This window comes from Anopheles moucheti, chromosome 2 (assembly GCF_943734755.1).
Source record: "Anopheles moucheti chromosome 2, idAnoMoucSN_F20_07, whole genome shotgun sequence".
Lineage (NCBI taxonomy): Eukaryota > Metazoa > Arthropoda > Insecta > Diptera > Culicidae > Anopheles > Anopheles moucheti.
Window position 1 is genome coordinate 71,117,588 of NC_069140.1, and position 263,833 is coordinate 71,381,420.

Here is a 263,833-nt window from a genome sequence, read left to right on the forward strand (position 1 = left end):
TCTCTTTTTCGGTATAACACACCAGACTTCCGCAACCTTTTTGCATTCATTTCACTATGTTTGCTTTATCACAACTAAATTCTCCAAGAACAAACCTCACGTACCAAAATGTAGATGGCAAATGACATACACACACCTATATTTGAACTTATACTGTGTGTATTAAGGCGATTTGCCGCAAAATCGCTGCAAAACCGCTGCAGGAGAGGTTGCTTGCAGCGAAACTTTTTCAGTCAACGTGAATCGCTGCAAAACCGCTGCAGGAGAGGTTGTTTGCAGCGAAACTGTTAGACTTCACGACATTGGCTTACAATTGGCTATAAGAGCGCTGCATGAGAGGTTTCTTGCAGCATAACTTTTACAGCAGCGAAAATCGCTACAATGTCGCTAAAATAGCGCTCTGCGAAACTTTAGCGTTAAAAGTAGCATGTGAAGCAAATATAGCTATAATGCAGCGCCTCGTGCTGCTTTAGGCTGCTTGGGAGTGTACTCAAACTCTTTCTTCTTTATCGGCACGACATCCTCAGGATATTAAAGCCTACCATTTCTGGCTTTTTTTAGACGATTATAAGAGATTCCAAATGAGCCAAACAACGTCACGCTGGACATGTCAATATAGTCCCCAAAAACCCTGCAATAATAGCCAACGTGTGAGAAACTCTTCTATCACGCGCAATGATAACACGTGAGAGCGGATCAGCAATATGCATACTGGAGGGGAATTTATGTCAGCTCCTGTTTTGGATGCTCTCTTGGTGTCGAAAATCTGAAAGCAGCCGGTTTTGTATGGAATTTCGTATCAGCCGACGGTACGCAGCTGATTATCTCAGTTGTGCATACACACGCTACATAAAACCACACAAGGCGATCATACCGAAGAGCAAACAGTTCCCCTCGCCTGAGTAAAATGTGGATACAGATCACACACGCTACACATAGCCACACACGGCGATCGTATCGCTCGAATGGTGAGAGCGAGATCGGCTGCCTTTGCTAAATGCGAGCACCGCGTGATAAGACTCCCAAGCGATAAGAGAGTTACGCGAATGAGAGAGGGGATTCGTTACCTTGAAGAGAGCGATGGTGTGCGTTGCAGGGTTGGCGTCGTATGTATTGACGAGTCCAGCTCGGTGTTGCTTTATTCGGGAAAAGCTATATGTGTTGACAAGTTCGGTAGAGCTATCGAATGACCGTCAAATGTTGTTGCTGGCAACGATAACTTGCCAATGACTATGTTATATTATTTTATATGAGATATTTGAGACGATTATATGAGATTCCAAACGAGCCAAACAACGTCACGCTGAACATGTCAATATAGTCCCCAAAAACCCTGCAATAATAGCCAACGTATGAGAAACTCTTCTATCACGCGCAATGATAACACGTGAGAGCGGATCAGCAATATGCATACTGGAGGGGAATTGATGTCAGCTCCTGTTTTGGATGCTCTCTTGGTGTCGGATATCCGAAAGCAGCCGGTTTTGTATGGAATTTCGTATCAGCCGACGGTACGCAGCTGATTATCTCAGTTGTGCATACCCACGCTACACAAAACCACTCAAGGCGATCATACCGAAGAGCAAACAGTTCCCCTCGCCTGAGTAAAATGTGGATACAGATCACACACGCTACACATAGCCACTCACGGCGATCGTATCGCTCGAATGGTAAGAGCGAGATCGGCTGCCGTTGCTAAATGCGAGCACCGCCTGATAAGACTCCCACGTGATAAGAGAGTTATGCGAATGAGAGAGGGGATTCTTCATCTTGAAGAGAGCGATGGTGTGCGTTGCAGGGTTGGCGTCGTATGTATTGACGAGTCCAGCTCGGTGTTGCTTTGTTCGGAAAAAGCTATATGCGTTAACAAGTTCGGTAGAGCTATCGAATGACCGTCAAATGTTGTTGCTGGCAACGATAACTTGCCAATGATTATATTATATTATTTTATATGAGATATTTGAGACGATTATATGAGATTCCAAACGAGCCAAACAACGTCACGCTGAACATGTCAATATAGTCCCCAAACCCTGCAATAATAGCCAACGTGTGAGAACCTCTTCTATCACCGGCAATGATAACACGCGTGAGCGGTTCAGCTATATGCACGCTGCAGGGACATACATTTTACCTCCTGTTTTGGATGCTCTCTTGGTGTAGGAAATCTGAAAGCAGCCGGTTTTGTATGGAATTTCGGATACGCATTTTTTCATCGACTGGTGGAGATTTAAACGCATGCGCAAGACACGAAAATAATGTGCGTGGAACGATCGACATGGTGCGGATAGAGTTCTTAAAACAGAATGTTCAAAAATAACCACGTTTATCAAATAATACACACCCATTATACTTACGTATTGTTTTATCAATATAAATACTTTCGGATGGTGCTTGTTGCGAAACGAAAATCGCGAATTTAAGAGTCGAAAGACAATAATTAATTTGCATTGCTTTATTTGTTTGTTTGTTTGTTTTTATATAACACTCTTGCCTTTACAACAAAGTATGTATGGTTTGTATGGAATTTCGTATCAGCCGGCGGAAAGTTTGAGCGAGATGAAGGATCCGCCCGCAATGATGGTCCAAGGACAATCCGTACGAAAGATGTTTTGCGGATCGATCGATCGACGCGCGACAGGAACCGATTCTTGCACCGGGACTATCATAGGAAAAGTGGACAAATGTGGTTGCAGATCATTTCAAGGGCCTCGATGCCCTCCTCCCCCCCCCCCCTTCTTCATCGTTTTTAAAATTAGATGCCCCAACTATAATTCCGCCCTGGGCCTCCAAGGGGATTGATTCTCCACTGCTTACTGTCTATCTTATACCACCCAAGAAAGGAATTAAAAAAAGACATTAATCAATGTAACTGATTTTCCTTTATTGAATACCATATATGTATCTACAAATAGATTAATTAGGTCATATGCAATACGATTAAAAAAATATTGTGACACACCACGCACTGACACAAGCACACAAAAAAGACTTTCCGGCGCAATCCGCTTCATCGTTCCTCGATGAAGTGGAGCGTTTTGTGTGCGACTTACTTTTTCCGATGAAAAGAAGCTATTAAAAAAAAACATTAAAACTAGTTCCTAGTACACAACAATGTTTGTGTGTGTGTGTGGACTGATTTCTTGATAGTAAGATTTTTTCTTCTTTTTCACTTGTATCCTTATAAGTGTTTGTGTGTGTCAGTGTATGTTTGCTAATAAACTAAACAGGAACAGAAAGCGAACGGCACTAAAACAAAAAACAAAAGGGCAAGAAATTTGGATGGTGCAGACTTATGGTCACCACATGATCTAATCACTTGTTGGAGTTTATGGTTCTCCCTTTAATAACCTAACGCGATTTAAATTATAATCAGTGTAACGTTAGTCAGTATGTTCCTTTTTCTTTTTTCGCTGTTTTTTTTTTTTGATTGAATTTACACTATTACATGGAAACAAAAATTAAACGGCACATTTATAAACTGTGCATACTGGTTAGTATGGAAGGGCTTTTCTTCTTTTTTATAAGATCTCAACAATGCTATTTTTGCGATGAGGAAAAACAATTCACAGCATCTACTCGCCCCTTTTCTGGCGCCTTTCAAATACTGCGCGTTCCTTTTGTGTGCGAGTACATTATGCAATTTCCGTATGCGTTAAACCTTCGTTTGAAAGGTTACAACCTGCGTTTAAATGCATCATGACGTGGACAATGATTGACTTTACCTCTTTGTTCCGTTTCTTAAGCCTGCGTGTGTATTAGTTCTCCGTTATTTTAATCATATTTTGGGGGTTAAAAAGAAGCAAGAAAAGAGAGAATAAAAACAAAACATAACAAGCATTTCGTTTAAGTTTACAAATAAAATTAAGAGTAGATATATATATATATATATATATATATATATATATATATATATATATATATATATATATATATATATATATATATATATATATATATATATATATATATATATATATATATATATATATATATATATATATATATATATACGTATATGTATGCATATGTATAAGGATATGCGCAGTATGCAACTACAATCAGCGCACGAGTATAGTAAATAAAATAAGCTGTGTACAAGGGTTTAGTTAGTAATCCGCTTGGTGGACATGTCTTCACACACTGTCCACACACTCCTTCACCGCCCGAGGCAGGATGGCTGTTTTTGTTCACTTGAGCGTAATGCGTACGCCTCCGTTCGGCAGCTTCTTCATCATGTTCCACACCTGTATCCGCGTCATCTTCGCGATCGAGATATCATTAATGGCAACAATCTCTTCGCCGGCACGTAACAGGCCGGATTTTTCGGCGGCACCACCTGCAATAAGAAGGGAATCAAATGGAAAGGACGTCAGTGAGAGGGACCGCATGTTTCCTTCCCCACCTTAAAAACACTTACCCATGAAGATCTTCTTGATTATCAAAGGCTTGTTGCCGGTTGGTGAATCGTAACCACCCTCGATGGAGAACCCAAGACCGGCACCGTCCTTGTTGATTTCAACCATGCGACAGCCTTCCGAGACATCCGTGGTGGAAAAGGAAGCTGTAGGGTACAAAGGAAACAACGATTAGGGTTTTTTTTACTGATACTGGTGTGGGTAACTTCTATTCAATGTGATGCTAAAGAAGGATATCCGCACACATTACAAGGAAGTGCTCTCTCTAGTACCAGAACTAAAACATCTGCAAGCGACAGGAAATCTTGGAATGCCTATATTTAAACTTAACTTACTGCTGGTATCCTCCAAATGCCTGCCTAACATTAGTTTAGTAGTAGTATTAGTAGCTGATTCTGACAATTAAAAAAGAACGATTTCGAGAAAACGGCCTAGAGGTATGCAATGAACGTTACAAGGATTTTACTTTTCTCTTATATATATATATATATATATATATATATATATATATATATATATATATATATATATATATATATATATATATATATATATATATATAATTATACATAAATAAAGTAAGCACATGTGTACGCGACAAAGGTTAGGCACAAAGAGAGAGGTTCGCTTCACGTTATGCGTTGACCCCTCAACGCAGCCGTGCTGCCAACCTGTAGTGTTTATTCTATTGAAGTTTATAAAGTCTAGTTGTGTACTAGCGGTGTTGATAATGATGATGATGATGTTACATTATAATTTCTCCACCGGGGGAGAAGACGAACGTCCTCGGTCGTCTCTTATGTGCGTTTTTGTTTTTTTTTCTTCTTTTTTTTCATATAACGTTACAATATTTAAATCTTAATATTAATCCTATCTATACCCTAACTAAAAAAAGAAAATTCACCAAAATTCACCTGTTTCCATCAGCCTTTTAATCTTTTGATTTTGCATTTATGACGCTTGATTCCTCTTATATTTTCAAATGTCTTTTCCTTAATGTTTTTTGCTTTTGTTTTATTTGCCCGTGGTTGTGTTTTCGTCCTGATATTTGGGATTACGAAAACTTCTGTTTCTTCGTTTAAAGCTGGAGCTGCTTTTTTATTCACATTTTCAATTAACTGTCGTTTTACCGTGGTGTCTAAATTTCTTTTTGCCTCCAAAAAGAGTTCGTTTGAATTTTCCAATATTTGTGCCGGGTTATGGTTTATCTGATTAAACGTTAGCTCGTTAGGTGTAAACTTAGTAGCTGAATGAATAGTATCGTTATATAATGCAACTGCTATTCTTACAATTGATTTTGTATCGCATCGTTCATATTTGTGTTTGTTCGTATTGTAGATTTCCGTTATTGTACAATGTGTCTTCTCTATTTGACCGTTAGATTCTGAGCATGAGGCGTATTTCAATGCGATACTCATCGATGCTAAATAGTTTCTTAGTTGCGTGGATCGAAAGGTTGTTTCCTGATCGGTGATTATTTCTTTTGGTATACCATACTGAGCGAAATAATGATTTAGCTTTCTCTGAACTTGTATTATGTTTTTGTTTTTGATGTGCAGCATTTGTAAATGTTTTGAGAAAGAGTCAATTAGTGACAAAAAACTGTGATTATTAATTATATAAATGTCCATGTGTATTCTTTCCAACGGTTTACTTGTCACTGGTCGGGGAGATATTTTTATGTTGTATGGTTTGCGTTCATATTTATGCACGTTACATGTTTCACAACCATTAATAAATTGCTTTACTTGCTTTTGCATGTTTGGGAAAAAATAAGCACGCCTGAGCTTCTGTTCAACTTCCGAAATCCCACGATGAGCTCTATTGTGTTCGATCGATATCAGAAGGTCTTGTCTTTCTTGATCTATTACATCCTCAACTACCGTTTTTGTCATTACGAAGTGACCTTTAACCGCGAAATTGTTTTTTAGCACATCTTGTAACATTTGCGTAAGTGGTTCTGGGACCTTAATTGCAGTTTGTCTGCCGTTGTGAAAGTTTTCTAAATGTCTCACTATGTCAATCTCGTTAAAGCCGCATTGTGTTACAGTAACTCTATTGAAATTTGCGAACGGCTTTTCCTTCACAACTGTTGCGTTGTTCTGTGTTGTGTTATTTGAGATTTTGAAAATAATTTGATTTCGGTAGTAGTTGATCGGCTTTTTTGTAATGTGAACAAAGTAATTGAACTGAATTTGTTCTGGTTGTTTTCTACTAAGCGCATCAGCTACGACATTCGTTTTCCCCTCTCTGTATTTAACATCGTACTCGTAATTTTCTAATTCCAATCGCCAACGCAATATTTTAGAATTCTTATTGGATGATTTAATGAATATTAGTGGTTTGTGATCGGTAATCAGTGTAAATTTACTGCCGTATAGGTAAGGCTTGTACTTTTCCACGGCCCATACAATGGCCAACGCTTCTTTCTCTGTGGTTGAGTATCTTGTTTCTGTTTCGTTTAGAGTTCTACTGCCGAATGCTATTGGTTTTTCTTTTCCATCTTGTATTTGAGACAGAACTGCTCCTAGGGCAAAATTACTAGCATCTGTCGTCAAAATGAATGCTTGTGTGAAATCCGGGTATGCTAATACTTGGTCTGATGAAATAATCATTTTAAGCTCTTCGAAACATTTTTTATATTCTTCATTTTCAAAATCTACTATTGATTCCTTTTTCAAATACCTGGCTAGAGGTTTGGTGATTTTAGAAAAGTCCCTAATAAATCTTCGGTAGTACCCTGCTAAACCGAGGAATTGTTTAATTTCCTTTTTAGTTGTTGGAATTTTCCAATCCAGTATTTTTTTTATCTTATCCGGGTTTGGTTTGATACCTTCGCATGTTATTACATGCCCTAGAAATTCTGTTTCCCTTCGTAAAAATTCGCATTTGTCTAACTGAATTTTTAGGTTGAACTTAGCTAAACGTTGTAGGACTTTCGATAAATTTTTCAAATGAGTCGGTAGGTCTTTACCAATTACAATTATGTCATCTAAGTAAACGAAGCAAATATTCCCTATTAGTTCGTTCAGCACGCTATTCATTGCTCGCTGAAAGGTAGCTGGAGCGTTTTTAAGCCCGAATGGCATTCTATTAAATTCATAATGTCCATTCGTGGTACTGAAGGCTGTTTTTTCCCGATGTGCAGGGTCCATCTCGATTTGATGAAACCCTGATTTTAAATCTAAAGTGGAAAAATACGTCGATTTTCCCAGGTTGTCTAAAATTTCTTCAATTTGCGGCATGGGATATTTGTCGTTAATCGTTTTATCGTTCAATTTACGGTAGTCTATTACTACTCTAACTTTTTTTATTCCTGAGGCATCCATTTTTTTGGGCACCACCCATATGGGGGATGAGTATGGACTACAAGATGGGGAAATTATGCCACTATCTAACATTTCTTTAATTTGTTCTTCTACATCGGGTTTCAAATGATGTGGGTATCTATAGCTCTTTGTGTATGTGGGTTCTCCATCTTTTGTTATGATTTTATGTTTTACTACATTAGATGCTGTTAAGTTTTCATTTGTTCGTAACAATACTTCTTGATTTTCATGTATTATTTTCAAAAGTTCGACTATTTCAAGCTCTGATAAGTGATCAGAGCGTATAATTTTTCTAATATCTTTCAATTCAAGTTTTTCCTTTGAACTCAGAGGGATTGCAGATATCGTTTCGAAATTGTTGACGTTCAAACCAAAGCGACCTAAATCATGGGGGGGTTTTGATGATTTGCTGATTATTCTAATAACCGATTTATTTTTTCTTGAACGATATAATCCTGGTTCAATTATTATTCCATCAGTCAGCTTTTGATGGCATGGAACGAACCAATCACCATTACATAGTGTATTAATGGTTACAATGTGGTGGTACACATGATCTGGAGGATGGTATTTATGAAACGAGAAAGCACAATCTCTGAAAAAAATTTTCTCATTTTTAAAATCAATTTTTGCTCCTGTTTCTGCCATGTATTCGGCCCCAATAAGTCCATCAAAAAATTTATGGAACTGTAATTCGTGATATGTCTGTGTAGGTAAGTTATTTCCTAGTAAGTTTGCTTTACCCTCCTTATTGATTTTGAATGAACCATTGATGTTGTTTATCTCTGATGTATATGATTTTAGGTTCATTTTAATGATACCTGGTCTCAAGAGGTTTTTGTTTGCACCTGAATCTATCAGTAATTTTATAATTTTACCAGATATCGTATTTTTGCACTCGATGTATGGAATGTAATTAACTAATTTGGTTCGGGATTCTCGTGACCCTCCCAAAAATTTACTAACAGTTCTTCATCTTCTGAGTTGGAAATTATTTCATTGTTATGAAGTATTCCTTTGTTACGAGTTAATCTGCTCTTAGTTGATTCAACTTCCATTGGTTCTGTTTTGTTTGTATCCATTCTAGATTTGAAGTTTGGTAAACCATGTGCTTTTATCGTTTTATCACTTGAAGTGTTATTGGCCCTGATTGGACCTGTAGTTGTATGAAAATTCCTATTACTTTCTTTAGAAGTAAATTTACAGAGGAAAGCATGTGCTTCCTCAATACTTTTAGGGCGAGCAGCTTGTGCGTACCCAAAATACGGAGTTTTTAATCCACTTATGTACGCCGCTAGACTGTATTCGTCTATAAACTCATTTATTGTGTCCCAGTGAGCGTTGTACTTTGCATTTTGTTTTGCTAAGGATTTTATATTGAACACAATTTGCTTTGTTTTTTTATAGTGTTCCTCAATACTACCTTCCATGCGATTATGCCACAATTGACAATTGTATGATGAAAGTTCTTTCTTATCACCCAATGCTTCGGTCAGTATTTCTCGAATTTCGCTAAAGTTCGAGGGGTTTCCATTCACGCACAATATGTCCTTCGCGTATCCTTCTATTTTATTAACTACAGCGGTGAAATACATTCGAAAAATGTGTGGTGGCACAACATTTTCAAAAATGCCAAGCGTTTCTTCTGCTGTATTTAACCAACAAGGTAATTGTTTTTTATTACCATTGAATACAGGCAGCATTTTAATAGGATCTGGAATTTTAAACATGCTTCCGAAATCACTAAATTGTGCTGAATTTGTCCTAGGGGGATCTGTATTTAGAGCAGGTGTGATGTTATTTAACAACACCTCATGTTGTTCTAATTTTTCACCTATCTGGCAAATCACACCAGTCAGGTTTTTTATCTGTTCGGTAAGCTCTTTTACATCTGCCATTTTGCTATCTAGCGTAAGGTTTTCGAAGAGTAGAGTAATTGGCTCGTATGACAATGATCCCAGAGATAATTCTTCTGAAGAATTGTCGGAAATAGTCGCTTCTGACTTGTTTTTTCTCCACATAAGGAGCGAACAGTTGATCTGTTCGGCTCTTTGTTCACTTTTGTACGCTCATAAAAAGCGTTAATAAAAGTTCACCTTACCTCGTGGTACACTTGTAATATGTGCGTGAGGTCGTTGACGTCTGGATACGGAGCGGCGGTATCACAAATCGCCCTAGTTTTGAAAAATCGCTAGGAGACGGAACAAATTCCGGATACACTTATTGTGAGATTTTCACTTCTCTTCACTTGCACTGTTTTACTTCCGTTTTAAAACCAAACGACTACCGGCTGCGCCAATTATACATAAATAAAGTAAGCACATGTGTACGCGACAAAGGTTAGGCACAAAGAGAGAGGTTCGCTTCACGTTATGCGTTGACCCCTCAACGCAGCCGTGCTGCCAACCTGTAGTGTTTATTCTATTGAAGTTTATAAAGTCTAGTTGTGTACTAGCGGTGTTGATAATGATGATGATGATGTTACATTATAATTATATATATATATATATATATATATATATATATATTTGTATGCGCTAAGGAAAACCATTTTTTACGATATACGAGCAATTTCGATTTAATATTACTACAACGCCTTCTTTGATTTTCTCACCAAAGGTACAGTTAAAGTTTTTATAGTATACAGGTAGATGCATATAGACTAAATTGACAAATTGACCTTGGGAACGTTTTCAACAGTTAGATGAAAAAATGTTTTTCATCCTACGTTGCTACTTAGAGGCGAATCGTCCGAAGAACGGACTAATCGGTCATTTAGAAGTCCGAACTTCAAGTGACAACGTTACCAACAACCATTGGCGGATTCTACGGCATTCGATGTTGGGTCGCTTAAGGCTCCGTCGTCAAGGGGGGCAAGATAAAGTGTAAAATTTGCCTCTATTCGAGTAAGGTAAGATAGAAAAGGGGTCCCTTGAGGGTTAACGAGCATCCCTCAACTGGTGGGCGCCAATTACTATGCCACTCATGGCCTTCAAGTTGTTGAATCCGTCACACTAGCTATGTATTGTGCGTATTTTGTTAGTTAATTTTTGTAAACACTTTTTCATCTAAATATCCAATCAAGCTCAAAACGACAAATTAGAACTGTGGTATGCATTGATCTATATAGTATATACATTGGGTACAGTTTCAAGCGATGACGATATCATTAAAACGTGTGGGTTTTAGAACAATTTCAGTCTAAAATCGTTGCCAATGTTACCGGGATTACAACAATGTAGTTAGAACAGTCTTCTACCCGGGGATATCATAAAGTTTTTTACAGTTTCTCAGGGATTTGTACGTATTTCACTCCAGTTTTCCGAAAATATTAGATCCATAAGCTGGACCTACAATCCAGCATCGATTAAGTAAATATAAAGAAGGTCAAAAATGCTATTCCAAGAACCATGAGGTATCAAATATCAAGCGGAAGAGAGAGAGAGAGAGAATGATTGCAATATGATTTTATTCATATTCTATGACAATGCCAATGTAACATCATTATCGGCTTGCAAACTTGCAAAAATTGTGACAATCGAAACACAATACTCCACCACAATACTGTACCGAAACATGCACGGAAGTGAAAACAAGCCTAGATTCTATTCTAGCATCTAGCGGTGTGATAATTTACAGAAAGATGAAAAAACTTAAAATTCTTGAGGTCGAAAATCTCATTGAAGATATAGAATACATGAATATTTTAAAGTAATAGGGAACATAGAAGTTTGAGCATAGAAGGTAGTGCATTGGTGGCGGCGCCGGACTTCACAAGACTGTGAACTAAGGAAAATCCCCATCCGGACCAATCTCCCGTATGCAGAACTGGCTATCCGGGTACGGATAAATAAAGTAAAAACAAACAGATATGGTAGACATAGGACCTGGGGATGACGTGCCAATAAAGAAGAAAACGTTTTAGTACACTGCATAGTTCTCTGGCGTAGCCGTGTAACCGGGCCGATATAACTAATATTCTGAAACATTCTCTATAGATAATAATTAAGATTCTTGTGTTTTGGAATATGCTACATTGCAGCGACACAGTCGACAAAGCATCTATATACTAGTTTTTCTTTGCGTATCTTGTCTGTACAAGATAAATGCAGGAGTTTATTGCGGCAGGCCGCTATTAAGGATTTGTTCACTTGAGCGTAATGCGTACGCCTCCTCTCGGCAGCTTCTTCATCATGTTCCACACCTGTATCCGCGTCATCTTCGCGAACGAGATATCATTAATGACAACATTTTGTTTTTATTTGGGTTCTTAGGAATCCTAATTTAGAAAAATTTCTGAATATTCAAGCTATGCTACTCCCATTTCCCAACCTTCGTCCTGTGCAAGTACTACTTTGGGTAGCCACGTGGAGGAGGAGCCACTCGTTTAGGAGTTGAATGCCCTGTTCTAGCCGAGAACGTCGCTTCCGACGAGCCGTATCGTCACTTCAACTGCAGTTATGCCACAGTCAGTGTCTTTTTACGCTCTAACCTGAGTGCAGAAGTTACCTGGAGAGCCTCTGAAATGGTGAAAGCGAATGGTGGAAGCTCCACACCCGTCATCCCAGCTCCATCTGGAGGTCCACACAGATCTGACTTCCGATCGTTACAGACAGAATTGTATTATCCCGCTCGCAAGCCTTATCCTTGTCTGTTCTGAGGTCTATTACACACTTTTTACCTGAACATGCAAACATTTTCTATGTAAACTTATAATTTCCTCAACCTTTTCTTTGATATTTCTTAACATTGTTATCTAATATCAAATTTCATTGGGATGATAGTCAACCGAAAAAGATCCGCAATGGCACATGATTCCTGCAAAGTAATTACGTACCATTGTCAGTAGCATTGCTAGAGGAACATTTGGACACATCATCTGCCGACAGCAGACCATCCTCGGATGCGGTACCATCGAATACACTTTCAGCTGCAATTAAATACATAAAGACGCACAGGGTAAGTGTTGACTATTGCATCCTTGCAGCCAGCGGAATCAGCGCAATGCTTACCTTCATTCGATGCCACATCCAGGTGATCGAGATCCAACGAACGGGACGCTTTATGTTGGATCTTAAGCTTGCGTTCGTATTCCGTAGCGATTTCACTCTTCTCCGCCAGCGAGCTAAGCGACCCCATCGAGGGTCGCTTTAGCTTCGTTAGCGTATCGAGCACGAGCGATTTGGATCGTGTGATAACCATGACCACTTCTGGTCGTGGTGTCTATAAGAAATGGCAAAAAGCTATGGTTAGTCAAGGCTCAACCTTCGCAAATCTGTGTGGTTAACTCACCTTAAGTACGCTGAGTGACTCGCGATGGGTGAGGCCTCGCATGCTGAGACCATTGATCGAAAGGATACGATCGCCCTTCTTCAACCGCCCGTCCCGATCCGCGGGTGAGTTGGTGAGAATCTTGTGGATCTGTACAATATATTGAAGGGATATAATTGTATGTTAGATGCATTACATACAGACACGATACAGATATCGCAAGAATGATGATGATTGCAGATTTCGGGTATCGTTAGTACTTACCGTAATTTCCTTTGCCTCATAGTCAGAACCTCCGGCAAGTGTAATACCGATGCTACTTTCGGGTGTTTCACGCTGCAGCACAACCACAAAAGCTTCCGGCGTTGCCAGCGGTGGATCTGCCTCTTCAATGATTAGCTGCAGGTCTTGCGGTGTGATCAAACTGTGACTGCTGCCAAGTGACGAGAAGCTGCCGTAGTCTGACGGTGTGCTCTGCAGCGTTTGGGATGAACCGGTACAGTTCGGGACGACACTTCCCAATCCGAGACTGTTAGTTTGCAGCGAGGACACTCCAGACGACGAGGACGCCAACGAGTCCCAGGACGAGAACCGATCGTGACCGTTCGTGTGATGGGTGTTGGTTTTTGGTGTGGCATGTACCGGTGGTGATGTGGCCGTCGGTACGGCAGGCGTCATCGGTGTTACCGGTGTCGGTGCAATTGTGTGCTCCTTCGGTGTTTGTTTCACCGGCGTCGGGATGACGGTACTGTTGGCAGACTTCGATTCGAATGATTTACGAATTTCCGCCAAATTGAGCTTCTTCGTTTCAACCGACGAACGTAACTCGCGCCGTACCGGCACGGGCACGGCTGGTTCCGTCAGCACCGTACGGGCTAAGCTGGGTGGTGCTGGTTTCTTCTCGGTACGCAACCCACCAACCGTGGCGACGGTGACCGTTTCGGGTTCCTTGTGGGAGATGGTACGGGCAGCCTCGTGACGTACCCATTTGGCAAGATCCGACATTGAACCACCGTTCGGTGCATCGTGAGAGATCTTCCTCGAATGCTGGTCGGGTACGACGGCCGACAAGGGTTTCTCAACCGTTGGGAGCGGTATCGCGGATGCAACGATCGGTTCCTCAACGACGGCGTTATCCTCCAGATCGGAAACGACCTCCACGTACGACGCAACCTTAATCACCTTATCGACAATGCTATCCACACTGTCTACCACCTTGTAGTGGGTCAGTTCCGGCTTCTTTTCCGGCTCGTAACCAATCGATTTACCACCGGAGGTGAGTGAACCGTTCGTAAGCGAGCTTCGGGGTTTGGCTTTAGATTTGCGGCGTTCGTCCTCCTCGTACCCGTCGGTACTGTCACCGTCTTCGTACCGTTTCGATTTCGCTCCATTGCCGAATGTACCGACATCTTCAATCTTAAGATCACCGCCCCGTCCATTACGACACTTGGCGGAGGCGAGCACATTCTTGCGGTTCATAGACGCCTCGGACGAGGACGATTTGGAGAGCTTTCGACTAATGTCGACGGTCGGTGTACTGCCGACCGAGCTGCAACTAGCCTGCGAACCGGAGCTGGACGTGAGCGTCGAGTTGGAACTCGTGATGGACGTGTTCGTCTCCGAGCTGAGTGTACGGGTGAGTGCGTACTTCTCGACCGGGGCTACTGGTGCAACGGGCGATACCGGTGGTGAGGACACGCGCGAACTCAACACCGAATCACTGTCATCGCTTTCGTCCTCCGTGCTGCGCAAACAGTCCGTTGATCCACTTTTCGGTGGATAGACGAGTGACGTCCGGGGTGGCTTCACCGGTGGCATTGGTGGCAGTGGCTTCCGGAACGTTGGCACCATCTCCGACTCCGATTCAGACTGCTTCGAATCGGTCGCGGCCTGCAAACGTGTGCTGGACGAACGGAACGTCCCGTCCTGACCATTGCTCGATCTAAGGGCAACCGTCGGCGATGGACCGGTCACCGAACTGAGACTCGATTTCGGTGGCATCGGAAGTGTGCTGGTTTTGCGGCTGTAAGAAAGTGCCACCGCTGGTGGTTCAACGGCCGGTTTGGAAATGACACCGGATGATAGGATAATTTCCGAGTCCTTGCTCTTGATGATCGGCAGCCCGATAATGCGGGCCTCGGGCAACGCTTCCGTCTCCGGTACCTTCTCCGGGATGACGAGTCCGCGCAGTTTCGACATTGACTTTTTGCGCTGCTCCAGCAGGTTCGAGATGGATGACTTCCAGCGCTCGTCCGTGCCCGTCGCACCGTTGTTGGCGATAGTAGACGCTACGAGCGAGCTGGTGCTACCGAGGTTTCCGGGTGTGTTCGCGATTGTCGCTAAGCTGTGTCCGTTCGAGTAGCCGGAGAAGCTTGTCGTGCGGGCGAGAACTTTCGTACCATCCACACCACCATTGGAGCTGAGCGGTTTGACCGTTTCGGTTCGATTCAACGGGTTCAGATTCTCCACACTGTATGCCTTCCCCAGCACGACCGGTTTTGATGTTTCCAGGCTAAACTTGGCTTTGTACGGCGTTTCACTGGTGGTGGACGCTGTCATCGTTACGCCCCGATCTACCTCATCCAGATGCTCGACACTGTGCGCTTTCTTGCGCAGCGTTGCGTACGTTTCGATCGCTTCGATCGCCTTCTTCGAGGTCGAAATGTCCCGCGTCGATCCGAGCAAGTTTTCCGAGCTCTTGGTGAAATCTTTGCTAAACTTCCGTGCGGCCGTTAACGGTGCTGTGTGCTGTGGGACCGGTGGTACGGCACCTTCGGCATCTGCCGCACTCGAGAACATTGCAATCTTGTCCCGTACGCTCTTTTCCGACTTTTCATCCTTACGCCAGTTTGAGCCGACCAGCGTGATCCTGCCCGTGGTTTGTGGTAGTGGTGGAGGTTTGCCATGTTGGTGATGATCGGGCACATCCACCGATCGACGGCGCTGCTCGAACACACTCTGCAGCGATTGGTACGCTTGCGGTAGCTCCTTTCGACTGAGCATCGACTCAGCGATCGAGGAACTGCGGGTTGGGAACGGTGGTGGTTTACGGAAGCCGTCCCCGGTGGACGTGTGTGACATCTTGCGGGGCACTGGTGGTGGATGACTTTTAGGCAGATCGGGTAGATCATCATTGAAACTGGAAAAGAAAAAGAAAAGGGCCTTTTATTGAAAACAACCAAATGTTACTACAAATCCATTACCGCACCTGGAATGTTTGTCGTTCGATTTGGCGAGTACTGGGGCCGTAATGCCACCGTTCATAATCGTCATCGCGGCCACCGGCCCCGTACTCGGGATGGCAACGTTCCCGTTGACACTGGTGCTGCTGCCGTTCGGTACGGCCGTCGTCGTCGTCGTGTTGGCAGCGGAAGGTTCGGTAAAGTTTGGCGGGAACTCATGCCCATCCGGTGGTAGTCGTGAGAATGCCGGTGGCGCTACTTTGCCACCATTCGTTGCTGCTGTGGATGCGATGGCGGACGGTGCCGGTATGAGCTGATGCACGGTGCTGGCAATGGCGGTCACGGTGGTTGTCGTCGTCACTACATTATTCATCGAGTCCATGCTCGTGACACTGCCCGGGGCGGTCCGTTTGTCTGCGTCAGGGTGGGTGTTGATGGGAGGATTGCTGGCGTAGGCGGTGCCTTCGCTGCTATCGGTGCCTGCCGTTAGCCCGGACGAAGCGATGTGGCTGGACTCTGGAATGGACGTAAAGCGAACGACAAAATTTCATTAGAATGTGGCGGTATGCACTTAAAATATTAAACATCCCTCAATAAGATTATGCAATCGTTCTCGCATGATGAATTGGTTGTTCCGTCAGGAACCTTTCCAGGCTGTAAAAACGGATTCAAATGATGTGGACTAGACTTTTTGTCAAATCTTGGAATGTTATTTCAATTGATTGTGTATTAAAAAATCATGGATAAATCCAATCCAGTAAAAATATTTTGATAATATTGTTATTAAATTTATCCAATATTTTTGCTACAAAAGAATTCGTTCGCTGTTTTTTTTTCGAAAATGGAAACTTTATGCTAATTCGGCAATACATTCATTACTAAAAAATATTTTCCTATGTGAATTACTGCTTCAGAGCATGGTAATCGCATTTTTCCACTGAAACACGATGACTTTGGGTATTAATTTGTTAGACCATTCGGATCGTTTTGTTCATATTTAAGTATTGAAGCAAAATTCCCTGCAAAAAAGCACTTTTTTCGGTACAAATGTTGACATACTCTAGGGACTCTCAGGTACTATGTTGTTGAATACAACACACACACACACTCCAGCAAAAACAGCTCCACAATGACAGTATTACCAAGTAGCAAAAATAGTAAAATAAATCAGTAACGACGTCTATACAGAAACTGCACGAACTCATCGATACTCCTAATATTTTCCAGTTAAATTGTCAAATATGCACAATTAGCATTCTCTTGATGATGTGTTTAAACTTTTGAAAATATTTGTTCAAATGGTATTAATTAACGTTTGTGTTTTCTTTTAATAGTTTTTTTTTTATGTATGCTCACTTCACTTCATTCATTCATTTCATTTATTCACTTTAAAAAGAATGTTAAATACGGTTTTGATTTGTTTAATGATTTTAAGTCATTGATTTGTTTAGTTACTTGTTTATTTTATCAAATAAATATTGTAATTTGTTTTGTCAGTTTTTGATGAATTTTTAAAATATTGAATGTAATAAAATAGATTCATTGCAGTTTGTTCCAACCAATGCCCAACCAATAGTCATGTTAAATGCATTTGATAATGTTAAAACCCACGAAACTGCGGATGTATTTTTTGGCATTAACGAATAAGACTGAGATAATAAAACCTCATTTCTACTCATTCTCTTCCTCATTCTCCATCATTTCTACCCCGTCCAAACATTGACGCGTGTTTAAAGTAACGACAAAGTACCGTTTTGATTTGTTCTGTTATTTTTCTTAAATTCAATACCGAACGCATCCGATTTACGCAGAGCAGCACAAATCACGCCAATGATAAATGTCGTCGGTGCGATAAATTATCTGCCAAATCGCTGGAACACCCGTAAACAATGCCGCGCCACAGGACTAACGGGGGACATTGCGGTTCCGCTGTTTATCGCACACACAAATACACCACACACATTCCTTCCGGAGCAAGCAAACAAAATCATCAAAACATTGTGATGTTTTTTTTTTTTGTACGCCACTGGTGCTATTTGTTTCAACCCGGCAACTTCACGGTCACCCTTCGGCCTTTCGTTCGAATTGCACCCCTCGTGTTGGCGTAAAGGTTAAGTAGTTCGCGCGCCGTAAATTGCTCATGCATGACTCAAATGTGCCGGCAAATGCGAAGCACGGAATGCGTACCAGCAATGCTGCTTGCCCGACAATCGCCGGCTCCGTCGTGGATGGGTGTGGCGGATACTCCACACAACCCAGCGCCAACGCTGAATCGGTGGTCCGGATGTCAATTTTCGGTTATAAATTGTTGAACCCAGTCAATCGAACGGGGCGCGCGTCCTCGAGTAGAAACTGCAAGCTGATGATGTACGTTTATTGACAGTTATGCGACGAATGGGGCGGCAACGCCGTGTATGGTGAATTACAGCAGATCACATCCGTTCCGGTTAGGAGAGGAAGCCGAACACACACCCAAACACACCGAAAGAGGAGACATAAAGACGCCTTTCCAGTGGGGTTGATTGTAGGGGAAGATCGCCTCAATTCGGTCCTGACCGATCGGCCCTTTTCGCTTTGATCAATTATCGGTGTCTAATAATGGACATCGTCCCCATGCCGAAGCGAAGAACGATCGATCTTCCAGCATCCCGGAACCTTAGACTAGAATAGCAAAGTGTGCGTTCGCTTCTTGCCCACGTTGTCGATAAATAAATCAATAATTGTTTCAATCAACTTCCTCCGCTTCTCGGCACAGCCCTCACGCGTGCAGAAGTAATCGATGGAAAAGTCAAAGTTGGGGTTTGGGGTTTGGGAAAGATGGGGTATCTTGGGGTAAATGTTTTCCCGCTCGGTACACGAATCACAACTACCGTGCAGATATTTCCTCTCCATCAAGATCAAGGTATTTTTCACCGCTGGAATGTTGGGCCTGTGAGAACTATTATCTCAAGATATCTGCCCTTCCACCCTGCCCCGCCACTAAAACATCCATTTGTTTCAATCATTTCCATGGCGATAGATCCCGCTTACTTCCGCCACTGTTGCGTTCAAGCGTGCCCGTGGTGGATCTATGTGGGTCATAACGGACGCCACCCTCCACGTTCTTAAACGAAACGTGACCCTCGGGCGGGGTCACTCGGTCGGGTTTTATTAATCGTTTGCGACGAAAAGAAGAAACCATTATTTCCTTGTTCAGTGCATCATCGCTAGAGAGCATCCGGGAGTTGTGTAATATTCATTACGGAACGGATTTATCGACGGTAATTTTGGACCATGGTCTATGGGACCATTGTTTGTCTCCTATTGTAAATGTGTGTGTGTGTGTTTTTTTTTTGTTTCAGAATGACTTGTTTCATCTTTTTTCTTGTTTTATTATAATTAATTAGTGTGGGTGTTCATGCGCAACAGCTGTAAACCCCCGGCATGCTCATTTGCATGTAGCCAAACGAAGCAGTTCAGTTGGATGGAGCGAATCAACCAGTTTTATGGAAACTACATAGCTTTGTTATCTTCAATGGATGCATTCTGGTGATAAAAATCATTAATAAGCATGATTCGTTTGATGTGTGAGATAATTAAAGTATTGTTAAAATAACCTTCTCTCTATGGGTAGCCGACAACTACAACTGATTCTATGTTTATGTATAATAATTTTGAATGAGCTGATATTCGTGTTTATAGAACAAAAAAAACGTGTAGAAATAAGATTTGTTTTCCAACTACAATGCATTGTAATAATATTTTAGCTTTTGAGCAATTTATAGGTCGAAATTTAGTCAAACTGCGCCTTAAGTATGGAAACTTGAAGAAATACATTCAAATATATTATTTTTTAACCAAGTTAAAATTTACTTAATAAAACTGCGAAATTTCCACAAATTGGTTGAAACATGGTTGAAAATATTAAAGATCTTTACTAGAACTCAATAGACTACATTGTACCAGTAATTGCATACTTTCAGGCTTACTTCGATGAAGAGGATCCCTTTACGGAATTTGCGTAAAGGAGCGTTATGGCTTTAATAAAATAGAAAAATAAGGCTGATTCAAAGAATTAAAGTTCTAATCAAAGCACATTTTGCACCTAAAATGTGGTACCGTAAAGTTTCAATGTCCTGCTGTTTGCCCAATATTAAGCTGGCGGGCACACCTCGACGATATGGGTGAAGCCAAAACTTTCCAGAACTGTGCCAATGTAACGTAACACAACTGCCCGCATAAGGAAAAAACTGTGGTTTATTTTTTTTTTGGCAGTGCGTTGTAGTTGGAACATGATTTACCACCGCGAGATATGCAAACTGGTTCTTCCGGTCGGGTTCAAGCTTACGCAGGTCAGCCCAAACGAACGGGAGCGTGTGAAACGGTGGAAGCAACTGAACGGAATGAATCCTACCTAGTGTCCTCAGAATGGTATTGAGACAACAACGACAAAAAAAAGTACAAAGACAGAAATGGCAAGCAATAAAAGAAACTTAAATTCGAAACGGTAAAACAACACCGCTTGGACCAATATTAATCCGCGCGATGCATCATCCGGGGTGAGATCCTGTCCGGTGGTTCGATTGTCAAGCGCGACATCCACCTAAACCGGCACGGGCTGAGATAAACGTCGCGACAGACCCGGGGTGACTTTGTCTTTCTGTGCTGTTGATCGTCTCCGCGCAAAACGCCACATGAATGGGGCTTGTACACCTGAGAGTGTCGGATGTCGGAAGGGAGGGTTAAACATGTAATAATGTTGCAGGCCAGTCTTGTCCACGGTGCAGCAAATGGCCAATCAAAAGGGCGAGATCGAGACTCCACCACGAAGAACCTCGCGGGCTGGTACCGGGCATCACAACAAACACCTCCGTTACACCATTTCTAGATGAAGGTGCGACTCCGCGTTCTACGATCCCACTTGCACGATAGCCATTTGTGGAATTGTATCTAATTTCTGCGTCTTGCTTTGGTGGCAGTACTGATGTGTGTCGCTGCAAATGGAGTACGTACAGGCGCACCGACACGAACGCGAACCCCTATTTTGGGCTCAGAAGTCAAAACCTTCCAGGTGCACGGCATCTTTAACCTCACGCTCACGTGAACCACGCAGAGGAGACGACTACGCTCATATGGCAATCCACCTTCTTATGTAATCCGGTTCTGGACCAAGTTTTTCCGCTCTCTCTCTCTCTCTCTCTCTCTCGCTCTGTGTGATGTCTGCTGGTCAGCAACCTATGCCCTGTATTGCAGATGACTGCAGGAAAATCTCGCAGAGTTGATGCATTCCGTTTGCGTTGCTTGTGGTACGCCAAGTGGGATCCACAAGCGGAAGTTTGTGCAGTGTCCCCAGCGATCCCCATCCGGTGCACGCGCCCACAACACAGCTGTCCCAAAAACCCCTGCCGGCCATGTTGCAATGTGTGTATGTTGTAGCCCATTTTTGCTGGAAAATGTTCTTCACCCTTTTCATCGTTCTACAGTACTAACACCGGCCGGTGGCGGGTTGTTCTGTTATTTTTAATCTAGAAAATGCAGCTCCAGCACGAAACGAAGGTGTGTGCGCGTGTTAACGTGCGCGTTGTTGATTCCGGACGGTCTGCAACTCGTGTTAGCTTTTTTTTTTTCGTTTGTTTCAGCGTTCGGTTTTCCAACGAGCATAAATAAACGGCCGATCGGTCGGTGGATTCGCGCGCCCAGCCCGGCAGGAGACCAAATTCCCGCCGAACGGTGTTTGGAGTCCTCAGAGATTCTGCCACGCGAAGGTTCTCGTTACGAAAGGAATGGGGCGCGTGTGTGCGAGAAATCCCCACACTGTTGCCAGCTTTCTTCACCGCCCTCCATCCACAGGCCAGTCGCACGAATCGGGTTCCAAATGTGCCGGCAAAAACCTCGCTTTTCTCGATACGATTATGGTAGATCAGAGATCAGGTTGAGGAAGGTACGAACAAACAGCGAACAAAACGGACGGGAAAAGCGCAACAACAACAACAACAACAACAAAACACGTGAAACCGGGTTCATTGACACGGGTTGTGGTGGTGTGTGGCGAACACATTTGGCAAACGCGATACGATTTTATGCTTTCTCGTGAGCGTGGGGGAAAAGTTAGAACGAGGTACTTTAAAATATTATTTTATGCATTTTAACGATGCTATGTTGTGAGAACCTATCAATATGTTTTTCTGTCTGCTCGTTTTTACTCCTTTTTATAGGACGCATTATAGCAAAAACATCATCAGAATTTCTTTTCTCCGCCAAACTATTAAAAAACTAGCTGATTGGAACTTGTGTTTGCATGACGTCCTCAAATAATCTTTTTTCTAACCCAATTGTCACGATCAACAACGACACGTCGCGCTATCACTCGTGCCGTCCTGCTTCCTTGCGGTTACAACTTTGCAAGCGCTAAGCTTAAGCTTGACGGTCCGGGTTCAGCTTAATCTAGCTCAGAACAAGCCGGAACAGTTACCGCTACCATTACGGCTGGACTTTCTAGCACATATCCGTATATCCGTAAAGGTTTAGATTGGTAACAACCAAAATGTATGCCAGTTGCTAGTTGTATCTTCGGTTCATCACCGAATTCAACGTCATTGCCAAAAGTGGGTCACCAGTGACGATTTTTGTCCGTTTTCCGCTGATTTATGGGTTCGCTAAAGCGCAACCCCAGCGCGCCGGTCACACAAATACCAAATTTGTCTGCTGTCTGGAATAGACGCTGGGAATTTTCTTCTCCGTTACGGGAATTCAAGAAAAAAAAAAACGTGACAAGAATGGAGGCCATGGAGGTCGCATTGCTGCGTGGGGTTTTCAAATCATTCCCCTCAAAAATGTGGTACTTCTTCGCGAGAGTTTGCTATCCTAATAATGATGAAATACAATCAGTGCGCGTAGTGTGATGATGATTGGTACCAAGAAACAACCGTCACTAAATGAGAGCTTTTGTTTTCGGGGTGATGAGCAGGCCCATAAGTAATGCTGCATCGGTGTGTTAACATAATGGAAAAGATAATAGTATGTTGTACGACCGTTAAAGTTAAAGCATTGACAACAATGACCATTACGGTTAAAGCCAAGGGTAGTTTTGATAAGTTTTATTGCATTATTTTTCCCCTCTTACGGGGGAAGCGGATGAGCGGGTTAATGGTGGGATATTTGTTTATAGAAGAATAAGCTTTTTAACCTTTTTTTTTTCGTCTCTATTAACAACTGACATGTTGACTTATGCATTTAATGCATTAGCGAGGAAGTGTTACAGCATTACAATACTTTGTCGATTATGAAATGGTTTAATTATAATTATAATTATGGCTGGTTTGACCTAACTAAAAATAATTATAAAGTATATTGTTCGAACATTAGTGTATTCAAAAAAAAAATGGGATTGTAAGTGAAAGACTAATGTTCAATAAACTATTTTCTTCTGTTAGTTTGTTAATGTACTCGGTTATTACCCCGGTATTTCGATCAGGCAATTTTTTAAATTACGATTCCAGAGATATAGAGAAAGAGAGAGAGAGAGAGAGAGAGAGAGAGAGAGAGAGAGAGAGAGAGAGAGAGAGAGAAAGAGAAAGAATAAAATTCCAGCACACCAAACACACCAGTTGGAATGTGTTTATGAACGATAAGACAAAGCAACAAATCTTCCATTGGAGTTTCACTTTTTCTGCTTTTTCAAATCGTGCAATGTTTTATGACCCAGTCATACGATGATCTGCGAACGTTCAGACTCTTGCTTATCTTGCCGCATATGCGCACGTCCGCACGCCTTCCGATAATCGATCGAACACACCCGCTAACGGAATGGAAATAGGATCAAAATCGTGATTGTTTTGGCACAAATCGACAACAAACCGGGTTGAAAGAGATGGTAGAGATAATTGCGCACACTGATGTCCGATTTCCTGACAATCCATTCCAACCCACTTTGCGAGCCCTTCCTTACGAGGGAGGGAGGGGGGGCAGGGGGGTTTGGCTTGATTGGCTCAAAACCCGGCCGAGAGTGAAACGAACCGATCGAGAGATGCCGATCGAAACGGAAGCTTTCTTTCCGGGCACGGGTTGGCTTTCCGGTCAGGACGCCCTTGAACTTGCCTGGCCCAGGCAAAAGCACCTGACGTTATACATCCACACTCCCCGAAGGTGAATATGCCCGGTGGCATTTTAGCTTCGAGCACGAACAAGTTTATTAGCCGGCCTGATTAGGCCGCCTCCTCGGCAATGGACTAATTGGGTTGGAAATTGTCCAAATATTTTACCCATTCTGCGCTTCCCACTACTGCCCGGATGAGAGCATCGTGTGTGCGAATACCTGTCTGCCATGCCATTCTTATGCGCAGCATCATTCCGTATGCTGCACACATCGTTAGGGAGTTGGAAATAACAAATTTTCTTCATTCCATCCGGAGGTGTTGGGTTTGGCTTATTTGTCCAAAAACAAGTGCAAAAAGCGTGAGTAACAGAAATTCTGATCCGAAAAGTGCCGTCCATTCAGGGGAGAATATTGGACACGGTATTAAAGCTGTTGCCTTGGAAAGGGGATGCATTGTATAAAGAGTTTGTGAGAATATCTTCAGGCTCAGGCAGTAACGACACTGTATTAAAAGCTTTCTATTTTTGTCTTATCTATGGCTAATGCTGGCGGATGATGAGGAATGTTTGCTTCTCCTGTGTGATTAATTAATTTTTATGTTTGAACTGATGGAAATCGAGAGTAAATCTCCGTAAATCATAGTACTACAAAGTAACCATTTGCATTTGCCCTTTTGTACGATGCGATGGACTTCATCGACATGAGACATGCAGTGTACGAAATTAAATTATTAATAGGACTCGGTATGTCTATGTACAGCTCAATGCTGGTAGTGGTCTTCAACATTTTGGTACAAACAATTTTTGCGCGCAAAAATGCTATTCTATATCCTTTGGACGTCACAACGCTAGGAAAACAATCACAAACTATTCACTTCTCAACTCTTCCATACAACGAGTGTCTCTTGTAAAAGACCTTGGCGTATGGCTTGATGAGTCATTGTCCTTTAAGGTACATATAGACAGTGTAGTGGCTAAAGCTCGCAATGTTCTGGGACTTTTACGTCGGCTTTCAACTGATATTCGTGACCCTCTCTGTTTAAAGGCGCTGTATTGCTGCTGGATTAGATCTACTATCATATATGCCTGTGAGATCTGGGCTCCGGCCGGTGTCACCGCTTTTCAAAGAGTAGTTAACATAGAAAAAAAGTTTACTAGAATTGCAGTCGGATCATTGATTCGACACTCCAATGTTCCGATGCTTCCCTACTCTATTCGTTGCAGAATGTAATTGTAGATCTAGAATCACTCCTCTCACATACGCAAGCTATTTTCATCGCTAAGATTCTCCTCAACAATATTGATGCCCCATCCTTACTCTCTATGCTTAAGCTGTATGTTCCTTGTCGTCGTCTCCGTTCCCGTCCTCCTTTATTCATTCCGACGCGCCTTACGGCCAAAATGATCCTTTTCTGCGAGCAATGAAATCTTTTAACTGCGTTTCTTATCATTTCGGTTATAACATTTCGGTATCTGCTTTTCGGGCCCGACTAATTAATGACTCCTTGTAATCCTCTATGTGTAATTTATTTCCTCCTCCTCCTCTGACGCGTTATTAGCTTTAAGATTAGACTATAAGATTATTTTTGTTAAACCTTATGGGCGGACAAATTATTTTCCGTAATATAAAATAAAATAAAACATAAAATAAATACTTTTGCTTTAACTCTGTACATCAAATACATCCCACAACAAAATTTCCCACAACAAACTGTTTCGTTAATTGGTTTGCATCTATTGAGAAAAAAAAGGTATCCATTACTGCTTTGAAGTAACGGCACCTTTTTCTCATCGTGCATTCAAAGACTAAAGCATCATTTAAAATGAAACACGCTTGAATGATAAGGCGTGGGTAAAATAGCCAATTCTATACGATCGCTTCAAATGTATCCTTTTACTTTAGCAATGCTTGTAGCTCTTTAGGAGGAAAAATCAATTAACCAAAACGCCCCTTTTAAAAGTGATGCTTCTACTACCCATGCTTGGTATTCGTTGTCGAAAGATGCTTTAAGGGCACGAATGCGTGTGCTTGTGATTGAAATGAAGCGACAAGAGACAGATATTCAAATGTAAAGAGCACAATTTCTAGCATAAGTAATCTAATTAACTGTTTGTTGGATTGTTTTGATACTTCAATTGTGATGTTTGTTCGTTTGATTTACGATCAAACAAATTGAATTTGATGTCAGATGATGATTTTGCCGACTCAGTCAATTAAACACTGTATCAGTAAGTGGTGTTTAATGAGTGTTGTTATTGATGCCACTGCATCGCTTTAAATTAATCAGTCGCATCTGTTGTTGTTTTTTGCCCTACACCTGCAGGCAGATATTATTTTCTAATTACCACACCACACACACACCCACATCAGTGAGTATTGTATTGCCCCGTTTACCAATGTTTTTTTTTTGTGTGTCTTCTTCAGGGCACTCATAAAGGTCAAAGTGGATGAAAAATATGTATACCGCATATGCATTATCCATTAGCCGACATACAGAAAGTGCCAGCTGAGCTTGATTTATGCAACCAACTTACTCAGCACACGTGCACTGACAATATAATGCAACGTGTCCGGCAAACGTGCGAAATGATTGACCGAACAGCGAGTGGTTGAGTATTGCTCACAAAAAGCATCACTCTTCGCCTTCGTGTTTGAAGCGCGTCGCGCAAAGCATAAATCACACCCTCCGGCACACACATCCACCAACGGCGCTAATCAAACTTTTAATCGTCCCAGCTTGTGGACGCATTACACAATTTATGTTTGTATTTCCCGTGCCGAATTTTTCCACCCCTGCGAACGGCTTCCTTTTTTTTTCGGGTGGTTTGTATTCACCGTCAAAAAGGAGCGTCAGCGGTTAGGCGATAACGATCGTTACCCAACAATCAGAACAAACACCTCAGTGTTTTTGCTCTGTTTTTTTTGTTTTGCGAGACTTCAAAAAGCTATCCAAAGATTTTTCCCTCACTAGGGGACAAAAAAATGGAACTAAAAGCACTTCAGCACAGTGGGAAAATTGTAAGCCGCCGTCCCGTTTCGCACACAACCAAAAAAGTGGACCCAGAACCTTGCTGTTAGTTTTTTTTTTTTTTGCACTAATGGGAGATTATCAAACTTTGTCTATTTAAAGGCAAGCGAATTGAGGGTGTTGAACCTTAGTTTTGTGTTGAGGGTCTTTTATTCTCTCGAGCTTTTCACTTATAAAATTCCGATCTTAGCGCTTTGCTGTTAAGCATGGGAGATGAGCACGATACCGATCCAATTCTACTGCTAGATGCGGGACTATTTGCGTCTTACGGCTAGTCTTGTTCCAGACCAGAACCACTCAGACGTTGGAGCGTTGGAACGTTGCTTGAAAAACAAAGGACACCCACAGTGTGCCAGATGGGACGGACCAAGCGTACGGTACTTTAAGGAAACATTAAAAACCCCAAAGCTTCGGCTAATAATTGCTGCTGAACACATTTGTCCACCCCGGAGGAAAAAAGCATCTCATCGTGGACGTGTGCCAACGCTAATTTTGGTAGGACTGCGGCGTATATACGCAAACAAATCCTAAAAACCTTGAAGAAGTCCCATGGTGGCGCATCCGGGAGCGATAATGCACAATCACAACGCAATGTAAAGATGGTGGGGTTTGGTAAAAATTAGTGAATATTGTTTCGTTGCTGTAAGTCAGCATAATTTCGTACAAAAAAGGGATAATGTTGCACTGCCAAAGGCCTTGTCACCCCCTTGTCTAATGGCAGGCTCTCGATGGGGGCTGGGGGCGGGGGGGAGGGGAGGGGGGGGGGAGGAGGTCAAGTACACTTTTGACGATGCAATCGTACTATCAAACCCTGCCTCAAGATAACGAAATGAAAGTTTCGTGCCGGATCGTTAAGCAGCGTGGGCAAACACATTACAGTGTTTCGATTTTTTTGTTGTTGCGCGAAACCTTCCTTAATGGACGCTTGTTACCACCGTGCGCTTACGGTTTGGGCGTACAATGGTAAATGGAAATTGTTTCAAAGTGCTCTACATCACCGAAGGGACGCTGGTTGCATTTGCTGTTGAATGTCTAAGAAAACTTTGGATCACATTCTGGTGTGGTTTGGTGCAAAAATGTAAACCCGTTTCCTTACAATTACTCCTCTCTGTTGGCCGTTGGTAGGCTCAATACAAAGCGAAATTCACTGTGTGACGCTATGAACACCGAACCGTGTTTTCCTAACCGCAACAAGCGAACAAAAAAGTGGATAACTATCAATTTGATTAAAATTGAGCATCGACTGATCGACAGAGAGCGCCAGCTGCTGCTTTTTGTTTGCTGGCGTTCTGTCTTGATCTAAAGATCGAACTTCTCTAGCGCGTCCTGGCACGCCCGGCGTAAGTGAGTGTGCCGCAAAGCGCATCAGAGCGGGCGATTGATGCTGCCGGGCTTACACCGGGAGCTGACCTATATTTTAATGTGATAAATTTTCTCTTTTCAACCCGCGATGCCCTGCACACATTCCGCGGGGGCACCCTAAAATGGTTCACCACCATTTGGCCCGGAACCATTTGCCCAACGAGCGAGATCTAACTAACGCTGATTCGGTGCTAGATAGCGTTCTTCGATGAATCGTTCAGGAATTTGCAGCCGTGCGCGCGTATGTGTGCCGGTGTGGTGGTGAAAGGGCGATCGGCCATTGCCGCGCAGCCGGCAGCCCAGGGCAGCAAAACAAATGTGGATTAAGAAATCGGCCAAAGATAACGAAGATGTGTGTTAAATTAAATTAAATGAGTGTGTAACTTTGCATCGATTTTCTAGGTCACCCCAAGCAGCAGCAGCAGCAGCAGTCCGACGGTCTGGGTTTAGCAGCGAGATTTAGCAGCGAAAGCATCGGAACGGTCGCGATTGAGTGACGCCCGATGGCCATACTACGGCGTTCGTTGATCTACCTCCGCTGAGGCAGGCAACTGGGTTTCTTTTGTAAGTTTATAGCAGTTCCCCATTCTTTTACCTATTTTTTATGCTGAATGTTTAGGGTTTCCTCTTGCTGCCCCAAGCGTTTCCATAATTAGTTTGCGCTGGACGGGTACAATGGGGCTGGCAACAGAAAGTACCACCTTTTATTCGACCGTCCATTGAGGGCTAGGAGCAGATATCGCTTGATAGAATGATCGTTTACGCTATAGTTCGTTGTGGAATAAACAACATTGAAGAATTGTTGCGTTTAGTGAAATAAACTTTCCTAATCAAACACAATATTAAATTCATTGGTTGAATTATCAAACTTGATAATATTTTCATTGTAAAACCTGGTCAATATTCATCGATCGAGCTTGTATTGACTACTGGTTACATAAATTCTTCAGCAAATCGACGGTTCCGTGGTATCGATGCCAGTCTACTTCTGTGATGAGAATAAATTTTTGAATTTATAACAACCCTTTTTCAAGAGAACTTAAAGAAAAATAAATTAAACTATAAACTTAATTTCATACAGACAAACGTGTTTTTATCTTCTAAATATATGTCATATCTCAATCAAGCAACATTATAGTAGGTCCGCCGATCAGTGCAATAGCAACTGACTTTTTAAGACTTTTCGGAAAATTATGTTCCCTGCCAACAAACACCAAAAGTCCCACAATGATGAAGCGTCACAGTGAACACTCATTTGCTGATGTATCGAGATCGGATTTGCTAAATAGATGATTGAAAATAATCCTTTACGAAAAAAAGGAAATAATATTCCCAGATTATTATAAAGATATTCGACTCCAATCTCCAATAGATCCCCTAATCTGCACGGTTAATGAACCCATATCCTGTCAACCCTTCCCCCGGGTCAGTCGGATAGATTCAAAGCAGTGTTTCGTCTAGTTCTAATGAACCTATCAAATCGTACATTTATCAACCATCTCGCCATCCCGAACGAACCGTTTTCGCGTGGGGAGTTTTTTTTTTCTGGGGTACCTGGAGCTTTACGATCGCTGGGGATGGTTCGGAACGTGCGAAAAGTGCCAAACAAAAAAAAAAACACGCAAACATGTAGCGTAGAATGCTAAGCTTCACATAAAGCACTCAAGCGGTGGTCCTAAACGGTCGGGTCGGTCGCTGATCGGCTTGATTGGGTGCGATTTCCCACTCCGTATGGGAGAGGAACACGCAACAATGCCGTGCCGTGTCGCCGCCGTTTCGGAACGCTATAATCTGTACAAATTATTTGTGTTGCCACGAAAGGAAAAAAAAAACTTCCCAAAAACCCCTCACCGACCACAACCCGAATTGACTTTTATGCTGCGTTTCGTATATGGTAATAAACAAAAATAGCTAAGCATCGTCGCGCATTATTTTTCCACCGTTAAGTAGCTGCCGAAGATTCCGGACGAGGTTTCGGTGCGTGTATGGGTGTGCGTTTCAGGCACCGGTAAATAAGCCCATTGTCCCAACGTGCTATTAGTACGCTGTGTGAACATGGTTGAACATCGATAAATTAATTAAGATCTCTTTTTCCACGTTCGTGAAAATAAAGGTTTTTTTTTTCTCTAGCCGGGCCGGGTGGATCTTTATTTCGTCATATATCACACGACCAGCGGCAGTAGATTCGGCGCTATCCCCCCTGCTATGCGTGTGTATATCTTTTCTCAGCTAGTACCCACTAAAAGTGTATTCTAGGAACGCTAGAAAAAAAAAAAAGAAATTCCTTCTCCTCGGCCAAACCATTCGCGACCACCACACCAAACAAAGATGGAGGGCAAATAAATAAAACAGCCAATAGCCATAAAAAGTTGGAACTAATTTGTACTTGTGGTTTTTTGGGGGTCCGATGTGACGACGAAACCATTAGAACATGGGTCGTCGTGCCGAAAAAAAAAGCCTCCCGTCGGCCTGGGCTTTTCGGCCAATGCATAGGACAAAGCTGAGTGTGTACACGCGACGACCTTCGTTAAAGGAGTCCAGGAAAAAAAAAACTTACCAAACCGGGCTAGAGGCGAAGGCTCGATTAATGAGGTGATTTCCCGTGTCGTTTTTGCGGTGCAGAAATCTTGAATCTTTCGCTTAATTATCGGTAGCCCCGAACCCATTTGTCTTTTGGGCGCATATTTTTCTTCGACGCGAAAAGCCTTTTCTCCATCCAGCGCCCTGTTTTGTGAGCGGTTTGGTTAGGGAATGTGGGACCGTAGCATAACGGGGAGGAAGTGAGCAAACCAGCCGGCACACATGGGCACGTACGCAGCCACGACTCGGTAGCCGGAAAACGGTAACCCCCATTACTTCTAAACCCCTTCGGGATGGTATGTTTCCGCAGGGTTCATTCATCTTTGGTTCGGAATCACACCACCGAGCATAACCGGGTAGCCAAATAGGTTGCGTTTCTCGGTTGGTTTTATGTTACAACTGTTAATGTTTGTTACGTTCGGTAAAATAGAACTAATGACCAGAACGTAAGAATGGATGGTGCGTTTGAATAGCATCCTACCAGCAGTGGAGGATCAATCCCCTTGGAGGCCCAGGGCGGAATTTTTCAAGGGGGGCCCATAATTTTGCTACGGCATTATCGGTGTTAGGGAGATGTACTTCAAACATGTTGTAACAACACCAGCAAAGTCTCGGAAAGAAAGCTCCCTTGCGTACATCTCAGAGTTCTGTTGCGTAGCCCTGTAAACGGGCCTAGTAAGCTAGTCTCTATATATAAACGTTTGTATGCGCTAAGGAGAACGATAACGCCACTACTTGGATCGCCATTAGCTGGTACGAAATTCCATACAAAACCAGCTGTTTTCAGATTGCCGATACCAGGAGAGCATCCACGGAAGAGGTAGCACCTAGTACAGCAATTTTGGTCGAAAACCGCCGAAAGGTATGCAATGTTTAAACACTAACTTTCTCGTTGGTCGTGAAAAATTTCTTCGAAAACTACCAGTTTCCGAATTTAAAATACCAGGAGAGCATGCACGGAAGAGGTAGCTCCTGGTACTGCGCCGTAAGGTATGCAATGTTTATACACTAACTTTGCAACCAACTTGCAACGCAATGCGCCGTAAGGTATGCAATGTTTATACACTAACCTTGCAACCAACTTGCAATGCAAGTTTGGAGCAAGCAAGAAACTTGCAGCAAGATGGCGCGCAAGATGGCGCCCAACTTCGTACTTGCATGCAAACTTGCATGCAACAAACTTGCATGCAAACTTGCATGCAAGTTTGCATGCAAGTTTGTATGCAAGTTTGCATGCAAGTTTGCATGCAAGTTCTTGTATGCAAGTTTGCATGCAAGTTTGCATGCAAGTTCTTGCATGCAAACTTGTATACAAACTTGCATGCAAACTTGCATGCAAGTTTGCATGCAAGAATTTGCATGCTAGAACTTGCATGCAAGTTTGCATGCAAGCTTGCATGCAAGCTTGCATGCAAGTACGAAGTTGGGCGCCATCTTGCTGCAAGTTTCTTGCATGCACCAAACTTGCATTGCAACTTGGTTGCAAGGTTAGTGTATAAACATTGCATACCTTACGGCGCATTGCGTTGCAAGTTGGTTGCAAAGATAGTGTATAAACATTGCATACCTTACGGCGCAGTACCAGGAGCTACCTCTTCCGTGCATGCTCTCCTGGTACTTTAAATTCGGAAACTGGTAGTTTTCGAAGAAATTTTTCACGACCAACGGGAAAGTTAGTGTTTAAATATTGCATACCTTTCGGCGGTTTTCGACCAAAATTGCTGTACTAGGTGCTACCTTTTCCGTGGATGCTCTCCTGGTATTATACATTCGGAAACAGGTAGTTTTCGAAGAAATTTTTCTAGATTAAAGGGAAAATTAGTGTCCTGGTCCTGGTGCAATTTCGTTTATACTTTTAAGTCACAAAGTCGATATTCTTCTCTGCATATAATTTATCACATAGAAAAAAATGTTTTATATAACCAAGGAAGATATTTTTGATCAATTTTCTACCTTGTAAATTAATTTTTTTTGCTGTAATTGAACTTTGTTTTAAAATTTTCAAAAATCAAACAATAGGCACAAATTTATTGGGGCCCCCAACACGGCGAGGCCCTAGGCGACCGCCTACTCCGCCTACCGTTTGATCCGCCGCTGCCTACCAGTGGTCAGCAAACTCCTGACAGCAAGGATCATACTGCCATAAAAATACACATTAAATGGGTTAAAAGTGCAAAAAATTTAAATTCGGTACTGTAGAAGTTAAAACTGTAGCATTGAGCGGATCACAATTTTGACAGCTGTCATTTAAAATAAGAACAGAATTAAAAAGACAGTGAACGAGTAAGGCCGTCAAATCGAAGTGTTCTTCTATTTAATCGATTTTAAAGCACAGGCAGTCCCCGAGATACAAGGTTCCTCTTATACGCGGATTTGGAGATACGCGCTTTTTGGAAATTTGACAGATGAGCTAGTTTATAGCACAAAATCTTAGCATAAAGATGAAAATTGGTCTAAAATACCTATTTTTGTCACATAAAACATTTCTTTCTAACTTATTCTAATGTATTCTTTCTTAAAATCGCCTGATTCGGTGAAAAAATTAAGTCCAAAGAAGGAAATCGACTCTGTGACTTTGAAGTATAAACGAAATTGCACCAGAATTCGACTAACGCGGATTTTTCCCGGATTATAGCGGTTTCCGCTATAATAGCGCATCTCGGGGACTGCCTGTACTTAAATTTTAATGTTATGCGGTAAAACTTTAACGTTTGTTTTGTAAATTACTTGTGAAAATGTCCATTAAATCAGTACCAGAGACAACTGAACGCAACGGATAGCGAAAGATTCTAAATGCTCATATTAGATACAATTTCAGCAAGCTTCGCAAGGGATGGATCAACTTCGACAAAAAGTCACAACCGGGTGACCATACGCCAGGTGGCCAGTACCTTAGTTAGCGTCACTTATATCTCTAAAAACTTATATATCTAAAAACATATCTCCCGTTAGGTTTTACTTTTAATTAGCCTTGGTTATCAAATGTCACCCTTTGATGGCCTCGAAGTTGTTGAATATGATTCGGTGTATGACGTTTTCCTCTGTTCCTCGCTTCGTCGTTCATATGATCGGGGGGAACTTCTTCACTAATTGGCCAATTACTTGGACTAGATGCGAACGCAGGAATCGAACAGATCACTTTCCCTTCCAATTTTCATCGTAAGATTCTGCTGCAACGTCTACTATCGGGAGATTACATAGAACTTCTGTTTGGTACTCTAGTCTCTAGTCTCCGGAGGAAAAAGAAAGATATTATAGAGGACAGATTGACCGTATCGGGGGTGGATGTGAGGAGCCTCCGCGAGTAGACCTTCTTCGTTTCGGTGTGACGCATGCGGTTTGAGCAAATCGTCAAAACCAGTTGCCTTTCTGGCAAACAAGACTAGTTTGATGTTGCACACTACCATGGATATGAGTTTATCTATTTCTTTGACCTATGCTAATGACAACAAGAAGATTAGCATACGAAATACATGAAACATCTCTTGCCCAACAAGTTCTGCAATTTGTTTTCAATTCTGGCTGCAAATTTAAACTAACAATGAACCTTTACAACACCGGAGTGGACGAATAGTCAAATTGGTAATGTATAGAACAACAAGTCCATAAGAATTCATAAGAATCTATTCTTGACTAGACTATACTGTACAGGCAGTCCCCGAGATACGCTATTATAGCGGACCGCTATAACCCGGGAAAAATCCGCGTAAGTCGAATCCTAGTGCAATTTCGTTTATACCTCATAGTCACAGAGTCGACTTACTTCTCTGCATTTGATTTATGCAATGGATCAGGCGATTTTCAGAAAGGTTACATTAAAATAAGCTAAAAACAAATGTTTTATGTGACATAAAAGATATTTTCGACCAATTTTTCACCATTTTGCTTAAATTTTGTGCTATAAACTAGCTCAGCTGTCAAATTTCCAAAAACCGCGTATCTCCGAATCCGCGTATAAGAGGATCCGCGTATCTCGGGGACTGCCTGTACTGCTCTTTGCGTCATCCGCTGCACGATAAATGACCAAAGAGAGCATTTTTTCATGCTGGTTTTATCCAGGCTAGGCAATTCCTTGATTTCTAATTCTTCTCAAACTTCTGTTCAAAATGAGAATTAGTTCGAAGTTCAATTATGTATGGAACTTTTCATGTACATTTGGCAAAAATTTACACCGCACATACGTTTGTTATACCAAGAGATCGAAAATTCTGAATTACCATATCATATCAAATATGATGCATTAATTTCTCCCACGGAGCATCATTTGCAATGAAACTAAACTGTAATTAAAAGTGACTAAAACAGTGGTCCACTAAAAGATCTTACCACTTTGCACTACACGAAATCTATAAACATTTCAACACTGGCGCTAACAGCTAAGCTAAAAGGAATGAAGCACTACTCTGAACAAGTTACCAAAAACGGCGATGAACCATTTCGCTCGGACGCATTTCCTCCTCCGCACCCGTGTGTGGATGGATTTGCGACCGCTTCCGATATCGATTTCCATTTGCATAATTAATCCTATTAACGAACAGTTCTTATCTCACGCACCCGTTGACAGCGGTTGGTGGGCTGTGTGGTAAAAGGTGAGTCGGTGTCGGCTTGTTCACTTGTTATGGTGATTGGGAACTTATCAGCGGAATGCTTTTCGCGTCTCCTAATGGCCCCCGAGCGATTTGTGCCAGTTGAGACGATTTAGTTGAGTGTGCTACACAACACGCTGGATCTGGCTCGTCTGTGCTCGTGTTTGACGCTGATAACGGTGATACCGGTGCCTGCCCATCGGATTTTCGGCCCTCCATTCATGCCGCCGGTGTGATCGATCAACTTTGAACTGAACTGGCACAACAACCATGGTTATTTAGCACATCATTCGCCGTTGCGTTTTGACAGTCGCCCGCTTCAGCACGCTTTTCGTTCGGGGTTTTTTTTTATAGCAACCCTTTTCCAAGTTCGGGTGCGAACTTGTAACTGTATCACCGGTTTGCTGAACCTGCGTGGCCAAATTCAGGTTTGGGTTTGTGTGTGTTTTTTTTTGGTTTTGTTTATTTTATAATTCATTTCGGTTCCCGTTTATCTCGCCACAAACCAACGCCATCAAACAAAAACAATAAAAAAAAACACGTTATTTACGATCATCGACCATCGACGTAACAATGTTGATTTTACGGGCACCGCAAATCAACACGATACCGCATGAAACACCGCGCGAATCCACCGTCCGGCCGGGGACCGATAACGGAAGTTTGTAATTAATTATCAATTAAGGGATATCATCGACTGGGGTCCTAGAGACCACTCCGTTTACCCTTCTGCCACCAGCGTCTTCCAGGCAGGCTACAGGCAGTCGCACGTTTTGGTAGACGATCAAACGAAACCACCGTAAAATAGTCGCAAGGTTAGGCGCGCCAGCCAATGCACGTTTTAAATCATTAATGCTTTTATTTTCGTGTTTAATTTGATTATTAGTCTCGATTATGCATCACGCCAACCGGCGGCTCCGGCGGCTGGAACCGGTTCCGGGGTTCCGTGCGGGCATAAGGTCATTGAACGGGATGACAGTGAGCATCCGGTGCAGTTTGCCGTTTGCCAGAATGAAGAGCGAACACGATTAAGCGAGACGCAGTGCGCAAACAAAAGTGCATTCTTCGTAATGTGGTTTGTCGGATCTTCCCCGGAGGTTTTGCAATAAAATGCAGCATTGAGTTTCGGCAATCGGCCATAACATGATTTTTATGATGATCGTATATAACGCGAGACAATCTGCAAGGGAAATGTGCATGCCAAAAGGTCAATTTTGGCCGACACAAATGCTACAAAGGCCGAACTTGAAACGAACGGCGATGGCTTAATCAGCCAATTTTCTCAACAGATCAATGCACACACACACACACAGAGACTCGTCGCGGAATGCAAATGCTGCGGCCCGGTTGCGATCGGACTGGGATTGGAGTGACCCAAATCCATTTTGAAAAGTTGTCCTCCAAACCGTGTGCCGACTCTTATACATGCATGCGAAAAACCCGTTCCCAATCCAAAAAAAAAAAAAAAAACAAACCCCCCCGAATGCACTCACACCACAGCCGATTTGGCGTAGTTGTGCTGTAAAGCAGATCGAAAATTCAGACTTCAGTCATTAAAATCAGTTGTAACTAGCATCGGCAGATGGAAGAAGAGTTGTAACTCTGGGGTGGGAACGAAAGAGTGGTTTTGCAAATAAAACGAGGCCTAATTTCGCCGTTTCGCGACAGTGTGGTAGGTCCTTCATGGTGTGACGGTGTGAGGTTGGAAAAGTATCCCATCCACGCGGTAAGGCGCATATATAGCGCATTGCGTTAAAAATTTACCGACCATAAATATTCACCTTATTTTTCGTTCCTCTGCACCAAGCGCGGCAACCTTTCACTTCTGCAGTACCCCCGCCAGAGCTCTGCCCGGCGCAGTAGTGGAGACTTTTGTGGTGCTTCTTTTTTTTTTTTTGCTGCAGCTCAACGCCTTACAATTTGGTTTTTATCTCGCGCAGCGGACTTGCGCAGCTGCCAAATGGTGCTGCCCAACGGGCAAAGGTAACGGGGCAAAGACAATATCACTCCTCGAAGGTGTAAAAATCGGGTACAAAACTTGAGCGTGAGAGAGAAACGTCACCGGGCCGGGCTGGATGCACGCAACTCCCCCGGAACGACGGTCACACGGGTGACCATCGATGTGAGTAACGTTCACGTGCGCATCAACCCCGAACCACTCCGCATTATGCTACCGTGAAGTGACCCGCTTTTTCAGCTGCCCGTGTGAGATGTGTTTCATCGTGGATCTCTGCACCTTGGTACGTTCGGGATTCCACGAAATTCACCAACCAAAATCTACCTTTACCCAAGGATCCTCCTTAGAATACGCGAAAAAGCGAATTGGCACAGAACAGTAGAAGCGGCAAGGCAAGAGACGCGTGGTAAAAATTGTTGTACGAAATAACATTTGGACGGCATTAATTACAAACCCGCTCCGCAGAATTGTTGTAGCAGTCCCAATAATCACTTTTAAAAAAAATAAAAAGATTTAAAAAGGTGACATTCTTCAAGCCACTTACTTGCTCTGGAGGCATACAAACAGGAGGGGGACAAATCACATTGACCGTAGGATGCATAGCTGCACGTCCATGCCCGGACGTCACAAAATGGCATCAGAATGGACGTGCTTTACTGGGCAATCGCGGTAACATGCCGAAAACTGGATGCACAGTGCAGTGAACCAGTTCTGCATGGGTTAACCGGTGCACATGGCTTTGATATAGGCGCATTCCCTCGCACGATTCCATTCCCGGCCCAAAGGGTATAAAGTGACGACGAAGCAATGAGTGTACGTCGTCCACCATTAGCACGCACGTTCGTTCGTTCGTTCTAGCGATGAGCACTCCGGGCCAGAATCATGATTCCGTTCCGAACTGATGCAATACTGAGTTCGATTCGATCCATGAAAGTGATTCCGATTGAGTTCGAGTGATCAATATGCTTACAATACAGGGTATCCCATAATGTCTTGACAGTTTCCCAAGGTTTTTTGATTGCGCCCCAGATGTTTTTGAATCCGTCCCACAATTTTTGGACTGCGTCCCATTATTTTTTGAATTCGTCCCGAGGTTTTTCGACGGTTTCCCATATATTTTTGAATTCGTTCCGAAGTTTTTTTTAATTGGGGCTATCCGGTGATGTATAGGTATTGGCGCAGGTCTTCACACGACAGGACCAGTCAATTCAGATCAATTTTCTGTACACAGAACAGACTTTCCGGCTACGGATAAATAGAGACAAAGAAAGCCAGCAATGATAGGCCTAGGCCTCTTGAGGTTGTTGTGCCGATACACAAGAAAGAAAGATGTTGAAGGTGAATCAAGCTTGACGGTAAAATCTCTGCGGATTGTTAGCACGCTAATCCGCAGCAGTCGATTTTCTCTAATCTTTTTTCGCCTCAAAGATGACATAGGGAGGCCAACGGTTTTCCATGAATGCATCTGAACCTGTGACTTTCTCTCCCTTATCTGTGGTTCAATACAATTGCAGGGTACTGTGGTTAAGCGAAAGACAATTTATTTAAAGTAGCATTCAAAACTATTTGAGAAAAACCGTCAATGAACATCGAGACGAATTCAAAAATATGTGGGACGCAGTCAAAAAATTGTGGGACGGATGCAAAAACATATGAGACGCAGTTCAAAAAATCTCGGGACGGTTTCAAAAATTGATGGGAAACTGTGAAAGAATTGCGGGATACCCCTGTAATAGTTCAGCAATATTTTTTTATAGTGAGAATGATTCCGTTCAGAGTTATAGTTGTTGCGATTAAAATGCATTCATATCATGCTACAAATGTAAAACAAATATTTTATCGATCGATTAAAGACTGGTTACATTATACAATTCTAGTTTATCATCATCTTTATTATAAAAAACAAATAAACGCAACCGGACGAAATCATTTGATCGTTAACATATTAAATACATATCATACAAATGCTCCTGTTACAATTACTCCTCAATAGAATGTTACAATTTTCACAATTCACAGGGAACATTAGATGTTATACAAATTCATTAAGTACAAGGTTCCATTACTAACTGCATTGCATTGTTTTGCTAGGTTATGCATGCTGCTGATAACCATACTATGTTTCAGTATTATGTCGCCATGTCTGTATTTTGTTGGCATGCATTTAATTGAAGACAATCAATTATGACTGCTTGAGATAGTAATATAAAACTTTAACATGTATGGAATAGCATATTGGTGTAAGTACTGGGGCGCAAAATATTTAAGACTAAAATTGAACTACGGAGCGCGCTCCGGCCCCGGAGCATACCGGATTGATTCGATCCGGCAAATGGTCAGATCAACCCATCACTAGTACGTTCGTTCGTTAGGAAGGTTACAACGATGGTGCAACCATACCCATCCATGCTTCATCGTGCACAGTGTGCCGAAAGCGTCAGCGTCTGTCGATTAAGTCATTGGCCAAAAATGGTCAAACGTGCCCCATACGGCAAGGGTCTCCACGAAAGCCAAACCACCGACCACGTCTGGTGCATCGGAGATATTCAAACAAATAGAAAATCAATTTGGGAAGTTTGCGTACGGTTTTTCGAGCAGTTTGCCCACTGAAATGTGCTCGCATTTTCGGCTGCGTGTGTCTATCCGTTTCGAAACGATTAGGAGGGTTGTTTTTTTTTTTCGTGAAAACATCTTGCGCGAACGTGACCAATTTTAGTGCCTAGTGACCGAGAGAGAAAGAGAGAGACAGAGAGACTGGGTGGCAGACAACATGAAGGTCACCATTTTGTTGTCTTAATTCACAACCCCATCACCGATGGGGCCAACCGAGTAGAAGGAGGATTCAAATCCAATAGCGAGCAAAGCGTTATGTCGTAAAACACAAGCACTGGGAACTCCGTTTTGGTGCAAAACAGTGTGCGTGTGTGTGTGTGTGTGTGTGTGTGTACATATTTGGACACTCAAAACCCCTAAATAATGTGGGGGGACGATCCTAATCGAGCATGTCCTCGCTTTTTGTTCGCCAAATAATTGACCGTATCTCGTTTGGCCGTGTGTGCATGTCCTAATGTGGGTAGAGATTTGTGATTGAATAAGCATTTCCATTAGAAATGGGAATTAAAGCGTTTTATATTACATTACCACATCGGTGTCGCGATGCACGCGGGAGTGGGGTTAATCCGTGCGGGCAGCTTCCTTAATGCAGATTTACACTCACCTGCAAAGAAAGGGAAGAAGAACAATAGCATAGAAAATATTAGCAAAAAACATTAATCGCACCATAGTTACTACCCATTCTCGGCCACAACCCCTCTGCCGGGATGGGTGAAGTGTTTTGATTGTTTTAAGGATATAAATTATTTTAATGTTACTGTTATGTTAAAGTTCCGCGACATTCTTACGATTAAGGTAAGGGGTACCGCCGACCCACAAATGCTGTGAGTGAAATATGGGCCACAAATGTGTTTGTGTGTCCATCCATGTTTTGCTTCGCCATCGGTTCACACAGCCTTTGGCGGTTTGGGTGAAATAAAAAAAAAAAAAAATTAAAACAAAACAAGAAGGTATGATTTATTTTACACGAAATGATTAAAAGTTTGGCTTAATGCGGAACAAAGTGCAAACAGAAACCGGGATGTTTTTTTTTTTTTTTTTTTTTTTTTTTGGGAGGAACAATTATGAAACATTGCCCGCTTAAGCTATGACTGTGACGAGGGTTGTGTGTGTGTTTGTGTGTTGAGGGATTAATTAGCCGCAACGGGTAAATGCTTCTTTTCCATTGTGCTGCTTTAATGCACGGTAGGATAAATTATTAATGGGCAGTTTGTAACAAAAAAAGTGGAAAAGAAGTCTTTAACCCAAAACGTTATTGGTTTTGAAAATTTGCTTTTAAAATAAAAGATTTTTTTTTAAATTTTTCCATTATGACGTGTAAAGGCCGCATGATGAAAGAGTTCTATTTTGCTAATAATTTTGTGTCTTGAGTAATAGACGCCTAAAGCTATGCAATTGTTTAATGAGCAATTAAAAACTAATGATATAGAAATTGCATAAGCACGGGCGCGCAAAATAAATACAAAATCAGCAACAAAAGCCGAAAAAAGGGGTGTAAATTTTCTAATGCGAAAGTTAACAAAAATTAGTAACAAACTGATGAAATAAGTGACAACAAATTAATTAATCAAACGTATGAAAACAAATGCATCAGTTGTAGAAATGATGTAATGGAGCTTGCACGTAGATCATGATTGTTAGCGCATGCAAATGTGGTTGAGTATTGGTTGTTCATTGCGATTTCATCGTTGGGTTGTTTTTAAAATAATTTAAAGTATTATAAATGAATAAAGTATGCATGTCTCCGCAGTAGTTTGTGTGCCATTCCATGCAGATGTGGTAAGCTGTACTATGCTAGCAGGTGTATTTCATTCATCGTGCAGATGGGCAGAGAGCATGGGCTTATTATTATGGTGATGGTGGTGGTGGTGGTGGTGGTGGTAAGGTAATTGGCCCGCTCCCCTCCCCCACAGCTCTGCACCCTTCGTTCCCAAGCAGATGCACGGTAGATGCTGTAAGTGACCAGTGAGCGTTGCAGTGTGAGAACAGAGCGTGTGCGTTGTTGTGCGTTGCGTTCGCGTTCGTCAACGAGAACTCAGGTGAGTGAGTATTCGAGCTTGGTCCAATTTACCTGGTGCTGTTCCGTGACCAGCGTGCTTCGGCTTGAGGGCTATCACTCTCGGTTCCATCGTGCGGTTACACCGCCGAACGTTCGCACCCCACCGCGTGAAGAGGCTTTGCGGCTTAAAGAGCTAAACGACGCTTTTCGATCACTACTGCTGCTTCGGCACTGTATCGCTGGAGCATGCCGGGCAAAGGGTGAACTGCCCTTGAACGATGGATCACGTTCGAAAGCAGTTCTTTTATCACTGGTAAAACGTTTTGCGGAGCTCGTCGACAACAACAAAAAACAATACAGCCGTCACCGTAGCGCTTCCATGTATGAATTGCAAGCCTGATGCCTGGGGTTTCTGTTTTTTTTGAGACAGAACCTAAGAGACCTAAAAAACAGTGATTGAAGACAAAGCCGTTAGGCACGTCGGTGATGGTGACCTTCTCCGGTGGGCGCTACGGAACACTATCTATCGTACCGCCTCTCTTCACCCACCGAGAAATGTCAAACAACCGAGCATGTCACAACCGCGTGAGCAATATCACAGCATCCAATGTCTTGGTTGGGCCTCCGGCGAAACTGGGCGAGCGCGCGCGCTCGCATACCACAGACAACCTAAACCTAAACCTAAACGAGGTTTCAGTTACCGCACCGTAGGGAAGGTTCCACCGATGGTGCTATAGACACTCTTGTTTTCATCCCAAAACATCTGAAACGCTTCGAAACTACCCTTGGGATGTCATTCTGCCGGAGGGGAATGACGATTGTCACTGCAAAAGTCACTGCACTCTACCTCCGTAGGGTTTCGCAGAATCACCTCACCGACCGATGAGGGAGCCGTCACCGTGGCCCGAGCCCCGGAATGTCCACAACATGATGGTACCTTTGCGATAATGAGCACACCGTTGCGTACAGCGCGCCAAGGTGTCGTTCTAGGAAATGTTGGCCAGTTCCATTCCGGTCCGTTCATCTTCCGCGTGTCAGCACCGGCGTCGTGTACAACAACGTTACCGTTGACATCAGCGAACCAACATCTTTCCACAGCAAGGGGGGGAGGGGGTAAAAAAGAAGAACAAACCCATGTTGCTTTGATGTTTCGTTACGACCCCAAGGCAGGAAATGCGACTGCCGTCGAGGTGTGATTCTTGGACAAGCGAACACGGGGGAATGGGGGCGCATTTTTACGAACCGTGCCTAAACTGTGTACGGCAAGTAGATTTTGATTAATTTACGCCGCGCCCCACACCACGCGGTGGCCTCGTGCGGAGCGAAGAAGGTTTTGATTGGTGGCGTTTGTGGTCATTCTTGTTTCGCTTTTATTTTTGGAGTTTCGGTTTCGGCTGGAAAGTGCCTCCTCCCATTGGCAGGTGGAATTTTCTTGCTTTTCGTCGAATCAACGAAACAGCCAGCAGTGTACGCCGGGGATGCTGCACCACGGTGTTCCAGTTGATAAAACGAGTACAAGAGGAATTCGAAGAATTATTTTATTACCTTCAACACGTTTGATACGGCTTTGATTCGGAGTCTAATAAAAAAAAAAAGTGCTGTCAGTGGCCGGATGACAGAGGCCACGTTGCGCGTGAGGAGTTTCCCTTACTTTACGTTTGCTTTGATTGGAGTTTTTTTTTTGGGGGGGAAAAAAAATTATTGACAAATTAATTGCTTCAAAGGAGACGGTTTGTTGAAATAAGGTAAGAAGTAGCTTTCAAAAATTCCGAATATAATGCTAACTTAACAACATCCGTTTCTATCCGAGGTTGTTAGTTGAAATTTCCGCACTGTGTAAGTAGTGACCTAAGACAACTTCAATATAATTTGTGAAGGAAAATTTTTCAATTTTATTATACATTACTTTGTGTGTAAGCAGAATTCTGAGTATTCTTCTACGTTTCCAACGTAGCTCTTATTAAAAACGCGAGTGCCATCTTCACCGCACTTAGTGCCCGTAAGTTTGACGGTAGTTGATTAGCCCGTACTTAATTTGGCATGAAAATGATCATTATTTCGTTCGGTTCGGTGCGTCCTGCTATTAAACGACTACGGAAGACAAACACACGGATGGTACACGCGTAATTGAGCGTGGCCCTTGGATAACAGTAAATTTTATGGTGAACTCCTGGTGCACGGTAGCATTGTATAGGCGATTTTTCCCCGAGCAAAGGTGCACGTGTCTCGTACGAGAAACAACAGATAGGACAGTTCAAAACAACCCGACAAAAAAAAAAAGACCTTTAACGGCTGACTATTAATTACAACTGTGCTGGAAATGAATGTCCGGAAGATATTGCGGTAGAACGCAGGCATGGTGTTCTGGGTGTAACTAATTTTAGTAGGCCATAGGCAAAACCTCGGCGAAAGAAATTGCTTCGAATGGAAATCATTCTCAACCATGCAAGTAATCCGATTAGTCAACATGTCGCGATGTCAAGGGCTCTAAAGCGTGCCACCGTGCTTTACACTCACGAGCGAAATGCATCATTAGCATTTAGTGACCAAAGCTCTGGCCCCATTGACATTGCAGCTACACAACAACCCTTACCACCCTAGAAGAGCTTGCTAGTTTTGCTTTCATTTGCATTGTCCTGTGAATGTAAGCTGAAGAATGGCCGACGTTACGAAACTCGTTGCGTACGCAATCCTGTCCCCGGTGAACAGTCTGGTGTGAGTTGTGAGTCCTTTTACGGTACGTCCCGTTGGTCTGTCTGACCTTCTGCAAACGCGCAACCCGATGTGACCGGTAGTTGCCGGCCGACAAACATCGATCACCGCCACTGATGAAAACTGGTCCAATTACGAGACTGAAAAGTTTCGTTTGGAAACGGCCGATGGAACGGGTGCCGGCAGTTGACGAGTTTCTTTTCGCACCACAGCCGCTGTTGTATTATGACACGATCAATCATACGCATCTGGTGAACTTTGAGCTTTCCTTCCGGGCGTTTCCGTATCTAGGCCATGCGTTCCAGGGTCCGGTACTAAACTGAACGTCAAAATGAGCTTCCAATTGGTTCATGTGTAGCTTTCCCGTGTAAAAATAGCACACGTGTGCGTCGTGATTATGGTAGAGAAATCATTTTCATAACACGATGTTCACATTCCATACCATAACCGTTGTGTTACGACCTTTCTTGCTGGCGTGGTATTAAGTTGTAGGAGGACGATACAGGGCTTCACTTAACCCTTCACATTGTGCGACCTTGTGTGACAAAAATTAGACAAACGAACGGCTACTTGTGGGTCCGCTAGGATATGGACGTTCCCATTTGTATAAATGTAAATTCTGGATGGTTTTATATGTCCGTTTAATGTTTTGTTTTATTTAAATAATTATAATATATTGAGCAAGTAATTTAATTCATTTTCATACAAATTGTTAGAGACATATCCTCTACAATTGAAGAACCTCTTTAGTGGCACTTCAACCTCAAGAAACCTGACATTTTTGGCTTTTTTCGGCTTTATTTAGCCATAGGCAGATAGTCAATCCTGAGTGTTGACAAATGTAAATAGTCCGACCAAGATATCTAACAAACTGGTTGAGATTGCGGTGTTAGCAAAGAGAGGGCGCTGCCGTCGTCTCGTAGAACCCGAAGGAGCACGAAGCAGCGTTGGAGCGATGACCGGAGAGGCTGGGTTGACGACCGTAGGGATATAAGCACGTGACAGCGCGCATTAGGGCCTCTTTTTCGCAAGGTAAAACACATGTGAATTTTTTAACTCGTCGAAATATAACGTGTTAAATCAACGTGTGTGTGTGTGGAAGTAGAACTTTCAGTTAAGAATCCGAAAAGAGCCTGTTGCGTGACGCAACACTGAGTCCGGTCCGGAAATTTTCATATAAGTTGTGATGGTTCTGATGAAATTTTCCTTTTGAGCCTGTGGTGAGGAACCAGCCATCATTTCAATTTTTATTTATTAAAAAAAAACAAACAGACAAGAATAAAGTGAGAAGCATTGTTAGACTAAAGGTAACTGAAAAGTTCTTCTCTTGAGCTTAGAAGTGGAAATGAAAGCAGGGAAGAGCTACACGGTTTAATTTAAAAAAAGTATCCAAAATTATCAAACTTGACGTTATACGTCCAAATTGCCGTGTGCGACAACCTGTAACGTACAACGTACCTAGAAAGACCTCAAACTCCAGCAAAAAACTGGGTTTTAGACATAAAAGATCCAATCTCACGATGCTCAAAAGTCTGAGGAAAATTCAAATGTTTGCATTTATGAAACTGTGCATGCTTTCCATTTGACGAGTATAACTCGCATTAGTTGGGCTTTCCGTTCAATCGTACTATTCAAAGATTGTTGATGTATCCCAATAAAAAGGCAGCCCTATCACCCATTGCTAATCGTACGGCGCTTCATTATTTAGTCTGGTTATGCACGAATTAATCGCCTACTGACATGTTGCAATGTTATGTTAAAAATCCCATGTCCTTTCATTGCCTAAGCAATCAAGGTAATCGCACACTTCACATCGCCCACGAATAAAGTTTTAGCGTAGCGGCCGATTTAAGAATAAATCTTAAGAAAGTAGCCCATCGGTTGAGATTGAGAAGCGTTGGAAACCAAAAGGGCAATGTAACGGTTCGAAAGGTAACCGAAGAAATGGTAAGATGTTCTTGCATCAATCAGATACCACGAGAATTGACGTACGGGGACGTGGTACACAGGTTTGGTGGTGTCGTCAACCACCATCCACCAGACTAGACCCGGTGGAGGATTTAAGTTACAAGACACATAACGCCCGCTCGGTGTAGTTGCTGTTCCTGGGATGGTTAGTATGGAAGGGTGAGTTTTCTTCTTTCTGTGGCTAAGTTCTTCCACTCCTTCTTCTTCTTGATAGTAAGCCTCATCGAACCTAAACCTGGCCTGATTTGAACCAAAGCGTACCACCCATTCGTACCGCCGATTTCCGCACGGTTTGCTTCGCCGCAGGTCGGGTGGTATGTGTTTACATAAATTTATGCTTAAGCAGCTTCATTTGCCGTGGTCGGAGGAAGAGAGTTAGCCGCCTGGCAAGAGCGGCTAGGAACCGGTAGCTAGGATGACTATTGATTTCATCTGTCATTTTCATCTGGCTCCGTTCGGGCGTAAAGGCAAGAACGAGGGTAGAATCTCCAACTGCATATGCCTGCTGGTTGGTTCCGTTGCAACATCGTCGTGCCAGTGCAGTTTAGTGCTGGCCCTATCTCCCGATCGACTATCTTCATCCGATACGCTGAGAAACGGGAATTCGGGCTGGTCGGTTGGATGTTCTGAGCGGGAAACATGGGACTGAAAGGGTCTGGTGCATGCATAAGAAATGACAAGCGTCCGTCCGGAACCGTTTCTCAACCGCAAGTTCGCATTTGACCACCGTTAGTGTTAGCCGGGTAACCTCCAAACATGATCACCCCACAACAGCCACATTTATTTTTCTAAGAAAGGAAGGCAAGGGGTTCCGTGATACGGCTGGAGAGCTTGCTGACGATTTTCACGAAGTTGACCTTTAATGCCGCCCCGTGTTCTCATTCGCTCATTCGTTTTGATCCATGCCCCGTTCGCGCGGCAGTGACCGTAGTGAGCGCTCGCGCGCGCCCGCGTGAATTCTATCGCGAAAATACCGTTTTTGTGTGTGTTCCCCGGGGCGTAAAGAAAAACGCACCCCCTCGCTTCCTGTTATCTTACCCCCTCGCTCATCCGTCCTGTCCTTAATGTCGAAAAAAAAAACGAGAAACGTATCACGGAAGTGGGACGTTCTGTTTTCCCTCCCCAGTCCCGGCTAAGGTTTGTGCAGATTGCTTGGGAAGAAGGTCAGCAAGCTTACTAACCAACGATCGGGACTGGACGGGTATGGGAGAAACCGTCTGGCATGGTACTGTGAATAGCGCAAAGATAAATTTGCAAAGGGCCCGCCAGGGTGCAAGAACACTAGTGGGATGATTTTCAAAAAAGATATATATTTTTTTTTGATATTATTTTCACATAAAGCTTTAATGCTTATTCTATCGTCCCTTTTCTGGATCCAACTTATTTGCATGTTTTTATACTCTCAATCACAATTGCATTCAACTGTTAAACTTTCCAACTCAAAAACAAAGCGCAAATTCCGGATGCATACACTCAACACCGGAAGCCATTGCAAATGATGAGATTTATGATAGCGCATCTACAAAAAAAAAAGAAAAGATCGAATCAACGGAAGAAGCAACTGGGAAAACAAAATGTAAATATTGTCCGTTTTAGATTTCTTTCCCCCCCAAAAAAAAAGAGTTCAAGTTGCAGGGTGATGCAGCATCTTCGTTGCGATTGCAATTTCTTTTCGAGCTTTTTTTTCCACCCCTCATTTTACAGACGAGGTGAGAAAACGCAATGAATATGTTTGTTCAAAGCAAAATAAAAAAAAAACCGAGAGCAGGAAGAAAACGTATTGAATCCCCCCTCCCTCGCCTAAAGTACCGACGGCCAGTAGCGCTTTCGATTTGCACGATTACTGCCGTGTCCATTATTGATTATTATGAATAATTTAGTGTTTCATTTTGGGGTACCTCCTCAAAGTTTCTTGAACTGTGCGCGTTCCAACGGCAAGTGGAACGCATTTTCCACTCACACATCTTCTGCCATACTGAACCGACCGATCGGAATTGCAAATCAGCTCATCAGGGGTGGATGACGGTGAATGAAAATTTGAAATATTTATTTTTTAGATGGAAAACTGATCAACTGACGTGGTTTATACTCTGCGCGATACGGCGAAGAAGCGCAGCAGCCGACGTGCGTTAACATCTTTATGGAATTAATTTCGTACGCTTATCGGCACGACACTGCCACAGCTGCCTGTGTCGGTGGGCGGAAAAAAAAGCTAGCATTTTAACATAATTAAACATTAAACCTTCTCAAAATCCGCATTCTGCAAGTAAGAAATCAATCAAATTTCCACCACGAAATCTCGAGAAAGAACCAACAAAAAAAAAAAAAAACACCGGACGAGGTGTTAATTTAAAGCATTACTTCTACTATGCTTGCATAAACCATGGAAAAGGGGTCTTTGTGCTTTGAAAAAGCAGTCAGAATGAGCAGACACGCGACAGGTCTTTTAAGCGGATCCAAGGAAGCAAGGAACGAAAACAGAGGACCACGCGAGAGGAAAATTATTCCATTCCATAATTCCTTCGCCCGGGGCCGGAAGATCGATTCACGCTAAAGAAGATTGAACGATGACGGTACAGAATTTGTGCGATAGGAATCACACGCAGCATCAGCATCAGATTTTTGCTGCAATCAGCAAGCATTAAAACGATGTTTGTGAGTTTTGTTTCCTTCCTCGAGGAAGCATAGCCTCAAGCTGACTTTTGGGGCTTTGTTTTGGTAGCGTTCGCGTTTGTCTGATCGACTTACGATTTTTTGGTTCTGCCCGCTGTTGAACCTAATGGATGGTGTGTCTCATTCTGGCTTGACTTTCTTTCTGCTGCTTGGCTGGAAACCTCTTACGTGTCTTTAATCGTCCAAGGATGCATTCTTACTGCCCATATGCAACGCGGAGTGCATCATCGTATTGCCAAACACACATCACATCACGAGCAACGGCAGCAACAGCATTAGCATCATCATCATCATCATCATCATCATCCGCTGCACAGTAAGTGCCTTTATGATTTATTGAGATTTAATGAAGAATGGGTGATGATTTTCGCCTTATTTTTCCGTTCGCGCGTTTTGCGAAATATGTTCCCACGCTCGCTAAATGCTCTTCCTCCACGAAAGGCACGACCGACCGGTGCTTGCGTCGTCGAAATCCACACGCCGGAGGGTAACGCGTAATTTTAAACGATTCAAGCCTTGGAGCGTTTGCACACCGAGTGTGCGGAGCAGAAGTGGCAAGAAAAACAGGCTCGCATTCTTCACATCCTACATGAGCGGGGAAGAAGACGACACTGCTGAAGGGGTAGGACAAGATGGTGTTAAGACAGAGACAGCGATAAGGTGGTAATTATCGCCATGCCCTGTGTGTGCGAAGCAAAACAAAGCGCTTTCGGGTGGATGGGGGGAAGGAAAAAGAAGCTTCCAATCATGGTTCCAACCTGGTGTGGTGGGCTTTTCCGGTGTCCTTGAAAATAATGCAGCAAGTTTTTGCATAGTTACCGCAGGAATTAAATAGTTCCTGTATTAAGAAGCTGAAGCTACACATGTTGCTTACACTGTTATCTAACTATAACTGTTGAATTGTGATATTCTAAACTTTTTTCTCGCTTCACGCTAGGCGGAGTGTATCTTGTGGCTGGATCGTGATCGTTCTCACTGTTCAGAGTTTTAGAGACACCGGGAAGCTTTTTAAAGTTAAAGTGGAATCTTTCGTCCTTTTTCGAGCCTTTAGAAAGCTAAATTCGATTCTACACAGCGTAAACTCAATTCCGTTTTGTGAAAGTCCGTTAAAAAGATGAGATACAAATTATATTGTGTTAGTTATGACTGAATAATACACTATGCTCAATAATAAATGCAGCATAAAGCAAGAAAAAAGCATACAATTTATAACATCTCACATTTAAAAAGCTTTTAAAAAATAAGTACATGATGCTGTACATGAACTTCCTTTCGAAGGGGATCCGCCGATTAAAATAGGCCGAATTTCTCATTCCGCTCTACTTTTTTTTTAAGATTTAAACAAAAACTGTATTTCAATATAATATATCTTCTAAAGAAATATTTAAAAAAATATTTAAAAATAATAAAATAATAAAAACAATAAAAAAAATTATTATAAAAAATATATTTTAAAAATTTTTAAAATTTAGTCTAAAATTCTATACTTCATAATTCCTCACTTATGTCTACATCGGGATTTTGACTAACTGCATTTATGTAGTTAATAAATTAGAATTTAGTTAATAATGTAGAATCCTCCTTTTTTTGGTAGTCTCAGGGAAAACTAGTTCTTCCCAGCTTTGAGTTTTTGTGCAAATGAATTGATTGGTTAATTTTAGACAAAAAAAATCCCATTTTGGTTTCATCATGGGACAGGTTGCGTACTTGTGTTCTAACGATTCTATTTCACATTGCATTTTTCACATTGTACTTACTGCAGTTTATCATGAAAACAATCCAGAAATAGCCTTCAACCTTCCCACTGCAGTTCAAAAAAGGTTGTATCCATCACTTCGTTTGCAAACATTCGTGAAGCATCTTTCATGCAAATGCATTTTAACGAGCTTTTGCGGGGGAAAAAAAACATCCTACACACACTCCATTTTGCAGCTGCACGTTCGCATCAGCGATCAGGATAAAAATTTACAATCAGTTGATCAGGCGCTCTCGTCGGGCGATTTTCCGCCTATCCATTCCTTTGCTTTAAGCTTTTCCAGAGTTTCCTCCCCGTCGCAAAACTTGGCGCATCGTTTTAATGTAAAGTTTACGTTATGCATTCCTTCCCCTCGAATACTTCATGTTCTGCAGGAAGTTGCAATGCATTTCTTTTCCGTCTATACCACAGCATCGTGTCTCGCGTTGCGCGTGCTCTTTTTCAGCGCAATATCTGTGTGTTGTTTTTGTTTCACCTTTCCCTAGTTTGGGTTGGGTAGTGTAATACCGTATTTATGCCATTGCTATTGAAATGGAAAAGTACCAAAAAATGTATACTACCCTTTTTGCTTTCCTTTTGGCTCTCTTTTCCATCATATCGATCAGATAATGAACAAGCAGAAGTGGCAGTAAAGTACTTGTTTGAAAAATCTTTTTGCACCCCGTTGCATCTGTTGAAGCAAGTAGTTGGTTTCGTACTTTCCGATTGGATGGTAAAGGGAGTACACTATCACCAGATGCTTTCGTTTTGCTGATAAAAAAGCGGTTCCTTCACGAAAGTTTTATTATTTACTGCACAATTCATTCCTTTTTGCTCATCTTGAATGCTTCACGCTACGTCAGACTTCATTTGAAGGATGACGTGCAAGTATGATACAACAATTTTACGCATTTCAGTGGATGCCCGTGCACCGCTGGTTGGCAGAACTTGGGGATGGGAAGTTCTGCTCCATCACAGGCGGAAAAGCTTCGCGTATCGTGCCGGAAGACGCGACTGCATGCTTGCGCTGGTTAGCTGGTTTGGATGTGCATTCGCAATGAGCATCAGCACTGTGACGAATGCAGCAAATGGAGTGCAAGTACGTGGGAAGAAAATCGTTCGTGTGACGTGTGTTGCACGCTCAAACAGCACCACAACAAACGCAACCCGTCATGCTTTTAAAGTGTTCAATGAAAATGCATCCATCGTATAGACAGCACCGGCAAGGAATCGCAAATTGATGCACGCAAGTTCGTTCATGTGTGTGCACCCCTCAGTAGTAAGCTAACTAAGGGATGGTAGCTAAGGAATCGAAACAAACAAATCTCCAACCATGACAAAAGCTTCCCCTAAACAATCCCAAGGAAGCGGAAAGGAAGTGAGTTTAGTTAAATCTAGATTGATGGCTTATATTATCGGTTAAGCGCCGAGTGTGGCTGCCGATCGGCACGTATTCGACAGTCGAGAGAACCACACCACCCTACGCTTCACACAAACACAGCCAATCTCTTATCACCGGGACGGCGGTGAGGTGCGTTCAAACCCATCCAAAAACCCCCAAATGCTGTCAGTGGAAGCGTACGGCAAGATTTATTATCCCCCAAAGCACACGTGCAGGGAGGGGTCTACCGGAGGGCCAAAATAAATGTAACCGTTTGCCCTTGTCTTCTTGCGTTTGGGAATCTGTTTGGGAATGGTTTGGGAGTATAGAATTTCAATTACAGCATTTGCGTGAATGTGTGCATGTGTATGTGCGCGCATTTCTGGCCGTGCCAAACAAATCAAACTCAACCTCAATTATTCAATCCCATCATGTCGGAGAGTAGTCGGCGAGTTTGTGGTTTTTGGGGAGGAAGTTCGCCTACAGAATTAATGATGATTTAGGTTACCTTTGTCCCCCCCCCCTCCCCCTCTCCCTCCCATCAATCGAGTGAATTTGTGGAGTGTTTCCGGTGGTTTTCTTTCGGTTTAGTATGGTACTTTGATTGTGTGGAGTGTAATAAATTGAAGATACAGTGCTATTAACGCAACTCCGGACATCTAAATGTAGAACACCAGCTTATCATTGAGCTCGAAATTGACGATAGTTGGACATTTTGGACTTATTTATACCCTATCTATATGTTCTCTAGCAATCAGTTTTGAAGGCTTCTTTCAAATTATTAACAAGAACGTGTCTCACCAATCGACAAAAGAGAGCGATGGCACACTTGCATTCGAGCAACGATATTTAATGTTGTAATCTCTTGCTTAAATTTAATACTGAGTCGTCTAAGATTTAACATTGGAAAGACCAAACGAATTAAGCGTTTCTTTTTTTCATTAATGCTCTATTTAAAAAAACAATTGCGAAGACTTTTATTAGTGTTAAATTTTTTTTGATCACACTATACAACAGTATAGAAACGTAAAAGCCATGTGTCAACTATGGTGAAAATGTTTAACTTCAACAAATAAAAAAAAAATACGAAGAAAATAGTTTAACGATACAGATAGTCAAAAATAATCAGCCATGACCTTGTAAGTCGTTACACGAAGAAGAGATATGCAAAGATTTTTCTGATATATTAAAGGTTTGAAAGATCCTTTTGTATTGTAGGACGATGAAGAAAAGGAAATATAAAAGGAGATCAAAAATAATTATTTGTTTGCCGTAAAAAATGATATCTGGATTTGCTTTTGAGGCACTGTACGACAAAAATTAGACTAATTTAATTATTAAATATAAATTATTTAATAATAATTATTATATTTGTTCTGGAAATTGCATACGAAAAAGCAGTTTTTAAGCAAAAGATTTTTGCTTCTACCAAAATGACTATGAATATAATGAAAATTGTAAGGAGTAACGAGAAACGGTATTTGGGGTGAGAAAATCAATTTTACCAAAACAACCCATGTATGTTTCATGCGGATTCCTGTTTAAATAGATTCGTTTCATTTATAATCACATTCGTGCCATTGGCAGTGCCGGTAGCGCTGCATAATGCATCCCCTGCTCTGGGCAATCTCTCCAATCACCACATCGACGGTGGGTGACAACTTCCGCACCGTGGACCGGATGCTGTCAGGTCGGGGTGCCACGTCCGGAGCAAAATTGACAATTATTGTAGAAGAATTTTAATTTAACCTTCGCCAATTACCCCGACAGCAGTTCTGTTCCATACACACACATACTAGAAGACACAACGAACCACGATTAGTCACGGTCATGGCAGACAGACAGCAGCTGACGGAGAGCGCTGGTGTTGGATACCGGCGAAGTTTGTTCTAGTTTTCATTTCTTCAACCATATGCGCGCAGTTCTTAACGGCGATTCCGTCCCATCGCTTGCTACCACCACACCAGAACGAAGCATTATCATCATCATCATCATCATCATCATCAGCACCAACAGTGAAGAAGCTAGCGGGATCGTTCACAGCCGTCGTCGGTCTCTCGTCACGGGGACGATCCGTTTTGACATTCCCGGGGAGGAAAGCAAAAGGAAACACGTGGTGGGAGGGGAGGGAAGGGGGGGGGGAGAATAAAACGGGAACGCACGAACTGCATCCGACCGCGAACGGCAAAGCGCTATCTTTAGTGACAACAATTTTCCAACGCACTTATACTGTCATCAGGTAGCGCCGGCGATTTGGTGTTGCTCCAAGCAGAACTACCTCTCGCCTCCCCCTCTAGAAACAACATGCTGGGTCTTCACTTTGTGTGGAATAACAACAACAACAACAGCGAAAAAAAAAACTAACGCGGAGAGGTAACAGTAAAGCGCGACGTTTAAATAAGAAAAATAAAAAACCTTCTATTCCAATACCACATCTAACGCCGCTTTATTTTGCCCGCTCCACCGACACGGGGACTGGGTTCTCTAGCCGGCGAACCAGAACTGCAGCATCTTTTTCAATTACAGCATTCCCGTAGATTTAATTTTAGATTGGATCGGTCCCAGATGACAATGTGCAGTGTGTGGAGTTGTGCAGCAAGCGTTCCACAAAACTCGACGGTCGTCGCGCGGCATTCTTCTTCAATGCGAACGCTTCATTCCTGTTTGAATGTTGGTTTCTCTTCTTTTTTTTTTGTTCGCGCAACAACCTAATACCAAAAACCTTCCAATCCTGCGGGGACACCGCGACGAGGTTCGCTAGCGATTCGCTGCTTTTAATTTGATCCCGTCGTGATTAGTCGTGACCGGATCGCTCCGTTATAGAACCTTAGACCACCGGTTATCATCTTTGGAGCGATTAGATAAGGCAAAACAAAACAGGATATACAGTAACATGCTTTGCAGCAGGAAATAAAAAATTAAGGACAGCGGAGTTACACTGTTGAAGCTCTTGATGTCTAAACCAGTGGTCGACAAGCGGCTGGGCGGCAGAGATCCAAATATTATTAATATTAATATTATTTTTGTTTTATGTTTGAAATGTTTTACATGAATATCCATTGTTCTTTCGCGAGCGATTCCCTTTCTGCGCTGTATATTTACCGAGCCGTTGGTGGAGTTTTCGTTAGAAGAGAGTGCGAAAAGCCTTTTCCGCCCCGTATTTATTACCTAAAGTGCTGTTCATTTAGAATTCGGTCACACATCACAAGCTGTAAAAGGAAATCACGGACTTTTCTTTTGATGCTTCCCATCAGCTGCCGCACAAGCGATTTAGCAACTTCAGCAGCTATTTTTTCCACTATTATGCCAATTGTGAGGCTGTTTTGGTGGATTTGCCTGTCTTTTTCAATTTTCTTTTCATTATCGCCCAATATTGTTCTATCGGCCGGAATTCTGGACAGTTCGGTGGGTTCAAATGCTTGCCGATGACGTCCACGTTGTTATTGGTGTACCATTGTGCTACATCCCGACTGTAGTGACAGCTTGCCAAATCTGGCCAGAACTTTATTGGGCCTTTGTGAGCCTTGATGAAAGGCAAAACACATTGTTCCAGACACTGCTATGTGTAAACTGTTGAGTTCATAGATTTATTGGTTATGAAAACCCGTGTCTTGAGGCCACAGCTGCAGATACCTTGCCATACCATCAATTTCTGGGCAAAGTTGTCGGAAAAACGAACTTATATTCTGTTGGGTTGTTTGATGCATGAAAAGAGCGTTAGCCTGCTCTTAACCGGATTCTTTTGACGCTACTTATGCTGGCACCGTATTTTTTGCAACATCCCCTTCGGAAAGTCCAAAGTAAGCTTTCAGCGTCTTCAACACCTTCCCATTCAGCTTACGATCCACTGTTTCTGATCGACGATTTTGTTGGACCTTTCTAGTAGTACTTTGACACTCCCGAAACCGTTCTAATACACATCCAACTGTAGAAGCGGCGATTTTCAAGAATTTGGCAATTTTTCTCCTGGACCAAGTTGGATTTTCTAAGTGGGTGTGCACAATTAATTTACGACGTTCCAGTTCCATGGTTAACCACAACTGTAAACTAGCACGGACTTGCAAAAACTATTGCAACTTGGATGAACTCTCCAATACCTATACATAAATGTCAAAAAGTTCCATATAGCACCACTGGTGGCGCTACTATACGTAAAATTGACTGACCGATTTCTAAATGAACAGCGCTTTAATACGGCAACTAGTGTCTAACTAGAGTCGAACTAATTCGCTCCTCCGACTGTCACTTGTCGGAGGTTTAAAAAATGTAAACAGTTGGAGTGTATTGTAAACAACGTTCCAACATCCATTGAAATTACTTGAAGAGCGGGTGATTTACTAATATCCCTCTGATGATTCATCTTCCTCCTATATCGACATAGCTGGGAGAGACATCACTTTGGGACGCAGTGCAGTATGCCACAAACCGCAATTACCCGAGACATCCGATATAAAAAAAAATCCAACTTAACCCTTCACTTGACTTGAAAGTTGACTGTTCTCAAAGTTAATTTCAATGATATTTAGAATTCATTTAAATATTCTTGTGAATCAGAAAAGAGCCGCATTCGGATCACCAGCCATACTGTGCCGACCACTGGTTTTAAAATGATGCAACCCATAATGCAGGAACATGCAAAACGATGCAATTATTGTCGGTTGTTCATCATCAGAGATTGAATTTTGCAATCTTCCAGTGTTTTGTAACTGAAAAAAAAGGATTGCAACACGTTTTCTACATCCTCCAAAAAATAATTTCTGAATGTAATAGCTTCTCCAGCATGCTCCAGGATGCTCCTCGCCGGACAGACAGCTGGAAGTTTTATTGTTCTTGCCACAGGCGATTAGCGCGAGATCTTTGAAACATTAAAGTTTCACACTACCCGGCCACAACGAACCAACACTAGAACCGAACCACAAAAAAGCAAACGAAACAGATTCATTTCTGCTCGCAAAGGCTACACAGCAACAAAATGGTACAGCAAGCGCAAACTATATTAGCGTTAGTTATCTTCGAAACCGATTCATCCTTGTACCCGAGTCGTTTCGGGAATGGTTTGTTGTTAAGTACAACAACAAAAAAATCGAGAAAAAAAAACCATAACCAAGCGGCTAAAATAAAAACCCATCAAACAAACACACCGATAAAACTTTTTCCCCGGGAAAACAAAACGCCGGGGAAACGCCGGGTGCACAACACCGAAATGGGGATGCAATTTATTACTTCCTTGCACGAAAGGTGCTGAATGAAACACAAAACGGATGACCACTGGCAGCAAAACCGTTACACTGGAAAGGATAAGAGATCCCTCCCTGCAACCCACTTCCTAACGTCCACTCCCCTGTTGGGTGGTAACTGGATTGTGGAGTCAAAAAGTTACAGCAGCAACAAAGTGGAATCCTTCCCCAAAGGGAACAGACTGGGGACGGATAAAACCAGTCCCCCTCCCGCTGCGAGACACGGAAACAAAGCGAAACATAAATTCTTGACCAAAAACGGTAGCTTTCCTTCTTTGTTGGTGTGGTGCGCGCTTTTGTTTTCCGTTCATTTTCCGCTCTGTACAGGTGAAAAAAGAAAAGAATTGCAATAAAAAATCATTTTTCCTAATCTTTGCACCAAAGCCATACCGGATGAGACTTTTTATCCGGATGTAAGCAGCGCGAATCTAGGAATGAATCAAACCGACCCATCGTGGGTTTCATCCCGGCTGCCATCATGCGTAAAGTTCTCTTCCCGTTATCAATAAGAGTGTAAATTTATTGCACTTAAATTAAAACACTTCTTCAACTTGGCTTTGGACCAGTGGTTGGAGCTGGTTTTGTGGAAACTTCGTGAAATAAATTCCACCGAGAGATGACCTCAGGCCCCAAGTTGGCCCCCTTCAAGGTGGCAAGCTGGAGAACGCAACCAATGCGAACGGAAAAAAAGACAGAGAGAGAGAGAGAGAGATCGATTTTAGAGTAGAAAACAAACAATAAAAAAAGGTGCAACACCCAAAGTAAAAGCCAAACGCTTTTCTGGAACGTGTGGATTAAAATTCCATCCCCCTTACCTCAAATTTCCTTTCTCTTTTCCACCATGGGCCATGCCCGACCGCTTCTCCCCTTTTCTTACTGGGTGAAATTCCTTTCAAGGTCAAGCCATGCCGAAACGCATCCGCGCCTTTCCAGCATGCTCCAGTTGTGAGCGCGTGGTTGGGTGGCAGACACAGACATGCGTGCATTAACGAAAGGAAATTAAACCCAAACAATGGATGGGCAGTTTTAAGGGGCCGATATAAATAAATGAAAAATCAAAAAAACACTGCACACCATCGTAGCCCTCCACATCGCATAAAGAGATCCGCGCGAGATGGTGGTGCGTTCGACTAGTGAACGCCCGTGTCCCAAAACCCATGAATGAACGATGGATTTAGTCGACGCAAAATAAAAAAAAGCACAACAAAAACCAACAAACAAAAAACAAAGACCTTCAAAATTGGGCCAAAAATCCGCCCAACCATAAGGTAATTGGTAGCGAGATGAGTTAGAAACAACGAAGCCGCGCGGGTTCGTTTGCAATAAAAGCGAACTCGATCGTTTCCTCACCATTTTTTGTTTTTTTTTTTTTTCGGGAGAGATTTTCGGTGGTAAACATGGCCGGTGCGCTTCTTGCTGTCGGTTTTACAAAATGCCGGCAGCCAGCGATGTGGTGCATGAGTTTTCTGTTTTGGCTCCCGCGTAGAGCACGAACGAACGATTTTTCCCATACGAATTCATGTGCATGCATTTGAGTTTTTGGTTGTTGTTATGGAATGTTAACAAACGCTACTTTGGCGCGGGGGGTTTGTTTTTTTTTTTGAGCAAGAAGAGAGGATTTAAAATGTGTGTTCATTGCTTTGGACGGGGTTTTTTTGTTACCGATGGTGGGAAAAATTGTTTAGCCAAGCATAACTCACACTAGAAGTTTGTGTACCGGTTCAATCAGTACATAGTGTTATGCTGTATGCAATGGAATGCGTAACTAACGAATATGTGGTGTTTGGGTTCCATAAAAAAAAGCCACGATTTTGCAACTTTGTTTTTAGATAATTTTAAACTTACTTTTGGATAACATAACAAGCAAAACAATTTTGGGATTGGGAAGCAATAAATGAAGAATTTAATCGCATGAACAGCAGATTTTTTTGTTACGAATCAGAATGATCATTATGAAATATGCAATTTATACTGCCAGGAGTTAATGCGAATATCTTTTCTTAGATAATAAAAAAATTATTTAATATTATTGCTCTCTAACGGCATTAAAGCCAACATGCTTAACCTAAACAATATTCCCAGCACTCATGGAGCATGAAACCATGCTGGCAGCCAGCATTTCCTTTACACTACATAAAAAGGGGTGGCTTAATTAATTTAACTCAATACATTCTTTACCCCCGAGCGTAGTTGCAACATCGCTTGGAAAGGTAAACATTGCACCCTCTCCAGAGACCGTCTTGCCCGGTTTTTTTAGGGGGGGGGGGGGGGGGGAAGTGCACTTCAAACCGATTCCCGTTTCCCATTTTTCAACGGTTTGCAACTGGAATGCACCGGATGCACCGGGCATCTAATCGCGGGCAAGATCTCGTGTACAACGAAGGCGAGCAAAAACAAAAACAAAATACACATGCCACAACACAACCTCAAGGGATGTTTAGGCAACAGCGTACTACCCCCGTATGCATCTCGCTGTCTCTAAACTGTCTGATAACGATCAATCAATGTGGAATTAGTTTCCTGTGCCTTTAGCAGTGTTGTGTATATATAAAATCGTATGCAACCTCCTAACATGTCGTTGTTTTATGTCTTGATCAACAACGGGCCGGCCACATATGCGCTACACTTTTATGTAGAACATTGAGGTATTAAAACTTTTTTAAACGAGTGTTAATTTTTCTAATACAGTTTTCTGTACTGTTTGCATATTTTAAAGTTAATTCTTCACTCTAACCTTGTAAATAAACTTCGTATTACCTTGTTTGACTGTTCTCTTATATGTAATCTCCCAAATAGCATGAAACGTTTGAAATCGAACCATAACGCTGCTAGAGGGCTGCTTAGTGAAATAGCGAACCGTGTGTGAACCTTGGGGTTGCTTAAACCGCACGCAGCGCACGATGGAACTATTGAGTTCCAAAGTAGTCGGTTAAAGGTTCCCGACGGAACTATGCGGTTCTTTTGGAAGCACACGGTACTCGATGGAACTTTGTTTACAATATGATAGCTCTACTGTCAAATGACGGCTCCGCAAACGACGCCATCCGTTTCGGGAAGTTGTAAGTGAAAATAAAATGGTTTTAATCCGCGTAAAGGTGTATTAAATCAACGTGCTGGATTCCAATTCGCATCTGATTCATGCGTACGATGAAGGTTGATGAGGCTCTTCTGTGATTAAGGCTCACAAACTACGGCAAAGTACGTAGCACCCGCCGATTGAAAGTGGTAATAAGTGGTATTCGTTTGTTTTGTGTTATTGTGTAATAAAAGTCAACGATACATAAAAATATAAATACAATTATTTTGCAATAATTTTATAAAAATCCGAAATAACAATTGATACCTAAATAGACAAAACATGAAAAAGAATGTACACGAAAATGTTAACTTTTTCCATTTAGATTGGTATCATTTATATATGTATTTTGTAGGGTGTGACGTAATAAAACTAAATGGCCAAATTAGTAAAGTAGTTGTTCTGCTGTCTCTGAAAACTCCTAGGTTCGATTCTCATAAAATGATAATTAATAAATAAGAAAAAAGAAACATAAAGCCATAAATATGAACAGCTCTACCGTTGTTGTCAGGCATTCACATTTTTTGACGTTTTGGCCGAGGGCTGCTTAAAGGTTGCTTAAAAGTTCGCGGAACTTCAAGGCTGGTTATCTACTGCAAACGACCTATTTAAAGATCGAACTTTAGCGTTGCCAAATTGGCTGCTTAAGCAAATCTGGCTGCTTGGGCTTCGTCTATGATCTTCATTTATGGTTTGCATCTTGCAGGAAATAAATTCTTGCCCATGATTGCACTTTCCTTTAACAAACAATGGCTTTTACATCACCAAACTATATGTCTTGTTTGCTGTTTCGTTTTAGTTGTCTAGCATACTAAATATAAGCTGAACCAGAAGAAACAGTCTGTAACCATACAAATGCTATAGGTTGTGTACGCGCTGAACCCTGCACCACAAACCCGATGGCCTTGGAGTTATTTCACCTTCATTCACCAACCATACCTGGAGCGCGGTGGAGCGAACGTCTCTTTTTTTCTGCAGTCTTCTCGTTGTCCCGATAGTCAATGCACACTCGCTTGGCTTTATGTTTCATATGCAAATTTATATATATTTTTGTTTTCTTCAACCTAAAGTCTGCACGGGCCTGACAGCGGTAAATGACGTATGGGCCGCAGATAATGTAGCAAGAAGAAAGCGTAATTGGGGAAGAGCGAAAAACAGCAAAAGCAGACACAGCTCTACAAACAATTTTCACCTTTCAAAAAGGGTTTTTGTTTCCGGGTGGGGATGGAAGGTGCGGGTATGGTAAAACCGCAACACCACGCTGAGTGCAAATGGAAATTGAACCATTTTTCACGATGAAAAGCGTTACTGCACTTCATTTGCATTGGTGGCGGCAGTTTCCTCCCTCCCACTGCACGGATGAGCGGGAAAAAGTGGATAGTGTTTGCAGGAAGGAACAACAAAAAAGAACCAAACGGGAGAGATTATAGTAATAACGCAAAAGTGGCCCCGCACACAACGGCTGCGGGACGGCGAGATTCAACTCGCCAAACCGAGACACTCTTAACGCGCGCGATAAGCACCGGGTGTGTGTTGCGCGGTGTGGTTGTCATTTGCAGTTGACCATAAAAATTAACTCACTGTCGGCCCAGAACACGTTACACAATAGTGCGATAGTGTGTTTAATTAAATCAGTCTACCGCGGGGTGTTATTTGATTACGGCCGCCAGATAAAATCAAGCCAAAGTTAATTAAGCTCGAAATGAAGTTTCATACATATAAAAATTATGATAGTAAAGCACAATGGAGCGTAAAGATGACGGAGAAAAACATGTTGATTCTATCGTTGTTTGCAAAACAAAACAAAACAATAACAAAAAAACAACTAACTTAAAAGAATCGAAACAAGTTAAGAGGAGTCGCGCCACCAATCTACGATTAAATTGTGCCCATTGGTTTAAACCGGTGATTGACAAGCGTGAACAGTGTGGAGAGGAACGTCATACACGCTTTGCGCCAAACCTGTCAGGCCCGTCCCGTTGACGTATTAGTGTTCAATCTAGTCGGCGGTACCATTTGATTACAGCGCCCGCATTCAGAACCGGGGTATAGTAGGCGGCGCTGCATCACAACCAGTGTGTGTGTGAGTGAATGTGTGTGTGTGTGTGTGTTGAGGAAAATCGCAACACGGGAAGAAAAAGTGGACAAACGAAACATCAACCTTCATCTCTTTGTCCGCATCGCCAAGCACCTGGACGGAACCTGATAGACCGGCTCCACCGGGATTGACTGCATGGAAAGACACACACACACAAAAAAAACGGCAAAATCACCCATCCAGTTCTAGAAGTGCGTGTAGGAGTTCACTCTCCTTTTCAACAGCGCGCAAAACCCCCAGCGTTTGACGTCCGTGGAGCTTACGTTGTTTGTTCCCGGCTCCCACAACACGAGCCCACCCCGGCCATCGCGGCGTGCACATGTTTGCCTGGGCGGTTCGGTGACCATACCATCAGGCCATCAGCAACAATCAACTGTTGGACGCCTCCCGGTACCAGGCACTGCCAAGTATCAACGTGGAATTGCGTGGAACCCGCCCGGTGTGACTGGATGCTTCTGCGAGACGAGACGAATAATCACCATCGACGCTGCGCACTGGAACGGTTCCTAGGAAATGCGAAGCTGCATTGCCCTCTCGCGCGGTCTCGGTGCGGTGGTGTGGGACGCGTTTTGCGCGATCGTACACACCCGATGGCCGAAACGGAACCGGCGAACCCGCTGCGAGTAAGAAACCCCAAAAACCGGTTGTTGTCTGTCATCGGTCGCCGATTCTATGCTGATGGCATACCCGTGTGTGTGGCTGCCAGCAATTTTCGCCTTTCGCCGATAGGGGTGAGTCACCTACACACAGACAACCCCGAACGGCCAACAAGGTTCCCGACACCTCGAACGATCGTCCAGTTCTCGGTTTCGGACGTGGCTGGGCGTGTGTATCGATATTCTTGCGGGCCCTTTGGAATGTCCGTGAGCGTGGTGGTGTCCCTTTCTCCACATCGCAAGCACACCGTGCGCAAACCATTATCAAGGAATGTACCGGGTTTTGTTATTATTGAACGCTGAAGAAAGAACAACACCACATAGCGGCTACCGGATGAAAAAAAAAACCAAGGACTGGGAAGACCTTTGGCAAGACGTGTCTGGAAGGGAAGTACATAAAAAAAAACTAATGGATTGGCGGCACTCGGCTGCCAATGTGCACAACGCGAGCAAGCAAACAGCGAAACATCAACGAGCACAGCACAACGGATAGCGGGCGCTGAAGGGTGATTTCTTTGTTTGTGCACCCAGATGCACTCTACACTCGTTACGTTACACATTCCTGTTCTAGAGACCTGCACCGGACCAGGGAAGCTGTGCGGCACAGTGGTCAGGAAGGGAAGCAGAAAGAAAATCATACTTTACGGATGCGCATGGTTCGAATATTCTTCTCTGTCTTGATTTACAGGGTACCACTGGCAAAGGTGGCAGACAGACATGGCTACACAGCAACTAGCCGCACTCAGTGTATGGGGCGAGTGGAAAACTTTTCGCCCATGCAGTGCGCCGCTGCCATAAAAAGGATGCTGTGTTGTGGACTAGCAACGGGCAGCAGATACGCGCTGCATAAATTGTGCACAAATAGTTTTCAATTTCAACCGTCCGTTGGAAAGGTTTTTGAAATGTTACTAAGGCATTTTTTTAAAAAAGGAGGAAATATTTCGATACCCCTGCAACAGAATGAAGGTTGGTGGAAATGTAACGCGCTTCCACATGTTTTTATGTTTACCAGATTTGCAAATACTGGTCGATGTCTCGAGATAATAGATACATGTGAGCGATAAGGCTTTGCTCATTTAGAAATGGGGCGTTTATAGTGGCGCCCTCCCGTGGACAAAAATGGAAACTTTTGACAGCGTGTTGTAGACGCGACGCTAAGCGACGGAGTGGAACCGTGAATTGTCAACTGCGATTGAGAGTCATTCGGCAAATCAAGGCTAACCCAAGCAACTCCGACTACCATTTGGCCAAAAATCTTAACGCCTACCGCTCTACTGTTCGGCGAATCCGACTCCGAGAAGGGTTTAAATGTTTTCGAGCAAGTAAACATCCCAATCGAAACATGAAACAACAAACAATGGCCAGAAACCGAGCTCGGAAGCTGTACGATCAAGTGCTGACCAAACCGCATGATTGCATTTTGATGGACGATGAAACCTACGTGAAAGCCGATTTTAAACAAATCCCGGTTGTTAAATTTTATGAGGCTTATGCTCGCGGCAACGTCCCCAAGAGATTCTAATTTGTTTGTGCCGATAAATTTGCTAAAAAAATTATGATTTAGCAAGGAATCAGTTCATACGACAAGAAGACCAACGTGTTTGTGACAAATAAGAACATGAATTCGGATTTGTACAAGAACGAGTGTCTCAAGAAACGTATTTTGCCATTTATTAGGTCTCATCATGGTCCAGTAATGTTTTGGCCTGATATAGCAAGCTGCCATTATAGCAAGGACGTGTGCTACAATGGTACAACGATAATGGTGTGAAATTTATACCAAAAACGCTGAATCCACCAAATTGCCCCCAATTCCGTCCAATAGAGCGATATTGGGCAATAATGAAACAAAAATTAAAGAAAAAGGGTGCATTAACTAAGGATATAATACAAATGAAGAATTGGTGGAATTTAATGGCCAGGACAGAGACTGAAGCAGCTGTGCGGCGGTTGATGGGCGGTATAAACAGAAAAGTCCGAAAATTTCTTCGTAAAAGCGAAGTGTAATTTTTTTCATATTTTTTAAAAATATATTAGGTATTATTATTAAATACCTTATTAAAATATATTAGGTACAATATTAGGTCAATCAGAGTGATGCCCCTGAATCGTTCTTTAATAGAAATGAATGTTTCTAAATGTCTATTCAAAAGACTCAAACATTTCCAACATCATGCATCTTTGAAAATTCGTGAATGTTTATAGAGTACGTTCTTTAAAGATTCCAGATACTTTAGAAGTTGTCATAAATTTTAGCATCTTTACAGTGTAATGTGTTCGGTCTATGCATCGGTCAGATCAACTGAAGATTTAATCGTATTCAAGAATTCAAGGAACAAAAACAAACAAACGACTTATGAACATATGGCAAAAACTGGAAAGAAGTCATACTTTCATAATTGAAGTTCGATGTGCTCTCAAGCAGAGTTCCAAAGCAGAGTAATACTCTAGCAGAGTATGTTCCAAGGAGTAAAGCATAGAAACATCTACCCCCTTTTAGGTCAAAAATGACCAAAGTCCAATTAAGGGGGTCGTTATACAAGGGTAGTAACTGTTCCGTTCTATCTTTATGGATTAACGATCGTTATGTTCAAGAAAAGGATGGATTGATAAGACAAGGATGAATCTGTGATTTAAAAATGTTTGGAACAAGAGACCTGGAGCTCTTATGAAAAATCAGCAATGCTAGTACTGGATGCATTTAGAGGTCATCTACCAGCAGAAGTTAAACAAATTGTTCCTCAAAGCAAAACGTTTCTGGAAGTCATTCCTGGAGGTCTAACCAGTCAGCTGCAACCACTATACGTCAAACCCAACAAACCGTTTAAGAGTTTGCTAAGGGTAGTATGGAGTAAGTGGATACAAGAGACTGATCTGAATCTGACGCTTTCAGGAAGAACAAAAAAAACACCATTCCAGACTATACGACAATTGGGTCTTTGCTGCCTGGAGAGGTGTCAGCGAAGCGAATGTCGTCAAACCCTTTAAAAAAATGCGGAATCAGTAACAATCTTGTAACCGAGGTTGATGGAATTTATGAAGTTAATGATGACGGGGAGGATATAGACGATATGGAAGAGTATTATGAATCGTAATGTTCTAAATTAACTGTAACAATTAAATTAGTCTAATTGTTTAAAAAAAAAAAAACTTTTTTTCCATAAATAATTGATAATTCATCAGGGGGGTCGTTATACACGCTAATATACAGTAATTGTGTTACGAACCTCAACTACATACGGAAAGCTTAGTTTCCCTCACATTCTTTGCCAGGATGTGCACCGGAGTCTATTACTACGATGATGTCCACTAAGTTCTACCAAACCCGGTCGGTCCATTCTACGAAAAGCGTACAAATGAGCAAATTCTGTGAATTGGAAGGGACATGCAAATTTTTCCAAAGCATACTACGAACGCAATGAACAACGAAAAAAAAAAACGAACTAAACTGCCCGGTAAGTGAGCCGAAACTAATTGGATTACGCTCTGCAGTGTAGTCTTTCTTCGGGCGAGAACTCGCAGTTAGAGCGGGCGGGAAACCTTCCGCGACATGTTGGTGAATATCCAAATCACATTCTCAACCTCGCCGCCAGTAGACGGGCAAACGATGCCTGAAGGTAATTGCTAATTGCGCTCGGGCCTTTTCTATGCTCTTTGTTTTATTCCGATTACACAAACTTCTACTCTAATTTGTGTTGTTGCATTCGGGTTCGTACCTAAGCCGTATGTTTGGCATTGGATTTGGCTTTTTTTTTGCTGGATTTACATTGATTTGTAGATTATCTAACTACCGGTGTTGGGACAGTGACCATAATGAGAAACTTTCAACGAAATAGGCTTGATGCGGGGTGACGAAAACCAATCGTATTTCACATGATTTTAGGTCACCCCCATACACGACACGTATGGAGCCTGGGGTTGTCACGATCTAGTGAGGATGTTTTAGACACATTTTCACCTATCTTTATAAAAACTCCCCTTTTGTTTGGCCTCGTTTTGATGGTCCCTTTCCCCCAAACAACCTTCGACCGTACCTTCACACACACGATCGTGTGCTGTAGGTCACTGTTTGTCCATCGAAGTCGCACCAATACACAACTGCTCAAACGAAAATGCTTGCCAGAAGCACCAGGACAGGATGCCGGGATGGAAAATGGGTGTGCTTTCCCTTTTTTTCCCCCTCGATCGCGTACCCTGCCTGAGACTCGATCTCGACTCGCGCGAACGAAGTGATGCGAAGCAACAGCGGTGAACCAGGGTGAAGAAAGTTTGCGCATAGTTTTCCCCCGACGTGATGAGTCTCCCGCGGATAAGACGGTTCCATGGAGATACAACCCCCCCCCCCCCCCCCCCCCCAACCAGCAGCTCACCGGGTTGTCATGCCGTCCCATTGCTATTTGGTTTCCGTGCGATCGGTGCGATAGTTTTCGCGAAACTTGCTCCCCTTTCACGCAAAGAGACGGCCGCGGCAAGCATATCGAAGTTTCGGCATCGGGCCCGTCGTGTCATGAGGCGAAAACCTACACACAGCTGTCTGCTGCCCGGTTTTGTTTTTCTCCTTTCGAGGCGAATTTTGCAGAGGCTGTTTCCGCTTCTACCAGAGCCTATTGGTGGCCTAGCTTTTCGCGATGCTTTGCCTAAGCTGTTTCGTATCAAGTTTCGAATGTTCGTTTTTATTTCACTGCCAAGTTCACTGTCTAGCGCAAGCGTTAGTGTCAGTGTATGGAGGACTCGGGTCCAAAAAAAGATTTTATTTGAGGGATTATTAGGTCATTAGGAATTTAGTAAAAAAGAGCGATTAATGGACTTATGTTTTAATATTCAGAAAGAAGATAACCTATTTCATATATCCGTAATATTAACGATGATATAAGCAAAGGGAATTGGGGCGGCCCGGTGGCATGATCGCGTAGCGGACCCGATCTTCACACGAACGGACCGGACCAAAATCCCATCCGGATCAATCCCCCGTAGAAAAGGACTGACCTTCTGGCCAAGGCCGTTCTAATGAAATAAAAAAGCAAAGGGAATCCCAATTACCGATTTTAAAAACAATTCTCCTACCCAAAAGGTAGAAGCATCGAAGGGTTACTCGAACATTCTCACTACCTCCAGTATTCCAAGCGTATTGTGCTAAAAATATTGGTTCATAACCTTCCAGAGGCACCAGCTCTACTGGAACTCCAATATCGGCGATCAGAATACTGCGTGAAATTGATTCCGTTCGTAATGGATTACCGCTAAGATATAAATTAACCCGGTCGATCAGTAAATTTCCCCATGCAGCTCGAACTGCTGGCAAAATTCTTCCATTTTCCATACACGCATGATTTGCAAATATCCATCCCCACCTGTATCACCGCCAATAACGATGCACCGCATGTTTGCCAAATAATTGTACATTCCAGCCCAACACTTTGCTCTATCATATCAAATCGACGGCTAATGATTAGCTTAACCGAGTTCAATCGCCATGCGAGCGCGCTCCATCAAGCAAGTTCGCTAGAACGTTGCGAATGGGGGAAACCTGGTAACGAGCCCGGCCACTCGGTGCTTTGCATGCTGATTCGATGCGTGTGCGATTTGTGCGTAACAACAGCACACCGGATTGTTTGCTTAGGTTGGCGGTGATGAAAGTGTATCGATCGATCAGAGCAGCGCGTTGGGTTACATGACAAAAAGGCATGATTAATGTGGGAAAAGTTGGGAAAATTCCTTTGCAATCGGATTGCAGACATGGAAGGGGTGGCGATGAGTTTAAAAGAGCGCTGTAGCGCCTGTAGCCTGAGAGACTGTGAGTCAATATTTTATCGTTTGGCGTTGGCGCATTTCCGTGGATTTTCCGGCTCATCACGGATCCTCACGAGATATTTGTGCCAATTTTACCTGCCAGCAACAACACATCGGTTTTGCGTGGAGCGTAATTAATATGCTGATTTATTAAAACGTTTATGGGGAAAATGCGAGTGCGCCTGATAGAATTGCGGCGAGTGCGAGGAAAAAACCTGCGTAAAATTACCTTTGAAGGTGTTTGTTTGATACTTGGTGCAATATTTATTGACCGCAATCAACCAATCATGCACAAGCATAAATTAACCCTTAGCATCAGTGTAATCTCCCACTTGAAAGATCATCGGACAGCCGAGCAAGCATAAGCATAACCACCTCAAAAAGAAAACCCTCAGGAAAACCCGCAAGAAAAAGAGACACGAACTGTTGCACAAATGCCGTCCTTAATTCCATCGCAATGCACGGAAAGGTCAGTAATGAGCAAAAATCGACCATACAGATGTCAATAAAACAGCAAAAGCCCACACCCGCGCCGCGTACTGCCGTCCGCGGCCACCGTTTTCAAATGCACCAAATCATGTTAACTACCGTTCCGTTCCACCCGTCAATGGGGGTGGCTTTTTCGCGCAACTGAGCGCTCAATCTAATTTACATCCCCCGTGTTGGTTGACGGGAATCGCTGGGCAGGAGAAAGAAATGTATAATATCAACCTATTAGTGGTGTGCTCATTTACATTGGCTCGGACAAACGTGACCATCGTGCGGAAGCCACACAGGCCACACACCGGTGGCCGTATCGGTTGGCTTTGGTCAGCTGTGATACGGTCCTGTGGCCTTTCTGTATGTGTGTGTATGTGTCTTCAAAGGTAAGACATTTGAACGGGTTTCACCGAGAGACAAAAGCACCATAACTTTCCGGTTGTCGACTCAGCAGCTTCGCGCAGCCCACTTCCTCCTACCGGCTTACCGGGCGCGCACAACCAAAAACCCATAAACCGGGTGCCGGTTTCAGATTGGGTTGGGCGGGCCCGTTTCTTGGGGGCGGCCTGCTGGTTGTGTTTGTTGCTTTATTTTAAGGGGTTTCTGGCTTTAGCGAAGCTTAATTGTTGAGAAGGCTCATTTCGTTACGCCTTCAGCTCCCATGCTACTCCCGGTGGTACTCGGTGGCTTTGATTTTTCGCTCTCTTCGCTTCGCAGCTTAAAGAGTCAAAAATTTGCATTTGCATGGTGCAGAACCGCACCGTGGGACGGGTTTGTGGTGGATTTCCAAAGGCCGAGGTGGCGCTTTGTGTGCAATTTTTTTTTTTGAGCTCTTTTTTCAATCCTCAACCCCAGACGCATTAATGCAGGCCGGCGGCAGCAGCGCAACGCAGCGCGGTTGGAATGTTGATTCACTGAAACCAACCTTCCGAAAACGCGGGCAGAAGGGTGTAAGAATCGCTATTTCTTGCCCATTCTTATCTTGCGAACGTGTGGAAAATCATGTTGCTTCGGTGAACTTTGGCTCGTTTTTGGCTCGCCCGTACCCAGCCCGCACTCTCCGCCCTGTTTTAGCTTAGCTTGGGCCTAATGTTTGCGCATTTTATTCTTGTTTTGTTTCCCGGTGTTGGACTCTCACGGGCGAAGGTCAACACAACTGATTTGCTGTTGGAGCAACTGTACTGATACTAAATGCTGGGGGGGCGATGCCGTGTTGGGGGGGGGCATAGTTTATTCAATTTCAAAGTTCAGCAAATTGACACAACACGAACTTTGTGGCGCAAACAAACATTGAAACATAATGCATAAATTTGCGTCAAGTTTCCCTTAACACACCCGTTTTTGGTGAAAAAGTTGATAGGTAAAGATAAAACAAAAAAACATAATAAAGTTTTCAAAAAAGGGGTTTGAACAGGAAAATCAGTTCGTTAGAAGACATAAATTAAACGCATTATACTAAAACTTCCAATTGCAACGAATACATACGATGAAAAAGAAATGGCGAAAAGAAAGAGGAAAAAAAAACTAACTAAAACTGTGTTGATTATGGACTGTGGTGCGGTTGAAGATGAATTTGCATTCACTTTCTTTCGAGCACATTAATGCATTCAACGTCCAAACCCCCCCCCCCCCCCCCCCCCCCCCCCCCCTCCCCTCTGCGTACTGGTATGATTTGGCACCACCGAAAATATAAAAAAAGAAAAGGAGTGGGAACTCTACAGAGCGATAGCGATAGAGCAGGTAAGGTATGAAGAAAAAAAAGGAAGTGAAGAGTAAAAGAAAATGGCTAAAAGCACCCACGTTTTACGAGATAATCACGGCCATCACCATCATCATCATCATGAACGACGATCAGCGGTGTTTGCGTAAAGCTGCTGCCCGGCCGGTATTGGACAGCTGAATGGATGCACTTTTACTTTGCGTTTCACTGTTGCTGTACCACTTGCCACCACCCACAAAACTGCAACAGTTTTTCGGTGTTTTTTTTTATTTTAATTTTTTGTTTTATTTTCACACTAGAAGGCGCGCCCGGTTTTCATTGCCGCTTTTTATCGGCGTATAGACAAACGCACCGGACAAACCACGCTGGATAGCCATTCAGGCTATTGCTTTTGCACAAACGAATAAATTACTTCATTGACCTTTTTTTCTTTCTTTTGCTTTATCAACACCAAACAGAAAACTGCATTATGTTGCATTAATAAAGGAAGAGGGGGGGGGGGGGGGGGGGGGGGGGGGCAGTTTGGGGCGATGCTTTCGAAAGTAGACAGAAGAAGAAGGAAGGTGTTACATTTTTTTTTTATTCCGCGGTAGCAAACGTGGCTACTGATCGCAACAACGACGGGCACGACGGGGATGAACGATGACAATCGTTTAAAAGGGGGTTTAATGTTGACCTCGCAAATGAAGTAATGAACTGAAACGGGCACTGCCGCGGAGTTTACATTCCTTCTCCTTTCTGCTTACGCTTCTTTTTTGTCGCGGTATCGCACACACCAGAAATGGATCGAAATCATAGAATCACAACACACGTACACTAGCACACCGTCGGCACGGCCCTAATTGAGACAGAAACACGCGCGCTGCACATAATCCCTTACTCACCCGCTCGAAAGGGATTTTCGATCGTGCTGCGTACGGACGATCGGCCGAAATTGGGCTCGCGAAACTTGCAACGGTGCACTTGCAAACTTCAAAGCGAACGAGCCACCCACCACCCCCTAACGTTAACAATCGCCAGAAGCGTGATTGGTAGTGCAGTACGTACGCGGCAATTATTAATTAACATTTACTTTCCCATTCACCACTGTTGGCGCCACCGACCTGCTCGCCCGTACAGCATTGCAGAAGGAAAACTTCACTCACTTAGTTTGGACGCGTTACTTTATAATTTGTGAGTGCTTGGGTGCGTTGCTTGTTTTTTTTACACACACACACACACACGATTCCTCCTTTTTTGCATCAGCGTTTTTGATTCACGCTTTTTTCACTGGCCACACACACACACATAAAACGGGGTGGCCCTAAACCTTAGGAGAAGGCACACAAAACAAGAAAAAAACGGCAACTACCCATTCCGCACCGCACTGAAAAAGCTTTAAAAGTAGTGTTTTTGTAGTGCCGTGCTTCATTCGTTGTGCACCTTTGGTTTTTTTTTTTGTTTTTGTTTGCTCTCTGCGCGCGGGTTTCTATTTTCACTGTCTTCCGCGAGCCAAAACACGGCGATTCGCGTGCCTGTTTGATGTTTCGGGGTGTGTACACACGCGCGGAGTCGCGTTGCGTTGCCGAAAAACTCCGTCACGCAGCGTGCGCACACTCACCGACAGCACACGACAGCTGGCGGACCGTTAGGCACGGGTCGCATCGCTCTGTGAAATGCACCAACGCGTCCAAAAGTGCAGCAACCTTGCTGTCGCCGGGTGGCTTAAGCACTTAAAATACTCTCCCGCGCGTTTACCGTGTGCTGGGATGCACCGCAGCAGCAGCAGCAGTGAATGAGTTTTATTAGACAGCTCAAACTCAACCGCGTACTGCGCGACTTCTGGAACACGACGGATCACTCGCGCACCACCCAAAACCGGGGCAAACAACACCGCTACTACGTTGCGTTGCGTTGGAAACGAAGAGATGAACTGAGGCGTTTCGGCTTGCACTGGCAAGGTACAAGCTGGTTTCGGTATGGGGAGCAACATGGAGCCCACACGCTTTCTCACGCACAACAACGGGCATGCTCTCGCGCTCGCAACAGGGTTGATCTCTCTGCTAAGTGACCGACGCAAACAGCTCTTTCGAATGGTCCAGTTTGCATGCGTTCTCTCGCTCTCGCTCTCTCTCTCAATTTTTCAATTGCTTCCTCATGCCACGCACTAAGCCTGTTACGATTCGCGAACCTTGCTTGCCCTTTTATTTACGAGAGCGCAAAGGTGTCGAACCTACTCACATATCGATGTTAAATTGTTGTCAATTTATTTATTTTTTAATTATATTTGAAAGATATTTAGTAACGAAGAATCATTGGAAATCATTACAAAATTAACTACATTTCACTCGCTAATCCAGCATCACTTTTATTGAAGGATTTCTTGCTGTAAGTGGTGATATATTTTCTGAACTCATTTCTAGTTGAAATGGAAAATTTGACATTTGTTCTGCTTTCTCAGCTTTTGGCGGAAGTTGAGAAATCAGTTCTGTTCCAAGCTTTCTCAACCCACACCTGACAGATGAGTGAGCTTCTCGGACATGACAGATGTGTAAGTATAGAATCATCTGTCAATTGTGGACACCTATCTCGACATATTCTACTTCAACTTGAAACGATTAAAGAAATGGACTTTACGTTGCAAAGGAGTTCAAGCTAGGAGTGGCAAAACTGGAGCCAATTCTGAATCGTTTCTCCTCCTTTTGGATCATGCTGCAAATGATTTTGATGATTTGACTTTGAAAATGATTCTTATTCCATTTTAACATTAAAAATTATCCAAAAATGGTCGAATATGTACCAAATTTGTAATCTGTTTATCACTCACTGAAATCCACTCGAACTTAACTCGGACTAATATGAAAAAGGCTTAATGGAGCATGGATGTTGAATTTTTGTTTTTGTTTTAGTGAAAGTAGTATTAACACCAAAAATAAATTATAAAAAACACACCTACACACACTTAATTTGAAATATTTTCTTAACCACTTCTGTCATATTTTTGGTGGTTTGACGCTCTTCATTTCGAGACGTTCTGCAACTCACTTTAGCTCCCCTTCTTTTTCGACATACTTTCTACATTTGCGTGGCCCTTTTCGCTGCAACACACCACCGCTCTCTTGGTTTCACGTTCGCTCTTTGGTCACTACGAAAAGCCGCTTAGCGGTTCATCTGCACCGTGTGCCCGCTTTCGTATCAAAGGTGTGTGTGTTTTTTTTTTCACCCTTACCGTCTGACCATTTCTAAGGTTTCTCTTTCCGACGGGAACGTTGTTCAGTTCTTCGATCCATCTTACCACCATTCACGCCGTTCTCGTTTCGCGACTGGAGCATAGCGATGGTAAAATGCTCCAAAGAGTGATCTATAGCGCGATCGATGCTGGCGATCACCGGAGCATATGCGGTCTCTCCTGCGCTCTCTACGGCCATTCGCATACGGTCGGTTTCGAGCTCTGGCTGGCGGGATAGATCTTTCTTTTTCCCCTATTTTTTAACACCGGTCACCGCAAATCGGTTGGTGTGTTGCCGTTTGGTTTCCTTCACGGTGCAGCTTAGCGCGAACTGGTTTTTCTCTTCTGATGGATTGTTGCGATCGGAATGGGTGAAGCAAAGTAAAAACAAGAAAAAAAAGGCATTCAAACCGCCTCACTTATACATATTGAAATGTTGTTGGATTGGCAGTGACTTTCTAGCGGTAGAATAAACCGTTTTATGAGCAGTATTAGAGAGATGTCTGCTAGAGTTGTACCAAACATCATCCTTAAGCAGTCGGCAGGGCACTAACATCAGACAACAACATGTTATGCATACATCATCAGAAGTTAAACTTGCAGTTTAAACTCCAAATTATTCAAACTTCCATGCCGAACAATAATACATCTCAAATTCGTTAACCATCGTCTACGGCGGAAGTGATTTGATTTCAAGCACTCACTTCAAGTACACCGAAGATCAATGGGTGGGAAGCAAACATAAGTACATCTGGGGGATCTATTTCTAAGACGCTGTGTAAATAATTTCTGATTTCAATCGCACTGAATCTGGTTCGAATGTACTGAAAAATTTCAGCACTTGAAACGCTCTCCTCGATATCATGAGGGTTTACTTTGTTAATCAATCGCGGTGTGTTAAGCCTTAATCGAGCAGTTCGGGCAATGGGTGTGTTATAGGGAAAACGTTGTTACTTTTACAAAAATATGATGCAACAGCAATTGAAGCTGAGTCACTGCAGAATGGTTATGATTGTTTTAATTCATGAGTGCTTTCGTGTGTGAATGTTTTGATGAATTATTTCAAGCTGTTGACGAGAAAGGTGAATTGATGCATCACCTGTGAAAATTTAATTAATATTGACTTATGTTAGACCAAGATGACTACCTAATATAAAGCATATAATACAAGTAAAGGGTGTCTCCGAAAGTATAAGCACGATTTCTAAATGACGTATCTAGTACACGGATGACGTAAAACAGCTGATTCTTGATATGCTTGATTGTTTACATTCAGAGCTACTAGCTAGTGCATTAAAACAATTTTTTTCAATAGCGTCTGTTGAAATGCGAGGCATTTCCGTCGAAAAGCGCAAAAGCATTCTGCACAAATGGTGCTCGACACCTAACATTTCGCTAAGTCAATTTGCGAAATCGGAAGATGTGAGAATCGGAGCCGTACGAACCGCCCGCAAAAAGTTTCGGGAGGAGTTCAGTTTTGAGGATGCGTCGAAAAGTGGACGAAATCCTGGTCCTGTCGATCAGCGGTTGGGCCGGGACATAGCAAAAGCGTTCGAGCAAAGAAAGGAAAGTTCCATTCCCGATGTGGCTCAAAAACTGGGTACATCAAAAAGTAACATCCAACGTGCCAAGGCAAGATTGAATTTAAAAACGTATAAGAAGCCAAAGAAACCGAAACGGAGTACAAAACAGGCCGCATGCGTTAAATATCGGGCTCGGGAGCTGTACGACAAGCTGCTGTGTCGCCAATCCTCATGCATCGTGATGGATGATGAGTCGTACGTAAATTTTGACCACAAAACATCTCCCGGGTAGTTAATATTACACCGTGCCTGAAAGCCAGGACATCGAAGAAGCCGACAAATCTATATTTCCCGAAAAATTCGGAATAAAGGCGATGGTGTGGCAAACCATTTGCGAATGCGGTATGATGTCCGAACCGTTTAGTGACAACGGAGACTGATGAGGAGTGTTCCGGTAGTGTTTGAATCGACGTTTGCTGGCCATGTTACGAAACCATGCCTGTCCAGTGTTGTTTTGGCCGAATTTGGCCTCTGTTCACTATGCCAAAGACACGATCGCATGGTATGAAGTACATGAGGTACAGTACGTGCCGAAAGAAATGATTTCCCCGATCTGCCCTGAAGCCAGACCGATTGAGTTATTTTGGGCGCAAACCAAGGCACAATTGAGAAAGCATTTTAAAGCTGCTGAGAACATCGACAGTTTTCAAAAAGACTGGAAGAAAGTGTCGAAAATCGTTCGGGACAAGTCTGTGCTGAGCCTGACGGGAGGCGTCAGATCAAAAGTGCGATCATTGGCATACGATTAAATTTTTTTAAATTTTTTTTTTTGGAAATAGTACAAAACACTCCACAAATTCTATTTATCAAATAAACATTAAGTTTCGGAAACAAGTTTATTTTATCTAACTTTTAAATCGTGCTTATACTTCCGGGGACACCCTTTATTACATGGTTTGGTTTGTTACTAGAGTGCAAAATAAATAAATAATTAATTTCTAGTGCAAAGAATTAAAATACAATATTTGTTCATTCCTACCTTTCCCGGCACTCGCAATGATGGTGCGCAATTAACGGCAACTCGATAGCAAGCGCTCAATCTGATTCATGCATTTTATTTTGGCCATATGAAAAATCATTCCCAAATAAACGTAAATAACCAATCCACTGTTCAAGGGACATGATAATACGGCCTTATCGTACGACATAATGAGCAAAAAGTGTGTGTAAGCAAAAAAAAAAACCCCGGATACAGATGCACACATTATTCGCCGCTAGCAACTCTTCGGCCTACACTAACGTCGCTTCAGCAAACCCTCGAACCGGTGCATGATTATCGCTTCCTCTACACTTACCTGTGGGAAGAAAAAAGAAAATAAAACTCACATTAATAATGGTTGGTGTCACCTCCTCGCGTATAGCGAAACTATAGCACACAACACAGAACAATTTGGTCCATTATGTGCAATCTTGCACACAGTGCGCGATTGCGATAGCTGATATGATATAGGGCTGGAACACGAAAATTATCCCCACCCCCAGGTACAACCGATCGGCAGTGGGGACATGACACGGCCATGAATCAAATCCGCCACATTCCGGAGGGGCAGCCAGGGAATGCCAGGGACAGGGGAGCAAAACGAAAAATATACTCCAAAATACCGCAAAGCGACACGACCCTTGCGTTCCCATGACATCGTGAATTGGGGTTGCGTTTGGCAGGCCGGTTAGCAAAGCCAAACAGGACAGATGGAGCGGTGAGTTCGATAGTTTTCGTGTTAATGGCGCTGACAATGTTAATTATTAAAAACAAAAAAAGTACAGCAAAACGTCCCATCCCAATGTTCTGAGGGTTTGTTTAAATTACGTTTTACCCCATGTACAAGGGTTCTGTACAACGGAATGGTTAAATTGACCCCAGGTACACGCAAGTCCGCTGAGGTTTTCTTCACGGCCGTTGATGCCTTCGCACTGATTCGCTAGTGTTTGATGTAATTAAAATTGAAGCACAAATACACAAAAAAAAGTATGCAACACATTTGCACCGCACTTGTGAGGTGCTGAGATAAGGGCCTCAAAAGCCCTTTTGTGATCGTGCCGCTCAACTCGTTGCAGTGGAAAGTTCTACACCCCAAACGGAACTCAACCTGTTTGAAATATTCCTTTTTTTCTGCGTTTGGTAGATGCCGAGAGCAGAGGAAAAATTAAAGAAATGCCTACGATCCGTTCCCATGGTTTTCTGATGACACGGAAAATGATTTGTATGCATTGCAGAGACCAAGTTGTGCAACGGATGCAGCTAGACGTTAGCAACTTGTTACAAAACATTCTCGTGCTTTTGTTATTTTCGCCAAGCAGTGCCTGCAAGGGAGGAAAATTTCTTCTGTGAAGTTCACACGACACCGAAATCGGCACCGATCGTTTCACCGGCAGCTGTGTACTTGCATACGGTGTCTTCCCCTTATTCACACACCAGACGCCGGTCCAGATATTCCGCCGTCGTACGGCCACAACGATCACAAAACATTAGCAACACCTGACCTAATGACATCGGAGATTTATGGCAGGGGTTCGTTGTTTGCTTTCTCTGTCTGAACCAAAGGCACCCGGGTACCGGGGAGCCCTTTGCCATCTTCGTACATTGTTTTGGGGGCGGTTGGGGAGCGCAAAAATTAGCACGAACAACCGCACAGTCGCAAGGGTGTGAGAATGGCGCGTATGTATCGCGCGCTAGAAGATGGTGGTGACGCGCGATGGCTTTATGCACAGAGAAACCCTCCCACCCGTAGGGGTACCGGTTGGAGATTCCAGCAAATGTTTGGGATGATGTAAACACGGATAATGTTTTAACCGTAGAAGCATAAACAAGAGGGAGATGAGTGTGTCTGTATTTTATGTTTTTTTTTTTGCTTTGGATTAAACCTCCATTCTCGTGTAGGGTAAATTGCACAAGGGTATTAGTGAAATTAGCAGAGGAGGATTTTTTTTATAGCATGTAACAAAGCCTTTGCAGCTGTTAAGCCATCACTGTTGGCCTACATCGTGGATAGATTATTTGATGTAATTTAGAAGGCCATAATCCTACCTAATTTGTCACATATGCAAAATTACATTAACGCTGCAAAACCCATAAGCTGCAGATGTGAAGTAGTACCGTTGATGCTATAAAAGCTCTTTCTTAAAGTCTACAAAGGGCAATTTAATTAACGATTCCTACCGTGAAATGAAAAATCATATTTTCATAGTGCTCATGCTTTAGCATTCACCGTTTATTTAAAGATGTTACAATCATTGATGGACATGTGATAAATAATTAACCTCTAGTATAAAATTAAATATATCCAAATGTATCTCCATGTAAGGCACAACTGAATATACGATTCAACTTCAATTACAAAAGATTTAATTTCTTTATCAATTAATAATTTATTTAACGCGCTTAATGCATGATTGCATGGCAAAGGAAGTTAGTGAAATCAATTACATATGAGCACATATTTTTAACTTAAGCCGTGTAGACTAGACACAGCTTTAAGGAAAAAAAACATACTCTAAGCTTGTCATTTAGTGCATGGAACTTCATTTACGTTTTGAAAATGATTTGTTTATTTTCTTAGGAGCACTTGTTTCAATGTAAACGTTGAAAAAAGTCAAACATCAGATGTTATAGCAACCATTCTTGTTTTTGTTTACCTTAGGGCTCATTCAATTATTACGTAACGCTGATTGGGGGGGGTGGGGGGTCAGTACCAGCGTTACGATTTGTTATATAGGGGGGAGGGGGGTTTAACTTTTTGTTACGTAACATATAATAAGATTATACTTAGATTCCCACTTCATAGTACATGTATGAACAATTAACTTATTTAAGGGAGTCATCCAAATGTTACGTAAATAATGGATGGGGGTTGCGTCCAGTGTTACGTTTTGTTAGAAAAGGGGGGGGGGGGGTCAAAAATTGACAATTTTTACGTTACGTAATAATTGAATGAGCCCTTATACTAGTTATTCTACTATTCTTCTGTAGAGGAGTTAGTACATGTGTGTCTAATTCCTTGCAAATATTGGATATTCAACGTAAAAATGTTAGAACTCAATTGCAGAATCTTAATTTGTATTTAAAACTACCCCAAACATTAAACAAGAATTATTGTTACGATACAATATTTAAATTCTTCAACATTCATGGAACCAGTGTTTTGGCCAAAAAGGTGTATTTTAGGTCTTTCTTTTTATTGTATTTGTAGTGTAATGAACAATTATTAGAAATTTGTTTGTGTGAAATTTGTATTGTCTTTGTTATCAAAAATGTTTGAAGATTTATTACTTCAAACGAATTTCAATTGTACACTAGATTAAGTTACCTTTAGTTCTAAGGAATACGGCTTAGCCGTTCTTCTTGAATACAAAAAAAAATTCGTTAAAACCACGTTTGAACATCAAACATGCTCGATTTCACATGATGAACAATTTACCCTTAAGACTGTTAATTCCCTACTGTCGATATGTGGGTATGAAAGTGAACTATTTGCGGATATGAAACTTTCATCAAATACATCAAAAACCTTAAACTTCAAAAAGAAACATAACGATCAACAGACGATATTTGGAAACATGCTGTCTATAAATTTGCTCAAATTACAGCCGGCCGTGAGCTAGTGCATGAAACTGATGCAACTTCGATTAGAAACAATAAACCTATACCTTTTTTTTGTGTACGAAGAATAACATTAAAATACTAATACCAAAGCGTACGGTCCCGGGAACCATTATTGAATGCCGGCACGCATTCAGCCTCCACTGCTACTCTACATCATGCAACGGTGCGGTACAATCGATCCGGGCTTATTATTTCAGATGATGGGTCGAGCGAATGGGCCGGTCGGGCATCGTGGAGCTGCTAGTTCGTGCCACAGTGTTTGTTCACTAAACAACGCGAGGCTTATTTTCCAACAGCGTCCGCTTGTTACAATGTACCGGCCCCTAGAATGCTGTTGGGTACATGAGTCGGCGTACCCGGACGATGGGCGCACATTCTGAACAGATTAAATTCTTCTCCCATTTCGAAGTGGATGGGAATCGTTCGGCGAGCGGTGGAAAAGGAAGCCCCGGTTCGAGAGCTCGAATTGCGCACCCGTGACCATAGTGCGTGGGGAATGCAAAAATCACTGCATTCCGATCACGATCTGCACCGCAGTGGTAGTAGTAGCTGACGGTTAGAACGGCACAGGGGAACGTCTGCTCAGTGAGCGTTGACTAAGAAAGGTTCTCAGTGCGGTAAAACTTCAAACAGCGCATCACCACACTGGACCGTTGGCGTCGGATTCTTCCGATTGTACACAGAAGAAGAAAAAAAACGAAGCAGACACACATACATATGACGGAAGGCGAGCGCAAAAAAATACGATCAGCAGATCGTTCACTCGTTTCTGGCGGTCGTGTCTCTCTCTCTCCCACGGATGAATCTGACCACTGTCCCTTGCCCAGGCCGGAAGCGTAGGGTGAGGTTTGTGAATGATCTTGCTTCAATCATGGCCGATTTTGTGGCGAACCGACGCCTAACACTGGACGCGATGCGATGGGAAATGGATGGCATCAGTTCGCGATCTTTGAGTGTGGCGTGGAGCGTGTCAGTGCAAGATGAGGAAGGAAAGATCATGAGGCGACGATCGGTATGGAATGAATCATGTCGAGTGCTTTGCCGCCACATTCTAGCACTCTATTCGCCGACACAGCCGACAGCTCGTGTGCAGTTTCCCTTTTTCCCGTTTTAGCTAATTAATAACAAGCTGCCACACCAGTTGATCAGTTCCTAGAATAAACTAAAACGAGAATAGTGAGATGTGCACACTTCACAACTCGGGATAAGAGAGAAACTCAAAAATAGGGTTTAATAGGGGTGTTGGGTTAATGTGAATAAAATTCATGAACCTTATATAATCTTTGAATCTGAACCGCAATTCCAAAGATTCATGAATTTCCACAGATTATTGATTCATTACAAATTTTCATGGGATTAATATTGTTTTTGACAGTCGATTGATGATTCTACTCAAGAGATTCATTAAGCACAACAGAAACAAGAATAGACATTTCAAAATAAATTTAAAAAAAAAACTGTAAGTATACTCTCTTCGGGGATTTTGAAAAATAAATTGAGATTGAGGAACACTCTGGAATTTTATGAAAAAAATGCCTAGAATTTTTATTTAGAATCCAACTTTTCTAGGTTAAATCAAACTTATTAAAATACTTTTTCATCAAATATAAGCAAACGGTGTTGTGAGATGCTTAATATATTATAAACTATAGTGTTGATTGAATAATAGGTTTCTTTACTAACAATAAACGTATTTCTTATTATAACAATGATTAAAATTGCCTTATGTTTTGTTTGTCAATGCTATTGATCAATGCTTTAAAATCTTTTTACTTTTGTTTCATAATTTAACAGTGACATTTATTTTGTTCTTTAACACGATAATATTTGTTACGAGTGTCTTGCGTATTGTTATTACATTTTTCAAAATATAACTTATTTGTTTTATACTTTTTTAGATATTGTTTTTTCTTTTACTCTGAAATGTTGCAAATCCCTTCCTTTTCTACACACGTTTCATTTCAAGCAGTAGCCTGGCGGGGCCCGTAACGCGAAGAAAACGAACCTAGTTACCGGCTCCATACAAACACACACGCGGGGCCAATGTCGCCAGACAGAGATGCATCCAGGGCGACGCCACGACGGCCAATGGCGACCGCCAACCGGACTGGAATGTCTGTACGACACCGCGCGTCAAACGGCATGCGGCAAGAAGGGACAAATCAAACTGTGAATGCATTTCTTTCTTCTATCCGCTTGTTGCGATCGTCGCTCCGGTTCGAGAGCGTGTTTGTCAAAATCAGTGATCACAGTGCACCACCAAATCCCGCACCGTACGTGTGACCGAAAAGTGACAACAATACCCTTTCTTTGCGCATGTGCGAGCATGATGATGATGATGCTGTAAAAGCTGAACGGGGGCGCACTGCTGAACTGCCTAGAGGGATGTGCGCGATCAAATAAAAATAAAAAAAAGCGATCCACCACTCGCCGGCGCTCCATACGATCGAAGGCTACTAAAATGATGATGATGATGTTGAATGATGCGGCGATGAGGCAACTATATACACACACCCCTCCCAGTGCAGAGAGCATACGAAATATGACTGAGTTTGGTACCGCGGTGCCATTGACTTCGTGCGATCGTGTGCGCATTATGACTATCCGGTGGTGTGTTGTGTTGTACAAGAGCGTTTGTACTACACTTTGCCTTCTAGCCAACATTCCCAGCACCGCCAGTTTATGGCCCGGGGGGTGGAAAAGCGTTGTTTCACTTCACTGTTGCTTTTTGTTTCGCCTCAGCCGAAGATAATTACCCGGCTGAAAATGAGCGCACATATTCTCCAACACACAAATCATTCGACATTTCATCTTCCTTTCCCTTCAACCACCCACGGTTTCCGAACATCCCGGCGTTTCGTCTTGGTAGTTCGCTCCATCGGGCAGTGAGGTTCAAAAACACTGGCAAAAGAGCGTAGTCAACAACCACGCGCGAATACTTCGAATAATACAGGCCTCGGGGTTTTTTGGGGGTGGGTGGAAAATGTGGAAAAGGGGTGGTGAGCGATGAGGAGGGAGGGAAGCGAAATATCGGAGGACGTAAGAAGTGTCGGTCCGGTCGGTTCATTTTCTAATTATTCAACCCAATGCACTCTCTCCCTCTGCCTCCCTCTTCCCATCGAGAGTGCCGCTGCTACCCATAAACTGAGCCACCCCCGATTTTGATGGGTGTTACATAAAAGCCATACGCGTACGAAACATTAACCACCTCCGGTTTCTGTTTCCTTTTGTTTTTTTCACTTTTTTCTGCCTTGGAAGAGAGGCATGAAGTATTGCATCCGCACGATCCGGCCGGACAGCAAGAATCACTGCACTTTTTGTACGGCATTCGCAGGAAAAAATTAAACCACGTACCACGCCAAAAACCCAAACAAAATAATGCTTTAATAACAATTCTGAGCATGCGATGGGAACACGCTGTGCTCTCTGCGGTTAATTCTCCCTTTTTAGCTTCAAGTTACCAGCACTGTCATCAGCCTTGGATTGCACATGGGAAATTAGAACCATCTTGGTGCGGTACAATAAGCTTCATGTTGAAGTGCCATTGCATTGACGGACTGTAAGTGTGGCTTTCCAGGCCAGGCCAGCATTAAAGGCCGTTTTTCGGCTAAAGGAAATCGTCGCCAAACGCATTCAAACTGTCAAGTGGCTTTAATTGCTAATCCGCCCCGAGGCGGAAACATCAAACAAATTTGATTCGAAGCATGAAAAGGCGAACGTATATTTTCACAGAAAATCAAATTGACTTGAACGGGGGCAAAAGTTGTCAAAGCAAAATCAATTAAACAACGTTCAAGAATCAATTATTATTTTTGACGAAAAAAAATCTATCTACGCCCAACGCAATAACGCAACATATCTCGCATCATCCAACATTAGCATATTAAATTGCGGAAAGTGATACATGTTCGATCGGTACAAGAGTATGTTGAGCTATTCAGCAGTAAAATCGAAGCACTGAGGATTCGCCAGCATGTAGATGCGATACCAACAGAATACATGGAGACATTATGAAACGGGCGAAGCATAATGCAAGGAATATCTTCTTTCTGCACACCCATTGTTATGCGATCCGTAAATGCGCTTTCATTGTTATCGATTGGGTTGAGCGATGCATCACCGGGGCTAATTGGATCCCATCGGCGCACTGCTCCGAGCTAATCGGCACTGTATGCGTCTCCACTTTGCAGAACGACCGCAGCACCAGACGCCGTGGCAGTGAGGGGGTGCCTTACGTTCTCAGATAACCCGGCCAACACAATGGCACAACTGGCAGGTGCATCTTCACCAGCATCATCCCTCCCAGCTAAAGGGTGTTATGTTTACATGCGCATTATTGTCGCAGTAGCGAGCGACGGGTGCCTTGAGGGAGCTTGCTCTCCGCCAGCAAGGAACGCAACGGCATCTACGCAACCGTACTACTGTTGCGAAAGACGCATACGGGAACCACTCCTTCCCATAAGTGTTTGTGGTGCGTTGTTTGCTACCAGCGGGCGGCGTGGAACAACGTGGAACAAAGTTACCATCGCTGGTTGCACGGGTTTAACTAAGAGGCCCAGAATAATGTGGTGCGGGCGCACCATAATCTGCGAACAGTGATTTATTAGCCGTTACGCTTTTGTTTGCATAATATCGCACCCGGGATGGATGAGCATTTGGATGTTTAGCATGTTGGGCAAGGCGCTGCATTATGTCTCCCCCAGTGCGAACCTGTTACGGAAGCAAGATATTATTGCATGCGATTGAAAAATTGATAGATTGTGAAAAGAATAGCTACGAATTAACCAGCAGCTAACAGTTACTAGATGGGAACGTTGCAACAGATGCAAGACATACAATAATAATCATAAATTATACGTACATTACATTAAATTCAGGTTGTTGAATATTATTCAACGGTCGATTGAAATGTGACAACTGGTATCGACCGTTTGGCTGTAGAGGGCGCCACTTCGAGCCGAGCACGCCCGAAGTAAAAAGATCAACGACCAGGAGTAGAGGAATCTATAAAGCTAACCCGACGAACGAGGACGTGATTTTTTAGCTCCACAAATAAAGTGTGCTAAAAGAAGTCCTGTTTGTGCGTTTTTATTATGTTTGTGCATTAGTGTTTTACGTTATTGAAAGAACGCTGTTGCCTGTCGCAACACTGGTTTTGTAGTCAATACTGGTTTCAGTTAGTTTCAGTTTTAAACATTTAGGCAGAGTATTTTGTATTGTTTAATTTTACTCTACTCAGATCTCCCATACATTTCTCTTCCTCTTTTTTTTAAATTTTCTATACATTATACTAAGTCATTCTGAAGGAATCATTTGTAGTGCCACATGACCTAACTGGACAATAAAATTGCTTGAAGAACTTTCTTGGAAATGCCATACTCGTACTCTTTATTGCTATATTAATGTTATATATATTATTTAACATGTTAATACTAATATATATACGCTTGGTTGTTAAATATATAAAATGTGGAAACGTATTACTGATAAGAACAATTAGTATATTGAACATTTATGTAAGAAGGAATTTTGACAGGTGTACCGCCGCATTAGTGCCGCTGTACAAAAGTAAGAGAGAGTAGGAGAAAGAGAAGCGACGATGTGACGATGGGATATAAAAACACGGAATTTGGATAATAAAAAGGAGTCGCGATCACGTAGCGGTGACAAGACGTTCACTGTCCGGTTGTAGTTATTTCCATCACTAATATTCGAAACTTTACATTTATATACCAAGACAAACAACTTTAAACAAACCTTCATTTTGACAATTGTCTATCAGAGCAAACGACAAACAATTCAAATTTATTATTCATAAATGAAATATAATTTTTCTATCAAACTTTCAATCAATCGGGTAATTTGGGTTGTCAGTTTGTATCGTAAGCCAATAGCATCTGAGATACTAAGCGATTAACAGCATGAAAATTACTTAACATATCAATAACGCAAAGATATACCAATAGATAAATATTAAAAAATATTCTGCATCTTGCTAACTGACAGCAGCCATTTCTGACTCTTGTTGACTTTATTTACCCGAAGTCAGACCTGCGTACGCATTGTTTTGAATGGGATTTTCATGAGAGGGTTTCATTTCTTCATATTTAAAATTGTTTATAATTAGCGAATCGGCCCGGTTACAGGGCTATGCAACAGAATTCCGTAGTCTACATAAAATTAAAGATGTTTAAAAAGGAATTTTCTTACCAATTGGTGGAAGTTGTTCATTTTATGGACATGAACATGGACTGCAATCGCAAACCCGAAATATTCGGTGAAGTACAATGATCAAGAAGATGATGGCAGCCAGTTCTCTTGGCTGGTATGATTTAAACTGACGATTGTTGCCTATGATTTAATCGAGCCTTTCATTCAAATAATGTTTTCCTGAAGATAATGGCAATATTACGTTTGCATTTGATGACATCTTGACCATTGGGACTTGACTACAGGCTCCTGGTTGCCTGGCTTGATAAATTTGTTTTAGAGAAGTAAACAACAGAGATAAATCAACTATTCCTGAAACACTCTCGCATTTCTTTTAGTAAAAAAACATGAAAAATTGCAGCGAATCAAGCAGTTATACAGCTTTTTAAATACCTTTATAAGCTGCTATAAAACATGGTATCCTTTTCTATGCTGTTATCTTCGTGGATTCAATGATCATTTCTGGTCTTCCTTGATTTGTATTAATCAGGATATTGAGTCCAGTCTTATTGGCACTTGGATGGTGGCTTGATGGTAGCGACGCCGGTCTTCACAGAAACGGATCGGGACCAAAATCCCCCGTTCTTCGGTCTGAATATTCAGCTACGGATAAACAAAGACGCAGAAAGCCAGAAATGTCAGGCCCATAATTCTTAAAGTTGTGCCGATAGAAGAAGTGAGTGCTGCGTACGGGTCGAATAGGATTTTGTATCAGTTTTTTCATTTAAGAAACCGTTCACATTGCATCACCGACCAACATTAAAATCTTTTCGAAAATCTTGTAAAGGATCCGATTGAAAACTGCTAGAAAACGCGCGACTACCCATTGTACCCATTACTACCCATTATAAACATTCTCAAAATGCGCGTCTGCGTACGTCGATACGTGTAAAAACCATTTGGTAAAACCATAATATACATGGAAAAATAAATTGTTGGCGAGAGGATCATAGAAGGCGTTTCAAGAAAGGAGTTAAAAGAAGAAATGTGAAATAAAAAATGATCCACACAAAAAAAAAATGATCCATGGATGTGGGAAATAATGTTACCATGGAAACGTTATGCGTCGCCTTCAACTAAAATTGATATTCCAAAAAACATGATATTCCAATAAAGATTATACTCCTTGTGCTTTAGTTTAAAAATACCGCTTCATCAAGACAAATTTGCAAAACTTACCGAGATCCCTGCCCACTACTTGCCGGGATGGTAATAGTTGCGAGTAGTATTAGTCTCAACGCTTGATAGTAGCAATGAATGAAAGGAAGAAGGGCTAGTAAGGTCTTGAAAGGCTAGACATTGACAAATTAAAATACCAAAAGGATAAATAAAATTAACAAAGCTTCATAGCTAATTATTGAGTTAACAAAAGCCATTTAAAATTAATACAAGTTTAAGAAAAGAAATTTAATTACTAAAAAGCATTAAGTACCAAACACAGCTGCTAATTCGTTTTAGCTCAATGAACTCGCACTCTTCTACACATCGTTCTAATCTTCCATACAAACGGCACTGCCGTATCTTCACAATCCATCACAGCGAAACGATAACACCCAAGACTCAGGCAGCCCCCATCCGCCGGTAGCAATATAGCAACTTAAACGTAACATTAGACACGAATGTTTCCACCTGCTCGGGTATGAATGAGGGTATGGATGAACCCTCATTTGGCAAGTGCATTTGGAGCAACAGCTGCTGTTTCGTCGATACCATCCGGTGCTTAACCGCAGCTCATGGAATTCCTGCAGGATAAGCTGACGCGGAGCGTAGATTCACCGAGCTGGGGCAGATGGACGTCGACGTCATCGTCTCCACCATTCTAACGATCCATCCCCCATTGAAGCCATGAATAGAGGAGATGGCAATGCAATAAAGATAATTGAACGAAGACGAGATGCACCTGAGCGATGCACAAGTGATTTCCCTCTTCCTTTTTTTGTTTGCTAGATGCAATAAAAACGTTCTGGACGCACAAACGAAGCTGCTGGGATAAAGAAGTTCGATGAATGAACTGCAGCTTGGAAGACTATTTCGCATCCAAGGCTCTCGGTGAGATTGGATTTTTTTACTTACACCGAAGTGATTCATTCCCTGGCATGTACCTCCCTTTCGATGACCTTTGAGCGACCGTCACTTGGGCGAATGTGAATGAATGTGGAGAATTTAAAGGAAGGAATAAGAAAGCCCCGACATCCATCCCTCTGCAACATCCCCCCGACGTCGTACTAAAAGCCACTAGAGCTCGCTAATTGCTGACCGGTGAAGAGCGAATCCATTCTTGTGTGCACTTGGGTGTGCTGTTGCATTGGGTGGGAAATAAGCTTACGGTGGAAATTCCTTGTCCACAAGCACAAATCAAAGAGTGAACCACGGGAAGCATTCTATACGCTGCCCGTAGAGACAGCCCGTTTCCTGTGTGCACCGTGAACGCTGGCGATCCATTGATTGAAAGCGAAATGGTACACAGCGCGCCTTTTTTTCCGGCCTGATAAAGCGCGCGCGAGAGCATGATTAGGGATTTTCTTGTTAGCATCAGCACTTTGCGCGTCGGTCGGCACACCACCCGCACCTGAAGCGCGCTGCGAATGGAAGGAAAACTGCAATCGAAACGTAATGGCTCCAGACTAAAGCTGGTGTGCCTTGTTGGAAGGCACACGGGTGTTTAAGATTTCAGCTCTCGAAACATCTTTGCTTTGGTTTCGCTGTGAATTGGTCGGAGGAAATCGATAGTTACCGGCACAGGAACTTCACTTTTGGAAGCGGAATGGGAAAATATGCAGTAATCGATCGATCGATTACTGCTGTGCTCCGGGTACACGTCCGGTTCGCGGTGTGAAGGTCACGGCCCGGCTCGGCCACGCTAAATGCGTGGGTGTTTGTGTGTATGTTTGAGGATGTTCCTTCTGAGCAGGCAGGGATGGATTGAGGAAGGAGAAGAAAGGCGGGATGGATTGATTGTCGGAGCGAAGTAAAGTGGATTAATTACATTGTGATCGGAATGTAAGGATTAGGAAGGCGAGCACAGAATGATAATGAGATGGTGTTTAGATTACTGTATGAATACTTTTCCGGTCTATACAAAGAAGTTCAAAATCCTTGCTGTTCTAGCTTTTCTTCGCATTTTCTGTTTTCATAATTAGCTACATACCACATCGTTGGCAGTTTTGACTTACCATAGTGTTATTATTAATTTAACGTGTCTCAACTTAATGTCGAGTTGAGATTTGAGGGAACTTTTCCCAATATATTATTTATAACATTTATTACAAAACGAACATTATATAACTATTAGACTTATTGCAATACAAAGAAATTTCAAACCATTCTTTACGAAAGGTAAACCTCGTACTATTTGTGAGCAATTAATCAAACTTTAATAATTCGTTTATGTAGCTCTACAACCTTGATATATCGTGGCGTGTCATATCTGATTTCTCTATTATAAATATTTTGTTTGCCCAAAAGCAGATAATGAATTATCATAATTAATGTTAATATCAAAGTATAAATTGTTATAAAAACTGTATGAATTTCATCGCGTAACACTAGTGGTCTTTTTTATCAAACCTTAAAACACATTTAATCTAAATGTTTGTTGCAAAAAATTGGTAATCAATTGAAAAGTTTTGCACCAAAAACAAAACAAAGCAAAATAGTGGCTAGAACTTGGCAGTGCGGCAAAACTATACGGATTTCATCACAATTTTAACAATGAATAGTTGAAAAAGCAATTTGGAAAGTTAGGTTATAATTCATTTTTCGTTTGAATTTCTCATCATAAAACTTTGGTTTAATGGTTTCACGACTTAAACTAACGTAATTGGATGCAATCGATTGGATGAGCTGATATAATGGATAGGTTCTAATGTATAAGTGTTGTGAAGTGTTTTACAAAACGAAACATGTACTCAAGGAGCGAAATATTTATTTTACGCACATCAAACCAAAACAAAAAACTAAAGTAAAATACATAGTAAAATGATAATCCCATTAGCATGGAAAAATAATCGAACAGTTTAGGCGCTTTTTTTCCTATCGAAGAGATATCATGAGATTGAAGCGTAAATAAAGAGCAACAAAATTCTTCCAGCTTCCTACTATTTATACTTTTATGACTACCTGTTCGAATGGAGCTCTTCCTTCATGATCGTGTGTTGGAGCACACATCTAGCGGCCAATCGCCTTCCCGGTCGGTCTCTACGCTAATAGATACCAGATAAACGTCTTAATCTGTTGCTAACATTTACGGCTTTTACGACTTTAGAACTACCTGCGCACACGCACGTCAATACACCCTCTGTCTAGCCGTCGGGCAAACTTCTTTTTTTTTTAAACTACCATCTAAATCTCCCGCGCGTATTTTAGGATCAAATGGTTCGATCCGTTTCCTTTCCGCACGATGCGGATGCCACACACGACGACGCTCGGGCTGAACGGCGCAACCCCGAGCGGCTAAACAAAGCCGCCGGGGAGTTGCAAGGTTTAAGGGTTCTTACGAGCGAAAGCGGATGAGCTTTAAGTGTATTTTCTTTCGCGTTTCTCTCTCTCTCTCTCTCTCTCTCTCTCTCTCTCTCTCTCTCTCTCACTCTTTCATGCTTTTTCCCTTGCGAGACGGCACATCGATACGATTAATGTACACTAATTTCTGCGCAGATTTGTAAAGATCAATGATAGCGACCAACAGATCTAAGTTCTTTCATGTTTGTTGGTATGCTTATGCTAAAAAGGATTTAGCTTTGAGCTTGAGCGGACCACGTACCCGGATGGGGAGCAGGGAAGCAATTATTCCATTTCCTGCCACGATCAATGGTGCCTCGCTAAGATTATGTTAGAGAAAAAAAGGAATCTTCCATTTTGATGGCGAAAGCAGAAGAGAGAGAGAGAGAGAGAGAGAGAGAGAGAGAGAGAGAGAGAGAGAGAGAGAGAGAGAGATCTTCCCCATTTTTGGGATTGCTTTTCTTTTGCGTGTATCAAACACAAATTCTTGGTTCTTACGCAATTGAAACCTTTGCGCACCGACCGATTGTGACGGATCGTTGTGCAATGCGCACTAGTCGGGGGAGCTTTTAGCTTTAGTATGTATTTTACAGTGAACCGGCCCAAATGGGACGGCCAAAAATTAATACCAAGAAGATGAGGAAAACAAAACAAAAAAGTCCAGAGAAAACAAACCCATTCGATGCGCAAATATCCATCGCAACCACCGGATTGCGCAATCATTGATTTTTGCTTTCAATCTTCATCTGGCTAGCCTACATTTGCCTGCGCCGGCGCATAGAGTGTGGATTTTTTTTTCTTCATCAATAGATTGGTTGGAAGTATTTTGGTTTCGATTTGGTACAGGCTGCAATTCAACGGGAACTGAACGTAGTACGGCCATCGCGACAACGGCTGTTTCTTTTTTGCACTTACTTACCGGGTAGTGGCAGGCTATAATCGACCCACTTACGGCAGAGTACGCGGATGAATGTTTTAATATTTTTGAGGATATGTTTTACCTTCACCCTCCACCCATGCCACCCACTACATTAAAAAAAAACACACACGCAACTAGGCGGTGTGTATTTAAGCCTCGTCTTCTTCCCCCTTTCTGTTTGCTGCCGTACGCATACAAGATGTAATTAATGCTTGTACACATAGCGGCTAAGGAGAAGGAGGAAAGGTGAATGCTAAATGGAAAGTAGTTCTCTAAGTCAGCCGCGGGAAAGTAAGCGTAGCACGATTGGATAATTGATTCTTTCTACCAAATTTAACTCCAGGAAACTGCAGTGTTACGTCATTTACACATTGTTTCAGAGTAGGCACGACCTGGCAAGAGCGAGGCAGTGGAGATGGTCTAATAATTGGACTATAATTTTAAAGTTCTGTAACATAATTTTGTAAATTTTAAAACATAGTTTTAAGGCCCCCCTCTCACACGTCTAGAGCGGAACAATATCCTTTCCGGATCAATTAAGGGTAAATAAAATAAAATAAAAAGCCAGAAATGGCAAGAAACCCTGATGAGGTTGTTGTGTCGTTAAAGACATAGAAGGAGAAAAACAATATAGATCATAGCTTTTTTAATTATTGTTTGCCTGAAGTACAATATGGAGATGTGATTGTGGATTTTTGCTACTTTTTTGGTAGCTTTAGAAATGTAAAATAAATGCAAAACTTTCACAACTCACGCACCTGCAAAAGATGCCATCGTAACGGACATGGTCAATCTTCTGTTTTGTACAGCTTTGTTTGTAGGGTTTCTAATTCAAATTTAAATTAATAATTCAAATTCAAAAACATGTAAATAATTTGAATCGAAATCCAGATATCAATCAAGGCATTCCACATCAACGTCGACAACAATCGGTTCAAACTTTTAGATATCTTCTAAGTGGTCCTAACTTTTACTTGAAAACTGTTTGAACAAAATGGCGATCTATTTCCCCGCCCAAAAGACTATTCCCTTCTGCTACGTGGTTAAAACAATACCAGCAAATTACAATAGTGGTAAAACATATTAATAAATACACTCGTTCAAGCCGTTGTCAATACAGGGTTTGGCAATAGATAGGAATTGCGCAAGCGAATAAGATAAAGCGTACCATTGATAGTGAAACGCAAAACACTTTATGGTATCGCGTGATATAGATATGGAATCGCATGCACAATTTAGTGAATGTCAAATCGGCCGGTCGGTTTTGAAGCTGGGTATATATTACACCGGTTGAAGAGTTGAAATTTAAAAATAAACATTTTCAATTAATGTTGCACGGTTGTTACGGTTGCTGCGGTCCGTAGCTCTATTTTAACTTACTTTATCCGCTTGTCACAACAATTAAGCGAGTAGAAAATGATACCTATTGTATCCAAGCGTCTTACGCTTTATCTTATTCGCTTGTGTGATTCCATAAGTTGGGCACGCCGTATAATATCTATTGCCAAACCCTGTACAACTGTCATCGGCGCCGGATATCGGTACAAGATAAATGTTGCAATTTGAAGAACTTGCCATCGACGCCATCCCATATCCCGGAAGAACGTCATCGCTGCAAAGAACGCTTTACTCCTTTACAGAACGCGCATATACATGCGATACGTCTTCATTTCCTCGGTAAATATTGAACCTCGACCTAATCAAACTGACTGAGTTTGAGTGGATTGTATGATGCAGAAGGTCTTATTCTTCACTGTTTGCTTGGGTGGGTACCATCGCAACCGTCCGCATGTCCGCCCATTAAAAGCATCTCGTCACATCTTTATCGAATTAAGAAACTGTTAACTAGCCATTACCGGGTGGAGCGCGATAGGTTGCCCATTTCCTACAGGGGTTTTTGTGCGGTCTCTTTAAGCCTCTGCATGTTGAAGAATTAAGATCTTCTGTGCTGGCGGGCTTTTGTGCGGGAATGGCAGAGTTGCAGTGGGTTTAAGAGCATTGTATACAAATAAAGTGCAACTTCCTTGTTTGCCCGGAGGGAGTACTTCAGCCCGGGGGGGCAAACAGTGCTCGATGTGTTTACGGATCAATGCCGGTTCCGCAATCGAAGACATATCCCTCTTAATGTCACTTGGCTGGCGCGACAGGCGTGAGCTTAGGGCGTCATATCGTCCTGATTTTCTTTTTTTTTTCCTGCTGCCAGCTGCTCTAAACAGCAACCTTACAATGTCGAATGGAATGTAAGTAATGACTCTTCGTCTACCACTGAGAGATGGACGACGCTGAGGTGACAGACAGAGGGTAGACCGCAACCACCTACCAGCGCCAGTCGAATGAGCGTTTCTTTCACTGTTTTCTCCCGACTGTTTGGTCTGACGGTTCAATGGTTTGGCTCGTGACAGTTCCGAAACCGATCGTCCGATCGGTGCAAATGCACCATTCCCCAACCAACTATTGTGCGGGCAAAAACGTCATCATCGCTGGCAGCGGTTCGCACGAAAACACACACCACACGATCGTCGTGCATATGTAATTAAACGAATCACAGACACGGGAACCTTTTTTCCCGAATGATGGCCACAAATGTTCCACAACACCGCACACTCACTGCCGCTGCCCACAGCTTCTTCAATGACTCAGGAAGTAAACACTTTGGTCACTCCGTGAAACATAAGTGATTCACCACCGCCAAACCACGGGGCGGCACGGCGCAACTGTGTTTGCAAAGTGTTCCGCGGCTGCACTTGGAAGGAGGAAAACTGGCCAGTCCCGTTCGGTGGTGGAGGCGATAGGCTTGATCAGGCGGTTGGAAAATATACTTTCATTTCCATTTGATCCACTTTTTATGCAACATTGTGTGCGCGCATGCAGTTTTCACTGCCCGCGAACCGTACACACGTGGCACACTTCCGTACGCCGGTTTGGTATGGTTTTGGGTGTGAGATCGTTTTACGAAACCTTGTTACTTTACGGGTAGTTAGTTCAATTAATTTGATTAAAGCTAATTATGATTGGGTATGATTTTATTAGACACTAATGTACACCAACACAACACGACGTAATGCACGGTTGTGACGTACGTTGTGGGGCTTTACGAGCTTTATCGGTAATCGGTCCATCGTGAAGTAACTGATGCATTTTCCTTTAGTTGTGGCTGATTTGGACCATTTTAACCCATTATGTCACAGGAGTACGAAATGTTAATTGAAGTCGAGTCCATCGAAGAATACACTAACCTATTGGACAAGGGTTTACCATAGACAACTTCAAAATCGAAATATCTAGAGCCCACTAACTCTTGCGGAAGAGCCATCCATTGCGGAGGAATACCTAGGTTGTTAGAAATTAATAGAGCAAAGGGAATGGAAATTTTCAATATTTTCTAGGCATTTGCTTTCCGCTAGTTCCCTTGTTCGCTAGTTAACATTGACCAACGAAAGTGCAACTGGCCATAAAGGTGCAAATTATTATCTGGTGTCATTTGAAACCAAAGCTGTAAACTGTAGTTTGCTGTATAAAGTTTTAAAAAGGATTCTATTCGATAATGAAAAAACACACGATTGTTATCTGATGATTGTAACAGGTCGGCTGATAACTGTTTGGCCTAACACATATATCGCGCAAGAAGATTTTTATCCATATTTCGTTTGTACCAACCTTCAAACGAGTTCTGTCCAAATTTGACAGCACTCGGGCCATAACCTAATGAACTAGAGCATTTTGTGTGACGCAACTTTTGTGTTTTGCGTAATCATGGAAAAGAAGGAATTTCGCGTGATGATAAAATATTAGTTTTTAAAGGGGAAAAATACAGTCGAATCCAAAAATTGACTTGATGAAGAGTTTTTGGACACTGCTCCACCAAAATCAACCATCAAATATTGGTATGCTAAATTTAAATGTGGTAAAATAAACCCTGAGGACGATGAACACAGTGGACGTCCAAAAGAGGTGGTTACTAACAAAAACATTTAAAAAACCCACAAATTTATTAAAAGCACCCATAATGTGAAGTTGATCGAGTTAGCTGACACCTTAAAGTTGTCTAAGGAACGTGTTGTGAAAACAACGCGTCAATGTAGTGGTGCGCACGCGGTGACAGCCTAGGTTTACTGCAGTAATAAGTTCACCGTTTGAGGAAATGTCAAGCGAGACAGGATCATGACGAAACAGTGTGCGAGTCGACATTGGAGAAAAATGATGGCCGTTAGGAGAGCGGAAAATTGTATAAATAGGGGTGAAAGGGACGATTTCGTTCTTTTCCAAACTAAGTGGCAATAAAGGCTAATTTGTGGTTGCTAACGATTAGCACAACCAACAACACTTTTTCGCCGTTACTTTTACAACAGAACGTGTTGGACATATCGTTCACGAGTATTTGGATATGAGATCGCTCTGTGCAAAATGGCTGCCGCGCGAGCTAACATTTGACCAAAAACAACAAGGAGTTGATGATTCAGAGCAATGTTTGGAGCTGTTTGAGCGAAATAAATCCGAGTTTTTGCGTCAATATGTTACCATGGATGAGTCTTGGCTTCTCCACTTCACTCCAAAGTCCAACAGACTAGTGTTGGGCGGATCGGATCGGATCGGATTCGATCCTAAATCCAGGATCCTCTGGATTGGAATCCCCAACAATCCTTTTTGATCCGGATCTGTTATGACAGGAAACCGGGATCGAAATCCAAAACAAGAGTCCGGATTCGGATCCTTCAGAATCCGGATTCGTCAATACGAGAATCCGGGATCGAAATCCAAAACAAGAGTCCAGATCCCGGATCCGGATCTGTCATGATTGGAATCTGGGATTTTGTGATTTATTGCCTTTTTATTCTGTTCCATGTGAACGCATTTTCTCTAAGGCAGGGCAAATTTACACGGACATTAGAAATAAGCTGCTCCCCAAAGAACTGAATGAAATATTATTTTTAAAGCATAATTTAAGCGAGGAAGACATAGAAATAATTGGATAATTTTTTTTTGATTTGGATTTTTATAGCTTTGGTTTGTAATTTTAAAATTAATGCATTTGGTTTAAAACACATAGACAAAAAAAATCACATAATGTATTTGGTGATCTTGATTTCTTTTTTGGGTGTGGTTCAGCTACGATGTAATATTGGTTGGGTTTAAAATTCATAAATTAATAGTATAATAAATTATTATTTACTAAGAACACTAGAACACTAACACATCAAGAAAAAAATGTCGTATAAGCATATCCACTATGCATTTTCTTTGTTTACAAAGCGAAGAGTTTTTTTGTGGATTCATAAAAAAATCTAGTAGGATTCGGATCGGATTCGGAGGATCGATCCCAAGGCGGATCCGGATCGGTCGGATCGAATCCTACATGGGAGCGATTTTTCCCATCACTACAACAGACAGTCATCCGAGTGGACTGGACGCGATGAACCTGCTCCAAAACGAGGAAAACGAAACAAACGGCAAGGTTTTGGCGTCAGTCTTTTGGGATTCGCAAGGAATAATCTTCATCGACTATCTTGAGAGAGGAAAGACCATTAATTGCGACTAATATGTCAAGTTATTGGAGCGTTTCGAGGACGAAATCGCCAAAAAACGGCCACATTTGAAGGAAAAAGAAATTTGTTTCATCAAGACAACGCACCGTGCCACAAACCAGGGAAAATAATGGCAATAATTCATGAATTAGGCTACGGATTGCTTCGCCACCCACCGTATTTCATGGATCTGGCTCCCAGTGACTATTTCCTTTTCTCAGATCTCAAGAGGATGTACTCTGAGAAGAAATTTTCCTCGGATGAAGAGGTGATCACCGAAAAAAAGGCCTTTTTTGAGGCAAATGACAAATGCTACTAAAAAAATAGTAACCAAAAGTTGAAACCCGGCTATAATCGGTGTAACACCTTTGAAGGGATGTATGTTGAATAAAAAAATAATTTTGCAAAAACAACGTGTTTTACTGTCTTAGGCCAAACAATTATCAGCCCACCTGTTACGGTTAATTTTTTTAAATATTTTTTTTTTTGGGAAATAGTGCAGAACACTCCACAAATTCTAATTATCAAACAAACATTAAGTTTCTGGAACAGGTTTTTTTGTCTAACTTTTAAATCGTGCTTAGATTTTCGGGGGCACCCTTTATACATTTGCAAAATGAAATATTTAACGCAGATTAATAACCTAACAATTATGGGTTCAGATTAAAACCTAAAAGTCGAATAAGTGATACGAGGTAAATATTCTGAAGATCATTCACATCAATAAAAGCACAATTCATAAGGCACCACCATGCTCATGTACAACAAACAACAACCGGATACTTCACCCCAACCAACCAGACCATCGCTGTGGTGCATTCTATCTATCGATTCTGTGCAATGGCTACACTACATTAATCATTCGATAAGCAACCGAAGCAACTGGCTGTGATCTAATTAGATAATCTACACCATCAAAGAGCTGAGATGAGATGAACGGTTGCCACAAATGGAGCGTATGATTAGAGTTAAATTAGCGGCAAAGGTCGTCGGTCAGACGGGCGCGATTTGTCTGCATCCTGTTGCCAAAACGCTGCTGGAAACAGTATCCGCACGAGCTGCGACGAACGAAGACGGCCATCCCTGCAGGATGTGGGGCGGTAAATGGGGTATGTTCAACGTCTTGGGAGCGAACAGGCTCATAAACATCGACCGGGAATGATAATCGTGGCCGACAGAATAGAGAACACCGCAATGGCACTGAGTGCGACTTTCCAGTGTCATGCACGTCCGACAGATGCGGTGCGCACAAGGCGATAAAGAGATATCGAGTCTTTTCGGTTGTGTTGTCCTTTGGGAAACGGTGGGATGTGTAATATGTGTGAGTAAACCCCGGGTACTGTTAGTGGCTGGTGTCCGTGCTAGAACGTGTTTATTGTCGTCTTTCCGACGGACGAAAAGGCTTATTTCGTTTCGGACCAAGAACATTGTCATCCGGCGAAAGCCTTTTGGCAGTAGGAAAAATCCTCCAATTGTCTCATAAAACAGCCATTATCTGGTAATGGAGTCACAACAGCACAGCCGTGCTACTATTACTTGGGTTTAATGAAAAAAAAAAAAAAAAAATACTGTTCCAGTGGACATTGTGTAACGCAGCAACTCGCGGCGCTTGCTAGGCGCTGTCCTCCTATCACCCATGGTCATCATCATCATCAGCAGCACCAACCCTGTCAGAAAATGCTTTACTGGATGCGCTCTGCCTGGGCAGCTAAATACTGTGGCCTCGGTCAATTCCAGACACAGCTTATTGCACCGCCTCCGGCAACTCCAGGCCAATGTTCGCCCAGACAGTAGAAAGGGGTGGACCAATTTTTGTGACATTGTTCGCCACCACCACCAAACGGAACGCGCCAGCAACGGGTTCGGAACGATGAACCAGACCACTGTGATGTTGGGGGGCGACGTTACCAAAGATACTTATCTTTCTACCACCCCCCGTGGGGATGCTTATCCTCAACAAAGCGAAAGAAGCGGACCAAGCGTAAGGAAATGCTTGTTCGTACGTTGTAGTGGCGATCCGGAATGATTGCTACCGTCTCGGTTCAGCACGGTAGGAAGGAAGCGAACTGAATGAAAATCGGTCGCAAATATTGTTCAAGCGTACACTGAAACCTTGGGATATTACGGAAAATGACGCCGGTCGGTAAGTATAGCGCAGTAAGCACTCACAACTCGCCATATCGTCGTTCAGCCGTACGACATTGTGAAACAGGTTGTGAATGGTTTAACTAGCGCAAGCAAAAATATAGTAAAAATGATATAATTTTAAATAATTACATCAAATTTCATACTCAAATTTATCGTTTTCAAACGGCCTACGCATGTTCCAACGAAATGTAACTACCTAGGAAATTATTCTAGTACAACTGGAAGCACTCCAAACACGCAAGGAAGCAGAATCGCTATAAATTCCCCAGCGACTGTAATTGAATGTCACAAGCGGATGTGCCAATTAGCTGTGCTGGCAAGCTTTGCCCGTTCAAGTACAATCATAACAAAAAAATTGTTCCAAACCGTATTCCTCACAACTCCTTACGATCGGAAAATTCTTTCCATGGTTACCAAGTTTTATCATTTTTTTTTTGTCCAACTTCTTCCCACCGGCAAACCGAGAGCAGAAAAAGGTTTAACAACTTCCTGCCCAATAAAGGCGTCTGTGCAAGAAAGAAAAGGAAACGTCACAAAATCACAACAAAGCACAGACACACGACGACATTGATTTTGCGCGTTTCGTCCGAGGGTTTGTGCGGTCTAGTGAGAAGTTTGTGCGCGTTAAAGCTCTCACGGGGTTGCCCCATCGGCAGCTGCGCGAAGAATGGAAGCAGCTATTATCGAGTTGTTTATTTTGTAACCATTTACCATCCCCCCCCCACCGAGGTGGGGAGTTCGTGTACGCGGGTGTGTAGATAAGTGATTGTCACACGGCGACAATGTGCAGGATCTGAAGCATCCTTTTGTTGCTGTAATTATCGAGGAAAAGAAAAATAGATCACGACAACGATTTTTTTCTTCCCCAGCTTGATTGAGCCATCAGTAATGATTGAATTAAATTATCACTTGAATGAGCTAAAAGCAGAATGCCGGTAAAAATTGCAATTACAATGGTTCATATTATGCTCTAGATAGTAAAGAAGGTTTGATTGGTAAAGGTTTAAATTTATTCTCAATCAATATGCATGTAAAATAATATTATCAAATATTTGATTTAACGATGTTGAAATGAATTAAAAACAAAATAATTGCAGATAAACTTGAACTCCTTTTCTATAAAATTCCGTAAGCGCGTAAAAAGAATTAATTATCTTTTGCAGGTCTGATAACAAATTCAAATCGTCTAGAACTGAATCATCTGTACGGTAGGGTTAGACAATCGCATCTTGAAGGTTTGTATCCACAACGCCTACGGTCAACAGCGGAATAATAAACATTTCTACTTTATCAACCAATTGTCAGCTCTTGAGATTTAATGCATTTTTCCACGACCAGTCGCACCAGCCGTCAAATGCTGGACAACCGAAGTCAACTGCCCGTCGTCAGCTGAGCCTGGAATGTCAGCAGAAGAGAAAAAAAAACATCCCCAGCTTCAAAGTCGTATTCAAATGAATGCTAAATTTCACCAGTTCGCGCAGTCAAGCTGACGGACTTCCATCATAAATCCACACCCACAGGAAGAATTACCACACTCTGCTCAGAAATTACTTCTTACAGCAGTTCCTGCCTGGCAGCTGGTCGATTTCTTCCGCGGGTTGAACGGGGATGCGCACAGGCAGCACTTGAACGCCTCATTAAATTTACAAATTCATTGTGTAGTGCAAATTTATTCCAAAACCGCTCGTGTCCTCGGGCGAGAAAGACACTTTTTTCGGCACATTCACCAAACTCGCCGGTGTTCTGTCTGGCGAAGCAAATCTCACATTCACTGCAAGCTTTAATCCACCATTTTTATAACCGTTTCCGAGCGTGAAACGACCACATTTTGTCCGATCACCACAGCATCTCGTCCCGAGTCACGCGAACGTCTCGGTGGGGATACGCGGTCTCAAATTTCTCTCAATTTTGTTAATCGAATCTGCTTTTGGTCCGTTCAAAACCAGCTGCGGAAAGGGAAGGGCAGACAGCAAACTCGCACAGCACCATGCCGTCGTATGTCATGTCCACGTGACCGTTTCCTGCCCCGGGAACTCGAGGTAGAGAAGGGCAAGGGTATTAGAAACTTGACCGTCTGGTCGACTGTCGATGGTGTTTTTAAATGCTGACGCTGTTGTTGGCGGTTCATCGGGCGGAACATGGTTGGAGTGAAGCGCCAAATTTGCATACAGACCAGGCGCCACTAGGTGTCGGAGATGTTTGATTTTGTTTGGGGGAAAAGCATCTCCGAGTAAAGGCATAGTGTTCAGCTGAAGAACATGGGATGTGAGGTTACAGTTAATGAAATGGTGTGTATCCTGCAGAGTAGGTCAAAAAGAATGTCAAAAGGAAAGATTAATTGAAGCGTATAGGTTTAGTTACAGCTATAGCGTATGTTATTAAATAATTTAAAAAAAAACAATTTGGTATAAGTTTAGTTGCGATAAGTATAATTTTCCATACCTCAAAGAGGTATTGCTAAATGTTAGTGAACGCTGTCATATCATTTATCTAGTTTTAAAAAGATTAACATATAAATTTGTAATTTAACAACGGTACTTCATTCAATGCATCTAAATATACAAAACATTTGTAGCTCAAATGGCTAGCATAAATATCTTTTAAAAGCAATTCTACAACAATATCATTAAAATGTTAATTTTTTCTACAAATATTATTCAACAAAAACATATTATTTATTGCTGGAATAATCAATCAATGACAATGTCCCAAAAGTCACGGTTTAATTAAAAATTGTTATGAAAAATTGTCATACCAAATATAAAATAAAAATAAGTTTTTATTTTATTCACCCATCCAATAAAAATAAAATAGTGTTCAAAAGGCATTTCGCTCTTAAATTTACTTTTAAGAAACAGAATAATATAAGTAGTTGTAACATGTTCAACGCAACGAGTGAACATTAGAAAAAAATGAATTGTTATAACAATTTTTCGCCTGCGATTTCAAGAACAATATTTATACATCATGAATCAAAAGGAATGTTATCCATTGATGAAAAAAATGGCTAAGGCCGTCATGCGGAAAATAAATATGTAGTGTTGAATAAATTTGTGAAACATTATTTTGCAAGTCTCCAATAAGGCAATAGCTAAGTTATGTTAACACCAGTCAATAACTAAAAGCACCCACAGTCCAATATCTTTTTAAAAGTCAAATATGTGACAATAAATCTCAACAACAACAAAAAAAAGGTCACTGAAACCACTGAATCGGCTAACAATCGTGTAAATCAGACTTCATTTTGCAAAGTCCAAACAGCATTTAAATGCCAACATTCCTAGACTAATGAACATGTTTGACTTTTTTCAAAAACATGACGTTTAAATTTCACACAACTAGCTTTAAATATTTGAACATCACCAGAAACATATGTCCTTGCTTGGCTGACTGTTTAGCGAATAATAAAACACATCAAAATGGGGTTATAAAACATTCGGTATAAAAGTAAAAGTGAAAACCAAAGGTTTCTACTTCGATAAAAATTAGCTGAGCTGCAATTGCTCAATAAATTCTTAAAAAAACATTATCAAGTTAATCAAATGAACGGAGACCTTTCATTATTATTTTTAAACATTAAAATAAAACAAAAAACACATTCAATAAATAAGTAAACATTATCGTGTGGTCTGCTTAGTGCCACATATTACGGCGGTCCATTAGTTTGACACTCATCTCCCGAAGTTCAACATCCTATGATCGATCGGCAGCGCTACAAGTTCGATGCGTTGTAATGACTTTAACGATTTCAAGATCATACCATCAATTCCTTTTCCAATCCAAAGCACTTGGGCTCGGGGTCAACGGGGGACGGTACGCGCACTGCAATCGGGCGTCGATTGAAAAGCAGAGCATCGTCGCCATTATGAAGGTGTGATGCTACTCCTCCCTCTACACTCGATGATCAGAAGGATGAAATGATGATGACGATAATTATGATTATGACGATAATGATCGTACAATTCAATCATTCTTTTCGTTGCCGTTTTTTTTTCATTCCACTTCCATCGCGCGCGGGCCCCTTCCCAGCGGACTCTATTTTGCACACCCTCGGTCCGAACCAATATAAATGCCACTGCACAGAGCATTCGGGGAGGGTGCTAGTGTGTTCCTCGCACCTCGGATGATATTTGATCGAGTGCGAAGATTGACACACCGCCGCCCCGGGACGGTAGAGTGGAGGAGTGATGCTCGTGATAGTGCGATTGTGCGCGCCTCCCATCAAAGGTAAATTATGATCATTGACTCACTCACCCAATCGTCGGGGACGGAGGACGACTGCGATGGTACGCGGCGGACAGGAAGGTATAATTTAAGATCACACTCAAATCTCTAAACATGGTGCGAATATCCGCCCAACGTCGCTCGAAAGATTGTCATCGATCGGATACCCTGATCGGATACGTTTTCCGCCCTCACGCAAGCTATCTAGTTTCTTCACCTTCGGCGCGTACCTACCTGAAAGGATAGAAGGCAAAAAGAAGAGCAAAAAAAAACACCAAAGGTCAATTGAAGTGTAAATTAATATGATCGATTAGGAAGCTAACGGGAGTTGCCCGTGATTGATTATTATAGTTCATCCTCACCGGCGGACATCGACCACCGCAAACGTCACGCAGCACGCGGATTTTGAGAGGCAACTCTGACAGATCGTTAGCGCTGCGCTGCGTTCGCATGGGGGTGGTGGTGATATTTTCTTCCCGCCCTGCCGGCGCTCCAAATCACAGTGCCATTGTTAGAGTTTTTTTTTACTTTACAAACAAAACACCTCGGCATGGCCTACACTGACCGAATTTAAGGATTGCTTACGATTTCTACAAGGCCAATGCCACGCACACGTTCGCGCGGGAACGAAAGTGACCTTTACGGTGTCTAAAGCAATTGCTTCTTTCGTACCGCTTTTGACAGTTTTTGTGAGGTTGTTTTTTATATTCTTGCGGTTTATATGACGAAAAGGCAAAAAATCAATCCGAATAGCTTAACAAAGAATGGCTATGAAATATTGAATAAATATAAATAAATTCTTAACCACAACAAGTAGAAAAATTTATAAACAACGTCCTAAAATATACATACATGTATCTCCTGCTGAGAGTATCGACAAAGATCTACCGAAATAAGATAAATTTCCCGTAAGCACTACCAAACATCCAATTACCTTTTTTAAATTTTCCTTAATAGGAAACCTTTCTGTAACTGTTAAGCTACCGGTACACGCACTTTCGCTCGCAGCATTTTTCCTTTGGATGGATATAACTGGACTCCATTACTTTCACTCTTTGCCAATCTCCCTTTTGAACTGCTACACCACATCTCGTGCGTAGGATGTACTTTTCAGATCAATCGACGCTTTATTCCCTTCCAGCTACATGCGAACAGTGGTGCTGAAGCATTCCTATTTGGCCCTTGTTGAACGGCAAACTTTCAACGAGAGGATTATATTTCCAGCAACTTTGAAACCCATTTTTTGCAGTATTCTGCAGGGAGTTTACTAGGAATGCGATGGTGCGAGTAAAGCTGTAACTAGAAAATACAATAATACCTTCCTGAAGACCTTTTCAAACTTAAACACCAGCAGGAGTTTAAAATACGTAGAATATAAATACAGTTATCCCACCGCAGGGTGCATTCAGTGCAACGGTGAAGGACCCTCCGGACGAACAACAAAGCACTGGTGTCGTGTATGAAGTTCGCCTCCATTCTAACGTTCCGGGGCAAGCAAAAACAGGATCACCAGTGTGGCGTATCTTTCATGGTTTGCACATGACACTTGTGCCCAACGGTACCGCCGAGACAAGCAGGGACGGAACGAAGTCGCACAGGACAACCGAACACGATCCGCCGCTGTCTCCGTCCCTGCACTGAGTGACAGCGAACGGTCATGCATGTGGGTTTCAAATTACTGCTCTGCCGGTGGCATGCTGATGGAGTTGTCCTCGAACCAAACCTAGGATATGGGGGATCCAACACAAAGCGAAGAAAAAAACACATATCAGCCCATGCTGATAGGTCGATGCGATGCCATGCACCGACCACCAGCCAGGATCCCGACGCGTTTGGTTCCGTTAAGCTGGAAAAAACACGTAACGATCCGTGCATGCAAATTATGTCCCCATGCGGTTCGCTTCTCTCAAAGACATCATTAAAGACGAAGAGCGCGATATCAATCCCCGTCCCAGGAATGGTTGGAAGCAGAGGGGATAAATGCAACATCGTAGACGCTACTAAGGGCTCATTCAATTAATACGTAACGCAAAACTTGTCAATTTTCGATTTCCCCTCCCCCCTATTGTGACAAAACGTAACACAGCGAATGAGACCAGCCTGTACCCCGGTGGCCTGGTCACGTCATGAGAATGACACCGGACGACCCTGACCAAAAAGCCGTTTTAGGTCGTCCTCTTGGACAGAGGAGGCTTGGTAGCTCCAAACTAAGTTAGAGGGATGCCGTTGATGCGTCCACCAGACAGACCGAGATTATGGATTGACTAACGACGGCGCAGGCCAAGATCACGAAGCGCCGGAAAATTCAAAACTCAAACCCATTGTTGTCGTGTAACACCCAATTGAACATCATTAATTTAAACGCAAGAGGATTCTGCGACTATTTCGAGGTATTCAAGCTCAATACTTGTTTTACGAGTCGACGATGCTTGTTATGTGACAATGGGTATAAATTGCATCAACTACTACATCAGTATCAATTAGTTGGTATGAGAAGATATCAAGAAACTTGATCTTTAAACAATCAACAGTCATAGATAACATGGAATTTGTATAAAAATCCCTAAAATAAGTTAATTTTTCATACATATACTATGAAGCGTGGATCTAAGTAAAATCTTACCGTATGTTACGTAACAAAAAGTAACCCCCCCCCCCTTCCTCTCCCCTATGTAACAAATCGTAACGCTGATACTAACCCCCTCCCCCCTCTATCAGCGTTACGTAATAATTGAATGTGCCCTTACAGCAAAACAAAAAAAAATGTGTCATCTCCAGAATTCCCCAGGAAGAAAGGTCACCAGGATCGGCAGACACGGTCGACGCCGTGCGTCCGACAACCGACGGGTGTAATATGTGTGTAACCGTATCCTTTCTGCAACGTGGAAGGATTACACACATTACCTTCAACGACCACCCGCAAGGCGCCCGGAGCTGGGTGGGAAAAATGGGGACTCCAAAATGAACGACCCATACCGAGTCTTTGTCCCTAATTCAGGCATTAACAAACCAGCACCAGGATGATGAAAATTCGTGGAATAATTTGTTGACCTTCCACCCAGGAGCGTGCCTTTTTTTTCTCATGAACACTAAGCGGTTACTGCTGTCATGTTTTGCACGATGATCTTATCTACTAGAACCGTACCTTTAACGCGCACAGTGTGCCGGGTGATAAAATTTCACAATTTCACGCAGCCACAGCTGCGCTGTGTGACCTACTTGTCTCGTCTGTAAATCCCAAACATGAAATTAATCGTCCGACGTGAGTAGCGCTCCACAGCACACAGTGGTCTTGAGTAAGAGACGCGTGATGGAGGGCGGAGTGGGGGGGGGGGGGGGGGGGTTTGGGGGCAAGGTAAATTTATGAACTCTTCACCGCTTGATGAAACAACAACATAAACACCCGAGCGATGGGTTACACAGCAAAGCATGGGCTGTAATGCGTTTGCATAACTCGGGGAAGAAGATTTACGTCAGGATATAATTAAAGATAATACGCTTCTGGAGTAAGGGATGGGGTTTCGTCGAGTTCTAGCATCTTAAGGATCGCACACACACCTAATGGGTTGATCCTAATGAATCCTTCAAAGCCACAGGCAGCACAAAAGCACGCGCGCTTAGTGTTTAATGGAGCACAAGTGTGTGCTAGATTGTTCGCATTTGCATTTGGATGGGGTCCCCAATTTGCACCCCGCCGAAATGGAGGACGGCGGCAGCATTGAAATGACGGCACTGCCAGTGGATTAAAATTGCGTTCAACAATGCGCTGTAACTGTGGGCGAACAGGTCACAACACAGGGAGTTCACTTTCTCTCGTAGCAGCGCAGGGTTCAAGGAGACGCATCCAGGATATTCCAGACAGCCCCCCGGGGAAGGCAACACTTGCACTTGCAATTGGAAATTGCGAATTTGTGCAAAATAAAATCTTCCTCCTCCGAAAACCAAAACCAAACTGGCGCAGCGGACGAAACAGATCCGGTGAAAGTAGATTGCATTTCATTTCGCCATTACGCGGTTGGCGTTTCGGCCACAAGGAAAAACCGAAACGCCCCAGAGTGTCAGAGTGTAAGTGGCGCCAAAATGAAGCAAGAAATTCGATTTTATTTTGCTCGTTTCAAATGTTCTCTTTGCCCCTGCTCTGTCTTACTCGCGCCAAAACAGGACATTTACCGAGCACACAAAGTTGAGTTGAGTTGAATCTGCTCGAATCGGCTTGCTTGCATAAGTAAGGGTTCATTCAATTAATACGTAACGCAAAAATTGTCAACACTGGACGCAACCCCTCTCCATTAATTACGTAACATTTCGTAGATCCTCCCTCCTCCCTTGTTTAAAAAAATGAAATTTTCTTAAGTTATCTAAGTAATTCCAACGTATTTCGATAAATGCAAACGAAACGAACAAAACTGCCTAATAAATTTACTACTCACGCCAAGCTGACTTGCTTAATCGTTGCTAATAATTTGAAGTTGTTTTAGAACATTTTTCAAACTATACAGCTACGATTCTGCATATGATACTTCATAAACCATGTTTGTTTTCAGGCTGTCTGTATCTTTCATCAATATAATTGGTATCATTGGCTGGTACCGAGTTAACTAAACCAAGGTTGGATAATCGTCCATTTAAAAAGCTTAAGAAGCTCGTTTGGGAGTATACATTACATATGAACTTGGTGATGATTATATAATTTATATAGCTCTAGCTTAATACCCAATGGAACACCAGAAATTTAAAATGTCTATAATTGTTATTTGGTTAGGAATTACGTTATGGTGGTTGGCAAAAACGGTTAAATTGAATCGATAATCTTCCTAAAATTCAGCACCATTAAAATCAACTATTTTAGCTAGTATCCTGACTTCAAACACGGCAACAACACCGATCATGATGCCACACGTTCTAATTGTGTTGATCATTCTAGTGTTGAAAGTTGATCATTGTAGCGTGAATGAGCGTACGAGCACTAAATGATATGGAATAATGAACTGATGTATGATTAATGATTGATGTATTTACTGTTTAGAGCTCTTCAAGCTCAATGTAAATTTTGAGAGTCGACAATGTTTGTTATGTGACAATGGGTGCAAACTGGATCCACTACAACACACAGGAATCCAAAATCACCATATGAGTAGTCACCAGAAGTTCTCAATGATTTGACCTTTAAACAATCGACAAGTAGATAGGTAACATGGAATTAGTATAAAAATCCCTTAAATATGTTAATTTTTCAAACATAGACTATGTAACGGGAATCTTAGTATATTCTTATTGTATGTTACGTAACAAAAACTTAAACCCCCCCTACCCCCTAAGTAACAAATTGTAACGATGGTACTGACCCTCTCCCCACCCTATCAGCGTTACGTAATAATTGGATGATCCCTAAGAACTGCATTAATTTTCTTCCGTTAGTCACGCGAGATGAGACTCCACAGTTTGATTGTACAAGTTACTTATGAAACCAATTTCCCAAATCCGCACAAACTCTTGCAAAGGCTTGAAGTTATGTACTCAAACTTCTTCCTTATTTTTGGCAGACAGGAGGAGTCTGCCCGTTCCTGTGGTTGACGGGGTTCGGTAATCAATCGGGTGTAATTATGCATAAAATCAGCCAAGATTGATCCTTCCGCCACAGTGCGGAACTCGCGGGCTACGGTAATGGCGGAACTAATGGACTAATGGTTGCGCCCCCCCCGAATGGGTCATTCGATATCGTGCCACAGTCGTGCGCTCCTAATCCTAATTGTGAACCGGCAGCTCCCGGAGCATTATCAGCCCTGAAGGTGTACGAAACGCGACCGTATGCTTTAGTCGCTTCATTAGCATGTTTGAATATATTGTTCTCCAACCAGGCTGCTGGCGCCCGATCGCGCCGACGGTGGTGACTCTTCTCCTATCGCACACACTCTGCCCACCTGGCAGTGGGGCCGAAGAGAATTATGGAAACGCTGCGAAATTTGCATTTATAATGCAAATCGGCACTCGAGAGCGCCGTAATCCATCAATCCGAATGCGGGCACTATAGTGCGTCGTCCATCCACAACCCCAACCCAGTCCCGACCAGGGTTGCTTTCGTCCCGTGCTGGACGAGTTTCTTAGCAGTAATTTGATCACTTTCCTTACGCGGTGTTTCGAAGAAACAGAGCATCGATTCGCAAAACGCTTGGGTGCGAAAGTTAGTTGTCATATCCTTTTTCGAGATATTCGAGGCTGGTAGGCACTGGTGCTTCTTACACGAGGGGCTTTGAGACCATGTACGAGCATCTTCTACAACCACCGTGACGTGGGAAAAGATGTCTTTTAAAAATAAGCTATTTTTTCCTTGCTTTCGCTACACGATTCGTTTATTTTGCGTACGATTGAAAGTGAATGTTGGCGTGTGAGCTCGCGTAGGATTGCGTGGCAATATGGAACGGTGCCGTGGACCGTCGTTGCCCACGTAAATGTAGGTTAGAAGCGTTGTTGAAAGGCACCTCATTGGTACTTGATAAGTGACATATTTAATGCTCCCGCCCCCAGATAGCCACATAATCACAGTTCGCAGTGCACGTGAAGGACATCGCACAAGAATGGTTTCAATGGTCCTGCAGCAGACACATTAGTCTCTGGAGAGCGCAAAAAAAAAACATAATGCCCACATTTCCTGCCTCGCTTAACAGAATATAGAACGCTATGGGAGTGATTTATATTTGTCATCGATTTCGAGCACCATTTTATTGTTACGAGAATCGATTCGTTCTAGTCATTTGGGGACCAATGCTGCCCCATTCGTTATCATACCCCAGCACACCCATTCCCCCAGCCTTTCAATCGAGTGTCCCCGATGACTCAATTAGCTCTGGTGACTCAACTGCTGCTTTACGTATGGTACCTTACACCGTGTGTGTGCCCCCATCTGTCACCGTCGGCTGGACGACAATCAATTATGCGATTGAATTACTTGCCCCCCAAAAGGGCCAACCGACGTTATACTGACCGAACACTTTATATATCACAACAACAACAAAGCAAAACAAAAAAATCCCGGGACCACTCACGGACCTTGGCGGCAAACGCCAAACGTCGGTTTGAAATGTGACGAATGGAGGTGTTTTATTGTGGTGCGAATAGGTGACACTGGCGCATTGCATCACACGGCTCGGAATGCAAAACTGAAACACGGGACTCTGTGTGTCCCGGGAATTGAGTGTCAATAGATCCTTTAGCAAATTTATTACATTTGAATAATTCAATGCATGCGTGGAAATGGGTTAAATGTGTTGATAAAAAAAACCCCGCCGTAAAAGTGGTTGTCGCTTTTGATTGGGTTCAGTTTAATTATCGTTAGAAAGCTGTGAATTTCTGCAAGTTTATCAGCAACATCCGGTAACATATCGTATATTGAACAGGAAGGTTTTTTTTTGGATTCATTTTAATAACAGTGACACTGTTACATACATATAAGAATCATATGTAAAGTGCTGTAGTATTTTTGTCGAACAATTAGTAGTTTTGTTTGGGAACGTTTCAACCCAAGTCGTTGAATTTCTTCTTTATCATGCAATCTGTTTAATCCATTAAATTGAGCTTCTTTATTATGTTATTTACTTGAACTACACGTTTATATTTTCAAGAGTACGTAACAAATACGTACGTAACGATACCCTCTGACGTTTTGCAAAAATCAATCGGATTTTGATGCTCTATTCAAATCCAAACAGTTTTGAAAAACTTTGAAATATATTCAGAAAGAAGACGCTTAAATCTAGTACTTTCCTAAACAAATTTCGACATTTGGAAAATATGATAAAATGACATAGGACTAAATACGATTTAAAATACTGATTTAGAATTCTCATCAGATATTGCTCAAACTTTGAGCATCAAATTCAAACGTAAAGAACAAAATCATGTTCTTGCTGACTTTAAATTTCTCTTCAGAAAATTCCGTACCGAGTCATTCAAATACGGGCGACACGGATGCAAATCATTTTATGGGTGGAAATGTGGTACTTTCTGTAACATTTTGTTGTGAAATAGTGATAGCGATATATTGGGCTCGCCGGAAATACTTCAATGATTCGCACTGAGTTCCGATCGTGTTAATGTAATTTATATATAGAAACTTCTGAATTATAGTATAGTTTATATTTTGTACCGCGATTGTATGACGGGGTACGGAGATCCTACGTTGTGATATATTTTTAAAATAATGATGTAATTCTGTTTTTTGGTTTGTGCGGCGTGTGCCTACTTCCGTTTATTCTGACGACTACAGAAAGACTGACTGACACACACCAGTCCAAAGTGTCGAAATGACGTTGCCGCCTAAAAACCCTCGTTTCTTGCATGCAATTTAAACCAAATAGTTTAAATAAATGTTTTAAATTCAACTTTAAACGTTTGTTTTAAATGTTCTATATCTACATCTTTATGCTTTCCTCAACTTATTTTTTTTTTGTTTCATAACTGTTATTGAAAGAACAAGAAAAACTGCTTATTACGTAACATAATATAAAGAGTAGTTAAACATTTTGGAATAATACCGAATATTTGAATAAATAAGGAACCCAAAGCAAATAATGCATCATAATTTCTATTACTCTACTTTTCCAAACAAAAAAAAAACAAATAATCAAATCAAGGAGGTAAACTTCAGTCCGGTAAGCAACTGGAGGACAAATTGTAAGACCATGAAATTCACCCCAAACAACTGAAGCAGGAAAACTTGTAGAAAAAGGAAAAAATAAAAGCAATAAAAACACAAAGACATTTTCATCCGACATACCAATAATTATCAGCCTCTTAAGCCTATCAGCCTTAATTATCAGCCTATCTTAAGAAAACACAGTAAAACGATTAGCACGACAGTTGTTACCAAACTTGACCACCGTTATGGTGTAAAAACATGCCAACAAAATGATGTAAGCAAATAACTAGTTTGGGTTGGAATTTTTTTGCAGAGCAAAGGGAAGCCAAACAACAAGAACAACAAAATAACACCAAACACGAGAATGGCGTCAGGGCGCGCGCGCGCGCAGGGTAATATAAAATAAAATAAACCGGAACAAAATGCACCCCATTTCGTCCTATCAAAGCTTGAAAGTTTACGATACCATAACATTGCATTTGCCGGTGTTCAGCTTTTATCATGAGGGCCGGTCTAAAGCGACCGGGGTTATGAGTGCCGTAAATACATTGAATCATGAACCGGTACTGCTATTACTGCTATTACTCCGCGGTGATGTCCGCTCGTTTCCCAACCACTAGAGCTCGTGAGAGCCGTGGAGATCGCGTGCCTTATGGCCAAAAAAAAAACCTGAGGGTAATATCAGTGAGCTGGTGCCGCCAGCATTGGGGACAGTATCATAAAGCCTACTTAGCATAGGATCAATCAAACATTTAATTAAACATACTCTGCCACCCGGTATGTTGCAATGTGGGTTATCCCCCACGGGGGTGGTGGTGGTGGTGGTGGTGTGAAATCAGATGTCTCTTGGTATGCATTTTTGAGGCCCAACCCAACCATTTCTCGGGCCGCACCATGTGGATTGCGCGCTGACGGCTCGGTTGCATGTCGCACGATTAATCCCGGGCCTGGTCAGCCCGATGGTGGGTGAGGCACGCAAATGGGTCCGGTTTTATTTTCCACCCGTTCCATCCCCCTGCTGCACACACACATTAAACTGCATTCCGATCGAAGTTAAAAAAATGTACGGTTACCAATTCCGAAAGCTGGGCGCAAAAGCAAAACCATGTCTCGCCCAAATCGCAAACTCTCAATTTTGGGGTGTTGTTGTTGTTTTTTTATTCATTCACTCACTCACAAAAACTCACGAACGTCTCACGGTTTTGCTTTGAAAGCGAAAGTAGCTCCATCCGGTACCGCCAAAAAGGGCCACAGTGTGAAGTTCGGGAGATGGCGTGCCCTTCGGCGTATTGTATGCACCGACCGAAGCATAAATTGCGCAGGCCTACATAGTCTCGACGGGCGCATTGTTGATCGCTGTCCCGAGTCGCCCATTCCCGATATACACAGCAAAACAAACAAACAAACAAAAAAAGAAAAACAACCTCGCCTGGTGAAAAATGTGGAATAATTTCATAACCCACGTTAATAAATCACATCCCTTTCCTGTGCATCTCGAAAGCGGGAATGAAAAGTCAAAAATTTACATCAGAACTTGTTGCAATTATCAACGAAAGGGAAAGTGTCGGCTGCCCGGCCCCCTTCCCTCCCCCCTAGCTAGTATGCAGCAGCATCCCATTAACAATCCCACTCAACACATTCCGGAACGGTTTTCACCACCCGACGACAAGGACACGGCGACAAGCAACGAGTCCCGCACACTCTGATGCCGGCCGTTTCTTTCGAAACCTTGACATATTTATTGAATTATTCATCCAATTACGGAAATCAAGGGATACGGAGGAAGCATAAAATCGCGAGTCATTATTTTGATCATTTGCTGCGCGGTACGGAAAAGGCAAGAACGAGTACAAACATACGAACAGTGAGAGAGAGACACACACACACACACTGAAATATGAACCTTATGTTCGTCGTGGTAATTGAATTCGTCGAAAACAATGCGAGCAGGATATGCTCGAATTCGACAGGAATTTATATCGCAGGATTTGTAAGTATGGCGATTGTTGTTTTTTTTTTGTAATGAGAAACATGGCTTTTAAGTTATTACACAAAAAAACCAAATATTTTATTCACTAGGGGTCGTACATCCTATCGAAAAAAGTTAATTAACGATTATTAATATGTTTGCCTTAAATGCTCATAAATACTGAAATATATTCAGTAGAGAGTGAAAGATATAGAAATGGATTAAAATATGTAAACTTTTCATATATTTCTTCTAAATTAAATAACCCTAATATTTGAATAAAAATTAATTTGTTAAAAGTTTTATTAGAAAATTCAATTAATAAAAGCTCTGGTTATTTTGCCTGTCGCCAGAATTTTTTGAATGAAAAAGCTTAGCGATGGATTTTTGAAGGATGATTTTTATTCCCCACGCTTAAGGTAGTCGTTCTTACCAAAAAGTTGATTTTTATTTGAATATTGATAAGTTATGGCTATGGTTTTGTTACTATTTTTTCTTACCTATAATTTTTACAAAGATTTTAAACATTAGCGAGAAATGATGGCAACAAAGCCATACATAACGCTTATACTCTGGTTACATCCCCTCCCGAACGAATAACAGGCACCCGCGTGTGGTTGCTTACGTTGCGAAATTCTTTAAACATTTCTTCGAGAGGCTGTACAAATTTTTAACGAAGTCCTTTGCCCGATGCTTTTACTTGCGATTGATCGGGTTTTGAGTGTGTGTATTTCCGCTGTTCTCGAAATTCTCATCCTTTCGGAAAAGTCTCCTCACACGCACAGGAGCTTCCATGCTTGCATCCATCGTTACGCACCGCACACGCTGTTGTTGCCATAGATACTGCAGAGCAACACGAGCAAGCGAGTAAGCCCAGTGTGTGGATGCGTATATTGTTGTTGTTTGGCATCCTCTTGCCTATTGGGGAATGCGGCAACGTTTTGATTTAAATGTTTAACTTTCAAAAGTACACGAATCGTTTCCCGAAAAATTCAATCAATCGATATACGATACTACCGCATCGTTGGGAACTTCTAACAATGGAGACGCCCAGAAATAAAAAAATCTCCCGCTTCATTCTCGACTTCTCGTGTGTGTGTGCTGGGCCGTTGTCACACGAAGAACGGAAATGGGAACTGACGATGTGCGGAAATTGGGACCGATGTGTGCTCAGGATCTAGCAACCACGGGGACACGTCGTCCGGAGCAACAGGGGATCGAAATTCGAAGGGAACTTTTGCGAGGGGAACAAATTTGGACATGTTTTTCCCCGTTTTTTAAGAGAAACTCAACGCTACGGAAACACCAAACCATCCGTTGCAATTTCCCTTTTGCATTTTGAACGTGTGGTGTGGTTTGGAACACAAACATAAAACTTCCAGCAACGCTTCTAGGAAAATGATCGATGGCAGTTTAAATATGGAACGGAATGGGGTTTTTTTTTGGAGTACCGTCGTGTCCCGTAGCGGGTAAACCATGTCGGTGAGAAAATCAATTTCATCGAAAAGAAAACTTATGCTGGCAAATGCTGAAATTACTTTCCAGTGCTTTTCTTATTTATTTTAATGTTTTTTTTTTAGGATTCCGAAGGGTGAAATATTATTTCCAAAGTTCGGTGGTACCATTGTTGTCGATGTGGTTGTGCTAGGCAGATTTCAAATTTAAAGCCAAAATAAAAAAAAAATGCATTTCGAGCAGTTGCAATATTGCACAATAAGCTTTCCACAAACGATAGATTCCACATTTAAAATAGGGTTCAGATCGTGAAGCTACTGCACAGGTGTCGATGTTTGCAGACACCTCGCTACAAACCCATATATGGTGCCGTTAAGCTCAATATCCGTGTTGTCGTGTATTACGGAGGCTCCCCCGTTTTAGCTGCCCCTAATTGTGTCCTGGAACTCACGCGCGTGGAGTGACGTGAGGTTAACTAAAAGCAAGAAGAACAACACACCGGACCAGTTCGACATTCGAGTGCATCGGGTCGAAGATCTCCTAATCAGCGTTACTGAGGGGGGGGGGGGGGATCTCGTTCCATCTTGGGCTGCTGCTGTCGACATGAGCGTGAGTAACGAGCATCTGCATTCATTTGCAATCCCTCGCATCGAGTGCTTCGAACGGATGGTCCCAAGGGAAGTGCGATTCGGCTCATGCAACAATCTAGCCAACCGGACATTGACCACTTTTCCAAAGAAACAAACCTGCAAGAACGTGTGCATTGGCAGCGCCATTGACGCCATCTTTGATACCACATGTGTATCCACCGTGTGTAAAGTAAACCCGCTGTGCTAAGCAGTTCAAGTCGCAAGGGCACGAAGAAGAACACCAAATGGACATTCAATGCTCCCGGGTCCTTCCCTTCTACCAGAGATATCTCAAACCCTCCCCGGTCCGGTCGCACTCGCCGTTGTCTAGTTACAGGCGTACAGCATCTATTAAAGCTGTTCTTACCGTACCAACCTCCGGTACGCCAAAGATTCAAAGATTCTCAGCAAAAGAAGCATGACTTTTCCAGGCCCCGCTCGTCACCTTCCAGCACCAGTGTGCGACACGACAAAGCATTGGTAATCGGTGAATTCTTATCTACGATTCAACTTCACGGGTCGGGGCACCAAAGTTGGGACATGCACGGAGACGTCTCCGTCTCACTAGTTCCCCCATCTTGCCCGGGCAGCTCGCGCTAGTAAACGCCAATTTAACGATGGTGCAAGATGGCGACAACGATGGTGACGACGACGACGACCACGATGACATTGAACTGGCCTGGGCCAGGATTTGCGGGCTGGAGGTAACCGTAGCGTGTCTTCCTGCCCGGTCTCAGCCGATCGTTTCTGGGGAAGCTATCTTCACCGGGCTTCTTCACGGTCACGCGCGGAGGAAATCCACCCGTAAATGGAAGGTTCCCTACTGGGCACGCTCGAGAGCAGGCCTTCCCTTTGGCGATGGTATTTTATTTCTATTTCCACACGACTCCCTTTCATGCATGTTAGCCATGCTGATGCTGATGTCCTCACCTGCCAGAGGCGGGCGGCACCACTATCCTTCGGGAAGTAAGTATCTCAAATTCACCTCGGACGAGCTGCCCCCGCCGAGCACACTTGCGGGCATGAGGTTTTAGTTTCGTTCGAACCGTGATCGGAATAATTGCAAAACAATGTACCAAAAGCCCCCGGGGCCCCCCCGGGGGTGTAAAAGAACTAGATAAACTTATCGCTAATGAAGTTTGCGAGTAGCTACCGTGCACTCAGCGCATCGGCATTAATTATACAGGCTGCATGCGAAAAGAAGCGGAAGGATTAAGGGTGTTTTAAACATGCAGTAATAGCAACGGGTTGGAAATTAATTAAGGATTTATTTCCAAACCCAGATAACCCAAGTGTATCCAAGTGGTAACATGAAAGAAAGAGTTATTTAATTTAATTATTTATTCTTCACAATTTTTACAACCAACACGGAATAATCGTATATCACTCGTCGTTGCTTGAAGTTTTCCCTTAAAATTTTCAATAAAAACCACCTAAATCCATAAAGCACTACAAATCAAGATGCTCATTTCTGGCGTGACGATTTAATGTTCGTTTTCATTAATCTTTTTGACCAGATTTTATGCCCTCGGGGAATGCCCCGTGTCTCATTTGTTCGTCCCTTTGCAGGGGCATGTCGTACGCGACTTGCATTGTTGATGTCGCCTGCGACAAACATATTTCACCACCGTCCGGGAGGATATTTCCACCGCATGACAACAAATGTTCAGAATTCCTTTTCAGCTTTCTCCAAATTTTGGCCAAAATTTGCCAACGGCAACACTCAGCAAGGTTCGCCGCTAGTTTAGTGCTGCTACTGACACTATCAATCTCATCTCATCTTGTTTGCTCCCCCCCTGCGGAAAAAAAGCTTCCGGCACCGCAAAATGTCCGACCCACTGTGCTGCGAATGGGGCGTTGGGTTTTTATTATTTTAAGATGAACCACCGCTCAAGATGTGGATGAGCACAAAAGCTTGCCTCGTCCATATAAACGAAAACCCATAAAGCACCGTTGGCATCATAAAATTTAATGCAAATGGTACTGCTGCTGCTGATGCGGCCGCTCGTACCGGCATCCCTATCGCAGAAGGAAATTAAGAAGTTGTTTCAGCTAAACTACGGTGTCGATGGTGCCCAAGGCTCAAGGCGACGAGAGCCTTCGGTGCTGCAGTTTGGCAGTATTGCAGCCGAGTAGAACGGTCGGTTGGTTTGCCCGAAATTGGTCATTAAAGTGTTGTCAAGATGCTGTTTGATTTACAACACTCGACCTTCCCTCCTGACGGTTCTCCCACACGCCCGAATGTTGCTTATCCTTTTCCACTTGGTAAACCGTTTCAAGATGGGCATCCAGAGATAATTGATGCGCACCCGATGTTGGTGCGGCCGCGCCAAGCAGCATTGGTTTTCCGACAACCGGATATCCTGTCAACAATGTGGAAAATTCTGTGGTTTACAAGATGGAAGAGCATCATCGGGGAACACATCGGGCCGTTAGGGTGATATATCAATGGATTCGCTCATGAATAAATTTACTGTGCGGTCAGTTGTGAACGTAATTTGAATTCAGAAAATGGACTCTTCCTTTTTAAGTGTGTGTTTTGACGCTCTCCGGAATGAATGATGGACGACAGTGGAATGGTGCAATAATTAAGAAATGACATTGGATGTGTGACGGAATACAGAAAAAGAGGGATTTAGGAGTTATAGTGCAGGGTCGAGAAAATGATAGCGATAACATGCGGTTGCGATCGAACATTTCAATTATTTATGAACTGCAGAGACATTCAATTCATTCTCTGCAGTTTTAATTTGCCTGCTTGGATTATTCTTGTTAATCTTGATACCTAACTAAAATCTCAAGATATCGCAGCAACTCTCGTTTGTGAAAACTGACACTAACCTTAATGTTTTCTTATTAGCTTTTTTCGTTTCGTGAAACATGAAGAGTTCGAAATCCAAAACATCCAACGTGAGTTTTAAAGCGCTCCAGCATTCCAGAGCGTAGTACATTCTCTACTTCTAATTCGCAGTCTTTAACGGCAGAAAAATTGCAACAAATCATCAAAAACGTACGAAACGCATCGAGAATTATCAACGCACCGGGAGACAGTGACGATGAACGTGAATGTCACAGAAAGTTTTCGCACGATGATGGCAGCACTCGAAACGCATCACAGTTAAAAATTTCCCACCGGAAGCTGACGGCAGACGAGATTGATAAATTAATGAAAAATCTTGCAACGGCCCAGCGCCCTTTGGACGAACCCGGTTGTCTAGCGGCATCAGCCGGCTCGGCCGGTGAAAAGCAACAAGTGGAGCTGGAAGCAGTCGAGCTATCCGTGCTGGAGGACCAATATGCTGAATCGGAAATTTCTTTCACCAGCTACCGCCTATCGACAGGATCACATTCAGAACGCGAGCTGTCCGCTGACGTAGAGGACAATTTAGCATATTCCCGCGAATCGCTTCGGTCCTTCAACGACAACGTCGACAATCAATCCGACCGCTCGCACGTTGAATTGAATTTCTCCCCAGCGCCGGCGACTCCGGTGCCATTATTCGCTTTCCGACCGATTGAGCAAACTGCGTCGGAAGAGTACGAAAGTTATGGCGAAATTTCGCGATCCACCGTCGATAGGCCAATTATGCAAGTTAAAGTGCGTCCCCTGCCTGCATCGCATTCCATCCGGACGAAGTGCCTTCGCAAGCCACCATCCGACGACGAGCTGCCGTCGCTGATTGATTTTCGACAAATTGAGCGTAACACAATGGCAGCATGGAAGCTTCGGGTAAATGGGAAAAGCTGCAACCACCACCACCACCAACGGTAACTTTGCTGCGTTAAAGCAAACCACTTTAAAGCCACAAACTACCATGGATCAAATTTGGGGCTTAATGTTTCAATGTGAGTTTGTTTAATAATTACTGGTCATAATGCAGTTTTAGTTTTAGATGAATTTATATGCAACCATTTAATAAAACGAACTAATATTTCGAGTACAGAACGAAACTTACAAGGGTAAATTACTACCATAAATTCTAATCAATTATCCCTGTTTGACACCGAAACGTCAAATGTCAAATGTCCAACCTGGCGATTAGAAGATGTCAGATTTGAGAGAAAGGAGGAGAGTAAAAAGAAGAAGAGTTTTTTGAGTTTGATATGAGCACGTGTCTTATTTATTCGGTTCGCTCCAAATATCTAAGCATTTTGTAAATTGAAAAACTGAAAAATATACACAATGTAGGGTCAAAGACATTTTAAGTCTACCATTTATTTTACGTGCACGATCACGGTACAAAACAATCCCACTACACAAGCCATTTTTGATCTAATTTTGACTTGTAGCTTTCGGACCCATAACTAGATAATGTCATAATCCAACGCCAAAAAGACATTGTTTTGCATTTTCCCAAACCCGCTTCGTTCTAGTGAATACTGACGGAACATCCATCAAAAACTGGTCACTGCATCCCTTCACCGAGTGAAAGGAGGGATGGATATGTTCGGTTAATTCTTCCCACTGGAACCGCAAACGGTCCCATAAGTTGTAACTTACTTCTCGTCGTCCCGGACATTGCCCCAAACGAACGTTTCGGGCGAAAATGCGCCGCGACCACCGCATAAAACCCAGATCCGCCAACGTGCATCGTAAACACATCCATCAGATCAGTTTTGGTGCGTGCGGTCACGTGATTGAAAACCCGTGTGTCTGGCAACCTACACCCGATCGTATGCACGATTGCGGCAGTACATGGTGGTTAAAGCTTACCGCTACCGCTACATTGAACCCTATCTGCTGGGATCGAGAAATTTGACGGATCTCAACGCTCAACGAACAACGCGCGCTTCTGAGCATAATGCACTCGCGTTCTTCGCTTTATTCGCGCAACAAAAGCCCACCCTTTTGGCCAGTGTGGGATCATCATTTGTTTGGCGGACGGCGGATACATTGGTACAGCATATGCATTATTATTATAACACTTTATGGGCGCGCAGTCAGAGGATGGTAATTTAACAGCCTGAGGCCAATGTTTTGTGAAAGGGATCGCCCGGCGATTATGTAAGGGAGGAGGATGATGTTACACCATTGTTGAGGCTACCGTTACTGTTGTTTTCTCGATTGTTTTCCTTGTGCGAGTGGTTTGAACGCTGAATAGAAAGCACGGGACGATGCGCGAATTGAAGATGAACCAAACGGGACTCGCGCCATTGAAGTTCGCTCGATCTATGAAGGATGTCCAAACCTTCAAAGTGTGCTGCTTCGGGGTGTGCTGCTTTCGGGCAAGCTTTATTCTAGTACCATATTGTGAAGATGAGAGAATGTGTGATTTGTGATGTGGTTATAAAACATGAGCTTCAACCTGTGTTTGTAAAGCTCTTGAACGAAACCTACTTCAATTAAAAAGCTATGTATATCTATTAGCTACAGTATCATTTATGCCCTAAAGCGTATTTTTACATTGCTATTACGTTGCAATTTATGCATTATTATTAGCAAAGCAAGTATCAAAGATTAATTATTTTTATCATGTGTTAAAAAAAAACAGTTCTACATTTCTTTTTGATTCAGCTTTAACACCATTCTCATTAATTGAATGTTGCTTTAACAGCAAATTAATTAATTAATTTGTTGAAAAATTCAGTCTAGATTTCTGAGTAAACCTAGGTTTGTTAGTTCATTGCTAAGGTGAAATTAAATGTAAAATATCCTAAATGAGCTAAAATGTAGCAAATTTGGTAGTGATGATGATGATAAGTCAAGTATAATGGCTTGAGGAGCACGAATTTATCTCAAGGATTTCTCATTACTTAACATTACTTATTAAATTAAGCTAATACGTTATTAGAAAATTAAAGATTTGTCTTTTACAACCATATACATAACAGAGGCAACCTACAACATTAGCTCTACTATATAATAATTTTAGTTGCTTTTCGCTGTATACATTTCAACATGTTTTGAGTTCAGTAATGTCCTTATACTTCGCGCGAGTATCTCAAATCATTGCCGTCTCAATTTTCGTCCTATTTTTCTAAATTTAGCTTTTTTTATCATCACCATGATCCGAACAATGAGAAGTTGATCAATTTTCTCTTTTCTAGATGTTGTTCAAAATATTTTGTAAATCAACCACGTCAAACGTTAATAGAAATAATAGTTTAATGATACGAAACTATAATTTTATGTTTTTAGCTAACAAAAAAATAAACTTTTAATTAAGTTTTTAAAAGTTTCGCCTTTCGAAAATACGGATCGTACGCCCAGAACCAGGTATATAAAAAACTGTTACGTCTGAAGAGTGCGAATCTGATGAAATGCTTACAATTAATAAACAATAATAAATAAATATGAATTAATAAATAAATATGAAATTTGTCCTTCCCTTTAAAAAGTTGTAGTTATCGAACTTTAGCGTCCACAGCTTGTGATAATAAAAGCTTGCTTTTAGCGCCAGTCACATTTTCTAGGTCAATTGTAGTTGGTTATGTGCTCAAAGTTTGGGTAAAATCAGGTTGAAAAAATGAACATTAAAAATGTTAAAAAAACAGCTTAAAGGGTCAGATATTGAATCAATTTATGATAAACCGATTACAGGCAATCGTTAGTAATATTGTTTTGTACACAATTCGAAGCAAATAGCGAAAAAGCGAATGAGTTTGTGATAAAATGAATTTTTATTCTTATTCTCAACTATTGCAGATGAAGAAAAATAGCATGAAACCCAGATGTCTACCGGAATGCTTCAGCCCTCTAGTTTTAGACATTCCCATTTGGATGTAATGGGTTAGGTGTCATTATTCAGCAAAAAATCATACAATCGTCAATGTTGAATATGTAATGCTAAAACAAATTAAACAAATTAAACAAATTAAACGTCATAAAATTAAAATCGCTTCCATAGTCAAATCACCGCTCTACTGAAGGTTATAAATCAACAAAGACAATAAAAATGCAGAAAAAAACACAACAAATGCAAAAAGCACACAGCTTCATTACGGTGAAAGAACCCGTTAATAACAAGCCACTTAGCAAAACGCAAACAAATGGTGCTAACTGCATTAAACCAACCCATCTGATTAGTTCTCCTGCAATGGGAGCGGTTTGCTGCGCTCAACATTGTGCAGTAACGGGTGGCCTTTCCTTCGCGTACAAGACCCTTTCTTTCAGGGTGTAACCTAGCGACGCTATGGAAAGGGCGAAAATACAGAACAGTGGTTCTAAAAATATAAAATGCAAACAAAACAAAAAAAAACACCGCGTCTACACGTTCAGCTTAGTTCCTTTCTGCGACCTTATCGTCGTGGAGTTCACGGGGGTTCATATTTGAAATTAATGGTTGCTCTCTGCGCCTTTTCTCCGCTACGAACGTCCTTCATACCCAGGACACAGAACAATACGCCACACCAAGACGCGCCCTCAAAATCGCGAGGGAAAAGAGACACGTGCAGCACCGCGGCCGAATATGCTCGACTTTTCCGCACGGTCTTTTCATCACAAACCTGAAAACCCATAACCTATCGCCTGTTGGGCCTGTAGTTTGCAAACAAAAAAAAAACACAGGGCTGTTAAGAGGTAGAAGAAGAAAAAAAAACACACACACAACAAAAACAAAAGCTCTCCAGCCGATCATAACCTCGCTAACAAGCTACGACCCATTTACAGATGACGTTTGGTGATGGCCTTTTCAACGGTGCTCACGATTTTTCATTTCCCGCCCTGCCGTGCTCTAAAAAAAAGAGACACCTCGCACCGTGTGTCGGTGGTGGTGGTGACCAGGCCAAGCTTCCTACCCACCTTCGCTTTTCCGAAAGGCCCAAACTCCATTTGAAGGGTGCAAAAAGGCTTCGGCTTTTCAAGTATATGGGTGCATTAAGCGCACAGCCTCAACAACATCCCTGCAATGGGTGGCGCGAGAGTGGCACTATTCGCGAAAACAAAAACAGGGCCTCACCAATGCTTTACAATCTTGCAACGCTCGACGGGCGACGACGGGCTGTGGGTGGTCGGTTTCGTGGCCACTCGGGTTGCTTCTACGCTGTTGTTTCTATTTCTCGTTTGGGCACCGTTTGGAGTTCTTGAGCAGGCTCCAAACGATCGACACTTACATTTCCCGGGATACCCGGCGGGGTCCACAACCAGCCAGAGTTTACCTGCCTGACTCTCCCTCCTCCCGCTGGTTCATCATAAATGGGGTGAAATATGGAATGGGGTGAAAGAGACCCAAAACCAAAACTCCTTCTTCTTCACCCACCAGGGAAGGCTAATAATCAGAGCAAAATGCAAATAAATTCGAAAATTTCTTCTTTCCCTCTTTCCACGCTCGGACCTCCGGGAGCAAAACCGTGTGGTCCCGGGGAAGTTTCGGGTTTTTTTTTTCTTCTGTGGCACATTTTCCTCCCTTGTGCAGGAAGTTCGTGATTTCCATCCATCCTTTTTCCGCGTGTGCCTTCCCGCAGCTGCTGCTGCGTCGGGAGTCATTTTTTCTGCGCAACCATCGATGTGTGGTTTATTTTTATTTCATGCTAAATAAATATCACTGCAAGCGACAGGCGAAGCATGCAACGCGGAACGACCGACGACACATCTCAGCAGTTCCTTCCTTCCTCTCGAGGTCACACAGCGCGAACAACACGCCGTACGACAAATGGCATTCCACAGGGCGGGATGTGGTACGTTCCGACCCAGTGGGAAAAGGCGAGCTGTCAATGAGTCAAATGTGTGGTGGTAAATGTTCACGGGGATGCAAAATTCCATTTTTCCCGCACCCGTTTCCCCATCGGTCACCGTCGATGATTCGAAAGCCTGATCTGATCCACTTCGCGTCGGAGCGCACGGACATGATGTGAAAGTGAACGAAACACTCCGTGTACCCCTAACGCGCCCATCTCCGCCATGTTTTTTGGATAGTTCGTGTCACTATTCTGCATGACATACCGGGTCATGTTTGCCTACTGCAAACATCGATAGGTAAGAATTTGATAGTGATATTGGAAATCCACACAAAAAATTGCGGATTATTGTCGCTTTACAAGGGTGGTAGTATTACTAATTTCTTCACATACTCAGAATTCCATTGACATTTGCTACCTTTTGTGCTACCAATAAACCCCTCCTTAATTATTGATTCTCTTTCGATTTGATTCGCAGGCGATTTCAGAACAACCTATTATTACATTTTGGAGGATGTATTTCTCGTAAGTTCTTCTTACACATTTTTCACATCCGTCAATGAGATGTGGAACTGCTTTGGCTGAACCTTTTATTTGTGAAGTCTTTGTTTTCCCTTTTTTTTTCCTTAGTGGTCCAACCTCAATAAACCAAAATATGCCAGTTCTGGAAAATTGTATTTACCCTTAATTCTTCGTACATTGGATTGGGACCGGATAGGAATTTGTTCCTTGTTTATCGTGTGAAAACGGCGACGCTAACAAATGTACGAAATGAATCACCCTGTCCTTGTGACAGTTGAGGCGAGAGCTGCGAACACGGTTGTCAAAAGTGGGATAGCGAGGATCAGAGTCTGTTTCGGGAACTGACCGATGTCGGATGCACATAAAATAAAAGGAACTTGAATTTTCGTTAATACAAGTTCCTACACAAATACCCAACAGGACACTCCAAGTAATGTCTTTAACCCTCTCTGATAAGCATGTCAATGAATAAATATTCAGGGTAATTTAATTCCGTGTGAGTTCGTGGATTAACACCAAAAATCGTTTGATTAAAACCTTATGCCGTTTTTATTTGCTTATAGCTTGTGTCTTGATCAGACACAGTTGATGCTACTTCAATGATTAGATTAAGTGTCAGCTTTTGGAAAATTTGATCTCACATTTTCTAAACTCTAATTTTCAGTGTTTCAGTCAAGTGTTTTGTCTGTAGTAATCTTTGGTCTTCTGCTCGATCAGAAGTATCATTGCAAAAGCATTTTTCCCTATTCGAGCTCAATCCAATGTTGAATCACTTAACCGTGGAGTTGACAACCAAATTTACACACGTAAGTTGGCAACCGGTATACCCGGATATTCCATACGTTTTTACAATAAACCGTTTAGATACAATTAACGGTTTTCGTAGGTAAACAAAGCTTTCTAATTCTTTCTAACAATTCTTTCTAAATTATATACTTTTTTTATATCACACATATTATAATATCAAAAAGAAAATAATAAAAAATGCAATGTATTCTCCTTCCCGCTCCCTCCGTCCTCGCCCTCTTTTGAATACCCCCACATTGCGAACTCCTGTTGGCCGCAACAACCCTCTGTTGCGAGCAATGCATTTGTTCAACTCCTCCTGTCACCAGTTTAACCGATCTCTCTCTTCCTATCGTGCTCGTCTCCTATCCTCTCTTTGACACCTTCATCCCTCCTTTCCCTTTCCTTAGTAGCCTTAATTTAAATTACTTTTTCACTTTAGTCTAGACCTTTTTTCTTAGTAAGTACTTATCTTATCTTTGCCTCTATGTTAGTTTTTAAATAAGGCGCTTAGTTATAAGTTAAGTTTGTGAAGCTTGTGCGGACAAACTAATAAATAATAATAATAATAATAATAATTACAATATATTGTCTACATTTTCGCTAAATTCAGCATAATCATTGTCTTTTTATTTTTAATTTGATGTAATGTATTTATTTTTAATTTATTCATTTATTCTAAACTTTTTGTTGCTTTAGCATATCTAAAATATTTTTGATCCATTCATTATGGTTTTTATGTTATGATAAAACTAACGATCCATTTTAAATATTAAATCGATTGAATTTGACTCGAGAATAAACACAATATGAAAAGAAGAAGAAGAAAAGAAACGTCATTCGCCATACAAAATGTATGGAATACCCGGGTATTATGCTGGTTGCCAACTTACGTGGTAAAGTTTTAAATAACTTAAAATCACATATTTACTGTTTGCTGCAAATTGCAATGTATGCACCAAAACATCGGAAATAAAAAGTTGGGACTGGCTACCGAAAATTTCAGGCCAAGTAATTGCAGTTTAAAGTTGAAAAAATAGATAAAAAACTTCGGTCGAATAACTACAGTTCGGATCTTTTTTTCCGGTCTTTTTGTAGTTTTATGTCCTACATAACATTCTTGTACATTCATTACTTAGTTTACTAAAATTTGATAACACACACATAACAATATACATTCCGATTAACCTCAATCAACCTTGGCCTTTGCAAAAAATACACAACACAGTTTACAATATTCTAGCGCGCTATAAAAAAAAACACTAGAATCCTTACACGTTGCTGTACCCACCACATCACTGCAGGGTGTTTGCAGAATCGCAGAAAGAAAAAGAAAGCGTTTATGTTTTTATGCGGTTGATTTTTCTTTTTGTTTTTTCGTTAGTCGTTATATTACCATTCCAGTGGTTGCTCTTTTTGTTGTATACCGTTTCGGTGCAAATATCACTCGACCCATTTTTTTCCGGCATCCCTGCACGCTGCACGGATGTGGCATTCACTGACCGTATGCATTTTTCCCATTGCTGCAGCACGTTTCACCCAGCATCCCTAAACTGTGCACGTGACCAAAACCAGCAGGGAAGCATCGCATATGTGTCAGTGTTTCGTTTCCATCGGTCAGCCGTCTAATTGAAGTTGATGTGCCGTATGTAAAGCAGTGAACCCGGGGAGACGTTAATTGCTCGCGTTCCCGCCACTGCAACTTTCCCCCCCGCGCGCCGCTGCCCCTCTTTGGGGGGTCTTGGGTCTTGGGGGAAATTAAAAATAAATACCCATAGCCCGGGTGGGTACACTGGGAATGGTTTCGGCCAGACCAGAAATGAACCGGCTTGCTGGAGCATGGTGGTGGTAGACACCGTGACGCGACGGTGAGCAAGTGACGGAGCGTATTTCCACGGACAGTTAGACAGACGGTCAGACAGATATGCGATGCTTCTGGTGCTGTTCCGCAACTGTCACAATGCGTTACCGGGGTTGAGTTGATGCGCTCGCGACTGACGCGAGGGTATGTATCTCGTTCGCGTTTTTTTCGAAACAGATATTTCTGAATTTTATTGATGTCCGTGCGGGCAAACGAAACACGCAGGACGAGTGCACCTACAGTGACAGCAATTTTCTGTGGCGTATAGTATTGCCCCTCGAAAGAAACTCATCCGAGCGACTCATCCGCGAGAGCGTGTGTCAGCTTTTTTTTTTAGCCTTTAAACTCTCTTTCTTAAACAGATACCGGATTGTTGTTTTTATTTCCCTGACCCATTTTAAGGTCCCAACCTCGCCGAAGACGGGGCGCAAGTTAAAGGCGAGTATGGTAAAAGTCGAATGTCAAAGTCAAACACACAGCAAACGGTTTTGCAGACGAACGGAACGGTTGCCATTACGGAGGGTGATTGATTTGAAGTGAGTACCAGTGCTGCTGTCTAAAATGCATTGCAACTGTCAACGGTTGAATGGTTGAATGGATGCAAAACGGGTTCGGTGAAAACAGTATGCTCGTGACAAGCGTAATTTTGGTGACATTGAACGAGCGGACAGCGTATTGCTGCTTTTATCATTAGACCACGGTAACACGCTGTGAAAGGTCAAGGGAAAGTTACACTGTGAGTAAATTTGCAGCAAAAAAGTGTAACAATATTAATATAATATATAAAATATTATATAAAATAAGTAGTTCGCAGAATTGAAAAAAACATTCTATATTTTTTATAGATAAATTTGCAGCTAGAGGCTATTTTTCAAAACGGTTTTAACGATCCGAATTTCTCGAAATTCTTCAGGATCCTTTCAATAGGTTGACTTGATATTTTTCATGGCAGTTCTGAGGTTTCTTAATAAACTAAATAATAACAAATTTTTAACCAAAAATTGTTCATAATTTCCCGTTTATGATGATGCTTAAATTTTTGGTTTCTGAAGTTTAATGTGTTACGTTTAATAATCATGATCCTTTCTTTTCTTATGAATTGTATTGAGAAATAAATATTTGAGATCTCTTGTTGTTGTGAGTGAATATCTTCCCTTAGTGGATAATTTCTTCTCATTAATGGTGTTTCAAGTTTAGCAGTAAGATTTTAGAAAAAAAAACTTTCGTATTCCAATCCAAATTAATGTAAATTTTATTATAACATCCTTGCATAAAGTTTTATGACTGCATGTTTTGTCCTGTACATTAATTAATTCTATGCTTCAAAGCTTGGAACCATCGGAACTTTATGATCTCACGACCGAGAACATTTCGTCTTCTTGTTCTGCGTGCTGGAAATACCACGTCACGGTATATTTGCCACTGAGCGGAAGCCGCAATTCAAAAGCCAAAGGCAAATAATAAAAAAAAAAAAGGTTTCAAACTTCAATTTAAGATCGGCCTAAACAACCTGATCCGATTGTTCGATCACCAAAGCCAAAACAGCTGGTTTTGCCGCTCCGTACCGTAGCGTTTGCCGAAGCCTTAATCCATTCGTTTCGCCGGTAGCATGGGAAACTGCGCACTAGCGTTCGATGTTTAATCTCATCCCAATAGCCACCAGTGCCGCAGTAGTTGATCTAGTTCGATCGATAAAATGGCCGATCCTTTGCTGATTTTTCACAGCAAAATAAGTTAAACATTTTCATTAGCTAGACGATCGGAGCGGTGATGTTTGCTTGAGGACCGTTCTGAACTTACTTCCAGAGCGGGTCAATGACTGGGCATCGTAGAAGACGAAGACGTTTCAAACGTAAAACATCAAGTAGGCAGAGGCTGGATTAGGGTTTTACGCTATGAGGTAACAGGCATTAGCAAGCACTTGATTAAATACTGATTCAGTTTTAGATTTCCTTCTACCAACCATCAGATAATGATCAACTCTTAATAAAATTCATAAAACCCCACACAAGTGCAAACGTTACAAAACACTTTTACTGTGAATGTCTGCACTTGAACGACACTTGCCCACGAATGTAACCTTTTCCTATGGCCAATAAATCAATTTCCCACACGCCAGATCGTGCCACGAGTTGAAAAGCAACGATAATCAAACATCATATTTCAATTATCGCACCTATAATTTTCCACCCCGGTGCGGCATCATCATCATCATACCGCACCAACAACACACGCGGCCGGCGATGTGCAAACGGGTTCGGCAAAACGAATCCTAGCGAATGCGGTTAAAGTGCAAGCTCAAACAACAATAAAAGCATAATGCTCCTCGCGATCGCCGGCGGGACATTTCGCACGGTTATTATCGCACCTAGCCGGAGATGAAAACTTGCCGACAAATTGATCACGCCTTCAGGGCACAATCGCACGCGGTACCGTCACAGCTATCGATCAAACAGCCACCATAGGTTCCGGTCATGGTGTTTGGTGACGGTGGTTAAAATTAAATGTAATTTTAAAGAGAAATTAACACAGACAGAAATATTGATATTTTGTTACATTTGCACAAAAATGAAAAGATGCGAGAATATCTTGTCGAAATTGCCAATTAATACGCTAAACGCGTAACCCTTCGTCTTCTTACTGTTCTCGTTCTTCTTTATGGCATAATGGCCTGCTAGGTCATGCCTGCCATTTCTGGCCTTCTAGACTTGTTTTAGCCTTGTAGTCAGTCGATTACATGGTGGAACGGGCCGGATGGGATTTTGGCTTGGTCTTGTCGTGTGGAACCTGAGCCGTTAGCAAATATACCACCAGGCCACTCAAAAAAAGGCCGGTATGACTATTTTATGTGTACATTTTCTTATTCCCAATCGAATAATTGAGCTGGGATTCCTTTGAAACAATCAATTATATTACATTTTCAGAGCTTTTAGTGTTTACTGTTTCTTGAAGGACACATGGCTCGCGTGACGTTGAATTCAATAATCTAGTAAACAAGAATTGTACGAAACGTAAATCTTCCGATTCATTGCTGATAATTTCACGAATGTCAAATTTTCAGATATTTTTACTTAATATATAATAGTACTTGCTGTTTCCTGGAAGTAGAACCAATGCCAAAAGGTAATTGAGAGCGCACCTGAAAAAAAAACAACAGTTTAATATTCATTAATATTTTGTGGTGAATATCGTCATATTTTTCAATTACTATGAAAATTCAAAATGAAAAAAAAAATTAATAAATGAAATTATTCAATGAAAATTTTACTGTACTTGATACAATGCATGAAATGGACACATAGTTCAAGGATCAAATGTAAAACAAAAATGCTAATGCAAAGGCGCTAATCAGTTCGCCACACATTAATGTTCCCGCTGATGATAAATAATTAAATTAGGATGATTTTTTTTTATTTTACAATCAATCGCATCCTTTAGTACAGAACAAATGGTAGACATAAGTTACCTAAAAAACCATTTTACTCAAAAAACCATACTCATTTCAATAGTCTGTTGTTACACAGTTTAAAAATATGTTTCTCAGTAAAAATACTAAAATTGTTGAATGTTAAAAGTTAACATGTTAATGTTAAAATATTTGACGAAGAATAGATACCAAAGAACCTAAGGAGTTTGCCTTTTCCACCATGTCAGCTGTCGTTGTTGTTGCAAATTTTTTGTATCCTTCGGCCTTGAACCATAAAATAAGACAACCAACCGGCACTAGTGTGTGACGTTGAACGCTTCATAACCACTCGATGCCTTAAGCTTACACAAGCTGCTTTTTAGACAAAATTGCACGGTGTTAAGCAAGAGATTTAATGAACGGCTTGAGCACTGACTATACCATTCGCTAGCGCCATTTTGATACAGAAACAGTTGAAAAAAAAACTTCCCAAAAACCGTCAGAAAGTCACCTGCCTGTAATTCTAACCACCCGAACGGATGGCAGACAGACAGCATGTTGGTCCGTGAAGCTTCTAACGTTAAACTGTCCGCCGTATTCGATGAATCTTTTATTGATATTCTTGCTGACTGCTTTAGCGTTTGTTGGAACAACATTCACTTTATGTAGAGTGGGCAGCTTTACCAAAACACCATAGAAATGCTCAACATTTCACGAAACTCTCCGTGTTTTGCTTTCGCAGCAACATTTTCTCAAACGTGTAGCGTGCAACGTTTGTTACTAAATGACGCATTATTGTTCCACCTGCACCTTCAGTCCCATTTAAACTCATCATATTAAATTAACCTGTAGCACACTGAAACGAACTTTTATTCTTCGTTTGCCTACGTTCGTTCTTGGCGAGGCCCGTGTTCACCGTGAGACACAAAACACAAAACACGAACATAACGCAGAGCGGAAGGAACGCACACTCACAGGAGAAGGAGAAGACGCACAAGAATAATAATCACACCGGGCAAAATGTTGCTCTTGCTTGGCCTCCGCGAACCGCTCCAGGGCGTTGAAAAATAAAAGTAACGATCTTGCAAGGTCGTTCGCGTAAGAATGTAAAGTAAAAACAGCTTGCAAAAGTTCTGCTTCCAGCGCAGGCGAGCAAGCAAACAAACGATGGTACAGAATCATGGAGATGCTGTTGCGTCAGCACCGTTTGCATACAGTTGCATAAAGTGTGTTTTTTTAACTCCTACAGAACGACCTGGCTATATATTGTCAAGCCACAAAGACGTAAGGGAATCTTCTTTTCTGATTTATGTCTCAGGTTTTAATTTGACAAGATGCTTATGAAATTTATTATTGCGAATGGTACAACTAACAAAAAAAAACAATGGCCTACTAGAGGCAGCGTGCACAAAATGCATCATGCTGTAAATGATTTGGGATATGCATCCAAGCTCTCCAGCAGTAACACGGCGGGCCTTTCAACCACACGCCATAAACTATCCATTCATATTCTCCGATGTTACCGTTTATGTAGGGTGACTGGAAAACCCGAACATTGTGCATTGTGCGAGGTGCAAAGATTTCGGTCCCACAACTAACACGGCTGGGAGCTTTGACCGCTTTTGCCCACCGCGAAGATGTTGGGTTGTGGTGGTTGATTGGGAGAGGGGGGGAGGGGGGGGGGAGGGTTTAAACTGCAACGAACAACAACGGTTCGCAGCAGCCGGCGGAGTGCACCAGTGTGTGGTAGCTTACAGTGCACAAGCACCGATGTGTTTACCGATCGTAACACCGATAACTGTGCGGTAAGGGTGCGCAGTATTCGGGAGGTGAACGTAACGGTAAAAAGGCGATACCATACGATTGCAGACTCTGCTCAATGTTTGGTGCATCGATGCAGCTTTGCGGTAGCACCAGCAGCAGCATCCGAAACCAAAAACGGCAACGTTGGCCTTTCGATGCACGCGTTACTGTGGTGGAAATTAAACCAGGCTTTCCTTCTAACTTTACACGTTTGCAAGAGAAGCAGCGTAAACGAGCCCGAAACATACCTGCAGCTATATTCTACACCATCAAAGATGTTTTTAGACTGCTCTTCTTTCGCTGCAAATCTACTCACACATTCTCACAAAGGTCAAACGTTAGCTAAGAACGGACGAGGTACGTGCGAAACAATGAACTTTCAGCAATATCAACCCTGAACGGAGGTTCGGGAAGAAGGAAAAGGGAGAAAGAGTATAACCGCATTACAAAAAACCCCTCAGGAAAGATTTGAGATAAAGAAAAAACTTAGCACTGAAAGGTTAAAAATTTTCATATAAAAGAGTCATTTTTGAGTTTCTTTAAGATAAAGTAGTTTTTTAATGTTTTACTGATGTAACAGATGAAAATTTCATAATACAAGTATTTTTGCTTCATTTTAGAACGATAACTACAATCCCCCATTAAAAAAACAATTTATCTTCACACCTTTGGACAAAAGACTTCAACAGCCGCGAAAGCGAGGAACCTCATGTTGATGTTGTATGAAGAAATATGGTTTGTCATATTCGTAACAAACTAGCAAAAAAAAAAGAAAAACAACATCATTAAGATTCATCTCGCAAAATCTTGCACAGCACGGTACTGATATTGGACAAGGGATTAGCTGCGAATCTGTAGCAATGACCGCCCAGTGCTCCCGGTTGTTTACGTACACACACGCAAACGCACCGGGGGGAGATTTATTTGGCGTCCGCTTTTCCACCCCACGGTTCCTATCAACGATCGAACCGCAAGAAGAGCAATGAACTGACCTTTGCAAAGAAGTTGTTCGCTGCTCTTGCCGTACTATCTCGGAAGGTCATTAACACGAACAGTAGGGTGAGGTTGTTTGAAAAACAGAATAACAATATGAAATACTATAAATTACAATAAGTGTACAAGTTTAACGATTTCAGGATCACTTCAAGAATGTGCAAAACAAGCTAACAATGTACTATAAAATGATAACAATGTTGTTTGTGTGTTTCTTCTCGCTGCTTTTACGCTCGTTTGTTTGGCTCTTTCCCTTAACCCTTCAAGAACTAACCCTCAGATATCCCCATGCCAGTACCGTCTTGTCATTATGTAACCGCTTGATTAACATGAGCAGCTTTTTGTGTTCTTTTCTTTGTTACTCTTGACATATCTATCCCCTTCTCTCCAGCTCTTCGTGCCCTTCAGGGCCCCGATAAAACACCAAACGACTGCATCGCTAACAATCGCCAGTCAGCACACGGCCGGGTAATCGAAGAGGAACGGGAAATAGGAGGGAATTCGACCTATGTTTAGGAATTTGCCAAGAGCAACGATCGGTCAATCCACTTCCCATTCCACACCTTTGCCAGCCCTTCCGCACCGAACGGCGCAAGGAAGATGGAAAATCTCTCCACCCAGAATGTAGAGCAAGTAGAGCAACGCCCCCCGGTTGCCATCGTAACACACCGCCACAAACACTTTAAAAAAAACCCCCATTCTCGCCTGCTTGCGTACAGATCCCGCGCAGTAGGATCGCACCACATCAACACAGCAGGGCTGTGTGTCTCATCCATCCACCCCAGTTCCTTCTACCGACGACCAACGACGAAGGGTGGCTTGGGTAATTGTTAAACCGCAAGGTACGCGCCATCATTATCGGCACAAATCACCGGGAATTGTCTATAATTCTTTGCAACCGGTGGCAACATTGTTTGCTGGTGATGGTGCGGCAACAGCTCGCGCAACGGGCTGGGCTGATCGATCCGTTTCGAGCTTTCGGGTGACCCGGTCCACCGAGTACTGCTTCACTTGTTTTGTTGCTTGGTCTCCGTTGATGTTATGTTGTGTGCTGTGCCCGAAAGATGGGTTTCCGGTCGTATGTCACATTTCGATGAATGGTAACAGTGACCCACATGGGTCGAAGGTTTTGATTAGGTAAGCGCGAGAGTATGATTGGAATCGTACAATCTGTGATTGAAATCTCCTTCTAGTGTGTAGCATGTTGCCTACGCAAATCAGTAAGGTGGTACCCAATTCGGTCTTATACAAACGTTTTTTTTTTTGTTTTTTTTTTGCATGAATACTCCGCTCAGCTCTATAAAGGGCATTTTTTTTTATTTTTCAAGTTAAGAAAAGCTACTTGAAAAAAGATTAAAAATTGCCAAAAAAAAACACATTTGATAATACTTTAAAAAACGTTAGGGTTAGGGAAAAAAATAAAAAAATTAACATTTTTATAGGATTTTGATCAGATTGCTGCAAAAAGAAATATGAATTTGCAGTATTCACATTGTCATTTTACAAAAACCTAACGGATTCCAAAATTTGATACAAATTAAAAAGAAAAGCTACTTAATTCTTATATTTGTTTTTAAGGAGATTTTGAAATATTCAATTTATGACAAAATGGCGAATGTTTGTTGTTGAAAAATACGATTTTTAATCGAAATTATGTCCCCTATTTTGCCCATACAACAAATAGTAATCAATTTAAGACTATGACGTCTTTTGCCGTAACTTCATGCGTAAAACCAGCTCGTGAAAAGGCCAAATATTCCCGAGATGAGATGACCTCTTGCTGTTTGGAGAAGGAAATGTCGCCAAACTAATGTGAATATGATACAAGTTTAAGTTACTACTAGCTACGATCGGTCTTCTACGACCTTTCTTCTTGAATAAAAAACAAATGCTGGCGAAAATTTTAAATCAATCGATGCAAAGGTCTCCGATAGTTATTGGTAAAATGCAGTTTATACAGACAAATCTCGTGTTTGAAGATTAAGAATTTAAATGTTGCTCTCGTTGCGTCTTATGGCTGCTTTTGTATGCTTTTGTGGGTTCTCTGCGGATTCTAATTTCATTTTTCATCAGTATATTGAAATGTAATTATTAAATTCTTGAAACATTCAGTTGCAAGAAAATTCGAAGCACCGGTGATCGATATCTCCCCCTAACTTAACAGTGTTCTTAATTATTGTATATTTCAAAACTATATTAGATTAACATTACTATAGGACTAACCCTTCGTTAATTTAATTATAAATTGTTTATTGTTGTTGTTATAATACACTTACTGTTTTATATTTTTATTGTTATATAATACAATTGTTTATAATACAATTTTTGTTATATAATACATTATTGTTTATTGTTATTGTTGTTAATACAAGTAACAACATGTTATTGTTATTGTTAATAATACAATTATCAAATCTTTATTTCAACAATAGCTTGACACAAAAGACCACCCATCGATCCGTGGAATATATTTTCTCGGTCGACAAAATACGGAGATAAATATCACAAGCGTAATGCGCATGTGTGCCCAACATAAAAAAAATCTCGTGCTTTTAAGATTTAAGAGTCGACCACTCTTCTTCGAATATCCTACACAACAAAGTGTCCTGAGCTCAATCAAGTACAAAAAAAAAAACACTGTCATACGTCTAATGCCCTGGGGTGATCAAATGCCCATCAAAAGCCTACCGCAAATCTCTTTGCACCGGGTGCGATGATCCCCATCATCGTACCCCCGCTCCATACGGGCGGGAACATGCCGACACAAGTGGCGAATAATTTTTGTAATTTAATGCCATTAAGAAGCTTCGTTGTCCCGTTTGGACAAAAGTGCGCCAATCCGATGCAACAGCAGCAGCAGAAGCCCTATCGAGAAAGTTAACTACCCCACCTGTTTTGCACCATTTAGTGAAGGTGTACCACCAGCGGCAAAATTTCAACCCAAGCACACATTTGGCAAAAAGGCAACACACACACACACACACATTCATTTCTTTTTTCGTTTGGCTCTTTGTCTTCGGGCACTTTAATCGACTGTCTCAGTTGGGTGCTCTAAATTGCTTGAATTTCAGTTAAGTTCATTATGGCCAAACGTCCTTTTTTGTGAACCCGCGTGCTGTTTGGCATTACGAAAAGAAAAGGAACACTCGCAACCTGCTCAACGGTAGCTTGCGGTTTTGCCGGATGAATAAAAACAACAAACCGGCGCAAGTTTCTAATACTCCTATTAGGAAGATGGAAAAAATATATAGCAACCTTTTTTAATGCCTTTTTGCCTCATTCAAATCGTTCCTGCTTGCAGCGGGCATTGGCACAACACTTCGAACCATCATCATAACCCACCGGTAGGGCTAGCCAGTGCTTTCACACTGTTCGAGGATCGATCGGTGTGTGTGTCTGCCCAGTGATCCAGTGAGCTTTCTGTCTCCTTAACCTGTACACAGCAAAATTGACGCTCTGTTTACGCGACGAGATGCGTGTACTCTGTGTACGGGTGGAAATTTTCCACCTCGAACCATTTCCCCCGAGCTTCCCGAGTGCACGTTGTTGTAGGCTGGTGCGAACGTTTTGTCTTGTCCACCAGCGCGCGCTAACGGTAGTTAACTCTTCTCGCTCCCACGAAAGGGTCTACAAAATTCGATCCAAATTATCAATATTCGCCTTTCGTCATAAACATATTTTTCTAAATGAACCGAAGAATCGCCCGGACCGCACCGGGGTTCGGGCACGTCCCGGTCCACGCGGGAGAAAACCCTCTCGAAAAGGGGGGCGTTTTGGTGTAAATTATTTTCCCGCTCTGGCTGCTGGGCAGACTTTCTCAGATTTAAACCTAGCCCGGTTCTTTTAAGGTTCGAGCCCCTTTGGTACGGGAACACACTCCGAGGTTCGGTGCTGGTCCCCCTGAAGACATCAACAGCGGAGGTTGGAACTGTACCGCATGGAAATGGGCAATGGGGGTTCGAAACAATTTCGAGCAATTACCATCTAATGATTCCATCATTTGTGTAAATTTGCTACAGTTTTGTACCTTCTCGCTTCTTTGCGCTGCAAAAGCCCCGTTCTGATGGAGGCGTTTACATCGTGTTCTGGTCGAACTGTAGTGCTGCTACCCTGCTAGTGCCTGCTTATCGCCAAATATACCGCAGCACAAAGAGGCACCACCGTTTGGTAATTTTGCGCCCACAAACAACATCCTCGCGACTACAGACGGTGGTGCGCGCGCCCGCGTTTAGAACGAGATTGTTGGATTGCATGACTATGCTCGAATTTCTCGAACCGCTTCTGAAGATTTCAATTTCAACCCGGGCAGGCTGATTAAGGACCTAACGGTACACTAGTCGCACAATCGCGCAAGACGCGGCAGCCGTCGTGAGTGTGTGTTTTGCCACCGTCCGTTATGGTGCATTTTGTACGCTTCGTACGTCTGCGTATCATGCTTTCCAATTGCGTGCGGGGGTTCGGTTTGTTCGCCCGTCAAGGTACAGCATGACATTTGAAGGCCATTTCAGTTTCAGGGATGATCGGTTTTACGCCACGGCCGAGCGACGGGATTGTGGGTGGTGGTTGTCAGTACGCTAAACGTTATCGAATCGTGTGACAGAAATGGGTCAGTGGTGGAAAAATATGACCATCTTCCAATGATTGTGTGGTTTTAGCTTGCGCTAATGCCATCACACAGTCCTGTTTGAAGCCCGGAACTGATGTGCAGCAGTTGTGGAACAGAATGTGGATTTATCACTGCCAACTTCAAACACCGCAAAGCAGGGAAAACAAAAAATGTTTGTGTTGTAAGCATATGGATAGTTATTATTTAAAAACTATCTTTTAAATTATCTTTTCAATGAAATTTTTAGTTTAAACGTAAACACTTAAATCATCGAAAATGTGAAACAAAACTTGTTTCTCAATTTCGTCTTGACTAAGTTGTAAAACATGATCTTAAAAATAAAACCCCGTAAACCGTAAAAAACATGAAAGAAGCATGGTAATAAATGAGCAGCGTCAACAGCTTGAATTTGCGTTTTTATTTATATAATACCGATCTTGGTATGGACGCAAATACAACCAGTCCCCAAGATACACTATTTTAGTGGACCGGTAAACCCCGCAATAGATGAGCGAATATCGAATACGGGTGCAATTACGTTTATACTTGAGAATTATAAAATTAAATTAATAATAATAATAATAATAATAATAATAATAATAATAATAATTATAAAAATAATAATAATAATAACAAAAAAACTTAGTACAGTTTTTTGGCAACGAATGAGAAAGTCTTACTTACTTTTTGTCTTTATGCTAAATTTTTGACTTTTTATTTATATTTAGCAACAAAAATGCTTGAATTTTAAACTGCCTATACCATGAAATTGGAATATTTTATTACAAATTTATTTTGAAGAAACCATTCAAGATAATTCCTTACAAAATGTCAAATCTCAGAAAAACCTATAAAAGTAACAGCTTACAAAATGTAATTTTTGGATAATATTTTCAAAAGCTCATTTAGTTTTTTCTGAACACAAGGTTTCATCTTTATAGGCACAGAAACCGGGCAAGTGGTCTAGGACTTCCATTTCTGGCGTTCTTTTACTTTATTTACCCGATTTCGGATTGTCACTCCTGCGTACGGAAGATTGCTCGGGATGGGATTTCGGCCGGTGTTGTCGTGTGAAGAACGGCACCACTACCAATACACCGCCGGACCATTCCTACTGAACGCATATACTTTCTCCAAATAACACTATCAATTTATATTTAATGGGCTAAGGATTACTTAAAGATTGAATATTAATAAACAATTTAAAAATCGCAAGAATGAATTATAATTATTCATATTAAACACATTAAATTGTCAGTCATTCTAATCTATAAATAACATGCAAACTATATTTCAAATCACTTACACTGCAAGTGGTACGTCAATTGGTAGCAATGCGCATTAATTACTTAATGTAAAACTTCATATGCTCCAGATCAATGAACTTTAGCCCACCGCTGTTATCCACTGCGCCAAAGTTCAACAAACCCTCCCACACAAACTCAACCCAAAAAAGCTGTTGCAGAACCGAAGCAAATAAGATACATTTAATTTATGATTTTCCCGGTGTTTTTTTTTTTCGCAACACCTTCGCTTTCCGCGTTACGATAAAAACGGCAAAGAATGGTAGCTTCAAATAGTGCTTCCCAAATCAAACACGCCAACAAATGCGACACATATCGAGCAAAGTGTGCGTGCCACAACGGTAAAACACGAACGAAGATGAGCCATGTTTAGCTTGCTTTTCTCTTCCAAAAATGTGCATCAAACACAGTTTACGGTCCTCACTGCTTGTTTGGGAAGCGAAGGGAGGTAGAAAGAACGCACAAACTGCGAACGATGTTTTCATAAATTAGCATTGCTTTCCACCCCCACACATAACGGACACGCGACACTCAATAAAACCAGCAATGTATGGGAATGTTTGCAACAACAACAAAAAATTGTCAAAAGTGTGTTTTTATTTTTAATGCACACACACACACACACACGAACGCCTCTCAGATAGCTTCCCATAACGAATAAATATAATAAAACATGAGTGGTCCAAACGGTAAGGCAACACAGAATAACATATTTTATGTTTTATTTAGTTTAGGAACGATAGCGAATCCGTGGCTCTAGGCGCTTCTATTCGCCGCGTAGTCCTTTTGCAGCCTATAGAGCAGAAGATGGCGACATCCCCCGCTAGGCGTGTGCCGCCTGCAAAATATTTCTGCAACACACATACACACAGCCCTGGGCAAACGCACGGTTTGAGGTCGATTGTTTTTGTTTATCTGCCACGCAACGGGGTGGGATCTTTCCGCGTTAAGAAGCCTGCTTTTGCCATATTTGGCCATCCGAACCCGTTTTGCAGTGGTTCCTGTTTGCTAGAGACCACTGCGAGAGTGGTCTAGACCTGAGCGCTTCTTGCTGGAACGCAAACACCCTAGCGATGCGACGCGAACTTGCAAAGGGAAAGATGCTGTACGCGACTTAAGAAACTCCATTCACCAACCCCCTGCTCGAGAACGATTTCGGCGTGTGTTATAATGAGTTGACCAAACAGGCTTCTTAAATAATTCTCAAAATGCGACTAAAGATCCCTTTAACAAATCTAAATCAACGCGACACATATGCAAACCTCAGCATACCTTTGTCTTGTGTGATGCAGCTCACCGGTTGTAGGCAGTTTTATTGAGCCAGGTCGTGTTTGCCCTGCGGGAGCAACATACTACGGTGATAGTTGTTAAACACTTTCCTATTTCTTTTCTTTGTGCACTAACAATATTTCACTGCGCTATTTCGTGTTGCACTACTTCTTTTGTAACGACAATGATCCAAAAACCGATCGGTTCTTCGGTTGCCCACTCGTCTGCTGCACATAAATCACCTTCGCATACATGCGCACTGCACTTCTGTAAAACACTGCCCAACAAACAGGAGAGCGCCGATGAAAGGCATGCTTTTTTGCTCAACTAACAACACTTTTGTTTTGCTTTATTCGTTTAATATTTTGTTTTACTAATGGAAATTTCGATGGGTCTAATAGTTTTTAATTTTCTTAACTGTTTCATTGAACTTTTAATTTTCTAATATTTTATCTTAATCTACATACATTCGGAACCATTCACTTCGGACGAAAATCTTTTAAAAAAAAAAAAGTAAAACACGTACGGAGCACCACGATACACACAACGCTTAAAGCTCAACAGCACCGCGCAGCATTCTGACGAACACTGAGTGACCTCAGCAGCGGTGAGCCACATTAAAACCGAGTCAATAATAAAAGTTTGCCCGTTTTTCTCCTCCATCGATTTAACACGTTCGCGCACGGCCAAAAGCCCGAAAGCTCTTCCCGTTCGCTTCGCGGGCTCTGCAGCATCTCCCGGCGGTGGTCACGGTCTCCACCATGCCCCTCTCCGTCCCCCCCCCCCACCAACCTTCACCCCCTTCTCACTTCCACCATCTTCCTTGTTTTCCTTTCTTTCTTCCACATCCCTTTAACCAACGGCCATTTCTCTCTGTTTCTCCCGAACAGTGCTTTTCTCATTCTCTCCCGTCCGATCGTTCTACGGTGATCTGCTTTAATGGCGAGCGATCTTCCGTTGTTGTTGTCGTTTTTTTTCGCTTCTTACTCTCCACCCATCCTTTGTGTCCAGCATTTTCCGCAAAAAGCACCCCCTTTTCAATGCGTCGCAAAATCCATCGACCATGTTTCTTTCTCTCATTCTCTCTCTCTCCTCCTTGCTAGCTTTTGCTACTTATTCCTTCCAAGCAAGGATGCATACTTTCTCGTTCCTTCGTGCAGCTTTTAGTACACGATCGCTGTTCGCGATTCTATGTTTTTCCGAACCTTCCACCCCTTACACTGCTTACTGGCTCCACTCTATTGCTGATGCTGCGCAAACGCCCCAAGAAGATGACCGTGCGCTCTCGTGCACTTTTGCGACGAGTTTAATGCTGCGGGTTGCCGAACTGTCCCTCTGCCGGGCCACAGCACTGGAGCGTATTGGAACCGGATGGAGAAGCTTTTACGTACGTTTGCTTTTCGATTCGCGCTACGTGAGAGCCGTGTTTGGGTTGGGAGGGAAAAGGTTTCGTTTTCCTTCGGCACATTCCTGCTGGGATCGATCGTACGCATGATGTAGAATTTATATGATTTAATGCTAGTTTAGTGTACCAATCCCCTGTGCAGTTTGATGTAAAATATGTTAATTTTTAAATCATTCTTTTACTACATTATTTATCTATTTATAAATAAAGCATCACAAAAATGAATCATTAAGCACATACACAGTAGGTGCACGAATTCTTATTGTAACCTATTCCTATTGCGTTCTAAGGAGTGTATAAATGTTTGCAGGCTGGATTTAATATATTTAATAAAACCGTTTTCAGTCTATTTTAAACGCTATTGGCCTATCTTAAAGGTTGTTTAATAAAGCTATGGAACAAATGGTAAGAGCAAGAAAGGATTAATTTTTGCCGCTGTGTACCCCATGAAAACCTAATTTACTCATGTTCTTTTAACGTTCTCATATCTCATAGGATATCCTTAAATTCTAAAAAATATGTCGAACGATTGCCTAATTTATTAGCTTAGTGTTTATTTGCAATATGTACTAGTACCTAAGAAGTTTTTAATTATTAGTTTTGAACTTTAATTCTGCTTTAACTATTTGCTTTCTGATGGTTACTTACAACAGAAGGTAAACGGGTATTGCAATTTTGATTTAAATTTACAACGTACAAGCTGTACAAACCAATTCAACACTGGGAAATTAAAGATTATAGGGAAATTCACGCGTATTTATTAAACGTTGCTAAAAACACAATTGCCGAATTGTACGTTAATATTGTTCTGTAGTTCAAACCATAAAAAAGATTAACTGGGGTTAATACCAAACATCATTCAGTAGACCTTAATTCGATAGTTCAAGCATTGTTGAAAAATATAAAAACTTCCGCATGTCGAGTTACTCAGAGTTAATCAAATTGTCTAGTGTTTCTATAACAAAATTCGTTCATTTGAATAAAACCGTTAGTACATCCTAATTTGTTAATGTTACTAATTATTTTAAGTGTATTGGGCTCTGATGTCAAACACGTCCAAGGCCAAGGATCGAATTTCTGTACTCTTCTAACAAGGAATCGCTCCCGTGCAGGTTATAAGAAAATCTCCTCAAAAATCAGTAAATGGCTGGATTTTGAAAACTTTCTCTACTCTTAACTGTTAACCCATTTCCTACTCGAGGTACGAAATCTTAATCTAAATGACATGAAACTTTATAGTCTTGAAATTTGTAGGCCAAACGCTACAGTTGCCCAACTTCAGAATTCGAAATATCTGAAAAATTAAAAACTCTATTTTTTGGTACAAAATTTTTGCTTCCTTAAGTGCTTCTATGTTTGAACAAAAATCATTTTTTTTTTGTCAAAACTATTTTCATTTAAAATACTTCATTTTTAACTTTATTGTTGCTCACTTTTCTGACCAGATTATACCGACATTTTGCACAGTACAAAACACAACAAAATCAAACAAATTGTTATACAAATTATTCTAAACACACTTTCTTAATTATCATCTGATACTTTCTAGACTAAGCTGGAAAGTAAAAAAAATAAATAATAATAAATCAAACTTTAAAAAATTGTCATTGATGGTATGAAACTTCTTACGCTGAAAATAAATGAGTTAAACAAAGCGGAGTTTAAAAATAGATCAATCGAATTATTATGTTTCAATTTTACTACTTAAGACATTTTAATAAAAAAATAAAACTATACTATCATTAGTCAGCCAAGCCCGAGCGAGCTCAGTTGTATTATTGTGTCTTAAAATGTTTACTCGGCTTTCAGTACTCCGCAGCTTAAATTAAACTATTCGATTATAACGGACGAAGTAACTCGTTGCCTCGAGTCAAACACGCGGCAGCAACAGTCCATGGACGCATCCCGTTCCCATGTACGAAAATAAAACCCAATCGCGGCAATCGTTCATCGGTGGAACAGAAAAGAAGGCAGCCTATGGAAGGGTACTTGTTGCACCAGCGACCAGCGGTTTGGTCCGAGAGGATATTCTCCGCCAACTGGAGCCTTCGAGCGATCCATTAACGTCGAAATAACGCTTTCGAGGTAACTTATGTGCTGACCTTGCGGTGGGACTACCACCACCAACCCATCTTCTGGTTGAGCCCGCATTTGTATGGGCTCTGTGTGATGACGCCGAAGACGCCGGCATGTTGCACAATTCTGCAATTGCAATTCGATGCGTACCGAAACATCATAAATAAAACGCATCCCGCCAATAAGTGCAACCAACCGGTGGGGAGAGACATGGAGTTCATTTCTTGCGCTTCTTGCACCTTCCCATCAGTGTTCTTTCCTGTGCTATAGTTATACATTTCCTATATTTTCTATCTTTTGTATGAATTTGAAAAAAAATCAAACCATTTAGTTGGTCTTTTGGAATTCGCAATATATGTGTGTAAGACTCCAAAATTTAATATTATTCAATAACACTGAAGAAAAGGCAACATACAAAATCTAATAATTAAATGAAAACCTGTCCATTAAGCCCTGTTGTAATTTGGTGCGCATTAATGCTGTGCGGAATTGTGTCGCGGAATAAAGCAAACGGTGCATACCGAGACGGCGACGGTTCTTGCACAGTCCGTCGCCTTTCCGGTGCGACGCAAACAGCCGGAAAAGAACTGATACTGCAACTGGCAGAAGATGTTGGATTCGAGTGAGTTCGTGTGTGTGCTTTTGTGCAATGGAGGAAAAGAAATGGCCCCGTGCAGAAAATACACCAAGAACTTTAAAGTCTCGTTACCGGTTTTCTTGCCATATCTGAACCAGAACGATCTGTGTGCCCCCGCGCCTTGCCACGCTTCCGCTGCTCCTCTGTTGCATTCGCCAATTTAAATCTTTTTTCGGTGACGCTGGCTGGCTGGTGACTGTTACGGCACGAAACGAGCATCCCAATAGAAAGCATTGCGCGATTGCATAAAACCAACTCTCGACGGGGAAGGGTGTGTGTGTGGGAAGGGGAAAGGAAAAGAAGAGACTGGTTCACTTGCAACAGCAACCGGCAGCTTCTACTGCTGCACCACCGGAGAGACTGCACCGAAGATCATGGGTGGATTGCATGATCGCGGACTGCCGAAGTCGCGCAAAACCGTTAACTTTCCGGATCCTGGTGTTCCTTTTTCTTTGCCACCACAAACCATCCTTTGGCTGTGGTATTTATACTTCTTTTTTCCGCTTTTTCCTACACCCCCCCCCCCCCCCACTCCTCGTGGCAGCTCCCATTTTTTTTTTCTCGTATCTTCTGCCCCGTTGGTTTGCGTCCAGCGAAACTAACCACGAACCATTCTGTCACCCGGGTGCGTTCCCGCCATGGCGGAACTGGTTTTGCTGAACGAACCCGCGTGGAATGATTGTAATAGGCTTACAAAAAAGCGTGGAGACAATAAAAGGTTTTGATCCTAGATCATGGGGATCATATTGTAAGTAATGGTCAGTTAATCATTAATCGTACAGTCGGTTTGCGGTTCAGAATTTCTCCGCCAGTGCGGTAGAACTTGCAACACTACGGCACGGTGCGGCGAAACATAGGAGGGATGGATGCAGAAATATTGCCCGTAGTATACCGAGACCATATTTATACCGCATTATTGATAGAACATATTTCAATTGGAAGATTGGGACCGGGACGGGACGGTCGGCAATAATGTGGAAAATGTGGAAATGTTGCAGCACGATTGGAAACAGGGATTAGAGCAGAACGTGTTTGCGTCACGTTGACCGATTAAATCATTTCCTAAATTATGAGCAATTACATTTTTATACTGGCTTTTTCTTTATTTATCTAGCTAGCAATAATTATCATTACCTTTCCCATTTAAAAAATGTTGCTTTGGTTATATTAATGATTTTAATTCTCTGCTCTGCTTCCACTCGTATTCACCACTACAAAAGTTACGAGCTAAATTAGCAAAAATAGAACCTTCTCTAAATTCTATTCAAAAACAAAAATAATTGCATTGTACACAGCTATATCTGCAATACTTTCCAGTTTCTCTGATTTTTGCAAGCAAAACCAGATTCTGCAAGCAGAACTGTTTTGGCAAGAAAGAATTCCACATCTAATAGACGTTGTAGTAGTAGTTACAGTCAGTGGCGTATTTAGGAGTGCGGAGGCTCTGAGCAACAATAGTTCTAGTGCCCCCAATAAAAATGCTTGTAATATTAAATATATCTGACATTTTATTTGAAAAAGATGGAAAGTTCATTATAGTTCATTTTTTTCCCTTAATTTAATTCAAAAATTCCATTTTGGTTAAACGTATTGATTTTATTTTTTTTAAGTTTAAATTTGCGTTTAAAGGAAAAGAATAAAATTTGATTCTAGTCTTTTTGGAGTTCATTTGCAACTGTATTTGATTATAACGATTCCAACGACTGAAATCAAATGATGCACTAAAGGGTTCTAAAACAGATTCGTACTCTTTGGCTCGAACAATTAACTCGGCTTTTATGTGATCACAAAGTACATAGAATGTGTTTATTTTAAATTTATCTTTTGCTGTAATTTTTTATTCTTCCATCATGTTATGATTCGTAATTATTAATTATTAATTTAATTAATAATTAATTCGCTTTGTTCTTTTTCGTTTCCTCTCATCGTCAGTATCCATCGCTTCAAATAGCAACCCACTAAATTCGGTTGATTGCTTTACAACCGTTTCAAAGTCATTTCTGAATTCATCGATAAATATGCCTAAAGAGTTGAGCAATTGTGAACCATGAAAAATTTCACATGTTATTGATTGTAAAGACTTAGACGTAGCATTGGTACGGTGTAGAGTTGTATTCCATATTATTGTTAACAATGCAGTATCATGTTTATATTTTTTTAAAGTAACTTTGTTGATTGTTTTTCATAATTGTCACTTGAAAGTTTCTTTAATGTTGCTTTTATCTCATTAAATTCTCGAAAAAAAGCAATTAAAGCGTCTGCTCTAGCTGACAACCTTGTATCAGAATTTTTTTTAATAGTTATAGGTTGAGTTTTGCAAATTTTAAATTTGTTTTGTAATTTGTTCCAACGGTGTGTGGAAGAAAAAAGACATGTATATAAGTTTTGAATTAAACTAAAATATTTCACGGCACTAGCACAGTTTTAGCTTGCTTACTCCAATTTTTGCTTAACCCGCTTTCTCAGAAAAGTAAATCCTCAACTCTCGGCCTGTCTCAGCTCGAGGCCCCCCGCAATTACTTACTTTGCTTACCGTTAAACCCGCCACTGGTTACAGTAGCATTAGTTATCGTAATAAACAAATTCTAATCCTACCTTGAAAGAATATTTAAATGACTTCAATTTACTCTACAACTGCTATGATAAATATTACCAACACATATCAACACATTATTTGCAACTATTTCTAAGGTATTATCATGAATTGTATTAATCAGGTTTGTACATTAGATTAAGGTATTAGTTATAAGCTACCACTAATTATAAGCAATAATTACTAAACGTCTATTTCGTATTAAACAAAAGTAATTTGAATATTTAATCAAAATTATTTAAAATTATCCTACTTCCAGGCTTGAAATGAAAAACCTTGCAATCATATGTTGAAATAATACTAATAATAATAATACTAATAATAATAATAATAATACTATAATAGAAGAACGTATTTGTACAAAAATAAAAAAAAACTAATGAATTTTTGCAACAAATTTTAAAAAATGATTCTCACTTATTGGCATTTTTTTTTTCATTTTATAATGTTACGTGTATAGAACAAAAAAGTTTTGCGAATTAAAATTTTGTTACATTTCGTTAATTATTTATTCGAACATTGTCCGATGATCAAACTCGTTCAGCGCACGACAAATTTTGTTTCGCAAAGTGACCTTCACTACAAGCAGGCAGAGGAGTTTTGCAAGTTAGCAAGAAAGCTATATGTCAGCATATAAAGCGGGGCCTGGTAACTGAATGCATTTCATCGCTTGCAAAATCTGGCAACGATTAGCATCATCATCATCGTCGTGAGCATCTTCACTTTATGGCAAAACAATCGCCCATGTGAAGGTAGTTTGGACCGGTTTGGCTCAAAAACGTAGTAACCAGGGGCCGAGCAAGGGTCAATTGAGTGGTCGTTTAGGGTGGCTGCTATTGCCTCCAGCACACCCTTGCTTGACCTTGCCTTAGTGGTCTTTTCTGCATTTGAACGTTTGCTCACCAATCACTTACCTATTAGGAGCTTTACGTTGTGTGCTCAACGGAAAAAACACCTCGGCACAAAAGAGTGTTTCAGTGTTTCAAGCAGTTTTCAAGACATACCTGTAAAGAAGATGAAAACAATTAGTACTTGGAGTGCAATAGACGAAGCAAAATAAGCTAATTATGTATAAATAAAAGTTTAATGTCAAGTTTTGCTTGAGCTTTGGAACAAATTGAGGGCTAATTTAAGGGTAAATGTATTATTATAAAGCTTAAAAAGGTACTTTTTAGCAACTTTTTGCCACATGGCACTAACACGAGAGCAAAATAGTTTAACTGCAAAAAATAAAGGATAATTTACGCAATATTGCAAAATAGTACACACACTTTAGCACCAAAATTAACAGTGTGCCGCATTCGTCAATGCTTGTTGATCGGCCAGCATCATCAACGCGAGCGCCAGTTATTATCATTAATATCTTAATTAATTGATTTACCCATGTGTATTTACTGTCCGCCCGGGGATACATTTATGCCAATGCTCGAATCAAAAGGATACTACCGCACGGCAAACACGAAACAAGTATCACCCAACCAGCCATCACCAGGTCCGACACATTCATCCGTCCCTCTTCTCGGTCGAGATTGAATTGGGCTCTTCATGTTCCAAATTGTTTGATGTTGCGTGTTTGATTTGGGCGCTCATTGACGCTTCTTCTGTCAGTGGGGTTTTGGTCGGTGGGTATGGTGGGTTGAATGGAACCGACCCGTGCTTTTATCGGTGTGTCTCTTATTATTAAATAATGCGAGTTTGTTCTGCATCGATGTGCGTGCGTGTGGTCCCTCGCTACGAACGCACACTTTGATAGAGACAAAGAAAATCCATTAATAAAAAAAAAACAACAAAAATCATTTCGTCTACTTCAACAACCCCAACCCACAGTGTGCCAAGCTCTTCAAGCGAGAAAGGTGCAAACAAACCCGAAACCGAGTGTCCACGGACAGAAGGTCGCTGACTAATGGTGTGCGTTTGAAGTGAAGCATAAAACACCCCTAAAATGGCACATTCGAAGGAAGCACCGGGTGATGGCCATTTCGGGCCCACTTTTATGTAACATATTTGAGCAAATATGCTCTCGGATGCTTTATCAGATTGGAGCATCTCTAACGATCACCAATGGCACCATCTCGGGCAATGAGCAATCCTTGTGCGGGGTTCCTTTCCAGTCCAATGGATGGGAAAAACTGATTATGTGAAAGGAAACCTTTGCATTGATGCAGATTGTCATAATCAATCAGCAAATTGGCAACACGACTTTTTGCTGTTTGTGCAATTTGTGCGTCGTTTATTTCACGGTAATTCAAATACCTTCCAAGGCGCTTACACTGTAGATGTTACATTTAGATATTCAATAATTGATTAATTCTTATGTTCACTTCAATAAAAAATTGTAATACATTCACATCCACAGCGACTTAAAGTCGGTAAGCGAGCCTTACCGACCCAAAGTCCCTGTCGATATGAATGTATTACAATTTTTACAATAAACTTTATTTCATTGGATCAATTGATCAAAAGGACAAATATTTTGGAGATATGATGATATGCAGCCAAAGCTTCCCTATATCCGATTGCACTTTAAGTAGTATCAAAATTTAAAAAAAATAGATATAATCACATGTTATATCACTTGTTATATGTAAAGCAGATTGAGTACATTAACATGCAGTTTAAGTACATTAATATGCAATTTCCAGTGGATGTTTTTGTTTTATTTGAAAAATCGTACTATCTAATACGATACTGTAAAAATAATGTTAAATTTATTACACTGCCTATTTTTTCTTTGCAAATCAGTGTTGATCAATTGAATTATTTTTTTTATGCGTTGTCAACCCGTATCGACTTAATTTACCACGAAGCAAGATAGTCAGTCCTTGCTACAGGAGTATTTTCCATCTGGGATTTTCTATCTGTCCTGCCGTGCTACGGTGTGGATTTAGTCTGTCAATTGAAAAAGTGTCTATTTAATGTAAAAAAAAGACATTCGTAAAGTTATGCCAACAATGCATGTAGCACAAGCCGGAAAAAAACTTATGTATTAGTTAACTAGTATTCTAAAGTGCAAATATATGCATTCAAGGGCGTGTAAAACAAAATTGTAACAAATAATCTTCTTCTTAAGGCTTTGTTCATTTAGAAATGGGGCACTTTGGTTGATTTATAGTGGCGCCCCCCGTGGACAAAAATGGGAACATTTGACAGCGCGTTTTGCAGACAATAGTAAACATTTCGCTTTGTGAAAACTTCACGCAATTTTGTTTTCCCTGCTCCAAGATATTTGACATGCAAGAGGAGAAGCGAAAACTAATAGTGCACAACTATCTGCCAAATCCAACAGTGTCATCTCGGGAGGTGACAAAACGGTTAAGTTTGTCTAAGTCGACTGTTGCGCGATTGATTAAACAGGAGACGTTGTACAAGGAGACACAGATGACTGTTCGTAAGGTGTAAACTATGCGACGGAGTGGAACCGTGAATCGTGAACTGCGATTGAGAGTCATTCGGAAAATCAAGGCTAACCCAAACATCTCCGACTACGACTTGGCCAAAAATCTTAACCCCGACCGCTCTACTGTTCGGCGAATCCGACTCCGAGAAGGTTTTAAGGGTTTTCGAGCAAATAAACATCCCAATCGAAACATGAAACAACAAACAATGGCCAGAAACCGAGCTCGGAAGCTGTACGATCAAGTGCTGACCAAACCGCATGGTTGAATTTTGATGGACGATGAAACCTACGTGAAAGCCGATTTTAAACAAATCCCGGGTGCTAAATTTTATAAGGCTTATGCTCGCGGCAACGTCCCCAAGAGATTCAAATTTGTTTTTGCCGATAAATTTGCTAAAAAATTTATGATTTGGCAAAGAATCTGTTCATACGACAAGAAGACCAACATGTTTGTGACAAATAAGAACATGAATTCGGATTTGTATAAGAATGAGTGTCTTAAGAAACGTATTTTGCCGTTTATTAGGTCTGATCATGGTCCAGCAATGTTTTGGCCTGATCTAGCAAGCTGCCATTATAGCAAGGACGTGTGCTACAATGGTACAACGATAATGGTGTGAAATTTATACCAAAAACGCTGAATCCACCAAATTGCTCCCCAATTCCGTCCAACAGAGCGATATATTGGGCAATAATGAAACAAAAACTAAAGAAGAAGGGTGCATTAACTAAGGATATATACAAATGAAGAATTGGTGGAATTTACTGGCCAGGACAGTGACTGAAGCAGCTGTGCGGCAGTTGATGGGCGGTATAAACAGAAAAGTCCGAGAATTTCTTCGTAAAAGCGAAGTGTACTTTTTTTCATATTTTTTAAAAAATATATTATATTGAAACCTATGATTCATGCATACAAAGTTTTTCAATTGGAATAATGGTATAAAAGATACCCGCTGTGCAAAGTGCCCCATTTCTAAATAAACCAAGCTTCTAAATAAATCAAATTTAATCAATATTTTTTTTATTTTTGAAATATTCAATGTTAGACTTTTGAAATTGAAAATGGAATGAATTGAACACGATTAAACGAACCGAAAGTTAGATAGTATGCTTCCACAATACAGAGCAAAATAAATCTATTTAATTAACAAAACTTTTAAAGTTCGAACAACAAATAACAGAAAATTTCTTTTGTTTACATCAAAGGCATTTTAGAAATTCTCAAGCAACCTTGCGTTACAGTTACACTATATCCACTCTTATGGTTTTAGCTAAAATTTTAACTATTTTCAGAACCTCAAAGATAACAAAGAAATATTTGATATCAACCGAGCATGTTCGGTATAAGGCAAATTTAAAGAAGGGAATGCCTTGAGAATTCATTCTACTCACTCAGCCTTCAGTATTGCATTCTAACTAGGCCCGATAATACGGTGAATAGCTGTCATTAAAACATTAAAATGTCAATAAAACATTCCTAAATGCAGACTTTATATATTATATGCTTGTTGATCATTTCAGTGATGCATTATATTATAACCCTCCCTTGATTTAAATTAAGTTATTCGTTGAAAGTCTAATATAATTTTACGAATTCTATCTAATGTAATGTCGTCTCTTCTGTTTATTCTTCTCCATACGCTACAATGATCATAATACGGGCACACTAAGCAACACCTGAACCTGAAGCGCCCTGGACCCACCTATATCCGAGGAGGCTACAAAAAAAACGGCAGTACAAAAAAAAAAAACAAAACAAAAAATAACTGTTCGCTGCGCACGGCGATGCGCTTCGAGCTGAAGCTTCGGTAATTGCTCCGAAAACATCGACCCCGCGCGCGCAAAAGGGTTTTTAGCCCGAGAGGCACAACAAGAACCGATCAGGAATGCAAAAGGCAAACAAACTGTTAACGGATTCGTTCGGTGTACTAGCCGCGACCGGCGCGCGTATGGCGAACACAGCATTCGCAGCAATAGAACCAGAACATGAACCTTTAGTTTCGATTGGAGTGTGACTTATGCGCGGAACCGCACCGTACGGTACACCGGGTGCGGAGGTGAGCCAGAGCCAGAGCGAAACCAGAGAGAAATGCGGTACCACGGCATAGAACACGAGACAAGGGAGCAACAGTAAAGCAAATAGCAAAGCTCCGGGGCTCCAGCTTCCTGCTGATCCATTCCCCGTCCCTGGTCACCCTAACCCCCCCCCCCCCCTCCCCCAGTCTTGCTTGCGCATGCGGTCGGACATTTATCTTCGATTTCAATTCCGATTCGTCTTGGGGAGTTTGATTTATTCAGGTGACTTAATTGGGAAGACTTCTAATCGATTTTACCCGTAAACCCCTTCGTTCGCCGGTCGCAGCTCCGGCTGGCTGTGAGCCATTCCCGAAACTATTTTCCCGCAGGAACGCGCCTGTGTACCGGGGGTGCCTCCTCTCCGGGCCGTTTGCTTCCAATGTTGGTCTTTTTTTGTTTTCCGCAAAGAGACGGCGAGGCTGCTCTCCCCCCGGGGGTAAGATCTTCCACCGTGTATCGAATCGGGTTTACGTTACGAAATACAGTACCGCACCGCTGGGAATGGAGAAGGCCTGTGTGCCACCACAACAGCACAAATACATACTTTTCCCGCACAATTCCCGCCCGCGAATTTCAGCTCCCTAATGCGGGATTTTTTTACGCACCGCAATTTGTTACCGTAAACGCAATTGATTTCTGTACGTTGGCACAGGGAAAGATTAGCTCATTGCTTCGCGTGGAATTGTCAGTGTGTTTTGTGCCTTTATTCATTTTTTTTTTGTAAGCTCCTGATGTTGCAATATTTTTCCCGTTCCCGTCCACCAGTTTTCCCTCCACTCAACACTCTCCCCTAGACACGATTATAATGCAAATAGAGTTTACGAGAGTTTGCCAAGACAGCTTTCGCGTTTACGGTCCGCCACAGTTGTGAATAATTAATTAATCATACGGATCTCAATCGACCCAAAATGTTCGCTAATGTTTGTGTGCGCATTCAATCACCTTTTCTGCGTTGCAGCGCGCTCAACCACACCACCATATCCCACCTTCCAGAGCGCGAGGGCTGTAGTGAAATCAATCAAAATCGAGGAAGAAATCAGTCAAAACAGAACATTTGGCTGTGAGAAAAGTAGAAACGAAATTAAGCCTTCCTGCTTTTTACTGGCCCCACACATACAGTGCTGCGTGACCGAGGGGTTTGCAAATAGTGCGTTGTGTGTCACCAGCGGCACGAAACGGTGAGGTAATGCGCAGTCAGGATGAGTCAACGCTAAACAAGAGCGGCTCTGAGTCATTTATTTTTTGCCTGTAGCGGAAGTGTTGAACATTTTCAATCAATTAGACTGCATGTCGGTCGGTGTTTTGCGTGTGCATACTTGCAGATACTTTAAATAGAAACGCGGACGTATGCAAGATTAAAGGCCACAGATAACATGCTGTTAAACTGAATAAAGTTTCAATTTTGATTTTTGTATTATTAATTTTGGTACTTTTTGTATGACACATCTTGGTAGGCAACTGTACCTTATTGTATTTTCAATTCAATTTCAATATTCAAATTTTCAATTTTCAACACATTTCCAAATATTTAAGAAACGTTCCAGAGAACCATTTTGGACTGCAAATTAACATCGACTGATCAATTCTGTCGATTTCTGTCAATTCTGTCAGGGAACAAGAATATTCAACAATCTATATTTTTATTTGATTCTCTATAACTTGAACAGCCCATTCTGCAGTTAGGACTAACAGGCTGGAGTCAATTTAGCGATTGTTTATTAGGTCATTATTTAAGACAACTACCACAACCGAAAATATGTACGCAATACACGTCCAAAAACTGGAAGCAAATATGGAGAAATCTACACAAAAATAGTATGACAAGCAACCAGAAAAACCTTTACTTCTATTTAATTCACGGAAAGGTACACAACAACGAAACACTCAAACGAATGGACATTAGAAACTCTGAAAAATATGAAAAATGCAATGAAATATAAATGCTAGAACATAAGTACGCAACCTGTCCAATGATAATATAAAATTGAGAATTTCTATTTAAATTCACCAAACAATGAAATAGCAAACAATTAAAAACTCACGGCTGGGAAGAATTCGTTTTCCCTGATACTACCAAAAAACGAGCGATTTTCAAACACTTCGTTAATTAAATAAATGAAGTTAGTCAAAATCCCGATGTAGACATATGTGAGGAATTATTAAGTATAGAATTTTAGACTAAGATTTTTTATATTGAAATACGGTTTTTGTTTAAATCTTAAACCAAAAAATTAGGCTAGCTAAATGTTTCGTGATTTAGTCCTTAACATATCCAGTACCTTACCTAAGTTTACATTCAGTGTTCCAGATTGTAGCAAAGCTCGCGTCCAATGAATTTGACTAATAAATAGGAAAATATTACAAAATCCCTGCACGAACAGAACCTACACTTGTAATGCCCCATTGACCGCGATGTGCAAAACATTTAACGAATTCAGCGGCCAATCTCCCGTACGAAGGTCTGGCTATCTAACTACGGTTAAATAAAAGTCACCGTGCAACTAGACGGTGACAATTGTCTCGGATACTTTTCAAAGTAGCTCAATTAAAAAAAATTACGTTTCTCTTAGACATTTCCGCACTCATTGTAGCTTTATATTTGTTTGTTGCCAAGATAGTTTGTGGATGTTTATTTTTTTCATTTAAAACATAGTGAGTGATAACATTAATTAAAATAAGTATGTTTTGTTATTAGTAACCAGCCAACCGCCATTGCCATCATCATCATCACACCGATGATATCATTATCATTCCACAGGATGGTATCCTGCCATCGAAAAAATATTATAATAAGTAAAATAATAAAATAATTTCGCATCTTAAAATTACTTGTGTTTATGAACAAATGACGGCAGAACGACATGCAAAATTGAGCTACCTCATACACGCGATGAAAACGTGACGCCGTTTTTTATATATTGACTTTTCATCGCATTTCATCGAAATCTCAGTAAAAAAAAAAAACACGGAGACTTTTTCTCCGAGACAATTGTCACCGTCTAATTGCACGATCAGAGAAAGCTAGAGATAGAACGCTCGGGGTGGTTGTGCCGATAAAGAAGTGATTGTAAGCTTATTTTAAAGCACAATTCACATTAATATGGAGATTTTTCTCTGAACAGTGAACAGTGGCATCTTATTTTGAGTGTGTTTGGCGAGAATAACAATGTAATTGTAAAAAAAATGTTATAAATCTATTTTGTCTATTTTTGCCATCGTTGTTCTCAAAAAAGGTGAACATGTAGGTGCGCACTGCGTCACATTATTTTTTATAAAATAATTTGGCCACACATAAATAAAAAAACGTGTTACCCCATTTTTATGTGTCTAAAATAAAATTCCTATAGCTAACAAACGTGTTGTTTATGTAATATGCTTAAATGAACCACTAACTGTGGATGTGTGCGATAAGCGAGCCGTTTTTATTCCCTTAATAAAGTTCTATGTAAGTCACGTTATGCTACAAATGGTTCATGCACTTTCTAATCAATAAAAGTCTCAATGCAAAACATCAACAAAATGAAGCCATCAATGTATTGACGATCATGAATTACCGCATCAAAAGCCGCATCGTTAACAACAAGAGCACCATCCAGACCGTCGCTCGCAGCATTGCGACGCAGTGATCGATTTCATTCCAATCCGGACATTTTACCCGTTCATGAGTAGACTTTTCAAATCACACCGCGAGGTCCATAAATCACAACCGTACTACAAAAGGCACTCCGGGTCGGTTGTAGTAAGGAAACTACTTATGTACTGCTTCAGTTTCATTAGTGCTCAAATCGAGCGCCCTCCGTACCAGGGACGGACAGCAGCCACCGCTCCGCTCATGACGAAGCTCACAGAAAATTCCACCCCAAAACGATCATCATTCGAAGCAAAAACGATCGCACTCGATCCTGTATCTCGGGGGGTGCATCTTTTGGGGTGAGCGCTAAATCGTGCGCGCCGTGCATGGGCACACGCTGAAAAGTGAAACTGTGCGATAGCACCAAGCTTGGCGCACGATCACCTTCCAGAAAATCGTAACAAGAGCATCAAATCTCCGGTCGTGATCGGTTCCGGAAAAAAAGGGGAAACGAACCGCGAACTGTAAAAATGTATCAGCCGCACCGAGTTAGACACTAAACATAAAACAAACACAGCGCACAATGTCGTGTGGCCGGGTGTACCCACAAGGGTAAATAAGTCAATAATAATTTAATACGGAGAGTTATGAGATAATTACGCGAACGCTTCCATCACGATCGGCATTACGACGCCGGCATCCGCACGGCAGTGGTCGGGGCGGCATCTTGTACCATTTCAATTGCATCGCTCTACGCGGCCCCCTTCAGCCGGTCAATCATTAGCGCGGTTTGTGCTAGGCTCATCGCGGGTCGGAATCGACCCGGCTTGGTAGAGGGTTTTTGTCTCTAGATGATCGACGAGTTTCCCCCAAGAATTGCAACGGGCGCCCAGGCGACGAACAGCTGGCTAGACATACATGAATTTTACATTCATAACTGATTGACTTGGAAGCACATTTGACGGATCGTTAATAGGACAAAAGAAGAAATATATCTCAACGTCATATCAACGGATCAGTTTCGTTTAAAAATTGATTCTATTTGCTTCTCTATTTTAGCATGGATAGAAATACTACCCATCTCTCGCTAGAGATATTTAAAGGCGCTTGAGATATGTTGATACAAATGCTCTTTGTTCTTCTTATTCTTATTCTTTTCTTCTTTCTTTCTTTTCTTTTTCTTCTTTCTTTTCTTGTTCTTCTTTCTTTTCTTCTTTTTCTCTCTTTTCTTCTTCTTTTTTCTTTTTTCTTCTTCTTTCTTTTCTTCTTCTTCTTTCTTTTCTTCATTATCTTCTTTTTACTTCGTCATCTTCCTTTTCTTTTACTTCTTATTCTGCTTCCAATTTTTCTTGTTCTTTAACAGTAAAATAACCTCAAATGGATCAGGCTTACCATTTCTTACCGAATCCTAAACATATGTAATCATATCTAAACAAACAACAAATCCATGTTAATAATTCCCCAAAAAATTTGACCTTTGGTTTCAGCCGCACCGTAATAATATTTTAAATTTTATTGATTAATCAATTTGAAATAAAAGAAAATTGAAAAGAAAGTCTCTTTCATGTTTTCATTTTCACTGGAACGCTTCATGTTCATCCACTATTAATGCATTAATTAATTAATCAATTTGAAATAAAATAAGATTTAAGAGAAAATCTCTTTCATTACGTCATTTGACTGGAACGCTACATGTTCATCATTGGGGATAAACGTATACATCGTAGTTGATGTTTGCATATCTATTCTAACTCCAAAACGTATTAATCCGTATTCCTGGCTCTTCGAAATTGTTTGTAAAGTGCCCATCAAATGAAAACGTTTGGTAATTCTTGTATTAAAAACACAATTACCGTGGCGGTTTGGTAATTCCTCACCAACCAAACTAAATATCCTTGGCAAAGAAATACGATTACTACTTAACCTAGTTTCCACTCTCCAACCACCAACGTTTGCATGGAAGCATAGCATTATTCTTCAATAATTCTTGTGTGCTGTTTTTTGTGTGTGTATTCTCCTTGGATTTTAATTGTACACTCGCCACCAACAAAGCGCAACCGGGAGACAGCTAAACGAGGCGAGTGGTTGGCGTAATTTATTTACTTAAATAGCACCGCGCTCATCGTCACGGGTAACGCTGTCCTGAAAAACGCTTCCTTCCAACGGCCGGAAGTCGATTTTCTCTCCGGAAAAGTGCTTCGGTTTATCTTCGCTAACCGTAATTAATTCAATTCCAGAATCTATTTAGCACAAACTCTTCGAAGGAGCCGATCCAAGTAGTCTCTTTGTGTGGTGATTGTTGACGGGGTGGTGTGTGTGTGTGTGTCAGTGCATAAGGGAATGGAGCGCCACGTGGCGGTGTGAAGGATTGAAAATGTGCACTCCGGGAAGGAAACCATTTTCGCGCACAACAGTAGGCGCGTAGGCGCTTCGCGTAGGCGCACAACAGTACAAGCTGTGAGGTATGTGGGGCAATTCGGTAAAATGCGAGAAAGATTAAGTTTACCAAAACAAAGGCAATAATTCTGCCGTAACGATCAACTGGGGCAAGTGTTTATGATGGTTTTAATTATGTCTTAAACTGCCTCCTTCTAGGGAATATTCAATTTCAATGCAGCTTTACGGGACTGCGAACTTTGAGAAATAATTATACCCAGACATGATAAAAAAAAACTTAATGATTGAAAACAGCTGAGGAAATACAGTAATTTACAATCTTCTGTAAATGCGACTAAAACGAATTGAACGCAAAATAATAAGAGTCAATTAAATCTTTTTGCTAAACTGCTGTTACGGATAAATAACAAAATTTTCCAGCATATACATGTACATCAACGGTTATATTCGGAGCATTTTTCACTAAAGTTTTTGTTTCCACTCGAAATTATAATTCTATTAACGGTAAAATAATTTTATATCAATAAAAAAAACCTGACAGACTTTCAATCAACATCCTCCTAACAAAAGAATTGTAATTTTGCTATTACTTAAAACGAATCAACAAAATTATAAAAAAAAGTGTAACATTAAGCTATTTTATACAGCTTTTTTGTTCATAGGACAAACATGCAGCGATTCTGTTCAGTATTTCTTCGGCAACAATTAACAGAAATGTATAATAGCATCAACAGTTATGATGTGATATTCATATGAAACGATAAACTAAAAAAAAACGTAACATTCTGTTCAGCATTACCACTCACGGTCAGCAAAAGAACAAGCGATCGAATCAAGACGCACACTACACGGCATCGAACGGCGCCTTCCACCAATGCACGCCCCAAAGCCTTTCTCCGAACCGTGGAAAAAGTGTTGACCAACGAGCGAAACCGAGATAAATCAATAAATGGGTACAAGATTATGGCAGCGCAAGATTCATTTGTTACGCGTTAGCAACACACCACACAACCAACGAACCTTCACCTGTCCAATCCATCCCATATGCCGCAATAAAGCGATGGAGGTATTTCGAAGCTGGGAAGAGAGTTCTACCATCCTGTACTCCCCTAGCGACCCGTGCAGCATACAGTGTTGACTAGAAAGCAGAATAGGTTCACTTGTTCCGGCCGGCAGAACACACGTTGCGCGTGTCCAGGGTTCAAAAGCAAGATCCCATCTCTCGCATCTTCGGGTTGGTATCACTTGAAAGGGTATCGCCTCACCGAACCCATCGATCGCCTGCAACTGATCGTCTCCGATCAACTTCACATCGCTCAATCCAATCGATTGGGATGGGAGCTCCGGACGTAGGAAAGCAAGCATCGAGTGGCCGCGACTGTGGCATCTCTCGCCCGAAACATGCACGGGCTTTATTGAGTGATTAAGTATTATTTAATTGATGTTTGACGCTTGGAGCGGACCACAGTACCGACGGTACTGCCATACGGCAACGCATTCTTTTATTTTCGGATCGGAGGTCCGGCTGTAAGCGCGGGGCGCGAATGCTTAACCTGCGAGTGGAATTATCCGTAATGTGATTCATCAGTTAATGGGCTGAGCAGGGATTTGAAGGAATTGGGGGAAGCGAGCTCGCGCAGTATCATTCACACTTGCGCTTGATCCGATCAAAGTCAAGTATCATGCTCATCTATTTTGTTTGATTTAGAACCTGATGTTGATTTATGTTTTTCGCCCCCAATGCTTGCTTCGTGTGCGCGTAGCTTAAGAGCGCTAACACACTGCCTGGACATTGATCCCAGTTATGAATGTCTGCTAAGCTCTCGCTCTTTTTTTTTTGTACATTGTGTTTCGAGTGTACTGGCGAAGAGAAATCGAGAATGAAAAAAAAACGACGTATGCTGCATCATGATTCTTCCACCTCGATAACTTCCTAATACGCAAACACACCCGTTTACTAAGAAGCGTGGGGCGTGGGGAGTGGGGAAATTTAAACTCGCAAACTTTCGAACTGGCTTCGCACGGTTCATTGCTTTCCCTAAAAGGTAACGTCTCCAGCCGTGCATCGATCGATCGAAGGTGTCAATAATGTTAACTACCCAATCTAGATCGTTCCCAGCTTCATCATCGATTGCAAAGGTGTCAAACACTTTATAAGCGCGAAGAAGTATAACGTTTTCTTATATTATTTAGCATTTAGCTTCCTTGAGAATAGTCATCTGTAATATAACCATGATAGTCAATCGCTCTTCTGACACTTCTCCTTAATGATTTTTTATATACACCAAATATATATCAAATATATTATATAATTTATTTATAAATATACCAAAAACAGAAAGGAACCTAATAATATAAAAAATAAAGATCAAGTGATTTTAGTTGATTTAGTTATTTAAAAACGTTGTGTGTCTACAACGGGACTAACTACTAGACTACTAGCCAAAGTACTGATGCCCAATTTCAATAATAAGGAAACAACATCTGTTAAGGATTGAGATAGGATCGATCTGAAGTAACCAATTAAAGTTTGTAAACAACACTCACGAGTGAATCCGAATGTGAATAGAGTTAGGAATAGCGATTAAGAATAATAAAAAAAATAAGTCAGTATTGCTTAAGAACCTAACCGAAATGAGTGCCAATTTAAACCTTAGCCTACAATTGTTAACATTATACATAATTTTAGCTACACAAGTACTCCTTATAAAATTATTCTGTTAAAATATGTCGCATCGCATTGTCTTGGTACCGGGTTTGATACACCATAGATCAACTCTTATCTGAAATGGTCCTTTTTTAGCAATCATAAATTATCAAGCTACATGATAAATGTATGCCGAGTTTGAAACTGCATGGCTGAAGTAACCAGGCAGAAATAAAAGAAGAAAAAGATGTCGATGGACTGTGTATTGATCACGATAGTTGTAACATAAGAATAATATAGTGGAAACTAAATAAATTTCTATGTCTACTGTATCTATTTTTATTTATAATTCTCTCTTTTCTTGGCGTTACGACCGACTAGACTGCTTAATAATGCTTAATAAATTAATTTTTGCCACTTGCTACGGGTGATTAGTCAAGGATTTTGTCCCGGTCCTGTCCCGGTCCTTTGTCCCGGAGGGAAAGGTGCCACCGGACCGCCCTATTCTATTACAATTAATTGTTTATTATGAGCTATTTATATTTAAATAAACAGTTCACATCTTCTCATTACATTTTCAACACATTTTGAATGTGGTGTTCCTATACCGCGTTCGACACCTTTGCACCAGAGTAAATCTCGCTGGGAGGATCACATTCCACAAGAGCAAAAGTGCGAAAGCCAACGTAATTAATTACGCAGCACCGAGAATAGGATTTCAATCGACTTTTGACCGAACGATACACCAAACTGCCAGCATCATATCTGTGAACTTGAAGCGGAGAGGACGGTTCGATGCCGAGCAATGGCAGTGCGCAAGGAGTACCACCAGGAGTCAAGGAACTCATTAAAGTAGAATTTAAAATTTATTACCCTTTGGTAGTGTGCGCGCCCGAACACGGCGATGCTGCGCTCTACGCGCAGAGTTCGATTTTGCAAACTTCTCCAAGGGGTTGTTCTTTACCTTGTACGGGGGAGAGCGTTTACACCACACGCCCCGTGCACACGCCCGAGTTGTCACACCACGGCTGCACACCCGAGTGCAACAATGTGGATGCCAGGGCGTATAAACACCGTTTTCAGTCCCGGGTGAAATAACCGGTGCAGAGGGTGTGCGAGTGTAAATTGCTTGTTCGCACCACAATTACTTCTGGAAGACGTTTTCGTGCCTGGTCGCCTGCCTTTCCGCACCCCCATCCCGCTTACCAGGCTTTATCCCGTGTACATTGTGCATTGTGAAAGATCAGAAGGAGTAACAACAACAAAAAAAAGCTTTCCCTCATGATCATCCCTCCGGCCCATTACCGGTGAAGGGTGTAGTACAGTTTATAGCACTACAAGTTGCAAGTCAATCTTTCGCTTCCTTCCTCGAATTCTTCACCGTAATCCCGATGTGCGCGATCCGCACTCGCAACAATGAAGATTGCGGTTAATCCTTCCTGATGATGATGCTTGGTCGTAGTTCTCAGTCGTTCCCTGTCGCTTTTTTTTGTATTTCAAAGATCCAAAGGTACTACCACCTGTCCACCAAACGTATTTCTCCTGCACAAAATCTCCGTTACGGGGCTTCGTTCGTCTTGTTCGTGTTCTTTCTCTTGCCCAAACCGAAAAGCCACCTTTTTTCCTGCAGTTGCTCATTTCAATAATTTATTGTACACGCTCTTTCCAACAACGTCATCATCGTCGTTGTCGCCGTCATAGCTTCGCGCGGTGCGATGGTGGTACTTCTTGCAATGAAAATTTATGGCAATAAATCAAAAATTAAAATCTTTCTCATGCGCGCACATCACATCGGAAACAACCGTTCTCGGGCGTCGCACATGCGATCCCCGCGAGGAATAAAAAAAAAAACAGCAGTCCGATCACCACACCACGCAACAAAAACGAAGGGACAAAAAAAGGGCTAAAAATAAAGTTCTTTTCCAAACGAAGGGGGGAACTTTTTACTTTGCTTTCCCAGCTTTACCCCCCACCCAGCCTTGCCGTGGCGTATTCTATTGCAAAGCATTGATTTGATTTTTATGCACTCGTAGAAAGGGATGGCTTACGGTTCCTGTCCCTCCGCTTTTATTGAACTAGTTGCAAAGAGGGTGAGAAAACCGTCCACCGGTGAATGTGCGGGACGACGACGCCTTAAATGAAGTTGTTTGTTGCATTACCATAGTCATCGCGATCGACACACTAGCGAGCGATCGGTGTAATCGCAAGATCTAGAACCACCACCCGACAGATTGGTCCGTTTGCCGTACGCCGCTACGTTCGGTTCCGTTTTGGGGAGGCAGCTTGCGATGGAACGGTGTACGCCCGCTCCGCCAATACAATAAGGTTGGTTGATTGCTACGGGACGCTTTTTTTTTTCGCCTTCTATAAGCTCAGATTATGATGATCTTGACCCGTTATGTGATAGGAATGTGCATCAATAAATGTCCTGAGGGTAATACCATGCAATAAAACACGAACACTAAATATTGTTAGTTGTTTTCGTACTGCATGTAAGCTCAAATGGAGTAAACTCTCGCAAAAAGGTAAGGTTTTTATTAAAAACAAGAAGTACTGCTCCTTGAATAGTTGTTATTGGCAGAACCTTACAATTGTCGACAGATATGGTTCCAACGAGCTTATTTTTTGATCACGACGACCTTGGCTTGTGAGATAATATAGTTCGATGAAGTTTGAAGTCATTTTTGAATTCTTTTCACGTTTAAATGAAATAAGCGTCAGTAAATGTGAAATATTTTCATCATTATCGAGTCTTATTTGCGGTAGAACCTTTGAGTAAACAGTAAAAAGATTAAAAAAATTGTTAAAATGAAGCCTCTTAAGATTCCATCAGCTCTATTCCTATTCCTATTCCAATTCCTTCCTATTCTACTATTTCTATATATCTGATTCTCAAGACAAAGGTGCTTAAGTAATTTAAATATCATTCTCTCAGTATTGAAATATCAGTATTAAACTTAGCTTGTAAGGAAAAAATAATAAAAATGCAACTCGAGTGAAGTATGTCAGCTCACTTTTGCGATTTTGTACAACTGTAGCTCAGAGTCTAAGGAAAGCAAAGAACAATCCAATCCTCGATTTGAGCTTTAGGTGAATGACTAATAGAGACGTGTATTATCGTATACAGGCAGTCCCCGAGATACGCAGATTCGGAGATACGCGGTTTTTGGAAATTTGACAGTGAGCTAGTTTATAGCACAAAATTTAAGCAAAATGGTGAAAATCAGACGAAAATATATTTTATGTCACATAAAACATTTGTTTTTAGCTTATTCTAATGTAACCTTTCTTAAAATCGCCTGATTCGGTGAAAAAATTAAGTCCAGAGAAGGAAGTCGACTCTGTGACTTTGAAGTATAAACGAAATTGCACCAGGATTCGACTTACGCGGATTTTTCCCGGATTATAGCAGTCCGCTATAATAGCGTATCTCGGGGACTACCTGTATACTTTTTACTCAACGCAAAAATATTTCTGAATATTATTACATGTAGGAATGAACTCTTTATTAGTTCCATGTGTCCTTCGACTGTCGTTTGCTATAAAAAATTATAGCAGACACCCATTTAACATTTTTTGGTCAGCTACATTTTACTATAATTCCACATACATAAAAGTTCTTAATCCTTAGTTCTTAAAAATTAAAAACAAAAACCAATTTGAGATTGTTATATACCACTAAAGCTCAATAAACCACAAAAAGCTACAATTTGACTGTTCTGTTTTTTATTTAAGCTTCAACATTCTGTCATCCTATGTGTTAAGATCCCATTTTTTGCATGAATAATAATCCACAATTAAGAATAGTGATCGATCCCATGCTGAAGTACATTCGGAATCATTTATAAATCTAATGAAGCGTACACTCGGCACATACAGCATACATCATATCAAATGCATGACCGATGAACATTTCCAATTCCCCAACGAGTTAAGCTTCCTGACATCAATACTTCATACATTCCGACCGTTAAACACGCAACACAGGAATCGAAAAACCCAACTAGCCGCGAACGTTTACGGCTTCACCGATGGGAGGCTGATAACATTTCCGGCCGCATCAAACGGACGGCCACATTTTCGATGGTCACACTGAAGAGGTCACAACGGCGGGCAAATGGAAACAATGATGCACCAAGAGAGGGACAAGTCCGAATGAGGCAGTGGGTAACGATGCATAAATTCGATTCGAGTGGAAATAGTTGAAGCGTCATGATGTCCGGTCGGTGGCGGACGCACTGGTATAGCACACACCGATGCTGGTGGCTAATCGAGAATGGATCTCTATTCATGCACTGGAAAGGATATTCTCGCTTTTTTGTGTTTGGTTGTTGTGTCGTGCTAGAACACGGCGAACATCATTTTGATGAGTGGTGTATGAAAACTGGCGAATATAGCCTAGCGAATGGAGATGGCCCTAACGGCGCTCGATTGAACGATTGCATCCCCCTTGTCCGATGGGATGATACGCGTTTGCGTTTCCATTCACTATCTGTTTGCACCAGAACAATGCTATCGATTTCATCCGTATCGTAGACAAAAAGCCAAACTCCGTGCACTCAAACTCGCCATCCGGGCTCGCTCGCGCGTGTCAATGTACCGCCGACAAACGGAACGCAGGAATGCGATCGCAGCACGGAGATGAAGCTGTGTCAGATGATGAAGCCGTTCGATGCACCGCATTACTATCAGCCGCTCACAAATCGGGTGATCAAACCCTTCCGAAGTGGTAAACGCTTGTGTGGCGCGGCAAGTATTTCATACCATTCGGAAGAACGCGCCGCATTCGCCCCGAGGGTGGAACATGAGCCCGAAAAAGTGAAGAAGTACGCGTCGGTGCACAGAATGCGATGCCCATCCACCAATTGAGGGAGAACGCAACCAACGGCCCTTCGTTTAGCTAGCGGCCATCGGTGCGGCTTGGCGGAAAAACTCGCCCAGGGCTGCTGCCCGCCTGAAAGTCGATGATACTCTTGAACGATCTCCGATTGCGCCGATGATGTAATAGGATCACGATGGGAGCACGGGCTGCCACAACAAGAAGTTCGAAGCGCAACGGACCCGCTTCAACAACTGTCTGTCCGTCGGTTAACCCGTACCGCGAGCTGCTTTACAATGCCGTTTCGGGGTTTGGGAGTCTCAAGTATTTGAGTTTCGCTTTCGTTCTTTCGGGCTAGGTCATTGTGTAGGTGAAAAGTGAAAGAAATCATCTTATGAAAAAAAAATCAAATCTTGCGAAGATTCAATCAAAGCATAATTTAGAATGACAAAAAAACATGTTTCATCTAAACAACAAAATTATGAAACCAAATATTACATGGTTTTTAAAAAGGAAGTTGGTTAAGTTTTAATAAACTCTTGTCGATGTGTAATGTGACAAATTGAAAGAAGTACTGTTATTCTTTAGCTAATGCAAATTGATATCGATTTTATGCAGGGCGTTCTCAACTCACACATTTGCAAAGCGTTCGGAGATGTTAAATGTTTTAATCGAGAAAATATTAGGTACAATTATTTTGAATTTCCTATCTTTACAAATTTCAATTCGATTCGAAAATAGTCCAGAAATGGTCACAACTCTCTGGACAATGCGAACCCATGTAACATAAACCATAAGATTGATTAGTTTTTCTCCATACTTTTCAAGTAAGTAAAATAAATGAAGTAAATACTAAGGGCTCATTCAATTATTACGTAACGCCGATAAGGATGGGTACCAGCGTTACTATTTGTTACATAGGGGGAAGAGGGAGTTTAACATTTTTGTTACGTAACATACAATAAGATTATACTTAGTTTCCCGCTATGTATAAAAAATTAACTTATTTAAGGGATTGTTTAAAGGTCAAAATTTCTTGATATCTTTTGATACCAACCCATTGATTACTTCTGGTGTCCACTCAGATGGTGATTTTGAATCCGGTGTGTTGTAGTGGATCTAGTTTGCATCCATTGTCACATAACGAGGATCGTCGACTCATAAAACTTACAATTAACTTGAGCCTAACCAGTCTCGGAATGATGCATAGAAGTAATTCACTATCTTAAAGAACTTCACGCAATCATTAATTATGCATCAATATCATTTAGTGCTTGTACGCTCATTCACGCTTCAATGATCCACTTTTGACAACTAGAATGTACGGCATCATGATCGGTGCTTGTAAGTCCGTGTTTGAAGTCAGCATACCAGCTAAAATAGTTGATTTTAATGGTGCTGCATTTGATGATGCTTATCAATTCAATTTAACCGTTTTTCCCAACAAAATATATTTTTTATTGACATTCTAAATTTCTTGTGTTCCATTGGATGTTAAATGATAAAAATGGGTTAAAGTTTTGAGTTTTCCGGCGCTTCTCGGTCCGCTGCAGGAGTCCTCTAAACCGCCCACGATTCGTGCGTCCATTATCCCGCCCACTGTCAATCCATTATCATGACATTTCTGGTGGACGCATCAACGCCACAACTGCACTTTGGGCATACTACAAACAACTGAAAACAAAAATTGTTAATATAATATCGTATGCAGAATCGTAGCTGTTTAGATTGAAAAATGTTACAAATTCGCTTCAAATTATTAGGAACGATTAAGCAAGTCAGCCTGGTCTGAGTAGTGAATTTATTAGGCAGTTTGTTTTTATCGTTTTGTTTGTTTGTCGAAATACGTTGGAATTATATAGATTACTTAAGAAAATGAGATATATTTTTTTAAACCAAGGAAGGGAGCCAACGAAATGTAACGTAATTAATGGAGGGGGGTGGCATCCAGTGTTACATTTTGTTACAATAGGGAGGGAGGGAGTCTAAAATTGACAGTTTTTGTGTTACGTAATAATTGAACGAGCCCTAAAGATTCATTTTATCGTAACTTCTGAAAAGCTCCTTCATTACTCTTCTACTCGTAGCAAAACCTTTTTAAACACAGCACTTAGTAGGTCTTGGAGCCCTTTAATTGTTGTAACTGATAATGATCAACTTTAACAGCGAAGAATTATTGGATGATTGCAAATGAAAAGGCTTCAATTTTAGTTGATTACTCACGAAAGAATAATAAAATCTAATTTTTTTTTCAAAGATATGGCCTGTGGCCTACATGACATCATGACACATTATGGTATTATTTGTACCGCGTATTGGTGGATTTCGATGCTTATTGTGTATCTGGAAATTTAGGACATATAGTCATCAGTGACCGGTCCTAAACGATGTAGAGGTCTCCGCTCAAACCTGCGGAGTAACGGGGTCCAAAAAGCATATAGAAAAAGCAGAAGAAGTATTTGTAAATTTCGCAGTTATTGATATTTTTATTCTCTTTATCTTCAACATCGAGAGACATAAAAATATTGTTCATTTTAAAAATGGCCATTGGTTTAGCCTGTCGGTACATTGGATCGTTGATTTTTTTTGGGTCATGATACCCTCAATTAAACAGGCATGATTTACTAAACCGATCTTTTTTACATTACCACGTGCATTAATAAACCGTTACCCAACAGCAAGCAACACACAGTGGCTGGACGATTAAATGAAAGCTCAATGTAAAAAAAAAGTAACTAGCCTCACTAACGCCTTTTCACCAGCAGCTGCCCAACAACAAAACACCAGTAGACGGTGGCCGAAATCAGTCGCTGTGTCCCATCGGGCGCTGCCAGCCTCCGTGCATAACAATGACACTAAGAAAGGATCACAACGGGACCCTTCACCCTTCACAATTAATGCACCCTTCGCCGTGGACGGGGGAACCGCGTCAGTACCTTCGCCATGTAAAACCACCATTAGCTACTTACAGCAATGATAAATGGTAACGAAGCGCGTCGTTTTGATACCGCCATCCGCGCCCGAAGTGGTAGTCAGATGTGCGCATTGCTTTCGTTTTGAGACGCACATTGCTCAATAAAATTAATGATCATCAATCGTCCTGCAGCACACGGTGCACGGGTGTTTCGCACAATAAGAACGCTCTCACGAGTGGGGTTTCACGCTCCGGTATGACCCACGGGGTAGTTCCAAAAACCAAAACACCTCTCGACAGACGGATCGTCTTAGAAAAGGGGTTGAGGGTGGTGAGGGAACCACCCTGGAAACGAGCCTCATCCCGAGGAAGGGATGAGAAACACACGCGCACACTGCACCAGACTGCTCGCCGACTTCACTTCATCAACGCCACACCCGACTCCACCACCCGGTCTCCTCCTGTGGTCGTCGCGATCGCGTTGCATAACAAACGAATTTATTCATGCTTCTTGACGTGTCGGAGCCCGATGGCTTCATTTAATGGGTTCCTCCCCTGCTTCCATCCTTCCAGCTAAGGTGGGGAGCAAAAAAAAACATGTATCTCAACCAAGGCGTGATTTCTAACGCCAAAGGCAATCTCCTTTTTTGGGGCTACGGTTACAAACTACCGAAAAGGAATCTTACCCGTAGGCACCATCGTCTGATGCTTTGACTGGTGTCTTTTTTCTTTCAAAAATGCTACCCGAACCTAGAAACCAACTAAAAACCTACCATCCTCCGCAGAAAATCAAGCCTGTCTCGTTTGATGAATGTCCACGTCTCATCCGAGGCCGTAACACCTCGCCGTCGCGCAGATATACATATGTGCCGCCAGCGAATGACGCCACCTAACAACAACCGCAGCGGTCTCGTCACACATTTGCGCCCAAAAGTCTCCGCACTACGCGTCTGGAACAAGGGTCCTCTGCTCACTGGCTAGGTTCTACTTCCCAGAAGCCTTCGGAGCTTACCAAACCATTATTAAGCCATGCGGATCCGGATCCTTGCCGACACGGAGACCGAGATTTATGGAGATAAATATTCGCGACGCGCCAGTTCACCGTGCCGACCAAACGCGAAGGCGTCGATGGGCTTTTGCTAATTGTAATAAACCATCCACAAACCGACTCCGCAGCAGGAAGTGAAAGACTGGCTGGCCGACGGGTCATAAGATCGTGCGGTCGTGTCCACACTTGCGCGCGTCTCTCTGGCGGGTGTTCTAATGCTGTCGCCCTGAGTGCGACTTCCACGGGGACGGCAAGATATGGCACAACCCTAGCTCGAGGGGGGAGGGCTTGATGGGCCGTTTGTGGGATGATGAGCCTGGGACTAGCAAATCTCCGTGGGTGCGCAGCAACTGCTTGTATCCTTATTTCCTTCCTCATTCTCAACTCCTTCTTCCACCCCCTTCGTGCAGCCAAACAGATAAATACCAACGAATGCAACTCCCCACGACATCGCAAACCATAAGGGCATTGCTGTGGCAAAAGCTAATGAGGGTTAACTAGTCGTCATTCAACAGGATCGCAAAAAAAAAATAAAGAAACCCCCCATTGCACTCAGTGGTTCAGGGATTGGCATGGGTGGACCCGTGTGGTGGTAAAATTAACAGCGCACTAAAAGCAAACATACGACACACCGCCGTTTTACCGTTACTAGTAAAAGTTCTGTAATATGTTGCCAGTTTGTTGCGCACCCATCGCTCATTGAATACGTTCGCGTTCTGCACATCATCATTCATCAGTCGCGCTTTCAGTCGCAGCGTTGGCCACTAACAATGCTGAATAGACGGAAATTATTGTGGGTGGATGTGGCTTACAAGATAGCAACAAATATGCATAAGTCTAATAATGCATAGCCATTCTATAAAATTTAATAACTATCAAGTTCTTTATTTCAACACAAATTTTAGCAAATGTTTTGAAAATGGTATTTTTTTGTAATAAATCAACAAAACCACCACAGGTACTAAATGGGCGGAAAGAAAATAAACAATTAACTTTAAATGTTTATAGGATTTGTACAAAAATACCAGTAACTCCTGATGCAATGAGTTTAAAAAGTTTATCAATGGTTGTTTTACTTTTCCACCAACTTCAAAGTAATAGCCGTTCGTACGAAATTTCGAACCTTTTTTTCCTCTTGATGGAGCCCATTGGTGAACTCACAATAAAAACGAACACGAATTTAACACATTCCTTTCATTTTGCCTTTGCTAGAAATTATTCACAGCCGTACTGCTTCGTCGAAGTCACACTGCTTTGAAATTGTCCAACATTTTTCATTTGGTTGAAATTCTGGGCAATTAGCTTTTGTGTGCGATTAAAGGACAGCCCTTGTTTTTCATCAAAACACAGTCGCTTACTGAATGTTACGAGTACGAAATAATACAGAGAGATCAGTGCGGTCTGGATTTTAACCAAGACATAGTGCTGTCGCCTCACCCTACAGAACAGAGGAAACTTATAAGATTCCTGGAAAAAATTAAACCATATAAACGAATTTAACACCATATTCATAGTTATAGTATGATAATAAATTATATTTAATTTCAGAGAGGAATAAAAAATAAAAAAACATTAGGCGAATTCGACTATACCGGCTCTTAATGGCAATAGGTTTGGGCTACCTCAACAACCCTGATTTTTCCCCAAGGTGCAGATTCTACTATTTTTATATAGTATGCCACATCCTGGGTAATTAGGTTCAAGATTCCTCAAAATCTCAAACTTTACCCCTCTCACATCCTTTCCCTTTTCCTTTTCAAACTCCTTTCCCCCTATTACCACCCGAGGCGCTTTTGTTCACAATGTATTTCTTTTGAGATAAATTGTGAACATGATTGCCTTCGTTAATAAGGCTTGTACTAATTGTTTAGAATGTAAACAAACCGCTGTCAAATGTTTTCGGTTTCCACCACTAGGTGGTGCTCTCGTGCTAGTGGTGCTCGAGGGACGTACCAACGATTTTATTCATCCAGGCCATATCAGTCGACTAACAGGCGTTTCATCAGCAGTTATTTGACAGGAGCACATTTTTTCCAGGAGCTCTATTTTTTTTAATGTGTCCTTTTAATTTCATGAACAACTTGCCCACATGCTATATTCCAAAGCTCATGCTACAGTACCAGTATGATTTTTACCTGTCGATATGAGAATTCGATGCTAGTAAAAAGCGCCAAGTTCCAAAGAATTAACAGAGTTCATTATTTCAAGAATTTTTGCTTTAGAGAAGAAAAAAATACTCTTAAACGTCAGCTGTCGAATTAATTTTGTGACAAAATGCAAGACTTCACATCGAAATGTTAGTAATATGTTTTTAAGTGTACAGTCATTTTCCGAGTTACGCGACACTCCAGTTATACGAATTCGAGATACGCGAAACTCAACATTTTGACAGTTCGTGTAATTTTGTATATGGATTTGAATTTTTTATTTATCAAATCTAAATTTTTCCCAATACTATGTAATATTTCAAAATTATATACAGGCAGTCCCCGAGATACGCTATTATAGCGGACCGGGAAAAATCCGCGTAACTCGAATTTCCGCGTAAGTCGAATCCTGGCGCAATTTCGTTTATACTTCAAAGTCGCAGAGTCGACTTCCTTCTCTGCACTTAAATTATTCACCGAATCAGGCGATTTTAAGAAAGAATACATTAAAATAAGTTAGAAAGAAATGTTTTTTGTGACAAAAAAAGGTATTTTCGTCTGATTTTCACCTTTTTGCTTGAATTTTGTGCTATAAATTAGTTCATCTGTCAAATTTCCAAAACCGCGTATCTCCGAATCCGCATATAAGAGGTAGAGATTTGCTCTAATTCTCGAAATAAACGTAAAAATATCAATTAATCATGTGCTTTGTACCGTCAAAAGAAGAAATCGTTCCCTGTATACTAAATATAAACAATATTATAAAGGGAATTCGAGTTACGAGAAATTCTCTTTCAGGCACTATTCGCCTAATTCTGGAAAAGATTGTACATTTAACAGTATTTTGCTTATGATAAGAAATCAAATGGTTAAATAAATAATTGGTGACTTCGAGTTTACCCTTTGGACGCAACTTGTCGGTATTTTGGTTTAGAAACTCTACCGGATATATTTATCATTCCTGCTTAAACGTGTCCAAAACGTTCAAAGCGATCACCCAAATTTGGGTAATACGTCGCTGACCGTGCTAATTAAAATATTTCTTAGACGTTGAACTTGCAATGCAATGAACCTATACGTTTTTAGAGTTTACATTCTTCACAGTGAATTTCTTTTCCAGCTACCAAGAATTTGGATACAATTTCATCTCAAACGCTTCAAAAATAAAGGGAATATATTTTTATAAAATTATTTCTCGTAGTTATCCCTCGTTCCAGACAAACTAAAACATTGCGATTCATTCTAAATAAACGCCCTTGTTTATGCTATTTCAAATGAAACAAAAAATCTCTTACCAACCCGAGGCGCCTTTCCAAAGCGAAAGGGGATGCAACAACAATGAAGCCTAATTATCTCTCGAACACGAAAGCGTTCTTCCATAAAATCACATTCGCACGACTTTTTTTGTACGGCCCCGTTGTCATTGTCATCACACGAACGATTCGTTAGACGATCCCGAAAAAGGAGCTGCGGGCGAGCACCAAAAATGGATATCATAAGCACCCAGCTGGAAAACTGGAATCATAAATGTCGCTCGTTTGGAAAGCAACCCTCGGTGGAACTTTGCGGACTCGAATGGACCATACACACAGAGAGCAAAACGGATCTTATCTTATGGGCTTCCCCGTTTTTTTGTTTTTTTTGCTGCTAGGCATAACATCACGCACACACACACACACCAACAGCAACAAAAACAGTTTGCTCTACTAAAGAGCCCTGGGAAAGGCAGCCAAAGTTCAAAGTGCGCTTCAAAAAATGCAACGAGTTGTTAGTCTGTTTGTGTCTGCTTTTTTTTTCGTTTCAGGATGTAGAACAAAGTTCTTTCGCTACCGAGTCTTTCTTTACGGCAACCGTACCAAAAATGGGTTGAAATTAATTTCCTTTGCTGTCGCGTGCATAACGCACAACCAAAGTTTATGAGCAAACATAGTTGCGTTACTCTTTGCTTCGTTACGGTTCTGTAGGGACACAAAATAAAATAATAAAATTACAGTTTTTCTTTGGCATCTTTCGAGTGGTTGGTGGCGCTAAATTGTCCCTATGCTGTCTACAATATTGTTGCAAGGAGGAATTTAATTAAGCGTAACATTTATTACTGTATTTAAATTTCGACTATTCGTGCAAAAGATGCCAGAAACTATTTGTTCCAATAATACTTCGAACAAAACACTCAACCTAGTAATAGCAACACCGAAGACAAAGAACCAGTGTAACCAATACTATCCCGCTCAGTCGTAATCAGCACATGTCAGTCAGCATGTTAATGCTAGTTACCGCCATCAATTTTAAATTACTTAAATCCATCATCATCCCGTTGGTTTTTACCATATTCACACTTTGTGCACTTCCACTTCAACACCACACATCTGCTTCACGGTTCTGACGCGCGATACCCGAAATCGCAATCCCCATTTTGCGTTTCTTGCTGGAACACATACAGCAGCACCGGTGAGCGAAAAGGAAAACATCACCCTGCCCATCCCAATAGTCATCGTTTTTGATGAGAAACTTATTGAATTTCTGATCGATCCGCACCGAAACTGGTCCATATCGCTTCACATCCCAGCAAGGGATTGAACACCTCCAATCGGTTGATGGTCAATGGTTGATGGTATGCAGGAAAGTCAGACGACCGAGTGGCATTGAAAAAGAACGCCAACAGAACGGTAGGAAAGCATCTTTGAACTTCGCGCGGATCATGATGGCGATGATGAAATATTATGATTAATGATGGATTATTTTCGCACGCGCGCGCACACGCGATTTAATATTAAATGAAGCTCGCAACACTGTGCCGGAATGTATATCTCTCCCACTAGAAACGTTTTTGCCATGGGTTAGATAGGAATGGTTCTAGTTAGACAACCTTCCATTCTTGGGAGGCTGTTGAACTCTGGTGAGGTAATGTATTTCCATTTGAAAATTACTAGCACCTTACTGAAAACAAATAATACTGAACTTAATTATAAGAAAACTAATATAAAACATTGTTAACCTTTCTCGCTTCTAATTATTATAAAGAGCCACATCCAATGGTCAATAAGGCACTCAGAACGGGGTTAATTACACGGAGGCTGTGCACTTCAATGCACATCACTTAATTGAAAAGATTTTTTCAATACAGCAATCCTGCATAATTACATGGCATGCAAGAGACAAGAAAAAACAACATTTAACATCTCACGCCACTCGTTGCTAATCGCCATGGATCATACGAGCGATCATGCATAAGTAATCACCGAATTGTACCACATTCGTACTAATTCCATTCATCTGCAATTCCATCACTAATGAACCGTTTGTTCAAATTAAATCACACACCGGTATTAATAATGATGGACATTACTCTTAGCCCGTCAGCCAAACGGGCAATTTTCGCCCCAAAACAGCATCGTTGCTCGGCCCTTGTTCGTAAGGCACTGTGTCAAGGACACGCAGCCGTGCATCATCGATAGCGCCGAAACGAAGCTAATCCATTCTTAGTCCCGTTTCGGCTAACTGGTGCACGCGGGCTCACTGATGCTGGAACCATCTCTCCCCTCCCTCTCCGCCTTTCCGCCTCTTCCCACCGCAAAACACCTAGAGGGTTAGTTGCATTTCTAATGAACAATTTATTGTTACGACCCGACCCCCAATATTTCACAATTCTCGAGCTGCCCCCGGGGCATCCTCATCTCGGACTCCTTCAATCAGTGCTGATGTTGGGGGGGGGGGGGGTTTGCTAGCTGGCAACGACCATAGTGCCACGTGCGTCTACAGTTTGGGGATGCATGCTGCGAACGGCGTTGGATGCCGCCGATGGTTGGAGCAGCAGCAGCAGCAGCAACAGTAACGACGGCTGCCGAAGAAGAAAAGTGAACGGTCGCAATTTTGGTTCGGGGATGTCTTACAGGAGGAGAGTGTAGCACGTTTGTCTGCCGAACCACCTACTACTAATTTGTTATTGTGCGCTGCTCCTGCCCGCACGGTTTCGCGGGGGACAATTAATGGCGTAGTAACAATATATTTGCGTTCGTCGAGACATTACCGTTTTTCATTGTTTTCAATAGGAGCAGGGGTGTTTTGCATTTAATTGAGCTAATTTTCATCGCAATATCAATTCACGGGAACGCATAACTTCTCGGGGTTTCAACACCAACAGAACACAACTACTCAAAAACTCAATCTTTTCAGAGGCTTTCGGTTTGCTAATATATTATGAACGCACTTTCTTATACTAAGTCAAATTTTCAATATTCAATATTCAAAAATTACAACTAATACAAAGCCTCGATAAGACATCGACGGTTTATGCAACACTTGTCAGGAAAATCATGTTTCTAAGTGTTGGGTGTAACAGATCATGTTATTGATCTGAACCTGAAAATGAACGAAGGATTCAGAATCTCCATCATTAATTGGAGATTGTTAGAAAGAACGCGCACGATTCATTTAAACAAATGGTAGATTTCTTACCATCTTCGTTTAGAACAGACATGTCAAACATAGGGCCCGCGAGGTCTTTGAATTCGACCCGCAAAGGAATAACGAGAGCATCGCTTTTTATATCGATATTTATATATTTTAATGAATATTAATAAAAACAAAATGCGTTCAAGATTATCACAAAATCATCTTAATAGTATATTAAAAGTTGCTTGCACCCACACAATGCAACGTAATAGTCAAAAGTTAGTCGAACATAAGAGAAAGCAGGTGTCAGGAAAATCAGGAAATTTATAATGTGAAACAATTTCATGCGGAAAAATATATTTTTTAAAGTTCTTTACTGTTACTGATACTATAAAATAATAAATTTATCTAAGAAACATAGTAATTAAGAACATAAAAATGTATCTTACGTTTAAATTTTTGAAATTTGAATGTCTTTGCAAGAGCGTTATGTACATAAATGTTAAGTATATCCAAATATAATCGGATACGAATTATGCCGTGTGTAACTATTATTTTAAATCACGAGAAATGTCCAGGCTGGATGCATGTAAAGTTAATAGTCAGGCAGGTTTTGCAACACACAAGTGATATTTTTAAAGTTGGCTCGTAACATCTTTTTTGTTAGCAAACCGGCCCGCAAGCCAAAATGAGTTTGACATCACTGATTTAGAATACAATTTTTAGTTTAATGCGTGTGTCAAGGCTTTTCTAGAGATCAGTTTTTGCATATCCTTTTAAGTTCAGTTTGATTATCGCCTTCAAAACGGCGTTAGCCTGTTACCATTTTGTGAAAGTTCGCACACGCAATCGCTCAGGATTCAAAAGCTTTCCGGACGATCCATCTTTTTGAAGTAAATTTGCAACTCAACCTTAATCTCAATTTTTCGTATGCAACTAAGTTGTTCTAGTAAAACACAGTTTTGTCAATAAAAACTCAAAAAAAAAACGGAACTAGGTCGGAAATATTTTAATGCACTTCCTAATAATAAAATTTACTATTCGTCCATTAGGTTTTACTTTTCAAAAAAAATTGGTTGGATCTCAAAAATGTGCCAATATTGTTAAGATTTTTTTTATGTCTTTTCATATACTACCATAAAACTATGCTCAATCTAGCACATTGAAGCTTCTTATAATTATTTTAAGCACACGGTGATCCGATTGACTAAATAGATTCAATCCAGATCATCCCCTTCCGCGGTCACGGTCTTTGCGATGCAGTTTCGCAAGCCACAACCCAACCGCACCGAAAGTGCATCGGCTAATCGAGTGGAATAAATGTCAGCCACCGCAACGCAAACCACTCACCGAAATGCTTCCTCTGCTTCACTATTCTCTCTCACACACACATCATGTACTCACAGGTCCACCGCACCACAAGCCGCGACCGATGCACGAAGACTGACGGTCAGGAATAATTAAGACAGCTTAATTAAAAGCAAAAATGTCGTTGACAATCATTGCAAATAAACGTAACTAAAACAAAAACAAAACAACAACATCTCCAACATTGTGGAACGTTCACTGTCCGATGCCGGCGATCGTCGGCGCTACGTCGATCGGCATTGGAATGTGGGCACAATGTTAAGCCATCGAAGCGGGGAAGGAATCAATTAAGCCCTCGTATGACGTGCGGTTGTCAAAATTGAACCGTCACCACAACCCCGGGACCGGCGCCCATTAGCTCAGCTCTCAGTGTCAAGGCTGCCGCCGCCCGTTCTGGTTTCTGTCGTTCGACCACATCTTTTGTCCATCGCTGGTTATAAATCATAGCCAGCCATTCCAGGTCATGCACTGTCAACCACGGCTTACTAAGTTGCGTCCCTTCTCCCAAACACAACACGCACGATTGCTCAGGCGCACGAATTCCAGCCGGGTATGAATTTCACTCGCCATTCCCTGGGACAGATAGCTATACGTGATGGTTTGCTCCTGCCACACGGCCAGGACCAGAGATGGACGGACGCGTGCCTTCGTGAAAGGATCTTTTAAACCGACACGCCACACACGCGCCCCTTGAGACACCCTTGATCCGATGATTTAGCGTTTCAGTTTGGGATGAATCTTGCGCGGGTATGGTTGTGCTTAGGTAGGCCATCTTTTTTTTTGTTTGTTGCGCGGTCGCACACTCGGTGACTAAGTAGAAACTCTTGTTATTCGATATCACTTGCTTGGTGGTTTTTCTGTAACGTTGTTGTTGTTTTTTTTTTATTCAAGCAGTTCCGGTTCGAGGGACCAAAACAGGGCAACTGTCGGCGAATGTCGGTTAGCGCTCGGGTCAGTTCACTCTGGGAAGCTGCTGCTGCTGCTGCTGCTGCTGCTGTATGAGATGATTCTCTTTGATCAATCCGATATCGGAACGGTAGGTTTATGTTTCCCCCTGCCCGGTACTGGAGGAAATTTATCATCACTCGTATTCCCGCACGGATCCGTTTTGCTCCCCATGCTTCTACGATAGTTAGCTCCGGGGCCGATCGAGCTGATCTTGTCCTGCTCGGGTTTAAAGTTTGCACGATTTAATCAGCAACAGCACACGTAAAAAAAACGCATCGCGTCGAACATTCTGAAGCGATAGGAGAGGAAAAAAATCTAATCCTTTAGCTCTGTATAAATACACCGCGCGGCGGTAAAGAATTTACCACACGAAGAATCAGCTCCATCACCGCGAGGACAGCTTCCATCTTGCATCAGATGGGACACGGAGAGGTGATGGTGTGCGCTTTGCTTGCTGCTTAACTGGACGCACAATTAACATTTTGCAGTGCACGTTTGCGTAATCAGCTACCCGTCCAGCTTACACGCGGCGGTACGCCAACAGCGGGTCATTAATCCCGATCTTATGAATTCCTTTCCTTCGGTCGCCAACGGGGCATCTAGCGAAATGATCTTTCTTGATCTTTCACTAATCCCTGGAATGCTGATTCTGAACGATCTGGAGATGCTATCATTGATGAGCAGGGAATTGACTAAAATTTCGGTTTTTAAATGAATTAACGCATCTTCAAGTCATCAGCAATTCTGTTGGGCATTTTAATTCCAAGTGTGCCTTCTTTTTTCTCAAATGTCGAATCTCGAATATCTGCAATATTCTGACTGTTCTTTGAGCTTTTATTGAATTTTTATCTGCAATATATTTTGAATTTAGAATATCTGCAATATTCTGACTGTTCTTTGAGCTTTTATTGAATTGTTACAGAAATGCAAAACATATTTTACTAGGATCTCAAGAAAAATCTTCTTACGGTCCTCAATTAGGATTAATGATCATTCGAATAACTTAGATTTTAGCATGTCTCTGTACTCATTAGGTATAAGAACATCATGGATTATTTCCAGAGGTCTAGGCCTGCCATTTCTGACATTCTTTGACTTCATGAACGCCATCAATACCCCTTGGAGGACTTTTAATTACTGGAATAACTTGGGGAATTTCGGCTATTTAGAGACATCAGAGCGTACGTGAAATAAATGTAAAATAATTAAGAAAGATATTAAAAACTGAAACAATTTTAGCAAAATTTGAAAACGCTTCAACGTCTCGTCGGTATGTTATGAAGTGTTGACTGTACACAGTACACGTACTCATCATCAACATTTACCATTATTGCCTTGTTGAATCGTTCGACCCATCAACACACTGTGAACAAGTTTTTCCTTTATTGTTCCCAATGCAAATAAGCGTCTGCTTCCAGTAGTAAAGTGGGCACAAAATTTGCAACCACGCTATTGCAAATCCACGACGGATTCCACGCTCTCATGCCACACGCGGTACACGGTAGGATTGAAATGGGTCATCAATTATGTAAGGACCATTACCGTCAGCGTATGGTTCATGTCCTTACGGAGTCTGATGGGTCGGTAGAATGCGCCTTCATACGTGCATTTCCATGACAGACAATAACATTTGCCGGAATAAATAGGCACACACATCGCATACGCATTATGACGAGCGCACTACATGTCACCGTTTACCGGTGCTTAGACGTCGTCCACAATCGACAATCGAAATTGCATTCCCTCGTCATCTCGGCGGACGGTCCGGAGGGGGTTTAACGGTGCCGATCAACTGCGCGCAACAGTAGCTCCCGGAGAAAGAAACTTCTCCACGAAAACGGTTGGGCGGGTAAGAATGTTTCCCGCAAAACCTCCATTAACCTTTTCCCCTATACGCGGAGAATTTTCATTGCCTCTTCCGTTCAATCTGCTTGGAATTTGCTTGACCCAGAACCTGAAGAGCCATTGGGATGCTTGTAGATGCGGGCAGGCTTGGGTTGGTTGGTCCAGAGAAGTAAGCGATGCCATCTTTCTCGCTTCTGAGGATCCCCACCGATACACCGTTTATCGTCCATTATTATCGCATCATGCAGAATCGAATCAAAACACTAAACCCGCTACCCCGAACCTTCCCAACGCACGCACGAGTGAAGTAGAAAGGTAAACATTTGCGATGCCAACTGGTGGCCGATCGATTGGCGAAGGTATGCACGCGTATCTTAGCGAGAGGTCACTTAGCGTGAGAAGTGAGAACTTAACCAGAGAAAAGCACAGTGCGCTACGTAAAAGTAAGTGAGTGATATCGACTTAATATGATTGGATATAGGGATTTTGAATTCTATTAGAAATGTTCGATCAATTATTGTGCTTTTTTCAATTCAAAACTGAAACCTGTCCAGGTGAATAAAGAACTCTTCCCAGTTTATGAAAATTTTGTAAGCTAAAATATATTGTGCTCAAAGCCTTTTCCAATCATTAATTTGCAAAGCTTTCAGTATCGACCGACTACTACGAGTATATTTTAACGATTCTGTTATCGACATTCAAAAAATTCAGTAAGTTGGCAGAAGTTAAAAATATTGTTCAACACAGTCCAGTTCAACTTGAAAAACATCTAGAAATGGTTACAACTTTGCCATACAACCACAATATTCATTTAATTGGGTTTATGAATATATATGCAATTAATTATTGCATAAAAAGCATATTTAATACTCAAATATTCCTAAAATTCTGTCGTGTCATTTATTTAAAATTGTTGCCTTTACATATACATAATATGTTTACATCCATATTAAATAATTTAAAATCTATGGCTCAATTTCATCAGTCTAAAGTGTAAAATTACGCTGATGGGTTTCGTAAACATTTTTAAAGTTGGTCATAATAAATTTTCCAACACTGTACAACGAGAGGAAACGTACCAAAAACGGGCAATAGTTAAGAATGGTTCGATAGTAGATAGAAAGCTCGATCAGTCCCTGGCGGTGGAAGACGAGATTCGTGACGACTCCCGTGAATCGTGAGGTTAATAAGTTATACCGAAGCATCGCAACCGCCGCTGCCGTGTGGCTCACCATCTGGCCGAGCTGCGCGATGGAATCATAAACAATGCATATTCGAGGAGCAAACTGGAAGCAGCATTACAAAAAAAAACAACACCACTCACAACCTTTGATCGAGTGCCTAACCATCAGTGGCGTGCCGGTTGCTGCTAACGGGCCAGTCCTAACTAGTCGAGGTCGAGAAAAATCTGTAATTCGATGAAGCCCAATGATGATTTCATGAAGCGTACGTGCCGGAAGGGCAAAGAAGGGGATAAGGATAGGGCCTGCACGCTTGCACGAGTGTGTGTACATTTATGGTCATTCGAATTTGGCTTTGAATTTTTCCATCCTTAATTTGGCATGAAATTACTTTCCCAGTACGATTGTCGGCAGCTACTCCGACGGCTACCCCGGAGAGCGCTCGAAAGCTACGCCGTCGGGAAGCACAGAAACAAGGGATCCCCTTTAGGGGTTCATCCTTCTCGCACAAGCGCGCACACACACACCGCCAGCTCCATGCAGATTGAGTTGCACTTTTGGTGAAATTGTTTCGACTTTCCCGTGGGGCGAAATACGTTCGACTGCGGTAAGTCCGCATCGAGAGCGGCACTGACACTGGGAGCTTTGGAAAGTGAAATGCGCACTTTATGAAGAAGCACCTACCGGGTCTGGAGAGTACCGGTCGATCCGCGGTCAGATTTCTGCCTGGGAAGACCGGGACCGACGATCCGTACCGCGGCATTGACTTATACACGCTCGGTGGCACGCAGTGCTCTACTCCGGTGACCGCATTATAGGGATTTGCTGCGATGCATATCGCCACCGCACGAATGTGAATGCGGTAAAATCGTGAGATTCGGTGTGATTGCTGGGCAATTGTATATGGGCAGCAAATGCAGTAATGTGTACTGTGCCATCATTAAAGGACGGCTGGAATAAAAGCAAGCATCCGCATCGGGTTTGGAGCGTTGAAAGATCAACATCATTTTTATTAATTTAAAACAAATATCGTAAAAAAGATTTAGGCCTCCTTATTTGACAGAAAAGTGATGTATATCAAAACAAACTAAACATTGATATAGTTTAAATCATACAACATTGCAGATAAAAAACGCACAACACCATAAAAAACATGTAAAGAAAAATTTAAAAGCGTAAGAAAATAATTCGATACAGCAAACCTGTACAAACAACAGCAAAAACTAGTTAAAAACATAAAAGAGCTTACAAGAAAGAAAATGAAACAAAAGTGAAACACCCGAATAACATACAAAACAAATTAAACAACAGCAACGAAAAACACGATAACGGAACAAACAAAATTATAAATGGCATAATAAAACAGATTGTACAGTAACAATAATACAAAATTAAATATTATAATAAGAAGTGAAGAATCTTACTAACAAGTAAATAAATCTTAAATCATAGAGAAACTATCGAGTTCAACCATGATATGGCAATAGATAGACTTATTGAATCGCGCAAGCGAATAAGACAAACCGTGACATTGATAGTGAAACGCAAAACACTTTACGGTATCGCGTGAGCTAGATATGGAATCGCGTGCACAATTTAGTGAATGCCAAAGCTAGCCAAGCTGTTTACGCACATGCGGATTCAAGAGTTGAGACTTAATTTAAAAAAATTAAACAAATGACGTGCAGAACACGAATTAAAAATATAGATAAATAATAAAAAAAATAATTGTGTTTAGTTTTTATCATATTTAATCGTCAAAAATTTCATTTTATTCCTCAACTCTTAAATCCGCATGTGCATAAACAGTCTATCAGAATTGGCGTTCACTAAATTGTGCACGCGATTCCATATCTATTTCTTGCAATACCGTAAATTGTTTTGCGTTTCACTATCAATGTCACGTTTTATGTTATTTGCTTGCGCGATTCAATAAGTAAGGTACGCCATATCCTATATATTGTCAAACCCTGTATACTATGTATATCATTTATTTGAATTGTTTTATAACTTGATTTTCGTTGATTTCCACGGTTTATACGGGTTTTTGCTGTTTAAAGTTTAAACCATACTCTCAAACATAGTTATTATTTTTATCATTCGATAAAAATTAAAATTGTTCAGAAATCTTAACTAAAATAGAGATTAAAGTGCACATAATCTTTCGACCATTGCTGTTCGTAAACGATAACCATGGTAAAATAAGATTTCTAAAATAAAATCTCCAAACCAATCGGTCCCGCTCGATCATTTGCTCGTAAAACAACGACAAGAACCTGGCATACATGCAAAGTGATTAGAATGTTTACCTGTGTGCATGAACGCGGCGATCAGTTTAACCAGTCTCTGGTACGATAAAATTTATCGATCGTTATAAAAGCAAAAGCGATAACGTTCGTACCTAGGCCAACACTAAACAGGAAGCTCCATCAGTGGGTACTCCGGGGTGTAATGTAGCGCCCTTACCTGCAAATAAATAAACAAAATGATTTGTAATCGCATTTCGTAACGGTTGAATTAGTTGCTTGGAGATACAGTAACAAGGATTGGCGAGAAGGAAAACATGACACTCCTGGTGCGTATTCCACAGGATCGAACGCTTCACTTGCTGTCGAGTGAAAGTGAAAGAAAAATCGAGACTTTCCTGCTACAAAATAAGCTACCCAACAGGCGCACGGATTCTTGAAGCGTAAACAATTGTGCAAACAAATCGCAAAAAAGCAACAGCACAAAATGAATGTAACCGTAGAGCGTTACTAGCAGTCGCTGGTCCCGGCTCGTCATCTTATCGTTTCCGACCGGGTACACCAGCAAACCTCGCTGCAATTAGCGATAAATTTATTTGGATTTTCACGCCCATAATTCAAAATTTACGACATAATAACAGTGCTCTAAGGTGGGCCCACTAGTACGGGCACGATCGGTGTCATTTGTGGTGCGGTCGCGAATTCAACTCCCACCTGGTAGCGCCGCCTTGACCTTTCGCTCGTACCGTTTTCTTGCAAGCAGGGAAAGAAAAAGCCAGAGACCATCCAATGTCTTTCTATTGACAATGTGCCCTTCACCCGGAGGGAACCGTTTTTCCGTAGGCTTTTCCAGCAGGGCATAACGACCAAATAAAAAAGTATCCCTGCCGACTGGCGCTAAATGGACCGCGACGGGTTCGGTTCGGAGTTCTAGATGGGAACATGTGTCTCCCATAAATTGTCCACCGCAGCGCGTTGCAAACGATCGACGGGCACGACGGCCTCAATTTCTCAATTCCCCAATCACTACATAAATCGCGACCTGCCAATTGGACACACTTTACGATTTTTATGCGATTTTTTTCCCCCAAGCTTCGCCACTTCGGCATCGCCTTGTTCTAAACAATTCTATCGCTACCATCGTGTGCTGGTGACACTGTGCGCGTTCGACACCGGGCACAAGCAACATTGTCGCATGTCCCATGGGGATTAATATTAAACACAATCTAGACCCGCATGCACATCGGCAAAAGGTGTGTTTGTGTGTGTGTGTTTGGGTTTGTGCACGATGAGCTTTTAAGTGCAAAATAAAACCGACTCTATTGCGAGCTACCTTCCGAACCGTCAATGTTGTTCTGTGTATCGTTCGCTCCAACTGTCGGTTCTCTATTGGTTCTGTTTACTCTGCCATGCCGTTAGCATTTTCTAACACAGCTCCGAGCATTTTCCGCCGTTGGGGAGGTGTTCTTGCCGAGGTCCATTCTCCACCGGGTCAATAACAAACATGTCAGAGCTCACGCAGCGTATGATAAATCCCGTGCTGCGTCTCCCGCGGACGAAAGAACAAATAATAGCGATCGGGCACCAGGACTGAAGCGCCACAAGCTTTGCTGAGATCTGGCGCACGGCCAAAAATGGCTTATTGGAATTGGTTTCGATTTGAACCGTTTTTAGTTGGATAGAAATGGTACACATCAAATTGGAAGTATCCTCATGCGAGCCTAGCTGGTGGTACAGTATTTACTCAAATGCTTACCGCAACGATCTAAACGACCTGCTGGTCTAGTGTGATTTTACATGAATGAACCAGACGGGCGGAGTTTTCTTTGGTGTTTGTTAATAAATTGATAACGAAATACGTCACATACAAAAATGAACCACCAAGAAACCTTTCTGTAAGTTAGTTAGCTAGTCAAAAATTTAGGACGAAATGGAATTAAAATAATTTATTTGAACAATTTTTTTTTGGGAATTAAAATAATTTATACGAACAATTTTAAGTTTTTGAAAATACGGCATTGCCGTCATAATGGAATTTAAATAAAAAAATTATTTTAAGTTTAGAAACTTATACTAATTCAAAATTATTACTTGCATAACGTATAAAAACTTATAAAACGAAGAGAATTTGTTATAATACTAGTAGAACGGATTTAAAAACACAGAAAAACAGGAAAGGGACAAAACAAGATGAACAAATGGAAGAATAAAACAAATTTCATAACAAAAATTACAGTATGAACATTTATAGACAAATCTACCGGAAAATAATTTATTTCATTTAATAATTGAAATTTGTTGTACCGCATTTATTGTATTATATTATTAGGCAATTCAGTCCATCACAGTTTCACAATTTCACAATGTCCATGTTCCAGATTATTTGCGTATAATGAAGCAAATGTTATGGTTCGAAAGTGTTGATCGTAATCGAGAATCGTGTTGTTACTTTTAATATGTTTGTTCAACCATTTTCAGGGAACAAAATAGCTAATAAACGTTGAATATAAAAGTGATTTTAAAATAAACAAGCAAGAAACAATAAACCATTCAAATGCTAATGACCCAAATACATTCAAATACATTATCCCATACATTTAAATACATTCACAAACATTAAGAAAAGAAAGAAGAGATTCAATAAAATAAAAGTGGTCTTCGTAATGAGTGAACGACAAGCCAATCAAAATGGTGTTTGAAAGCTTTCCAAGCATCAATCAATTACATAATACATCGGAAATGCATTAAAAATTTAATAATAGTTAATAAAAAAAATTTATTCAAGAAGAACGACCAAACCGTATTGCTTAATAAAAATAAATATAATTAAATATATTTAGTAAATTGGGAAAATCCGATTAAAACCCCAAATTGAAATATATTCATTAAACCATAATCATCTTATTCATTTGTGTTCCAGATAAAACAAATTCAAATGCCATTGAAACCATAGAAATATTTTGATTAACTTAAAACTTATTCAATAAATCACCATTCCGTAATATCTGCTTGAATATGTCTGTTGTGATGCTGGGACGATCGTCCAAAGGCACACAACTGATAGCAAATTCCGTTTCAATGTTGTTTTTTTTTCTATAGTTTGCACTATTCGTGTAAGTCCTATGTAAAATTGATGAATAGGCTGCAAAATTCCACATACTGCTCAAAATTAATGTTTAATCAATCGGAAATTCCGAACCTAATTATTTCTATCGCAATGATGCTGCTAATGTGCCACAACATCAATGTATCAACATATTATTACCACACGTCGCACATAGCACACTCGCCCCCTCCGTTGAAAATGTTGCTCCGTTTTGCCACAAGCAGTAATGCCTAGCCTAGGCCGGTACCGTGCGTTGATGATATCATTTAAATGGCACATTAGCTTCACATGACACCTGCAGCGCGGCCTGATAACAGTACGATGATGGATCGAACGCCGGTAGCACCCAACACACGTACATCCGCCCAGGGCTGGGCAGTGCAAAACATATCGACCTGTCAAAGCCTGTCGCTAGCCCTGTGCCGCTAGCAATGCGATTGCTGGAAATTACAGAAATTATTCCCATTTCCCGAACTGTGGTGCACACTCATACGCTAGCCACACTGTCTGGTCATGTCGTGGGCCAAGCCAAGGTGCCAAAACTGTCATCATGATCGATTGGACCGATCTGTTAGGTGTAACTGCCGATGCAAAACAACAATTGGGTGGGGAGCGAGAACCGGGCGATGGAAACGATCAAAGGTCCTGGTGTTAATTATTCACTGCTAGTTTCATTGCATGAAATTGTTGAAACGAAAGCGTATCAGTAATAGAATATGCTTTGCGAAGCGAAAAATTTACCGCTAGGGATTTAATATTGCTAAGTTACGTGGGTTCGGAAATCGGTTTGAATGAATTTAACAGTACGCGGAATTGAATAATACATTCAATTTTCAATTTGCAAATAATGGTAAAAAATATGTTACTATTTAATTAATTTAAAAAATAATTTGTCAAAAATGGTTGCTCTTGTTTTTAAAATAAACAGAAAATTATCAATTTCCGATGTTCTTCGTACGTTATTTGAGGTACGCGAATTTTTCAGTGCACCATCATCAAATTGATTACATTATTATTATAAATTTATATCAACTTCATAAGAAAAAAGCCACAATTTGTATAATGCATAACTTAATACTTGCACAAAACTTTTGCTAGATGAAATTAAATCTATTTGAATCCTTCTGAATTTACATATTTAATTTATAAAAATATAAAAAAGGTATAAAACAGCTTCATTATTTGAGATTCGTAATGCATTTGTATTATTCAAGTTGTACAGAATCCAGAAAGTAGAGAAAATCCCATACTTGTTATTAAGAAAAAATCAATTTGGTATTTCAACATAAAAAACTTTGATTATTAATTGGCATTGCCATTATGATCATTATTACCCAAAGGAATTTATTCATTTCATACAAAGAAATTTACTTGTTCAGAAACTCTACAAGTAAACAAAAATGAGTGCAACAAGAGTGATTTTTCTTGCTATTTAATATCTCTAAATTAATTCCAGACCAATGCGATGCCTTGTATAGTTCTCCAACAGCAAATTCAGTACACGTTAGCTTTTAAACCCATTTTTTCCTATTTGCCACCAGTACCGTTGCGGCTTCCCTCGGGCGCCATTCCGCCCGAACTGCAGCACTATTAATAATTTCAATTAAAAACGGATCTCATATAAATCATTTCGCTCACGCTGTCCGATGCCGCTACAGTTCCACCGGTAAGGCAAAACACCCGCTTGATGAGCCTTCCGTATTAATGGCAAACGGTGACGAGCAACAAGCATAACAAAGAGAGAAAAAGGCACAAATTCACACACACGCCGACCATTCCAATGCTTGAGGACAGAACGAATCTTACGCGGCAGGCAATGCCTTCCTTAAATGCGTTCTTGCGTTTTATGCCTTCATCTCCCACGTTCAATCATTTAGCTGCCTGTCTTATCTATCTGCTGCTATTTTATGTTCTGTTGCCTTTGCCTTAGCAACATTCTGCACCGGCAATGGCACAGGCCTGGTGTGTCTGGTATAAGAAACGCTAGCTTCATTAAACAACTAGTAGGGAATGGAAACACCCTCGAAGGAATATACTGCAAAACGGATGCCCTTAACAGGAAGCTAGCTGCCAAGGAACCGGACCGTTCACCGAAAATATTCTCACCGAGAAAACTATTGGCACATTAAACCGTCCGTTTGCTTGCACCGTTTTTTTTATACCTCTCATATTACCAGCTAAGAAATGCTCGTAATCTTGAGCTCGTGATTTTCCTAAGGAAGGTTCCCTCCGTGCTTGATTTGTATCTGCAAAACGATGCAATTAAAATGTAATAAAAGTGCATTTTTACACACACTCACACGCGTGCGTTCCTCCTTCTCACCACATCATCGTGTGCAAGCGTGAAAGAGTTCCTGGGAAAACCACCTACCATTTCTATTGCCCACTCCCTTTTGCCATCGATACAGTGATGATTATGTGTTGAAATGGTCTACGCGCGCTTTAATTTTTTATTGCCCACAGATCTCTCTCTCTCCCTCTTCCTGCACTCCTGCCCCCCTTCCAACCTTCCTGCATAATAGCAGTAATCGAACATCATTTTATCACATCACACCACAAAAGCGGTGGCCATTCCCTGCGCTGTAAATTGATTCTTAATGCAATCGAGTGAAGCGTGATAAAATTGTTCTACACAATGTTTCGGCATTGCCTCCGTCCGCAATTTTAACGACTGCGAAAGACGTACACTTGGCGGGCCCTGCAGCCCGATTGCTGTCAAATTAGTAGGAAAACAATTATCGCTCACCGGCGCAACTGGATTACGGCACGGATTTATCAGTTTATGAGAGTGTCATTCGATTTATTGAATTCTCGTTTAATTATTCAAATTAAATCTTCCCGACGCGCATACAGCGAGCGATGCATGTGATGCGATTGGATTGCGGTTAATGGACTAGCGAGCAATTAACTGGACAATGTTACACTTTATTATACAATTTCAGATTATGCAAACCAATTTTTTTCTACAAAAGATATAAACATTTTTATCAGGACTCTTAACCAACATAATTTGAATGTTTTTTCTTTTTTGAATTAATTTACTTTCTTCGTGTGTGTTGTGCTATACAATTTAGAAATGGGTTTTTGAAAGCTTGAGCTTGGTTTTTGAAAGAAATATAAAATTATTTTATAGTAAATAAAAACAATAATAAATGTCTGAGTTTATTCGTTAATTGTTTGATGAACCTAAGAAATTATAGAAAAAAAATCTAATTCTCAGCCCAAGAACAATGCTAGAATTTGTCGACCGAGTACACCCGGGATAAGATAAGCTTTCACTGTTTGGAGAAGGAAATGTCTTCAAACGAATGTGAATTGTACACTAGATAAAATTACCTTCAGTTGTAAGCAATACAGCTTGGCCGTTCTTGAAGAAGTAAAAAAAATGTATGTTTAAAAAATGAAATATTTATATATTTATATACATGAAAGAATTTTAATGAAGTTAAAAATGCATTTTTTTATTGTCTTTAATAGACAACTAAAACATATTTTCGAAGATAGAGACTCTAAACTGTCAAAAATATGGCATGTTTTAAGGATAAATGTAGCCAACACTAAGGCATTATTTACGTAATTGAATACTTATTGTTTTATCATGTTTTTTTTTTTTATTTATTCAGGAACGGCCAGGCCGTATTGCTTACAACTAAGAGTAACTTAATCTATTGTACAATTCACATTCGTTTGAAGACATTTCCTTCTCCAACCGGTGAAAGGTCACCTTATCCCGGGTGTACTCGGACTGTTTTATCATGTTATCAGTATCAAATAGAGAAAAGTACATATTCTAATGTAGTATTTCTATAGTTATAAAAATTAATACTTATTACGACATTTAATAAATCAATTAATCTATCTATTCACAATCTCGAACTAAAATAATAATAAACTCGCACATAAACTGCTAGGTGTAAGCAGCAGTTTGGCCTACATAGAAGGAGACACATTTTTCTTAGACATTTAAAATGTTTAACAAAAATTCCGCTAAAAACCAGCATTTAAGTATGCTTAAGCCAAAACTTTCCTTTGGACATCTAACGAAAAAAAAACATTAAAAATTTTTTGTGACATTTCCAAAACCTGATTTTCCGCACACTAACTAAAGGAGAAACTAACCGCTGGTCTTTTTGCTTTTCCCGGTACCATATTTCGCTCGACACACGACAACGTTCCACATACTGGTCTATCTAGCACGCCTCGCTAAATGCTGGCCAGGCATTGTCAAAATCCACAAAAATGCTCATAAATTCCCGCCAACTGCATAGACGTAACATTTTTGCACCCCTGGACCGTGGTGGTTTTGGCTACCGAGCGAAACCAACAAAAAAAAAACACCGTACCACCCGGCTATAGGAAGGAAATGGGGTATCCAACCGTACCGAACGAAACGCTTCCATCGCCTACCGTCAAACGTCCGCCTGTGGTCGGAGGATATAACTTTGGTCGGAGTGGAATTTTTATATCGCTCATTAACCTTAATGAAGAACAAGTATAGCGGACCCGGGAGGCTCTAAAAAGAACGTTTCACTGATGAAGTTCATTTTTCCTAGCTTTCATTGGGTCAGCGTGAACTAAGACTCCGGAAGACATTCGTCGGTGTGGAGTTCAAGGGAGTAGCAGCTGCTGCAGGTTGTTTATCGGTTGAAATGTGATGTGAAAAGTGCAACTGTGTGTCCGATCCGTTTGCGATGCGGTAGCAAATAGTGTTGTACCGTCGGGCGACCGGGGGCTCGTCTTCAATCACAAGCTTTGTTACGGTTTGTTTGTGCCCCGGTGACTCCCTACGGACGTCCTAGCTACCTAGGAAGGAAACCAGATGACACGATAGTTACGATCTTTTCTCCTTATTTCGAACACTGCACATCGGTACAAGGTGTTGTGCGACTTCGAACGTGACACCAGCATGCCCTATCCCTAAACCATCTTTCCACACCGGGGGTTTGCGTTCGCGAAATGGACGATAGAAGCAGAGGATGGGAAACAAAATGGCCAAGAAAAATTGGACACAACATAGCATTTTGTTCTCTCCAGTAAACTCCAACGATGGAACGGCGACGTAAAACATTGTAAAAGGTGACCAACGACCATCGCTGCTCCCGCGCTTCACAACCTTCACCCTTGTCTCGTGGCGCTTCCATACGGTGCCACCACCCGCGACTGTTTAACTATTTATTTCACCTTTAAAAACTATTTACCACAGCTTTAAAACACCCCGCATCACCGCAACTCACAAAGCTGGAAGGAGACTCTTAAGAAAAGCAAAACGGCGACGACGCGAAGGAACATTCGTAATGTGGCCACACAGCCATACGATGGCTTACTTTAACGGTCGCTTAACAGGTCTACGGTTATTGTTATTATCTTAACTGCGTTGCAAACGTTTTCGCGTTGCCCACGGCACAATGGCCCACAGCATACCACACACCAACGCGGATCGCGATCCCCCTAATGGAGTTTCCGAATCCGATCGATATTAACACCTCGTTACGTTTTGTGTCAGCACGGCAAGGTTTCCGACGCTCGTTGGAAGGAGTCTGCGTAGAGGTGAAAAGTTTGCGTCAAATAAAGCTACTCTAATTAATTGCATTCAATTGTTTTACATGCAAATCGTTACATGCTTATACACCAAATTGTTTAGCGGGTTGGGGTAAACGCTATGGAAAATAGAAATTTGTGAATAATCAGAACTTGAATGTTTAGTTAATCGATACTGAAATATCCGGTTGCTACAGCTACTTTTTTAAGTTTTTAATTAAGCTTATTTAAGTTCCTTTTTTTCAGATATATATGAACAAAAGTAAAAAATGTTGCTAGAAATGTTTGAATCCTTGAAATATGCTCGTAGTTTTTTATCTTTATACATAACATCTAGAGCGGCCGGCGTTCCTGTGGCATGAGAGTAGCGGGGTCGATCTTCACACGAACGGACCGAACCAATATCCCATCCGGAGCAAGTACTAACTATCCGACTATGAATTAAAATAAGTCTAGTAAGTCAGAAATGGCAGGCCTGAACTAGTAGGTCGTTACAGAAGAGAAAACATAAGCTCTTGAATGGTAGGCTACCAGTGCTGATGCACCAAGAGTTTCGCAAATGATTTTCCTAGATTTTCCTCTTCGTTTTTTAGAGAATCCAACCCAATAGTTCAATAGGATGCCAGTAGAAATGGACGATGCGTTTAACTTATTCCTATACATGCGAGGATGTTCCGATTATGTTAAACGAACTCTGTAATGTGAGCTATATTTGTCGCTTAAATTTGTTATCATCACGATCATAATGATGACGATAAGAATATTGTTTGTTAAATTATCAAACATTGCTTGAGATACGAAGAGGATGAGGGATACTCGCATGGAAAAGTCCCGAGAGCTGGTAGACAGACCGATACTTCTTTAAACGATGCTTGAAAATTATAATATCGGGGTTCAATTGTGGAACTGTATGACGTACTTTATGACGTACTACAGTGCTTTATGCTACCACTTACCGATTAGCTTTTCAACACGAATACTGAGTCATGTATTAAAGTTTAAATATAATAAATAAAAAGTTAAATAATAATAATAATAGTAAAGAATAATTTTCATCTTCCACAATCCTATGTTGTGGTATGAGGTGGTATTGGGGCTTATCATTTTAAGCTATATTAATGTGTTATTAATTTTAAGTTCATCTAGTAACGTTAGATATTGCGTATATCATGTTTGCAATTATATACAAAATGTAATGGATTATTGGCTCGGTGGTATATTTGTAACAGCGCTAAAAATTCGGCTGCCGTTCGGTTCTTCGCACGAACGCACCGAACCAAAATTCCATTCGGACCAATCCCCCGTAGCAATGACTAGCTATCCGACTACGTGGTAAAATAAATCCAGTAAGTCTTAAATGGCAGGCATATTACCTAGTAGGACCTTACACCATTTATGCATATGTCCTTATACCAAGAAGAAAGGGAAGAAAGGCCGTTGAAGTTTACGCATCTAGTCTGAACTCGTTGGGAAGTGCCAAGACGACAGGATTTACCGTTCGGAGAACTGGCGACGACAGCCAAACATGCTTAGATTCTTTAGTTAGTCGAAGTGAAAGTCGCTTTATAATAGGTTTTCCTTAACTTATATACTAAATTTCTGCTCACTGATCGCGGTCAGTGATTAAGTGATTAAATTATAAATTAACTGATTTAATTGTCCATCGAGTGGGGTAGTAAACGGTAGTATCTGATTTTAAAGATTTATTTCTGTATTTCTGTATTTCAGTATTTTCAGTATTTCTGCACGATTTAAAAGTTTCTTGTATGAACCGAAAGGTTTAAAAAATATAAAAAAATGAAGAAAACCCCACAAGATGTAAAATATGATAATGAATATTTTTGGCTATCCATTTTAAACTTTAATAAAATGCACCAACAGCAATACGGGCTTGCCGTTCCTGAAGAAATAAAAAAAATGCAACATTGAATCGAAACATTAGAATAAAACCCATCGATTTTCGCGAAAATTGATATTTCTGTTCATCGACGTACTAAAATTTGTCCACAACTGTGAACACATGTTCTAACATATTTTTCATTCCTTTTTCCAATAGTTTTGACTATTTTTCAGAATTCTTTAATTCACAAGATAATATTAAAAGGTAGAAGTGCATTCTTCCCTCCTTTATCGAGCATTATTGCGTGGAAATTGATTCTATTCAAAGCTTTCGTGCAAATATTGAAAACAAAACATAAGCAATGAATAAAAACTTTGCCATTGAACATAGTTGGAAAGAGTTTCGTACAGTTCTACAGTGAAACCAGTTTCAAAACCGTTCAGAAAGAGATTAATATTACTTATTCCAGCTAGAATACACAACTGCTGCTGTAAAGCTTGATAAATGTCAATTCCAACGTACTGAAACCCAATTTTCGCATAAATAACTGACGCATTCTTGAAAGAAAGCAATTTCATAAATTCATGAATAGTTTAAAAAATGCTCAAAAGTACCATTTCTATAGAAAAATTTATCACAATAAAAGAAATGGAATGGAATCACCAACACAAAGCACATTCATTCATATGTTTCGCTACAAATGAGCAGAACGTTAGATGACCGTTTCATTCACATTTCATTGCCAATCATCTGAAAACCCATCGAGAGGGTGGTGCGCCAATATGCATTGAAACCCGACTAGTAACGACATCTGCTTCGAACTGCAATTGCCACGATAGACACGGGAAAGCAAAAACAATACATTTCCTGCCAATAAAACACTACAACTGTAGCGCAGCGAGAATGCCATTGCACACACTCCTGGGGATGCGGCATCTCGGCACCCACGTTTTGGATGTAACCGTGCTACCAGGAATGTTGCACATTTTGCTTCATCGCCTTTATGGTGGTTCCAACTCGACTCGACTACGTATTCATACCCTTCACAGCTTCTCTCAAGCGCACACGTACTGTGGAATGTACGGGGTTTAACGTAAAAGAATTGAAATTGTTTCCATTCTCGATAGTATCACTCAAATCAATTTACGCCCAATTTTCCGTAGTGAATATGGCAATGCTTCGGGGATGCTTGCGTCGGTTCGGTTGTATTTTGTTTTACGCAAAAAAAAAAACTAATAAAATCCCACTCCCAAGTGCATCTCCTTTAAGCTTAATAAACTGCATATCTACGATGCACTGGACTAAATGAAAATACCGGCTTGGGTGCATGCGGTTCATGAAAATTGTGTTAGTGTAGATGAAAGTTTATAAAGTGGTGAAAAAGGGAATCGGTAGTTGATAACACATTAGGATGAATTTCTACAATCTTTGGAAACTTCAAACGAAAGTCTATCACATTTTTTAAAAATGCATAGAAACCTTAGACAGAAGCAATGTTAGATGCTCTTGAGTTGAAAAGCAACTTCCACTAAAAGCTTCTAATACCTGTTAATCTAACTCTGACCGAGGAGATGGAACGCACACGGACAGGTAAAAAAGTCATTATAAAGTAAAACATCTGTACCTCCCGGTGCAAACTACTTCTTCTCTTAGAATCGAAAGCAAGCTGGCGAAGAATTAGAATATGCACACGACGAATAGAATTTTCACGATCAAGTGCATCCTCCTGCCGACTTGCACTGACGGTGCACCAGCAAGGTGTGAATTTCGTTAAACCATACTTCCGAAACCTCACGAAAACAAAAACATGCTGCCAAGAATTCAAACTTCTGCCAGCAAAATGCAAAACGGTACACAACACACCCACACCACCCAACTCGGCGTGACACAACCAAGCGAAAATGGCCCAACTTTTCCCAAATGCATCGTTTAAGATGCAATTTGCTACTGCACAAACGGACTCCCACCCCCCCGATTTTCCGTCGTTCCGGTGGGAATCGGTTAAGCTGTGCACCTTTCGCCGTGCCAAAGTACGGTTATTAATGGAGCTGGGCTGGGGGGATACTGTTGGCATGCGATGTCACATAGCGGTTTTCCGTTGCAAACAAAACCGTGCCGTGTAGTACTAGTGGATTTTTGGTATCCGAAAATATGCTCCCAGGCGTTTCCGCATTCACCGTCAATGCATTTTTCATGCTAAGTGGCTACACACGTTGCCATCTGCCACGGAAACACTTGCCATACTTGCTCACAAAGACAAAGCTGCATGCGTTTGGGAGAAATGTTGGCCAGAGACACATTTTGCACCGTAGTACCAAACTGTTCAAACCATTTTCGATGGGTCGGAACTTTGCTGGTTGTTCATCACGGTACAAAGTCCTAGCAGACACCACCATTTTACGGTTCGTACATACATTCTACACGCTGTACGGTTTTCGAGGAAAATGTGTCACTGTTGGAGACTTAATTCATAACATTCGCTGTACTCAAGTTGATACGTTTAAGATACAAGAATGCAACAGCGCATGTTAAGTTTGAGGAAATTTTGTGAACCAAACTATAAATTGGTAAGCGTAATAAGGACAAAGGCAGAAGAAACAGTTCTTCAAACTAAAAGAACTAAGGCGAACAGCATACTCGTTATCTATTTACTTTTGTGGATGTGAGTGTCAATTCTGCTTTATTTATGTGGAATTATTGGGAAATATAGCTGTAATTTATACGAAAAATGTTAAATGGGTGCCTGCTATAATTTGTTATAGCAAACGGCAGTCGAAGGACATGTAGAACCAATAAAGAATTCATTCCTACATTTATTATATTATTATTATACATCATATGAAAACTATTAAAACATTAATAGGGTAAGTGTACCAATAATGTACTTAGTCAGCATAAAAATGATTGGAACTCGTTGAAGGTGTTTGGAAGGAGTAAATTTCGTTGTTTCTCTCGTAAAAACAACGATAACCGCCATTAAACATAGCGAATTTAATAAAACAAACCCATTTTTTTCTAAATATTCTACCTTTTAATGGTGGTATGGAGGCTCCTATTGTGGTGGTATCGTGTACCAATAGTGGTGCCATCTTTCGTTTATCACTTTAATACTTGATCCAGATGATCCAGATCCGTTCTTCATCTTACGTAGGACCTGTGAGCACTTTTCTCCTAAACTTTGGAAGATAATTTGTGCCTCAAATGGCAAGAAACCCGTTTGGTTTGTTTGTTACTTGCAATTCACGTAGCCTACTATTGTCGCTTCACTCAGTTTAACAGGAGATTTCTATGCAAATGTTATTACAACCGCTATAGGAACATGAATGTTTTGGTTCCAATGGTTAATGGCACTATGGTCGAATTCAACAATAAATTATGAAATTACAATAATTTGTTAGCATCAGCTGTCAGTTATAGCTTTAAAATAAAAAGATGACTGATTGAATACTTAAGCCATTTTAACAGAATTGTTTGTGAACGTTTGTGTTTATAAACTATTCGTAGAAGACCAGAGAACACTTCGTATTATTAGAAATATTTAAGTTGTATACCACCATTATAGGTACATTTATCCTAAACTCTTTTTTTATTTTTATCATAACAAAAAATGTAAATGAATGGAGTAAAATTAAAAAAAACGTATCAGGACATATTAATTTGATTTTGGAATATCAACTTCTTTTTTTTCTTCTGTTGATGGTAATTATTCATTGGTCTTGTTCTATGTTTACCAAAAAATCACATTTTTCTTCGCACCTTTCCAATCCTAATGTTATTTTTACGGATTGCGTTAAGGTATTGGCTGCCATAGAGCACGGAAGATAAAAAAAACCATTACATACAGATTCTTGACGACATTACTCATGCAAATAGTACAACTTTTTTTCGGTCAAGCCATGAAGGAATAAAAATCAACGAAAGAGCTTTGGAAACGAGGGACGCAACAAGCCACCGTGTGTCACACAAACAATATATTAACATTTATTAGCCACTGGTTTCTATTATCAAAACAAAAAAGTTCTTCTTCGTTGTTTTAGCTTATTTTTTCTTTATTTTTCTCGAGAGTTGCACTACCCTGTATGACTGAGAAGTTGCAACCATTTCAATCTTATTAATAGGTGGCGCCCTCTTTCGGCAAATCGATCAAAGTTGAACTCCTGTTCAAACGGTAGGTTGTGTCTATGGTTGGAACGTTGTCTAATCTTATATTACATGTATTTAATGCGTCTAAAATACATCATTGCTTTTTCTTCATGTTGGCAATACATTCACTAGATCATGCCTTCGAAATAATGGCCTATGAAAGGTTCTTTCAACCCAATTGCCCAGATAGTTATTCTTTAACCAGAGAATATCAATTTAGACGAGGTGAGATACTCTCGCAAGGTAAGCTCTTAAGGTGAGGTACTCCGTATCCAATTATAAACAAACCAAAATATCATAATTAGACAATTAATCCATCTATCACAGAATCTATCCATTTCAAGCCATTTTATCTCATTGTTTTATTGTCGTTTCTGGATGAAAAATCGAAGGCTCATTAAAATTGTAAACAATGGAGAATGAGATTAAGTAAATTAATTTTACATCAAATCATTAAGTCATTAATCTAACATCAAGCAATCACGAAGAATTATTACATATTATTCACAATTCTACAGTGTGGCATACACCAAAGAATTGACAGCCCTAGGCATCTCTATAATCGAAATCTCTAAATAATTCTAACATTTTCCGAAGTGTCGTCCGACCAAGTACATTTATTCGTAACAACATGAGCTATCACTACCATAACATACCCCTCAATTTTTATAGCACCAAAATGCACAAAAACCATCAGTAGATTTTTGGATTAAAATATACCCTCAGGATACGCTACAAAAAAAAGGAAAGCACATCTACCCAACCTAAACCACAAACAGCTCACATTTCCATCAAACGAAAAGCCCTTTTCCATGTTCATCAAAGTGCTTCCATATCGCGGCGTAATCTTTCAAACCCGTGAGCACTGCACTACATATCGATGGCGTAACGTTTCGCGTCAGTGTCGGATGAACTTTTATGCCACCTTCACGTCTACCGCAAAACTACCCCAAGACCGAGTGGGGTGAAAATTCCAACACGGAAACAAGCACTTTTGCTTCCGACTTTATTTTTCGCGTATGTCTTCTTGCCAGGGAAATCTGATTGTACTTTTGTCGGAGCCCGGTTAAACTTTACCCCGAGATGAAGACTTACCCCCTTGGGAAAGAAACTTTTGACGTACGGGCAGTGCTCATCCTGCCGGGCTGATGCGATCTAGCACGAATGCTTGTATCCATATCTTTAGCTGCCTCTTTCTCGTCCCAAACACTTCAAATTCAATTCCGGACCAAGTAACGTTTGAGAGCTGATCGTACGTGACGGACGCGGGCAACAAACTTTATGTCTGCCATGTCAAACTACACTCCGGCACTGGTGCCATCCATCCATCGGTGGGCAAATATCTCCAAAAAAACACACACACCAATCCCTCCGGCTACATCCAGCACGGCCAGCAATGGGGGTTTGTTTGGTTGGAAAACAGAGCGAAAACTTTTGCACGCCAAAGCACCAGAGCCTTATTGTTTACATTTCCATCTCTTCGTGTCCTAAAGGCAATATGCTCGATTTTGATTCCCGGAAGCATACCAAGATGCTTCTGGCCGGGGTAGCAAAATAAAAGTACCGACATTCCGTGCGCTATGGCACGAAGGTACTCTGGTAAATGTTGCGGTTTCAACATACAAAACAATAAAAAAAAACACACTCAAACTCGCAGACACAACCGAACAGAGAAAAAGACACTTCAACTGCTCTGCCACACGCGCGAACTAGTGCAGGCTCCCTAGGAGAAAACTGTTTCGGAACAATAAAGGATTCTACGGCGAATGGGAAGTTTCTTGGCGTGCCAAGAGCTCACCGGGATCAGCCCAAACGCTTCGCTGATCAATTTACTTTTCGTAGTAAGTTTTGATTTATCAACTTCCAGAGTTGGCGAGTTGGTGGAAGCCCGATTCACCCGTTGGCAGTCGTGACTTCGGGAACTGATCCATTCCTCCAGCTTATGCACGACTTCCCCACTAGGCAAACCGAAAGTGGCCAACACCATTCGCAAAAGGGGATTTTTTTTTTCGTTGCAACACCTCTGTCGTTGCACCAAACCCAAAGTTAAACAAATACTTTAAAGCTAAAACCCCATACCGTAACCTTGAGCACAGCGCTGTGAGTGGTGGAATCATGAACCACAGGCATGAACGACGAGGGGCGTTTGAGGTCACTTAAAACCGCAGAAGAAAATAAAACAAACTTCGCATTGGACAGTGGCTGAAAATAGAATGTTTTGTGAAGTACAATAAAAACACGGGATGAAATAGAAACTCTACAAAGTACAACTTAAACAATGCTGTACCAGCGATGCTAGGATGTTACGTTCATTGTTATTGAACCGCACTGGACCGCCCTTAAAGAGGGGTTTTCTTCTCACCTCCCTCGATTGGAACCAACAAGCAGAAAGTTTCCCAGCTAGTGTAACTATGTTGGAAAATTCAATCAAATTCACCATATGAGGGGTTTGTTTGTGGTATTGAAATTAAGAAACTTTTTAATTGAAATTCGTTTCCTGGAAGGCACATTAAGGTTCGGGACGCCTTTAACCGGGATAATAAAATTCCAAACAGGAAAAAAAACCATTCCATTAGCGCTCTTATGAAATGATGTTATGCTGAATTGCATTATGAATTTTGCATTAAATAGAGTGTCAATTGTCAATATAACTTAAAATGCATGAGAAATAGAAGGAGTATTTGGTAAAATTACATACATTTGCATCACTTTAAAACTGCGTTTTAATTTTTTAAAAACAAAGTAAAAATCGTATCAATAGCTTTGGTTTAGCAGTAGCAGCGCCAATCATCATACGAAAAGAAACATTTGTCAAACTGGACAGGCGGTTTAGGGTAACATCCATTTCTATTCTTCTATTTCTATCTGCTTTTATTACTAATTTTTCTATCTGTTCTATTATTGTTTTCTGTCTCTATTTTCTATGTTTTCATTTGCCACTTCTTTTTATCTGTTTCTTTTTTTAATCTTTTTTATTTTTATGTATTTTTTATGTATTTTTTAAGATAAAACTCTGTACAAGCAAAACATCTTTACATCTTTAAAAAAACTTATTTTCTTCACAATAATTCACCTAACAAAAAAGTTAGATTAGTAATCAGATAATAAATCTTAATTATTATTTCTACCAACAACTTAACACATTTCATATTGACGATTAGTCACAACGGTTGAGAACTTCGATCATTTTTTTTAGTTAGAACGGTCGTATCGACGTATTTTTACCACTTAGCCGAATAGCCAATCCTTGCTACGGGTGTGGTCCGGATGGTGTTTTTTCCAAGGTCCTGTCATGTGAAGACCGGCATCGCTACCAATACACCACCGCATCGATCGCGGCAACTTCGATCATAATGCATTAAATAATTTTCTTTTTTTTTCTTTTCAGTCTAGTATTTTTTTCTTTTCAGTCTAGTATTTTTTTCTTCTCAATCCATTTTATTTTTTTTTTTCCAGTGTGTTTTTTTGAACATATTATTATTAAATTAAAATTGTTTATATTAGTTATTTTTGTTTTGCTAAATCAAATACTTTTATAGGAGACTTTTAATATATTTTCCATAGATAATGCTACGCAATAGCAACAAATATATAGCTAGAGCTAAACTAAAATAAACTTTATAAAATGTTTAACGGTAATCTCTATGGTTGGCCTAACGAAGTTTGTTTTAACAGTTTCTACAGCGTTTTAATATATCACGCAGGGAGTTTTTTATAACAAAAATGCATACCGTGTACTAGTACCTTTACCATTATACAAACATTAAGTTTTGTTTTGGAAAAATCAACAAACGAACGTAAATAAATATTCAAACGTTTCAAGCAGTATCGAAAATGTCCGCTTCATATTGTTTCTAAAAAGGATAAAGAGTTATAATGAATAAAAAATGATTTGCCGATTTATTTACATATTTAACGACCTATCTAATGATTGACAGTACGCAATATAGCTATAGTTCATGTTTATACTTTTATTTTAAGTACACTTTAAACCCATAATATCATAATACACAACCGAAGTATCGCATTCATAATACAAACAACAGAACATATTTCATATTCCACGATCCATACATTTCAACAACCGAATCATATTCGGTGCAACACTAAAACAAAAGATCGTACAATCCATCATTCTCTCACCGTATTTTTGTTTGAACCAACAAAAAAACAACGAACGATTTATGCAAATTGGTGAACACATTAAAAATACCACAGCACACTAACTACAACTAGTAGCGCCGGAACATCTTTAACATCGCACGCCGGAAGCCTTCGTGCGGGATAGCGTAAGAGAAACACAACACCACTTTTATTTGCGTCTGCTGGCCCACAACAACCACACCAACGGCATCGCGAAGGCGTGAAGACGTGAAGAAAATTGAAAAATATAAATCTCTTTATGTTTATTTTTCATAACGAGATGCTGATTAAACTACAAAACGTTCGCAAGCGAGACCCCGCTGCGGGGACGCGGGGCACAGGTAAAGGCAGGGCAGAACAATGCAAAAAGATACGCGCGATTCGGTGCACGGAAAATGCTATCTCGTGCTAAAGCGCAATGTCGGCAAACGCTTCAAAGGATCACCACCATTTACCACCAGGGTTTGCTTGGATCTTGGTCTTGCAAGGAAATTACGCTCTCGAAGGACATGGTGGTGGTGCCGGTGCTGCACATTGAGGCCCGCTACAAATGGCACGTTTTGTGCAGCCATTGTTGCTGTATGTTTGCATGAAAGATTTTATGATTTAATATCTTACGGAAGAAGGTTTCCCCTCCCGAAACGGGGAGCGCCGCATCACAGGAAATGAAATGGCAAAGCATCATCAGTTGAAATGAATGTAAGATTCATTCCTTTCCTGCAGCTTGTCACGATAAAGCGATATCGGAGATAATTTTGTAGTCCTCTTCGTCCGACGCGGTACTGAATGTGTTTTAGTAATATGCCTCAAGCCAGCTCAAAATATTCCAGTCCAAATATTCAACCCCTTAATGGTGCTCTTCTTTCCATTCGGAACCGGAACCCGTGTTCCGGCAAAGGTCAATGCAAAACGAATACTACATTCCAAACGGTACGATGCGCACTACCCGCAACATCGATGGAATGCGTCAATGAGAGTTTCCCGTCCCGGAGAAATGTCAGTTTCACTTTCGTTTACTACACCAAACGATCGTGATTGTCTTTTGTCCATCATTGTCCCGGAACCGCACCACGGAGACACATTGATGCGGTGCGGTGGTGGACATATGCTCCAGAAAGTGCACCGCTGTCGATCGTGGTTCGGCTTAATATATACCCGGCGATTGATTAGTTAATTCGCTCATTGCGATGCTTTCTCCCGGGTGTGCAATGTAGAACTGACACTGAAAATGCCAAACCATTTTAAACAAGCCATCCCAAAAACCACGGTCGAGAGCGAAACCGATTGTGCGCCATTATGCGCCTTCCCACCCTGAAGGTTGGCTACTAATTTCTGCAGACATGGTGTGGTGCAAAGAAGTGTGCAAAAAGGATAGAACCTGAATGCATTGGTGCTCACCACCGGCGGTCGATCTTGTCTTTCGGTAAAACCCCCGTGTCGTGTCAAAGTCGAACCCGGCCTGGATGGAGGGTTAAATTTGTTCGACGTTATCGACAGCTTCGCCCGAAAGAGATTGACAGCCGACGACATCGCACCGTACACCATTGAAGCGGCACCGCGGAATCCGTGCAGGCAGGCGACAAGCCGTGCAGACATCACCACCACGGGACCCGAAGAAGGACAAGTTGACAAACGATCTCAGTCACCTTCCCCCGGCTGTCGAAGGGTTCTGCTAAACCTGGAAACCAAATTAAACCACCAATCTTCCCGCTTCACTCAACGCTGCCATTGACCTTTGGAAGCGTGCAGAAATATAAAAAGTTCCTCGTTCCGTTCGTTCTGCTTTCGGAGGAAGATTTTTTTTTTTGTACGAACGTTGGCAAAAAGGTACTTTATGCTCCCGCATAAAGCACCGGTGTACCGGTGTAGAAGATTTCCCTACGAAACGGTAATAAATCATGCGGCGAAAAGTTCCGCATTCCTAGTGCGAAGTTTTCCCGTTCAACCGACCTGACAATTCAACGCGGTGGGGAGTGTTCTATGAAAGAATATGAACGGTTTAGTTAATCGTGAAGATTATGGATCGACTAAAGCATGCTGGTAAAAGTTGAATTTACTGCTGCGCTCCTGAAGTTATGCAATACATTTTACAATCTATCTGTAGTCATCATAAAAGTCAACTTTGCACCGATATTGCATACTTTCAGGCGTAATGAACAAGTGCACGAAGAGCTTTAAATTTTTCGAATATCTGTGGCTTTTCAATACGAAATATTATTCAGAATTACGAATGTTCTTCTTTATGAATCGAATGAAAAGCGATTCGATATAATTCATAGACACTTCAAATAATTATTAATTGACGACTCTGCAGTAATTTGTACATTTTTTACATATTTAAAGTACATTAAAGATATTTAATACGTTAAGGTTGGGTTAAAAGATTTTTACAGATACTGGAATCTGAATTAGGTTGTTTCAAGACAAGTGTTGCGAGCAACGGTTCATTTGAACCAACAGCAGCCTCATTCAGTAGGTTTACGCTAGGTGGCGCTTGCGTAGCAGGATCGTGCGTTCTTCTCCCGAATTCCCGTTCTGGGAAAACGGGAGAGAGGGCAGATAAAAGCAGCGCGCAGGGACATCTAGGGTCTTTTTCAATACCAGCTTAGGCCAAGGATAGAATTTTTTTTTAACCTCTTCCCTCTCTTAACCTAACACGAGAGATACACTCTCCTTTAAGAATAAAAGTGTTAAAAAAAAGCTATTAGTGTCGCCTTTGCGGTAGAAAAGCGGTTGCTGGACGCGACCTTTGTTGCTGGACGCAACAACAAGTACGTTCAAATTAAAAACTGAAATAGTTAAAACACCAAAACAAAATCCAGACGAATTTGTCTTTGTAATCGAAGGATAGCAACAGATGTATATTTCATTTATTTACAAAGTTTTATTGCAAAATTCAGCTTTACTAAAATTTGCTAAATTCTGAATATACTTTACAGATTCATAAATATTTGTTGATTATTTTTTTTTCATGAATTATAAATTGTCTCAATCTTAAATCATTATATTATCGTCATTTGCTCTAAAAATTCCGTCAGATTGATGAATCTGAATTACTATCACATAAAAACTAATAAAAGCCCATCTTTCAATAGCAGTAAGCTCATTGAATCTAGGATAAATAATACAGCCAACATCCGTTGTTTCAAACCCAACATAAAAAAAAATAAAAAAGGTTAGAAACAGCTACGACAAAATCTCTTCAAAGTAAGCTAAACTGACGTATGATATTAATCCAACACGGGGTCGAACACTTTTTCACCAAAGGACAAATTGCTGCAAAATTCGTCCAATGTCCCACAGTTACGCATCCACTCCGTAGACGTTTTGCTGTCACCCAACCGGGACATAAGATCCAATTGCGTACTACGGTATCGGTGAAAGAAAGCGTCTAATTCCTTTTCCTGCTTCCACAGATTAATGCCCAATATTTGTACATCACCCGAGACAAATCTGACGGTAAGCGTTTCCCTACGTGCCTCTAGCCGGAGTTTAAACCATCCAAAGATGCAGGAAACCCGAGTTGCACTAATTGTCCCACATTTAGAACAAGACCGCTCGGGAAACACACTCATCCCTTTCCGTGTGTGCTTTGCTTTATAAATCCGACACATTCAACACCTTCCAGACTCCGTCCTGCCACGTAAAGCATCAGAGCTGCACACTCTTTGTTGAGATGGCAAAGGGGTATAGTCAATGTGTGTGCGACCAAATACACGAGACTTCTCACATGGGGGCAAGCGAGCCACACCTTTCGGGGCTTTACCTTCATCCCTTTTATTTGCGACCCATCGATAAAAGCTTCTCGAGCTGTACTAAACGCCAAACCTCGAGAACCTGCATAAACGCTGCAAACAAAGAGACGCTACAGCCACCTTCAGACACATCACAGCACCATATACTAGCCGGTTCGTGTCTAGCTCCCGTAAGTACCTGCCTTCAGCAGTAAAGAAGCTTTTAAAAAAACACGCGCAAAAAAGCTAGTGAGACAAACGGTGCAGCGAATAAAAGCCACCGTAAAAAGAAAAGTCTTTTCCATCATACGCCATTTTTTTTTTTTTTGCCCAGCCAGCCAGCTCCGGTTGCGAGTCATATTTATCAAATGTCAAAAACTTTAATTGCTGTTTCTCGAGCCATCGCGCCTAGGCTTCTCCCGTTTGCCGCACAAAAAGCTCACCCTTAATGCAGCTTCCACCCCTTCCGTGCCAGCTTCCCTCCATTGAAAACAAAATTGGATCCGGATCTCCGAGAACGAGTGTGTGGCACACGATTTGACATTTGGCGTCCCCGTCCGCCCGTTTCGGAGCGCAAACCGGACCTCCCCGTCTCCCGTGCCCAATCTCATTAAACCACGCTGAAAGGAGCCAAACTATTGAAGGGAACCCGTTCACAGAGGACCAAAGCATGGCGACAAACGCCTTCAGACCCCAATCATACTGGTCACTGGTACGGGTGGGACACAACCTGGCACACGCCTTACCAGATAGACGACATGCTGATTTTGCGTGATCTCGCCTACTAAATCTGGACGGCCTTCTCTCTCTCTCTCTCTCTCTCTCTCTCTGCCAGCCGTCTCGGATTTCCTACTATTCTTGTGTTGCACCCGTAGCGCGTCATACGCTGGGGACCTTTCTTTGCGTTTGTTCCACATCAAATGTGAAGAAAATATCGCGCACTTTCAATGCGCTGCACTCACACTTGGTCTGCGTTTGCACGGTGGTGGTACTACCAGGTGTGTTGTATAGCTGTTGATCAGGCAATCTCTATTACCGTCCGTCGGTTATCCCGATAATGAAGTCGTTTGTTTGCGACCGAAAGAAATTTAATTCCCTGGGAACCCCCGCTGATGGTGCATCTTTCCGAGCGGTCGAATGTTGGTGCTGATGTTTTGCGTTGAGAAGCTTCATATCCTGATATTGGGGCGTGTAGCGTTATCAATCCGTATCGTACGCTGATAATGGATCTCGTGTTGTTCCTGTTACCTTTAACACCGACCTTCCCATCGACCTTGACAATCGAAGCCTCCACAATATGCCGCCATTGGTACAGTTACAATGCGTCATCTGCACTTGTTCCGACACACAGGCGTAATAGCAGCCAGACCGTCCAGGCGAAGTGCAAATTATATTAGATCGTATAAATTAATTGTCCACCTTTGCATACGTTATCTTATCGCACCCTGAACGAGTGAGCGTCAGTATGGGTAACAATATAACGCGCACCCATTGCGATGGTGGCGACGGTGCATCATCAACGATGCCCGTTCCGCTTCCTACTGCTTCTAATAAAATACTACTAAAAAAGCGTACACACAACACATACCTTGTTCAGTTGGATGTTTTTCGACTGGTATCTCCTCAACAGCTACATACTCCCTACCGTCATCAGCATCATCACCGTGTTCCTGTTTATCCGTGACAGGTACGAGGCCAGTTTCCTCTACCGTACCGTCCGGTACAGGGATATCACTCGATACGGTCGATTCTTCGTCACCGTCCACCATCATCACGGTGCCAACCGCACGGTGATCATCGGTGGTCACCGAATCTGGGTTCTGCACGGTACCGACCGGCAACAGCACATCCTCCACAACAGCTTCATCACTCACAGCGCGCTCAATGCCAACAATGATTCGCTCATGAATCTGTTGTATCTGCTCCGAACTGTCCTCGACGTCGAGCGGTTCGACTTGCGCTTTGACCAGCTCCTCAAAATCACTCTCAACGGTATCGCCTACGACGATGTCTACGTCACCACAGATCGCATCGATATTGCTATCCGCGTCGTTCACTTCCTGGCCGTTCACGACCGTTGTCGTTTGATTCGCGTTTGCTAGCTCACTACCATCTTCTTCGCCCGTTTCGTTCACCGCACTCTCATCACCCGCCGTTTCCATCGCTGTGTTATTCTCGATCGTTACCGGACTGTCACTGATTTCCTGCCGTTCCTGCCGAAGATCGTCTACCATGGTCGTGCTATCGTTTCCTATGCCACCGTTAACGTGCAACAACACATTACCGTCCTGCCAGGTTGGGTTCGGCTCTGTCTCCACGCTAACTTGCATCACATCTGCCTTATCAGTCGCGCTGAGCGTGTTGTTTACCTTTTCATCCGGCACTGCCGTCTGGTGTTGGATTCTAGCCGCGTGCTTCTTCAACGATCGCTCACTTGCATTATTGTCCACCTCCAACGAATCATCCGAATCTATCGCTTCGCGATCCTGATCATCCTCATCACCTTGCTCCATCGGCGATCCCTGATCGTCACGCTCATCTTCAACATCATCCAGCTCATACTCCTTCGGCGAGATCTCCGAATCCGCCACGATACGCCCGACCTCACTCATCGGTTCGATACGGTGCCCAGCACTAGCGGTAATGACTATTTTCGTCGACGGTACGGTCTTATGTGGCAGTTTCGGCGATTCGTCATCGATCGGCTTCTTTCGCTCCCGCTGCTGGTTGTTGTTTGTGTCGTTGATAACAGTTTCTTCCGCCGTGTTGATAATAACTATCGGCCTAAATGAAGGGTGGAGGAAGCAAAAAAAAAAGCAAAAGGAACGGGAACAATTATTATCGCACTCCGATATTTTGGCAATTATATCAGACAATCAGCAGCATGTTTTATTGCAACAGAAAGGGTAGGTAAACGATAAAACCTATTTCAGCGATACAAAGCCTCGAAATGCGCCTAGCGTGTATGCAATGTGGTGTATTCACAGTAGAGCGCCTTGAATGCAACCGAATGTATGCAATGTGCCATACACGAATGCTTTCGCTAGAAGCACAACAGAAAAGCTCAGCAAAGCTTTTTAGCACAGTGGTAGTGCTTAGGACATAAATAAGCGCTATTTCCGATCCAAAAAACATCATTTTAAACACTTCTTTCTATGCATCGAACCTAACGCCATGATTCGCATGATTGATCTGAATGGTTACAGTAAAAACAAATGCAAATAAAACACCAGCACTCATCCAACTTACCCGTTATGCTGATGTTCCAGGGAGGAAAACTCCTCCTCCACCTCACCGATCGGTGGCAATAGATTGGACGTCCAGGGGAAGTTAAAGTACGCCTCGGACGGACCACCGGACACAATCTCCGGCGGGCCCAGCTTTTCACCATCCTCATCACTGTAGCCACCGTCGCCACTGAGAAACTGTTCCGGTGTGGTTGCCTCGCGCGACAACGAGCTACTCCGATCGTCCTCATCCTCCGACCGACCGTACAGTTTCTCCTCGTCCTCATCGCTCGAGCTGCTCTCGATGTACGTATGGTCCTCGCTGGACAAAATTTTAATACATTTCCTAACGACCGACTCGGACGGTGGCAGTTCGTACCGTCCGCCGCCTGTCAACCCATCCCCACCCGCTACCGAACCGTGCATGGCTTCACCCCCGACGGATCCTTCGAATCTTACGGGCGATGCGGGCGGTGCGATAGCTTCAATGTCTTCCAGCGCTGGCAACGGTACCGATACTTTCGGATGAAAATCGATCAACCGCGGAAGATCTGTGGACGTTGGCTGTTTTGCATCCGCTGACGCTTTCTCCTCGGTGGAGGAAATTTCTTCCTCCTTGCTGCTGTTCTCGGTCAGAGCACACTCGTGAATCACTTCGGTCGCTTCTTGTAGCCAGCTTTGAATCGTGTTGAATTCAGACCCGAGCGGCGTTGAGCCCGCCGTCGATGGCGGTGTTGTCTGTGCCGTCGGCGAGCCGATTAATGGCTGCTGTACACCACCATTCTGTACGGGTTTTGCCGGCTTCAGCCTTGGCGGTGGTACTACGATCGGAATTGGGACAGGTATCGGGGCCCGCTTCTTCGGCTCCACCAGCGCACCCTGTCGGGGTAAGGGTCGTGGTGGAACCGTTGCCTTTAGTTCGACATTTTCATACACCCCGCTCGGGTCCACCTGCTGCAGTGGCGGTGTCGATTCGGTGCTGCTCTGCCGACGGCTTGCTGCCGACCTGTTCAGTACCATGTTTTCGTACGGCTGCACCGTCTGTATGGTGACGTTTTCGTACGGCCCGTACGGTACGCTTACGTTCTCGTAGTTGCGATTTTCGTCCACCTTCATAATGGTGACATTTTCGTACTCGCCCGCAACAGGTGCGCCCGTGGAGACGGCCGTGGGACGTGGCTTTTCCGCCGCCGGTACTTCCAGTTGCACCACGTTCGATGTGGCTGCGATCGGTGCTGCAGGAGGCGGTGGTTTGAAGGTGAACAGGTTGGTCGTTTCGAACTTGCTCTCGAGATTGAACTCTTGCTCGAGCAGTGTGAAAGGCTTCAGTGCCTTGGCCAGCTCCGCGCTCTGCCCGATCCCGGCCGGTCCACCGTGCGACGGGATCGTATAGTCTTCGGACGAAAGGCTCGAGCAGATCGAGAACTTGTCCACCACGGTTGAGATGGTGCTGGCCGTGTCATCGGATTCGGAAATCAAATCACTGATGTCGTCCGCGAAGAGATTGCTGTACGTTTCCGCATCCGGTGGAGGTGCGAACGACTCCGCGGTGGGCACCATCGACATTGTTCCCTGCTTAGACGGTGGTCCCACATCCGGTGCACTTTGTTGTTCTGTCGCCACCTGCTTGCGTTTGTTTAACTTCCGCGGAGGAACGGGTGGTGGCGGCGGTGGCGCACCTTTTCGCTCGGGAAGTTCGCCCCCTCCACCTTCGCCTGCTCCTCCAACTCCATCTCCAGTGTGGCTACTCGTGCCCGCCCCACCAGCTCCTGTCTCACCGTAGAAGTTCTGTACCTTTCCCTCTCCGTTGCGCACCAACAGCTTGATGGCAACGTTACTGTCTTTCAAACACTTCACACACTCAATGCGTGTCATCCGGCTGACGTTAACACCGTCAATCTCGAGGATTTCATCACCCTCGCGCAGATGGCCCCAGCTAGCCTGTACCCGCGAGGCAGGACTGTTTTCTGCACACGACTGTATGAACAGTCGCTGTATTTTCTCATTGCTCTTTGTGCCACCCTGAAACTTCAGTCCGAACCCGAGCCGCTCGCCGGGTAATCGGTACACCAGCACCACTTCCGGTGCATTCTGTCGCCCGCCCGTTCGGCCGCCACCGCCGTCCCCGCCGTGGTTGATGGACAGCACCGTCACGAACTGTGAGTCGTCCGGCTCGTCACAGTGTGACACCAGCTCGTCCGTTCCGTTGGCGGGTTTGGTAAGTCCAACCATGTTGCTAAGCTCCACCGCACGGTCGGCGCCTGTTCCGCTGCTAGCGACAATCACGACCGGCTCCATCGGTGGCGGTACGATCGGCGATAGCAGTTGATCATCCACCGACACCACGGTTACATACTTTTCCATCTTTCACTCTCACTTTCTTGCTGCCAGCCCCGTTCGTTTCGCCTCACTTGCCAACCGGGGCAAACGAAGACCGCTCAACGTGTCTTTTGGCTGGTGGATATCTTATTCGCTAGAGACGAACGCACGCAAGGAAATGGCAAATGGTTTCGATCGAACTGCGAGCGTCCAGAAGTTCAACCCGTTACACCCAACAACACGCACCACCTGCTGCAGGGAGTGCAAAGAAGTGCATTCGTCACCGGCCGGGCACTGTTACATGCTTCCAAGGTACGCTGTATTGGCTGGCAAGCATAATCCAGCTACCACTCGCTCCAATTCACTGCCAAATGTTGCGTGATCTTCTGGCGGATTATGGCGTCTGTGGATTAAAGAAAATGGTAAAGAAAAATGATTAAAACAGTGGTAAAGAGTGCAACGTTTCTAGAACGGTAGATAAGCTTCAATAGTTTTAGGACGATTTTGCTTCTTCCCTCACTCACATACACCATTCTTCTGTAGTCTTCTGGTTTAAACCTTTAAAATTTGTGCTTATTTATGTTTTTATTTTTATTTCTGTTACAGTTATATATTGAGTTCATATATTTAGTACAAAATTTCCATTTACATTTCCTTCTTGTCTTTTGCCTTATCCCAGTCATGCTCGGTTGTGATTGTGTGTTGTGTTGTTATTTGATATTTGATATTAACTAAATACATAGTCCACCAGGAAAAAATAATAAAACAAAGAGATAAAAAACGAAATAAAAATGCAGAAAAAAAAAATTGGCAGAGACTCTAACTACATGTCTTTTGCTCAGCAAAATACATGGTAGTTTAAAAAAGTCAAAGCATAGAGAGAAACAAGAAGGAGAAGAAAATAACAATTGACTAGAAGACCCACAGAACAACCAAAAATGAAGATAAGAAAATAGATAGATAGGAAAAAAAAGGAAAAGAAACTAACCTACCAACGGCAATTTCAAAACACAAAAAAGAAAGAGAAATAGACTGACAGGTCTAATCTACAAAGACAGTTAAATTCTGATTATGAGCCAGCCTGGCATCATAGGAGGCAAACACTGTCGACAGAAGAAGAAGAAGAAGAAGAAGAAGAAGAAGAAAAAGTCCACCAGGATACGGCTTAACTAGACTAATTTTAACAGGACAGGGTTCTATGAATTCCAGACGAATGATTATTAATATTTAAGTTACATATTACTATGTAGATCTATAGATAATCTGTCGGTTACGTTTGGAGTTCTTGTAGCGTGTAGTCTATTTTTTTTTCTAATAGATCGGGGGCATCAATGGTGCCACATAGTACACTTTAACAAACAATGCTTGGGCGTTTCTACGCCTGTTCTCTAGAGTTTCTAATCCTAGTAGCAAATGTCGAGCCCAGTAGGAAGGTAAGTTGTTACGGTCTTGCCACGGTAAGCGTCGAATAGCATAGCAGAGAATTATTTTTTGGATTGATTCGATCTTTTGTTTCCTTAGCTTAGAATATGGGCATGTAATGATAGACCCATGTTCCAAGTCAGGTCTGACTAGCGCACAATATAGGGCTTTTATACAAGTAGGATCGTCAAAGTCTCTCGCTACCTTAAAAATTATTAAATATTGAATTTATTGATGCTATTACTGCTGGATATGTAGTTGTAGATATTCTATTGTATTATGTGCGTTGTCCATGTCGGGTTTTCGTGATCTTGGCTTCTTTGATGCTGTTCTATTGCTGTGTTTATTGTGAGGTGATTTCCTTGATTAATCCTTGATCTTGTCGCACGTGCATCGGAGTTTTTTCACTGATCGGGTTTAGACTGCAACAAAACTGGCAAAAATAGATAAAGACTGGACAAACCAGAACACAGTTTCCAAAGTTGACTGCTTCCTCAACGGCTTGAAAATGGCACTTCAAAAAAACATTCATTTTCGAGGACCACACAACGAATATAAGGATGAGGTGGGAATAAGGTCGAGATTCAAAGAAGAAGACCGTTATCCCTGGCGGATCGGAATACAAGCCTCATGTATTTCACGTCCCTGTCAGCCAAAAAAGAAGGTCCACAATCATGGAATTGGACCCCACAGTCACACACTTTTGACTCAACCAGATTGATACGCTGTAGATGTGCATCCAATGCGAAGTGGATCATCCGAATGAATGCACGATGTACAGGGAGCCCACCGAACCAAGACCGCAGAGAGACTTGCGGAGAGACCGAGAAATGGAATCGCCCAAGTTCATCCGCTTCTGCCATGCTCTGCCATCGAGACAAAAAAAATTGTTGTGTAATGCAAAGGAAATCTTGGTAAGAGGTCGTCCGCCTTCTCTGACACCTGTTTTGGCCACTGAATCTGTTTTCTCACTGCCGGAAATTCCACAATAAGAAGGGACCCAGATTAGCGATATTATAAACGCCTTAATGAATATTGAGCTGAGCAACTCAATAGTTTTAACTACAAAATATTCTTTACTCTTACCAGCCCTTGGAGTTTTCAGTGCCTCAATAGAGCTAAGACTATCTGTAAATATGAAGTAATAATCCGAGGGACTCGCTGCTAAGCGACAAGCTCAGCCGTGAACACGGAACATGGCTGCCTCAATTTGAAGAATGCTTCGGTGGTCTCGCTAAAAACACCGAAGCCAGTGCCCTCCTCAGAGGATGATCCATCAGTGTAATACTGGCTCATTTTGTCAATATGGCCGTACTTGTTCACAAAAATTCCCAATACGACCCTTGGGCTAATTTGTGCTTATAAAACTTAAAAAAACTCTGAATGTTTGCAGATGGATGTGTTTTTGATGGCGGAATGCATACTTTCCGGGGTTTTCTCATAATATTCTTCCTCACCAGCACAAAACCCTCCAGAGGTCAGGCTTGCCATTTCTGGCTTTGTTTGACTTTATTTACCTGTAGCTATACAATAAGTTCCCGCCGAGAGGATTTTGAAACGGTCCTGTCTTGTGAAGACCAGCGCCACTACGAAATACACCACCGGGCCCATTTTTATCTTATTTTTAGGGGAATAAAAATTAAATGAATTCTTGAACATAGGCTCAAAAATAGTTACTGTTTCTTAAGTTATCAATTAAGTTAATAGTTGCAGTCACAACAGTTACTCACTGTAAACTGTTGGCTGTAGAAAACGTCTTTAGAATGATGGCAATACAATACAACTTCCAAGATTCTGATGTCTACATTTCTAAAGTTTCGAGACACACTCAAATATTCAACTTAGATAAAACAAAAACCACTTTTTAACAACAATTTTAATGAAACATCGTACTTTGACCTTCGCATAATCCACAGTACGCAACTCTCTTCATTTTCCATCAACACACAGTACCTCAGAAACATCAACTCTGCAACGAAAGTGAAATTTCTCCCAAAAAAAAGCATAAGTTTCAAACCATTTGAAAATGATCGTTCTCCGGCTGTATGGTCAGTGGGTGATTGGGTTTATCATACTTATTGGCTTCCATTTCCATGACCATGAACGATATATCGATTCTATCGCAATTCGCTATCGGTACGATATCTCTCCCGAGGAGGGAATTTCCTTTCGATTCCACCTCCAAGATCATTCCCGCCTGCTTCTCTCCTTCCCCCACTGTATCACCCTTACGGTGCGCAATTTAACAACCGCTCGAACAATTCCGCCTATTACCGCTCATAAAAAGCCAGCCCATCTATCCCCGCCAAGGCCTTTTGGAAGCGAAACCGCCTGCGCGTGCATCTGCCGCTGCTGCTAGCCGGCTAGCTAACAATTGCGTTCATTTCTTTCGAACGCTACAAATTAGCCACATAGATAGTGGCTGATGATGATCGCTCTGCCGGCAGCAGCAGAAAGGAAAGTAAATGCCAGGCGCCCACTCTTTCCACACCGATAGGTTGGGTTGTTTGTTTGTTTGTGTTTCGTTCGTTAAAATCGAAATTAAATGATCGGTCTGCGGGCTGAATCGTGATCATTTTTACGGATGGTGTCAATGAAAGCGATATTATTGTGGAGTTGAGATAAATAACACATTTCAGTAAAGCTACTGTTAAGGACAAATATCAATAAATACAAGTTTAAGAATGTGCCTGACGTCAAAAGTAATTGCAGGCAGTCCCCGAGATACGCTGCTATATCGGACCGCTATTACCCGGAAAAATCCGCGTATCTCGAATTTCCGCGTAAGTCGAATCCTGGTACAATTTCGTTTATGCTTCAAAGTTACAGAGTCGACTTCCTTATGTGCACTAAATTTATTCGGCGAATCATTTGATTTTTAGAAAGAATATTTAGTTTTTTTTATTTATTTCCATTATGACGGCCGCCGGCCGTATGATCGGCATATTCTGTCGAAATTGCATGACTGTGGGCATTTCCTCCCAGTTATGAGCCTTATCCCAGGCTTGCTCGGTTGTCTAATAAACTATTTAGAAAGAATATATTAAAATAAGTTTATGAAGGATATATTAAAATAAGTTTAAAACAAGTGTTTTATATTACCCCGAATAGTATTTTCTACCAATTTATACCCTTTTTGCTTAGATTTTGTGCTGTAAACTAGCTCAGCTGTCAAATTTTCAAAAACCGTGTATCTACGAATCCGCGTATAAGAGGAACCGCGTATCTCGTGGACTGCCTGTACTTGCGATTACTTAGACACAGTGATGTAAATACCCATCTATCCGTTATTTATTTTTAGAGGTTTTACCGGATGTTCAACATATTAAATGTCAAAAAGAGGTATCGACGAAAAAGTACTACAGTCATTTCCCGAGTTACGCGACACTCGAGCTACGCGAATTCGAGTTACGCGAATCTCATAATTTAGACAGTTCGAGTAATTTTGTAAGTGGAATTGAATTTTTTATTTATCAAATTTCAATAATTCCTAAAAATAAGTTAATTTGTGAAAAATTTAACCTTATGTGTTGAAATAAACTTAAAATTATCAATTAATAATGCGCTTTGTGCTGTGAAAAGAATTAGTCGATCTTTAAATACAAAATATATTTTATTTTCGAATTTCTCTGTCACGCATTATTCGCATAACCCCGGAAAATATATTAATTAAAACTAAATTAAATAATAGTACGGTAGTGGAAACCCACAGATATTTGAACAAAAAACTATACGCTACACTTTTTACTTTTATTGAAGTGTCTTTATATAGTTTTTTCATTTTGTTTCAATTTGCAATCTTTAATTGAATGGATCCGTTTATAATACTTATTAAAAATGTCAAATTTGTTTCCCTAAAGCGAAGAGAGAGCATTCTCTTCCCATCAGTCTCGATAAAGGAAAAGAATAGAAAAATAGTAGTTGTTATAAAATTCAAGAAATGTGTCTCTTTCATTTCTTTTAGAAAAACTTATTTTATATTTGCCATAAAACATTAAATAAACTAAACGATTTATGTAAAAATACCAATATATCCTAATCGAATTTCCGTCCTAGTATATTATATAATAAAAAACCCGAATTATCAAATGAATACCGTGTAATGCCGGGCGAAATTTTTTAAATTTCTTATGCTTTAAAAGTTCCGGCATTTCTTAAAAAACCCCATTTTGCACGCAACTATTTCCGCATAAAGCGTAAGTAACATAAAAACCACTACCTCGTCGGTCGATGATCCCAACACGTGACCCCCGAAGGACAGAGATGTTTGTTGCAAAAACATTCGCTACTCAAGCATAAACTGTTCATAAAACGCATAACAAAACATCAAATGAAGTCATAATAAAATCAAAGCACACTTTTCATACCGGGTTTTTTTCCGGACACACTTGCCCGAATTGACGGCTGAACGAAATCCCCAATGCCGTCGTTAAAGGCGTTTAATGTCCGTTCAAAAATGTCCTCATTATCGATGAATCGATCCGGTGGCAGGTCTAATCTTGCAAATTGACGACTGCATCGAACCACGAATCACACAATCCACACGGCGATTCATATCTATCGCCAGGCGCAGCACGATCGTTCGCTCATAAAATCTTCCAACTCTTCAAATTACCTTTCTAATGACAACTTTACAATCCACTGACACCGATGATGACGATTTGCGGCTCCGGATCGCACACGCCCGCCTGCGGGGTGAGGAATTATTTTCACTTTTACTTTAATAAGTAAGCTTTACTGCGGCGCAGTGATTTCTATCTTCTTTTTCTAGCGCCCAAAACAAAAAGAAAAACGATTAGATCATATCCGTCCGGTTGCTTCGGCAGAGATGAACCAGACAGAAAAACAAAACAAGCATCGCTCATTATCTTCGGTGCCGCATCTACGTGCAGCAGCACCATACGTTGGCGAAGATAATTGTTGCAGCATAAATTACACGACGTTCCGCCTGGTTCCTGCACATGGATCGATCGATCAGTAGTGGCAGACTGGATGGAGGAGGAAGATACTAATCATGTTTCTCCCCACATCTTTGCGCTTCCTAATCTTCACCACTGTTCGAGACGTGGTGCGAAACAGTTTAATGTAAAGGCCAATTTTCAGGTGCGAATTGGTGGTACCCGAATCCAAAACACCACCCGGTGGGTGCATGTGGAAAAAATTGCGAAAAACGCCAAACCCCTCGTTTGGAGCCGCCCCGAAAGATGGCGTCAATGAGGGTGCACAAACGGCGCACGGTCGCACTGCTGCTGCACAAGTGGTAACGTTTTGGTGGCGCTCTGCTCATTTAACTCGTCCACCGTCCATGAGGTAATCTTTCGAGCGCACTTCCGATTAGGAGTGTTTAATTTTTCATCTCATCTCGCACGCAGCCACAGCGCAACACATGCCGAAAAACTGATCTAATTCGTCCGCTTTGAAATAAAGGAAGATGAACCGAAGCGAGGGGAACCAAAATTAAGCACAACGTGCCGAAGCTCTTGTGTTACGAAATGCGTTTTAACACATGGCGCGCAGTAACTGGTGCCGGTTAAATGTGCGAATGGTACGAGGGAGTCAATCTCATGTGGACCGTGAAGAGAACTAAGTTGTATGAAGTCAGCAGAAGCGGAGGCATGCATGGTTTCCGCATCGGACTTTAACATAATTTTAAAATATTTCAATTTAAATGGAAAATAACAATAACCCTCTGACGTAGGCGGAGTGGATTATTAATGAAGCACGATCGGACACTTCATTAACAACAAGCGTCACAATACATGATTAATTTAATTTAAGTTAAAAATATTAAATTGATACATGGAAAAATATGTATTGTCAAAAAGCGAATAGTATGCCATAATGAAGAAAATAGATAATTAAGTTTATTTACTCTTTGATCTTTTATTTCTTATTTAATTCACAGTTTTAATTTTAGATTTTGAAGCACGCAATCCCCCCCCCAAAGACAAAACAAATAATTTAAATACTTAACATCAAAGAGTGGATTATCTTCTTTCCTCTCTTTTGTTTTCACAACCACCATAAACATGCTCAACAAAGCATGTTCAAAAGCGCCATCAGTGGGTGACTCAACGATGGGTGAAAACCCACCACCAAAATCCATCCCGAGACATGTGTGACAACGTGCGCCACAGTTTTGCATATGTATATTTAAGCTTCTACCTCACGGGAGTTACCCCAAAACAACATATATCACCAACCAAAACAAATCACCGAATTGGTAAAATGAAATACAAACAAAAACAAAACCTGTTCCTAACCGGTGTATTTATTTGGTTTTTGACCTCCAATGGTTCCTTTTCTATCTTCTTCCACCCTTTTTTTGCATTAATTATGCAGCTAGTTCACGATCAACGTCGCAAAAAACGAAGCAAACCTTACAGAAGAAAGAGAAAGGATCGTATAACATGGGCGGGGAGGAGGGGAGATTGGGCGGGGGGGGGGGGGGGAATATTCATCATAATATTTTTCACTTAAAAGAGCGAAAGTTTTCGGGATATTCATGGGCAACTTTCGATTTCCCGTGTCCTGTGCTAAACGCGAGTAAAGCTTTAGATGGAAACACGATTCCATTAAAATAAAACCAATACATTGCCACATAGTGGATTAAAAACTAATAGCCTGATTATTTCGGGGACTCATAATAAACAATCTCTTGCACGTCCCACCAAACACAGAGTGCGCGGCTTTGGTACTACAACCACTACTTTATACTACACTTCGCAAACGATTTTGTCAAGTTAGTGGTTTTGAAACAGGATGTCAAACAATGCTTCAAGATTCTTCGAAGTTCCAATAAGATATAAAATCCTGAAAGTTATTGCACCTGTAATACTCACACAGCCGAAGTTTACCACTTATCCTACGTTGCGATATCCCTAAAAGGGCCTTGATGAATTTATTATTACATTATATTTCCAAAAACAAAACTATTTGCTTGAGCGTCGTCGTCTGTCAATGCATAATCCTGGTCTTTATGACGAATGCTTGAACGCCATCACTCCAAATTAATTTAGTCCTACACATCGCGGTTTCTCTGTCCATAAGGACAGGAAGGTCTGGAGTCATTCGCAGATCCAGAGCCCTGAAACCTAGTAAGTTTAGAGAGGTTTTATCAGATTTGGACAAGCCCCTCTACTTCTGTCAGAGGAGTATGTGAGTACTGGAATTATATAAGTTCTATTTCGTGTTTTTAGTAGAGAACTTTTGTCAGACTGCAAAAAGGTCATTAAGCAGCAATATCTCTGCATGCATGCTTAAAAATCTTTGAACCAACATTGGTGTAATTTTAGACAACTTCGAAGATGCGTTATATATGCACGTCACCTATACGTAAGTTAAGATATATTATTTCATTTATTGTCAATTTATTGTTTGCCCCACCAATCTGACCGATTCTAATACCGTCGCTTGCTCAAACCTCCGGGAAAAGTTAGGCTACTATGGAGAGCCTTCAAACAATTATGTCTTCGGAAACCAAGAAAATGCCTTCAGCGTATTGGAAGAGTAGAAAAGCCAGCATATCTCCTTCACATGCCGATCCTTGGTGGTAGACACCAAGGAGCTCTGTGTTTCATTATTTTACACATCTTGTCACCAATCTGACATTGTAATTTGGTAGCAACTTAAAAACTGATGAGAAATACAGATATTTGAAATCGACGAGCTGTGTTCCATAACCATTACTAGCCGTGATTTAAATCAATGAATAGATACTCTATTTTACCATATTACCATCTTAAGGAATTACTGATTTGAATTGATCATAGCACTTATTTTCTCTTCAAAATAAGTACAAGTACAGACTATGACATATTATGACTAAACTTTGTTTTTCATTAAGAGTAAGACTACAATTTAAATATAAATGTTGAGCCTTGCAGGTAGATATGTTTCTTTCAAATAGATTTTAAAAAATAATTCATTCGAGCTTCAGATGCATTTTTATACGTCATAGAATAGAATAGTTTGCTCCTATCCTTCTCCTTGTTCAATTAATTGTTGTCCGATAAAGAAATGCTACGACTGAACTTTTTGCAAATTTATAACGACGGGTCTCAGGTTTCCTTTCAATCCCTCGCTCACGAATCAACCGTTTAATCACTTACAATCTTCTCCAGCGTAAAAGTAGCCTAGGCCACTAAAAGCTAAAAGCATTGCACCGAATTTGCGAAAGATCCGCTGGGCGTGCAATTTAGTAGCATTTTGTATCTTGTTTGCCCCAAAAGTTAATCGGGTCAATGTTACAAAAGCAAAAACAAGAAAATTCATCCAACCAAACCGACGGTTGGCAATCGTGGCCAACAGTCAACGCTCGTCGCTAGTCTAGTCAGCAATGTTTCAGCAGCACAATTTCGTTAGCTGCAACATCTCCCCCCATCATCATTCTCCTCCCGGGGCCCAATTGATGCGGGATGGTGGACTAAAATCGCTCGACAAGTTCAAATGATTTTCATAACAGCAACAAGAGCAAACGGGCCTCCCCTCGGCGTGTGTGGACTTATCTGAAGACAAAAAACCGCGTGCCATACACTTCACCACCCCGGTTAAACCGTGCCGATCGGGTGCTGTTGTAACCGAGAGCTTTGGCTTTATTGTGTGTTGTTTTTCGTTTTTAATTTTTATACAGATGGTGGCTTTTAATTGGGAGGTAAAAACAAAAAAAACGTGGCTTGTCCAAATTTCGGGGCCGGGGGATTGATCGGCGTTGCTGAATGTGATACGGTTCGGTGCATCCTATGATGAAAAGTGAAGTTCCACTCGTTTTGGGGCCACAAACAGAAGAGAGAAAGGGAGTGATTGGGTGTGTGTGCGTGTGTGAGGCTGTGTGTATTACATTCGTTACGCAATATGGAGAAAATTGCGTGGGAAAACGGAGCAAGAGTATAACGTTCATTGGGGTGCTGTTGTTACCCTTAAGCCTGGTTATCAACTATAGCGCTTGTTAATTAATAACCACATCATTACACAAACTGTATAAAGGATGCAATGATATAAAATAAAACTATTCGCAGCAAGTGTTCGAACACACCTTTCGTATAGCGTAAAAATCAATCACTTCTTTTTCGTACAAAACATAGCTTTTTTGTGCATGCACAAAGGAGAAAAAAATCAACATTCACGCTAAAGAAAACCAACAATTCTTTCACGATCATCGATCATCGTCTGCGCCTGCTGCGGTTTCGCGCCTTTATTTTTTCTTTCTTCCGTATTTAACATGCAGCCAGACATGGGCCTAATGTGCTATATAATTGAAAATACTGTCTAGGTTATGGTTAAAATAATGCGCCCCTTTTGTGGCCACTGCTGACATTGACTGTGGTTTCACTTACACACGCCGCTACGAAGCGAAAACAGATCATCTTCGCCCGGTAACACCGATCGTGCGGTGCGCGCCGAGAGCGGCGATGATCCACTCCGAGGCAATACCTTTGCCGTTGAAATTTAATCAAATTATTGTTCGAAATTGATTCTTAATTCAAGGGAAACCGGAACATGGTTTGGCATTTTTATGCGCTCCGAAACAACGCAACACTTCCTCCTTCCTACATGCCTCACGTGTGGATGATGCTGGAAGAGGTTTGCAATACTAGTTGCTCTCGCGGGCCATAAAAAAGTGCATAAAAAGCAATCGATGTCATTTTTTCATCAAACCATTTATCAAGATTTTTGAACCGAAAAAGAAAACCACCAACAATGGAGTGCTGTGCACATACACACACACATACATACGAATACGAAAAGTGTGTGTTACACGCCGAGCTTCTTCGGCAGACCACGCGAAGGACTGATCCTTTTGCTGAAGACTCAGTGCGACGGTAACGGAGTTTTCCCGGTGAAGCAGAGGTGGTTATTCGTCCCGCTTACCAGACCTTCCCGCTAGTTGCTCCTTATCCAATGCTTGGGGAGCCTATTCAGACAGAAGGGGGTAAGGTGCCGAAAACCAGAGCTCTGATAAAAGAAACCTTCACTCTTCGCTGTTTCTACTTCAACCGATTAACGAAAACTGCTTTATTCAACAATTGCTCCCGCTTATATACCCATTTTAACAAAAAATCATAGCTTCCTTAAACTATTTTTCATGCGGCTTACAATATTACTTTTTCCTATGGATACTTCGATCCAAAAAATTCCAAATCGCAACATACTCCCCTCCATAATTCAACCCGGTGAATTATGCAAAATAATATCTTCAGCGTTGTGATTTTTGTTTCAATTTCCTTGATTCTTAATTGCGCGATTCGATCTTGTATTTCTTCTTCATTGGGCTGCTCGCATTATCCGATTGATCTCTTTTGCCAGGTTTCCTCGAAAATTTGTTTACTACTAGAAGATGCTCTTTCGGCGTCACATCTATGACTGCAACCTGTCCATCCGGGGCTATTGCTGTTTCCACTACCTTTCCCTTTAACCATTTTCCAGGTGGAGCATTGTCATTTTCAGCCATTCACGCCACTTTTCATACAATGCATCGGGAATCTTTCCATCCCAATCTTCCGTGGCAATGTTGATGGCTTGCATAATTATTCGACCATGTATGGTGATGTGGCTAATAAGTCCAAGTGGATCATAAGCACTCATTACAAAGCTCAATGCTTCTCTCTTAGTAGGCTTCGTTTCTGCATCAATACGTTTCAGATCGACTTTGTAGCTAAAATAATCATTTCGAGTATTCCATTGAACACCTAAAATCTTTTCCATAGCTTCATCCTTTTCTTTAATATCAACCAAAGTTCTTACTTGATGACGTTCTTGCGAAATGTTGTTCATTAACTCCTGTTTGTTTGACACAAAGTTTCGAATATAAAATCCTCCATCATCGTGGGCTTCGATGACTTGTTTTACTGTTGCGATTGCTTTCTCCATCGAAAAGAAACTATCGAGGTAATCATCCACATAGTGTTGATTTTTAATAGGTTCGAGTGCTAACGGATACTTGTTTTTGTTCTCCTCGGCATTTCGATTTTTAGCAACCTGAGCACACGCTGGTGAACACGTTGCTCCAAACGTCATAACCTGCATGACGTAGGTATCGGGATTCTTACTAGAGTTGCCGTCTCGCCATAAAATTCGCTGTGCGTCTTGATCCTCTGGACGTATTCTTACTTGATGAAACATCTCCTTGATGTCCCCGCATATACAGATGGGTCCTTCACGGAATCTCAAAAGTACTCCAAACAATGGTGCCATTTCATCTGGTCCGGTTAGCAATACTGAATTTAAAGAAACACCGTTAATCGTTGCTGCGGCGTCGAAAACTAACCTTGGTTTCGGAATTGGCTTATTTTTGTTTACTATCACGAAATGTGGGATGTAGAATGTTCTTGGAGAGTGTCGAGATATTTCTTCCTGACTCAGCTTACGCAGATATCCTTTCTGCTGATACTCCTTGAAGGTATTGCACAGCCACGTTTTCAATTCCGGGTTTTTATCTAGTTGCTTTTCTTGTGTTACCAAGCGACGAAGTGCGTTGTTATAGCTATTCGGTAAAACGATGTCGTCATTCTTCCAAAGCAAGCCTACTTCGTATCGGCCATCCTTTTTCTTGAGTGTTTGCTGAATAATAGACTTGGCTCTTTCTATCGCTTGACATTTCACTGTTTTCACAGGTTTCACTCCAAACTCCTCGGTTGAAAAATATCTTTTTATCATATCGGTCATCAATTCTTCGCTTTTATGAATCAATATGTGATTCTCTTCCATTTTTGCGTTTGATTTGTCAATGCCAAAAATCAACCAACCAAGCTTTGTTTTAATCGCCATTGGTTCATCTGGTCGTCCCATTTTCCGGCCTAATGGCATTAATAAATGGCTATGATTCAATCCAATCAATATAGTAGGATATGCCTTTTCATAATCCGTTATTTTAATATCTTTCAGATACGGATATCGAACTGCTAGCTTTGTCCCAGACAGTGACTGGTTTGGCAATTGTAAGTTCTTCACCGTTCGAATGCCTTTTAACTCGTGCTCTTTCTTTTCGTTGACGCCACGGATCATGCAGTTTACTCTTCTGCTATTATCTTCTTTCATCGAAAGATTTTGCGTCCATGTAAGCATAAGAGGGTCCTTTGCTCCGTCCAACTTTAATTTATTTGCCATCTTTTCTTCAATTAATGTTAGTGATGATCCAGCATCCAGGAAAGCGTGGGTTTTCACAGTAATATTCCCATTTCGTAACACAACAGGAACGATTTGATAATATACGTTCTGTATAGTCTGATGATAATTCATCCTCGCTGTGTTTTCAATGTGCAACAACTGATGATGGTGTTCTTTGCAACCTTGAATACCACATTCCTTGGCCGCGTAACAGTTGCTCATATTATGATTGTTAGATTTTAAACATGCTTGACACTGTTTGCTGTCTATAGCTACCTTGAGCCGCTCATCTGCTGGAATATTCTTAAAACGTTCACATCGATGCAATGCATGGCATCCGTTGCAAAGTGGGCATGATTGTTGAGGGATACGCGGTTGAATGCTTCCTTGGTGTGAATTAGATGGTTTTACGAATGGTCGAGTGTTTCGCGGTTGCTGTCCTGATGGTGTATTTCGAGGATATATAGGCCGTTTATAATTCAATTGTGGTGGACGTTGGTTATTCGATGGAACACTTACATTTTGAGGCTGGTTAAAATTTACCGATTGTCGTGGTCGTTCTGCGTTTTTAGGCAGCTTTCTAATCTTTTCAGCAATAGGAAGAAGCCATTGACTGAAATGTAGCACGTTCGGTACTTCGTAGGCTTTCTCAATATGTTCTTTGTATTCTATCCATTTTAATTGCTTGCTTGTTGATAACTTGAAGGCTAATTCATCTACTAAACGATGATCTTGTAAATACGCCTCCCATTTCATAGCCTTGAGGTTAGTAATCATGTCTTCTAATGCATCTGATAGCTCGGGAATCTTCATTTCGTTATCGAGCTTCACTCTCAAGACTTCTTTTAACAAATCATTGTACACTTGTTTTGGTCTTCCAAATTGTTCTTCTAGTTTCAAAATGATGGTTGGAACATTATCCGGATCAAGGAATAATCTCCGAACACATCGTTCCGCATCTCCTTTCAATGCATGCTGAAGACGGTTAAGATTCTCTAAATTGCTGAATTCTCCTTCCTTAGAGGTTTCTTCAAAGGTTCGTTTGAACTTGGACCAATCTTTGGGTTTTCCATCAAAATATGGCAATTTGCTAAGCGACATGCGCTTCATACTCGTTGCTGCGTTCAGACCACTTGCTTTCAAAGCTTCTACTAACGCTTGGATTGTTGAATCATTCTTGGACATCCGTGAATATTCAGCTCTATCGTCGTTACACTTCTCACACGTAAATGTTTCATCATATTTCGGTAATCGCAGTATCTTTGCACATGAAGCGTGATACCAGCGATCACATTCATCGCAGCGTACCATTTCATTGGGATCGTCAGCTTCGTAGCACAAACGACAATTTCCATTTTCATTTTCCACGAAATATAGTTTCCTGTTCGCCATGGTTGAAAGTTAGTATACCTGCGCAATTGTTAATCAAAACGCAGATTCCTTTCCGATGAACAGGAATTAATCAATTATCTTCAATCGAAATGTTCTACGTCACGGATTCTTCGATCGAACGATTCTGTTTTCAAAACGATATCTTCTTTTCTCGGTTCGACGGTACGACGTCTTCTGATTTCTTCCTCTCTGGAGCCACCAAATGTTACACGCCGAGCTTCTTCGGCAGACCACGCGAAGGACTGATCCTTTTGCTGAAGACTCAGTGCGACGGTAACGGAGTTTTCCCGGTGAAGCAGAGGTGGTTATTCGTCCCGCTTACCAGACCTTCCCGCTAGTTGCTCCTTATCCAATGCTTGGGGAGCCTATTCAGACAGAAGGGGGTAAGGTGCCGAAAACCAGAGCTCTGATAAAAGAAACCTTCACTCTTCGCTGTTTCTACTTCAACCGATTAACGAAAACTGCTTTATTCAACAATTGCTCCCGCTTATATACCCATTTTAACAAAAAATCATAGCTTCCTTAAACTATTTTTCATGCGGCTTACAATATTACTTTTTCCTATGGATACTTCGATCCAAAAAATTCCAAATCGCAACAGTGTGCGATGGTGGCTTGGAGGCTTTGGTGACTTTGCTCGATCGCGCTGACATTTCTGAGGCAATGGGGGGCGGTCGGTGATTGTGCGGATCGTCTGCGGTTTTGTACGGTCGCCCGTACGGGATGTCATCGTACAGCAGTAAAAGGTCAAACGTACGATTTATTGAATATACAGTGATAAATTTTACGATCTTTGGGTAAGCGTGCGAATTGCGGCAAATTTTGCCACAGCGGAAAAGGTTGCGCCAGATTTTTCCTCTCGCATGTTACTTCACTGGCGGGCAACGAATAAAAACGGTAACAAAAGAGGTCAACAGCAAAACCACTTCCGATGAGAGGTGTATTAAAAGGAAAGTTTAAAAATCCGAACAACCGAACCAACATTAATGCTACTGGTTGGTGGTACCCGCCGAAACGCATAATGAGGCGTTAGTAAACGATTTTTGGCAAATGTTGTTACTTTTACTTGTGATTTTTTCTGTTTTTCTTCTTTTGTGCACTTGCTTAGCACTTTAGGATCATATTTTGATGCTAATGTTATGCACGCTTCGTCGTTGGTTTCGAGTGCTGAAAACGCTTCCTGGTGACCTTTGTCTACTCGCTGCAACAGGCAACACTTTCTCTGTGAACGTAGAGTGATGTGCGATGATGCTGTTTCTGCTCGAAAATCCATTCTCGTTGTTTTGGCAATTTTCTATCAATTATGTAATTATTTTTTCTATGCTTAAACAAATAACATTAAATATTAGACATTGCTGTATTATTGCCTGGATTTACAAACGTTCACTAATATTATATTCTTTTTGTTTTGTTTTTGTGTTTGTTTGTATTTTCTTATTAGGTTTTAAAAAGATAATATTTGTTTAAAAGCTGAACCGTACCGTATACATTCACAAAATATATCTATGCGAGAAATGCCGATACACGAAAAACGTTTGTTGTTTGACTAATTATAATGAAAATCTTTGAAAATTGCTAAACAATAATTAATATCTTCAAGTTCAAGCAAATGAAATAAAACTCTAATAGTACCAAGAAGCTTTTGCATATGATTTCGACCACTACTTAGAGCGAAATGTTAACAACCCTAAATTTAATCATTAGTTATATGGAATATAAGTTTTGGAATTACCGAACCCCAACATGATACACTTGAATGAAATGCGATAACATGTTTATTGCGATAATGTTAGTGATGGGAATTTTGTTCCGAACCTGCTAAGTTCGTTCCGCTCCTTACGTGGAACGATCGAAACTAGGTGCATAAAAATACATAAAGTAGGTTTATTATGTTCGTTTAGCGAAAATTATAACTTCTCTTACTCTTACTCTTGCTCAAAGCTATAGTGGAATGTAAGCATCTCTCATAGTAACAAATATGAGCCCATGTTCGTTCAATGATCTGCAAAATTTATACCCTGCTTTCAGAGAGCCATTCCAATATTCCAATATTAATATAGTATTACAATCTCATGCGTGACAATGGTTCTATTGCCACGATATTGTTGTGCAGTCTTAGAAGGTTAGCAAGAATCTTCTCTAAAAAAATCATATTCTGATTGAAGGACGGATTTCATCAACGTTTAAGAAATTATAAAAAATGGTTTATAAGACTTTACAACGTTCGTAAATGATTGTGGTTGAGATCGGTTTGAATATTACATCCTTTAATACGCATCTTATTGTTTGACATTTTTTAAAAAGGTCACTCCATCTTGACATGCCATTCGTTTCCTTCAAGTTGTTTCGTTAAATTCATTCTGGTTTTAAGAATATTTTCAGAGCTCTGATAACAAATTATCATCGATAGTAGTGAAGAACTGATAGTAACAAATTTACATTCAAAATTATTTGTTATCCAAAAACTTTAAATTAAGTACACTAAAATATGTAATAATCGCAAAGAATATGTAAAAATCGTATCATACAGGATTATTTTATTTTTTTCGTGAAACTAGGATCAACAATAGGTTCTAGGTTCAATTCGTTCCTCTAAGTAAAGAACCTGGTTCCGTTCCGTTCCGAAAAAATTGGAACTTTCCCATCACTAGTCCATAATCTCTAAATAACTGAAGAAAGTATTTGCAATAACTTTAAAAACTTGAATATATATTTGATAGCTTTTAGCTTAGCTTATTCAGTAGAGCAATATTATATTATTTTAAATTTCTTATTGCTCAAATTAAGGAACAAACTTCGAAAATATAACGTTTAATGCAATTTAAATTATTCTATTGCTGTACTAGAGCTTATATGAATACAAGTACTTGGATCTTATTTACTATTCTCGGACATCGGCCGTATTTACTAACGATGAAATTATTCAACAGCAACAGCAATATTTATAATACACAAGAATTTATATAAATAAGTTATTATCTAAAATGAAACAAAAATAGATAATGCTACTGCTGATCCACAAATGGACCTTAACCAGCAATAGTATCAAGCCTAGCAATTTATAATCTTTTCCAGCAACATGTTGTAACAATTTGTATCGTCTCCAGAACTCTTCCATAATCCTACCCACGTAGCAGCAATATGTAAACAAGCATAACAACACATAGTCTGTCCATCCATCTTTGTTGTCCAGGCTCCATTTCTTCCTTCATCTCCTATATTCCATCATCGTCCTATTTAACTTCTCCTTTATGCATCTAAAAGAAACCGTCATGCAAACACGCATAATTGCATATCGGGAGCGGTAAATATTAATTTACAACGAGCGAATGAGTGTTAATTCAAACGAACTCGGGTACCACGCACTCACGCATCTGGTTGCAGTTTTTGTTATCCCCGTTCCACGTCGGTATACGGGGCCCCGAGCCTCGAGAGTCAGTCAACCATCGACTTGAGGGTGGGGGGAGGCTTGTGTGGTCGCGTATGTGGCGCATCCATGTGCCATAATGCCATTCGGTGTGAAGACGCTATTTGCGTGTGGAGTAAGGCGCCACCTTTAGCGCAAGTCAGCAGCCACCGTCGTGTTGGCGATGATGTGGCGACCGCACGCCACGACGAAGAGAAAATATGTAAATGGAGTGCCGTTTTCCTTTTGTGAACCGAACGTGGAAGATTGTACTATTCTACGACACTAAAGTGATCGGGAGCCCATTGGAGAAAAAACTAACCGGATATTGATATTACTTCCTCATTTTAGTTGTGCTTCTTAGATCGGCTCATTAATAAAGAACTTTTTTTTAATGAGAAAGGTCTTTCGGTTAAACATAAAATTAACCAAGAAGTGATATTTGAAATAACATTTACTGTAGGTCATTCAGTTGATTGATTAGTTTATAAAAAAACTTATCAATTCACAACTTTAATTAATTCGATTGCAAACATTGATCGAAATAATACAAAAAGTTAGATTAAACTTAAACAAGCTACGCCAAAATCATCCATTTTTCTCCGAGCTTCCACCCAAAACCAAATGCGGGCATTGATGGACGAGAAAGTTGCGCCCGGAATGCAACATTGGAATCGCAGTGAAAGAAAAAAAAACTACACACAAAATCTTTTCAACGATCGTCTACTGTTCGGCTCGCATCTCGCGGCTACAGCATCCGCTTCGTGCCATTAAACTATTTAAATTATGAAATTAAAATGTAACTCACACTAACCAATTGAGATAACAAACCACCACTGGAAAGGGGCGTAACGGATAGGGGGGGAAAGGAAAGCATTTTTCTCCACCGACTGTTGTAAACATTGCGGACGAGAAGAAAAAAAATGGCAGCAAAAGACCACCAGATCAACATGCTACCAGATACAGCGCGCGCGAAGTTGACGGACGGAAGGTTAAAAGCTTCGCTTATGTTGGCTTCCATTTTTTTTTTTCCACCTTCCATCCTAACACAATAATATTGCTTTCTTCTTTTACATCTACCTTCCCACGGGTGCATTGCATTGGCCCACCGGTGAGGAGGGCGAAGAAAAAACAGTAAAACTATCTAAACTATTGCAGACACAGAAATGTAAAACCGGGCGCCTCCGGTTTTGTGGCGGAAAGAAAAACAGGATGGGGGGGGCGCATCGGGAGTGGAAGAAGGCCCGAAAGTAAAACTTTGCACTTTTGCAGTTCAACCCCTAACTCCCGTCTGCTAAATCTATAGACAAATCCATCGTTCAAGGCAACATCAAAACCGAGTGCGGTCGCATGGCGGGAAGAAACTTTCCCAGCGAAAAATGATCACGACGACCAACGCCGCCGCATAGTGGGCAGTTAACATGACGCGCTGGTAAAATTCAGCCCCGTGGTGGAATGTGAAACCTCAAAAATCCATTCGAAGAGATTATCATTTTTTCTCTGCCAAGAGACCGGGCCATCGCCGTTCCTTGCCTCAAAGTCTTCAATAAGATATCAAACAACAAACTCCATAGCCGTTTGGAGCCACTCAGTGATCATCTCGTCGACGCCTCCTAACACACCACCCATCCCGATCGCTGTTGGAAATTCCATCCACAAAAAAAAACAATGGAAAGACACTCCACTAATACCGTTTCCAACATTATCCACTGATGATGCCCCGATGCTATTATTGGTGCCGTACAGAATCCGGCTGGATCACGCGTGTGCACCATGAAATAAACGTTCATTTCGATATTAAATAAACCGTTAAAGTATAGCGTGTGATGCCTTCGATCGGTTGCTGCACGAGGCTTGATGGACGACTGCCAAACACGCATCATTAGCGGACTGTTCTCACAAGGCACTGGATAAACCCAAAGGCTAGTTTTCACCTGTTTAAAGTTGTCCATATGACTCCATCGAGTGCTAACTGCGCCAAGCGTAAATCGGAATGCCACTTGGGTGCCGTGATTTTCGGTGCGAATACCGTTAAGAGAAGCACTGCCGCGGTCGATCGATTCGATACTAAGAATGAATATCTGCACACCACGGGAGCGGTAGCGATCTCCCGTGAAGATTAGGAACATAGAAAGCACGCAAACGCCACAGCTGTATCTGGTGTGAGGTATCTTGCAAAAAAAAACCCCCCTTAAATGCATCCAGCAGTTCATCCGCTAACAAGCAAACAAAGAAATGAGGTTGAATTGATAATAAATTCCATTGGCACACTTTTTTTCCAAACGGGCGGCAAATATAACATTGTTTGATGTAGATAGCAATAATATGTATTATATTAGAATGATAATGATTGAAAACCTAGATATTTTTTTGCCAGTCAATCCAAGCAATTCATTGCAATATTGAATAAAAGGAAATGGAGCATACATCGTTCATGCTGTAATTTCTTATTCGCCGACAAAAAAAAAATCCTGCCATAGTAGAGATGGGAAAATATGAACGAACCTGGTGGAACGGTTCCGCTCCATCACTGGAGTGAACGACACCAGGTTCAAAACATTTTGCTCCTCAGTTCCAAAATTCACTCCTTGGAACGGCTCAAAAATTCACTCCTACGAACAGTTCCATAGTTCACTCCTACGAACAGTTCCATAGTTTACTCCTAGGAACGGCTTGAAATTTCACTCCTAGGAACGGTACCAAAATTCACTCCTTGGAACGGCTCAAAAATTCACTCCTTGGAACGGCTCCGAAATTTCACTCCTACGAACAGTTCCATAGTTCACTCCTACGAACAGTTCCTTAGTTCACTCCTAGGAACGGCTCTAAATTTCACTCATTGGAACGGCTCAAAAATTCACTCCTTGGAACGGCTCCGAAATTTCACTCCTACGAACAGTTCCATAGTTCGCTCCTACGAACAGTTCCATAGTTCACTCCTAGGAACGGCTTGAAATTTCACTCCTAGGAACGGTACCAAAATTCACTCCTAGGAACGGATAAAAATTCCGGTCGTTATCGTTCATAAGCTAGCCCGTGCATTTTGTTGTTGTTGTGAAATTTAGCACTCGTGGGTTTTGTTGTGAAATTTATCTTCGTGTTAATTTGTTAATTTGTTAGAACGTTGTATGAAGATTATGAATGCATACGAGTTTAATTGTTATGCATCCAATGTTAATGTTATGTTAAATAAATTTAATGCATTCAAGTAATAATGGTGATATAATATGTTTATATAAAAATATATAAATATATTTAAATATATAATATTTAAATATATAATATATAACTATATAATGATAAGTCGTGGGGTTCCCTTTTAACAAACTAGCTCTTTATTCCTCGAGATGCAGACCGGAAGTGTCCTTTTTCTATAGCCTAGCGTGGCTCATCCAACTGACATTGCGTAACTGTCAGTTGGGCAAGATGAATAAGTGTTAGGTAAGATGTTACATTACATCCAATGTAATTATATTATATTTCTTGACAACATGACGTCCGAAAGCAATATTACCCTTTCCCACCACCCACCCACCCACCCACCCACAAGGTCTGCAGGGCATCTCAGGCTCATACATTATTTTTGTAGGACCAGGTTCAAAAACCTGTTGGAGTTATTCCGCTCCTTTCCAGGAGTGAACGTTTTCAAAACACTCCTTTTTTTGGAACTTTTCCCATCACTATGCCGTAGTCCGTAAGATTTTTCAAATGTGTTAAAAGATAAATAATTTACAACTTTTTAAATTGAAGAGTTAGAACGCAAAATGAAAATAAATGATCCTATCGAAGAGCCATTTCTAGGATTAATTAAAACGAAGAATTAAAAACGATCTAACATAAAGTAAATATTTATGAACTATGATATAATCAACTACAAAATATTCAACATTAAAATTGAAAGGATAAAGAAGCTTCATAATAAAGTGTTCGTGTACTCGTACATCGCATGGGTAGAGGGGGCATGGGTTAATGAGTTAAATAGCATGAAAGTTTTAATCCGTTCTGGAATGAGCCAAATGAGAAGTTAGGATATTATTTTCATTTGGTCAGCTTCGGAAGTCGAGATATCTGATGGATATAAAATTCAATATTTCCCTATAAACTGATAGCTCAGCTCTTGTTTGCTACGAATTTTCATCATTGTCTAATATTATTTAATAACACATTTAATCAGGTAAGAACCCGAAATGCTGAGTATTTTTGAAATTTTTGGATGCTCGATTTTTTCTGAGCCTTGCACACTACAAAACTCAACATATTTGATCAAAAATAAACCCACGAAGTGTTCGTGGTACTACAGTTGCTCTTAAATTATTTGCTGATGCATAAATAAGGTTGAGTACTCTTGCGATATGGTGATCTTTCCCTGTTTGGAGAAGGAAATGTCTTCAAACGAATGTGAATTGTATACTAATTTAAGTTACCCTTTAGTTGTAAGCAATACGGCCTGGCCTTTCTTCTTGAATTAAATAAATAATAATAAATAAATAAATAAATAAATAAATAAATTTTGATTCATAAATATACATAATTTGTGCCTTGCCTTTTATTTTAAATTTTATTAAGTAGTTTTGTGCATAAAATTTTATACCCTGGGATGGAATAGGGTAAAAGCTCCACACATAAGCCCCCAGAAGAAACATCAACCCTTCGACAGAGCATGCTTCCCTTAAAGCAATCTTGTCCCAAGAACTTACAGCTAGAAACACGCTGCAACATTACTCCCACTTTTAACCCCACCTACCGCAACCATTTATTTTCCCTTGACATACAACCATTACACCCATTGGCGTACGCGTGCTGCACCAGAACGGAATATGTTTTGTGGCGCCCCGAAATTGGCACCCGGGACTGCCGACTCGCCTAGATCGACATTTTCCGCCCGTTGAAGATCATTTTTCTGTCACCTCCTCAAGGTGACACACGCTTGAGGTAAAGGATTTTTTTTCTGCTAAACCGCCCATTAACGGTTTCCCCGCGGACACGAGTCTTGCCGCCGTTGACGGTGGTCTATTTTGTACGCGCCCGGTTCGGCTATGCTAAGAAGTCAAGGCTGCTTGAGAGAGCGTCAGAACAGCTTCTCTGTTATGCTATTGGCAACGGCATCAGCCCCGTTTCTTCGGTCGTGGTCGTGAAGCACCATAAATGGTGTGTTTTCGGTTGTGTAGGTCACCGGGACTACAAAGAGAGGCAACTGCTCACTTACTAATCGTGGGTATTGAAAATTACATTTTTGATACCTTTCAGCAGTACCATTATGTCATCAATATGCTTCTTTTTGGGACTGTGTAGCTAACTATAACTCATTTAGTGATTGAGACTTGAAGGCATGACATTTACTCCATATGCAACATAACCATAAGACTCTGGCAACGACCGTAAGACGAAAAATTTATTAATTTGTTTTGCAGTTCTTTTAAATTTGCTTGTTTGCATAACGCATTCAAAATAATTTAAATATATTTTTGAATGAAGTATTAAATATCTTTTGCATTATTTTTTATTGGTGTTTATCATGTATCTAGTTTAGCACTTTTTACGGGTTTCTAAAGTCAAGCTTCCGTTATTGAAATATATGGGATTGATTTAATCATACGTTATCGTACTAACATTTAAAATTGTGTACATACATCGATAACACAAAGCCATTGTCATTTTCTGGCTTTTACCCAAATTAAACTAGAATGTGCCGAGGTAGATCTGTCAATCTTTACACTTTCTGCATCCTTTTCAAATAGGAGGCTTATTTATATTGTGTACAAAAGCTTTTTTACACAGCGAAACCATTGCAAATGTATGAAAGCCTTGAACAAAATCGATTTAAGCTTTCTAAAGTATCATAACTTGATAAGTTTTGCAATTTCATTTATACAAGAATCCAGCTACATGAATTCGAAAACCTTATAACACTTAAAAGAAGTACAGCATAATAGAAAACGTAAACGAATCAATACAGTAAGTATCCAAAATTTCATTATTCTACAATTCATTGGAATTTATATTGATTAAATCTGTGATTAACACTAGAACCGCCGATGCGACTTTTTTGTCCCATCGCACTCGAAAAAGGTGTGTTGTTCCGCTTGCCGTCGTGTCAACTCATTGAAATTTTGTGACATTTATTTATTTTTAACGATCTTTCGAATGCGCCGATCAAAAATTGTGTATATGGTATAAGGTACTTTAAAAAAAATCATTTCCAACCTAGAACCGCCATTAAGTTGCTAATAAAGCTTTATTATTCCTAATTATGATATTTATTAATTATTCTACCACAAGAAACCCTTAGGTAATAATAAACATGTCTAAAAATTTATACTTAACGAATGGGACAAAATTGTCCCATATGGCGGTTCTAGTAAGGTTGCAAAGTCCGGTGGTTCTAGTGTTAAATGATATAAGACAAATGTATTTTAGTAAGAAAGAAAATAGAAAATATGGTTTTTTTATAAAACATATTTTTCGAGTGCTGAAGATGACCAAATGAAATTAATGTTTTAGCCCCTCTGTTTCCATAATTTATAGAATGATTACAAAGGTTCATGTAATTAATAATATTTAATTATTAATAATTTCAATCCCTGTGTTGTAATGCGCCACGAACTTTGAAACACGAAAAATATCATTCTGGCTCTGAGAATAACCAACTTCCAAGATAATGTTTAATTTTTTTTAAATAAAAATATTGTTAAAAAAACCCAAAATACAATTACAGATGAAACATTTATAATTCCAAATCAATCTCTCATTTCAATCATTATTATAAAGGAAAGCTCTTTAATTGCTAAAGAATGCCCGAACTGTTATAATTATCAAGACAACTAAGCGAATGCTAACTTAATTCATAAACAGTTACATCTAACGGAATGTGATAAGTGAACTGTTAAATAAACACACACAAGCACACACACACACACATCACATCATCAATTACAACTCCCGCCATTAAATGCATTCAGCGCTGCTGGAAAACGATATCGCTATCAATTCTGCTGCATTTTCATCTCGATTGCCCTTCACCTGCCAAGTTAAAAGAGAGTGCCCGAGCGAACATTCCGCGTGATTGATCGCGCTTTTGCAATATCTAATTGCATGATCGGAAGGTTAGTGGGGGGAAAAAAGAACGATCGCTCATACACCTATCGATTAATCGCAACTGAACTGATCTCCGAAAGTGAAGCCATCCCGATGTCAGATCGATTGCGTTGTCACAGTTGAGGCGATAGTCGTCCTCCCAAGCAAACTGGTGGAAGGATAGGGTTGAGGCATACTCTTTATGGGAAGGAAAAACTTTTATCACCCGGCGCCATGTGACAGACCAGGCCTCGACGTGAGATGCATGTATGATTGCATTAAGTTAACCGCCAACAATGGGACACCGCGTGCTGCCGAGCACATGCCGGAAACGGTAAACGCACCGCACAGTGCTCACCACCCAACACCCGGTGCGGGTGCACACCGCTCACGCATACAGTATATGCTACACTTTTCACTTTTCACCGCGCTCTCCCTTACACCCGCGACATAAAAATAAAATTAAAAAAAAACTACTCCCTTTGCACGCGGAAGGCGAAAGCACTAATCAACTAAAGAATGATTGCGCTGTGTAGCGATCGCTTGTCGGAATTTGTCGCATGGCAATAGAGTAAGTCCGTCGCTCTGGTCCGATATGCATTTCCCCCCGGGAAACGGTGCACGTGTGTGTGCGCGGCATGCCAAACCCATCAAGGATCCCTCCTTTCTCCTCGTCGCCTAGCGCCACACAATTCGCCGGAACATGGATAGGAAACCGGATCCTCGATGAAAAGTGAACGTGCTGAACATAAAACAAAACGAAAGGTAAGAAAAACTCCGCAACATCGCGAAACAGAATCCAGAAAAGTAGCAAACAAAAAAACAAGCGAAAAAGCTATCCACAAGATAAACTAATTTCCATTTCTTCTCGTGTGCCATTCAAAAGCAGTGAAACACTGAAAAGAGTGAAACTAAATTTTACCATTTGGCTGACGGTCTAGCTCCGCCGCCGCTCCAGAGGGCAAGCAGCAACACTGCACCCACCGTATACACACTTGCTGCATCATGAGTTGCATGGGTGCAATGATGTTTGCTCGCTTTACTTTATCTTCCTGCCACGAACAATGTTCAGATGCCGTTTTGTATATTGTTGTAGCCTTTTTTTCCACTGGCCAAATGACGACAAACCATGCACACATCGCCAGATAACAACACACATTATGTTTGCTTACCGCGCAAAAAGCTTCACTCGCGATTCAAACACCTCCCAACCACCCTCTGTTTGGTTTTTTTTTTGGAGAAAGGGAAACGCAACGAAAGGGAGCTTTAATTAAAAGCTATGTTTTAATGATTTTATACCGCATCATTAGCATCCGCAGCATGCTGACCTGCGATGACCTTGAGATCCGAATGAACGCAGCATCCGCAAAAGAAGCATCTCCCTTGAACGGCTTTTTTTTTTATTACCAAAACAAAGCAAAAAAAAAGCACTTGATCATACTTGATGCGGTCGGCCGGGTGGGCAAGTTGGCTGATGTCTCGTGGGTCGTCGCCGCACGCGGATTAATTGCTCGAGGGGAAATTAAATGAACGCTGTCGCCATAATTCATTCGTGTGTACGCGAGTGCATATAGCAAACCGCCCACTTTTTTATAAGACATACCAACCCAATAGCCCAGGGTAGCCGAGCGGTTCGGTATTTGTGGTGCGACGAACGGAAGAAAGTGAAGAAGAAAGTGCGTCATAAAAGTACCTGCAAACAGCAAAGGGAAAATATTATTCGGGTGTTAGTGTGTGTGTGGGAAAATGTTGCACACGCGATGCTTAATATTTGTTAGGAAGAATAATTCGCTTATTGACATGAAATCGTAACAAATTATCTTATGACATTTCCCCATTCCTATGAAGAACAAACACATCAGCATCATTGGTTGCAGGGAGAGGCAATGGTTATGGTTTAACCATTTCTAAAACCTACTCTAGAGGAATAATTCAAGGGAAAAGTGTAATATTTGCAAAGCTTTTTGGCATGACTAATATATATCGGCTAAGAAAGCTTTAACAATATCAGTTTCATTTTAAATAGGATTTCAAATTGGCATCTTAGTTCTACCTCTGCATATTCCGATTCAATATGAAAAGAATCTGAAATTGGCTTTCCAGCTTATATCACTCAAATTTAAAAATTCTCTTAATAAAAAGTCCTAAATTTAATGGAGTTTTTTTTACTGATTTACGGGTTTAAACAAGAAATTTGGAAGAATTTTGAGATAAAAACTGTAAAATTGGTACCATAATCAACTTGCAAATTGAAATCAATTCCTTCAAATCAAATCCATTCCAATCCAACGAATTCTAAAATAGCTCACTTGAACAATAATGGAAGTTTCATTAATTCGAAAATATAATTGTATTTATTCAAAAAAGTTCGTCCAAGTGCTAAACGTCAAAATGTATCTATTCCTCTCAAGCTGAAATGGGGGTTTTCTTCGTTTTTCAAGTTTTGTCAAGGTTAAATGGGTAGTTTTGTCAAAACTTTCAAGTAAATTTATTAACAATACATTTTCAAACAATTTGACATTACGTATAAGTCGTTTGATAATGTTTTTCATACTCTACTGCCAGATATGGATCTAACTTTTTCAATGAAACTCCGAGACAATGTAACACTTTATTTAAAAAATAATAAATCAACATGAATTAATCTTAATAATTGTTTATTAAATAATTGAGTTAATCATCATAAAAAGAAATAAGAAGTAGAAGCCTAAAAAAGCTCAGAATACGAATTGTTGTCATTATTCTTTAAAAAAAAACTTAAAACAAACTATTGTTTGTGAAACAATCTATTTTTAAAAAATAAACATGAAAAAAAACTTTGTACTCCTATTAAAACAACATAAAAGCTGTTGGCTAACGTTTTCCGCTTAAACAATGAACGTCAACAATCAGTCACCGCGTACCGTTCCACCAAAATGGCGCGTTACGTCAACAGCGATGCTTCCCAAAAAACGGGAAACCGATTAGATTAGTAACCGCAAATAATCAATAACCGGCGTTGCATCATAACTGTGGCAAAATAAGGCAACAAGAGATCGTTAAACAGAGAAACCCAACCGCGCCGCCATATTTCAGTTCATTCATCTTCACCCCAAAGGAAGAGATGCTACTACTTCGAATTGCCGATGCTTCGTTTGCCTCTTTGCCAGTACAATAATCGATTTCTTTCGGTGCATTCGCCTATAAATCGTTGAGATTCGTGAGGGCAAACAATTGCCAACTTCGACGACAGAGAAACCGGGGGGGTGTGCGTGCACGGTTTGAGACATCATGTGCAAGGGCCAAAATGCACCGTTACCGGGAGACCATCGTTTTTTTTTTATGGAGCCTCGGTTGTGGCACGACAATAAACAAGCCGAACGTCGATCGTTACACCATTTAAGCAAAGCGATCATGGTGAGATGTGGTGAGGCTGCAACACTTTCTCAGGCTCGAATAAACCGCTGCCGCTTCGGGTAGGCTTTGTTTACTTATAAGAACTTTGTTCAGCAAAAAGGCCTGACCGTTCTTCTTGAATAAAAAAAAAACAACTTTGCTTGATATATTTTAAAAATAGCTATAACAAAGATATATTTTTTTATATTATGTAACATGTATTAAATTAAAATTGAATGGCAAAATTCTAAAGCTCGATTTGCTCGATGAAATAAAACGAGAAAAAACCTTTCATATTTTTACAAAACAATTTGCATATAATGAACGACATTATGATAACATTCACCTCCCAAAAAAAAAAACAAGTAAAACGCTCTCATCTGCAGCACAAACAACCCGTTTGATGATTACGTCCACCATTCTGCACCTTACGACGTACCTTTAGTGGCTACAAAAACAAAACATGGCAGCTTCCAATAGCATCGGGAAGAAAAACTACGTCTTTGCTTCTTCTTAATTTGCTCCCGACACGCAAATGGAATGCGAAATTTTACCTAATGACAGAACCCTTTCATTTTGGGGCTGGGAAAAGAATCGCCCCTATTCTGCTGCGTACGCCGTAAAGCTCGTACGAGAAAAATTACCCCCAAACCTCCCCAATCCGGAACGCGACGCCCCTGGCGGGTAGCATTAAGAAGGGTGGAAGGCAGACCGTGGCCACCATCATCGTGTGTGAAGGGCTGATGTGAGCGTACACATACGGTGGGTCGGGGACGGAAAGGAACGCCACGAAGAACGAACGATCTGTTGGTATTCTCTGGATCGCGTGATGATGCAGACTGGCGAGATGCAGGTTGCTGTGCAATTTTGACAAATTGTGCATCTACTTGTCAACGATAATAAGCGGTTAAGGCAGAAGGACGCCGGTGAGCTTTATGGCAAAAGCGTACGGCTGAGGGTAGCAGCCCGTAGTTTGGCGAGGTTAAGGCTTCTACTAACGTTGTGGGTTTTATCAAGCGGTACAGCGAAAAAGGTCACTTTGTTTTATTCACCATTGAAGATCAACTAAAACGATACATACAGTGAGGGTCATTAAAATATGACTATTTTTTAATGCACCGCACTTTGATACAAAAAAAATTATATTAATTTATTTGAAATATACATTAACTTTAACAATGCACTTCATTCATGAAATAAATTTATGTTTATTAAATTAATTCTACTACAATATACTGACCTGAAAAAATGACAGTTCTACCTCTAGAACACTACATATCGAACCTAATCTAATCGTACGTGTGCTATTATTTATTTTCTTAATACGTTAGAACGGCCAGTCTATATCCAATAAATTTTAATTTCCCTTAAGTTCAAAATTGGTGATTGCTGATTAAATATTCTTGACGTTGACTTTCATAAAATAAAGACTGACCGGGACCAACTTTCATCCGGATCATTACATTGCCTGACGATTAATTTGATTAAAATATTCTCATTATTAAAATATATTAAAAAATATTCTGTATCAATATTTTTAGATGCGATATGACTGCTTTGGAAAGTTAATAAGAATCTAGCAAATTCCTTTTTTTGTATTTTCTCAAAGTTTTGAGATCCCAGGGATTGCTGATAAACGGGATATAGTAAAAAATAACGTATATTTTTATGTTCAATCACGTCTCGGTATCCAGAAAGTAAATACCCGATCGATTACTGTTTCTAATTTTCATTAGGTTATGTTAAAAACATAATACTTGGCAAAAGTTTCTACTTTCAAGTTAATTTATGTGTATTTTATGACCACAAGACTATCAACTTTTCTGCCTTGAGCCGCTGTTTAAATTTTTAAATGCATCGGATTTTATCATAAATTGAAGCACTGGATAGTAATATCATTTGCAATAAACATGATTTTCTCTAAAATTTTTTTGAGGATCAGTTTAAATTTTCCCGACCTTTGTAATATGAATCTTTTTCTAAATGAAAATGTTTACCATACGCTTAGTTAATCGATAGCATTAATTTACTGACCGTCACTGTTTTCTTTCCACTAAATCAGTGCTTCTCAACCTTTTTGAGTATTCCAGACCACTCTGGTGCAACATACCTTTGTCGTGGACGAAATGTTTCGGTTACATTGATTAACCTGATTTTTTTTGTATAAAACCATGCGTTAATTCACTGTTTGGCAAAATCTCCTGAATCCGAGTACTAAAGCCAGGGACAGTCGGTAAGTCATCAAAATATATCGAGAATCACAAAAAACTATCAGAATAAAAAAAAAACTAAACTTTGTTCCAAATTGTGTTTGAAATTTTAAATGAATTTTAGTTTGGACAATAAAACATGCTATAAGAATGAAGAAAGTGTCAAATTAGTTTACGACCACTTGCTTGGTAAAATAAATCTTAGAGTGACTGTAGAATTAATACCCCAGGTAAACTTGGTTGCCATAGAGTTAGAAGTGGAAACGAACGGTTCAACGACCAACCAATTGGTTCGAGACCCTTGCATTAAATCAGTATACCGTTTCAAAATAAATAATATATTTGACAATTTTACAATTAATATTGTTTACTAAAAATGTAATTCCATCATCAATTATTAATTAATTGTAATGTAGAGAATTACAAATCGTTTAATTTTTAATTCATTTCTCTTCCATCAACGTTTTATCTACCTAATGTCAAAAAACCAACTCCGAATCATTTAAAGCTATCTTGTTGTCGTTTAAAAACTGTTCACTACACTTCAATGCAATTTACGTACCACCAAAAAGCGACAAGCAAAACTAGAGCCCGATCGGTGAAAATCGGACCGATGAATGAGCCCACCACCTTGTCATCATCGTCACACACACACAGGCACCGGTGGCTAACTGAAGCCCCCCAAAACGAATTTGACCACTTCCCGATCAGGAGGAGAAGAAGCAGCACCAACAAACAAAAAAAAAAGCACACACGCCCGTATCGCATTCCCGGCAGCCACAGTACCAACAAAATCATACCTTGTAACACACAGGGCACACAACTCACCCAGCGTAGAAAGTCGGCGTGCCGAATATGGTGTCTTGACGCGTTTGGCTGTGGGTCTTTCGGTACACGGTCTACCGGTGCGCCAAACACAAAATCCCGCACCACACAAGGCAGAAGACATAGCAAAACCCTATGCTGCCATCACCAGCTTTTTCTTCCCAACATCTTCAACTCCTGGGTCGCGCTTTTTCTTCGCGTTGTTTCGTGTGCTAGAACAGGTTTTTCACGAGCGGCTGCTGGCCTGGACCCACTTCTGGCCAAAAGAAGCATCAGGTGGCATCCACCGTCTGTTCGTGTGCGTGACGATGTATTAGCCACAATCGTCGGGAATGGAAGTAAGAGAAGGAAAGAACCTCCACAGCAAAGGAAAGGAAAATGAGGTCAACCGATACGGCGCGCGTTGCGCCACTCTGGAGAACGTTTGCCACCTTCATCGCACCGGATCGCGAACATCCGACAGAGGGACGCATATAATTTAACGATCCAATTTTCCCTCTGCTAAAAAGCAACCCGATGATAAACCTCTCCACGCTGGAAGTGGTCCAGAATATCGGCAGGAATTATTGCGATCGATGGAGCGGGGAGCACAGAGGAGAAGAGGAGGAGGAGAGGTGCCCCGCCGCAAGATGGTTCGACATGCCCGACATTCCACACACACACACATCCGTCACGGCAATTGGGCGAACCCGATTGCAATTTCTGGAGGACCCAACACCCAACCGTCACAAGCGCACACAAAATAGCGACTCCATCATCCGTCATTCGACTAATGGCGTAGGTATCGTCATTTTTACCACGGCTGCCAACAAACCAACCTGCCACAAGTGGTTTCGGTACCTTCGAACCACGCGCTCCCTTTTCCTCCCAACCATTCAACCGGATCGGGCAGTGCGGGATAATAAACTGGACCCTTTTGCCACCGATCGCATCGTTGCCTCCTTTGCTTCGGAGCCGTTTGCTGGCTTTTCATTTTCTTTTCTTCCCCACCCATCGCATAAGCTGCGCTCGGCAACCTACCGATGCTTTTATTTATGGTCTAACATTGCTTTCTCCTAGCACGAACAGGCTTGATAGTGTGCGCTGCGCAACCGCATTCATATTTGGCATCAGTGTGGCACTTCCTAGTTCCGCGCTACGTCCGAAAGGGTTTCCATCTGTCATGCTGTGCTGGCTGGATGTAAAATTAGCTATTGAAGAGAAGTGCCGAGAAAAAAAAATAGCAACGCATTATGCAATCCCATCGTAACAACAGGAGCCGCCGGGATGGACGATGGCGTAAAGTGAACCTCGTTCACGACGACACACACGCTGCACTCGAAGCTGTGAAATTTAATCCACTTCCACACATTGTGCACGCTACAGTGCACCGCTTCCGGTCACCTTCGCTGGAACAGTTTTGGATCCCGCGCGCAGGTTCTTCCTCGATACTCATCGTCGGTGAAATGATCGGTGAAGTGGAGCAACGCAACCAGAATGAAATCTCGAGCTAGACACAATTACCTAGTTTCTGGCTGAGAGTCGTCCGCCAGTTAGCCATTTCTTGCTACCGAAACACGCAGGTTCTGGGGGCCTCTATTTACTTTAATCCCAACTAAAGCGGACGGACCAGCCGCAGTCCCACAGGCCTTTTTTTTTTGTATGTTGGAACAATTCGCCTGCTCTTGAGAATTGGGGTGCTGGGGGTGGTGGTCGTCCAATTAGTTAGTACCGGTAACGTGACTAAACGAGAACGCCTGCTAACTTATGAGCTACGGTTGGGTGCATTTTATAGGATATTTCATTCCAAAAAAAACAAAACCAGAGGAAGAATATTCGACATTGTTCGAGGTGCGAACTCCCAATAAAGTCGAGTCGAAAAAGAGAATGAAATATGTGAGATAAGATAACCGAACCGAGCTGCGCTGCTGTAAATTTAACCAGCGGCGAATTGTAAAGTAAATCAAAAAAAATAAAACAAATGTGCGAATACTATTCGGGAGCAACAAATTTCAACAAACAAAAACTACATAGTAAAATAGTAAAAACGGATGTAGTGAGAAGTTATTTTTTATCTTTTTTATTTTAGTTTTTTTTTAATTATCATTTTATTTTTATTTTATTTATTTAGTAGTATTTTATTGTATATTTATTGATTTTAAGTTTTATTTTTTCCACTGATTCTAATTTATAGCTGAAGCTAACAACAAATTCTTCATGGCTTTCGATATGATCTAATGCAAGGTCTGTGTAGGATAGAGGTCGAGTAATAGCCAAGATAGAGGTTCGCCATTTTGGATTTCATTTGACATTTCGTCACCCGTGTAAGACTCCTTGCGTCTAGCCTACTTGTTTACTATATCCCGATTAATCAACACAACTACACACAAAACATTTGAATGGAAAAGGGCGTCCAAACGTCAAATCGCGTGTACCGAACTTTTGGCTACTTGTCAAATTGCTCTATATTACTCGACCTCTATCCTACACAGACCTTGATCTAATGGGTTCGGATGAAATTTGAACCTCGACCATCGAATGCTTGGACTCGGTAGCACGATGCTTTAAAGAGTAATTCTAGTTAAGGGCCAGGAGTTCTTCGACGAGAAGGCCGAATCGTATAGTGTAAACAACGTCGGGTTCTCACAAGACAGGATCGATCCCATCTGGACCAAAAACCTGAAATTGTCCGGCCCAAACAACCTTGATATAATGTCAAGAATATCAAGAAGATCATCACAAACCAAAGTTAGTAACGATTTATTCTGACATCCGTATATGTATAGAGCCTTTCAGAGGAATAGTATTGCGATTCTTGGTACATCTCAGTTATTAAAGGCTTGAGAAATGCAGCAGTTAACAAAAAAAAAATCGGAAGTTCTAAGCATTTGTTTAAGAAAAAGTTGCTTGGCTACGAACTTTCTGGTATGAAGAACATATTTTGAAATACTGATCATTCGATCTTATGCTCTTTGACTTTGAAATTAATTCGCAAATCAATTGAGAGGAAAATCCTAAATTAACATAATATTCATTCTGTATCGATGGCCAACTATACTTATTTTAAATACTTTATTTTTATTTTAAGTACTGCGGATAGTACAATATGCATTTTAGACGAAACAAAAGAACTTCGAGCAAGTAAACCTGGACCAAGGAATTTATTCCTAAAGATAAACGGAGTCAGTATAGCAAGAACCAAAGAAATGCGTGACCTAGGCGTTTTGATTGACAATAAATAAATTGTTAAAATAAATGAATAAATAAAAATGAATATCAATAAATTTAAATGAATAAAAATAAATAAATAAAATAAATTGTTCTTTGCGTTTATTGTAATTCTAAACAATGATCCTCGTTAAACCGTTCTCGGTGGACGAATGAATTAATAAACATTAAACATTAAGCATTATTCACTGTTCGGAGGAGGTAATACTTCCAAACTAACGTGAATAAGATCAAGATCCCAATGGATTTAAACAATATGGGTTAGCCCTTCTTCTTAAATAACATCGTATTTAAATCTCATTTGGAACAATTTCCCTTAGCAAGGCCTCACTCTCCGACTATGAGGTAAAAATATGTCTAGAAATCCATAAGTAAGTCATGGCAGCCGAAACATTTGTAACAAAAAAAAAAACGAATTCTGTTTCATTTCATTGACGCCAGGAAATACCTTCAATACAGATGAAACCTTGCATACGGTGGTGGCAGGACATCAATACGCATCTCCAAAAGTGTTTATCTCGAAATGAATATTCAATACAATTAACATTCATATAGAACAATCGTAAAACACACCGATTTCGTGTGTTGCTTCACATGGACAATGCATAATCGAAAAGATCGCTCTGCAGATTGTGCAAATCCGATTATCCTAACACGAGCATGACATCATCACGCTCGAAAAACGCGAAACAACACTACACTTCAGCTGTCAATCTGGTGCACATATTTCGGCGTGTTACTGTTGCTTCACGTGCAAGATCGTGTACGTTTTGTATTATTATGTGTCGTAATGTTTCGCAATGGAGTGGAAGTTCGAACAAAAAAAAAGCCTCAAGACACACAGCCCAAGTATACGGTACAGAGAGAGAGAGCTGAGTAATTCGCGATCGCGACACTGAACTGCAACGATTCCACACTGCACGTTGCACGTTGAGCTTTATCTTTAACCAAGCGCCACAGACACTGAAAAAAACCAGGCATAAGAATATTTGTAACTCTCGAAACAATCCCGGTCACGAGCATGGCGATAAACAAATAAGTTTGCTAATATTGCGCCTTGTTTCGGGACGCGATTTTTTTTTGTTTTGTTTGCACTTTCGTTGCTCTCCCCGTTTTGTTTTCGTGCTTGCACAGTATTAATCCGTCAAAAGAGGGAGTTTGAGGTTTTTTTCTTTCCATACCGTTACTGTACTCGAGCAATAATCGTGATCCGTGATCCAAAACGCGGACGCCAAGTGGTACACACAATTGAAATTCGATCATCGTACCGGAGGAAAACCAGGCAGCTGTGTAGCTGTAATTCCACCTCGCGATCTCGCGCCTGTGTGCGAGCCGGGAGAATTCCAGGGAGAATTCGCGAAAGCCGAGTCCTTCACCGACAGAGTGGAGTATCGAATTTCTTAAAGCGCCACAGCACCAAGAATTACTCTCCCGCTGGACACAAGCTCACAGTGAGCGGGTTGAGGTGCGTTCAAGAACGGCCTGGGCCCTAATATAAGAAGACAAAGCTGCTGTAAATAATAAAAATAAACAGCCCTACATACCGACACACCTCAGCGTTCCGGGATGCGAAATAACAAACAGAAAGCAGTTGCACCGTGCAAATGCATCGTAACGGAATCATTTTGAAAGAAGCATGCGACGTGCGCGCGTTCTGGTTTTTGGTCAAGGGATGGGAATTAACATTCTTACCTCACACAGGTGCGAAAGCGGTACACACCGGTCGCCCATCATCACATCATCGCTAGTGTGACCCCGCACCCTGTACACTCTTCCCCCCATTCCTTCCACCACCCCCCCGAAACAAAGCTAGTACCTTCAGCATCGAGATGAGTCAACTCAGGTGACGAGCGAAATTACGCCAGCAGAAAGGTTAAGTGCTTCGTGTGTTGGTGGTTTGAAGCGAAGCAAAGCAGAAGAAGGGTGTGTACGAGGATGTAGATTGTAAAAAGCTGTACAAACTACTGGGACAGCAATGTGAGGGTCAAGGAGTTGAAATTACAGTTCCAGAACTGTGCAAAAAGAGATTGACACTATGGCATTTTACGGCGAATGACAACATGCTTTGCAGTTGCTGATCATAATAAATTAACTTATTAACTCATGATAGATATTTGCTTGATATTTGTTACCATTTATTGATACTAAAACGTACAAAAAAGTCAACAATTCTCGTTTATGGTTGAGGAAATGAATTGTGAAGTTTAAGCCAAGTTTAAGCTGAATTAGAACAACATTGATTTAGCATATTGGCTCCGTATGTCATACATGAAAAGCTACTATAAGCTTCATAGATTTAAAAGCCAAGTTTCTATCTGTGGAACAAAGTCAACACTATTATTACAATACTACAGTACATGACATAACTATATGGCTATTGCTTTTTCGATATTAAAACTAAGTTCAAGAATATGCAACATTAATTTAATATGACAGATTATTACATACAAGATATATTGCGCCAATACAATGATACTTTCATGGCAGAAATCACCAAATATTCTGAAAAATATATTCCAAAAACTGTTAACATTTTTCGTATTAAAAAATATTATCATTTAAGGTGGATACGACCTGACCAGTTAGAAACAATGTAATCAGTCAACAAAACAATGTAACAGGATTGTCTCGTTAATTTATTGAACGCTCAAGAGTAAGTCATTTTGGTATGCGTCGTGTACTAATTCTGTATTGATATTAATGTCAGTTAAAATTCACTCTAAAATGTGCATGGTGTTGATTTTCTGACAGTTATTATCCTGTCAGATGGATCAAGCATAGCCTCCAATATGAGATATCATTTAGGGGACAGCCTTCAAACGCGAGCATTCCTTTTAGATTTTGATGTACAAGGTTGCCTCTACGGAGAGGATCACTAGGTTTTCCTGCAGGACGGTGCACTAGCTCATACGTCAACGGGGTCCAAACTTGGTTACGGTACGTTTTAAATGACTTCTTTGCCAAACTTTGTGGAAGTCCAGGTGGCTTTGGATCCTATTCACTTTGTGTTACGTTCTGTATGATGTCGATTCACACCTAACATAAGGGTCATCACTGTAAACCAGTCCAGACATGAAAACAAATATCCGTATAATTATGTTATGCACTGTATAAGCCGTTTTTGAAAAACATGCAGGTAATGAAAAACATGCAGGTAAAAATCTAAAATTTGTACAAAATATTATTTAAGTCTTTCCACATTACAATAAATATATCAGACTATTTCATTGGTAGTTTTAACGCTAATGAACGTACGATAATGTCGCAATTCGATCTCTTGTTTAGACCACTTGTCTGACTATAGTGCGAATCTACTGATATAACCACTGTCCAAGCCTGATAATCCACAAATATTGAGTTTGCTCAACTTGTGATATGATTTGCATGTATTATTATGGTAATACAAATATCATGTTTTGCAACTATTTAGCACTTCCTTAAGATACTTTGAAGATACCTACTTTACCATAGAATGAACTTTCGGGAAATTTCCACCTGTTTAGCTTTTGGAACCAGGCAAACATTGCGAATCAATTAACGCATACCAACGAAGAAATGCACCCACCGTTTTCGGGCCCAGCGGACAGCAAACCAAAAGAAGCCACACGGGCAGAGAGATAAAATAAACACCAACAATTATCAGTCATTCGCGAGCCGGGCGCACTAATACGGCGGCGGCACTTGGGACGGGCACTCGGGTGGCAATTATTAGAAGAAGCACCCATTGGGCGCAATTGATGAACATTTCCCGGGGCTGAATTCTCAATTCCGCGTTCCGCGTGACATAAAGCGTTTCTACGCAAACGGAACGTACGCAATTAACCTTCGTTTGTACGCGTAAGTAGCCTCGGCACCGTATGCAGTTTACGGCCGGTTTTAAAAAACAAACAAACCTTCCTTTTTCCTGGACGCTGCTGCCGAACAATCCGCATCCTCACGCGGGCTACGCGAGAGGTTGGGACGTTGGCGTTGGCGTGAGAAGGTGAAAGCACTCCCGAGCGCACTCTGTCATCTCACGGGTATTTGCGTTTACGGCCAGGTGAAAGATGTCACCGGACAGTGAGATTTTTCGTGTCCGTTACTGTTATTTTGTGTGTCTTTTACCCCGGTGGTTTGCTTTTCGTAATCGTTATGCTTAACTGATGTGCGCCACACTCGCTGTACCGGACCCTCGGTCGTTACGGTGAGGGGCAAATGGTTTAGAGCATGTTGGGCAGTGAATTCTTGGAATCTATCAAAGCGAAATTACGACCATTGGAAGAAATGACAAAGCTTGGAATACGCATCATGCTTAACGATTGCCCGCCAGCAAGGGTGCATAATGGTAGGAAAATTGAGCAAAAGAACGGTCCTCAACCACAACATGAAACCAAACTAAATAAACATAAATAGGTTAATGTTTGCAGTAAACACAGCAGCAAAGCTATACAATTAGTAGCAATTTTGTATGAGATTGCGCTTAATTTGTGTAAAGAATAGCACCAATTGCTCAATAAAATGTAAAATATAACGACTATCGAGTGGCGTCTAACGACGAATCTATTTAACTTTAGGCAACAAAACAATACGAATTAAAATATGTTTGTAGAAATTTCCGCTTTTGTATTTTTTTGCACCGATTAAATCATTTTAAACAATTTACATCCTGTAAGCAAAAATAGCCAAAATGTACAAAACTACTCACCTTTCTATCGCTCACAAATTGGACAACCGGAAATCGACTTTCTTCCAGGATACCGCAACCACATTTATTCCTTTCCGTTTCCAACGTCTCCACGCTCACACACACACACACACACACACTCACCAAACGACTGCACCGATAATGACGCCTTCGAGCGGCGATGAAAATGCGAAATATATTCACTAGCTGCCACCGCGATCTTTGCGCACGATCTTTCACCAAGGCAAATCCGTTTCGGGGGCTATCCGAATTCGACGACACGACGGCAACCAATAAAAGCCACACGCTTGCGCTTGGGAGAGCTTGATTATTTTTGGGCTAATTTTCGGCGTTTTTTTTGCGGCCTCCTTCACGTCACCTGCACATACACACACAGCACGCACGCACTTTTCCGTACACTTTCCAGCCTGCCCACATGCACACCTCCAACACGGCTAATGATCTTCAGCACTTTCTTCCCCTTACACACTACTATTTTGCAACAATCTTCTTTTTTCTCTCTCTCGTTTTGAATTATTGTTTTAAACACTTGCTTTTTATAGCTAAAATTGAAATGGAAATGATAATTGTAACAAACGATTGCAATACTTATTCTTAGTTGCAGTGAATGATAGCCTTATCGCATTACCACGCGTCTCGCCTGACAGGTGGCAGGGTATGTGAGATTGAATAGCTTTATTGATGGTTGGCCTATAATATTCAATACAATGATGGTGAAGGAAACAATAAAACGAGTTTTACGATCCCGAGCCGAATACTTTCGCCAAGTAAAGCAAAATGATCTCACTTTTGCTTTATGGTTGTACTACTAACGCACTTGCATTCATTGTGGATTAAGCAACAGCATGTTTTAATAAACATTTATCCTTTGTGAACGAATTATGCTCTTTTACAACAAAAACAAAACGTGATAGAATTTAAAATATTACAATTTAATCAAGTGTTTCATACAATCATCTGCAACCGAAACATGCAACAGATATTTCTTCCTGTTTTTGGGGAACACTGCCAACAAGCTTTGCCATAATATGAATGCACCATACACTAATATTACTATCAACGATTGTCCTCCTGCAGCAAAACAACTAACTTTTTGGCGAGTATTGCTTCAACAAACAGCACCTCGCAAAGCGTCACACTCGGAAAACACTGCAATGCATTGGAATGCATTAAGTTTGGAAAAGAAGCGATACATTTTTATCATCAATTGCGCTTAAAATACACACCACGAACGTTGTATCACAAAACCGCGTGCCACAGTGGCCCCCGGTGGCCAAACACCGGGACGCTACACAGCAGCGACGGATCGAGCAAACGAACGAAACGAATGACGCGCAATTGCGCACTACGAAAGCACACCGTTTTCCGCGAACTAACAAAAGCTACTGACTGGGACTGTGGCGTGGAAAAGGTTGCCGCTCACGATCATGGCTGCATGTCAAAACATCGGCCGCACCACCACTAAGCACGCACACACACTCACGCACCCGGGCCGAATGAGAAGAGTTGCTCCAAAGCTGTGGCTCCCCAGCACTGGGACAACCGGTGCGAGATGATCGCGAGCGATTTTGGTAGATTAACCAAACCGCGATGCACTATGGTTTGGCAGTGGAATTGGAGCTTAAACAAAAAAATAAACTCATTATAATAAATGGCAATAAGAGGTTAAAATCCACGAAATAGTGAGCATAGAACCTAATATCAAATGTAAAGTTTTTACATGATCACATCAAAAAGTTGATTGAGGTTACATAAATATTTTCAAATTCAACAGAATTGATATTGATTTGATTTTCTGGTAGTCTAAAGTGACTAAAACTAGGAAAATTTAGAAGTTATATTAAATCGCAATTTTATAAAGAAATTCAAGAAATTCTAAGAATTGAAATAGCCCCAAAATAAGAATATATTTTTTTAAATTTTATTCAAGTAGAACGACCAAATCGAATTGTTTAATTCTATTGGAATCTTAAGCTTACGCACAATTCACATTAGTTTGTTATATATTTCCTCCCCCTAGCAACGAAAAAACACCTTATCCTGGGTGTACTTGACTGCCTGAAATAATGTTATGAAAATGTTATGTTATGAAAGTGTATATAGCGAGCAATAAGTATTAGAAAAATCGGGTTTTCTCACTTTTGTCATAAATTTACTGGAATATGTCGAAAAAAATTGAAAAATATAAAAGGCATGCTCTTATTTGGAAAAACAACTTAAACTGTGAACTAACCTTTGCATAAACTTTGAAAATGAAATGTATGCAGTACCATAGTCCAACCGACTCCAATGTTGTGACCAGAAGAGCGAAAACATCTTTACGATGCTGCGTCCAAAGAGAACACGTGAGAGTGATGGTTTGTTGCGAGAGTGTGGATCGCCCATGGGGATCACCACACAACACTAGTCGTACCGTACAGGTACACCGAACGATTCGTGTCGGAGGAGAATAATATATTTGATTTAAAAAAACAATCTACTATTAAATAACAAAAGCTTGATAAGTCCAGTAAAATATGAAAAAATACAAATTACTGCACTTTATTACTGATGGGTGTGTTTCCACATCCCACAAAAATATAGCACACCTTGCACCGCACACGGTGAATGTGCTCGTGGACGTTAAAGAGCATCACCTTTTTTTTCCTTTACGAACAAGATCACACTACCTTTTTCCCTTGATTATTGGTGATTGTCTGCGATTCTACGATTGCTGGCAATTTGAGGGAATTCCTGACTGGCAACTGGGGCCCCGCGTGCAATTATCCTCGTTTACTTCACGATCGATGGATTAGCCGTGTGTTTTCCTTTCTTTGCTTCCCACAACCAATTCGATCCGGCCAAATGGGAGCAGATCGATGCGCGGCACATTACATCGATCTGTAATCTATGTGGATCGTATCGTCTGTGTAGCGATATGAAACACTTATAACACGGTGCCTTTTACTTTTTGCTTGCTGGCAGTTGACGTCCTGTGGTACATTTCCTTCCTGATTGATTGCGCTGCGTTAGTTAACGTTTGCTTTTACGAAATAGTTTAATTAGAGGTAGATTGTAACATCAAATTAAATGTAAACCGATCGCATTACGCGCTAACGATTTCATTGCTCTGCAGGCAGTACTTAGAGATGTTAATCTGCAATACGTAATCAGATATTTATTGTTTATAAAAAATATTGATAATAGTTCAGTGTGTACTACAATCGAAATGTTGGTTGAGAAATGCAAAAATATACAACATTGCGCAATCGCTTCCTTATGCTTGGCAAAAATGATTTAACAGTAAAAATAAACCATTTTATTTCATCTGTTTTTGTTTTTCCAGCACCTATATGCTTACTCCTATAATGCATCAACATTACACCTTCGTTTTGCCAAGTGATTCTGTCTGCCTGCCCACAGAAAATAAGGCACCACCAAAAACCGATGTTTAGAGCGCCCACATTTGGCGCACGGAGTGAAACAGGTGGAGTAAAGACACAACGCAACATCAACAACAAAATAATACAAACGAGCCCACAAAATAAAACACCAACACGTGATTGAAACTGGAAAAAAAGTGAATGTCGTCCCACAACCGAAGCTCGCTGCACCAGGTGGAGTGCATTTTTGGTTGTGGAGCGTGTTGCGGTTACCTTCGCAAACGCGACAACCACCGCACCGTGGTCGTGAGCGATTGGAAATTTTTAATATTTCCAATCACTAAAAAAAAAAAAACTCCATTCCATTCTAAAGCTCAACAAGCTTTTAAAAAGTGGCATGATGTGTGTTTGAATAAAAAAAAACATTCTCGACCGATTGAAAAACAGGTAGCAAACCAATGTATACCGCCCGCGACAGTACGTTGTCAGGCGCCTGTGTTTTTATCGTCCATAATTGTCACAATAAACGGCGAACAGGTTCGGAGCGGTTGCTAATTAACTCTTCAAACTTCATTTATCGCCATAAGAATGCAAACCGCCACAAACGCTGCTAATGTGTTCCTTACAGCGCATGAAATGCACCTACTGCCCTACAATGCCGGACCAACATCAAATACATTCCGCGACCGTCTAGCCGCGGACTGACCTACAAATCGGATGCTTCCTCACCACCAGAGCCTTCTTCCAAGGTTGATCCTGAGACCCAATCCGGGCGGGGGGACGTGAATGGTGCGTGCGGTAACACAATTTAAAACGCAATTAGTTATAAATAAGCCGGGACCAGTGTCACTCTTCGAAGGCACCAGCACCTTCACCCATACCCGTACCACTTTCACCACTATCGGAACGGGTCAAACATTCGGAAAATGTGCTCAAATGCGTCTCCGCGAAACAGCTGTAACGGAGAGAAAAGGCAGCAGAGCTGAGGGGAAAAAAGCACTACATCCCGACCCTTCGGGGAACTGCAACGTTGAAACAAAAGACTACAAGCGACGAACCTCGCGAAGATTTGCGGTGTTCTTCTTTCTGTCCCGTGTCCTACGCTCAAGTGGGGCTAGATTTATTTTCTCTATCGTGAGCTTTTCCAAAACCCCTGCTCACTATCACCCCTTGACACTTCGCTCTGGGCTCACTTCATCCTCCGTTCAGTTCAGCGCGTTCGTCTGTTACCTCGCCAGATGGTCGATGATTCTTATTGTCTTATTCATTCACCCCTATCGATACATCAAGGTTTCCGAGGGTGAATGGTGAGCATTCGCTTGGCCCATACTATCCCCTATCCCTGCCCCTTCCATATTCTCTTCCGGTTGGCACATTTTGCCATTCGTCGTCTTCTCGCAGTTCCACCGGGTAAGGAGCAATTCTTTCCACGTAATCATTACTCGGTTACTTCATCGCACCGCTACCACACCATCGGGTTGGATTTCTTCTCGTCTATCGTCGGTAAAATATGCTCTCGACCGGCTTCTACCCCCCGTTCAACTACTCCATCCATACCACCACCACCACCTGGTGTGCAGGTCACCAGATACTGGACTCATCCCGGGACTGCGGTACCTTTACCTGCCGCGAACTTCCTGACCGTGCCGACGAGTGTCTGTCGGCTTCGGTCGTGTGTTGTTGGCATTTTTCTTCTTCCTTTCGATTGATCAACTGACCTATATATATGCCCCGCCGTCCCTTCATTCTGGTGTTCACATATATTTATCAACAGATCGTATCGGATTGGGAATGGGTACCGGCCGCGGTACCGTGCGGTGTTGAGAAGCGGTTTGGCCCGCAAACTCGCTTTAAACCGACGACGACCGCGTTCTGCGACGGGATACTTTCTCTTGTGGAGATTTTTTTTTTGTAGTATGTGTCTTTTTTCCACAGTGTTTTGACATTGTTTTGTTTTTGCTTCCTTCATCTCGCGTGGCATATTTTACTGATCACTACCAGTTTCTTCTACGTTGCCCTCTGGATGTTGGACACATAAATACACACACACACACGTGTCTGCTCGCAACTGTTGCTCATCCATTCGTTCCGATCCGGCGTGTTGTGGTCCAGCAACACTCGGTGGTGTCATTTTCTATCGTCGACCTGGTGAGGTGAGAGAGAGTGAGATTTAACCGGGATGATATCTAGCGAAGAATGCGTCACCATTTTTATGCCGGTTTTGCTTGAATTAGTTACAGGCTTAGTAGTGATTGTTTGGATAGGAAAAAAAGTCATCAACCAATGCCCAGCGTAATCTTTCATGTCAAAAATAAATATTTTAATGAAGTGAAATGATTTAAATGATTAATAGCATTGTGACCGTTGAATTTTTCAACAAAAAACCATTCAAATAACATTTTATTATAGTTCAATTCGTATCATTAGGAGAACTATTCAAGAATCTATTAAATTAATCGTAAATTGAAGCATTAATTTTATGAATCCCCCAATAATGCACAAAATTCGAGCGTTCAATGATTCTTCCAGAATTCAAAAATTTCAAAAGATTTGCAAGTTTCAAAACACGTCGAGATTAACAAGCTTACTAGATCGCATAGGAAATTATACATCTCAATGAATTATGAATCGCAGAATATTCACGTTTGCTTCGAATTCCTCATACATTACTAAATAAAAGCTACTATAGTGTATAACATAAGACGACCAGTTTTGTTGGTGTATAGAAGATATACTTAACGAGCACTGAATACCAAGTTCTAGAGATTGTTTACGAATTATAATACTTTACATAACATAACTAAATAAAAACCTGTTTTTTTCAAAGTTTATTTTGAATCTTTGAGAGAAAAATAAAAACGATGTTAGAAAAACTTATTTGAAATTCAATTTTACGTCTTCACATTTTTATATTTATATTTTTTATTATTTTATATTTTATATTTTTCGCCTCCATGTTTCTTTTCATATTTCTTAAGTGTTATTGGATGAGTTATTACAACAAAAAATAAACGGTTTAAGCCTCAACGATATTTGAATGGATTGGAATAGACATTTTTTGGAGATTTTTAAAATCTTTACTTATCGCTGCTTACATGACATGTTTAACAAGTTATAAAGAAATTTATCATATGATGATTGTTCATATTTTTACATCAGCTTAATAATGGTCCAAACAATGGGTTTAATGATGGTTGCAAATACCAATCAAATGCTGTATACATGTCTCTAGCAAATATGTTGAAATGAGTTCAGGAGCCTAAAAAACTTACAAAAAAAGCCATACAAAAGAGACATAAATACTATTATTACGATTTTTTAGGCCTATGATTTTTTTTGGAACAAATGGATTTAATCTATTGCAACATGCACTACCTCATAACGTTAATTTAATCGATCTGTTAAAGTGTTTAAGAAAATTTAAAAAAATAGTTGTCCTTATAGTTATATTAAGCACTGTATTCATTACAACAGCCAATAACCTATTGAAATAAACCTCAAAAGCAAATAAGCTTAATTCAACACTCCAACACCAATAGCTCGCTATAAAGAACTCGCATACTGCACTCGTCACGAACTGCTGTATCATTCCCATGGCACCACACAGTCAGCGCGGCTTAGGCAGATTCAGGCGATCCGATTACACTTTTGGGGTCGATTTCGGATCGTATTCGCAAACCGAACGAGCATCAAGTGCACGGGCAAGCGACTACACCGCTGGTGACCGAATACCAAGACAATCCCCATTCCTGCCTCCCCATTCTACATCAACCGTCAGCCGAATCCGGTGAAAAGCACAGTTATATGTTTCAGCAGTGCCGCTCCTGCTACGGCTGGCGACCTCGACCCCATGCCATGAAGATGCCAGCCGCTTCATCGCGGGAACGCATCAGAAATGGTAAACCCTTCGGGTTGGCCCGTTTTTCAACTTCTGGTACGTGTTTTCCGGTGTGGTGGTGTGTGTTCCCGAAAGAAAGAAGGGTGGCAAAAGCATCACCAAAAAGACCTGGCATATATTGAGTAGAGCATTGGGATGTGTTTGTGGATCATTGAATGTATTGTGCCCCGGGGGTGACTCCTTTTTTTTTGGGAGAAGTTTGAATGTCTGGCTTCTGATGACACTTTCCCAGCGCTTCTTATTTTCTATTTCATCTCAGATTGTGGAGATGAATTCTTGGAGCTATACACAGGTGACATGTGCGGAAAACCCCCCGGTGGAAACAACCTCACCGTGGATCTTCAATGATGGCAAGCAGATCATCTTCACCGAATGGGTTGATGTGTCGTCAGATCCATATCTTCCATCAAATGTCAGATTAAAGAGCGGGGTTTCGGTTCAGTCCATAGCTAAACTTTGTGCCTCACTGGAAATGAACCCCAAACGTACATCCCCAAGTGTTGCTATGCTATTCCGCACCCTTCTTCAACACAACAACGCAACTCCTCAACTTTGACCTCAAGCCGGAGAATGTCCGGTGAGCAGATTTAAGGTTTTGGGAGAAAATTTTACACCACGCCACTTAGAAAGTGAGCGGGATGAAAAGTGAAACATAACCCTCATCGACGCTGGATAGGGACGATTATTTTCAATTAAAATAAAAACCACCCATTCTTCAGCTCGCAACGGCCGTGCACAAACGTTGTTTTACTTTCGATGGCCACTTCCGGGGTCGGTTAGGTGCAATTCTCTATAAACACACACACACACAATTTGGAAACCCATTTCTAAGATGCCGCTATTGCTTTTTAGTGGGAAACGTTAGCACCATAACGCTTGGGAATGGAAAACCTGGGAGTAAGCGAAACTCCCCACGGTCGACACACACACACACCTACCGTAGGAGGGTCACCATGTTTTCGGTGATCAAACAACAATCAGCAGCGCACGGTGAAAACAGACGAAACGAAAGGGAAACACACGCGGGTTCCAAGCCTCCGCCGAAAGGCTGATCGTAATCAATGGCTGATCATCGCAAGTTTCTCCCGCGTTGACCCGCGTAATGTCACGTTCGGCGAGGGTTTCGTACGCTGCCCGTAATTAGGTCACACCGCGGTCGTTAGCCGCTGTAGGCCGTGTATTTGAGTTTCGGTTCCGCGATACTTCGCATCATCGCATTTTGTTTGTCGAACCGCACGGGCCAGCAAAAATAAAAACGGTTGTGAGATAATCATGCAATAGTAGGCAGTAGTAAACAATAAATCGATCTGTGGATCGTGTTTGAAATGTTGTGAGACGATATGTTTTGCTTTTCGTACGAATAAATACACCGTGTGGCACACACTTTCCACTATCGACACAGTTTTTGAGTGTTGGTAAGCTTTAAGTGAGATAATATTTGGCTCGAATTATGAGGCTGTTTGTTTCTTTGTTTGCACCTTACGAGATGGAACTAACATACTGCTTGCTACTACATCATTCTTCTGGTAAATAAATCATCATCTGCTAGGATTCACTGACCAGCTGGTTGTAATTGAAGCAAGCGATTTTTCCACCCTAGGGTAAGTGTACCAACAGTGGTGGTAGTGAAATACAATATCCCTATATATAATGTATTATGTTTAAATTCTTAAAATTACACCAGAAAAGCCATCTTAATTCTATAAATGACAGGAAAATCAATAAAATGATATGATGCGAAATTTATGATATTTCATGAATGTGCTAAAAAATGTAGATTTCTGCAAATATGCGGTCTTTGAGTGCCATTTCAACATTTTTAGTTGGTTTCGGCCGTAGTGCCACTATAGGGACCAAAAACTGGCATGTTCCTATAGTGGTCGTAATAGCAATTGCATAGAAAACCCCTGGGAAACATAATGAAGCGACAATTTTATTTTTTTTAAAGATTCAAACAAAAACTGTATTTCATTATAAAATATCTTAGTCTAAAATTGTACACTTAATAATTCCTCACTTATGTCTACATCGGGATTTTGACTAACTTCATTTATTTAATTAACGAAGTGTTTGAAAACCGCTCGTTTTTTGGTAGTATCAGGTAAAACTAATTCTTCCCAGCCGTGAGTTTTTAATTGTTTGCTATTTATTTGTTTGGTTAATTTAAATAGAAATTCTCATTTTTATATTACCATTGGACAGGTTGCGTACTTGTGTTCTAGCATTTATATTTCATTGCATTTTTCATATTCTTCAGAGTTTCTAATGTCCATTCGTTTGAGTGTTTCGTTGTTGTGTACCTCTCCGTGAATTAAATAGTTTTATAGGTTTTTCTGGTTGCTTGTCGTATTATTTTTTGTAATTGTCTTAAATAATGTGTGTAAATGCTCTTGCTTGGCGGATTTGCTATTGTTTTTCTCGGAAGA

At 41.3% G+C, this 263,833-nt stretch overlaps 2 protein-coding genes across 2 annotated transcripts; one reads left to right on the forward strand and one right to left on the reverse strand.

Annotated features, from left to right (window-relative positions):
- Positions 1-4,026: 4,026 nt before the first annotated feature.
- Positions 4,027-214,492, reverse strand: LOC128298805 (uncharacterized). Its single transcript, XM_053034595.1, has 12 exons — positions 213,907-214,492; positions 212,918-213,837; positions 212,151-212,866; positions 210,490-211,685; positions 132,398-132,448; positions 16,227-16,716; positions 13,283-16,157; positions 13,040-13,168; positions 12,760-12,970; positions 12,585-12,677; positions 4,421-4,564; positions 4,027-4,339 (listed from the first exon to the last, which is right to left on the reverse strand). Exons 1-12 carry the CDS (start codon positions 214,490-214,492, stop codon positions 4,191-4,193), a joined length of 7,560 nt encoding a protein of 2,519 aa, XP_052890555.1. The 3' UTR covers positions 4,027-4,190.
- On the forward strand, positions 120,405-121,296 carry LOC128299598 (uncharacterized). The gene is made up of 2 exons (XM_053035603.1): positions 120,405-120,434; positions 120,496-121,296. The coding sequence occupies exons 1-2, from the start codon at positions 120,405-120,407 to the stop codon at positions 121,294-121,296; spliced, it is 831 nt and encodes a 276-aa protein (XP_052891563.1).
- Positions 214,493-263,833: the final 49,341 nt, after the last annotated feature.

Bases quoted from the DNA above. Each gene is read 5' to 3' on its own strand.
- LOC128299598 (XM_053035603.1), top strand. From the start codon at position 120,405: ATGAAGAGTTCGAAATCCAAAACATCCAAC. The intron at 120,435-120,495 runs GTGAGTTTTAAA...TCTAATTCGCAG, and splicing joins CGAAATCCAAAACATCCAAC to TCTTTAACGGCAGAAAAATT.
- LOC128298805 (XM_053034595.1), bottom strand. From the start codon at position 214,492: ATGGAAAAGTATGTAACCGTGGTGTCGGTGGATGATCAACTGCTATCG. The intron at 132,449-210,489 runs GTATGTGTTGTG...TTTTTTTTTCAG, and splicing joins AAAACATCCAACTGAACAAG to GTGCGCTCTCAATTACCTTT. The intron at 16,717-132,397 runs GTACTATTATAT...CGTCCATTCCAG, and splicing joins CTACTTCCAGGAAACAGCAA to AGTCCAGCCACATCGCTTCG.